This window comes from Balaenoptera ricei, chromosome 19, assembly GCF_028023285.1.
Source record: "Balaenoptera ricei isolate mBalRic1 chromosome 19, mBalRic1.hap2, whole genome shotgun sequence".
NCBI lineage: Eukaryota > Metazoa > Chordata > Mammalia > Artiodactyla > Balaenopteridae > Balaenoptera > Balaenoptera ricei.
The window spans coordinates 28,267,468-28,526,484 of record NC_082657.1 but is presented as its reverse complement, the minus strand read 5'-3'; the positions used below and the strand labels follow the sequence as shown (position 1 = coordinate 28,526,484).

Sequence of the window (259,017 nt, the reverse complement as noted above, 5' to 3'; positions counted from 1 at the left end):
GAGTGTCCCCCCCCCGTCAGTTTCCAAGTAACCTCAGGAGGCTCCACCCACACCCTCACGCAGGGTGGTTCCTCCCTGGAACCCTCCGTCCCCTTGAGGTTGTGTCTTAACAAATGCCCTGATGTGAATTTCCTTGCTCCGTTCCCTAGCTGGGCCTCTAGAGACCAGGCCTGCTTCTTCAGCGTCAGACCTTCCGTACCCTTCCGGGTCCTCACCGGTAAGACAGCGGTGATGGGATCCTCCTTCCTAGCCCAGGGCTGTCGTGAGGAAGAGATGGGCCAGGAGCTGCCTGGCACAGAGCCCGCCCAGTGACCGGCTCTGCCCAGCAGCGCTGTGGGCACTTAGGGAACTGTTCACACCCTTACAGATCATCCCAGAGGTAGAGATCTTGTCTCCAAAAGCTCAGCTATCTCGTCTTGTGGATTCTGAACGTTCTCCTCTGTCCCTGCTGACTCACCCAGAGTGTGGTCCAGAGCCTCGGCAGGGCCGCAGAGAGGACCCAAAACGGCTGTGACCTGGAGAGGACGTCACTCCTCTTCACAGGCTCGGCTCCCTGGAGAGCCCGCTGGTGTCGCAGCAGAGAGGGAACCAGAGGGACACCAGCGGAGCCGCTGCTTGGCCACAGGATGCGCGGGAAAGCTGACCCCTGGCTGACACGGCACCCGCCAGCCCGGGCCCGGCCTCACCTGCTCCTCACGCCGCTCCTTTGAGGTCTCCATCTTGCAGGCCAAGAGACAAGGCCTGGGGATGCTGAGACTTGCACTTCTCAAAGCCCGTGCGTCCAGGATGCAGGATTTGAATTCCCGCAGGCCGTTCCACCTCCCCAAGAGGCAGGCTCTGCCAGGGCGACTTAGCAGCCAGAATGGCGCCCGAGATGGACCCCCTCCCCCACCCAGGGAACAGAATGGAACAGAATGGAGGGCTCGTGACCCGGGTCAAGGTTGTCAGCCTGCTGGGCAGAGGGAGGCTGTGGAAGGAAGCTGCCTCCCACCTCCCACCTTCCTGAGTAGTGGGGCCCGTGTCCAGCCCTGTTCCTGTGGGAGGACGCCAGGAACACGTTATTTTTTTTAAGTTGACCAGCACTGCAGAAGCGCCGTCCAGAGTATGCCTGTGCGCACGTCATACCCGCCTTCCTCTTCATTTAGGGGGACGCACAGCAGTAAAGTGACCTTTGATGGTTTTTGAAAACCGAAAGCAGCCTTTTTTACAGCTCAGGTTCCAGTCTTGTGACATCTGTAGTTCCAGGGCTGGTGACAGTCATCGGGGAAACTGAGGCTGGGCACGCAGGGATTTGCCCAGAAACTGGGCATCAATGCCCACAGCCAGTGCTGGAGCTGCAGCCCAGGAGCCCCGGAGCTGCTGGAATCAGCCCCCTGCCACCTCCTCCCACACGACTCCCAGCCGCAGACTAGGGCCTTTGGGGCTTTCCCTCCCACCGCTCGCCCCACAAGTCCCCAGGGAGCCCTACTCGCCCCACAGCCTGAAACCCAGTCTGGGGTCAGGCCTGGGCAGGCCCTGCCCTCCCCGCTCCTGGCTTCCAGAGAGAGGAGGAGGGGGCCTCCCCTGAAAAGAATGCGCTTGTCTGCCCGCCTGTCTGGCTCCGGGATCAGTCTAGGGTTTCAGCCACCAAAAAAGGCTGCAGGAAGGAGAGGGCCTCCCGCAGCTGGCCTCGAGGAGCTGCAGAAGCTGCTTTGCTCACATGACCTCCCCAGACTAGAGGGTCTCTCAACGGCAGCGGGTCCCTCTCCCCTTGCCAGCCCCTCCCGAGGGCACAACACGTGCCCCCTCCCCACCAAGGTGGGCAGGGCACTGGCGCTTCTTCCCATTTTAAGGCTAAGGAACCTGAGGCCCAGTGGTGAGTGGCGGGGGTAGAGCTGGAGCCCCAGCACCCGCATCCTCTGCGTGCTCTCTTGCCAGCCCCTCTCTGATGCCTCCCTCTCCCCTGTCCCCAAGCCGCCGCTGTGTGCCTGGGACAGTGCTGGGGGAGGGGAGAAACAGCCATAAGGGGACTTTCCAAAGCGCCCCATGCTCCTCCCGCCCTGGCGATGAGGGCATGGGCCCTCCTCTGGCACTTCCTGCTGTGTGACCTAGAGGAAGTTACGCAACCTCTCAGGCGAGGCTGGTCCCCTCATCTGTGAATGAAGTGAGGATGTTGCCCTCACAGCTGGCGGCTTTCGATCCTGACGCACATCAGAGTCATCTGGAGGAAGGGCTGTAAACATGCTCGTGCCCAGGCCACACCCCAGACTGGGGAGATCAGCGTCTGGAACCCCCGGGGATCCCGGTATGCCCTCAACACACCGACACCCTATGAAGAGTTGTTGCCACCGGGATAAAATCCTAAGACAAGGGCCTGGCACCTGCGAGTCCCTCCCTTTCCTGACACCCCCCTTCAGTCCCACACGTGGCTCCAGGAAGGGCTCTTCCTCAAGGCTTCATCTGACCTTCAGTGTTTTCCAAATCCCAAGCCCCACAGATGCGGAGGAGTGCAGAGCTGGGCAGCCAGGGGGCCCCTCCCTCCTGGGACAAGTGGCTGGGACTGGCTTGGTCTCCCCACCCCCAGCCCAGCTGTGCGTCCTCACTGCTGGGCAGAAGCTGGCTCTAGTTACCTGGGACATTTCTGAACAAGGACAGAGGGAAGGGAGCGGCGCCTGCCGTCCACCAAGCACATGGGCCTCTTTCCACCAAACCAGGGTCTTCCCACAGCCCGTCGCTTGCCCTGCAGACCCCAGTCACTGCCCTGTATGGCACTGGTGGGGCCTGGGAGCCCAGCAGGATCGGCGCACGCCGTTGAGGACTGGAGGAGTCCGCCACGCGGAGACCTCCTATTTCAGAGGGCAGAGGCCGGCTGGCTTGGGCTCTGGTGACCATCAGCTGTTAGGTGAGGCAAGCCTTGCCTCCCAATCTCATACACTGCCTCCCTGGGAGATGCGGTGTCTCCTCTCAGAGTGTTTCCAGCCGTCTGACACCTCCAGCTTTCTCGCCCCGGACCAGGAACGTGGGCATTGAGGACCATCCTGAGCATCGTGCGCAGGTGGAGGTCGTGCTGAGTGGGGACACTGGAGGGTGACTGGCTGAGAAGGTACTGGCACCGCTGGTGGGAGGAGGCCTTCGTCTGCCACAGAGCTGGCGGCAGCAGAGGGGCTGCCTACCTCAGACGTCCCAACGCCCCCCCCCCCCCGCCCCCTGCCACCAGCTTGGAGCCATCTGCTGCTGCCATCTGAGGCTTATCGGAATGATTGTCCCAGCCTAACCCACCCTTGGGGCTCTGCATCCCCCGTCACGGTCGTGGTGAGCCCCAGGAAATTCTGCGGCCTGGGGCTGGCCCTGAGAACCCTCGCAACAGGAAGTGACTTGACGACACGAGCCTCGACCCCCTCCCTTCTCCACAGCCCCCTCCAGACTGAACCCAGACCTCATCTGATTGGTCTTTCCAGGCGTCCGTCACAGTCCCAGCCACAGCTGCCCTCCATCTTCCTCCTTGGATGAGTCTCTACAGCTGCCCAGTGGGACAGGCAAGAATGATTCCCCCACCCTACAGATGTGAAGACTTGAACCCAGGTGTCCACACTCCGTCCTTCCACTGAATGACTCAGGAAGCCACAGCTGGGTGTCCGTGCATCCATTCATTGATGTCAACCTCTAGTCCCTTCTGAGTACTGCATTTCTGCTGGGATGGGCAACGGTGGGGGACTGACAGCCTATTTGGGCGAGGAGACCAGACACAGAAGTGCGAATGGGGTAAATGGGATCAGCCACGAGGAGAGGGTGGGGCTGTGAATGGAAGAGCGTTCCCGGCAGAGGAACAGCAGATGGAGAGGAAGGCCACAGCGGAGGCTGGAGAGGTCAGGGAAGAGGGTTTGCTGCGTCCCAAGAGATGTGTTCTGCCTTCTTTCCCTGAACTGGGGGCCCGCGGGGGGCCAGCCGGGGTGCACGCCCTGCTCTTTGGAAAAGCCCTTCCCAAGCCTGTTCCTGCGCCTTGCAGACAACCCTCGCTCCCGCCCTCCCTGGCTCTTGGAACGGGAACGTGGCCTAAGTTTCTGGCTGACCCAGCTCCATTCCTGCAGTGGGTGGAGGGAGTGGCGGGGGAGGGCACTGCCTGAGGAATCTCTGCTGGGCTCCCCAGGGGGTCTCCTGGGAGGCCCACCTGTCAGCAGCATGTGGTGGTCTGTCACCAAACGGTCACGACTAGATCTTCCCCAAGACTGAGCTGGGGTCTCCTCTGCAGCAACACCTCTGGCCCTCCATCTGTCCCCTCCCTGAAGAGCCAGGACCAAGGAGTGATTCCGTCCTGCCGCCTGTGACCGCAGAGTTCCAGGGCTTTCCCTGGTATCAGGGAGACCCACTGGCTCCTCTTTGGGAAAGGGGTAAGTTGACTTTTCTAGGGGCAGAGATTCGTTCCTAATCATGACAACGTATGAACTCCTTAACTCGTCTGTGCCTCAGTTTCCCCTATCATACACTCGGTCACCCCCGTTTGGCAAGATAATGCCTGCTGTCTGCCCCTTATTAATGAAGCAGGCTTAGTTCCTTTGTCCTTTTTTCCACTTTTTTGAAGTGTGGTTGACATATAGAAGAGCACACACATCATAAATAGGCGGCTCACTGAGTGTTCCCAAACCCATCATATCATGTCACCAGCATCCAGACAAAGAAACGCAACACATGAGCTTCCGGGAGCCCCCTGTGCCCTCCCCACCCCACCAAGGTGACCACGACCTTGACTTCCCGTGGGCTTTAAGAAGACTTCACCCTCCTCCTTCTGTACAGAGCAGACCAGGACCCTTCAAAAAAGGAGTGGGGGAGAGAAAGAGAGAGCAGAAAGGCCGGCTTCCAGGACTCCTGTGCAACCTGAGCCCTGGAGCTGGGTGGGACCCTGTGTGCCCCGGGGCTTTACCAGCCAGCCCTGCCCAGGGGAACCCAGGAGACACCTCCGGAGAGCAAATCTACAGAGGAGCACTTGTCCATCACTTTCCAAGAAAAAGAGCACTTTTTTCTTATCTTTAAAAATTGTATGAGGTCTTCAGAATCACATGCCCAATTGGTGGACCAGAGAAAAGTAGCGAAGTTTCATTTTTTTAAAGCTGGAACATTCGAGGAAGAGCCGTCCAGCTGGCGTGCATTCCAGGGCCTTTTTTCAGTGCCCTGCCTTCCCTAGCCCCTCTCTGGAGGCAGCGCCCCCCTTGCCTGCCTGTCCTCCTGCACTTGGTAATTGCAACCAGCTGTCCAGAGCAGAAACTCACGCTTCCAGGCCCATGCAGGCTGCTATCTGGGTGGCTGTGAGGGCAGAAGTCCCCACCTCTGCCGCCCCCAAGCCCATCTCCTCTCAGGTCAAGGACTGCCCCCCGCCAGTTCTGGTTCCAACTCTGCTGTGAACTCCCTCAGGCCCGTTCCTTCCCCTGTCGGGGTGTCAGTGTCCCAGTATGTAAAACCAGTGAGTGCCCACACTGCTACTGGACTGGCCCCCTGTGAGACAGACCCATGGACGTAAGAGCACTGAGAGATTTGGGAGGGATAGTTCTCCAGGCATCAGCTCCAAGGCCACTCTTCCAGGAAGTCACCCAGCAAGGCCCCCTGCCCCTCAGCACATCAGCCTCTGGCCGCTTGTACCGTCTCTTCATTCAGCAGCTTCTACTTGCGGCACAGGGAGCACACAGCTGTGAACAAGGTGGCGTAGCCTCTGCCCTCGGGGAGCCGTGGCCTGGGTTCCTTACCCAGCTGGCATCTCCCATTCCTTCTGGGGTGAGTGTATGTGGGTAGTACACAGGGGCTGGAGACTGCACTTCTCATATGTTTCTGTCAAGAAACTTGGTTGCAAGAGCAGACGACACCCTCTCAACCTGGCTGAAGCCAGGAGCAAATTTATCGGGAGCCACCAGTCCCAGTTCTGGCTCTTCCAGGTGTCACAGGAGTTCCTTGAACAAACTTCACCCCTCCCCAGGCCTGGATCCCCATCTCAGGATGAGGGGTCGGGAGCTGACCTCTGAAAACTTGTACAGCTCCAATCTTTGCTGATTCTTGGAATCTCTTTTTCTCATCCAGAGAAAAGGAGGTCAAGACCAGGAAGAACAAACTGAGGCTTCCTTAGAGAACAAGCAGAAATTTCTTATAAAGTTAGATGAGTATCTACCCTATGGCCTAGCAATTCCATTCCTAGGTATTTACTGAAGAAAATGAAAACATATGTCCACACAAAGACTTGTACAAGAACATCTATAGCAGCCTTATTCCTAATCGCCGAAACAGGAAGCAACCCAAGTGTCCAAGAGGTGAAAGGATAAACTAATTGTGGAACATCCATATGGTGGAATATTACTCAGCAGATACTCAGACAATACTATTCCGGCTGTACAGATGATGCATGCAACGGTATGGGTGAATCCCACAGTCGTTACATTGAGTGAGAAAAGCCAGACCAAAAGTACACGCTGCATGAATCGTGTATGGGAATTTCTAGCGCAGGCAAAACTACCCTATGGGAACAGCAATCCGAAAGTGGTGGTGAGGGGAGGCCCAGAGGGAGCTATGTGGGGCGATGGAAGTTGTCTTCTATCTTGTTTTGAGGGGTGGGTATATGGGCGTATACAATTGTCAGAACGCTGACTGAACAGTTAGGGTCTGTGCATTTTAATGTATGTAAATGATGCCTTAATTTTTAAAAATAAATGAATTAAAACTAAAAAAGAAAAGAAAGAAAAGAGCCCAAACCCTCAGGCCAGGCAGGGAGGCTACAGGCTGGGAGTCCAGCAAGACCTGCTCTCACTCCGAGGAGCTTGAAGATCTTGTTAGAAGTTAGAGGTTTGCAGGCATGGGACACCAGGGTCCTAGCTGGCCATTTTCACAGGCACAACGTCATCAAGCGAGGAGACCGACCAAGAGGGTGGGGGAACGGAAGGAGCGGGGACAGGAGAAGCAGCTTAAAGTTTCATCGGCTACAGCCCAGGAGAAGGACTCATCTGTCCTTGGATTGGACGTTCACCGAGCATCTCCCCTGTGCCAGACACTGTGGTGGGCGCTGGAGATACAGCAGTGGCCAAAACACGTGGCCGCTGCCCTCATGGAGCTCTCTGGGCAAGAGAGACGTTGAACAACGTGAATCACACCGACAAGCACCTCACCCCTGGACCGACGACCAAGAGGAAGCCCAGGGAGCTCCCAGATCACCAGCCCGGAGTCCTCCCCTCGCTCGGGTGCAGAAAAGCCGCTCGGGAACGCTGAGTTCAGAGCTGAGCGCTGAACTACTGCAAGATATTAACCAGATGAAGAGTGTGAGAGAGAGCATCCTGCTGCCAAAGCCAGAACCTAACGCAGGAATCACAAACCTCAGGGCCAAAGGGACCAGGCAGGCGGCAGTGCCGGTAAAGGAGCAGAGCGTGGGCACAAGAGTCAGGTCAGCATGGGGGCACTGAGCACAGGGCCCATCTAGAAAGACAAGCGCAGGAGATTGTTGCTTTGCAGAACTGCAGGCCCGATGTGGTCCCTTTTTCCTTTTTTTTTTTTTCAAGGAAACCTAGAAATCTGGAGTTTTTCAATGCAAACTCAAATCACTTTCAAACCTTCAAATTTTAAAATCACTTCTATAGCTTCAGAGCAGTTCCAATCAAAATTCCAGCAGGATTTTTTGGTAAAAATTTGCAAACTGATTCTAAAACCTATGTTGAAAAGCTAAAGAACCTAGAATATCCAAAAACAATCTTGGAAAAAGAACAACAAAGTTGGAGGAATCGTACTACCGGATTTCCAGATTTAGTAGAAAGCTACAGAATCAGGACATTATGTTTCTGGCAAAGGATAGACACATAGATCAATGGAACAGAAGAGTGTCCAAAAATAGAATCACACAAATATAGTCAATTGATTTTTCACAAAAGTGCAAAGACAAGTCGATGAAGAAATGATGTTCTTTTCATTAACTGGTACGTCCGTGTGACAGACGGACTTTTAGGTGGCCCCGCATGACTCTTGCCTCCTGGTGTTCACACCTTTGTGTAAACCCATCCTCTTGAGTGTGGGTGGGACTTGTGACTTGCTTCTAACCAATGGAATATGGCAAAGTGACAAGGGATGTCATTCCCCTGATTACATTATGTTGTATGAGACACCATCCTGTGGCGACTTGCTTCACAGGCTCTCCCTGCTGGCTGGATGGTGCAAGTAGCTGTGTTTAGAAAGCCCACATGACAAGGAACTGGGTGGCCTCTAGGAGCTGAAAGTCACCAGAAAGAAGCCAAGGCCCTCAGTCCTACAGCTGCAAAGAAATGAATTCCACCAACAATTTGGATGAGCGTGGAAGCAGATTCTTTCCAGTCAAACCTCCAGATGAGAATATAGCCCAGCCAGCACCCTGATTGCAGCCCAGTGAGACCCTAAGATGACCCATCTAAGCTGTGCTCAGACTCCTGACCCACAGAAACTGTGACATAATAAATGTGTTTCATTTTAAGCCGCTAAGTTTGTGATAATTTATGATGCAACGTAGAAAATCCATTAGCCAAAAAATAAAACCTCTACCTATATCTCACATCATATACAAAAGTTAACCCCAAATGGATCACAGGTCTCAGTGTGAAACCATAAAACTCAGAGAAAAAAACAAAAACACTGAACACAGGTGTATTTGGTCAGACAGTGGCCAAGGTAGGAGCCATGGGGCAGGGCGGAGGCAGTGATGGAGGGAAGCACAGTTGTGACCCATTAGGACTCGAGGTCCAGAGCTGCCCAAGGTGGCATGGGAACAGCAGCGGCTTCGACCCTGGGATCTCCCTGGCGGCATCTCTGGTCTCCTCTTGCTCCCAACTGCCCAGTCCTTCGGTATTCTCTAATCTGGTCCAAATCTGATTGGTTTGGCTAACGCCACCCCAACAGGTCAGAGTTCTTCGCCCCAGGCCCCTTCGTCGTTGGCTGACCAACCTATGGATACACAGTCCTGGCTCAGTGCCCTCCCTAGTTCAGTTTCCACCCCTGAGCACGGCCAGCCACTGCCACCTCCCAGTGGGGCCACGGGAGGGACACTGGATCATACAGATGCCGTGACTGACACATCAGAAAGGCACATCTCCGTGCCTCGATGCCTCTGCTGCCCACCAAGGCGCTAAGTCCCTTTTGTGCCCACGTTCTGAGGTTCCCTGGAGAGGGACACACCGCAGGCCAGGGATCCCGTGGCCCTCCGGCACCTCCCACGCCCTCGCTGCTGCTGGGCTGCAAGCTCAGGCAAGCTGCAGCTACCCGGAAGCCCGGTCTGAGAAGGCTGGGAAGCCGTTCCACCAAGACAGGTGTTAGAAGTTGCCAGGGCGGGCGTGGTGCAGAAAGCTACCTGGGAAGTGCCGGCCCATCCATTTCTAAGAAGACGCTCCGGGGAAATGGGCAGCGCGGCCCTGAGTCACCACTAACAGCCAGCACCAAGGGGCCTCCGGGAGGAGTAAATTCACCAGCACTTCTGTGTGCCAGAGACTAGGAGATGGGGAGACTCTCAAGTACCTGAACAGAGTGGCTTGTGAGCCGAGCAAGCGTCAGCATTTGCGGAGGGAGGAGCAAAGGGGTCCTACAAAAGCAGAGTTAGGTGGAGGGCGCTGGGCCCCAGATGAAAGAGGGGCTGAGTTCTACGCTGCCTTGGCTAATCCCCAATCAGTTCCTGACGCAGTGCCCCCAACAACCCCCTGCCGTGTCGTTTCATTCGTGCCCAGAGCCCCCAGGGCTCTCAGAGCACTCCGCCGTCCTCCCTCCCAGGCTGGTCCGTAGAATTCAGTCATGTCGGCATAAGCACCGTCTTGGCAGGACACAGTACAAGGATGAGCTGGCCTCCCAACAAGCAGTGGCTGGCGGCAGGGTGGGGTGGGGACCATGACTCCTAGAGTGTTCCAAGGACATGAAAGCTGTTTCAAGAATCACAAAATATAAATCATAGTTTGTTTCTTCCTGTGGGCTCGTAAAGCCGCCAACATCTTCATCAAGCTAGAAAAGTAGAAGAAAGAAAACAGGGACTATGCAGGAGAAGGGGTCACCCAGCGGGCTCTCCCGGACCCCACACAAGGTGCCAAGCAAGCATCCAACCAGTTCACGATGTGGGGAGAAGACCTTAGAGGTAAGAGACAGGGCGAAAACCTCCAAGGATGGGTGGAGGCGAAGGCCTGTGACTCCCGTGCCTCCTGCGATGTCTCTGTTGCTTGTCATGAGATGCAGGTCGCCATGGTGATGGGTAGAGGAAAGGTCCAACAGAGGAGATTGGGAAAAGGTCTCAAGGGAAGATGCTGGGGGCGTTTGCTTGTTCTGTTGTGTACCCCATGAGCCTTTGTCAACTTATATTCATTTGAGGTGGTCTGGGGACTTTACATAGCCTCCCCCAGCGCTGACCAGGGGCCACCGGGTAACTGAGCCTTCCTGTGTCAGGTGACAAGGGTGATCCAAAATATACAGGGCTCCATCCTGGGAGGCTTCCTGGAGGAGACACATGTGGGAATGGGTCTGACAGGCTCTAACAGCCCGGGACTTTGGGAGCATGCAGCGGGACAGAGAACTCCGGGTGGTGGGGGCCACCAAGGCCCCTGCAGGAATTAGCAAGTTGTGTCCAATGGCCTGGAAAGAGACCAAAGGATCCTCAGCCAGGAGGAAGAGCTGCCAAGTGGACCAGGGTCTGAAGTTCATCAGCTCCAGTGGCCATCAGGATCTGCCGTCTGCTGCCACCCACAAGGTCCCCAGCCCTCCCGGTGCACCTCCTCACTCCCTGTCACCTGCCGGTGCCCAAGAGATTCCTGGAAGCACTGGAATTCTGCCCTGAGGTTGCTGGAGGTGGCTGGCCCCTGCCTCTCACCAGCTTCGTTTGAGCCTCATGTTTTGAACCCAGAACTGGGCACGGTGCTCGCTGCCGGGAGAAAACAGACACAGCAAGACAGGGTTCTGGCCCTCATGGAGCTCACGTCCCAGTGGGGAAATGAAACAGTACTCACATAAACTTGCAAATAGACATAATGACGGTGGGGATAGATGCAAAGAAGAAACATATAGGGTGCTGTGCCCATAAGGCAAGAGGGAGGGCAGGAGCAGGGGGTTGGTCAAGGGATCTGTTGCTACATAACAAGTTACCCCCAAATGCAGTGGCTTCAACAACAATCATCTCTTCCTATCTCTCACGGTTTCTGTGGATCAGAACTGTAGAAAGAAAGGACCCAGTGCGGGTGGCCCGTCTCTATGACGCCTGGGGACTCAGCTGGACGACTTGAAGTCTGGGTGCTGGAACCATCTGAAAGCTCACTCACTCCCACGTGAGCCTGTCTTGGTGGTTAGGACACTCATGCGGCCTCTCTCTGAGGCCCGGGCTTCCTCACAACACGGTACCTATGTTCTAAGAGCAAGCAGCCCAAGAGAGAAAGAGCCGGAAGGAAGCCACGTTGCTTTGTAAGGGCTTCAGAAGTCATACGGTGTCACTTCTACATTTTCTATTGGTCGAGGGAGTTATAAGGATGCAGCCAGGCCCAAGTGTAGGAAACAGAGACTCTCCCTCTCGGAAGAGGAGCATCAATGCCGTCTTGTAAGAGCCTGAGAGATGGGATATATATATACACACACATACATAATGTATATAGGTGCGGCCATCTTTGGAAAATGGTGACTACAGTCCCAGGAGCAAGCCTTGCAGGATGCTCTGGGGTTAGCCAGGTTCCAGGGGCATCCCAGCCAGAGGGCAGATCACAGGGGCTACTCTGCGGTGGGAAGGAGTCCGGTGTGTGTGAGCACCGAAGAGAAGCCCTGTGCTCCTAGAATGAGGGTATGCAGGAGCAGAAAGTGAGGCTGGAAAGGTGGCGGGGGAGGCCATGGGTGGGTTTAGGTTTTGAGCCCGAGGGCACTGTGAAGCTGGAAGTGACCTGATCAAACAGATGTTCTTTTTTTTATATATTTATTTATTTGGTTGAGCCAGGTCTTAGTTGCGGCAGGCAGTCGCCTCTTAATTGTGGCATGCGAACTCTTAGTTGCTGCACGCATGTGGGATCTAGTTCCCTGGCCAGGGATCGAACCCAGGCCCCCTGCATTGGGAGCATGGAGTTTTAACCACTGCACCACCAGGGAAGTCCCAAACAGATGTTCTAGATGCTTCATCTTCTGCTGAGTGGAGATGGGTTGGATGGGGTAAGAGTGGATGAATGGAGACAGAAGCATCAGTGTCCCCTGGGTCTGAGAACCACCTGCCTGGGGGCAGAGGAGCGAAGACTTATCCCATTCAGGGGCATGAAAAAGGCCCCCAGAGAAGGCGGGTGGGACTGGCAGGGTGGTGCCAGGCAAAGAGGGAGAGGTGTCCCGGAGGGAGACTCGAGGCAATGTGAGCTAAGAGCTGCTCCGAGAAACCCCTCGACCTGCTGACGAACCTTGTAAAATCTCTATGACAGATACAAATCCGCCCGAGGCACCCCAGGTAAAAGGAATGCTGTATTTCTAGGCACTTCTCAATGACATTTCTTGGTCTTTCTAAATAAGATGAAATCCTTTTGGAGCCCCCATTTGCCAGGGTTGCAGAGACCCGATACCCACCACGTCTTGGGGCTCCCTCCCCTGCCTGGAGTTGTGCGAATGCTCCAGAACGTTGCCATCTGGATCCACGGGGGCAAGGTCTGACTGCTCAGCTGGGGTGTCCCGTGCTGGGGCCCCTGGTTTAGGATGGTGAGGCCCAGTTGAAGACAGACGTCTCTAAACCCAGGTCTGCCGCGAGGTGTGGTTGAGACCGCCAAAGGCAGGACGGCCCAACACCACGGCCACCCGAGGGCCAGCTGCTTCCCGGAGCCGTGTCTCCACCGTGGGGAAAATGCCATCTTCTGGGAGTTCAGCTTCCAGTGTGGGGCCCCTCCCTCTTCCTCCTTCAAAGCCCACAGCCCATCCCCTCCCCACCTCGGCCGTCCAGCGCAGCCCTGCCAACGAGCCCCCTGGTCATCCACAAAGCGTCTCTGAGGAGTTCTGCTTGGAAACCTGACGGGCCACTCATTTCCTCCCCTGGGCCTCAGGTGAGTCGCACGCCTGACCTCCACCTTCTGAGGATGCTTGGACATCCTGCGGTGTTGACAGCAGTGGAGGGTAGACCCCAGCTTACGTGTTTAAGTACCTCATCCTGCATTTAGAGCCCTAGGCTCCTCTCTCCTCCTGACCTTTCGTTCGTCCTCATCACCTCCTCCTTAGTGGACTGCTTGCCCCTCTATGTGACTCCCACTCCGCCCTCAACCAAAAGTCACCCCCCACCCAGTGCTGCTGCCTGGGGCCCCTGGGGTCTTTCCACTGGGGGACCTTGTAAGTGCTCCTTGTTTTCAGGGCAATGCCAGCACACTCAGACTCTCTCCTGGGACCAGATAACAGCCCCCCACTTATCAGGTGCCTACCATGTGTCTTACGATCGACAGAGTGATGACCACATATGTCTTATGAATCCCCGTTTCACCAAGGAGGAAACCCGGGCTCAGGGGATTAAGTGTTTCACCCAGGAACACACAGTCGGGGTTTAACTCAGGCCTGTCTGACCCCAAAGGCCATGCACTCTCTCTACTGCACACCCTTTCCTAACTTCGCGCCCACCCCTGAGCCTCAGCTGAGTCATAGCCCTCTGCACCCCAGCTGGGCTACTGTGGTGGCCAGGTGCCTCCTCTGGAGAAAGCAGCACCCCCTGTAGGTCAGGACAGGCCTCCAGGAAGAGCTGTCAGCCAGACAATCCACAACCACCAGGTCCGGCTGGCTTTCCGGTGGCTTTTCCAGCGTGTGCTCTGCTTCCCTCTGATGCTGCGCCCTTGGGAGAGCTGGCAGTGGGGAAATGGGACCCACTTTATTCCCTGCACATCATGAAGCTCTGTTCCTGACTTCCATTCCTCACATCTGGAAACTGGTCTCCTGTCCAGGCCCCTGTTACTTCTTTTTCTATTTTTTTAAATTTAATTTTTTATTTTGTATTGGAATATAGTTGATTTACAATGTTGTCTTAGTTTCAGGTGTACAGCAAAACGATTCAGTTACACATATACATATATCCATTCTTTTTCAGATTCTTTTCCTATATAGGTTATTACAGAATACTGAGTAGAGTTCCCTGTGCTATACAGTAGGTCCTTGTTGGTTATCTATTTTATACACAGTCGTGTGTACATGTTAATCCCAAACTCCTGATTTATCCCTCCCCCCACCTTTCCCCTTTGGTAACCGTGTTTGTTTTCCAAGTCTGTGATCCTGTCTCTGTTCTATAAATAAGTCCATTTGTATCATTACACCTGAGGAACTTTAAATACTGATGCTCGGGTCCCACCCCCAGAGATTCTGACCCAATTGTTCGGGAGTGTGGGCGTCGGCAGCTTGAAAGCTCTTCACGCGACTAGAGCGTACAGCTACGACTGAGAGCCGCCACACCGCACTGGAGCTGATCCACGCTTATCTCTGTCCCCGGGCGGGCACTTCGGTCTCATTCAGTGTTGGTTGGATGAATGAGGGGACCCCAGATAGTCCCGGGAGCCGGGGTGGCTGCTGCTAGTGCCCTGAGATGGGAGGAATACTGCCTGTTCTCTCCTTCTCCTGCTCCCTCTCCCTCTCCCCGCTCCCTCCTTCTTCTTTTCCTCCTTCTTTTAATTAATAAGCTTTCTTAGAGCAACTTAGGTTCACAGCAAAATTGAGCAGGAAGTACAGAGATTTCCCGCATACTCCCTTTTCCTACACACATACAATCTCCCTACTACCCACACCCCCACCAGAGAGGCACTTCTGTTACAGTCAGTGAACCTACGCATCACCCAAAGTCCACAGTTTACATTGGGGTTCTTTCTTGGTGTTGGACATTCTGTGGGTTTGGATAAATGTATAATGACATGTATCACACAGAATAGTTTCACTGCCCTAAAAATCCTCTGTGCTCTGTCTGTTCATCCCTCCCTCTCCTCAACCACAGATCCTTTTACTGTCTCCATTTTTCCAGAATGTCAATATAGTTGGAATCATTTTCAGATAGGCTTCTTTGACATAGTAGTAGGCCTTTTAGTACCCTCCATGTCTTTGCACTGCTTGGTAGCTCATTTCTTTAAGAGCTGAATAATATTCCACTGTCTGGATGCACCACAGTTTATGTATCCGCTCACCTACTGAAGGACATCTTAGTTGATTACAAGTTTTGACAACTAAGAATAAAGCTGCTATAGACATCCACGTGCAGGTTTTTGTGTGGACATAAGTTTTCAGTTCATTTGGTGAAATACCGAGGAGTGTGATGCCTGTATCTTATGGTAAGAGCATGTTTCATTTTGTAGGAAGACAAACTGTCTTTCAAAGTGACTGTACCATTTTGCATTCCCACCAGCAATGAATGCGAATTCTTGTTTCTCCAAGCATTTGGTGTTGTCAGTGTTTTGGATTTTGACCATTCTAATAGGTGTGTAGTGTTATCTCATTGTTTGTCTCATTGTTTGAATTTGCTGTTCCCTAATGACTATGATGTCCAGTACCTTTTCATATGCTTATTTGCCATCTGTATATCTTTTTTTTTTCTTTTTATAAATTTATTTATTTATTTTTGGCTGTGTCGGGTCTTCGTTTCTGTGCGAGGGCTTTCTCCAGTTGAGGTGAGCGGGGGCCACTCTTCATCGCGGTGCGCGGGCCTCTCACTGTCGCGGCCTCTCTTGTTGCGGAGCACAGGCTCCAGACGCGCAGGCTCAGTAGTTGTGGCTCACGGGCTTAGTTGCTCCGCGGCATGTGGAATCTTCCCAGACCAGGGCTCGAACCCGTGTCCCCTGCATTGGCAGGCAGATTCTCAACCACTGCGCCACCAGGGAAGCCCTGTATATCTTTTTTGATGAGGTGTCTGTTAAGAACTTTTGCCCATTTTTTGATTGGATTGTTCACTTTTATTGTTGAATTTAAGAGTTCTTTCTATATTTTGGATAACCATCCTTTATCAATCAGGTATGTCTTTTGCAAATATTTTCTCCCAGTCTGTTGCTAGTCTTCTCATTCTCTTGGCAGTGTCTTTTGCATAGCAGAATTTTTAATTTCAATGAAGTCTAGATCATGAATTATTTCTTTCATGGATTGTGCCTTTGGTGTTGTATCTAAAAACTCATCACCATACCCAAGGTCATCTAGGTTTTCTCATAGGTTATCTTCTAGGAGTTGATCCATTTTGAGTTAATTTTTGTGCAAGATATAAAGTCTGTGTCTAGATTCCTAATTTTTTCTTTTTTTTTTTTGGCATGGAGATGTCCAGTTGTTTTAGCACCATTTGTTGAAAAGACTATATTTGCTCCATGGTATGACCTTTGCTCCTTTATCAAAGATCAGTTGACTATATTTATATGGGTCCATTTCTGGGATCTTGATTCTGTTTCACTGAACTATTTGTCTTTTCTTTCACCATACCACACTGTCTTGATTACTGTAGCTTAATAGTAAGTAGGGTAGTGTCAATCATCCCACTTTCTACTTCTCCTTCAATGTGGTGTTGCTGTTCTCAGTTTTTGTCTCTCCAAAGTTGTCATCTTGACGATATTGAGCCTTTCTTTCCATGACTATGGAGTATCTCTCCATGTACTTAGTTCTTCCTTGATTCCATTATTCAGAGTTTTGTAGTGTTCCTCATATAGATCTTGTACATATAATATTTTGCCAGATTTATACCTAAGTATTTTACTTTGGAGGGTGTTAATATAAATGGCAATTTGTTTTTAAAGTTCACTTGTTCATTGCTGGTGTATAGGAAAACAATTAACTTTTGTGCATCAACCTTGTATCCTGCAGCTTGTTATAATCACTTATTAATTTCAGGAATTTTTTTTTTGTCAATTCTTCCAGATTTTTCTATATAGTTATTGACGTCATCTGTGAGCAAAGAGTTTTATATTTTCCTTCCCAATCTGTATACCTTTTATATCTTTTTTTCTTGTCTTATTGCATTAGCTAGACCTTCCAGTGAAAGAAAATGAATGGTGTGAGGGACATCTTTGCCTTATTCTTGATCTTAGCAAAAAAGCTTTGAGTTTTTCATTATTAAGCATTATGTTACCTGTAGGTTTTTGTAGATTATTTTTATCAGGTAGAAGAAATTCTCCTTTACTCCTAGTTTGCTGAGGGTTTTTATCATGAATGAATGCTGGATGTTTTCAAATGCTTTTCTGTATCAATTGATATGATCATTTGATTTTTCTTCTTTTAGCCCATTGATGTAATGGATTACATTAATTGATATTCTAATGTTGAACCATTCTTGCACATGTGGAACAAATCTCACTTGGTCATGGTGTATACTTCTTATTATACATTGTTGGATTTGGTTTGCTATATTTTGTTGAATATTTTTGCATCTATGTTATGAGAGACACTGTTTAGTGGGGTTTTGTGTGTGTGTGTATGTAATGGTTTTTCTGACTTTGACATCAGGGTAGTGCTGGCCTCATAGAATGACTTGTAAAGTATTCCCTCTGCTTCTATATTCTGGAAGAAATTGTAGAGAATTGATATAATTTCTTCATTAAGTACTTGATAGAATTTACCAGTGACACATCTGGGCCTGGTGTTTTCTGTTTTGATAGGTTGTTAATTATTGATTCAATTTCTTTTAATAGATATTGGCCTATTCGATTGTCTATTTCTTCTTGTGTGAGTTTTGGCAGATTGTCCCTTTAAAAGAATTGGTCCATTCCAACTAGGTTACCAAATTTGTGGTCATAGAGTTGTTCATAATAATATTCCTTTGTTATTGTTTTAATATCCAGGGGATCTGTAATGATGTTCCCACTTTCATTTCTGGTATTAGTAATTGTGACTCCTATTTTTCTTAGAAGAAATCAATGGCTAAAGGCTTACTGATTTTATTGATCTTTTCAAAGAAACAGCTTTTGGTTTCATTGACTTTTCTCTATTGATTTCTTTCCTGTCTTCAATTTCATTGATTTCTGCTCTAATTTTTATTATTTATTTTCTTCTGCTTATTTTGGATTGAATTTGCTCTTCTTTCTCTAATTTCCTAAGGAGGAAACTTATCTTATTGATTTTAAATCTTTCGTCTTTTCTAATACCTGGATTCAATGCTATAAATTTTCCTTTAAGTACCACCTTTGCTGCATCCCCAAAATTTTGATAAGTTGTGTTTTCATTTTCATTTTCTTTTAGTCCAAAATATTTTGAAATTTCTCTTGAGATTCCTTTTTTCACCCATGTGTTATTTAGAAATGTGTTGTTTAATCTCCAAATACTTTGGGAGTTTCCAACTATCTTTCTGTTATTGATTTCTAGTTTAATTCTATTATGGTCTGAGAGCAGACATTGTATGATTTATATTCTTTTAAATTTGTTAAGTTGTGTTTTATGGCCCAGAATGTGGTCTATCTTGGTGAATGTCCCATGTGACCTTGAAAAGAGTGTAAAATCTGCTGTTGTTGGATGAAGTAGTCTATACATGTCAATTATATCCAGTTGACTGATGGTGCTGTTGAGTTCAACTGTGTCCTTACTGATTTTCTTCCTACTGGATCTGCACATTTCCATTAGAGGGTCGTAATGTCTCCAACTATAAGAGTGGATAATCCATTGCTCCTTGTAATTCTATCAGTTTTTGCCTCACATATTTCAATGCTCTGTTGTTGGGTGCATATACAAAGAGTTTGTTGTGTCTTCTTGGAGAACTGACCTCTTTATCATTATGTGATGCCCCTGTTTATCCATGATAACTTTCCCTGCTCTGAAGTCTGCTCTGTCTGAAATTAATAGAGTTACTCTTTCTTTCTTTTGATTAGTGTTAGAAGGGTATAACTTTCTCCATTCCTTTACTTATAATTTGCATGTATTTTTATATTTAATGCGGGTTTCTTGTAGACAACATATAGTTGGGTCTTGCTGGTTTTTTTTTTTTACTCCACTCTGATAATCTCTGTCTCTTAATTGATGTATTTAAACCATTGATATTTAAGGTGATTATTGATATAATTGGATTAACATCTATAGTATTTGTTACTGATTTCTATTTGTTCCCCTTGTTTTTTTGTTCCTATTTTTGTCTTCTACACTTTTTCTATCTTTTTGTGGTTTTAAGTGAGCATTTTATATAATTCCTTTTTCTCTCCTTTCTTAGAATATCAATTACACTTTTATTTTTAATGGTAGCCCTAGAGTTTACAATATATATTTACAATTAATCCAAGTCCACTTTCAAATAACACTATACCACTTCACTGTAGTGCAAGTACCTTATAATATTCTAAATTTCTCTCTCCCCTTCCTCATATCATTGCTGTTATATATATACATATATTCAAATGCATTGTTGCTATTATTATTTTGAGCAAATTGTTATCTCTTAGATTAATTGGAATAATAAAAATAAAAGTTTTTATTTCACATTTACTTATTCATTCTCTAATGCTCTTGCTTTATGTGAGTCAGAGCTTCTGACCTATGTCATTTTCCTTCTTTCTGAACTTCTTTTAACATTTCTTTCAAGACAGTTCTACTGATAACAAGTTCCCTCAATTTTTATTTGTCTGAGAAAGTCTTAATCTCTTTTTCACTTTTGAAGGATAACTTTGCAGGGCACAGAATTCTAGGTTGGTGATTTTTTTTCTCTCAACACTTTAAATATTTAACTCCACTCTCTTCTTGCTTGCATGGAGAGAAGTTAGATGTAATTCTTAGCATTGCTCCTCTATAAGTAAGATTTTTTCCTCTGGTATCTTTCAAGATTTTTTTCTTTATCTTTGATATTCTGAAAATTAAATATGATATGCCTAGGTGTAGTTTTTTTGTATTGTTTTGGCATTTATCCTGCTTGCTGTTTCTGAGCTTCCTGGATCTGTGGTTCAGTGTCTAACATTAATTTTGGAAAGTTCTCAGTCACTGTTGTTTCAAATGTTGCTTCTGTTCCTTTCTCTCTTTCTTCTCCTGCTATTCCCATTACACTTTTTAAGTTGTTCCACAATTCTTGGATATTTTGTTCTGTGGGGGGTTTTTTGAGTCTTTTTTCTCTTTGCTTTTTAATTTGGAAGTTTCCATTGTCATACTTTCAAGCTCAGAGATTGTTTCCTCAGCTAATGAGCCCATCAAAGGCATTCCTCATTTCTGTTATGGGTTTTTTTTCTTTTTTTTTTTAATCTCTACCATTTCTTTTTGGTTTTTTCTTAGAAACTACATGTTTCTGCTTACTTTATCAACCTGTTCTTGCATGTTGTCTACTTTTTACATATTAATCATAGTTTAAAAAAAATTCCTGGTCTGGTAATTCTAACATTCGTGCCATATCTGACTCTGGTTCTAATGCTTGTTCAGTTTCTTCAAACTGTGGTTCTTTCCTGTTAGTGTGCCTTGTAATTTCTTTGTTGAAAGGCAGACATGATATATTAGGTAAAAGGAACTGTGGTAAATAGGCCTTTAGTAATGTAGTGGTGAGGTGTAGGAGGAGGGGAAGCATTCTACAGTCCTGTGATTCAGTCTCAGTCTTTCAGTGACCCTGTGCCCCTGAACTGCGAATTTCATCAGTGCTTCTCATTTGTCCCCCACTCCCCACCTTAGGTGGGGCAGGATGGCTGGAAGGGACTGGAGTTGTGTGTTTCCCTTCCCCCACATGGAAGGCTAGAGTGGGCTGGAGTTAGGTATTTCCCTTCCCCCAGGTTGGTTAAGCTCTGATAAAATCCCAATAGTTTAAGATCTGGCAAAATAGATTCTCCTGGCCTGTTGAGAAGAACAGAGGGCTGTGGCATATTTCAAAATGATCCCTTTTCCCTTTTCCCTTCCCCTGCCAGAAGCACAAGGGGATTTTTTTCTTCACTATTCACTTTGAGAATCTGGTAGAGCTCCTTGAGGTAAAACTCACAAAAGCATGGGAGACCGCTGTGACAGGGTCCCCCTGGAGTTTTTAACTCTCAGAGTTGTTCACATTGAGCCTCCAGCAATTCACAGTTCTGGTTTTCCTACTCTGGCACTGGTTCTCAAAGAGGTTTCTGCTCCAGTAAGTTGTGATTCTCTGTATCCAACCTATCTGTGTCTCCAATTTTGCAACCTCACTTCTCTGTTGGATTTAAGAAGAGTTGTTGATTTTTCAGTTTTTAAACTTGTTAGGACATAGTGGCAAATTTCAAGCTCCCTACATGCCAGACTGGAAACTGGAAGTCCCTTCCTCTGCCGTCTAATGCCTGCCCGCCAGCAGCTCCTCCCCACTCATGGACAGGCCCATGCAGGTGACTCTCTGGGGCCCCAAGTGCAGAAGAGAAGAGCATATGCTGGGGAGGTTACATTTGACCAGTGGAACTGAACCAGCAGGTGGTACAGAGAACCAGCACCACCCCCAACTCCACTCCACTCTCCATCCTTGGGCCCCACTACCTTCCTCTGGGAGGCACCTAAGTTCTAAGACCTGTATATGCTCAGTCTAAAGCACTCTCCCCACCCACCCACCCCAGGCTCCCTCCTAACTTTCCTAATTAGCTCTGACTCAGCCTCCAGAATAACTCAGGCAACCTGACCCCAATCTAGTTTGGGATTTTCTGATATGCCGTCATGGAACAGAGCCTGACTTGTAGAAGGCCTTCAGTAAATCTTTGTGACAGAAATGAGTGCATAGCATTGTGTTTCTTTCCGTTAGTGTGTGTGGTTCCTGCTGTAATCAAACATTCATTGAGATGATTATATATACTGTACATCTTTCCCTTTAGGCCATGAGGATTTAGTTTTTCATAACTGAATTCCCTACTTTTAGCACAATGTGGCACATAGTAGGTAATCAACAAATATTTCATGAATGGATGGATGTATGGATGATGAGAGGTGAGGTGAGTCCCTCATTGAACAGAGAGATTTAAATGTGTTTGGGAGCCCATGTCGCATACGTGGCAGCAAAGGTGGGAAAGCACTGTTCTGGGATGAACTCACTGGTGTTCTGGGGAGACTGTCAGCCAGACAAGCTTGCACCTGGAGGCCAAATACCTTGTGGATTTTGCAAAAGCATTTTTCGGTGGATGTGTTGGGGTGGCGGGGAAAGGAAGTGTTTCGCCCCAGTCAGCAGCTCATGTCAAAGGCAGGCAGGGAGACAGCAGGCAGGCCTGGCTGGGAGGAGAGTTTGTTGGGACCAGACACCCAGAAACCAGTCAGCGTTCCCAGCAGATACTGACTCATGGGCAGCCTCTAGGCTGTGGACAGAAATGGGCCCTCCAAACCCAGGGTCTGTGGCTCTGCATTGGCGGGGATGTTGGGATCCTAGATAGTGGGCTGTAGGAAACTAACAGGATGATGAAAGCTCATGAGGGCCTTAGGGAAGGCAAAGATAAGGGGACTGGTGAGGGAGGCTGATGTCAGAAGCAGGTCTTCCCTGGGTGGCAAGAGCCCTCTGTGGGAGGAATGGAGGGCAGGCTCTCATGTAGCTAATCTTAGACTTCCACCAGCCCACGGATAGAGCCTCATGCTGTGAACAGCAAGGTTCTGGCTCTTCCCATTTGTGAGACCTCCGATTTGTTGTGGCAATGCAGAAGGTCAGAGACCCACAGGCTTACTACACAGGCGGGAAAACAGGCCCAGAGTGGGTAAGATAATATCCAGGGTGCCACAGGAAGGTAACAGGTGATCTGAACCTGGGGCTGATGTCCCAGGGCTCCAGGGCCACCCACTTACTATCTTTGGAAGGTTGCTGTAACCTCTCTGAGCCTTAGTGTACTCATCTATAAAATGGGGATAATAATACCTACCTTAGAGGATTGTTGTATTAAGTGAGATCGTTCCTCTATTCAGTAAATATTTATTGAGGGCTATGGCAGACACTGCTCGTTATCTTCCCTTCTTGGAAACAGAACCACCACTGTTAGCTGGGAACACAGCCACCTGGAATAGATTACATTTCCCCCATTTCCCTTGCATGTGTGGTGATGAGTCTTGGGAAGATAAATGGAAGTGGTATATGAAATTTTGAGAAGCCTGACAACAAGGAAGCATGATTTGTATTCCCTCCTCCTTGCTGGCTAGAATTTGGCAGTGATGGCCAGAGCAGCCATCATGGACCATGGCGCTGAAGTCAATGTAGAAGATGCGTGAGCTCCTGATCGTCATGGGGGTCCCCATTTCATAATTGTGGGGTAAGAAATGGGACTCCTTACCACTAGCCTTTGTTCACATGAGACAAAGATGAATGTGTATTTCCTTAAGTCACCATTATTCCTGGTTTTCTGTCACTCACTGCTACACCCAATCCTAGTTGACACAAGAGCCATTTATGTGCCAGGCCCTGGACTCTACACTGGGGATAAAACAGAGAACAGAACCACATGCAGCCCCTTCCCTCCCGAAGCTTCCAGTCTGGTGGAGGCGAGAGCCAATCAGAAAAGCACATGCAGAAGTGAAAAGTACAAATGTGTTGTCACGAGGGTGGACAATACAGGGCCTTGACCTCCTCAACACGGAAGCAGCAATCTGAAGGTTGAGAGGATTTTCCAGGAGGTGGAGAAGTGAAGACGGTTGCAGGGTTTAGGAAACACCTTGTGGCAGGAGGGACAGTGGCACGAAGTGACAATAGAAGAGGGCCAGGGAGGCCATGGGCAGAGCTGGGACTGCATGGTGTGAGGCGAGGCAGGGACCAGACCACGCCAGCCGCGGCAAGTGCTCCTCAAAACAATATTGACGACAACACCTGTAAAGCGCCTAGCAGGGGGCCTGCTCACCAGCAGCCGGGCTGTCTGCAGTATATTTTCAGAGGATTGGATAGTAATAGGAGAACCAGGACTCAGGAGGGCCCCCAGGCCAGCAGAGTGAGGGGGAAGACATCGGAGCAGGAAAAAGACCGACATGGAGGTGGGGCAGGAGAGGAGCAGGGAGAGGACCAGTAAGGCCCTTGATCACTTTAAGGGCTTGGTGTGCAGCTCACGTGTGACCCTTTCCCTTCATGCCTTGGACAAGCTCTCACTCCTGAACCCTGGGTAAGAACGGCTTTTTATCTTTTTGAATAGAAACTGACAAAGGGCTTCTCCGGGGTCGACGAAGGGCTTCTCTGGGGTCCCCAAAGTGCAGAACAGAGACAGCAGACACAGAAGACAGAGCCAAGGCCAAAACCAACCATGAGAAAGTGAGGCCTCTGGCAATCTGCCCAAAACTCAGGAAGAACTTTGGACTCCCCAGAGCAGGGTGGGTTTGAGCCTGGCTTGTCTGGACCTTGGAGGCCAGACGCCCCTTCCGCTCCAACAGTCGGTGACACAGCTCTGAGCTGCCTGTCTAGGGCAGCGGGGGGTGGGAGGGAGTCACTGGCTAGGAGAGGGCTTTAGGGAAACTTGAAAAGCCCCCGGGGGCCAGGGCAATGGAATATTTTGTTCCTTCAGCACTCCTGAGTCATCCGCCTCTGCTGGCCAGGTCCCAGGCCCCTGTGCACGGGGGCTGCAGCTTTCCCGGGGAAGGCGAAGGAGATGCCCAAGATGCTGCTGCAGTTGCGATTGGACGCCTGAGCTCAAGGCCTCATCAGGCCCCTGAGCTAACCTGCACTGGGGCGTGAGAAGAGCCCAGGCCTCGGGGGATAGCTAAGGCACTCTGCACCTCTGAGGACTCATTTGGCAGGAAGGGACCCAGGCCTCCCTGTACCTCACCCGAGACAGCTGATGGCTGAGCTGGCTGGTGTTTGCTTGCCCCATTTGCTTTAGATTTCCTTCTTCCCTTCTTTCTTCCCTCCTTCTTCCCTTCTTTCTTCCCTCCTTCCTTCCTTCCTTCCTTCCTTCCTCCCTCCTTCCCTCCCTTCCTCTCTCTCTCTCTTTTTTTCTCTCCTTCTCTGCCTCCCTCCCTCCCTCCCTTTCTTTCTTTAAATTTTAAAATTTTATTATAACAAATACCAAAAAATACCCAAAAGAATAAGGAAGAAAATAAAAATATCTCAACTCCCACCGTCCCTGAGATAACTACCATTCTGGTGACAATCTTCTTATTCTTTTAAAAACCAGCATTTTTGGACTTCCCTGGTGGCACAGTGGTTAAGAATCTGCCTGCCAATGTAGGGGACACAGGTTCGAGCCCTGGTCCAGGAAGATCCCACATGCCGCAGAGCAACTAAGCCCGTGCGCCACAGCTACTGAAACCCGCATGCTCTAGGGCCTATGTGCCGCGACTACTGAGCCCGCGTGCCACAACTACTGAAGCCCGCGTGCCTAGAGCTCATGCTCCGCAACAAGAGAAGCCACTGCAATGAGAAGCCCGCGCACTGCAACGAAGAGTAGCCTCTGCTCACCACAACTAGCAAAAGCCCTCACACAGCAACAAAGACCCAACGCAGCCAAAAATAAATTTTAAAAAATAATAATAGGGCTTCCCTGGTGGCGCAGTGGTTGAGAATCTGCCTGCCAATGCAGGGGACACAGGTTCGAGCCCTGGTCTGGGAAGATCCCACATGCCGCGGAGCAACTGGGCCTGTGAGCCACAACTACTGAGCCTGTGCGTCTGGAGCCTGTGCCCCGCAACAAGAGAGGCCGCGACAGTGAGAGGCCCGCGCACCGCGATGAAGAGTGGCCCCCGCTTGCCGCAACTAGAGAAAGCCCTTGCACAGAAACGAAGACCCAACACAGCCAAAAATAAATAAAAATTTTTTTAAAAAATTTTAAAAAAATAAAGGAATTCCTTAAAAAAAAAAAATAATAATAATAAAAACAAATTTTTTAAAACTGGCATTTTTAAAAGTAAATGATTTAAAAATGGATTTAGATATTCAGAAAGTTTACAAGGGTAGTTCAGAGAGTCCCCGTACAGCCCCTGTCTTAGTTCGGGCTGCTATAACAAAAATACCGTAGACTGGTGGCTTGAACAATAAACATTCATTTCTCACAGTTCTAGAGGCTGTAAAGTCCAAGACCAAGGTACTGGCAGATCCAGTGTCTCGGCGAGGGCCCCCTTCCTGGTTGCAGACAATTAGTTGTCTTCCCCTTGTATCCACACCTGGAGGAGAGCAGGGACCATAAACAAGCTGTGTCTTCTTATAAGGCACTAATCGTATTCAAGAAGGCTTAAGCCTCATGACCTAATGCCCCCCAAAGGCCCCACCTTCTAATATCATCCCATTTGAGGAGGACACAAATATTCCGTCCACACACCCCCACAAGCAATTTCTCCTGTTACTGTTAGCATCTTAAATATGTACGGCACATTTGTTACAACTAATGAACGGACACATATACCTAAAGCCTATACTGTACTCAGATTTCCTTAGTCTCTCCTAATGTCCTTTTGCATTCCAGGATCCCATCCAGGATTTACTTGCCATGTTTCCTTAGGCTCCTCTTGGCTATGACAGTTTCTCAGACTTCCCTTGTTTTTAACGACCTTGAGAGTTCTGAGAACTGGTCACATATATTATACAATGTCCATCAATTGGGATTTGCCTCTAGTTTTTCTCATGATTAAACTGAGGTTATGGGATGGGCATTGGGCTCCTCTAGAAGAGGCAGCAGCTAGTAGGTGGGGAAAAAGCAAGAACTGGGCCTTCCCTTAAGGGAAGGAGCTTGTCTGGTTCCTACAGACCCTCCTGGTACTGGCTGATTTCCCAGACCAGCAGAGAAGAGGAAAAAGGATGCAGCCAGACTGGGGGTCCCCCAGGGCAATGTCTACCCACAGGCTTCCTTCCTAAATGACTCAAGTTCATGGCCTTAAGTTGATTATTAATAACAATGACTGGCATGTGTGCAGCCCTTCAGAGCTTACAAAGGATTCTTATTAATAACAAAATGAATCACTAGAAAAGCTGCCCCAGTGCCGGGCATTGAGGTAAAAGCACAATTGTTAGTAACCCTGGAGGAGGCTGATATCATGCCCATTTCATAGATGAGAAACAGGCTTACTGAGGCTAAGTGACTTGTCCAGTCATTAGGCTGAGAAGTGAGAAAATGGAGATTCAAACCCAGAGCGGACCTGACTCAGTTCCAGCCTTCCTCTATCACACTGCTGACCACCCACATTAATCTACAACCACTGTTCTCATTTATACAAATGAAGAAACTGAGGCTCACAGAGGAGAGGTGCCCGGCCCACAGTGGCCCAGCCCAGCATTACTGATGGACCTGGACAGAGCCCAGGTGTCCTGATCTACCCAGGGTCAGGGGTGTGGCCTGAGGGGCACTTCGCACGCAGCCCAGCCAGGTGGCATTCATAGGGAAGGCATGTGTGGGCGGGGCCTTGCTGGGGCCCTGCTGGGTTGGTGGTCCTGTCCCTCTGCTCCCTGCAAGGCTGCCCAGGTGTGGCCGGTGTTCCCAGCCACTCCTGAGCAGGAAAGGGACCAGAAAGGACCTCCATGATCACTCCTCCCCGGACCCCGGACAGCCTGGGAGCTTCAGTCCACAGCTGCTTCCTCAGCACAGCCAAGCCTGGCACAGAGCAACGCTCACACAATACTGAGGCCTGAACAAGTCCAGTGCCCACGGGCTGGAATGCCATCCTCACTGGCCCTGGTGTGCCACCGATGATCTTGCCTTCTTCCCAGAGATGGAACACTCACTTCCCACTCTCAGGGCACCTGCCTCTGTTTTTGGACGGTCCTATCTCTTAATTTACAGGTTTCCCTTTAACTGAACCAAAACATCCTTTCTTGGCTTTAGTTCAACCCTCTGTGGCCGCACACAACAAGAAAGCCTTTTTCTCTTTTTTTAACGCTCAGCTGGGTGCCCCAGCTTCACCTCCAGCCCCGCCTTCCCCAGGGCCCCACCTTCCCCCGTCCTCCCTCCCTAACGCACTCCCACCTCCCTCCTTTCCCTCCTGTTCCCCGTTCCAGGTTGAATTTCATCCCCCCACAATTGATATGACGACTTCCTAACCGCCAGTACCTCAGAGTGTGATCTTATCTGGGAATAGGGTCATCACCAGATACAGTTACTTAAGATGAAATCATTAGGGTGGGTTCTAATCCGATATGACTGGTGCCGTTATAAAAAGGGGAAATTTGGACATAGAGGCGAACACACATAGAGGGAAGGTGATGTGAAGATTCGCAAGGAGAGGACGCCAATCTGTGAGCCAAGGAGAGAGGCCTGGAGCAGGTGTTTCCTCGCAGCCCTTAGAAGGAACCAACCCTGCTGACACCGTGATCTCAGACTTCCAGTCTCCAGAACTGGAATACATTTCTGTTGTTTAGGTACCCAGTCTGTGGTCCTTCGTTTCGGCAGCCCCAGAAAAGAAGCACACCCCCTGTCATTCATCCATTCAAAAGTACTGAGCCCCTGACAGGTGCTAGGGATAAAGCAGTGAAGATTAACAGAAGGGACAGAGGATAGGTAACAGGAAGGGGTTGCCTTCAAGGGGCTTACACTTCATGGGGCTTACACTTCATGGGGCTTACACAGGCAGATAATAAATACCTTAAGATGAAATCATTCCACACTGATAAGAGCTCTGAAGGAAATAAAACGTGGGCTGTTTTGGCTCTTCGTCAACTATCTCCCCATCAGCCTTTTCGTCTCTTCTGAGCAAAGAGCTCAGGCCTCTCTTGACCTACGAAGGCCTTTGCCCAACGCGGCCGTGCTCCCCCAGCCTGCCCAGCCATTCTCCAGCCCACCTCTGGAGAAACCCTTGAGAGCGTACTCCCCACTCCTGGCACCTCCAGCTCTCCTGCACTCCTGAACCTCCAAGACTGCAGCGTTCCTCCCACAGCCCGCAGACTGCTCTTCAGCCGTCCCCACGTCCTCGCCACCTCCCACCTTCCCGCAGCCTCTGCTGCCTTCCTGGTCTCACATCCTCTCTCTCGGCTGCCAGGAGCCTGCCCTCTCTCTCCCTGCTCTTCTCCTTTGCTGCCGCCTCTCCCTGCTCCCACTTCTTTTCTTTAACTTTTCCATTTGGAAGAATTTCAAGCCTACAGAAAAGTTGCAAGAACAGTACAGTGAATACCCTTATATCTTTCATCTATTGGTTTTCACCAATTGTTAACATTTTGCCACTTTGCTTTATCTCTACATGTGTATACTTACTATTATTATTTGCTGAACCATTGGAGAGAAAGTTAGAGCCATCGTGACTCATCACCCTGAAGTACTTCAGCTGTATCTCCTAAGAGCAGGACAATCTCTTACGTAATTACAATTTAAATATTAATTAAGGGGATGTTATATCGACACTTTATTATCAAATGTACAGTCCGAATTTAAATTTCATCAATTGCCTTAATTCATGTCCTTTGAAGCATTTTTTTTTTCCTGATCCAACAGCCAACCTAGAATCTCACATTGCACTGAGTTGTCATGTCCTTCTCCCCTTCAGAGAGCCACCAACTCCGAGGGCTGCCCGCTCTCAGCGAGAACTCTCCGACTTCAGTCAACACCTCTGTGTGGATGCCTCTGGGTTTGCACCTGCTCCACGATTTCCCGCCCTGCTTTGCCCCCCTTTTCTACCTCGTGGTTGTTCACTGCTCCCTGCACTGCCGGCTCCCTGGGGCAGGGATCCAAGTTCATCGCGTTTTCCCTGGTGCCAGGCCCAGAGCTTGAGGAGCACGTCAGGGAAGAATGGGAGAAACACCCACCCAGAGTCAGCCAGACCTGGATTTAAACTGTTGCCCCACCAGCCTCTGCTGCCGTGCCCTTCGTCAGGTTATTTAACAGTTGCTCTGAGCAGATAATACAGCCTACCCCGCAGGGCTACTATGAGTACTTACTTAGGTACTGGCTCATAGTAGCTTGGAAGGAAGGCAGGAAGAAAAAACAGGGAGGGAGGATGGGAGGGGGTGGGGAAGAGGAAGGATGTCCAGTAGAGCTCAAAACCTGGAAAGGCAATGGAGTGCCAACCTAGACTCCCGGACTCACCCCACCACCCACCCCCAGGGCTCTAAGCAGCCTGACCCTCCCAAGCTTGCTGCACAGAGAGCCTCACATGAAGGAAAGCACATTTAATGACACAAGAAATCAAGCTGGTCTGGAGCTGGCGCCCAAGATGAAGAAGTGAGATTCAAGCACCTTTGAATTCTTGACCGGACACTTGACGAACATGATAACCTGGCCATAAATCAGCACAGCTAGGGAACACTGCCTACCTGCAGGCGGAAGAAACCACCGACCTGGGATCCCATGGGCCCAGGACCCTCCAGAACCTCCAAACCCGGGCTGCAGGCTCAGGGGCCAAGGCTTCCGGCGGTAGGAAGGACCAGCTGTCCCAGGAACGCGTTTGTTAATATCAGATTCCTGGGCAACAGCTGGACTGAATTTAGCTGCGGAACATTGACAACGAGGCCTGGCCGCCAGCCAGCACCCCGCAGGAGACCTGAGCCTGCCATTCCCTTTTCCACGGAGATAGAGTTGCTGAGGACTCGCCCTGGCCCACCCAGCCCCCTTGTGCCTTCCAAGCAGCCCAGGGAAGGAGAGAGAGCTACCAGCACTCGCTGGGAGCCCAACCTTTGTCTCCTGCAGACTGGTCTCCTTGCCTGCCTCCCAGGTTTTCCCAGACACTGAAGTGATTGCCACAGCTCTCTGCATGGATTTTGGGGTTTCTGGGGGTAACACCTCCACCCAGTGCAAAGGGACACACATATACTCATGCTCCCCCAACACACACACACACACACACCCAGACAGGTGCACGTATGCACACCATGTCGCTCTCTGGCATTGGACTTCCATCATGCCTTGCCCTTGGAAGTCCTAGGTTCTCAGAACAGGCAGAACATCTAGCCCAACCCTCGTTGTCCAGACAGGGGAAGGGACTTGGCAAAGGTCAACCAGCGAAGCAGGTCCCCGTGCCAGTGTACTCCACTGTAAATAAATAATATTTATTAACGATAATAGTAACATTATGTTTACTGGGTGCCTAAATCAACCAAATCTCCTGATGGGTATTTGAAATATAGTCGTTCTTTTAAATTAATCCTCAAAATAACTGGAGGCTTGGTGAGGTTAAATATTTCTCCCAAAGCCGCATACTTTTAAAAAGTGACAAAGCTGGGAATCAAATTCAGGGCTGCCTGACATCAAATGATAGGATTCCCTCCACTGCAGGTCTGATGTCTGGAATTCCACCAGTTAGTCTTTCCAGGCCCTGTGAATAAATGTAAATGGCCCTGGAAAGGTCCTGCCTTAAGCCATCCCCTGCCAGGAGGGGGCGCAGGAGGGAAGGACACCAGAAGGGTGTGTGGCACCTCCCACAAGGAGGTGAAAGGGTGTAAGAGACACTTTCTAGCCTTCCCAGCTTGTCAGCCTCAGAGATGTAGGGTGGAGGTGGAGCCTCCTCAAAATGCCTTCCTGGGAAGAGATCTCTTCTGTGGGAGGAGAGTTTTCCAGCTGTGCTGCTCTGGGGCGGTGGGAAGGGAAGTGGGGCTCTAGGCACTGTGAGTGGAGTACATAGATGACATCCTCCTGAGGCAGTTTGGTCATTTAGATCAAGAGATTTTCCAATGTGCTTACTTTATGACCCAGTCTTACAGTCCCGACCTCCTTGCTAAGCTTAGAGCACTGGGTACACTGAACGCTCAATAAATAAGTCAAAAAGGTATGTAGAGATTGCTCCCAAAAATGTATCTGTCTAGGGGTTATGAGTGACTTTCCTGTTCCCAGTATTTGTCCTCATCTTTTCTTCTTGTGGTTTTTTGTTCTTTAAGTAAACATATATAAAGCCATTGTTCTAGTCTCTCTGACATTCATCCGCCCTTTTTTTGATAACTACAACCCTGGTTTCCCTTCCACTCAATCAGTCCATGTATTCCAGGCAGGGTGGGCATGTGACCTAGGCATGGCCAATCAGAATCCTCTCACTTGGCCACAGTGATTGGTACAGGGATGAGCACATGACTCAAACCAGGCCAATGGGATTCAGTTCTGAGACTTTTGTTGGAACTATTGGGAAAGAGACACTCCTTTTCACGGTTGTTATGAAGCTAGCAGGAGGTGAGCCTGGTGCTGTCGGCAGCCGTCCTGCTGCTCATTCTGGTGGGGGGGGGTGCCCTCCTCCTCATTATGAGGGATGGTGTATGAAGTGGGAGCCGAATTCTTCCTGACTCTCAACCGTAGCATTGGAAGATCTACCATCATTGTTCCTTTGGCTCATATAGGCCTTCTAGACTCAAAATGGCAATGCCCTTGGGAAACATTATATGGGTTAGTAACTAAAATAGACCAGAATCCTCCCATTTGGGCCTGCTTGCTGTGGGGCATGATGAAAATAACACCAAGGCAGGCAGTGAGGTCAGCAAGATCAGGGGCCGATGGACAGCATCCAATTTCTTCTGTCCATCCCCTGTAACTCCTTGAGCATACGAAAAAATTCCCTTGGGTGGAAGGGGGTGGGAAGGTCACATGAGGCTCAGAATGCTTAAAGAAAGTAGAGAGAAAATGTGAGATTGTGGTATAAAAAGTGGGTTGAATGAGAAAAAAATCTTTCTGGGCCTGAAGAATTAAAAAGACACAGACTGACTTCAAGAGAGTCTTCATCCATGTTAGGAGCCAGAGGTTTTGCTCCTTACTGTAAGTGGGAAGTAGTTGTGCTTCTGGGTTCGGCAACCACCAGAAGTAAACAGGAGAAGCTAAGTGCACTTCTGAATCCATTTGCTTTAGGTTCTTCTTACGGATGTGGCAAAAGTCACAGGGAGACAGAAACGGGGGTGGGGTTGGGGGAAACACACCAGTTCCCATCCCCCTCCATGGTCACTCTCAGCCATCAAACAGTCAACTAGGGGACTTCCCTGGTGACGCAGTGGTTAAGAATCCGCCCGCCAATGCAGGAGACACGGGTTTGATCCCTGGTCCGGGAGGATCCCACATGCCGCGGAGCGGCTAAGCCCCTGCGCCACGACTACTGAGCCTGCGCTCTAGAGCCTGCATGCCACAACTACTGAAGCCCCCGCACCTAGAGCCCATGCTCTGCAACAAGAGAAGCCACCGCAATGAGAAGACCGTGCACTGCAACAAAGAGTAACCCCCGCTCCCCGCAACTAGAGAAAGCCCAGTGAAGACCCAACACAGCCAAAAATAAATAAATAAACAAACAAATTAATCTAAAAAAATTTAAAATAAAAAACAAAAAAAACAGTCAACCAGCTGCTGAAACCACAGGGCATCTAGTGAAAGTGTGTCTGTTCTTTTTTTTTTTTCTTCTGAATTGGAGTTGCAGCTTGTAAGAAGTTGGGACTGTGGATTCATTAAAAATCAATCTGTTAAAAACCTTGGATTATAGGCCTTTCATAGTCCTTTGCAGAGGGAAAGTGCCTTCTTCAGGAAAATAGATTGCCCAGGGGGAGCCTACATTTCTGCTTTGATATCTGCAAAGTTCTGTCCTTAATGACCACGTACATCAGTCCCACTGGTTTGGAACTGAGATCTGAATTTATGAGACAGGTTTTTGCTGTTCAACATGCACTTTTTTTATTCTTGTGAAAAGCTCTTAAAGGGATGTAGAGTTTATTTTTGAGTTAGGATACTCCTCACTTTTTCTCCATTATGAAAAACATTGTGCTAGTCATGGGCCTGAATAATTATAAATGTGTGACTTTAGTTAAGAATGTGCTTTTTATTTTTCTTAGAAGCTTTCTTACTTCGAAGCTAGTTCTCAGTGTCTGACACCACGTTGGCAGAGATCAGCAGGAAAGGAAGGCGATTTAAATTGGCAACCTGCCTGGAAATGAGAGAGAGAAAAAGTTCTCCCTTACTAGAGTTGCTAGCTTAGCCAAGGCTACAAAGAAAGAAATATTCTTATGCCGCTTTTTTTCCTTTTCTCTTACCAAAGTAACACGAACATATTAAAAAAAAATCAAGTGATACAGAAGGGCTAATAATGAAAAGCAATTGTTTCTTTGTTTTGCTCCTAAGAAGGAATCACTTTCAAGTCTGTCTTTCAGTGGATCCTTCCATATCTCCAATACTTCACTTACACAGCTGTCTCTGTTCTTGTTTTTGTTTTGTTTTTTATTGACGAATAATTCACATGGAACAAAATTCATCGTTTTAAAGAGTACAATGCAGTGATTTTTTTTTGTATATTTGCAACGTTGTATGGCCATCACCACTATCTGATTCTAGAACATTTTTATCCCCCCACCCCCCCCCCAAAAAAAACCCCATATTCATTAGCAGTCATTCCCCTTTGCTCCTCCCCCCAACTCCTGACAATTACTTATCTATCTTATGTTTCTCTGGATTTGACTCATCTGGACATTTCATATAAAGAGAATCACACAATATGTGACCTTTTGTTATCTGGCTTCCTTCACTTAGCAAAATGTTTTCAAGGTTCATCCGTATTGTAATATGTATAAGTACTTCATTCTTTTTTATGGCTGAATAATATTCCATTGTATGGACATACCATTCTTTGTTTATCAGTTAATCAGTCGATGATGAACATTTGGTTTGTTACCTCTTTGGGGCTATTATGAATAATGCTGCTAGGAACATTCAAGTACAAGTGTTTGTATGGACATATGTTGTCAGTTCTTTTGGGTATATATAACTATTTTTGATTTATCCCTTTAGACTTCCTGTTATGAGAGATGAGTATTTAGCTTGTTTATACTACTCTCTCTCCTCCCCTGCCCCATCCCACCAGTATAGTATTATACATTTTTACTTTCTCTCTTCATTACATTTGTAACTCTAGCAGTTGTGATTGCTCTTCGCTCAAATAATAGAAACCTGACTACAGTGGCTTAAACACATAGAGAGATATTTTTCTCACTTAATAAATCCAGTTTATTGCTAGTTCAGCTGCCAAAAACTGCCAGCAAGGGCCCAGGTTCTCTTTTGCTTTCCTCTCTGATGCCCTTAATAGACTAGTTGTCTCCTTTTGAATACAAGATGGCTGCTGCAACTCCAGACCTCACATCTGCATACAAACAAGGAACAAGAGAATGGGCAAGAAACAGAAGCTATGTTGGTTGCCCTTTATCTAGAAAGCATAAGATTTCTTAGACCTCCTCTCACCAGCAAACTCCTACTTAAATCTCATTGGCCAGAACTATGCCACAAGGTCACATCTAGCTGCCAGGGAGCTGGAGAAACCTGTAAGAAATAGGATTGACATCACTGGCTTAGATCAGTGGTTCTCAAACCTGGTTGCATATTAGAATCTTCTAGGGATATTTTAAGATGTAGTGATGTGTATGTGATCTTACCCTAGTCCAGTGGTTCTCAGCCAGCTATGATTTTGTCCCCCACAGGACTTTTGGCAATGTCTGGAGATAGTTCTTATTGTCACGAATAGGGGTGGGGTGTTCCTGGCATTTTGTGGGTAAAGGCTAGGATACTGCCAAATATCCTACAATGCATAGGACAGCCCCGCACAGGAAAGACTTATCCAGTCCAAAATGTCAGTAGTGTCAAGACTGAGAAACTGTGCCCATTCTGTTACTAAGAGGCAGAGAGGAGTGGATATTGGTTAGGTATTATGTCTGCCCCAGTAACTTTTAGTCATATACTGACATCTTTACTTCTAATTCCATTAATTATGCAGTGTCTTTTGGCTCCTTCTTTTTGGTTTGTTTGTTTGTTTTAATATTTATTTATTTATTTATTTATTTATTTATTTTGGCTGCGCTGGGTCTTAGCTGCGGCACGCGGGATCTTTTTTAGTTGCGGCATGAGGACTTCTTAGTTGTGGCATGCATGAGGGATCTACCTGATCAGGAATCAAACCTGGGCCCCCTGCCCTGGGAACGAGGAGCTTTACCCGCTGCACCACCAGGGAAGTCCTTTTTGGCTCCTTCTTTGTGAGATGAAGTTAACCCCCTCACTTTGAATTCTTCTCCCTTCTGCCTTTCAACTTCTACAATTTGAACTTTTACGTTGACAAAATTAACAGCATTTATTTTCTTTCTTATAATCAAAGTTATATCTATATGTTGTCTAACTATAGATTCTAAACATTGAAATTTAATAAACAGGATATATATTTTGACAATATGAAAGTTTAATGCAGAGCCAAGAAATGTTTTATAATAACTTTTTTCCTCTATCAGATTTTTGTTTTCCTGGAATATGTAGTTTCACTTTTTCCCCTGGCACTATTTAACGTAGGCCATTTTAAAGGGTTATTCATATAACCCCATTTCTATCTGGTATAAAAAATGAGCAAGGAAGAGATAAGCACTAAAACTGACCAAATTCCTTGAGAACCGAAAGCTTTCACAATCTCCCTCAACTTCCAATTCGATAAAAAAATGACTGAGAAATCTATTTAATGTGAAATTGGGAATACAGAATTGAATGCTAATATTATAATCCTATGTACCTTACGTTTAATAAGTATTTGGTGAATGTTGTTAAATATTTGCTTCTGTTTGGAATAGTGTTACTGGATGCTTCTAATTTAAATAGAGGAAAAATCTCTCAATGATACATTTGTCAGGTACAATAACACATGATTTTTTTTTTTTTTTTTTTTTTTTACACATGATTTTTTATATTGTGCAAGGGTGACCTAAGGATATAGCAGTGGATTAGCTAGCAATGTAACAACTGTAAACATTTTTATCTGCAATGGATATTTGTCATTATTGACTGCTGTACGGCTGAAGAACTTTTAAGTGAAATTATGTTCAGACTTCCTGTGACCAGGAAGCAAGCTCCTTACTGTTGTGAACGTCTTCAACAGGAACATGCTGTGACCTCCAGGCTGCTGAACATCTACTCTGATTGCAATTCCACATGGGATTTCCTTCTAGATTTCAGTGACAATTTAAATAACTTTATGATATGCTTCCAAGAGCTCTACACAGCAGTGTAGATGAATACTTGGATTCCCAGAAGCTGTGTAATTCAACCTACCTTATAGGTAGTACAATATCATATTTCCACAGATTATTTTTGTATGTAGTACAGTTGTATTTTTTGTTACTATTGGTTGGCTAATTTTTATTAAGATAAAATTTACATACAGTGAAACACACAAATGTTAAGTACCATTCAAGGGGTTTTGACAAATGCATACACCCTAGTAATCAACATCTTAATCGGTTAATTTTCCCTTTGGGGAATTTAGGGTAAATATTACTTTGAGATAATGCCCAAAGAGCTCTGAAAAAGACTTTTTTTTTCCTTTTGCTTTCTAGGAAAGTTTTTTTAATTGTGGTAAAATATACAGAATATAAATTTTACTATTAGTGACATTTAGTACATTCATAATGTTGTGCAATCATCACCACTATATATTTCTAGATCATTTGCATCACCAAAAAGAAAAACTGATACACATTAAGCAGTTACTTCGTATTTCCCCCTCCCCCAGGCCCTTGGCAACCACTAATCCACTTTCTGTCTCTATAGATTTGCCTATTCTGTATGTTTCACATAAATGGAATCACACAGTATATAGTCTTTTGTATCTGGCCTCTTTTTAAACAATTAACATAAGGGGAATTCCCTGGCAGTCCAGTGGTTAGAACTCCACGTTGTAACTGCCAAGGGCCCGGGGTGCCCTGGTCAAGGAACTAACATCCCACAAGCCTCGTAGCGTGGGCAAATACTACTACTACTACTACTACTAATAATAATAATAAAATGAAATTTGCATTTTGGTTTCTAAGGTCATCCATTTGTAACATGCATCAGCACTTCATTTCTTTTTATGCCCGAATAATATTCCATTGTGTATATATACACCACAATTTGTTTACCCATCCATCTGTTGATGAACATCTGGGCTGTTAACACACTTTGGCTATTATGAATAGGGCTGCTATGAACATTTGTGTACAAGGTTTGTTTGAACACTTGTTTTCAATTCTGAAAAAAATATTTAACTTGTCCCCCAAATAGCCCAGATCTGGTAAATATGAGTCACGTTGGGACGATGCTATTTTGTTCTCTCACTGCCTGTTACTTCCACTAAAATGAAAGAAAATAAAACAGAGGACTTCCCTGGTGGCACAGTGGTTAAGAATCCACCTGCCAATGCAGGGGACACGGGTTCGAGCCCTGGTCCGGGAAGATCCCACATGCCGCGGAGCAACTAAGCCTGTGCACCACAACTACTGAGCCTGCGCTCTAAAGCCTGCGAGCCACAACTACTGAAGCCCACGAACCTAGAGCCCGTGCTCCGCAACAAGAGAAGCCACCATGATGACAAGTCTGCACACCGCGAAGAAGAGTAACCCTTGCTGGTTGCAACTAGAGAAAGCCCGCGCACAGCAACGAAGCCCCAACGCAGCCAAACATAAAATTAAATAAATAAATTGATTTAAAAAACACAAATGTTAAAATAAAAAGAAAACAAAAAGAGCAAGTCAGTGGTGAAACCACCAAGGAAGAAAAGTTAAAGAGTTGGTCATGCTGTTTGGTATGATTTTTGACAACACCCTTGGCCAGTGCACAGGAATATGAAAGTGACAGAAATGGAGAACAGAAAGGAGGCGTTGGTGTGTTTTTAGTTATCAAAGTCACAAGCTTTTCTAACATTTTGTGTGAAAGGTTTTGACTCCCACGCCTGTGTCCAAAAGGGGATTGTTGTTTGAACCACATGACTTCTTAGTAAAGACGGTAGAAGCGATCATTACTCGGCAGGCGGTCCTGACGGTGGCCAAGCGTGCACTGCGGTGTGCAGACATCAGGAAGGAGGCGTGGAATGGGAGTGAAAATTTGACCAACCCAGTAATAGTGTTACCCAAAGTGTGTGTCCTCTGCAAGCTGAGAATCCCACAAAGTTTCCACTGCCCTCTAGCCTTCCAACCCAAAGTGATTCCCCCACCCTTGGCATCCAAGCAATTCTAGAGCTCTGAGAACGGGGAAATCCTGAGCACAACGCCCCTGTTCGGCCAGTACAAACAGTGGTGGGAGCTGGGCACTGGCTGAAGACCAGCAGCAGATCAGCCCAGCGTGCCCCAGGGTGAGAGGCCCCAGGAACGTGGTGCAGACTCGGCCAGGCATTTTCTTCCATTCCTCTACGCCCAGCTCACCAGAAACCGTCTGTTTTCCCCTGTCCGCGACTGCCTCGGGATAAACCAATTCCTCTACAATCTGCTACTGACTGTGATCTCGGTCGAGTTAGTTAATACATCTCAGCTTACGTTTCCTCTGTAAAATGGTGTTCCTCAAAGGGCCAACCATTTAGGATTCAGAGAATTGAGTTAATCTATATAAAGCACTTAGTAGAGTTTCAGGAAGATCAGCAGTGAAAAAAAATAATAGCAATTATTATTCTGCTGACAGAACGAGGAGAGCACAGCAGCACTACAGATGTGATATAAACTGCCGGGGCACCTGAGCCTCCCCTAAGGGCCTGCACATGGGGACAGGGTAGTGAGAAGGAAAAGTGTATCCGGATCCCCAAATACCATGGACCAAGAGAAGCCATCTCTGCACCTTGGCTGCTAGCTGTACACCCACACTCTGTCCTGAAAACCACTGTGGTTCAGCCTGGGTAAAATTGTTCCAGCTGATTAAGGGCCTTGTAATTGTACTAATTCTGCAGGTATGTTTAAATATATGAAACTTTCTCTTATACACTCATTCATTCATTCAATAACCATTTACTGATCACCTCCTGTGTGCCAGCAATTGTTCTAGAACCTGGAGATACAGCAACAAATAAGACAGAAGAGGATTTATGCTCTCGTGGAGCTCTTGTTCCGAAGGGCTTTGCCACATAATGCCTGAGTCCTTGACTTCTTGTCACTGAACTTTTCTATGCTTCAGTTTCCTAATCTATAAAATGGAGATAATAATTGCTACTTCATAAAGTTGTCCTGAGGCTTTTTTCTTTTTGGTTTGATTGTTTTTTTTGAGGTATACTTGACATATAACATTATGGACATTTAGATGGTTCCCATATCTTGGTTATTGTAAATAATGCTGCAGTGAACACGGGGGTACAGATATGTTTTGAGTTGGTGTTTTGTTTTCTTTGTGTAAATACCCAGAAGTGGAATTCCTGGATCACATGGTAGTTCTATTTTTGAGTTTTTGAGGACCCTCCATACTGTTCTCCATAGTGGCTACACCAATTTACAATCTCACCAACAGTGCACAAGTGTTCCCTTTTCTCCACGTCCTCACCAACACTTGTCATTCTTTGTCTTTTTGATAATAGCCATTCTAACAGGTGGTATCTTATTGTGGTTTTGATTTGCATTTCCCTGATGATTTGTGATGCTGAACATCTTTTCATGTAGCTGTTGGCCATTTGTATGCCATCTTTAGAAATAAGTTTATTTAGATCCGCTGCCCATTTTTTAATCAGGTCATTTGTTTTTCTTAATGAGTTAATATCATAAAACACTTAGAACAGCGCAAAGCACAGAGTCAGCACTGGGTAAGTGCTAGCTATTACTATTTGGGGGAAGACTGAATGAAAAGCAGGTTTGGGAGAAGATCAACAGTTTCTTTTGGGTGCATGTTAACTCTGAGACGTCTGTTAAACATCCAAGGGAAGATTGTTGATCAGGAGCTCAGATATAATACAAGTCTAGATGTCAAGGGACAGGTCTGAGTTAGAAATGTAAATCTGGAGGTAACTGGCATAGAGTTGGTAATTAAAGTCATGAAATTGATCAAGATCACCAAAGGAGTGGAGTTGGAGTAGAGACACATCCTGAGGACTGAGCCCCAGGGCACCCAAAGTTTAGGAGTTGAGGATCTGAGGAGGAATAAGCAAAGACGACTGATAAGGGGCAGCCAGAGAGGTAGGAGGAAAATTTGGAGAGTGCAGAGTCCTGGAGGCTAAGTGAAGCGAGCTTTGCCAGGAAAAGGGAAGGTCCACCATGTATGCTCCTGGTGGGTCAGGTGAGATGAGAACTGAGAGGTAGTCATTGAATGTGGCCACAGGAAGGTCACTGGTAACCTTGCAGTAGTTCTGGAATAGTGGAGGCAGATATCATTTTGGAGTATGTTTCAGAGAGGATGCGAGGACATGAATTGAAGACCATGAGTGTAGCCTCACTTCTGAAGATATTTCTGTAAAGGGGAACAAAGAAATGAGAGGCAGAAGGGAATATAAAGTCAAGAAATTTCTCTTGTTTGTTTGCCTTTATTTTTGTAATATGGGCTTTGTTTCAGCATATTTGCAGTGATATGCAAATATATTTGAAGTATTCCTTTATGAGATTTTTTTTGGCCACATCGCACAGCTTGTGGGATCTTAGTTCCCCAACCGGGAATCAAACCTGGGCACCATCAGTGAAAGAACCGAGTCCTAACCACTGGACTGCCAGGGAATTCTCTATGAGATTTTAATAAGATAGTTTTATCAATGAAAGGCACAGAACCCTAGGAGAAATTGTCACTGTTCTAGTCATACTGTTCCATGCATTTCTAATACATTGAATAAAGTAGGGAAGTTAACTCAAGGGCTCGATAATATGGGCTTTTTGTGTTTAATAGCTGATGCTACAGAATCATTGGAGAGCCTTGTAACTGCTACGTTACATATGTGCAGTTCAGTGTGACATATACCATGGTATCTAAAGAGAAGAAGAAAGCTGGTAACCCAAAAGGAAGAGTTAAAAATTGAAAAGTTCTTATATAAATGATGGGAAAGGGCTTTAGTGAAGCTCCTGTACCATCAATGAAATAAAACTGCGTGGTGTCTACAGGGTCACCCAATGAGAGCAGGTAAAATAACATGGTGTGCACCCCCAGGACCCAGAATTCTAGGCCTCTGGAGAAAAAAATGTTGTGGTCATCAAGCCATCAGCCACTGCAGCTGTCTCCCACAGTGTGCCCTGAGGGGAATTCAGGATGGAGAAAAACAGGATGCTGGCCCAAAATAGTACGATGCATATCAAAGGAATATTGAGCCTGGACCCTTGCATCTTCATATATAGAAAAGCACTAAAATCATTAACTTGAGATGCCTATTTTTTGTGATTAACAGTAATCTTTTGATGTTCAGCTACATGGTTTTTTGTTTATTTTTGCTGTTGTTTTGTTTTTTCAGAAAAACTATGTATCCTAGCTCCTCCCTTATCTGGTTGGAACAGTTTCTCAGAGCTCTCTGAGAGGCTGATTCCCAGACTATAGTCCTCAGTAAGATCCCGAATAAAACATAACTCTCAAATTTTAGGTTGCCCATTTTTTTTTAAGTCCACAGGTTTCTGCTACCATCTTTTACCAAAAGGAACCAGAGCCTTCCTGATGGGGTGGGGGTGGGGAGTGGAGGGGACTTGGGGTAAGACAGTAGCAAGACTTGCGACATCTTGTGGTGAGGAAGCAAGGATGCTTTCAAAGACTTGAGGGTTCTTTGGAGCTAGGAAAGGAGGCCAGCCTGTGGGGAGGACCCAAACTTGGAAGGGTAACCACGGAATGAGTTCAGAAGGAAAATTCATAATCTCAGCCTTTTTGAAGAGGCTGAGTCTGTAAAAACTCTCAAGCCCTGAAAAGGAAATGTTAACATGGTATGTTTTATAAGGTAGTTATAATGCCCATGTGAATTGTCAGCATTATTAGAGAAAATATTATATATTGATTGAACCAAAGTATGACCAAAAGAAAAATTGTCTATTGAGATTCTGTTCAACAAGGAAAGTGCCAGAGTAACTTATTTTCCCCTATATCTTAATCAGTTTGGACTGCTATAACGAAAACACCATAGACTGGGTGACTTATAAACAATAGAATTTATTTCTCATAGTTCTGGAGGCTGGGAAGTCTGAGATCCAGGTGCCAGAAGAGTCAATGTCTGGTGAGGCCCGCTTCCTACTTCATAAATGGCTGTTTTCTCTCTGTGTCCTCACATGGTGGAAGGGGCAAGAGAGCTCTCTGAGGTCCCCATTTTAAGGACACTGCTGACTGAAAAAAAATGCACAACCTAAAAGTTAAGAGTTATGTTTTATTCTGCGGACTTTCTGAGGACTTCAAGCCCTACACACAGCATCTCAGATAACTCTGAGCGACTGCTCCAAACAGGCAACAGGGGGTAGCCAAGATATTTAGGAGTTTTGCAGCAAAGACTAGGTAGTAGAAACATCAAAAGATTGCTGTTAAAAAAAACAAACAAACAAAAAAACAGATATCTCAAGTTAAGGAACTTAGTGCTTTTCTATGTATGGGAAGATGCAAGAATCTGGGCTCCTTGAAATCATTCCTTTGATATGCACATCAGCTATCTGGGGCCAGTATCTTGTATTTTCTCATCCTCAGTTTCCTCAGGGCGCACCCTTGGGGGTGGCTGTAATGGCGGGCATTCTGTTTCTTTCCTGAGCTCACCGTTGGCAAGGCTCTAATGCGATGGCTTGATGGCTGCAAAGTCCTTTGTTTACTGATATGGCAGGCAATATTTTTCATTCACAACACTAATTCTATTCATGAGGGCTCTGCTGTAATGAGCTAATCACCACCCAAAGGCCTCACTTCCATACACCATCACAGTGGGATTAGGTTTCAACATATGACTTTGGAGGAGACACACACATTCAGTTCATAATGCCTTGCAAGACTTTTGATCTGTTCAAGTTGTTTGGTTAGGCAGATACTCAGAATTTCTGAAGCTTCTGTCTGCTCCAAGTGGTTTTTGATTGGGAGGTAGTGTTGATCAACCTGTTAAACAAAAGGTGTGTATGATAGTCTGCAAGAACTGTTTTAAACTCAACGTACACACAAGCTTGCCACCTGCCAGTATAGAAACTCAGGGTAACATATCCACCCGCCTTTGTCATGAAGAAAGTAGGTCTTGTTCTTAGTCTAAAGAAATATTGGGGAAATATTTCAACTAGAGGCCAAGGACAGAGATGCCTTGTTCCCCCGGTTCACTTGTGTCTTTTATTTGAAACTTTCATTTTAATCACCTACTCCCTGTGTCCGCTTCTGGTCTCAACCCACATTTCAGAAGCCAAGCTCTACTTGTACATACTTCCTGCTGTCTGATTCCCACAAAAATTGACTTTGCCACCCACTTTATGCTTGCTGCAATTAGAGAGAAATTACTCTCACACTTGGGCTGACCAATAAGTCACAGGAGGCATTTCTGGAGAATCTAGGAGACTGACACAGATAGAGAAGCATAAGGCAGCTGGGGTCAAGGACCGAAGCCGCCCAAAGCATCTCTCACTCTCAGAACCCCAGCTTCTGCTGCCCTTTTTGACTGGCTGGGGGAATCCAGCTGTGATGTCATAAAAAATAAGTATTGGCCTTTGTCCCTGGTTCCTGCCAACAGCTCCTAACACCCTTGGAATGTCCAGAGTGATCAATGTCTTTTATATGCTAATGATATGACTAGTGGCTGGGGGTATGGGGGCTGGTCACCAGAAAGACCAGGCATGATTAGAGCCTTGGAACTTTCAGCCCCACCTCCAGGCCTCCTGGAAGGGGAGAGGGGCTGGAGATTGAGTTAATCACCAATGGTCAATGACTTAATCAATCATGCCTACATGATGGAACCTCCATACAAACCCTAAATAGCAGGGTTTGGAGAGCTTCCAGGTTGACGAACATGTCGGGGTGCTAGGAGGATGGTACACACCCCCATACCTTGCCCTATGCATCTCTTCCAACTGGCTGTTTCTGAGTTGAATCCTTTCTGATAAACTTCTAATCATAAGTAAAGCGTTTTCCTGAGTTCTGTGAGTTGGTCTAGCGAATTACCAAACTTGAAGAGGGGGTTGTGGGAACCCTCTAAATTTATAACCAGTTGGTCAAAAGTACCAGTGACAACCTGGGACTTGTAACTGGCATCTGAAGTGGGAGCAGTCTTGTGGGACTGAGCCCTTAACTTGTGGGATCTGATGCTGGTTCCAGGTAGATGGTGTCAGAATTGAACTGAATTGTAAGACCCACAGCTGGAAGAATGGTGTGGACAAGACACCACACATTTGGTGTCAGAAGTGTTGTGAGTAAAAATAGCTCAGAGGCCTGAAGCAAGAAGAGGAGAGGGAGGAGGAGTAAGGGGAGACCTGGGCAGGACACACGGTGTGGACCAGCGTAGTGTTCAAGTTCAACAAGCAATCTTTTTGTTTAAAAATCCCATACTTAAGAGACAAAGATTGACAATTACTATTTTTACTTTCTGTAAACTCAGAGAGGGAAAGCCAAGCCATGCCTTCAGGAGGGGATAGCAATTAAGCAAACATGAAGGCTGGATCCAATCATAGAGCAACCAGGCCCAGGACTGGCCCAGGAGTACAAAATAATGGTGACCTTGCCGATTTGAGGGGAGGAGGAAATGAGGTCACGTGTACAAAACTCCTAGCACGATGCCTGGAACACACAGATTTGTCTATAGTCATCACAGGCAGAGGGAAGAAACCTAGTTTCATTTTTCCTTTCTGTTGGAAATGAATGAAACTATTCAGTTTTCCTTTCATTTTGCTGTCTGAAAACTGGTTCATTTGAATGAAACCCTGGGCCTAGAACCCAGCAAACAGGGAAGGAGTTGCTTCAGGATAATGAGATGCTGATGGGGAAATAGAAAATGATAAAATTTCAACCCACTACTTGGAAATGCAAACACATTTCATGTATTCATTGTCACTGATGTCTTTACTGGAGCTGGAATGTCTAACACATCCAAACAACACATGATTAGTCTCCATAATAGGAACGAAACAAGCTCCATTGAAGTAATCAGCTGATCACGTTGCAGAGGGTGTTCAGTGCTTTTCCACAACACATGTGGCACTGGGCTGGTCCCCTGGTGCCTCGCGCTAATGCGCACGTGGGACGTCATCCGTCCCGGCACCTGCTGAGTTCAGATGCTTCAGCATCTTCAGTCACCATAGCCTGACACCTCCAGCTGCTGGGCTCAGCTCCAGGCCCTTGGGGGATCAGACCTAATTCCCGACCAGGAGAGATCATGGTGAGACTGAAGTGCGTTGGCTGCTTGTTTATTTGATTAAAAAGAAGGAAAAACTCCACTGTTACAGAACAAAGGGTGCAAAGCAAGCCCCCAGACTTGGACCTATTCCTGGTTCCGTTATTTCACTTACATATTTTATAAAGCTTGGCCAATATGGAAAATCGCACTATTGCTTAGCAACCCAAATTATAGAGAAAATTAGATCTGAAAGACCCATGACAATAAGCAGGATTCTAAAGGGAGATACAGTAAAGAGAAGGATCCAGAATGACTAAGCTCAAGGCTGACTCCCTTCTGAGCCTACACTTGGCCCCTAATAATAATCATAGTTAACATGAATTAAGCATTCTGTGGGTGAGGCACTATACAAAGTATTACACATTCATTATCTCGTTTATTCCTCACAACAACCTCTGGGGTGGGTATAATGATTACCTCCACTTTCTCACAAGAAAACAGAGGCATAGAGAAATAGGTATTGGTCAAGTCACTCAGCCAGAAACAGTGGGTCCAGAATTGGAACATCAGACCCCCAGTTTTTTGGCATCATGCGTACTAACCCAAGAGTGCAGTTCCCTGTGCCTCAAACATCCAAAAATGCAATTTATAGGAAAAGATGTAATTCGGAGGGCTAAATAATCCAGATGGTAAACTCGATTTTTTCCTTCACTGAGGCATAGTCATAGATCATTGGAACAAAAATGTTTTTTTCTGCTATTTTTACAAAATGGAGAAAGTATCATTGATTTTTTAATGATTATAAAAATAAAATACATGCTTATTATAAAATATGCAAATGATACAGGACTGTAGAAAATGGAACCTCCCCAAATACATGTATATATATAATCCCATTTGTCACAGATGTCAGAGATAATCACTGTTAATCATCTTCTCTCTCTCTCCCCCCCCATATATATATATTTTGTTTTGTTTTGTTTTTTTTAAAGAAATGCAGCAGACTTAAGAAGCAGCCACAACAAATTAGCTTTCACTGAGAAGAAATAGAAACACTGGTTTAATCAAAACAAAAGTAAAAATCTGTTTGAGGGACAAATCTTCCAAACAGAAGAATTTCAAATTAGGCAAGTAAACACTTTTCCCTAATTCTCCATGAATGTGGACCTTAATGCTCCATGAGTGTGGGCTGTTCTTAGAGACCCACTTCCAATGAATATAGTACAGAAAGGGAAAAACACTAACCTTACAGTGGAGAAATCAGACAGACACTACTTTAACTAAATGATCACAGTTAACACCACCAGTAATAATCACGCTGACATCATGTACGTCTTAATTCAGGCTGTTGTAAAAAAACAAAAACAAAAACACAGACTGTGTGGCTTAAACAGACATTTATTTCTCACAGTTCTGGAGGCTGGAAGTCCAAGATCAAGGTGATGGCAGATGCAGTTCCTGGTGAGAGCTCTCTTCCTAGCTTGCAGACGACCACCTTCTCACTGTTCTCACATGGTAGAGAGAGGGTGAGGAAGCAAGCTCTCTGTTGTCTAGTCTTACACAGGCACTAATCTCATCATGAGGGCACCTCCCTCATCTAAACCTAATTCCCTCCCAAAGGCCTCACCTCCAAATACCATCACATTGGGGGTTAGGGCTTCAACATATGAATTTGCTGGACGGGGTGGGGGGGTGATACAAGCATTTAGTTCATAACACGTACCCACTGATATGATGTAATGAGAATGGTACTTTGTGGTCTATTCATGAGAAAACACCAGACAAACCCAAACTAAGAGATCCTTTACAAGATGCCTGACTAGTACTCTTCAAAACTATCAAGGTTGTGAAAAACAAATAATAAAGACGATAAAATGGTTATAGACTGTGTTACAGACATGACAACTAAATACAATGCAGTACCCTGGATTGGGTATTAGAACAGAGAAAGGACATCATGAAAAACCTGATGAAATCTGAATAAAGTCTGTAGATCACTTAATAGCATTATTTCAATGTTAACTTACTGGTTTTGACAAATGTAAAAAGGTTAGGCAAGATGTAATCAACGGGAAACTGGATGAAGGATATATGGGAACTCTATACTATTTTGCAAACTTCTGTAATTAAAAAATTATTTCAAAATAAAAAGTTTACTTAAACATTGTTGTTGTTGTTTGAAGATAGTTAGGACTTAAAGAGCCTGAAAGTGCTCACTTTGGCAGCACATATACTAAAATTGGAACGATACAGAGAAGATTAGCATGGCCTCTGTGCAAGGATGACACACAAATTCGTGAAGCATTCCATATTTTTGTACATATATACAATGGATTATTACTCAGCCATAAAAAGAAACGAAATTGAGTTATTTGTAGTGAGGTGGATGGACCTAGAGTCTCTCATACAGACTGAAGTAAGTCAGCAAGAGAAAAACAAACACCGTATGCTAACACATATATATGGAATCTAAAAAAAAAAAAAAACGGTTATGAAGAACCTAGAGGCAGAGCAAGAATAAAGACGCAGATGTAGAGAATGGACCTGAGGACATGGGGAGGGGGAAGGGTAAGCTGGGATGAAGTGAGAGAGTGGCATGGACTAATATATACTACCAAATGTAAAATAGATAGCTAGTGGGAAGCAGCCGCATAGCACAGGGAGATCAGCTCGGTGCTTTGTGACCACCTAGAGGCGTGGGATAGGGAGGGTGGGAGGGAGACGCAAGAGGGAGGAGATATGGGGATATATGTATATGTATAGCTGATTCACTGTGTTATAAAGCAGAAACTAGCACACCATTGTAAAGCAATTATACTCCAATAAAGATGTTTAAAAAAAAAAAAGAGCCTGAGAAAAGAGGGTGCATTGAAGTGAGCCCAGCCTTACACCCAGCTCCACTTTGAGGCATTAACCATAGGGCTAACAAGTGCCATAGGGCTAAGAGGCTCAGAAGCTTCCCCTGGCTCTTTGCTGATTCATACGCAGTATTGGGCTCCAATTAGCATCCCAGAAGAGCCACACCCTAGGAATAAAGGTGAAATGGAAATAGCCTGATTCTTCAAAAGACTAAAACTCTCTTTCAAACCAACTCAGACTCAGACGGGATTAAGGTAATCTGCATTTATTCAAACTAACTGCTAGAGGCAAAAGTAAATCCTCTCTGAAGGAAACTAACACCATGAGAACCTCAAATTATCTATACAATATTTTTATACACAATGCCTAGCATTCAGTAAAAAATTTAAGTGATATGGTAAAAAGGGATATGGTAAAAAAGGCCAAACATACATAAAATTGGAATTTCAGAATGAGACAAAAAGATAGAGAGGGAAAGCAGCACTATTTGAAGAGAAAATGGCTGAGTGATAAAAGATACCATGCCATAGATCCAGGAAGCTCTATGAATGCCATGAAGAATAAATATAAAGAAAAACACATTTAATTACACCATATTAAACCTGTTGAAAATCAAAGACAAAGGAAACTCTTAAAAGCAGCCAGAGGATAAAAGACATGTTACTTTCAAAAGAACAACAAGACTGGCAATTTTTCAACATAAATTATGGTAGCCTAGAGGACAATCCAATTGAATCTTTATGGAACACAAACAAAATAACTGCCACCCTAGAATTCTATTCTCAGTGAAAATATCTTTCCAAAATGAAGGTAAAATGAAAATATTTTCAGTCGAACAAAAACTTAGAGCATGCATTTCTAGCATATGGGAATAAAAGAAACACTAAAGGAGTTTTTTTAAACAGAAGGAAAATTATTAAAGATGGAGGTGCAGTAATGCAAGAAGGAATGATGAACAGTAGAAAGGTAAGTGTATCATTAACTCTAAATGAAAACAGATCAAATAAAATAATAATTATGTCTCTTGGTGTTTAAAGTATATGTGGAATTAAAATATAAGATAGAAAGAAGCCCTTTCAAAACAGTAGAGTGAGAATCTCCAAAAAATCCACTCCTCCAAAACAGCAATAAAGAAACTGAGAAAAAATGTAAAAAAACCCACTTTTTGGGGCTTCCCTGGTGGCGCAGTGGTTGAGAATCTGCCTGCCAATGCAGGGGACATGGGTTCGAGCCCTGGTCTGGGAAGATCCCACATGCCACAGAGCAACTGGGCCCGTGAGCCACAATTACTGAGCCTGCGCGTCTGGAACCTGTGCTCCGCAATGGGAGAGGCCGCGATAGTGAGAGGCCCGCACATCGCGATGAAGAGTGGCCCCCGCTTGCCACAACTAGAGAAAGCCCTCGCACAGAAACAAAGACCCAACACAGCCATAAATTAATTAATTAATTAATTTAGAAAAAAAAAAAAACCCCACTTTTTCAGAACTTTGGAAACCACCAGCTTTCAACAATAAAGGAGTTCTTATCTAAGGAAAAAGTTTGAATATTAGAAAGAGGAATGAATTGTGTACCATTTTAACGTGCCCTGTTCTCATACTGTCTCCCCAGCTCCATGATTGGCTTGAAAATCAGAAGACTCACAGCCATGATAGCTGTTAAAACCAGTAGCCTCGTAACCACTGGAGAGGTTAGAACAGGTTTGAAGCTCCCAAAAAAAGCCCACCCGAGATTTGTCACTATTTGACTTGACAGTTTTCTGGAAAAGCCCCATTGCAAAGCTTGTCTTTATTTGACCTGACTCATAGCTCACTCAGTACGAAAAACCCTATCCTCAGGGCATTTGTCAAAAGCAATCAACAGCAACTGTTTAACTTCATAGCTTCCTGAGGAGATGATACCAGAAAGGGGAAACAAAATGCTTGTCCAAAAATGTAAAAGGAAAATCTGGAGAATGAGATGTCCATCAGGGGTTTTGAAAAACTCCAGCATATTTCTGCGGATCTAGAAGGCCGTGTGCATGTGCAGGGTTAAGAAGATTAGGGCCTGAGAAGATCCTAATCTCTCACCTTGGGCTGATCTTGAGGCTTTGGCTGAGTGTTGAAGGTGTGCCCCAACACAAACACACAGAGCCCCTTTGCAAAGATAGGGAGATTTGGGGTGGGGGGGGGGTCCAAGAATTTAAGAAAATCTCTCTAATCACTAGCTGAGCACTAGGCTAGTGGAACAGAGATTTCAATGCCCACACATGACAAAGAATACAGAATTAGTTCAGAAAAGTCACTAAGGAAGCAATCAGCAGAAACAACAAACCCTGGAAAAGAAGAGAAATCTGATGTTTACATTACATTATTTAAAATGTTTAGTTTTCAACAAAAATTTATGAGGCATGCAAAGAAACAGGAAAAGTATGGCCCGTAGACAGGGGAAAAAGCAGTCAGAAGTTACTGTCCCTGAGGAAGTCCAGATGCTGAACTTACCATATAAAGTCTTTAAACAAGCTATTATAAGTATGTTCAAAGAACTAAAGGAAACCATACCTAAAGAATTAAAGGAAAGTATGAGAATAATGTCTTGCCAAATAGAAAATATCACTAAAATGAAAAAAAATATTTTTAAATAGAGATCTGGACCTGAAAAGTATAACCGAAATGAAAAACTCACTAGAGGGGTTCAACAGCAGATGTGAGTTGGTAAAAGAAAGAATAAACATACTTATAGATAGTTCAATAAGATTATCCAGCCTGAGGAACAGAAAGAAAACAAGAATGAAGAAAAATTAATGGAGTGTCAGTGACCTGTGGACACAATCAAGCATATCAACATACACATAATGAGACCCACAGAAAGGGGGGAGGGAGAGAAAAAGGGACAGAAAGAATATTTGAAGAAATTATGACCAAAAGACTTCCCAAATTTGATTTTAAAAATCTGTGTGTCAAAGAAACTCACTAACTCTAAGTAAAATAAACTCAAAAGAATCCACATCTAGACACATCACAGCCAAATTTTCAAAAGACAGAGAGAATCTTGAAAATAGCAAGAAAAAATTAAAACTCATCACATACAAGAGATCCACAAAAAGATTAACAGCTGACTTATCAGAATCCATGGAGGCCGGAAGGCAGTGCAATGACATATCCAATATGCTGGGGGTGGAGGGAGACTATCAATCAAGAATTCTATATCCAGGGACTTCTCTGGTGGCTCAGTCATTAAGAATCTGCCTGCAGGGACTTCTCTGGTGGCGCAGTGGTTAGGAATCCGCCTGCCAATGTAGGGGACACAGGTTCGAGCCCTGGTCTGGGAAGATCCCACATGCCGTGGAGCAACTGTGCCCCTGTGCCACAACTACTGAGCCTGCGCTCTAGAGACCCTGAGCCAAAACTGCTGAGCCTGCGTACCACAACTACTGAAGCCCACGCACCTAGAACCCATGTTCCGCAACAAGAGAAGCCACCGCAATGAGAAGCCCACGCACCGCAACGAAAAGTAGTCCCTGCTGGCTGCAGCTAGAAAAAGCTCACGCACAGAAACGAAGACCCAACACAGCCAAAAATAAATTAATTAATTAAAAAAAAAGAATCTGCCTGCCAGTGCCAGGGACACAGGTTCGAGCCCTGGTCTGTGAAGATCCCACATGTTGCAGAGCAACTAAGCCCATGCACCACAACTACTGAGCCTGCACTCTAGAGCCTGCAAGCCACAACTACTGAGCCCACATGCCACAACTACTGAAGCCCACATGCCTGGAGCCAACACACTGCAACGAAGAGTAGCCCCTGCTTGCCGCAACTAGAGAAAGCCTGCGTGCAGCAACAAAGACCCAATGCAGCCAAAAATCAATCAATTAATTAATTAATTAAAAAAAAAGAATTCTATATCCAGCAAAACTATACATCAAAAATTCTGACATTCTCAGAGAATTCATCACCAGTAGACCTGCCCTATAAGAAATACTAAAGGAAGTCTTTTCAAGCTGAAATGGAAGAACACCTGACAATAACTTGAATATACACAAAAAATAAAGAGTACTAGTGAAAGTAACTACATAGGTAAACATAAAAGGCAGTATAAATGTATTTTTGTTTGTAACTTTTTTGTACTCCTTTCTGACTTTTTAAAATCATTACAAATTTAATTAATATATTTCTTAAAATTTTATTGAAGTATAGTTGATTTACTACTCCTTTCTTATTTGAGACAACCACATAAGGCAATAATTATAAAACTATGTAAATGGTCTTCTAATGTATAAAAATGTAATTTGTATGACAATAATAGCACTAAGGGGGGGGAGGGTATGTAGCTATATTAGAGCAGTTTTTGTATAAGATTGAAATGAAGTTGGTATTAATCCAAACTAGATTGCTTTAAATTAAGATGTTAATTCTAATACTCAGGGAAACCACTAAGAAATAACTTTAAAAAGCAGAGTAAAAAAATAAGAAGGGAATTAAGACAGTGCACTATAAAATATTTATTTAATGCAAAAGGCATCAGTAATTGCAAATTAGTAGGAAAAAAGATACAAGATATGTAGAAAACAAATAGAAAAATGTCAGGCATTAATCCTACCTTATCAGTAATTACATTAAATATAAATAGATTAAACATGCCAAACAAAAGGCAGAGATTGGCATAATGGATTTTTTTTAAATGATCCAGCTCAATGCTGTGTATAAGAGACAAATTTTAGATTCAAAGATTTATTAGGTTGAAAATAAAAGGATAGGAAAAGATATACCATGTAAATATTAGCCAAATACTGCTAGAGTGGCTATACTAATATCAGACAAAATAAATATTAAGACAAAAATTTTTACTAGACACAAAGAAAATACACTTGGCCATAAAGCAAGTCTCAACAATTTAATTTCAGAAAATTAAAATCACATAGGATGTGTGTCTCTGACTGCAGTGGAGATAGCTAGATGTGAATTACAGAATGAAAACTAGAAAAGTCCTCAAGGGTTTGCAAATTAAGCAATATAATTGTCAATAGTATATTAACAGATCAGAAAGGAAATTACAATCAAAATTAGGAAGTATTTTGAAAGGAATTATAAAAACCATATATCAATACTTCTGGGGTATTGCTTAGTCCATAGTCAGAGAAAACTCTATAGCTCCAAATACATGTATGTATAAGAAAAAATAAACACCATAAATCAATTATCTAAGTATCCAGATCAAGTAGTTAGAAAATAGTAAATTAAATGCAGAGAAAGTAGAGGAGAGGAAATGATAAAGATAGCAACAGAGATTAATGAAGTTGAAAACAAATATACAAAAAAGTGTATAAAAAAGTTCATATTTATGAGCCCCTAGCAAAACTGATCTAGAATAAAAGTAGAAAAGACACAAAATATTGATACCAGGAACAAATAAGAGCATCATTACAGATCCCACATATTAGAAAGATAGTACATAAAAGAATATTATAAACGATGTGACAGTGAACTTGAAAATTTTAATGAAATAGCAAATTCCTAGAAAAATACAACTTTACAAAATTGACACAAGGTAAAAAAAGAAAATATAAAAAGTATCAATCATGTTTACTAAAGAAATAAATTCTGTAGTTAAAAACCTTCCTACAATACAAATTCCAAACCCAGATAGCGTCCTTGGTGAATATACCAAGCATTTAAAGAAGAAATAACACCAATCACACATAATAAACTCTTTCAGAAAATAGATGAAGAAATATTTCCCATTTTGCATTAGGTTATGAGATCACATAACCTTAATCCCCAAACCTAATAAGGACATTATAGCAAAGAAAAATTACCCACCAATCTTTCTCAGAAACAGAGATGAGCCAAAAAATCCTAAAAAAAGGAAATAGCTAGACTAGAGGAGAGCAGCCAAGATGGCAGAGTAGAAAGACCCTGAGCTCACCTCTTCCCACAAGCACATCAAAATCACAACTATCTGCAGAACAACCATCAATGAAAAAGACAAATCTACCAGAGAAGCTCTTCTACAACTAAAGACATAAAGAAGGAACCACAACGAGATGGGTGGGAGTGCTGGACTTGCAATATAATCAAACCCCATACCCCAGTTTGCGACTCACAAACTGGAGAATAAATATATTGCAGAGGTTCTCCTACAGGAGTGAAAGTTCTGAGCCCCACATCAGGCTCCCCAGCCCAGGGGTCCTGCACTGGGAAGATGAGCCCCCACAGCACTTGGCTTTGAAGACCAGAAGGGCTTAATTTCAGGAGCCCCACAGGACTGGAGGAAATAGAGACTTCACTCTTAAAGCGTGCACACAAAATCTCACATGCATCAGGACCCAGGGCAAAAGAAGTAATTTGATAGGAGCCTAGGCCAGACCTGCCTGCTGGTCTTGGAGAGTCTCCTAGAGAGTCAGGGGGCAGCTGCAGCTCACCCTGGGGACATAGATACTGGTGTCAGCCATATTTGGGAACATTCTACCGTGTGAACACTGCTGCTGGCAGCTGCCATCCTGGCTCATTAGTGGAAAGACCAGGTCCCACCCAACAGCCTGTGGGCACCAGTGCGAGGATGTCTCAGGCCAAGCAACGAACTGGGTGGAGACACAGCCCCACTCATTAGCAGGCAGACTGCCTAAACACCTCCTGAGCCAACATCTGCCTCTAGAAATGCCCCTGACATGGCCCTGCCCACCAGAGGGCCAAGAACCAGCTCCACTCACCAGTGGGCAGGCACCAGCCCTTCTCTCCAGGAAGCCTGCACTAGCCTCTAGACAAGCCTCATCCACCAGGGGGGCTGATACCAGAAGCAAGAGAACTATGATCCCATAGTCTGCAGACCAAGCCCAACCACAGTAAGCCAGACCCTACCCTGGGGCCAGCTGGGCCCTGGCTCTGCCCACTAGCAGGCAAACACAAGCTTTGAGTCACCCCAAATCCCCTGGGAACCACCCCTTTCCCACTCACCAATGATGTGAAATGAGCTCTGGGATCCCTGGGCTTTGCAGCCAGACTCCAGGAACCATCTCTGCTTGCCAGTAGTCTGGCACTAACCTCAAGACCTGGTTTCACTTGCCAGCAGGCAGGCAACAGCTCTGGAGTCTTCAGGACCCTGACTCTGCCCACCCGTGAGCCAGCACTAGCCCCAGAGTCCCCCAGGGTTCTGCAGCTAGCTGCCTCATGACCAGGCCCTGCTAAACAGCAGCCAGCAGCATCTGTACAAGGCAGAGTCTGGCAACCAACCAGACTAGGGGCCAACTGAGCCTACCAGACTGCCCACGTAATCAGCCTGTCACAACAGAAAGACCCATGCAGCCCTTTTAGGGGAAACCTCCAGAACATATAGCTTGGGTGACAAGAGGGGAGTGTCCTGCTGAGACAGATAGGATGTTTCCTACAAAAGGTTGCTTCTCCAAGGTCAAGAAACATAACTAACCTACCACACACATAAAAATACAAATAGCAGCTTAGACAAAATGAGGGGTCAGAGGAACATTTTCCAGATGAAGGAAAAAGACAAAACCCTAGAAGAAGAACTAAGTGAAGTGGAGATAGTCAATCTACCCAAGAAAGAGTTCAGAGTAATGGTCATAAAGATGATCAAAGAACTCAGGAGAAGAATGAATGCACAGAGTGAGAAGTTAGAACTTTTTAAAGAGTTAGAAAACATAAAGAACAACCAAACAGAGATTAAGAATACAATAAGTGAAATGAAAAAAATACACTGGAAGGAATCAATAGTAGACTAAATGATACAGAGGAACAGATCAGTATTGGAAGATAGAATATTGGAAATCACTGCCGCTGAACTGAAAAAAAAAAAAGAATGAAAAGAAATGAGACCTCTGCGATAACATCAAGTGCACAATATTTGCAATATAGGGGTCCCAGAAGGAGAAGAGAGAGAGAGAAAGGGCCTGAGAAAATATTTGAAGACATAATAGCTGAAAACTTCCCTAACATGGAAAAGAAAACAGTCACCCAAGTCCAGGAAGTGCAGAGAGTCCATACAGAATTAACCCAAAAAGGAATATACCAAGACACATTGTAATTAAAATGAAAAAAATAAAAGATAAAGAAAGACTATGAAAAAGCAGCAGGGGAAAAGCAACAAATAACATACAAGGGAACTCCCATATGGCTATCAGCTGATTTTTCAGCATGAATTCTGCAGGCCAGAAGGGAGTGGCATAATATATTCAAAGTGATGAAAAGAAAAAACCTACAACCAAGAATACTCTACCCAGCAAGTCTCTCATCCAGGTTTGATGGAGAAATCAAAAGCTTTACAGACAAGCAAAAGCTAAAAGAGTTCAGCACCATGAAACCAGCTTTACAACAGATGTTACCTAGGAATTTCTCTAGGTGAAAAAGAAAAAAACCACAGCTAGAAACAAGAAAATTATGAAATAAAAAAGCTCATCAGTAAAGGCACTAAAGATAGGAAATCATCCACACACAAAGCTAGTAGGGAGGTTAAAAGACAAAAGTAGTAAATTCATCTATATCCACAACAAGCAGTTAAGGGATACACAAAACAATTAGATGTAAAATATGATATCAAAAACAGTGATCATGAGAGGAGTAGAATACAAATGCAGAGTTTAAAAAAATGCATTTGAAATTAGGAGATGAGCAATTTAAAACAATTGCATATATATATATAATATATATATATATATATTATATATATATACACATACATACACACATACTGCTATACAAAAAACTCATGGTAAACACAAACCAAAAATCTATAATAGATACACACATAAAAAAGAGAAAGGAATCCAAACATAAGGTTAAAGATAGTCATAAAATTACAAGAGAAGAGAACAAAAGAAGAAGAAAAGGGAAAAAAAGACCTACAAAGACAAATCCAAAACAATTAATAAAATGGCAGTAAGAACATACATAATACCTAAATGTAAACAGACTAAATGCTCCAACCAAAAGACATAGAGTGGCTGAAGGGATACAAAAACAAGATCTGTATATATGCTGTCTACAAGAGACTCACTTCAGATCTAGAGACACATACAGACTGAACATGAGGGGATGGAAAAAAGGTATTCCATGAAAATGGAAATCAAAAGAAAGCCAGAGAAGCAATACTTATATCAGACAAAATAGACTTCAAAATAAAGACCGTTACAAGAGACAAAGAAGGACACTACATAATGATCAAGATATCAATCCAAGAAGTTATAATATTTGTAAATATATGTGCACCCAACATAGGTGCACCTAAATATACAAGGCAATTATTAACAGGCATAAAAGGAAAAATGGACAGTAATACAATAATAGTAGGGGACTTTAACACCACACTTATGTCAATGGACAGATCATCCAGACAGAAAATCAATAAGGAAAAACAGGCCTTAAAAAACACATTAGTCCAAATGGACTTAATTGATATGTAGAGAGCATTCTATCCAAAAGCAGCAGAATATGCATTATTTTCAACACAGATGTAGAGAATGGACATATGGACACCAAGGGGGGAAAACTGCGGTGGGGTGGGGATGGTGGTGTGCTGAATTGGGCGATTGGGATTGACATGTATACACTGATGTGTATAAAACTGATGCCTAATAAGAACCTGCAGTATAAAAAAACAAACAAAACAACTAATACTAAACTTTCATTGGGTTATTTGTATGGAAATATGTTAATATAAATGTTTCAGACATTACATGAAATGTCTAAAAATCTTATATTTGTATTTGTATGGAAATATGTATGGAAATATGTTAATATAAATGTTTCAGACATTACATGAAATTTCTAAAAATCATATTTGTATTTGTATGGAAATATGTATGGAAATATGTTAATATAAATGTTTCAGACATTACATGAAATTTCTAAAAATCTTATATGTTCTGGTATAATGTTATAAGTAATAATCCTAGTTATTACTTTAAAATGTATATCTCAGAAATAACTAATTTTCTTGTCAACTGCATTATTATGAACTGTCATCAAATCTTTAACCGTGGTCATTTTTAAGTCTTTTGTCATTTACAGACAGTTCTGGGTGTACTCTGATGATTTTGCAAATATGTTCCTATAAAAGGGTTTCATCTTCAAGAAATACATGGAAAAGACTCTGACAAGTACAGGTTTCTGGTAACGGACTGTACTGCTGAACTGAATGAATAAGCATTTTCAGAACTCTAATGAAAAACTGATGAACTCATAAAAGTGCTAACAAAAGATCAAGATGAAAAAAAAAAATTAATTACATGGGACTGAGTGAACTGATGAGGATGAGTATAATTTTTGTGACTTTCTGTCTGAATTTAAAAAAAAAAAAAAAAATTCCACAAGGACTCAGAGGCAAAGAATATACAAATCAATTTTCACTGCAAAGTAAAGGAGCTGTTACAGTGGAGGATTACTGGACTGAATGTCAATATTATGACATAGTATGAGTGTGTTTCATGTTTGGTAATTGCAATCATTGTTGCTTTTGTTGTGGTCATCCATGTACAATGCTTGGTGTCAGTCGATTTATCTCTTGTAAAAATAAAATACAGTGTGTGTGTGTGAAAAAAAAAAAAACAAAACACATTAGTCCAAATGGACTTAATTGATATGTAGAGAGCATTCTATCCAAAAGCAGCAGAATATGCATTATTTTCAACTGTACATGGAACATTCTCCAGGAGAGATGACATGTTAGACCCCAAAAGAAGCCTCAGTAAATTTAAGAAGATTGAAATCATAATGAGCATCTTTTCCCACTACAACGCGATGATACTAGAAATCTACTACAAGAAAAAAATTGCAAAAAACACAAACTCGTGGAGGCTAAACAATATGTTACTAAACAACTAATGCATCACTGAAGAAATCAAAGAGGAAATCAAAAAACACCTAGAGACAGATGAAAACAAAAACACGACAATCCAAAACCTATGGGACACAGCAAAAGCAGTTCTAAGAGGGAAGTTTACAGTGATACAGGCTTACCTCAGGAGACAAGAAAAATCTCAAATAAACAACTTAACCCTACACCTAGAGGAACTAGAGAAAAAAGAACAAACAAAACCCAAAATTAGTAGAAGGAAAAGATCATAAAGATCAGAGAAGAAATAAATGAAATAGATACTTAAAAAATCAATAGAAAAGATCAATGAAACTAAAAGCTCGTTCTTTGAAAAGATAAACAAAAATGATAAACCTTTAGCCAGATTTATCAAGAAAAAAGGAGAGAGGCCCCAAATCAATAAAATCAGAAATGAAAAAGGAGACATTATAACTGAACCACAGAAATACAAAGGATCATAAAAGACTACTACAAGCAACTACATGCCCATGAAATGGACAACCTAGAAGAAATGGACAAATTCTTAGAAAGATACAATCTCCCAAGACTGAATCAGGAAGGAAGAGAAAATATGAACAGACCAATTACCAGTAATAAAATTGAATTAGTAATTTTAAAACTCCCAACAAACAAAAGTCCAGGACCAGATGGCTTCACAGGTGAATTCTACCAAACATTTAGAAAAGAGTTAGCACCTATTCTTTTGAAACTATTCCAAAAAACTACAGAGGAAGAAACACTTCTGAACTCATTCTATGAGGCCAGCATCATGGTGATAACAAAACCAGACAAAGATATCACGAAAAAAGAAAGTTACAGGCCAATATCACTGATGAATATAGATACAAAAATCATCAACAAAATACTAGCAATCCGTATCCAACAATACAATTAAAGGATCATATACCATGATCAAGTGGGATTTATCCCAGGGCTGCAAGGATTTTTCAGTATCTGCAAATTAATCAATGTGATACACCACATTAACAAATTGAAGAAGAAAAACTGTATGATCATCTCAATAGATGCAGAAAAAAGGATTTGATAAGATTCAACATACATTTATGGTAAAAACTCTCCAGAAAGCGAGCACAGAGGGAACATACTTCAACATATAATAAAGGCCATATATGACAAACCCACAGCTAACATCATACTCAATGGTGAAAAGCTGAAAGCATTTCCTCTAAGATCAGGAAAAAGACAAGGATGTCCACTCTTGCCACTTTTATTCAACATAGTTTTGGAAGTCCTAACCACAGCAATCGGAGAAGAAAAAGAAATAAAAGGAATCCAAATTGGAAGGAAGAAGTAAAATTGTCACTATTTGCAGATGACATGATAATATACATAGAAAATCCTAAAGAAGCCACCAGAAAATTACCAGAACTCATGAATGAGTTCAGTAAAGTTTCAGGATAAAAAATTAATACACAGAAATCTGTTGCATTTCTATATGCTAACAACAAACTATCAGAGAGAGAAATTAAGGCAACAATCCTATTTACCATTGCATCAAAAAGAATAAACTACCTAGGAATAAACCTACCCAAGGAGGCAAAAGACCTGTACTCTGAAAACTATAAGGTGCTGATGAAAGAAATTGAAGATGACACAAACAGATGGAAAGATATACTGTGTTCTTGGACTGGAAGAATCAATATTATTAAAATGACCATACTATCCAAGGCAATCTACACATTCCATGCAATCCCTGTCAAAATACCAATGGCACTTTTCACAGAACAAGAACAAATAATTTTAAAATTTGTATGAAAACATGAAAGACCCCAAATAGCCAAAACAATCTTGAGATAGAAGAACAGAGCTGGAGGAAACAAGCTCCCTTTCTTCAGACTATACTGCAAACCTACAGTAATCAAAACAGTATGGTACTGACACAAAAACAGACACATAGATCAAGGGAACAGGAAAGAAATGCCAAAAATAAACCCACGAAATTATGGTCAGTTAATCTGTGACAAAGCAGGCAAGAATATACAATGAAGAAAAGACAGTCTCTTCAATAAGTGGTGCTAGGAAAACTGGACAGCTACATGTAAAAGAATGAAATCAGAACATTCTCTAACCCCACACACAAAAATAAACTCAAAATGGTTTAAAGACTTAAATGTAAGACTGGATACTATAAAAGTCCTAGAGGAAAACATAGAACACTCTTCGACATAAATTGCAGTAAAATTTTTTTGGATCTGCCTCCTAAAGTAAAGGAAATCAAAGCAAAAATAAACAAATGGGACCTAACTAAACTCAAAAGGTTTTGCACAGCAAAGGAAATCATCAACAAAACAAAAAGACAACCTATGGAATGGGAAAAGATATTCACAAAAGATATGATTGATAGGGGTTAATATCTAACATATATAAACAGCTCATACAACTCAACATCAAAAAAACAAACAACCCAATTTAAAAATGGGCAGAAGAACTGAATAGACGTTTTTCCAAAGAGGAAATGCAGGTGGTCAATAGGCACATGAAAAGATGCTCAACATTACTAATCATCAGGGAAATGAAAATCAAAACCACAGTGAGAAATCACCTGACACCTGTCAGATTGGCTAAAATCAAAAGAACACAAATAACAAATGTTGGACAGGATGTGGAGAAAAGGGAACTCTCATACACTGTTGGTGGGAATGTAAATTAGTGCAGCCACTGTGGAAAACTTTATGGGGGTTTCTCAAAAAACTAAAAATAGAACTACCATATGACCCAGCAAATCCACTCCTGGGAATATATCTGAAAGAAACAAAAACACTAATATGCATCCCAATATTCATAGCAGCATTATTTACAATTGCCAAGATATGGAAGCAACCTAAGTGTCCATCAACAGCTGAATGGATAAAGAAGATGTGGTATATATAAATACAATGGAATACTACTCAGCCATAAGAAAGAACGAAATTTTGCCATTTGTGGAAACATGGATAGGCTTGGAGGGCATTATGCTAAGTGAAATAAGTCCGACAGAGAAAGACAAATACTGAATGATATCGTTGATATGTGGAATTTTAAATATACAACAAACTAGTAAATATAACAAAAAAGAAGCAGACCCACAGATACAGAGTACAAACTAGTGATTACCAGTGCAGGGGTAGGGGCACCACAGGGGTGGGGGAGTGGAAGGTACAAACAATTGGGTGTGAGATAGGCTACAAGGTTATATTGTACAACATGGAGAATACAGCCAATATTTTGTAATAACTAAATGGAAAGTTACCCTTAAAATTTTATTAATTTTTTTTAATTTTTAAAAAAAGAAAATGGGAAATTAAATTTGGCAACATATAAAAGTGTAACATATCAAGCCAAAGTTGGATTCATTCCAGGAATGAGAGGTTGATCTAACAGTTAAAAATTAATCAGTGTAACTCAGTATATTAGAAAAATATAAGAGAAAATTGCATAAAGCATCAATAGATACAGAGAATGCATTTGGTAAAATTCAACCCCATTCACAATAAACACATAGCAAACTAGGAATAAAAGGAAACTTTAACAAAATCTTTCCTCAAAGAACTATTTTAGACATACAGAAAAGTTGCAAAAATAGTGCAAAAGTTGCAAATAATAGTTCTCATATAATATTAACCCACTTCCCCTAATCTTACCATCTTACATAATCATAGTATAATTATTGAAATTAGAAAATTAACACTGATACAATATGATCTAATTTATAGAACTTATTTAAATTGTGCTCATTTTCCCATTAATGTCCTTTTCTGATCCAGGATCCAACCCAAGATCCCACCTTGCATATACTTGTTATGTCTACTTACTGTCCTCCAATCTGAGACAGTTCCTCAGTGTTTCTTTGTCTTTCATGAGCTTAACACTTTCGAAGAATATTACAAAGTGATGTTGTGCCAGAAGGGAACTTTCTTAATTTAATAAAGAACATGTTTAAAAAATCTAAGCACACTGTAGGGTGAAGAGGGAGAGGAGAAGTAAAATGCACAAGGATCAGTAAGGAAGAAAAAAATGGTCACAAAGCACAGATGACATTATTATATACATAGAAGATCTAAAGAAATCTACAGATAAACTATTACAATCAATGAGTGAATTTAACAAGGTCATTAGACACAAGGTCAAAAATGTTTTTAATCCGTTGCATTTCTATCTAATTAGAAATTGAAGAAAAATTCAAATACCACATACAGTAGCATCAAGGACATAAATATATAGGAATAAATATAACAAAACTGTGTAGAATCTCTACACAGAAAATTACAATACTGTATTGAGGAATATTAAAGAAGAGTTACAAAAATGAAAGGAATGAAAGGATATAGTATGTTCATGGATTGAAATACTATTTCTAAGATGTCAGTTCTTCCTAACTCGATCTATAGATTGAATGCAATCGCAATTAAAATCCCAGCAGGGGACTTCCCTTGTGGTGCAGTGGTTAAGAATCTACCTGCCAATGCAGGGAACACGGGTTTGAGCCTTGGTCTGGGAAGATCCCACATGCCGCGGAGCAACTAAGCCAGTGAGCCACAGCTACTGAGCCCACGTGCCACAACTACTGAAGCCCACGCACCTAGAGCCTGTGCTCTGCAACAAGAGAAGCCACCGCAATGAGAAGCCCATGCACGGCAACGAATAGCAGCCCCTGCTCGTCACAACTAGAGAAAGCCTGTGCGCAGCAACAAAGACCCAACACAGCCATGAATAAATAAATAAATAAATAAATAAATAAATAAATAAATAAGTTTATTTATTAAAAAAAAAAAATCCCAGTAGGTTTTTTGTTTGTTTTGGTTTTTTTGGGGGCGGGGGCGGGTGGGATGAAGGAGTTTTGAAATTGACATGCCAATTCTAGAATTTATAGAAAATACAAAGGGCAGGAAATAGCTAAGACAATCTTGAAGAATAAGAACACAGCTGGAGGATTTAGACTACAGTAATAAGATAGTCTGGTATTGATACAAAGGTGTGAAAGAAAAGAGTCTAGAAACAGCCCACGTGTATATAGACAGTTATGACAAAAGGTGGCACTGTAGTGGGGAAAAGATGAGTCTTCCAATAAATGGTGCTGGGTCAACTGAATACCCATACAGAAAAAAAATGAATCTTGGTTCTTATGTTATACCATACATAAAAATCAAATCCAGATAGATTGTAGATCTGAATCTGAAAGGTAAAAGAATAAAGCTTTTAGAAATTAGCATAAGAACATATATTCATATCCTTGTATCGGGCAAAATTTCTTAAACAAAACACAAAGAAGCACTAACCATAGAAAAAAAACAGACAAATTGGACTATATTAAATTCAAGAACTTCCATTTATCAAACAACACCATCAAGAGAGTAAAGAGGCAAGTTAAGGAATGGGAACAGATTTTTGCGATACATATAACCAACAAAAGTCTAATGTCCAAAATGCACAAAGAACTGCAAATTTGTAAGAAAGAGATTGGCAACTCAACAGAAAAAAAAGGCTAGACTGTAAAAGGGGATATCCAAATGGCCAGGAAACTTGTAGGTAAAAAAAAAAAAGTGCTCATCCTGATTAGTCATCAGGGAAGCACAAGTTAAAACCATAGTAATTCACTACTACACACCCACCAGAACCCCCAAAATGACACAGGTTGGCAAATATCTGATGAAACTGAGCTCTCAAACACCGTTTGTGAGAGTGTCAATTGGTACCACCACTTTGGAAAATTCTTTGGCACTATCCATCAAAGCTGAATATAAGTACACCCCATAACCAGCTAAGTATATTCCTAATGAAATGGGCACACAATGCACCAAAATTCATGTGTAAGAATATTTGTAGCAGCATTATTTTTAAAAGACAAATAATGGGAACAATCCAAATATTCATCAGTAGGAGAATGAATACTATGTGAGTATATTCCCACAGTGGAATCAGATACAGAAATGCATATGAACGAACTCCTAGTACATCCAGAGGGATCTCACAATGTTGACTGAAAGAAGCTAAACATAAAAGAGTACATAGTTTATGATTCTGTTGATGTAAAGTTTAAGCAGAGATCAGATTCATTTCTGATATTAGACGTCAAAGTGTGATCCTATGAGGGGGGTTGAGGGGAGTTTCAGGGCCTCTCCTGGTAATTTCTTTATGAGAAAGGCAGTTACACGAGTGTGCTCACTGTGCAAATTCTTCAAGTTGTACATTTTCTATGTTTATGTTCAATAAACTTGTTTATTTTTTAACGAACGTAGCTTATACTTACCAATCTTCAATAAGTCTATAAATACAGTTACAGATGCACAAAAAAAACCCAAACCTGGCTGTTACCCTTTACTTACACAGGCTGGGACTCTTACCTCACCCCAAAGTCCTTATCATTTTCCCAGCTCTTTCTTGGAGTCTCCAAAGGGTAACCTCACATGTATTTACAAAATCATCTGTCAAACATTTCAACTTCTGCAAATATCAGAAAACCAGTTGTAGAAAACCAGTTGTATAAAAACCAGTTGTCAAAATCAAAATCCAACTTAGGTCTCAGCCGGGAGACTCTGTTATCAAAAATAAGACCACATACTGCAATTTGCTTTTTGAATTTATCATGGACTTTCCCCCTTATCAGCATCTATAAATCCACCTTATCTCCTTCAACAGTTATATAGTAATCTGCTCTATAGCTTTTCAGTATTTTTCATAACAAATCTCCTTTTAAAGGACATTTAAGTTGTTTTCAACTGTTTGCTTTTTTAAAAAATGTACCAGTGAATATTCTAGCACATATCTTTTCCATTTGATTTTTTTTTTCATTAGAATAAATGATGTGAAGTTAAAATATTAAGCCAAAAGGTGCACGTGTGGATGAGGACTTGGGCGTTTCCAATTTATCTCCAGAAAGGCTTTAAGCATTTATTCCACCACAGTCTAGAAGAGCATCTTCTACCCTGTACCCTTGCCAACACCGCTTATTGTCCGTCTTTTTAATCCTTGCCAAATCTGATGTATGAAAATAACATCTTGTCATTTTCATTATCATTTCTTTGATTATGAGCAAGGTTGAACCCACATTTAACTGTCATTTGTCGTTCCTCTTTTGTAGAATCTCCCATTTTTAGTGAGGTCTACTTCTGACTAATTTTTGAGTTGCTCATATATGGTAAAGAGATTAACCATGTTTCTATCACATATGAAGTAACAAATATTTCTCATTTTGACATTTGACTTTACATTTTCTTTTGTGCTCTGTCATGTCACACAGAAATTTTCCTTTGTTTTCTGTCTTTGATATCAATGCCAAGAAACACTTTCTCTATCCCAAAGATTATAAAAATATTTTCATCTGTTTTCTAGGCCAAGGTTACATATAAACAGTAAAGCCAGAATTTGAACATGAGTTTGTCTTACTTCATACCTTGTGTGTGTAACTCTTCACTATATTGTTAGTTAGCAATAATTGCAAGTATCTCTGGATATTAAAACTACAGGTTGTCTTTAGTTTATTTTTACTTACCTGTATTTTCACACATGTACAATAAGGCATGATAGTATAGTGGTTAAAAGAGGGAACTCTGTGGCCACAGCTCTGCTACTTCTTAGTCATGTGATTCTGGGAAAGTTACTTACCTTCTCTGTGCCTTGATTTACTTATCCATAAAATGGGGGACATGGTAGTACCTACCTTGTAAAATTATTGTGCAAATTCAGTGAATTAAAACAAGTGTTAGAACAGTGCCTGCTATATCATAAGCTCAATATAAGCTTTTGTTTTAATGAACATAGACTACTTTTATAACAAAAAAACCTTAAGCTTATTTTTTAAATGAGAATATGTTGTTAAGGGCAAGTAACTGAAAAGCCCATTAGCCCAGCCCCCTGGGGAGCTGTCCTGGGATTCCAGGGCAAACCCTCACTGTCCAGACCTCACACTCAGCTCCATCAAATTAAGCCCCCAAGGGGACACAGCAGCTACACCTCCTGCCCCTAGCCCTGGCCTCCCCTCTTGTTTCCAAGCGGCAGAGCTTTCTAATCCCAAGTAGCTTTTTAGGTAAAGAACAAATATTTGGAGGATGAAAAGGAAAAGGAAACGTGTCTGATTCATTCTTCAGACATTTCCCAAGTGCCCATTATGTGTGACCTACCTGGTCAGGTAACTGCTGCCATTTATGAGGACCTACTGTGTGCTGGTACTTAATGAACATTATCTCATGAAAAACTCACCCCCTCCCATGAAGCAGACATGACTGTATCCCCATTTTACAGAGAGCTAAGTGACGTGCCGCAAATCTCCAAAGCTGGCAAATGGCAGGGCCTGCCTCGTCCAGAGGTGGCCGGGCCCTGCTGCGCTCTGCTGATTTGGCTGCACTGTCTCTCCTGAGCTCCCATCCCTGCTTAAACGTTATTTGGGAAGAAACTGGGGCCTCAAAGAAGGCCCAGCTGGGCAGGCATTTGGGGTGGCCAGCCAGCCTCCCGCCAGCCTTGGGCAGAGCACCCACCTATGGCCACAGGGAAGGAAAGGGTTTCCGGGCTGCCGCTCGCCTGGGGGCCTGGCTGGGACCCTGACTGGGGACTCATCATGTCCTGCTCTTCAGAGCTGAGCCCTGAATGCCTGGAACAGATTCCCGCTCTAGCCAAGCAGGGTGCACGCACACTGCAGCTTTCTCCCTGCCTCTTTCCACACACCTCTAGGTACTAGCCTCAGCCCACAGGGTGCCAACCGGGAGCCAAGGCATGTTGCCTAATTACCTCCCTCGAGACTCTGAAGGGTCTTCACAGCTCCCGCAGGGCCGCATCCTCTCCCGTCCTCTTCCTGGAAGCCCACCCAGATCCCACTCCCACAGCTCCCCCGGGGAGGGGCTGTCCCCTCCTGCATCCCAGCATCACTCATGCCTCAAGATCTGACTTGTCTTTCGCCCTGATCCCCAAGCCCTTCTCCTTCTGAAGCAGGAAGTAGGCCTTCTCCACCTTTGAATCCCCCAGCCTTCAGCCAAGAGCTGGGCCCGTAGAAAGTGCTTAATAAATGTTGGTGATTAATGAATGAGTACATAAATCTAAAGTAGACACACCTATAGTTCTCTTCCAGGAACTGGCTGATGAATGGCTCGATGCTTTGGGTTCTGGTGGAGAAATTAGAAAATCTGCATTTGAGACCAAGCTCTGCCCTGACTTGCCTTTAGTCCCTGGCTCTGGACGGATCACCAAGAACCTTTCTGAACCTGAGATTCCTCAGCTATAAAAAATGGTCATGACAGAGCAGCTCCACACTCTGCACAGGGGGAGGAAAAGAAGGAGGTGACGGCCCTGGAAAGGGCTCTGCTTGAAGAGCAGCTCTGACTGTGGTTTCTCATCCACTGGGAGGGATAGTGATAGATCCTGGGGGGAGAGAGCTACCTACCCCCGCCCCCCCAGCAGGTCTCCTTTTCCTCCACTGACCCCAGAGGAAAGCTGTTTTCAGACTTCAGGGTGCTGGACACTCACAAAAGGGGCTTTGAAATTTCAAGGACTTGCCCTATCCTAGAAGCTTGTCTTCCTTCCCAAGAACCCTCAGCTTCCCTTCTGGAAGGTCTGAGGCAGGGGAAGGACGTAAGACCATCCAGCTCAGGTGACAGATGCCTGCCTGGGGACCTTTAAGTCCAGGCAGTGACCTCTCAGCCAGGTCCAAAGCTCTGAGGTCATTTCCCCTGACACCAGAGACTTGGCACCTGCTGGAATCCTTGGTGGATTAGCATGCCAGGAGTGCCCCTGATCTGACGCCTCCCGCCCTGGCGCCTGGCAAAGAGACCTGGGAGGAGCACACCGCCCTCCGCTGCCCAGAGCTCAGGCCCTGCTGCAGGGCAGGGTCCACAAAGCCCAGGGGAGAGGGGAGGTCACTGAGCTGCCAGCCTGTGTCCTGCAAGGCTGACCTTGGGCTCAGGGGCACCCGTAGGCAAGTGCAAGGGCAGACCCCTTCTGGAGACCTCAGAAGATCTGAAACAGGATCCAGCCTCATTCTCGCAATCCCTCCACTGTTGACGTCACCAACAGTTGCTAAGAGACAGCAGGCATCACAGGAGCTGGCAGGAAGTGTTCCCCAGAGCCCTGCCAACACCAGGCCCCTGGCAGAGCCTGGGGCTCTGTCCACATCCTCGGCCTCTGCAGAGGCCAGAGGTCGCCACCAGGAGCCAGTAGCTTTGCTGAGAAATCACTCGCTTGGAGCATGCAAGCTGCACCTAGCAATCCTCAGAGAGGAGGCGAGGGTGTTGGGGAAGACACGGGGTCTGGACGCCAAGCAGTGTGTGATCGTGGTAGCTCCCTAGCTGGCAAGTCACGTAACCTCCTTTTTTTTTTCCTTTTTTTAAAGGTTTGTTTTTTGTTTTTTGTGGTTTTTGTGGTTTCTTTAAATTTATTTTATTTATTTTTGGCTGCGTTGGGTCTTCGTTGCTGCAGGCGAGCTTTCTCTAGTTGCGGCCAGTGGGGATTACTCTTCGTTGTGGTGTGTGGGCTTCTCATTGCGGTGGCTTCTCTTGTTGCGGAGCGCGGGCTTCGGTAGTTGTGGCACGTGGGCTCAGTAGTTGTGGCTCGCGGGCTCTAGAGCGCAGGCTCAGTAGCTGTGGCGCATGGGCTTAGTTGCTCCGGGGCATGTGGGATCTTCCTGGACCAAGGCTTGAACCCGTGTTCCCTGCATTGGCAAGCAGATTCTTAACCATTGCACCACCAGGGAAGCCCATGTAACCTCTTTGAACTTGAGTTTCTTTCTCAATAAAATGAGAATAGTTAGACAACATCAACAGACCTCCCAGAGGGATTGTTAGAATTGAAAGAGATAATGGCTGGAGAGGGCTCAGTAAGTTGTAAGGTGGAGTTCAATGCCAGTCATTATCATTACAAATAAAGAATTCGGTTTAGGGCACCTGGTGAAAGAAGACACGCCCATCCTCCACTTGGCCAAACTTGAGGTTTACCAAATCATGTCTACGGTGGGTTCTTATCCCATTTTTTAATAAATATATAAATGTATATGCTATCAAATGATATACAAAAATTATAAGACAGAATGTTTTAAATGATACATTTTATTAAAAATAATTTTTATAGATATATAAATAAAATCTATGACTAAATGTATTGCCTCATCTATAGTCTGGGAAGTTAGTCACAAACTGTTAATAACTACCTCATCAAGAGGGGATTGTGGGTGGTTTTTAATCTTACTCTCTTTCCTTACCCATATTTTCTGTCTTTTCTGTAATGTTTGATTGCTTGCATGCTTTTTTAAGAAACAGACAGAGTGGGTTCCGGGCTACAGCGCTACAGAGGGGGCGCCTTCAACACTAGAAGATCCGTCTTGTCCAGACTTTTCCCACGGAATGACTCAGGCTCTGCACAGGTGGCTTCCCAGGGGCTGCTGATTCAGAGTAAAATCCTTTTTTCAAAGAAATCTCACACAGAAGCCCAAGGTACATGCAGGAGGGGGAGGCAGTCTGTGCAGTGGAAGGGGCTCAGCCTCAGGAATCAGAGAGGCCTGGGGCTGTAGGGCCCCAGACAAGCCCGCCCACCCCCAGCTCTTTATCTGTAAAATGGGATCCTAATACTTGCCCACAGGGCAGCTGTTGAGAATTCAGTGTTATCTCTTTGTAACAAAATGTGTTAGCAATTAGTAAAGTTTTTAAACAAAAAAATATAGTCAGAATTGCTCTGGTTAAAGGGCACACCCCTTCCCTGATCCTCTGTGTAGCCCCAGTAGCCCCGAAGGGACCTCCAGGGAAGCCTGATTTCCAAAGAGCGGGGTCGGAACCCTCTGTAGAAGGAGGGGCACCCAGCTAGGGTCAGGAGGCAGCATGCCCAGGCCAGGCTGGGCCGCTAGCCAGTTCCTAGGGCATTTTCTCTCTCTGTGCCCTGGTTCCTTTGCAAACCAAACAAGAGTAGTTCTCAATGGGAGGTGTGAAAACTTTTGTTGGGCCTGGGGGCAGGTTTTGCTTTGTCACAATGACTGTTGAATGGTCTCTCCTCTGGCCAGAATTTCAACTGCCCCTTCAAGCAGCCTGGTAGATGAAACAGCTATTAATAATCCCCTGTTTAAAAATCCATTTTACCTGTGTTTTATATGTTTACATATAAAGTGCAAGAATTTTTGCAGTTTTACCCTATGTTATGTTTTCTGGGATCGTAACTCCTATGTAAATCAAGGTAAGATGTATTGTTTTGTGCATTAATTTACCAAAACATTTCAGAAAATCAAACCAGTGATGGCAGCACAGCTCACCAGTGTTTGACCCACCAAAACATCACACCACAAAACATCACATACACTTATGCTGATTCCACACACCAGTACAAGCATCCATTTCATTAATTCTACTGGTGTAGTTTGACCAGGACAGTTGCCTGTTTGAAAGCCTATTTTTTTTTTTTTCTAAGCCTCAGTTTTTATTTATTTTATACAATTTTTAAAGGTTACACTCTATTTACAGTTATTACAAAATATTGGCTGTATTCCCCATGTTGTACAATACATCCCTGTAGCCTACCTTACACCCAATAGTTTGTACCTCCCACTCCCCGGCCCCTATAGTGCCCCTCCCCTCGCCACTGGTAACCACTAGTTTGTTCTCTATATCTGGGAGTCTGCTTTTTTTTGTTGTTATATTCACTAGTTTGTTGTATTTTTAAAATTCCACATGTAAGTGATATCATTCAGTGTTTATCTTTCTCTGTCTGACTTATTTCACTTAGCATAATGCCCTCCAAGTCCATCCACTTTGCTGCAAATGGCAAAATTTCATTCTCTTTTATGGCTGAGTAGTATTCCATTGTACATATATACCACATCTACTTTATCCATTCAGTTGTTGAAGGGCACTTAGGTTGCTTCCATATCCTACTATGAACATTGTGGTGCATATTAGTGTTTTTGTTTCTTTCAGATATATACCCAGGAGTGGAATTGCTGGGTCATATGGTAGTTCTATTTTTAGCTTTTTGAGAAACCTCCATACTGTTTTCCACAATGGCTGCACCAATTTACACTCCCACCAACAGTGTATGAGGGTTCCCTTTTCTCCACATCCTGTCCAACATTTGTTATTTGTGTTCTTTTTGATGATAGCCATTGTGACAGGTGTGAGGTGATTTATCATTGTGGGTTTTTTTTTTTTTTTTGGCTGTGTTGGGTCTTTGTTGCTGCGTGCAGGCTTTCTCTAGTTGCGGTGACCGGGGGCTACTCTTCGTTGCGGTGTGCAGGCTTCTCATTGTGGTGGCTCCTCTTGTCGCGGAGCACGGGCTCTAGGTGTGTGGGCTTCAGTAGTTGCAGCATGCGGGCTCAGTAGTTGTGGCACACGGGTTCTAGAGCACAGGCTCAGTAGTTGTGGCGCATGGGCTTAGTTGCTCCGTGGCCTGTGGGATCTTCCCGGACCAGGAATCGAACTCGTGTCCCCTGCACTGGCAGGCAGATACTTAACCACTGCACCACCAGGGAAGTCCCTCTCATTGTGGTTTTGATTTGCATTTCCCTGATGCTTAGCGATGTTGAGCATCTTTTCATGAACCCATTGGCCATCTGCATTTTCTCTTTGGAAAAATGTCTATTCAGGTCTCTTGCCCATTCTTTAATCGGGTTGTTTGTTTTTTTTTGATGTTGAGTTGTATGAGCTGTTTATATATGTTGGATATTAACCCCTTATCGACCATATCATTTGGAAATACCTTCTCATATTCCATAGGTTGTCTTTTCATTTTGTTGGTTTCCCTTGCTGTGTAAAAGCTTTTGAGTTTAATTAGGTTCCATTTGTTTATTTTTGCTTTTATTTCCTTTACTTTTAGGAGATGGATCCAAAAGAATATTGCTGCAATTTATGTCAAAGGGTGTTCTATGTTTTCCTCTAGGAGTTTTATGCTATCCTTACATTTAGGTCTTTAATCCGTTTTGAGTTTATTTTTGTATATGGTGTTAAAGAATGTTCTAATTTCATTCTTTTACATGTAGCTGTCCAGTTTTCCCAGCACTGCTTATTGGAGGGACTGTCTTTTCTCTCTTATATATTCTTGCCTCCTTTGTTGTAGATTAATTGACCATAATTGCCTGGGTTTATTTCCGGGCTCTCTATCCTGTTCCACTGATCTATGTTTTTGTGCCAGTACCATAATGTTTTGATTATTGTAGCTTTGTGGTACAGTCTGAGATCAGAGAACATGATTCCTCCAGCTCTGTTCTTCTGCTACACACAGGTATAAGCATCTGTTTCATAAGCATCTGTTTCATTAATTCTACTAGCGTAGTTTGGCCAGGGCATTCACCTGTTTGAAGGCCTATTACTTTATTTTATTATAAAGTACTATTCTTTTATATATGTAATACATATAGGTCAGTTATGTTATGTATACATTTCAGAACAATAAAAAGGGTTTTGTAAAATATTTTTACCAAGTATTTGTTATAAGAAAGGGACTTTGACAGCTGTATCAAATTGTGGGAAGAGACTAGGAAAAGGAGCATAGGTGTTGGGACTGTGGGTTGGGAACCTCGGCTAACAGTGAACCATAGATTTCAGGTAATGACTGCTACCCTGCCTTCCCTGGCTGTTGAGCACAGTTCAGGAGCCCTCCTCCAGGACACCTGTTTTTGGGGCTGGGAAAGCCGTATCAGATCCAGTGGCCCTGCTCTGGAGCCATTCTCAGCCTGAGGCTCCCAATCCAAGGGGGATTTACCAGTTGAGAAAACCCCTGGTTAAACTGAACTCAGCACAAAAGACTGGGCATCTCCTGATGATATTCTCAGTTTCCAGTCAGTTGGACTCATCAACCCCAACTGAGGCAAGGGGGTGGGGTGTCTCAGGCAGCACCTGAAGGGCATCCCTAGGGTTCTGGTTGCCAGGGAAACCACAGCAGCTGGAACTGTGAGCTCACAGGCTGCCAGGCACCCCACTAGGGCTCACACTCTAGAAGAGAAGATCTCAAAAGTTGGTCCTCACCCTGGGGCCTAAGGACAAGTAAGAAGTATAAAACCAACATGTATATATAAATGTAGAAGTTGTCAAGACTTGTTTCTTTGAAGCACTGTCCTTAAATCTGAGGTCATGACCTTCCTATTGCTTTTTGTACTAATATTACCTTGCTTTTATGAAATAACGGTGATGGTAGAGGAACTGGGGTATTTTCATAAACACGCTTTACATGGCAAAATAGTGAGCAACCCTCTTTGTTGGCCCCTCCATTTATTCTCTCTCCTTCCCCCTCCCCTCTCTCTCTCTCACCACCCCGCTCTTTTCTTTTCCTCTCTATCTTTCTATCTCCTCCTAAAAGTCTTGGAATGGAAGGAAACTGCATGAAAACCAACAAGTTCACTACAATGGTTCAGGAGCCATCCCAGTAGCCATCTGGACCTGGCACAGTGAGGTCACCAAAAAAGGGCGTGGTTAACTTTACCTGGGGAAACTTCACAAAGGAGATGGTGTTTGAGCTAGGTCTGAAATTTCAGGGGCTGCTTGCCGGGGGATAGATAGATGGATGGTGGGAAGCGGGGGAGGAGGGATGGGGGCAGAGATGTGAGGCAGATCATGCCAGCGAGTCTCTTGTTAGAGATGTTGCCATCAGAGTGTCTCATCCAAGAGGGGCCACATCAGGCCATGAAGCCGGAGCAGTCAGTGGATGCCAGGTAACTGCAGGTCTTGGGGGACAAGCTAAGACCCGTGGACTCCAGCCTCTGAATTGATATCCTCAGCATCAAACAGTTACTGTCTAGGATTTGAAACTCCAAACTGAATACAGGCAGGAGGGTGTGTCGGGAGGCTAGGTGGTGCAGACAGCATTCTGGAGGAACTGGAGTCTCCCTTCGGAAGTTCTTTATGCAGGATGTCAGCAGGCCTTCCCCAGACCACAGGGGGATTCTGAGCCACTGGGGTCCCCAAAGTGACAAGAGACCTGTTGTGTAGACCACTCCCCAGGGACCTTCATGAAGATACAAAAGCAGCAAATTTTGCTGAGAATGATGATGCCTGCACTCTGTGAGAATAATATGCCCCCTACACAGGATGTAATAGGCTCTGCTCAGTCTCCAGCCTGGGGGGTGGGAGGTGGGAGGTGGGGTCCGGGGGGGGGGTGTTTAGGGGATTCCCTATTGGAATAAAATTGGACTTATTTATTTTTTATCCTTGTACTATTTTGAATTTTTTCCAGTTTTATTAAGAATAATTGACACACATCGCTATGTAAGTTTAAAGCGTACAGCATGATGGTTTGATTTACATATTGTATATTGTGAAATGATTATTGTAATAGGTTCAGCTAATGTCCATCTTCTCATAGAGATACAATAACAACTTTTTTTTTTTTTTTATAACTGTTTAATTTTGTTCTAAGCCTCTGTTTTGCTAGGTGGCAGAAATGTCATCTCAAGCAACTTGGGGGGCTTGCCTCTTTGCTCAGGATCACCTCTAATTTCTGGGGGACTTACCAAGGGCTTGTTATCGAGGGTCCATGTCCCATCTGTCCTCAGGGTTGATGTGGGGGACACTCTCTCCTCAGTGTTCTGGGTCTGGAGCCTCTCACTGCTGGGGGGCCTGGCATCATTTCATAGCTCCCCACTCTTGGAAGTTGCCTGTGGCCACAGCCCTTTCTTTGAGTCTTGCTGCCTCTCCCGAACTCTTCCCAGGAAGGGGCATTGGGTGCTCTGGTCATTGGCTGGGAGTTTTGCCTCCAACCTGAGGCTGAGATAGGGGTCAAGGTCCCTCTTGAATCCAGAATCCATCAGTATCTACTGCAGGCCTTCCTCTCTGCCTCTCTCCCCTCCCCCAACCTGTGGCATCCTATCTGCCCTGGGGGAGGGGTGCTGGTCTTACTCATCATGTACCCGCCTCCATCTTTAAATATTAGATTTATTCTTTCTATTTGTCTAAAGGCATAGGCTTCTGAAACTCAAAAGCCAGGGAAAGAACATTTTTCTCCTCCACTTTCATCACATCCTCTCCCCAAGGCATCCAGCAAGTCTGGGCTTAGCTGCCCGAATGGGGCAAAAGGACCATGGGTGGGTCTGGATTCTTCTCTGTTGGAGCCCTGGGATCCTCTTTGTACTGTTCTGTGCCAGGTATTTGTTTCTTCATTTGGTTCCCTCCCTAATCATTAAAACAAAACAAAGCAAAGCCTCTCCGGCTCTTTGCTGCAGCCCTTGCCTAGAGCGGTCTCTGGCAGGTTATCAGTGCTCTCTGAAGGTGGCCTCTGCTGTACCCAAGCTGCTCTGCCCTGGGTGACGGACAATGAGTGATGGGTGATGGGCCAGGGCATGGGTGCAGCCGATCTGATGGGGCAATTAGTAATCAGGAAACTTGCTGGTCCATCACTGGTCCCTCTGGCTCTCTCATTCCAGTGCTCAGAGATTTCGTTTCCTTGGCCACAAGGAAGACGATGAGATGATTGATGATAGAAAATTACAAACGGGGAAAAGTTATCTTGCTTGTGGTTATTGCTAAAAATGAAGCAATGTTTCAGGACCATTTTTTACATTAAAAAATATTTCCTTGGGACTTCCCTGGTGGTTCCAGTGGTTAAGACTCCACGCTTCCACTGCAAAGGGCTGAAGTTTGATCCTTCGTCAGGGAGCTAAGATCCCACATGCCGCACGATGCATCAAAAAAAAAAAAATTTTCTCCAACCACCAACAAACATCTTATCCTTTATCTGTCACCAGCAAAGTGACAGCTTTTTCTCTCTTTTCTACTTCTCTTTTAATCCAATTTCCAGAAACAGAAGCTGCCTTTCTTGGAGATTTAAGTGTTTGTCCTTGAGAGATTGGGCTCTGTTTTTTGCCACCTACCACCCTATAACTGGTAAGAGGTGATTTGCATATACTGAGCCTCAGTTTCCTTATCTGTAAAGTGGGGGTGCTAATAGCACCTACCTCAAAGAATCGTGAGGATTAGATGAGTGAATACATGTAAAATGCTTTAGATCCATGTCTGTCACACAGTCAGCCCTCAGTAAGTTGTTGGCTTGAATCATGATGTGACCTAATTACTTCCCTGTGGTCCTTGGGAATTTATGGGGAAACTGGCATCAGGAATTCAAGGTTTTAAACTAAAGGAAGACTATGTACTGGGAGGAAGTGAGAAAGGGAAATGCTAGAGATTTCAGGCCACATGATATCATTTCAACTACAAACAGCAGCAGAGCCAGCAATTCCTCCATCATCCTGCAAAGCAAGGAGCTCCTTCCTTTAAGTCACTTGAAGGACAAATAGAGCCCCACCCCCTCTCCCAACATAGGCATAAGGAAGTAACTCGAGAACCACATCCACCAACAGAGAGAGAACTAGGAGCGCCCTGGTGGGCGCCGGCCCCGCAGCTGGGCTCCATCCATGGGTGCCAGTGCCCTCCAGCCTCCCTTGGCAGCCCAGGGACTGGGAGCCCCACCACGAGCTTCCAGTGAAGCCCCACTTCGGCACGCTCCTGGATAATCTTCGGTGTGAACTTCCAGGATGGGGTACTTAGACAAGAGAGAAGCAGAGAAACATCTTTGTCCATGGATTTCAGAAGCATCCCTTAGGATTCCAGAGCTGGACACATCCTCTGGAGCCCACTGGCCTTCTTTGGACAGCCCACCTCTTAGCTACTCATGACTAATCACCATCACCATCACCATCATCATCACTGATGTTCCTTTTGAGCATTGATTACAACCTGGCACTTTTCTAAATACTAGTGCCTCCTCATACCAGCACACCAAAGCCCCTCAGACTCCCCCAGAACTCTGCCCAAAAGGCCCTCTCCTCTAGGAAGCCTCTGTTGCTCTGTGAAGCTAGCAGGGGAGGTCAGGTCACAAATATCTGTTGAGTACCTACTATGTATCTGAAAAAGACACACTGAGTTGCTGCCATTAAACGACTAATTGCGAGTGTGACAAAGGTGAGCAAAGGGGAAGTACAGGTTGCCCCTGGGAGTAACCACCGTGGAGAGGCGACCTCCTCCAGGGTGCGCAGGGCCAGAGCCCAGGCCAGTCACTGAGTGCCTCACAGGTCAGTCGCCCATCTTCTTGGCTGCTGTTTCACACCACCATGTGTGCACCTCATTCCCTCTGGTGGATGGACGGTTGAGTGACTTCATAATGGCAGAGTTGGGGAGGGATTCTGGGGTGTGTCCAGGCTGTGAGCTCATCGAGGACAGGAAATATCTCACCCCTGCATCTTTGTGCCCAGAGTGGACATTGAGGAACAAATGTGGCTCAGCAAAGGAAACTATCAACAAAATGAAAAGGCAACCTACTGAGTGGGAGAAAGCATTATACCCAAAATATATTAAAAACTCATACAACTCAATAGTAAAAATAGATACAATTCAATTTAAAAATGGACAGAAGATCTGAATAAACATTTTTTCAAAGAAGACATGCAGATGGCCAACAGGCACATAAAAAGATGCTCAGCATCACTAAAATCAGAGAAATGCAAATCAAAACCACCACGAGATATTACCTCACACCTGTTGGAATGGCTATTTTCAAAAAGACCAGAGGTAAGTGCTGATGAGGGTGTAGAGGAAAGAAAACCCTAGTGCACTGTTGGTGGGATTGTAAATTGGTGCAATCACTATAGGAAACAGTATGGACATTCCTCAAAAACTTAAAAATAGAACTACCATGTGATCCAGCAATTCCACTTCTGGGTATTTATCTAAAGAAAAAGAAAACATTAACTCAAAAAGATATCTGCAATCCCATGTTCAAGGCAGCATTATTCACAATAGCCAAGATATGGAAACAACCTGAGTGACCATCAACGGAAAAGTGGATGAAGAAAATGTGATATATATATATATATATATATATATATATATATATATATATATATATATATATATATATATGCTGGAATATTATTCAGCCATAAAAAAGAAGGAAATCTTGCTGTATGGGACAACATGAATGGACCTTGAGGGCATTATGGTAAGTGAAATAAGTCAGAAAAAGAATAATATCATATGCTATCACTTATATGTGGAATTTAAAAAAGAAACAACAGGACATCCCTGGTGGCGCAGTGGTTAAGAATCCGCCTGCCAATGCAGGGGACACGGGTTCGAGCCCTGGTCGGGGAAGATCCCACATGCCACGGAGCAACTAAGCCTGTGCGCCACAACTACTGAGCCTGCACTCTAGAGCCCGCGAGCCACAACTACTGAGCCCACGTGCCACAACTACTGAAGCCCATGTGCCTAGAGCCCATGCTCCACAACAAGAGAAGCCACCGCAATGAGAAGCCTGCGCACCGCAACAAAGACCCAACGCAGCCAAAAATAAATGAATAAACATAAATAAATAAATAAATTTATTAAAAAAAATAAAAAAAGAAACAACAAAGAAGCTCAGAGATACAGAGAACTGATTGGTGGTTGCCAGAGGCGTGGCATCAGGGCAGGGAGTGGTAGATGAAATGGGTAAAGGGGGTTAAAAGGTAAAAAATCCAGTTATAAAATAAGTTCTGGGGAATATAATGTACAGCATGGTGACTATAGTTAATAATACTGTATTATATATTTGAAATTTACTAAGAGAGTAGATCTTAAAAGTTCTCATCACAGGAAAAAAATCTACTATGTATGGTGACAGATGTTAACTAGACTTAATTGTGGTGATCATTTTGCAATATATACAGATATTGAACCATTATACTGTACACCTGAAGCTAATATGTTATATCAATTACACCTCAATTTTTTAAAAGACCGTGAAATGTTTTTTTAAAAAGGAATAAATATGAAGTGAATTAACACAGGAAGGAACAATAGAATAGATGAAGCCTTCATCATTGCCTTTTTTGTTTTTTCTTGGCGGTGCTGTGTGGCATGTGGGATCTTAGTTCCCCGACCAGGGATGAACCTGTGTCCCCTGCAGTGGAAGCGCTGCGCCCTAACCACTGGACCGCCAGGGAATTCCCCATCGTTGCCTCTTTTTTTTTTTTTTAATTTTTTTTTTATAGCTACTTTATTTATTTATTTATTATTTATTTTTGGCTGCGTTGGGTCTTCGGTTCGTGCGAGGGCTTTCTCTAGTTGCGGCAAGCGGGGGCCACTCTTCATCGCGGTGCGCGGGCCTCTCACTGTCGCGGCCTCTCTTGTTGCGGAGCACAGGCTCCAGACGCGCAGGCTCAGTAGTTGTGCAGGCTCAGTAGTTGTGGCTCACGGGCCCAGCTGCTCCGCGGCGTGTGGGATCTTCCCAGACCAGGGCTCGAACCCGTGTCCCCTGCATTAGCAGGCAGACTCTCAACCACTGCGCCACCAGGGAAGCCCCCCCATCATTGCCTCTTATAAGATAAAATTGTAGGGACTTCCCTGGTGGTGCAGTGGTTAAGAATTCGCCTGCCAATGCAGGGGACACGGGTTTGATCCTTGGTCCGGGAAGATCTCACATGCCGTGGAGCAACTAAGCCCTCGAGCCACAACTACTGAGCCCGCGCGCCTAGAGCCCGTGCTCCGCAACAAGAGAAGCCACCACAATGAGAAGGTCGCGCAGCAACTAGAGAAAGCTCGCGCGCAGCATGGAAGACTCAATGCAGCCAAAAATTAAAAAAAAAAAAAAAAAAGATAAGTAAATTTATAAAAAAATTTAAAAATAAAATAAAATTGTAGGGGACTTGAGCTATTTCCCATTCTTCCCTGCCCAATGCCCGCCTTAGTGCTTGGCCCATAGTAAACAACACTATTTGTTGAATGAATAAATGGATGCATACCTGAAAAAGCATAACCCTGGTATCTATCAGAGTGTACAGTGTAGTGTATAGTATGCACTCTATAAATGTTTGACAAATAAACTAATAAATGAAATTATTAACATTATGTATATACCTTAGAAAACTACCAAAATTCTTTTCCCCATTATCTTCTATTAATATTTACTGGTAACAGATTTTCTACAACCTCACAATTGTTTACTCCCTTTTCTGGAATTTCTTAGCAAATTTAAAAACAAAAAAACAAACAAAAAAAACAGACCCACTGGGTGGAAAATGGGCTGAGTCTACCTAAAAATATCTCCACGTGAGCAGCCAAATAGACTGCGGAGTCTGCCCGTGGCCTCCTGCTGGCATTGGGGCTGCCGCAGAGTGAGAGGGTGGGGACCACGTAGCGGAGAAGTCTCCTGGGGCCAGCCTGGCTGCTCGCGAAAGCACAGCTACCTCAGCCATATTCTCTCTGGAGGCTCACTTTTTCTATTTTCAACATCATTATCCGATTTCCGTATGATTTTACAAGATGCAGGGTAAATATTAGTACAAGTCCTTCTTTGGGAAGAGAAGCCATTTAATCCAATGAAGTATGGTTCACGATGATGGATGATTTTGGACAAGCCGACCTTGTGCAAAGTCAACATTTACGGGACTCTCAGAGCAGCCTCCCCTGCTTGAAGAAAGCTGTTTCACGTCTGCTCAGCTTGATTCTCCATCAAAGGAAGTCAGAGCAGAAAGGGGAGACAGAGAAGGGCCATCTTTATGAAACTTGGAGGCTGAAAGATCAAGGCTGAGAGCAGAGAATCCTGGCTGAGTAACTTGGGGGCTTTCCCATGGTCCACTGGATTCTCCAGGGTGGTCCCTCGAGTTCACTTCCATTGTCAAGCACTAACCCCTCTTCTTACTCTCCACCTCACCTCAAAGGCTGAGCAGGGGAAGATCTTTCCTTGCCACCCTCCTCAGAAACCTCTTTTTTCCTCCTCCTTCCTCTCCTGCTAGGGATATTTGCTTAAAACAAAACGAAAAAACAACCAGAAGAACAATTGAAAGATCCAAAAAGGTGTGACTATGCAGAGGCAGGCGGGTCTTGCTTTCTACTCTCCCTTTTCCTGGGGGAAGGAGAGAGAGGGGTCCAACGCTTCTGCCCACCACTCTCCCCCAGCTGTTGGCACCCATCACAAGCATCAAGCCTGAGGCCGTGGGTCAGGGAGCACAGTGGGGCAGCTCAGGGAGTGAGCTCTGGGCGTCTCCTACCCGCCTCCTCTACTCTGCCCCAACCCAACAGACCCTTCCCAGTTGGTCTACCCCCCAGCGAGTGGCACAGTAAAGACTGAGATTACTCCCTCTGAAATACTACCGTCCTCATCCACTTCAGCTCTTCTCCTACAATCATCACAATTTCTCCCGTGCCCACGTGCGAACCTGTACTATTTTTTATAGCACAGGCCTTATTAAGGTATAATTTCCATTAAAATTCCCCTATTTTAAGTATAGCTTGATAAGTTGTGATAAACGCAAACAGTATGCAACCACCACTAGAATCAAGATCTACAGAATGTTTTCATCGCCGCAAAAGTTCCCACACGTTCCTTTGCAGTCGCTCTCCTCCCCTCACTCCTGACTCCTGGTATGCTATTGTTTTGCCTTTTCAAAGTTTCATACAAGGGGGATCATATAGATCCATTGTTTTGTGATGGCTCCTTAACATAATGCTTTTGAGGTTCATCCAAGTTGTGACATGTATTAATTGTTCAATCTTTTTTATTGCTGAGTATGGATTCTCCTTAATTTGCTTGTCCCTTCACCTGTTGAAGCACACTGGGCAGTTTCTAGTTTTGGGGTCCTATGTATGAAGCTGCTGTGAATACTTGGGTACAACCTGTACTATTTTTTATTTAATATTTTTCTTTAAATTAAATCTTTAAAATTACCATAAATGCAAAACCTTTATAGTGTACCATAAGTCAACCAGGCAAAGACATGAAAAAGGATAATAAAAACAGTTATTCAATTCTAGCTAGATCCTGTTGCCTGCTCTCTTAGAATTCTTTAGATTTGTGTGCAACTGCTTGAGTGAGGGAGAGCTCTTGGTGAAGAAGAAGGGAAACAGGAGGCTACACAAGGGTGTGGGTTCCGCTGAAGTCTGGCCTTAGCCTCGTCCCAGGAGCTCTGGACCACAAAAGGCAGCACGGCCTTGAACCACCTTGATGCATGAACACTGGGCCCTGCCTCTTGCACCCATCAGTCGTTGCCTGAAGATGGCCCCCCAGTGATGGTGTCATCTCTCACCTATTTCCAGGTGACGCAACTTCCAAGAGAAGGGTGTAAGCTGTTGGCAGCCAACACTCACGGCAGCTGGGAGGTGAGTGACAGTGGGTCAAGGGGATCTGAGCGGGGCCAACATAATCATTACACCAGCCAGAGGCTTAGACCTGAGGTCGCTGCCTCTGGAACTTAAGAAGAGAGATGAGCACGTGTCAGAGAGATGTTAAAGGTCTGCTAGCACCAAGCAGAGACTGTCTCCTTAAAGCTAGCTGACAATGGGAAAGAGAATTAAAAATAGACCAGCTTACTCACAGATACGCTGTTCCTTGATGCCCTGCCTGGTCTGTTTGCCACCTTCCTCAGCTCCGGTATCTCACCCACATTTTGGGACACAGTAGTCAAGCTTTGAATGGGGTCTAGCCCCAGGCTGCCTGCTTAGTTCCCCTGCTCTCTTGGTGCTTTGCTATTTCCTAGCTGTTTCATCCAGCAATTGGCTTGTTGGAGACTCTGCCCGTTATTTGCTCCCGGGTCTGTTCCCTGCCTTTCTGCTGTTCTCTATATAGGAAGCTACATTTCCCAGGCTCCCTTGCCAAGTCACTTCCAGATAGCTTTGACCAATGGGAGAAACTGGTGGGAGACTGGAGTACACTGGCGTTTCTCCCCTCTTGTTCTGCCTTAGGTGGCACCTAAAGCAGTGGCCGTGTCTCCTCTATGGCTCCAGCACTCATAGGACAGCCAACTCCTGCAGGACAGCCCTTATCTCCACGTGGCCAGCGCCCACAGGAGCCTTGCCTGGTTTAGCATCTGCCAGCCAGCTCTGGCTCTGGCTGGGCTCGCACTCCTCAGCCTCAGGGTAAGAGGCTTTCTGTTCTTGCTAAGCTGTGTTCTTCACTCTACCCTGTTTAGCTTCTTGTTCCTTCCATTTTCTGTATAACCAATTCCTTGTATTGAATTCCCTCTGTTGGCACCAGAGAGAGACTGTCTCCTTAAAGCTCTCTGATGATGGGAAAGAGAATGAAAAAGAGACCAGCTTTCTCACTCAACGGATACAGATCTACAGAAGTTTCTGGTCCCTGGCTGATACAGAGAAGCAGCGAGACAGCAGTGAGCTAACCAAGTGTTTACAAAGTTGCCGGTAAGAAGCTCTGCAGAAATCAATCAGATGCGAAGGTCATTTGACTGTGAGAAAGTCACCCAAGGCTAAGGGCCAAACTTCATCCACTTGAAAACCCAGATAGGATATAGAGGAGGAAGGAGGAGGAGAAGGAGTAATTAACAGTTTACATGCCTCCAGAAGTCCACTGTGTTAACAGTCCCGGCCTTGACCTTGTTCCTCGCCCTGCGTCTTCCTTTCAGAGCAGTGCTAGCCCTTCCTGGCTTGCTTGGTAAGGGGCACTGACTCGTTTCCGCTGGCTCTTCAAAAAAAGTGTTTCTCATCTGTCCAGTGGGCCCTCTCATTAACAACCAGGATGTAAAGAAACAGAGAGAGAGATTACACAGAGGGACTTAATTTCGAACCACTTAAGTAAGTGGTTTTATGAGACCCGATTCCCTCTGTTATTTCTGAACAGTGCCGCTGAGAATTTGAAGGCTTGCACACAGCTCCCACTTTTAGTTACAGGTGGGAATCAGCCTCCAGGTGGGAGAGTCAAGGAGGGAGGCAATCCTTCCTGGGAGAGTAAGACCGAGGCTGGACTCCAATGCTTTGCCTGGGGTTCTGCTGTCAATTTCTCCTTGGAAATGGCCATGATTAGAGAGAGGGCCAGAAAGGAGCTCCGGGGAGGCTAGCCAAAGAGCAGAGTAACCTGGTGCTGAAGCAACACGAGCTCAGGGGACACTCCTTCCCTATGGTCGTCTTAAGACTTCACCAGGCTTCCTTGGAAGGGGTTCCCTCCAAGCCAGGCGCCCACGAGGGCCCCCAGGAAGCAGGACCTGCTCCAATCCCCCACAGAACCTTCTCATGTGTGACACATTACACCTTTAGAAAGAAAAAATAACACTGTAGTTTTGTAACTGTCTATGGCTGGTCCCCTGGGTCTGGGCAAGGGCGACAACTGTGGATTCAGAATCCTGCCAGCGGCCCTCACTTCCTGGGGCCTGGTTGTCTGAAGGGCGTGGCTGATCCGGTGAGTGATGGCAGGGGCTCTCCCGGAGGGGGCAGCTGTATTATCGCTCCAAGAAGGACTTACCAAACGGCGAAATGGGGAGAACAGGTCCAGGAGCAAGTTTTGGCAACATAGAAACAAGTGACTAAAGCTGGGTTTTCTTCCTCTTTTTGTTTTTGGAAGCATTCACTGAATACTTAGTGTGTCAGGCACCAGCCTAGGCCTGTCTCAGGCCCGTCTCATGCCTGAGCTCATCTGATCTTCGCAGCCGCCCCAGGGGTCAGCTGCTCCACACTGATGAGGAGAAGGAAGTCAGTAAGTAAGTAAGGGAGATAAAGGAGCATGCCAAGGTCACACAGCTGCCAGTGGCTCGTTTTGCAAGAGCAATATTTAGACTCTGCAACCCAGGAGGCAAACTAAACACCTGGTGAGGCAAGGGTCAGCTGCCCGAGAGGCAGAGAGGAGGGCCCCAGGTGGGGGGGTTGGTGTGTGGAATCGCGCTCATGTGAAAGTTCGTCCAAAATAGCCCACTGAGAAGCAGGGAAAGGAGGAATCGACTGGGTGTGGGTCTATGAAACAGATGATCTGTGCGTTTGGAAGCAAGAGCAGTGTCCCCGTTTCATCTGGACCTTTGCCCTGAAGGCTTTGCCTGGAGTTTGTCTTCACTTCAACTCTGTCCCGGGAAGCCTTATTTCTTGTTTACTGCAGATGTGATGGAGAACCCGCTGTGCCCTGGGGCCTACTGAGTGCTGTGGAGGACACAGATATCAACGAGATAGGATCCCTGCCCTGGAGAAGCCCACAGGGTAAAGAGAGGGGGACATATATCCAGATAGAAATGACCAAGAGATGCCTGACTAGAGGAGTGAGCAAATGGTGCAAGATCCAGAAAGGAGAGGAATCAGGGAGGACTTCTCAGAGGAAGCGGTCTTTGCCATAGACCCAGAAGATGGACTGGGCTTGCAATTGTTGGATTGAGAGGGAAGGCTAGCTCAGGCTGAGGAAGTAGCCTGAACACAAAGGTGCAGAGGAGAAAAGGGGGTGGGGGTGGGGGAATGGCCAGGATGGGTGAGGAACCATATGTGACTGGAGGGTGAGCTTTCGGAGCTGGTGTAGGGACAATAAGCCTGGAAGGGTCACTCAGGTTGGGTGATGAAAGGCTCCACTACTTACTGCTACACACTCAGCGCTTCTACACAGACAGCACTAACCCTCAGAACACGGCTCCAGGGTGGGGATCAGCCCCCCTGTTTTTCACATGGGAAAACCAGGGATTGTAGCAATTCTTCCTCCTCACTTCGTCTTCCTCCACCATCAGCAAGAGGCCTTCCTTGGAGACCCCTGTGTTCCCTTGAGGACGACGACCTATTCCACCCACAGTTCCTGGCGGCTTCACATCAAGTTGCCATTTCCCCAGGCGAAAGGCTGCTCCCAGAAGCTTGGTGTAGTGGGCAGGGCACTGAACTGGGAGACGGGACACCTGGGTTCTAGTCTGGACCCCATCACCAACCGGGGGACCTTGTGCAAGTCACTTCCTCTCTCTGGGTCTTGCTTTCCTCATCTCCAAGAGGAAGATGAGGAACTAAACTAAAGGTCTACCAACCCCCAGAGTCTGTGAGTGGTGAAATGGAGCCCAGGGACAAGTTCAGGTCCCCGACGTCCAATGAGGGGGAAAAACAAGTGAAATGAAAGGGGCAGCAGTGTGAGGGCACCTGGCGACAGTCTGCCCTGGAAACAGCCGACCTCAAAATCAGCTTGATGGGGGAAGCAGGGCCTCACAAAGGAACTGAAGTTTGAGCGGCCCTGTGAAGGAAGGATGGGTGTGAACTGCTAGGTGGACAGGACAGGAAGGGCTTTCCAGGCAGGAGGAGCTGCGTGGAGCTGAGGTGACAGCGTATGGCCTCGGGAAAGTGCAAAGGTGAAAACAGAGTGGCTGGAAGTGGCAGCCAGGCCCATCCCCATGGGGCCAGGGGAGATGTTCTGTCCCAAGGGACGTGGCCATGGAAACCACTAGTTTGACGGCCGGCCGATTGTAGCGTGGGTAGATGCCTGCACCCCGTGTAGATCCCCGAACAGGCATGGTTTCCCCCTGTGGTCCTCACCTCTCCAGGAGTGACAAGGCAGAGGTAACTCACCACAGACTTCTTCCTACTTGGGAAAACAGGGTGAGAATCCCTGTGGGTGGGCATCACAGGGGGTCTTGGTTGGTGCAGCGTTAAAAAAACAGGACACGTGCTCTCTGGAGCTGCAGCCTGAGTGCTCACAGCGTTAAAACCATTATCTGAGTTGAAGAAAATGAAAGATTAGGCAGTGTGGATTCAGGACTAAGAGGCCTCTCCCAGGGCCCTCTCCTCCAGGCCAGGCATGTAGTAAGCATTCGATAAATAATTTAACGTTTTCATATATGCCCCATTCCCCCGCTATAAGATCGACAGCTTTATGAGGGTAAAGACAGTATCTTTGCCATCTTTACAGGCCCCTCAACCTTTGGCCCCCTGCTTTGAAGTTACCCAGAATGGATTCCACCTCCAGCTTAGCTACTACTTCCTGCTGTGTGACTTTGACAAGTCACTCACCCCCTCTGGAGACAGGATAATCATGCCCAGGCCAGATAGGATTATTGAGAAAGGCTTATTATTGGAAGGATTATTGAGGCTGCACCTCCCTGGGCCCTCCACCGATGGCAGTTATTGTGACTCCTGTTGTTAGCTTGAATGGATGAAGAAGTAAGATGCTTGCCCTCTCTGGCCCTCTAGTGTCTTCACCTGTAAGCAAAGGTGCTCAAGCACTTCTCCTTGCATCTACTTGGAACATCTCGGTGACCACTGCTTCCTGTAAGAGGAGTCTCCTTGCTACTGGCTTCCCAAGAAACTCCCTTGTCCTGGGAGCTGCAGAAGTGATAGAAACATGGCGGTCCTCAATCCTGAGACTCTAAGACTTAGAGCAGAAGTTCATGGATCCTTTCACGGATCAGCCTCATGGGTGACCCAGGAACCTCCTAAACTGGAGGCAAAAGGTTGTGAGAGTACATTTTCCGGGAAGAAGGTCCGTATTAATTGCCATTTTATTTCATAGAATCGGATTACTATCCTCAAGGGTCCTTCAGGGTTTGGACTGAGTCTCCAATGCCCAGCACAGTGTAGATGTTTTGGGAGTGAAATTAATGGACATTTGTGAATTGATATGGTCCCCCAGGCGTGTGTTTTGTTCAGGATATGAAACGGATCTGAATTTAAGGTGACTATGTTCAGGTCCATGGTAAACCCCAATAATTTGGAGATTACAACATCCTGCTGTTTGTTAAGTTTGATGCAAGTTCCCGTACTCCTCCATATTCCCCACATCCAGAGCTCCTATGAATACTGATGGGTATAAACTGCTTTTCAAAACATAAAGTATATTGATATTAATTTTGCTTGGGGCATCTTTGAGACTCTCTCAACACCCTTAAAAGTTGTTGATATACTGAAAAACCAGGATTTGGAAATACCACCCCCAATCCAGGAAATAAAGAAGATTAAGAAAAAAGGTCTTTTGTAATTCCCTGGCAGTCCGGTGGTTAGGACTCCACGCTTCCACTGCAGGGGCTTGAGTTCGATCCCTTGTCGAGGAGCTAAGATCCCGCGTGCCTCACGGCGCAGCCAAAAAGAAAAAAAAAAGGAAAAAAGCCTTTTATACCCTGTGTCCTAGGAACTCTTCAAAGCCAAAAGGTCCTTTAGACCTACAGTGGGTCTTGGTGATGTTGTTTGGTAGCAAGGGCAAAGAGTTATCCAGCCTGAAACATCAAAAATGCCTTCTCAGCCCCACTTCAGCCCCCATAGGTTGTATCATGCAATTTAGCACTTATTTATTGGATTGTTTTAAAGCTTTATATTATTAAAGTAGCAGATGACAACAATCTTCCATCACACTTCTCTCCACCTCAGAAGCAATCTCTTTAACCACTAGTGATTGCAACTCTTCAGGTGGTTAATTCCACCTCACAGGACATCTATTGACTCACACTGTGAAACATGAAGCTCTAACTCACTCACTCTACGTCCCCCGACTAGTCCTCTCAATGTTCAGTAGTTCTAGTATTACTTCTCTTCTGTCCATTGGTTGCCTTTGTAAATTTAAATATTCAGAACTTTCTTTTCCATCAACCTGACATACTCCCTAACTTCTCTCTCACTTTGTAAGATAAAGATATCAGAACTCTTTACCATTTTTTTTCATCCTCCATCCCCCACCTTTCACACTTCATCTTTTGTCAGCTACACTTAAAAGAAAAAAGAAAACCTTTTCTTTTAGTACGACATAAAGAAATGTGCACGCATCGTAAGAGTACAGTTTGATGATTTTTCAGAAACACACCTGTCTAACCAGCACCCAGATCAAGAAACAGAACATTATTGTTCTGCTCAGAAATACCCGTTGTGATGTTGGAAGAGTCTCAAAGGTGTCCAAAACAAAACCAGTTTTAATACATGTTTTAAAAACCAGTTTATATCCATCAGCATTTGTAGGGACTACGAGACATGGGAAATACAAAGGGGTTATGGGAAGTAGCATACAATTCCATAAAAAATAGGGTCTGTAATAAAAAAATTATTGGGTTTTCCATGGAACTGGACACAGTCACCTTAAATCCTTTTTTGTTTGCTTCCAGTTTGGACCATAATTTTCTTGTACAATCTTCTTTTTTCCTGGAGTTTCTAACTGACTTAGTTTTTGTATCCCTTGCATTATGTGTCTATCATATTCTTACATTAAAAAAAGAAGTCTCAACTGAAGTCCTCCATTTTTCCAGATGCCTCTGTCCTGAACTCCTCCATCTTTCTGCTGCGATTTAGATGATTTCCTTCTTGGCAATACTGTGTCTTCCTTTCATTGCTCTCCTGAGTTAGAGCTACTGTTTTCCAAGACCCCATTTTCCCCTTCTTACTGGTTTACACATCCTCACATAGCTTCCTATGACAGGGACTGTGGGAGTTAAATTTTCTGAGAACTTGCCTGTTTGGAAAAGTTTTTTATTTTGCTCTTACCTGCTAGATATTTGGTTGGGTATAGAATTCCAGGTTTAAAATAATATTTTCTCATAACTGTGAAAGTATTTCTCTATTATGTCCAGAGTCACTACTAAGAGGTCTGAAACCAGACTGATCTCTGTTCCTTTTTTAACTGATTGTTTTGTCTCTTTGGAAACTTTTGGAACTTTCTATTTCCTTGCTATTCTGACATTTCACTAGGATGTCTTTTTCATTCACTGTGGGCCTTTTCAATCTAAAAATCTGGATCCTGTCAACTTGAAGGAATTCTCTTCTTCCTTCTTTATTATTTCTTCTTAATTTTTTGTCTTTTTTGTTTTCTCCTTTCTCTTGAATTCTTTTCTCGCATAGTTTGACATTCTAACAAACTTTACTTTCCACCCTTTAATAATTTATTTTGTTGACTTTGCTTTCCATACTTTAATAATTTATTTTATTTCGGCAGTAATCTTTTAATCCTTAAAATTGTCTTCTTATTCTCCAGCTGTTCCTTCTTCATAGCATTCTCTTCTTGTTTTACTGATGTAATATTGTCTTGAATCTCTCTGACAATATTCATTAGGTGGTTTTAAAAATAGAATTTCTGGGGCTTCCCTGGTGGCACAGTGGTTGAGAATCTGCCTGCCAATGCAGGGGACACGGGTTCGAGCCCTGGTCTGGGAAGATCCCACATGCCGCGGAGCAACTAGGCCCGTGAGCCACAATTACTGAGCCTGCGCGTCTGGAGCCTGTTCTCCGCAACAAGAGAGGCCGCGATAGTGAGAGGCCCGCGCACCGCGATGAGGAGTGGCCCCCACTTGCCGCAACTGGAGACAGCCCTTGCACAGAAACGAAGACCCAACACAGCCATAAATAAATAAATAAATAAATAAATAAATAAATAAATAAAAATTCTTCTAAAAAAAAAAATAGAATTTCTTTCTAATCCTTGAATTGTCTTTTTTTTTTTTCTGTTTGGGTTTTTTTTTTTTTTAAATAGAGAGAAAGTCTTTTTATTTATTTATTTATTTATTTATGGCTGTGTTGGGTCTTCGTTTCTGTGCGAGGGCTTTCTCTAGTTGCGGCAAGCGGGGGGGCCACTCTTCATCGTGGTGCGCGGGCCTCTCACTATCGTGGCCTCTCTTGTTGCATAGCACAGGATCCAGATGCGCAGGCTCAGTAATTGTGGCTCACGGGCCTAGTTGCTCCGCAGCATGTGGGATCTTCCCAGACCAGGGCTCGAACCCGTGTCCCCTGCATTGGCAAGCAGATTCTCAACCACTGCGCCACCAGGGAAGCCCTCTGTTTGGGCTTTTAATTTTTGGTTATTCCCTTACAAGTTGCTGCTTGCCTCAGAAACCTAGTAATCCATGATCTTCCGTTCATACTTAAGAAAGACAGGACGGGGCGGGGCAGGTGGTGTGGTGTTGCTTTCTGCTACTGTTGGAAAGGACTGACTGTTTCCCTACATATTCTCCAGAGAGGACCTCTTTGTGAAATGGTCCCTAGGGCTGCCATAACAAAATACCACAAATGGGTAGCTTACACAACAGAAATTTGTTTTCTCACAGTTCTGGAGGCTGGAAGTCTGAGATCAAGATGTCAGGATTGGTTTCTCCAGAGGCCTCTCTCCTAGGCTTGCAGACAGCTGTCTTCTTGCTGTGTCCTCACATGGTCTTTCCTCTGTGTGTGTGTGTACTCCTGGTGTCTTGTCCTCTTCTTATAAGGACAGCAGTCCTATTGGGGTCCCCTATAAACTCATTTAACCCTAATTACCTCCTTACAGGCCCAATCTCCAAATACTGGCTGCAGACTGCTGGATTTTGCTTCAGGGTGAACAGGAAGAAAACCAGCTCTAAGGCAGTTGGACCCCAAATGTTGAATGAGCAGGTCTTTCCTCTGAGACACTGTCAGTTAGGAATGTTTTCAGTCATGCTTTTAAAAACACTCAATTAGCAGAGGTTTGTTTTATTTTTCCACATGAGAAATCTGGAAGTAGATAGTCTACTGAGATCTAACAGCTTAGCAAGGTCTTTGAGAAGCCAGACTCTTTCCTCTCTTAGCATTTTGACTTTTCATCATGATGATTGCAAGATGAGTCCACAGCTTCAGGCATTGCCTGCACATTCAGGGCAGGTAGAGTGGGGAAGGGCTGGCACCGGCCAGATCTGTCCAGTTTATCAGGGAAGCAGAGCTTTGCAGAAGCTCCCTTTGCATTGTATCTCTTTGGCCAGATCTGGGTCACAGGGCACAGCTACAAGTGAAGGGGGCCTGGGAAATAGGTTGTCAGACAATAGAAACAGAAGCAATGCTGCATTGGGGCTTACGATGGGCTCAAATGTAATTGGGGTTCTATGAGGAAGCTAGAAGGTGAGAATAGTTTTAAGGTAGGTAACTGTGTCTAGCACAGACACCAACATCTATACCCGAGGAGCATGCCCTCCTCCTCAGAAGCTCATACACCTTCCCTCATAGCCGCTCAAGTAGACTTGAGCAGCTGTCCTCTCTGCTCCCACGGCCCCAAGGACACCTCAGTGTTGGCATTAATGACCTGGTTTGGAAACTTGGTCTCTGTCTTCCCTTCAGACTGTGAGCTCCACGCGGGAGGAATTGTGTCATGGTCATTTGGGGATCCCCGGAGGCTGGCAAAGGGCCTGACCCAGATGAGGTCCTTTGCTGCCCATTGATGGAGGAAGGAAGGGAGAGAAGGAAAGAAGGGAGGAGGAATGGGGAAAAGGGAAGGGAAGGCAAGGCAGCACTTGGTCTCCTTTGGATTATTCTTCTGGCTCCTGATAGCAACATCTGTAGATTTTGGATTCTGGAGTTTCTACGATAGTATGGTCTAAACTGAACTGCATAGAATACTCGTATATGCAAAGAAAACGTGGCTTCCTTAGCTTTCCAGTGTCTGACGCGGCCGTACCCTGCAGAGAGGTGCAAGTGAAAGAGGAGAGCTGTGTCTAGTCTAGTCTGGTCAATAGAAGTCCAGATGAATCATCTCACAGCTCCTTTGAGGCACACCCTCTTCTCCCCAGGATGGTGCCTTGGTAGAGAGCGTCACTGAGTCCTGGAGATGACAGAAAGATCACCCTCACCTAGGCAGTGCCTCAGGGGTGCTCACTGGTCTCTGGAGCTGAGTACCTCCTCTGCCCTGCCCTCTGGGACTGGTGACTCCTGAAGTGTGACTGTCCCTCTGGTCCCCACTGCTAATGTCCATGGTTCTGACCATGGCGGCCTCTTCACCAGACACAGGCCTCTGATGGGCCACAGGCTCTCCCAGGCTCTCTGCCCCTCCTCCCTGTGACTTGGGTTCCTGGATGCCACGCCTTGGAGAGCCAAGGCGTCCTGCCATAGGCTAGCTGTTGTAGCTGCCTTCGGTGCCACATCCTTGCCATCTCTCCCATGCCATGGTAAAATGGGGCCAAACAAGAGGATAGAGTTCCCCTCAGGGCTGGCGCCTCCTGGACTCTGGCTAGGAGAGCCGATCATGGGCCCCCGAGTTCTGAGGATGCCCCACCCCCAGCTGGATGAGGCTGATGCCCCCACCTCCTCACTTGAAGGATAGCCCCAAAGGGCAAGGTTAGGACCCCACCTTCTCACCCTGCCTCAAGGTCCCTTCTTTTCAGAATCCCTGGAGGACGAAAGAGCAGGCTTTTCACATCCTCCCCTGTCTGACTGGGGCTCCCACCAGGTCACACTCTCCTTCCCAACTCCAGTTTCATAGCTTAAATCCAATTGCACAAGGCATCTTTGCAGGGAGAGAAACCAGCCCACCAGTATGGGAACATAAATATTACTGCAAAATATAATACTGGTACAACATATACCCAAATAAACTTGCAAAGAAGAAGTATCTATTGGAAAGATGCAGGATCTCACATGGACCCAAAGGCAGGGAGTGAAGCAGAAATGGCAGGATATGGCTGCCTCATAATCCTCTAGAGTAACACAGCATTTCTCAGTCTCAACTACAGATTCTCAAGAGAGAAGCTGATTACCCAGCTTGGGTCCTGACCAGGGGGATGGGATCACAAGGTACAGACATGGCTTCTAGGGGGCCACCTATGTAGGAGAGGACACTGCGGGGGCAGTTTTTAATAGAAGAAGCAATGGTTTATGGGCTAAACAGACACCTGTCCAATTGTCCACTCTGATGGAGACCCAAATAACTGATGAAAATGAACTTACAGAGGTTCTCAGAGCAATGTAAATATATCTCATTAAATAACAGAATTGTCTAGGAAAAAATAAATACTGTTTCTAGCCAATATTCAGTGTAAATATGTGGTTTTCCAAATGTTTTCTTTGTAGAAAGATAATCAGTTGACTTGCCACTTCTGCTATGTTAATTCTTCTGTGGGACATTTATATGCCCTGCTTCTCTTACATAAGGGTCATGAGGTAGCAATGAATTCTTAGGACACCAAAATCACAAGCAACAAAAGAAAAAATAAATTGGGCTTCATTAAAATTAAAAACCTGTTGTGCATCGAAGGACATTACCAAGAAAGTAAAAAGACTACTACAGAATAGGAAAAACATTTGCAAATCATGTATCTGATAAGGGTTTAATATCCAGAATATGTAATGAACTCTTAAAACTCACCCGCAAAGAGACAAACAACACAATTAAAAAATGAGCAAAGGACTTGAATAGACATTTATCCGAAGACGATATACACATGGCCAATAAGCACATGAAAAGATGCTCAATATCTTTAGTCATTAAGTAACTGCAAATCAAAACCACAGTAAGATAGCACTTCACATCTACTAGGATGGCTATAATTATTTTTAAAAACGTGAAAATAAGTGTTGGTGAGGATATGGAGAAATTGGAACTCTTGTGCATTGCTGGTGGGAATGTAAAATGGTGCAGCTGCTATGGAAAACAATTTGGTGTTTCCCCAAAAAGTTAAACATAGAGTTACTACATGACTGAGCAATTCTACTCCTAGGTATGTATTCAAAAAAAAAAAAATTGAAAAGGACTCAAACAGGTACTTATATGCCAATGTTCATGATAGCATTATTCACAATAACCAAAGTGTAGAAACAGCCCATGTCCACCAACAGATGAATGGATACACAAAATATGGTACATCCATACCATAGAATATTAATTAGCCATAAAAGGAATGTATCCAAAATTCTGATTCATGCTACAACCTGGATGAACCTTGAAAACATTATGCTAAGTGAAATAAGCCAGACACAAAAGGACAAATACTGTTTGATTCCACTCATAGGAAATATTTAGAATAGTCAAATCCTAGAGACAGAAAGTAGACCAGAGGTTACCAAGGGCTGAGGGGAGGAAGAATGGGGGCTTCTCTTAAGGGGCATAGAGTTTCTGTTTGCAGTGATGGAAAAGGTTTTGGAAATAGATAGTAGTAATGGTTGCACAACATTGTGAATGTAATTAATGCCACTGAATTTACTTTAAAATGGTTTAAATGACATATTTTATGTTATATTTTGTTAACTACAAAAAAAGGGGTCATGAGGATGTTGGATTAGAATTCCCAGCTCTGTTGGTGCAGAGGGGCACTGAACCCCCAAACGTGGGAGCCAGGTCTTTTGAAATTACTGCACCACTAGCTCTGTTTGCTTCCTTTGTGAAAAAAAAAAACACAACAACAACAACAAGTGTGTGAAGAGAAGCCAGAAAAGACATTCTTATCTGTACCTTCTCTAACCTTGTTTGGAAAGGGACATATCACTGTAATCATCATGAAATGTAACTAAAAGGTACGGAAGGGGGACTGAGTGTCAACGTTCTTCTTTAAGACATATTCATACTATTGAGTGTTTACCTCTGGTTAAAAATGCTTGCTGCACCCGTGTAACATGAGTTAAGCAGTCTTTTGCTGTGTGTATATCCATATCGAAGGATGTGGTTATTAGGGTTGATTGAGTTCCTTGCATGGAAGGAAATTCATCGTATGACAACTGGGGTCAGTAGACAATGAGATCTTTTTCTGTTGAATGTCTAAACTAATATCATTACTATTATCTTATAAAATGACTAAGTTTGACCCAGCAATTCCAATCTTACTTATGTACCCAAGAGAAGTGAAAATGTACATCTGTACAAAAACTTGTACATATTCACAGCAGGTTTATTCATAATAACCTAAAAGTGGAAACAACCAAATATCCATTAACTAATGAATGGATAAATAAAAAGTAGCATAGCCATACAATGGAATATTATTTGCCAGTAAAAAGGAATGAAGTACTGACACATACTACAAGGTTTTATGAACCTTGAAATTATTATACTAAGTGAAAGAAGCCAGACACAAAAGACCGTATATTATAAGATTCCATTTGTGTGAAATGTCCAGAATAAGCAAATCTATACAGACAGAAAATAGGTTAATGGTTGCCTAGAGCTGGTGGATGGGGGAGGGAACGGTGATGGCTAAAGGGTACTAAGTTTCTTTTTAGGATGATGAAAAAGTTTTAAAAATAGATTACGATGATCATTGCACAATTCTGTGAATATGCTAAAAACCATTGACTTGTACAATCTAAATGGGTGATGTGAATTATATCTCAATAAAACTGCTATCCAAAAAAAAAGTAAACGGAAGAGATCTTGACTGACTGGCCGTGAGGACTAAAGGAAAGTATGAGGTCCAAGGGTACATATCTCTGAATCTACTACAATGTATAATTCCCTATGGGTTACAGTGTTCTAGTTTTTAAAAAGTGGTTATTAGATTATCAGCCCTAAGATGAAAACATGTTCAATGAATTAAATAAAACATAAAAACCTAAATTACAAAAACCTGTGTGTATTTTAAAACCAATGATGAGTGGTTTAAATTGCATTTGACAGATAATTTATTTAGAGTGATGCAGAGAGAAAATTACCCTTCTTGAGTTACAATAGTGTAGTCATCTTTTTAAATAGCTTTATTGAGATATAATTCACATACTACACATTTCACCCTTTTAAAGTGTAAATTCAATAGATTTTAGCATATTCACAGTTGTGCAACCATCACCACAGCCAATTTCAGAACATTTTATTCACCCCCAAAAAGAAACTCTGTACCCTTTAGCAATCACCCTTCAACCCCCCTGCCCATTATCCCCTCAGCCTTAGGCAATCACGAATCTTTCTGTCTGCACAGTTTTGCCTGTTCTGGACATTTCACATAAATGGAATCTTATAATATGCAGTCTTTTGTGATTGGCTTCTTTCCTTAGCATGATGTTTTCAAGGTTCGTCATGTTGTGTATCAGTACTTCATTCCTTTTTCTTGATAAATAACATTCCATTGTATGGGTATAGCACATCTTACTTATCCATGTATCAGTTGGTGGACATTTGGGTTGTTTCCACTATCGTGAATAATGCTTCTGTGAATGTTAGTGTATAAGTTTTTGCGTGGACCTATGTTTTAGATTTTCCTGTTATATACTTGAAGTGGCATTGCTGGGTCGTATGGTACTTCCCTTTTGAGGAACTGTCAGACAGTTTCCCAAAGTGGCTGCACCATTTTGCATCCCCACCAGCAGTGTGTGAGGGTTCCAGTTTCTCCATATTCTGCCGACACTTGTATTATCTGTCTTTTTTAATAATAGCCATCCCACTGAGCGTGTGATGGTACCTCACTGTGGTTTTGACATACACTTCACTGATGGCTGATGATATTGAGCATCTTTATATGTATCCAGTTTATCTTTCTCCTCTCTAACTCCCCTGCCCCTGCTTGTTTTGGCCCTAGCCATCTCTTCCCTGACTGGTTTGCATGCCTCCAAACTGGTCTTTCTGTCTTCTATTCCACTCCCTAAAATGCAATCTCAGACCATGTCACTTTCTGCCTAAAACCTTGAGTGATTCCCAGTTGCCCACAGGACAGAGCCGTAACTGCTGGGTGTGGTATTTAAGACCCTTCGCGGTCTATCTCTGACCTGCCTCTGGGTCCCATCCCTCTGTTCCCTCCTGCGTAGCAGCTGTGCTGTTCCCTCTGTTTGTAATCCCTCCCCTGAAATGTCCAGCGAGTCAGCACTTACTGTCCTTCAAATAGGATATTCGGAGTGAAATGGGATGGGACCCTCATGCTGCACAGCCCCAGGGGATGCCATTCGCGTTGTAATCTACATCGGGGGTCAGCAAAGTACAGCCCACAGGCCAAATCCAGCCCACCACTTGTTTTTGAATAGTGCACAAATGAAGATTTTTTACATTTTTAACGGTTGAAAATAATTAAAAATTAGAATACTTCATGGCACAATTCAGGGCCTACAAATAAAGTTTAACTGGAATTTAGGCAAGCTGATTTGTGTACATAATGTGTCTTGCTGCATTTGTGCTACAACAACAGAGCTGAGAAATTGCAACGGAGACAGTATGGCCCACAAGACATAAAATACTTACTATCATCTGGCCCTCAACAGAAAACATTCTCCAAACCCTGGTCTATGTGAATGGAATCTCAGAGTTGTGCCGTGTACAACCTACGTGGATGGGCCCCAGCAGCTCGGCCTTCAGGCTCCCCTGGAACTCTCTTCAAACCTCTGCTCTCATTTTATCACACGCTTTGTGTTCTTCCCCCACAGAGACTAGCCGAGACTAGCTCTATGCGTCTCATTCATCTGTGTATCCTCAGAGTGTAGCCCAGGGTCTGGCACAGAAAAAGACCTCCGTAAATGTCTGTGTCACTGCGTTGAATTAAATATTTCCTGGATACTGAAGATGAACTAATCAAGCACTACATATTTCAGGAGTAATGTAACTCATAAAAATGATGGGACCACTGCTGGTAAATTTCTAGGTCCATTGTTTAAAAACATTCCACATTCCGGCATAACTTGTGCAATTTGTTATCTCTCTTCTTCCAGAGAAGTACTAATTGGCATATTCCACTGAATCAAATTAAAATCATTGTGGTTGGTGTGGAATGTTGGCGCTGTCACAGCACCCCTCCAGCGGCTGGAGACAGCCCAGGCTGCGCAGAGTCGAGAACCCTTCCCCTAAAGCATGGTTCCAACTGGGGTAAGTTAATGCAGAGAGGTTCATCTGGCAAAATCAGAGGTCTTGGTGAAGAGGAAGGCCTGGCTAGGTTTGCAGAAGGGGATAGAATAAGAACACTGAAGATGTTACAGTCAAGAACTATTTGTGGAAGGCAGCGGAAAGGCACCAGTCAACCCTGAACCCACACTTTTGTGCTGGGCACTCAGAAGGATGCATCTGGCCTCCTTCATCTTATTTAGTCCCTGAAAAAACCTTTCTCAGTTGAGGGCACAGACCCAGAGAGGTGACATTGCTCGTCCATACCTGCCCTGTAGAGCTTGAGTTCAAGTCCAGATCTCAGGGTTCCCAGCCTGTCCTTCTTTGTCTATGGCCGGCACTGGATGATCTTACCAAGACCTGGCCCTTTGAACAAGTCACTTGCTTTTGTTTTGTTGCTCGTGGCTTCTCTTTAGCTCCTGAAATTAATTTATTCCCCTGCAAGAGAAAAGACCTAACCTCTTAACCTGAATTCAAAGACTTCCAAGAACTGTCCCATGTCTTCCTTAATCTCCTCTCCTTCCCCCCATGCCCAGTCATCAGGCCAGCCAAACAAAACTTAAATAATAGCTAAGATTTACTCTGCGCTCACCATGTACTGTTTTAAGCCATTTCACCAACACCGTCTCATTTATTGAATGAGAATGAAACAAAAACTTTTAGTTTTTCTTTTTTTGTATTTCTTTTTTCCTTTTTTTAAAAAAATATACCATCTCATTTATATCCTATGAAGTAGTGCAATTATCAGTCCTGTTCTATAGATGAGGAAACTAAGTACAGAGAGGTTAAATAACTTGCCTAGGGTCACACAGCCAGTAAGTGGTAGAGTTGGAATTTGAATGCAGGCAGTCTAATTTGAGAAAGCATAAGGGCTTACACAATGTGTTCTTCATCTCTTGCAAATGCCATTTCTTTTAGTTTTATCCAATGGGCCATCCTCTATCTGTCTTCTAATCGTTGCACTTACAGTTCTCCTTTCCTAATGCACTCTCCACCCCTGAGTAACTCTACTCATTCTTCAGATTGCAGCTAAAATGTCACCTCCTCTGGGAAGCCTTCCCTGATTCCTTGGTCTGTTTGCTACTCAGCTATCACTCCCTTAGCACCCTCTGTTTCCTCTCCATGGCACTAATCACCCTTTACTGACATAGCTGTTTGCAAGCCTGCTGCCCCCTAGACTGTAGGCTCTGTGAAGCCAGGAAGTATGCTTCTCAGACTTGTGTGAATGGAGTTCCCTCTCTGACACTCAGTCTGACACAGACTAGGCTCTGAACACATATTTGTGGAATGAATGAATTTGGCAGTGAACTTCTTGGCAAAACCTCTACTATGGATCATCCTGAAGGTAAAAAATCAAATCAGGTTTTCATGCTACTTGTTGTAAGATCTATAGGGGAGTGGGAGGAGAAGGAGGGAAGAGGGAGAGATAGAGACAGAGAGGGCAGGAGTCAGTGTACTGGTGGCGGTGTTCATAAATCACCAAGAATTCATTGTATTAAATTTGTACATTTTTAGCACAGATCCAAACCACTGGCCCCCACGTTCAACAACGCAACAGTTCCAAGAGCCATTCCGTCCAGGCTCTTAGTCAACACCACTCTGGGCAGAGCCAGTAAGCAGCCAGGGGCCCGCTGACAGTCACGCACTGCGCAATAGATGGAGCGAGGGCCTTTGACCCACCTGCAGGTGAGGAAGGAGGAGGGAAGGGCAGTGGAGCCATATGGTTCCACCAGTGTGAAAAGGAGGGGCCGGGTCCCTCCACGCAGCTTGGTTCCTGGAGAGAAACAGGACATCTGGTAACAGGAGTTGCCCTGAGAGACTGCAGGACAGGACTGGGAGGGAGAATTCCTTTTTCTTGTAGACTCTTTGAAATGTTGGAATTTTATTTTATTTATTACTATGGACATGTCTATTTAAAAAATAATTGAAATGTTGATCTTTAAAAGTGAAAGTAATTAGGATATTTGCAGACTTCCTGACTCACTCACTCCCTGAACACATTTCGGGGGTTGGCTAATCAGACAGCACAGGCTGGTGGCCTTCCTCTCCTGACGCTGCAGTTCCTACACCTTCCTGGAATTTCAGGCCCTCTCAGCTTTCCCACAAGTGACTTAGGGAGGGTGTTTCCCAGTGCTCAGCCAGCTGCTGGCAAGCTCCGGCACTGTTAGGGAAGGATGTACCACTTTCAGATCCCAATCTGGCCAGCTAGAACCCCCCTGGTAAGAATAAATATGGGTATAGGGAGTACTAGAAGGGACAATCGCTCTCTAAGAATTTTTCCTTTTTCTTTTAAACTTTCTGTATTATTTGAATTTCTATAATTTGTATACACTACTTTGCAAACAGAAAAATGTGAAGGTATAAACGGTGCCTGATAAACTCCCAGATGCAACCAGCCTGCGGAGGGCCAATTCTGTGTCCTGGGGGAGCGGGGGAGGCCCCCACCTCTTGAGATAAGTAGGAGGCCACCTGTATCCAGAGGGCTCCCCTGTGACTCAGAAGCGCAGCCAGGTGAAAACAGGTGCTTTAGGCAAGAGGGTGTTAAGCTGGGGAGTACAGTGTCTGGTCCACCATGAGTACTTGTGTTCTAGAACTGTTCTTTAGGCTTGCCCCAGGTGTAGCTTCTTGTAAACCTCCTATAAATGTTCCAAATTTTTGTTTTCTTCTCACTCCATTCTGTGCATACCACCTCCTACCTTCCCAGTCTTTACCATCTCAATAAATATATAACCCCACCTGATGCTCAACCGAAACAATTATCTTTGTTCTTCCTTTTCTCTCTCTCCCAATAGCTAGTCCTGTGGATTTCCTCTCCAGAATATATCTCCAGTTCACTTCTCTCTACGCTCGCGCTATGACCAAACCCTGCACCACCCTTCACCTGAGTCACTGCTACAGCCTCTCACTGGTCCCCTGATGTCAGCCTTGCCCCTCTGTCCGCAGTCCCTCTTGGACTTGGCAGCCAGAATGCTCTTGCTGAGACACAAATCAGGTCTAGTTTTTCACTTAAATGCTCTGATGGCTCTCCAGCACACAGTAGATAAAATAGAAACTCTGTACTATGACCTGCGGGATTGTCCCCAGCATTCACCTTGAACTCACCTGCTAGAGTTCCCCCACATGTATCCCGCTCATGGATGTTTATGAGGAATTTCATGGTTTTTCAAGCAATTTCGTGTCTTTGCCCATGCTTGTTCTCCTGGCATCTGGACTTCTTCACCAGAATCAGCTCCTTTTCTCTCCCCTGCCTTCTCCCAAAAAAGGTATCCACTTGGCTCTATCTACATTTAGTAGAAAAATCAAAATTTCAGCTCGTCATCAAACACTCCCCGACTCGTTGACCAATTGATCAGGTCCATCTCAACCTGCTGAGTCATCTGGCTGATTTTCTTATATCCAATCAACAAATTACAGAACTCACCAATTTGGGGAATGTCATTTGACAACTCTTAAAGGGATCCAGGAAACAGTACCACTGGAGTGGGGTGCCAGGAGGAAGCGTTGAGGCACGAATCAGGAAGGCAGCTCCGGCCTGACCCCCACCATCTGACGTCAGGGCCAAGCAGCCACTATTGCAAGAGCCGTGCTGGGCGGCACGAGAGGTATTTCCCCTGAGTCAGCCACCCACTTGGCCTAGGGCTCTCATGCTTAGAAGTGTGCAGGGCTGGAAAATGGTAATGCTAGTTAACTAACCCTCAGAGCATCACACTTACCACCCACCTCCTCTGACCAGCTAATATCCTTAGCCATAAGTGTATCTTTGAGCTGTTTATTCCCTAACCCAACTCTTGCATAAACTGTTTTCAACAAATACATGCATGGTTCCGTTCAAATGAACCCACGTTTGAAGACTGGTGGACAAGACTGGGGTCGTAGATGGTTTTTGTGTGCTGTTTGGGGTGGGTGGTTTTCTAGCTGGGACAAATTGCTCTGGTCACTAAGTAACAAGTCGTTCTTAGTGGCAGAATTGCGTGAGGTGAGGGTTGTGCAATTGTGTCCTCGCCCTGACTCCCCACCTCTTTAGCAGAGGTGTTTCCATCAGCGGGGCTGCCACGCATCTTGCCGAGGCAGTCGTGTAGAGACACACCTCTGTAATTAACATTTAGGAGGTGCAGAGGGATGTCACGAAATTCTCACGTGAGTGCCAAGAAGGGGCAGGACCAGACGGAGGAGACTTCTGGCCCACCCTGCGAGCTCAGGGCAGAGCCCACTTCCTGGACATTGCCCATCCTTGATCCCTGTAGGACCCCGGGGAACCACCTTATCAGCCTCCACGACACAGGGACACTGAGATGGGATAGGGCCGAGGGAGGAGAATGCACTCAGCTACTTGGCAGCCCCTTGGTAAGCATTACTCAGGCGTGTGCACTGTGACCCCTGGCCTACTCTGGATTTGTTGCTGCATGTTAGGTAATTAGTATGTGGAGCGGCCTGGCTGACTCATGGATGTGACCGATAAGCCCTCTCTCTCTGCACTAAGGGGCAGATTTGAGTTCCCTATGGGAAGGATGGTGTGTGAGCTCCATTTAGAGTATTTTAGCCTACCTGGAATGTCTCTCCTGACAAGAGTCTCACATGTTCCACCTAACACACAGGTTTGTTTGTTTGTTTTGGTTTAAAAAAAAGAAAAAAGAAACAAGTCCTTATTTTTACTTTCTAGGATGACAAGAATTGTTGCTCAATCCTTCAAGTTAGAGAACGTTACATATTAAATAAGGGTTTGTGAACATTGCAGCTAAAAACCATAGACGTTTCTCCAGTGCTAACATTTTAAAATTCCATGACCTGGGCTTCCCTGGTGGCGCAGTGGTTAAGAATCCGCCTGCCAATTCAGGGGACATGGGTTCGAGCCCTGGTCCCGGAAGATCCCACATGCCACGGAGCAACTAAGCCCGTGCACCACAACTACTGAGCCTGTGCTCTAGAGTCCGTGAGCTGCAACTACTGAAGCTCACGTGCCTCGAGCCCGTGCTCCACAGCAAGAGAAGCCACCGCAATGAGAAGCCCGAGTGCCGCAACGAAGAGTAGCCCCCGCTCGCCTCAGCCAGAGAAAGCCCGCATGCAGCAACAAAGACCCAACGCAGCCAAAAATAAATAAATAAAATAAAATAAAATAATTTTAAAAATAAAATAAAATAAAATTCCACGACTGTGAGATTTGTGCCACTCAAAAATGTTCAGCAAAGTAGAATGAAGCCTACACACCAAAAGAATGACTTAAGAATTCATTAAAATTAAAAGATTGACTCTGTAATCGTTGAATTGGTGCTCTGAAATAGGAACCAGGTAAAGACTTGTGTTAATCCCTCCATCCATAAATACATGCATCTCACAACCCCTCTCTGTGACTAGGAAAGAGTGTGATGGGGACTTCCCTGGCGGTCCAGTGGTTAAGACTCCGTGCTTCCAATGCAGGGGCTCAGGTTCAATCCCTGCTCGGGGAACTAAGATCCCGCACACCGCGTGGCACGGCAAAAAAAAAAAAAAAAAAAAAAAAGTGTAACGGAGCAGGACCCTAGGGGCCTTCCTAGGACAGACCCCCCACCCCCATGTCCTCCACCTGCCTTTTGTCTATAGAGACACTTTAGCCAAAGAATAAAATTAATCAGAGAAATGAGAAAATCAGAACCAAAGGAAATTAGTCAAACAGGACAAAATAATAATTAAACAAAGTTAAGGACCTTTATTCCTCCTCAAGGGCTATAGGTAATATTCTTAGCCATGTGCTTTGAGCTGTTTTGCAGATACTGAAACCCCCATCAGATGGAAGAATTTAACCACATGATGACCAGACTGTAGCCATGCCATAAGCTGCTCCACCTTACACAATTAAACAATCTTACGTATCTAAACAATCAAGATGATGGGATCAGACCACCGCATGACCAATTTCAAGACGACTGTCAGAGCTGACTGTGCTGCTCTGCACATAGCCCCCTCCCTCTGCCTGTGCCCCCCTGAAACCCCCCTTTAAAAGCTCTTGCCCCTGATCATCAGTGAGGAGTTGGCCTTTAGACACAAATCTGCCTTCTCCCTCGGTTGCCGATCTCCTGAATAAAGCAAGCTTTCCTTTCCTACCAACACTTGTCTCTCAAATATTGGCTTTCAAGCAGCCAGCAACCGAACCTGAGTTTGGTAACAAGACAAGCAGGTTTTCCAAGGTGGAGTCACTTCCTACACACTCTGGCCTCCAGTCGGTCCCATTCCTTTTCGTCTATATTTGCCTTTTCCTTCACCGTGATTTTCAGCCCTCCAACATTTCCCTGTTCTTCCAGGTGTCACCCTTGTATTGCCTTCCTTCTCCATTCAGAAACTTGGTCCCACACACAAACACACAGTAATAATCAATATAGTCCAAGTTTCTTAAGTATTCAAACCCAATCTGACTCCACCTGTGCATCCAGAGGTAGCTCCCCTCCTCCCAGCACAGACTCATTTGCCCAGCACCCATGCCTCTGTGCCCCTCCGACGTGCATGGTCCCTCCACGCCCAGCCTCGGGTCCAAGTTAAATGCTGCCTCCTACTTTAAGGTGTGCTCCCTGCATGAAATTCCTAACTCTCGTAGGGCAGAACTCACCTCTGGGGTTATTCAAATTATTCAAACGATTTGTGTCCCGGTCACTTCCCTCATGAGATGGTAAACTCCTTAAGGGTAGGGAATGAGAGCTCGTACATTTTTCTGGTCCCCACTGAGCTGAGTACAGATAGGAAAACAATATATTTTTTTAAATGAGTGAGTGAATTTTCAAAGAACTTCTCTGGTTTTTTTTTGGTTTTTTTTTCAGTCCGGTTATTGACACCCTCCCCCACTGATCCCTGAACACACACAAAACAAAGAATATAATCTCTTTATAAAACAGGGGAAGGAGAGGGACCAACGTCCAAAGTGTTTACCAGACTCTCAAATTTTCTTTCTCTTTATTTGATGGTGGAACTTATTTTTGACCTTATAATGAATTGTATTTTATTTTTTAGTATATAAAATCTTTTTTATTGTAAAGTCATTCAGCTAACAGTAAAAAGTTATAACAATATGCAAGTATGTGATGTGGGAACAGAAGTCTTCCCAGCCCAGGTTGCTCCGTCAGGATTATGGGAGAAGAGCCCCACGGTGCTGCCCAGGGACCAGATCGGGCAGTGATACTGGCCAACACAGACGCACGAAAAGATAGCGCAACGTGCTTGATAAGCCTCACTCTTTTTCTTTTTTTCTGAGGATGATGCAAAATTGGCAACATCTTTGTGCTGCAAAGCTTATAATGTACCGCAATGCTAATGGGATTTCCTTATAGTGTTAGTGTTATGACAGCATCTAAATAACTTCCCTGGCAATTTTATACCCCAGAAATAACAGAGACTTCCAGTCACTGTGACTCTGTGCTGTGTCTGGATGGTGGGAGCATGAGTGAATTGAAGCTGCATCACCTGAAGCAAACTTGGTTGTTGGTGTCGAGAACTGTGAAAGAATCAGGTCTTTACATCTCTTGCAAGCTATTTATCCTGCCACAGTTCTACGGATGTTGGCAGAAGACATGAGACTCCTGGGACAGGGGCAAAAGATTTGATCACTCACAGCAATAGCAGCAGCTGAGTACGAGCATTTTCTTGTATCTGTTTCCCAAGCCCTGATTCCCACAGGGTGATGTGAAGAGGGCGAGGTGTCACGTGCACTCACAGTGGGTTGCATTCCAGGAGAGGAACCCTGCATGTATTTGGGAATCCAAATCCTTTATAATGGCCAGTAAACTCATTTGCTCCAGAGCAATCCATTATCTCTGTCTCGTCAGCAAACTTGCTCTGTGCTCCGGAGGGAGGTGCCATCTCTCGCTTCAAAAGCTGTTCACTTCGCAAACATCCCTAAAACATCCTGTTTTATTTAAGAGACCCGTGGACAATTGTCTCCCAAAAGTAGGGTTCTACTTTAGCTGATGCTTTGAGTTAATCAACAAGGATCAAAACAAATAAATGGTAGTAAATTCAAATAAATATTTATTGTGTGCTCCTTGGTTGGGGAGAGCAGAGTGGTCAGCAAATAGATGAATAAACAAACTTAAGGGGCTCTTTGAAGAAGTGACAAACAAACTGAGGCCAGATTTATAGTCATGTGAAGATCAAGGGTAAGAGAGGTAAGCAAGGGCCAGATCATGTAGGGCGGGAGACTGGATTGTATTCTGGTGTGGTGAGAAGCGATCGGAAGGTTTAAAGCAGGGTCCTGGGTTACACGACAAACGTGGGAATACAGCTGCTCAAAGGAGCACCTCCTTGTTCTCATGTCCCAGGCTTCAGATCATCTTTGTGAGTAATGGGAACATTCAGCCAAAGTCAGTTAAGAAACCAAGTTTCCAGTGAGGCCTCACGGAGCGGGAGAAAGCCTGTGAGCAGACGGCGTCCTCTTCCTGACAGTCTGGGCATTCAGAAAGCAACTGTGGAACCGTGGATCTGACACCAAATCCTCAGCTCCTGGAGTGTGGCCTGCTGAACAGCTGACCCTGTCTGGGTAACGGAGCGCGCACATTGCTAGGAGGGCTGACCCATCCCAGGACAGCACTGCAGCCTCACAGACGAAACGGTCTGGGCTCCTACCCAAACCCAGCTGTGCAGCCTCTGACGGCTACTTCACCTCTCTAGGCCTGTTCTGTCCTCTGTAAAGCGGGGGCGACAATGGTGCCTATCTCATAGGGTCGTAATGAGGGTCACGGGAGCCTGCGAAGAGCTCAGCACGGTGCGGGGCCCAGCGTCGGTTCCACCCGAGCTCACAGTCAGGTAAAGAGAGGAAGCAGCCCAGGGAACACGGGAGCTGGGGACCAAGGACTGTGACACGTGAATACAAGGCAGGACTCCGAGGGCCTCAGGGAGGCAGGATGGCTTCATGGGTCCCTCCAGCAGGTTCACCAGGCTCAGTCACCTGTAATGGAAGGTGGTAAAGAAATAGGAGGCGACGGGGAGGTAGAGGGGTGTGAAGAAAAGGACTTTGGACTCAGACCTCTGTGTGAAGGCCAGCTGCACGACTGCTTACTTGTAGTGACCTCAGCTGGGCTGGTTCCATTTCCTGAAACGGTTTCCTCATTTATAAAGTGGGGAGCCCCTCCTGGGGTTGTGAGGGTCAGGTGAGTTCATGTAAGTGGCTGCCACAGGGTGGGCGTCCAGTAACTATTACGTCTCCTAGAGCTTTTCTTTGGGTAAAGATCTGCCTCTACTTACAGAACTAGAGCTGGAAAAGTGTTTCCGGGCTGACTCCCCCACTTCACAAATGGGGAATCTCAGAGAGAAGGCACTGACTGGTGAGCCCTCAGTGGGCGGGGCGTTGGGGTCTTTTCCAGACCCCTGCTCATTGCTTTGCCCCTTCTCCGTGGGCCCCTTGTGCCCCAGCTTCGCTGAGATAGAGGACATCTGAGATCCCGGCTTTGGAATGAGCTGGAGAAACCTAACCCTAACTGGGAGTTTTGTCAGCTCCCCAGCAGGGCCTGCGTCAATTAGTTTAATGGACTCCTTTGTGCGGCCCTTGCCAGGGAGCAGGAAGGACGGTATTTATTTGCTTTTTCCTTCACCACCTGGGTTTCACAAACGCGCATCCTTATATTGACTTTGAGGCTCTCGGTGTCAGGAAATCTACGCTTGCCCTTGCCCTGTCCCCGTTGCCATAACAACAAGGTCCTGAAGGGTGCCAAGTGCATAATGTCCTGCCTTGTTCCTTAATACCCAGAAAGCAAAAAATGCAACCACTCAGATCTTACACTCTTTCCAAGAAATAAAAAAAAACACACCGTAGTTAGCACAGTTTATAGAATCACACAAAAATTATTTGGAAGCTGCTGAATGACTTACTTAACAAGACACCCACCTGCCCTGAGGTTTTGCTTCATGTCTCAGCTCTGGATGCCCTCTATCATGACCTTCAGGTCTTGTGATTCTGATCAAGCTGGCGAAGGATGTCTAGAAATCTGATCACCCCTGTCCACTCAAGCACCAAGTGCCCAGGTTCAGTTGTAAAAACTCAGTTCTTCACTGCATGAATATCTCACTTTCCTGGGCCAATATTTAATGACCTCCTGGGGACCGCACACCTCAAATCCATTTTCACATAAATACCCTGTGGTTTTCCACTAACACATATTCTACCAGGTGGGGTTGGGCAGGAGAAGTTTGCATTATTAATTAGAGAAGGAAAGATTTAAACTGAGTAAAGAAAGCCAGTATTTTTTCTCTTTGTGTTTAGGAAATCATTTTGGTTGGCATGTTCAGCCAGCAAGAGAGAGGGGGATCAAGGAATTACCTACAAATTGGAGCCTTTTAAATTCTATTGATAGAATCTCTTAAGGAGATCCCTAACAACAATGATCACTAGTTTTCTAATTCTAGTCTCTTTTCATCCTAAAACTTCCCTTCAAGGAGTCTAGAAAGTGTATACTCAAAGGGAACAAAAAAATGGACACATATGCTAAGGGAGTTGCCCAAGACAAATCTAAGATGAAGGAGGTCTTCTTTAAAGATAGATGTGAAGGTGCTAAAGAGTTAGTTGTCTCAGCTCAGCGCTGGTCACAGAGACCACCTCCTCTCAGCAACAGTGCAGATTAAACAGAGACATCTTGCACATCACCTATCAGTCTGAAATTACCGTGAGGACTCTGCAGTTGAGTCCTGTATCCTTCTATTCTCCATCTTACCTACCTTCCTTCTTTCCTTCGTTCACGGAAAACTTTTCAATCACCTTTGCTCTCTGCTGTTGGGAAAACAAACACAGAGAAGTCACAGTCCTTGTGCAATTTAGTTACGGGGACAAGACATATAGACATTTAACAGAGAACAAAAAGGACGGGAAGCTGGCCAAATTGTGTCCCTGGTGCCTCTCTGTTCCTTTACAACAAAGCTGGGAAGATTTTCTGAAAGGGCGCTCTTTGGATTCGCTCTTGAAAGAAAGGAGGAGGTGTAGTGGCAGAGAGGTGACCTTCCTGGTAGGGAAGGCAGTGAGGTGTCAGAGAAGGGACAATCAACTGAGAGTTAGGAGAACTTGGGGTGCATCCAAGCTATCTTGAAGTGGGACCTGTATTTGGTGGGGGAGGTGGCCCAGGGCCTTCAAAGACATTTTCCAGTGCTAATTGTCTATGATCAGTCTATGATTCTGTGGTGTCAGGAATGCAGAGAAGTCAGGCTTCTGTTCCTAACGTGTGTTACATCTGTCTGTAGCCCAGTGGGATTGTGTCCGTCCCAGGACCTTTGCACGTGCCTTTCCCTCTGCCTGGAACTCCTCTGGATCAGCTCTGGTCAATAGAACTTTCTGGGATGATGGCAATGTTCTATTACCCTACGTAATCCAATACAGTAGCCACTAGCCAAATATGAGTATTGCATACTCGAAATGTGGCTAGTGTGACTGAGGAATACATTTTTTATTTTACTTAATTTTAATTAATTCCAACTTAAATAGCCACGGTGGCTGCCATATTGGACTGCATGGCCCTAGATTTTCTCATGGTTGGCTCCTTTGTGATGTTCAGATCTCACTTCTCAATCACCCTCTCAGAGAAGCTATCCCTTAGGTTTGCCACCTGTGGAAGGCAGAAGAATGCCCCCCACACCAAAGATGTCCGTGTCTTAATCCCCAGAATCTGTGACTATATTATGTCATATGGCAAAAGGGAATTAAGATTGCAGAAAGAATTAAGCTGCTAATCAGCTGACCTTGAAATGGGAAGGTTATCCTGCATTTTCTGGGTGGGCTCAATTTAATCATACGAGCCTTTAAAAGTAGAAGTAAGTACAGAAACAGTATGGGCTGGAGAATGAGATGGCTGATAAAGGAGGAAGGATTTGAAGTGTTCAAACACTTGCTCAACAGCCTGAATGAGCAAGGAAATGGGTTCTCCCTTAGAGCCTCCAGAAAGGAGCATAGCTTTCTGACACCTTGATTTCAGTCCTGTGAGGTCCCACCAGACTTCCAACCTACAGAACTAGAAGATAATAAATTTGCATCATTTTAAACCACTAAGTCTGTGGTAATTTGAACAGCAATAGGAAACATCTATAACAGACTAGCTTTGGCCCTCCTCTGCCCAGGCCCCTCAGGAGTGAAGAGTCTAAGGTTCCAGAGAGAGGGGCCCACCTGGAGCCCCCTTCTGGACCACACTTCAGCTCCCAGGACCTTGGAATCCCAGTTCAAGGGCCCTGGGACTGCTCCCAAGGCCGTGTGCCCCTCGCGCTTTCAGAGGGTGGACAGAACCACAAGAGAGCATTGCTTATGCATACGTTTGGGGGGGGGGGGTGAGGCCAGAGCTGGGACACTGTGCTACAGTGCCACATGCACCCAGGTGATGTGAGGGACAGAGTGGGGTGAGGGAGTGTGGGAAAAGAAGAAGGTCAGGAGGAGAGCTAAAGGTCAAGCTGGCCTCTGGGCTGCCAGTTTCCAGTGGGAAACTCTAGGAAGCCTGCAGATTTTAAATTCAAACCTGTTTTGTTTTTGTTTTTTTTTGTTTTTTTGGCTGAGCTGTGCAGCTTGTAGTATTTTAGTTCCCTGACCAGGGATCAAACCCAGGCCCTGGTAGTGAGAGCCCTGAGTTCTAACCACCGGACCACCAGACCCCAAACCTGGAATTCTTTATGAGGGTGTATCTGTCCTCATAAGAGAATAGAACATATTTTCATTAATAAATAGCCCGTTATCTGGATCATACTTTGTCAGTACTTAGACATGTGTCTGGAGCCTCCATTTGTTCAGTCTGGCCCCCATCCATGACGGTCGGGGCAGGGCTATTGCTTTCTCTCTACCAATAGTCGCATCCCCCATCCAGTCAGTCTCCCCATCACCTTGTTTTATTTTCTCCACAACACCTAATTCTGTCTGAAATTATTATGTGCTTGCTCATATCATCACTGCCTTTCCCCATTAAAATGTAAACTCCAGAGAGCAGGTCTGCCTTGCTCAATGCTGTTTTGCCAGCACCTAGATGGAGTAGGTGCTTAATTGATATGTGTTGGATGAGTGGATGGGCAAATGCATTGAGGAGGAAGGGCCTTGCAGCTGGGCAGAGAGGTTTCACTTTGCATGCGGAATTTGGAAATGCGGGTCTTTGTATAAGCTCTGCCACCATCCCTTCCCCACGCCAGAGAATTGGAATAGGAGTCCTTGAAGTCGCTTCAGGTTTTAAATTTCTAAGGTATTCTAGGGAAGGGGGAAATTCTAGTGGTTTCTGGTCAGGAGACTCCTATTGCTGACTTTATTAGTTACCTACTGATGTTATTTCAAATCACCCCACATTTAGCAGCCTAAAACAACAAACATAGATTATAAAACAGTTTCTGTGGGTCAGGAATTTGGGAGTGGCTTAGTTGGGTGGTTCTAATTCAGCGTCTCATGAGGTTGCAGTCAAGCTGATGGCTGGCTGGGGCTGCCGTCATCTGAAGGCTTGATTGGGGCCTGGGGAGGATCATTCCAAGACAGCCCACTCACAAGACTGTTGGCTGGAGGCCTCAGTTCCTCGCTGGCTGTTGGTGACCAGCCTTGGTTGCTCACCGTGTGGACTTCTCCAGAGGGTAACTTGAGTGTTCTCATGACAAAGTGGCTGGGTCTCCTAGAGCAAGTAATGCAAAAGAAAGAGAACAAGAAAGAAGATAGGGCTTCCCTGGTGGCGCAGTGGTTGAGAATCTGCCTGCCAATGCAGGGGACATGGGTTCGAGCCCTGGTCTGGGAAGATCCCACATGCCGCGGAGCAACTGAGCCCGTGAGCCACAACTACTGAGCCTGCGCGTCTGGAGCCTGTGCTCCGCAACAAGAGAGGCCGCGATAGTGAGAGGCCCGTGCACCGCAATGAAGAGTGGCCCCCGCTCGCTGCAACTGGAGAAAGCCCTCGCACAGAAACGAAGACCCAACACAGCAAAAATAAATAAATAAAAAATAAAAAAAAAAGAAAGAAGATAAAGTGCCTTTTTTGGACCACTCTTGAAAGTGACACACCATCATTTTTGTCCTATTTTATTTGTAAGAAATGAGTCACAAATTCCAACCCACAATGAGGGTTTGGGGGATTAAGCTCTACTCTTTTTTTTGGCTGCACCGTGCAGCTTGCGGGATTAGTTCCCTGACCAAGGATTGAACCTGGGCCCTCAGCAGTGAAAGCGTGGAGTTCTAACCACTGGACCACCAGGGAATTCCTTAAGCTCTATTTTTAAAAGAAGGTATATTTGTGGATATATATATATATTTTTTTTTTAATTAATTAATTTATTTATTTAGTTTTGGCTGTGTTGGGTCTTCTTTTCTGTGCGAGGGCTTTCTCTAGTTGCAGCGAGTGGGGGCCACTCTTCATCGCAGTGCGCGGGCCTCTCACTGTTGCGGCCTCTCTTGTTGCGGAGCACAGGCTCCAGACGCGCAGGCTCAGTAGTTGTGGCTCACGGGCCCAATTGCTCCGCGGCACGTGGGATCTTCCCAGACCAGGGCTCGAACCCGTATCCCCTGCATTGGCAGGCAGATTCTCAACCATTGCGCCCCCAGGGAAGCCCCTGTGGATATATTTTTAAACCATCACAATGACCAAGCTAGGTCTTGCTTCCTTGCAAAGGCTAATCTCCCTCCTTGCTTTTTATTTTTTATTTTTTTAACCATCACTTCTTGCTTCTTTTGGGTCTTTGAATCTTTCACCACTTTCTCCCTACCTTGCCTCTCCTATTTTCTCTGGTCATGGAAGTACACAGACCACCCCCCTCCACCGACACACACACAGCATTCTTACAAGTCCCTTTTTCTCCTAGTCGTCATCCCTCTGGTTCTGTGCTCTGGCCCCTCACTAGCGCCCCCTCCTCCCATCTGCTCTCCTTATCTCACTCTTCTGCTGGCGCCTCCTCCTCCTTCCTCTCTCTGAACATGGACATTCTCTAATACCCTTTTGTTTCTCTGTATACTCTTGTCCTTGAAACTCTCATTAACTTCTATGATTTTAACCAACCCTTCTTGATAGATGATATCCCAAAGCACACTCTTTTCTCAAACTCCATCCCCAAATTTCCTCCTGTCTGCTCTACTTCTCCAGCTGAATACCCCAGAAGCCACTCAGCCTGCCAAGTCTACATTTAGACCCCCTCCTCCAATCTGCTCATCAGACCATAATCACCAAGATTCATAACCTCAGGGACTCTGACACTTCCCTCTCCCCCATTTCACCACTACGCCCTTTGGATTTTACCACCAAGACAGTGTCACTAATCTAGTATGAGAGCCTATGAATTGGTCTCTCTGTCTCCAGGGTACCCGGTCCACTCCTTCCTGCTCAGCATGCCTGAATTGATCCTTATACAGCATGGTTCCGAGTATGTTACTCCCCTGGCTCAAAAACTTTCAAGGGCTCCTCCTGGTTACAGACTTTCAGCTGAGCATCCCAGGTCTCACAGTCTGTGAGATTATGGTGCTTTAATGTTTTTTTTTTTTTTTTTTTTTTTTACATTATTTATTTATTTATTTATTTTATTTTTTTAGCTGTGTTGGGTCTTCGTTTCGTGCGAGGGCTTTCTCTAGTTGCGGCAAGCGGGGGCCACTCTTCATCGTGGTGCAGGGACCACTCTTCATCGCGGTGCGCGGGCCTCCCACCATCGCGGCCTCTCTTGTTGCGGAGCACAGGCTCCAGAGGCGCAGGCTCAGCAGGTGTGGCTCACGGGCCCAGCTGCTCCGCGGCATGTGGGATCTTCCCAGACCAGGGCTCGAACCCGTGTCCCCTGCATTAGCAGGCAGATTCTCAACCACTGGGCCACCAGGGAAGCCCATGGTGCTTTAATGTTTAACCTCCAATAGGCTTGAACTCCGAAGACCTGATATGAAATCTTGGATGTGTCACTTACTACTAATGTGACCCTGGGCAAGAAGCCTCACCTCCATGAGCCTGTGTTTTCCTATTTCCAAAAAGGGAATAGCATTACTTCCAATCAGGCGTCTTGAGGATTAAACGAGATAATGTACATAAAGTTCTTATTCTTGTTCACATTAAACCAGGAGCTACACTGTAGCTGCCATCATTACCATCCCATTTAAAGACACCTAGCAAAAAAACACCTGCTGCAAGGTAGGTGCTCAACAAATCAGTGCTTTCCCAAGTGTTACTTGAGTGTGTACCTCTGGCGTTACTTTTATTTTTAAATTATTTGTTCCAGTTGCTTTTCATTATGACAAGTGACAGGATTTCCAAATGTATATGTTAATACATTTATTATACATCAGAGGTTGGCAATCTTTTTCTGTAAAGGGCCAGAGAGTGAATATTTTAGGCTAGGAGGGCCATGTACGATCTATGTCGTAACAGTTCAATTCTGCTGTTATAGCGCAAAAGCAGCCATGGACCACATGTAAATGAATGGCGGTAGGTGTGTCAAACAAAGCCTTTTAATGGACGCTAAAATTTGGATTTCATATAATTTTTACATGTCATTAAATATTCTTCTTCTTTTCATGTTTTCCAACCATTTAAAAAAGTAAAACTATTCTTAGCCAGTGGGTCATACAAGAACAGATGGTGGGCTAGATTTGGTCTGCGGGGCCAATTGCTGACCCCTGGTACAGAGTGTTCATTACATTTAAACAATAAACAGAAACTGACTTAAGAATAATATGGGGCTTCCCTGGTGGCGCAGTGGTTGAGAGTCTGCCTGCCAATGCAGGGGACACGGGTTCGAGCCCTGGTCTGGGAGGATCCCACATGCCGCGGAGCAGCTGGGCCCGTGAGCCACAACTACTGAGCCTGCGCATCTGGAGCCTCTGCTCCGCAACAAGAGAGGCCGCGATAGTGACAGGCCTGCGCACCGCGATGAAGAGTGTCCCCCACTCGCCGCAACTGGAGAAAGCCCTCACACAGAAACGAAGACCCAACACAGCCAAAAATAAAACATAATGAATAAATAATAAATAAAAATTAAAAAAAAAAAAAGAATAATATGAAGTAAAGAAGAGTACAGATGATATGTGGATCTGGAAAATATTCTGACAATGGTGCAAGAATCATCTAAGTTGGGGCAACACATCAATAAAACTGCACTGGCCACAGAGCTCTACAGTCTGGTTCAACCTAGCTGTCCAGCTGCACCTCTTCCAGGGCCCAGCCAAGCCAGGCTTTTGTTTCCCACATACCCTGCATGTTCCCGAGTCCTTTGGTCTGGAACACCCTCTCTGAGTTATTTTTACTCCCAGTTCTTCTGACACCAAAGCTGTGGAATTCTTCCACACCAGCAACCAGTTCAATTCTCCAGACAACCCTGTCCTGACACTGTCTACGTGGAGCCGGTGTCAGCCCTGCAGGTTGAAGGGCGCAGTCCCAAAAGAATGCCCTCACTTCAGATGACAGTCCCAAGCACTGGGTCCCCTAAGTGCCCACACGTCTATCAACTTGGCTACAAAGTTGGAGGTTCCCACAACCCTTTACTTTCAGGTTTGACAATTTGCTGAAATGGCTCACAGAACTTAGAAAAGTGTTTTACTTACCATTACCTGTTTATTATAAAGGATATTATGAAGGATACAAAAGAACAGCTAGATGGAGACGTACACAGGATGAGAAACGGAAGGGTCTGGAACACAGGAGCCTCTGTCAGGAACAAAGACCAAATACATATTTCTTGTTTTAACATGATATCACCCCTTCTCATTAGGCCCAATAAAATCATGTCCTGTAAGGGCCACATTAAATACCATCTCTGTTAAAAGCCCTCCAGTGATTTCTCCCTCCCCCACAAATGATATTTTCCCTTCCCTGCCCCTTCCCTTCATGCCCTCTTCTCTCAGTAACAGCCTGCTGGCACCGTCATTATTGTACTTGTATTACAGTTATTTGGCTATTTATCTGACTCAAAACCAAGGTTCTTAAGGGTCTGGGACCTTATCTAGCCAGAACTTGGCAGTACCTGGCACAAAGCAGGCACTCAGAAAGTATTTCTTGAACTTTGTTTCCTTGAATTGAAAATGGGATTTGACATTATTCTGGCCACTGTGTAAACTGACATAATGGAGTGGAAGAGATTAGCTGGTCAAATTGTCGTCAATGGAGCGGGTCTGCCGGGAGGCTGGGGAGGGGAGAGGTCACACCCTCCGATCTGCAAGGCTGTGCTCCTGGTCTATATCAGTGAAACCTTCAGGAAGCAGGTCTGACTAGAGAGAAAAGTAGGCTTCCTAGAGCTTCCCACGCACCCGAGAGGCTAAGCAAAGAGCACAGAGCAGTTCAACTGCTGATTGTCCCGGGCCCCTGGAGAGCCCAGGTCTGAGAAGGGCGTCCCGATACGCATCGTGCCCCAGTTCTGCGGAGTGAATCAGGCTCTGATGCAACTGGCAATGGGCCTTCATCACGAGCCCAGTCTCTCAGGTTCGGTACAGACGAGCTTTGTCATTTCTCTGAGGGAATCACTGCCGTTCCTCTTCCAGGCTCAAAGCAGCCCCCCTGCCCCATCTAGCCCTCATGAGATGGCAAGTTAAACTGCTCCGATGACCAGGTTTCATTAGGTAAGGAAGACCGATTAAGCAACGGTGACCCAAATAACCTTAGTGGTTCAGATGCTTTTTCGAAGCCAGCGGAAGTCTTGCCAAATTAAAGGATGTCAGGATGAGATACTATGAATATCAGTTTCCTTCTCTCTGGCAGTGGAGAGGATTAATTAAATGCTTGTGAAGTGCTTTGAAAATTTAAGCTGTTAAGAATTATCGTTCTGTGTAATAGGGAAAAAATAGAATTCTTGGCTCATTAAAGCTGTAATGTTGTAAGCCTGAGTGCTTTTTCCAGGATATCTTTGAAGGCTACATTTTTATTAAAAGAAAGGAAGAACGAGAAAGGAAAGAAATGTGTCTATAATATGCATACACACGTGCTGGAAAGTCAGCTGGGTTAATCAGTGTTTCTGTTGATTAAGAAATGAACTGTGAGAAGCTGTTTCTTACTGTGTACCAAAGAGACAGTTACTAGGAATCAAGCGTTCAAATGTGCAGGGACAGTTTCACTAAAATGTTAGCAGACACGCACTTGCTTTCTCTCAATAGGCTCAAGGGATTCAAAGGCTGTGAGACTGAATGCAGGTAAACATGGAGTTCGATGTGCTCTGATAGCCTTTTCCATCTTAACATAACCACATGAGGTGGACATCCTTCTGCCTTCACTCTATTGGCAGATTTGCCCAGGGATGCTTTTGCTTTGTTCCAGATGTCTTGTGATATTCAAAAGTGTGCCATCCTCAGTGGACCCTCGCGTCTCTTTCTTTTTTTTTTTATAAGACCCCAAATAACCAAAGCAATCTTTTCTTTTTTTAATGTTTATTTATTTATTTTATTTATTTATTTCGGCTGTGCCAGGTCTTAGTTGCAACATGCGTGACCTTTTAGTTGCAGCATGCAGACTCTTAGTAGCAGCATGCATGCAGGATCTAGTTCCCTGACCAGGGATCGAACCCAGGCCCCCTGCATTGGGAGCGTGGAATCTTACCCACAAGACCACCAGGAAAGTCCCCTCAGTTCTCTTTCAATCCACATTGACTGAGGACTTAGACTTCCCTCTGTGTCTGCACCCGTTTCCTATTGCTGCTGCAACAAATTACCACAAACGTAATGACTTAAAATGACATAAGTGTATGGATGTCAGTTCTGGATGTCAGCAGTCTAAAATCAGCCTCACTGGGCTAAAGTCAAGGTGTTGGCAGGGCTAGTTCCTTCTGGAGGATCCAGAGGAGAATCCATTTCCTTGCCTTTCCAGCCTCTGGAGGCCGCCTGCATTTCCTGGCTTGTGACTCTTTCCTGGCATCACCCTGACCTCTGCTTCCCTCCTCACATCTCCTTCTGTCAACTCTCCTGCTTCCCTCTTTCCCTTACAAGACCCTGTGATTACACTGGATGCACCAGGCTAGCCCAGGATAATCTCCTCATCTCAAGATCCTTAACTCAATCATACCTGCAAAGTCCCCCTCCCAACATATTCACAGGTTCTTGGGGGGAGGTTGTGGATATTTTGGGGGGCCATTATTCTATCGATCAGACTCCATCTGCCAGCCCCCTTCTGTTGTTTTTTGTTTTTTGTTTTCTGTCTACTCAAGCCAGGCCCTGTTCTAAATGTTTTACATGGATTAACTCATTTAATTTTCACAATCATCCTAGAAGAGAGGGTCTGTTACTATAGATAAGGAAACTGTGGCAAAAAGGTTAGATTACTTGCCTGGGGTCACTAATTTAGTACTCAAGCCTAGAACTCACAGACTTTGTGTCCTTAAAGACTTTTTATTACCTTTATTGTTTTTAATTATAAAAGTAATGTCATATATATGATTAAAATAATTCAAAGGAAAATTCCTTTCCTTCTCCTCTACCCCATCTTCAGCTGGATCACTCCTCCTAATAGCCCTTTGCAACTTTAGTGCTTCCTGCAGTCACCCTTATACCTTAATATTATACAGACACCTGAATTTTTAAATTAATATAGACAGTTTTAGGTAGTTGTCCAGATAATATAACATGTACTTTTTACTAATTCTTCTAAAATTATTAGAATGAAAATCCTGAATTTAAAAATTCTCATCAAGGACTTGAGAGCTCTGGAGAAGAATTCATGTATAAACTCTTATAGATCAGTGTACCTTAGTTGAAATACGCAGGCACAGAACAAAGAGCGAAGGCCTTGGAGCCAGGTAGGCCTGGCTGTTAGCTTTCACCCCACCTCTTATTATTAGGTACCCTTGGAAAAGTTACTTTTCCTCTCTGCGTTTCAGTTTCCTCATCCATACGATGCTCCCTTCATATGTGTTGTTAATTTTAAAGTAAGTAACCTGTAAATTTTTTTTAAAATTAATTTATCTACTTTTGGCTGCGTTGGGTCTTCGTTGCTGCGCGCGGGCTTTCTCTAGTTGTGGCGAGCGGGGGCTTCTCTTGTTGCAGAGCACGGGCTCCAGGCGCACGGGCTTCAGTAGTTGTGGCTCGCGGGCTCTAGAGTGCAGCCTCAGTAGTTGTGGCGCACGGGCTTAGTTGTTCCGTGGCATGTGGGATCTTCCCGGACCAGGGCTCGAACCCGTGTCCCCTGCATTGGCAGGCGGACTCTTAACCACTGCGCCACCAGGGAAGCCCCAGTTACCTGTAAATTTAAGCACATGTTAGGAGTTCAATAAATGTTAGTTCTTCCAAGAAAGAAGGAACAAATGTCTTCTAACAAAGAATGAAAACATATAAAACAAAAAACAGAAACAGATTCCATAGACAGCCATAGGTTTTAAGGACATGGTCCTTGTCTAATACTCCCTCATTTGCTCAACAAAAATTTTGAGGGCTCTCTATGGCATTGTGCTAGGCCTGGATGGGGACACAATGGTGAATGTGCCGTGCCCCTCACTGCAAAGGGCTTAGTGTACTTCTTAGCACAGAACAGGAGCTCAACATGGAATTTTTTAAAAGGCTAGCTTCTGATGACTATAAAGAAAAGATCTGGATCTGTGGAAATGAGTATGTGTGTGTTTGGGGGTCAGGGGGAGGCAGGGATTGTATCAAAAGCACTGGACAGGTGGATACTAATTGCATTTCACTGATTTAAGATTGACATTTGGAATGTAATTATTCTTAATACCACCAATCCCCACAGACCACCAGGTACATAAAAACCTAAATGATTTTCCAGCTTCTTGCAAAATTTAGTGCCTATTACATAACCTGTTTCGTGAAGAAATAGATTCAATTCAAGGAAAAAAACAGTTCTGGGTGAATGCATTTCCTGATCATTGAGGAACTTTTGGCAGTTAGTGCCTATCACGTTTTGGGGTGTTCATGCTGTATCTCCAATTTCTTCTCCACCTTGTTTGGCAAAATTTGTTTTGGATGCTATTTAATACAATCACCAACACCAGACAGTGACTGACTGTCAACAGGTGTGTCTGATAAAGAAAACATTGTTTCTGCTCTGCTTCAGGCATGTCTGACGTGTTGGGGACCTGCTTTCCTTTGCAAAGCTGATAGGAATCTAGTATTTGGGAGGGAGGAGTGCTTCCCTGTTTCAGGCCAAGAAAGGCTCTCAGTTTGGCTAGCAGCAGAGCTAAGCTTGGAAGGGAATGCTAATATGTCTTCAGAGCTCTCCTCCTCAGCTGAATGATAAATGGGTATTAATGGTCTAACGTGAGAGAAGATAGCAGTAGTTTCCTGGGCAAGAGATATCTATGATTGCCCGGAAACAAACACAGCTCATTGACGATCCGGGAGAGATGGATTTGGCCTTGTAAACTGGTCTGTTATAAAACAATTGTATTGACATTAGACACTTGGAAATCATCTGTACTGTCTTAACTGGTTTTGCCAGCTTTGACGGTGTTATCTGGGATTGCATATAATCCATGCAAAGGACAACTTGCTTTGACTGTATAGAGGACAGCCAGTGTGCCTTGAATGGTACTAGCACATTCATCAAATGAGTCAGTGAACTAATAGAAGCTTGATGGAAGAGAAGTTTGAGAAATGGGCCTTCCAAAAACTCAGGGATTTCAGAGACCCAGACAGAAAGCTATCAATTAGAGCAGGAGCAGGAGAAGGACTTAACAAAGGCAGGATTTATGCTTTGGAAAAAGGGCACCGGTGACTGGGAGAAGGGAGGGTGATGTTAAGTGGGGCTAAGGCTTTGAGTTTTGGGGAGCATTTGGAAAGTTACTGTAGCATTGTATTGTTGTATTGGAGGGATGAAATGGAGTTTAGAATTTTGTATACCTGAGGAATTCCCTGGCGGGCTGGTGGTTAGGACTTCGTACTTCCACTGCTGGGTCCCCGGGTTCGATCCCTGGTCAGGGAACTGAGACCCCATAAGCCGTGCAGTGCGGCCCAAAAAAAATAAAAACCAGAACTTTGTATATCTGAGATTTATATTTATATATATATATATATATATATATACACACACACATATCTATATCTATATATATACATATATATAAAATTTGAATTCATGTTTCTTAAATTAAGAACACTGGTGTGTCCAAAGATCTACATAGGTGTGTCTGAGTGCTCTTAATTTATAGAACAGTTACAAGAGAATGTGGAAGAGAGGAAGAATGTATGTATATGTGTGTATTTTTAGCAAATTTCCATGTGAAAGAAATAATATCCAATTTTGAACATGATTCAATTAGTAAAAATCATGGACTAATGCAGTACGTCAAAACACTTTCTACTTATTCCACTCGCTCCTACTTCATCTTTTGGTACAATCTCTCCAGACATCATGGAAAGAATAGTTGTTTTTGAGAAGATGTCAATGAGTTGGTCTCTAACCTATATTAAATGTCGAGTTACTATGAATTCGAATAAGATCCTAAAATATAGATACTATTATGAGCTCCTGCTTTATTCATAAGTAGGAAAAAGGAAAGTCACGCCGCTTACTATCACTGGAGCCTTTATTATGGGTCACCTACAGGATTAGCACTTTACATTCCATTGGAGTAGATGAAATTGCCATTTGATGTGATTTCAGGCGACCAGGAAGGATCCCTACCCTGAAATATTTTCCCCATATGGCCTGAAAATATTTGGCACTCACCCTGAAATCCCATCAAGTAGAGCACAATTTGGGTTGGCTTTAGAATTTACAAAATGCTTCTTTATAGATTAACTGTCATGGAAGAAGGGTTGCTTCCTTATTCAGAAAAGGATGTCTAGTTACTTCACAGTAGGGCTATTTTCCTTCAAATGTTTAAAATTTATAACAGTGTGTTTGTGTCCCACCCACACCTATCAGCCATTCATACCTTCAGTAGGAATGAAATAAATCAGATTAAGCCCCTCCCAAATCTAGGTAAGATTAGTGGGGATGAAATTATTCTAATGAGCTAGTTTTGCATAAAAGGGAAGCGGGAGAAGGAAAGAGATGTAGTTTCGACTTTTCTACAGGAGAGCAGGCACAAACCAAGCCAAGAAAAGCAAGTGTGAGAATTCCAGAAACAGAAGTTGCTTCTGAGTGGTGACGTGAAATCTCCAACACTTCGTAACTGACGTGTGGCATCTCCAAGGAACACTTTGTCCTGGGCGCCCCTGCAGCTCCAAAGAATCCACCAATTTATAAGGTACTCTAACATCAAAGGAGATAGTGTCATTTTCAGATGGACAAAATGCTGTTGATAAATTGGTATTAATGGTCTAACAGGGAGAAGGAACGGGGATATGAGGGGTCAAAATTTGATTTTGGCAAAGCATAGTATTTGTAATTTTGATTGCCACAAAATAATATGCACTGTAATTTATGGGCAATTCAAAGGATTTTCAAGGGTAATTTTTATTACACTTATTTTTTTCTTTATGGGCAGAGTTTAGAACCTAACTCTGCTTAGCTGTGTCACCACTATATGTTATGTACTTTTGTATATACCATATGTTTGATTCGTGTCTACCTTTTTTTTGTTTTTTGTTTTAATTATTATTTATTTATTTTTGGCTGTGTTGGGTCTTCGTTTCTGTGTGAGGGCTTTCTCCAGTTGCGGCAAGCGGGGGCCACTCTTCATCGCGGTGCGCGGGCCTCACGCTATCGTGGCCTCTCTTGTTGCGGAGCACAATCTCCAGATGCGCAGGCTCAGTAGTTGTGGCTCACGGGCCTAGTTGCTCCGCGGCATGTGGGATCTTCCCAGACCAGGGCTCGAACCCATGTCCCCTGCATCGGCAGGCAGATTCTCAACCACTGCTCCACCAAGGAAGCCTGTGTCTACCTTTTTTAAAAAAGGTAGACTGTTCCTTGGACTCTGATGAGACACAGCTCAAATCTCCAACGGAGAGGGAAGTATAGTTTGAAAACTGAGGGAATCTGGGACTTTCTTTGGTCTGGCTCCTAGGAAAATACCAGGTTTTCCTTGAGACCAATGTACTTGGCCCTCTCTTTATAAAGAGGCAGTTTTCTCAAAGGTAGAGAGATCGTGTCCCACTGGCTTACATTATCCCATCAAACTTCCCTCATTTTTAAAAAAAAATTATTTTATTGAAGTATAGTTGATTTATAATGTTAATTTCTGCTGTACAGCAAAGCGATTCAGTTATACATAAAGATATTTTTTTCATGTTCTTTTCCACTGTGGTTTATCACAGGATATTGAATATAGTTCCCTGTGCTATACAATAGGACCCTGTTGTTTAATCCATTCTATATATAATAGTTTGCATCTGCTAGTCCCAAACTCTCAATCCATCCTTCCGCCACCACACCTCCCCCTTGGCAACCACAAGTCTGTTCTCTATGTTTGCGAGTCTGTTTCTGTTTCATAGATAAGTTCATTTGTGTCATATTTTAGAGTCCACATAAAAGTGATATCATATGGTGTTTGTCTTTCTCTTTCTGACTTACTTCACTTAGTATGATAATCCCTATGTCCATCCATGTTGCTGCAAATGGCATTATTTCACTCTTTTATGGCTGAGTAGTATTCCATTCATGTCTACCTTTTTGATTTAGTTTATTAAGTTCTACCTTATATCTTAAAAATATGTACCATATACCATCTTGTAATGTCCAGTTTTGCCTTAATTGAATTGAAATTGACAAACCTCAAAATAACTGCTGAAAAATAACCTTTCTTGGTTTTCCTCATTAATTCCTTTACTAGGCCCTGTTCTCTGTGACTCCAGAGAATCTGCTAGGAAGACACACCTCTGCCCCACCCCAAGCAGGGGTGGGGTGGGGTGGGGTGGGGTGGGTGGGGCAGGGACTGTGGGGAGTGACCTACCACCTCCTTCCTAAGTCCTGGGTTAAGTCCTGGTTTTTTACTTTCCCAATCTCAAGAAACACTGTGCTAATGGTCCCAGAGGAAGAGAGCAGCCACAATAGGCAAAGTACTAGGTTGAGAACAGAAGTATCAACACAGACACAGTCTACAAGTTTTTGGGGGGAAGCTGGAAATTAGCAGCTTGCGTTAGTACCTAAGAGAACTTTGTGTGCCTCTGGCTTTCAAGCAGAAACTTTTGAGTGTGTTTTCAGTGGAGTGCTTGCATAAAAATTTCCCTTTTTACAAAATATTTATTTATTTATTTTTGGCTGTGCTGGGTTTTCGTTGCTGCGCACGGGGCCTATTCTAGCTGCGGTGAGCAAGGGCTACTCTTCGTAGCGGTGCTCAGGCTTCTCATTGCGGTGGCTTCTCATGTTGCAGAGCACGGGCTCTAGGCGCTCAGGCTTCAGCAGTTGTGGCTCGTGAGCTCTAAAGCGCAGGCTCAGCAGTTGTGGCGCGCGGGTTTAGTTGCTCCACAGCATGTGGGATCTTCCCGGACCAGGGCTCGAACCTGTGTCCCCTGGGCGGATTCTTAACCACTGCGCCACCAGGGAAGCCCTCCCATCTTTTTTTTTTTTTTTTAATTTATTTGTTTATTTATTTACTTTTGGCTGCGTTGGTTCTTGGTTGCTGCGCGTGGGCTTTCTCTAGTTGCGGCAAGCAGGGGCTACTCTTCGTTGTGGTGTGCGGGCTTCTCATCGCAGTGTCTTGTCTTGTTGTGGAGCACAGGCTCTAGACACGTAGGCTTCAGTAGTTGTGGCTCGAGGGCTCTAGAGCGCAGGCTCAGCAGTTGTGGCGCGCGGGTTTAGTTGCTCCACAGCATGTGGGATCTTCCCGGACCAGGGCTCGAACCCGTGTCCCCTGCATTGGCAGGCGGACTCTCAACCACTGCACCACAAGGGAAGCCCCCTCCCATCTTTTTTAGATGGGAAATCTTTTTGATTTTCTATTGGTAGGGAACTTGAACATAATGGGAGACTATTCCCTGGCGGTTTCTAAAATCTCATATAAAAAGTACCTTTTTGTTTTCACACAGAATACTACCTTTATGGAGGCTCTTACATGGAAATCCAGAGTTTGTAAAGGTCTGACACTGGCGTTTGCTCTGATATATACCTTGTACCCGTCAAGAACCGTGAATGACATTTTCTTTTTATTTTTTATGTAAAGACCCAGAATCTCATTTAGTTTCCAGAGGAGGACACGGTGAAGGGCGTGCCACTACCCACTCTTCAGCTAAAATAAGCTTTTGTAACTCGTTCCGGTTTTGCTGAAGAGCAGCTCAAAGCTAAGGAAGCGTCTTGGACCTCTTCCCCTTTAGGCGTGGGGTCCCACGTCGGCGGCCAAGGCAGCCGGCTTCTTCTTCCTTTGGGAAAGAGTGGAGTTGGGAAGGGCGGGAGGAGGCATTACGTGAAACCAGCAAACAAAACAGGAGGGGTGGTAGATAGCGGGGCCGGGTCGCGGGACGACCCCTTGGGCCGCGAAACAAAGCCCCGCGGGGGTCGCGCAGCCGGGGTCCCTGACGCGGCAGGCGAGCGCCCGCTCCTCCCCGGGAGAGGACGGTTGCGGGCAAGAGCGCGATATGCCAGCGTTTGTGGCTCGCGAGGTGTTCAGTCACAGCAACAGTAGCCGAGGAGCCCGGGCTCTAACTGCCATCCTCGGATGCTTGCAAAACTCTCAGCCTTCCGCGCGAGAGCCTCAGCGCCTGCGCGCCCGCGGGAAGCCCCGCCCTCTCTGGGCCGCCGGCGCGCGGGGCCGCGCCTCCTCATGGCGGCCGCCGCAGTGTGTGGTATTTAGCGGGAGCGCGCGGCGGGCTCGAGGACGCGCGAAACGGCAGCGGCGGCCAGGGGGGAACCGGGGCGGCCGTTGCGGGGCGCGCTCTCGAGCGGCGGCGGCGGCCCAGGGTGTCCCGTCGGTGTCGGCACGGGGAAGAGGCGGTGGCGCTGCCCGCGGTGGCGGGGGTTGGCGGCGGCGACGGAGCGCGTTTGAGCCAGGACCGGGGTCCGAGGCGCGCTCTCCGCCCACAGGTAAGTGGGGCCCGGCCTGGAGGGAGGAGCTGGCCGCGAGGGGCTCTGCGGGAGGAGAACTCCCAAGCCCGGTAATGGCGGCGGGCGGGAAGGGCGGCCGGACCGGGTCACGCCGCCCGGGCGGGGGCGCGGGCAGCCCCCGGCGCCGGGCGCCTTTGTCTCGGCCGGAGCCCGGCTGCCCGGCCGCCGGGCCGAGCGCCGCCCCCCGCCCCTCCCCTCCCCTGCCCGGCCCTTCCCCGCGCCGCGAGCCGGCTCGCCCCCGCCCCCGGCGCCCCGGGCCCCGCAGGCCCGCGTCGGGGGTCTGCCCCGAGCGGCCGGGCGAGGGCGGGGTAGGGCCTCCTCGCCGCCCGGCCCGGCCCCCGCGCTCCCGGGAGGCGGGCCCGCCCGGGTGAGGCGCCCGGCGCGCCCTGCGCCCGGGTGCCGGTCTTTGTTGTGAAGGGTCCCGGGGTGTGCGGCCAACATGGCGGAGGTCAGCTGAGTGCGGGCAGTGGCCAGCCCTTCCCTCCGGCCCCTCCCCGCACCGGCCCGGGGGCAGGACCGGGCGACTCGGCCGTCCTTGGCCTCCCCTGCCTGCCCCCGACCCCGGGAGCGGCCGTCCCCGACTATGCTGCGTTCTTCCTCCCGCTCCGGCCCGAGCCTTCATTGTGCGGTGGGAAGAATGCAGCCTCCTCCCTTGTTTATGTCGTTAGAGAGGAGATCGCGTGAACGGCTTGCCAGGGAAGCTCCAGCTTTTTATTGTAAACGTTGCTTTTCCTAGGCTTCATTTGTCGAGTAGTTTGGGGGCCTTTCTCGACTCTCCCAGATTTATAATTTAGGAATGTGGATAATCTGGGCCACAGCGTTGCGTAGGTTTTTCTTTTCCTGGGCCTGGAAAGATTCAGAATTTGTTTGCTCTGACATCTAGAGAAGTCCAATTTGTGTGTTTGGAAAATCAGATGGTGTAGCTGATTTGTCAAAGTCGTAGAAGCCATGAGCACGGATATAGGACAGTGATCGGACTGACGGTTTCTAGCAGTTGAACATTTACCATTTCTTGATAAGGGGCTGTCAAGGGTAAATTTTTAACTCTTTGCACCAGTTGAACGTTGGGAGCACGACTCTGAAGTCAGACTGCCTGCTTTGGTTCCAGCCCTGCCCCACCGGTTTGTGACCTTGGGCAAGATGCTTAACCTCTGTGCCTCATTTTCCTTATCTGCAAAATAGGGGGTAATGACAGTACCTACCTGGTAGGACTGTTGGGAGAATTGATGAGATGATAGTAGGCGAAGGGCTTAGGGCTTAGAGCAGTGGCAGGCCCATGGTTAAGTGCTCAGTAAATGTTTACTGCTAAGGCTGTTGTTTAATCACTAAATTTGTGAGATTATCTTGGCATGTTGGATATGTTGGAACTGCATAGGCCAGAATATGTGAAATTACATTATAAATCATTAGTGCTTGGGTTTTTCTTTTAGTGCATTTTGTTAGTTCTTAAACATGAGAACAAGAGGTTTGGGTGGTAAATGTCCAGGCATTTGGAGATGATGGCATTGGGAAATTTTTATAGTAAGACATTTGGGTAGGTCTTGTGTGGTCTGGAATTTAAAAAATGAAATTCATGGGTCAGTTTGCTTTTGAGGACTTAACTAACTTGGAAGAGTGAAACAGTGAGTCTCTTTGAGTGTTAGGTGTCTGTGGTGTCACCATCTATTTTGGACATTACTGAAGAGCAGAGTGTAGTATGGTGATAAATGTAATGGTCTGGTAATTTTATCAGGCAGATATTGGCTCAAATTGGGGAGGAGAGGATTTTGGTTAGCTGTTAGGAGAACTTCGTGACAAGTAGATTTTGACCTAAAGAGGAGTATATGAATTATGTAATTTTTTGTTCTGGAAATTAAAGATACAGATTTTTGTGATCTGGAATAATTAGTTGCAACCCTAAGGTTGGCTTTGCCAAAATATTTTCTTTAGATATATTATAGAATTGCTTTACATGACCCCTCTTGACACCTTTCCAGCATAATTTAGTAACATTTAATAATATTTTAAGCTGAAGTATAATTGATAGATATGGAACTTTTCAGGATAAGTATTACACAAACTACAAATTCAGAAATTTAATTCAATTTAGTGTAATGTGTTCTCCCTCTAAGCTTTGGGAAATTCTTACAAAATGGTTGTAGAGCAATATTCTTTAATATCTGTAATTAAAAAGAATATTAGGCTACAATTAATTGGAGTTACAAAGGAAATATCTAGCTATGGCAACAATGACATAATATGAAGAATAGGATTTTATTTTCAGCTTATACAGTGTTTTGAAAACAGGTCTTACATAAGGACGGTAACAAAGTAAGTTTAGTAACTTTGCAAAGCAGCCACTTAAAACTGTATTTTAAAGCAGTTGATTTACTTGATTTCTAGAGATTGAAGGTTTTTCTTGGCTGAAGAGATCTGTTACACACTTTCAGTTATAATTATGGAATGTCCATACACACCTTATAAAAATGTTTAAATTTTGGTTATTTTTGGTCTAGACCTCATTACAAACAAAATCAATATGTGAAAACCTCAGACTTCCTACCCTTCCTCCCCGCCCCCCCCAAAAAAAACAGCAACTGGGTATAAATTTTTCCTCTCTAAAAAGCATCCTTAATGGTTTCTTTTATTTCTTTTATTTTTTTAATTTATTTTTTAAAGGTCAAGTCTTTATTTATGGCTGCTTTGAGTCTTCATTGCTGTGCGCAGGCTTTCTCTAGTTGCGGCGAGCGGGGGCTTCTCTTGTTGCGGAGCACGGGCTCTAGGCGTGCGGGCTTCAGTAGTTGTGGCATGCGGGCTCAGTAGTTGTGGCTAGCGGGCTCTAGAGCGCAGGCTCAGTAGTTGTGACCCACGGGCTTAGTTGATCCGCAGCATATGGGATCTTCCTGGACCAGGGCTTGAACCTTTGTCCACTGCATTAGCATGCAGATTCTTAACCATTGTGCCAGCAGGGAAGTCCAGTGGTTTCTTTTAAATAGAGATTTTTCTAATGCATTTTGAATCATTTGGTTTTCCATGGCTATAGTTACTAGAGTTTCTGCTGCAAAAGGGCAGGGATTGTGGTTTTTTATTCCTATATCCTCAGTGCCTAACACTCAGTACAGACTTGTTTCCTGACCTACTACTTCTGTATTCTTATGACACTCAGATTTCTTTGCTGTGAAACTTAGATCCATGTATTCTCTTGCTCGCAGATCTTTTTTTTTTTTTATGACTATTTTTTAGAGGAGTTTTAGGTTCACAGCAAAATTGAACAGAAGGTTCAGAGATTTCCCATATACTCTGCCCCACTCCTGCATAACCTCCTCCATTATCAACATCTTCCATCAGAGTGATACATTTGTTACAATTGATGTATCTACACTGACACATTCTCACCCGTAGGTTATGGTTTACATTATGGTGCACTCTTGGTGTTGTGTATTGTGAATTTTGACAAATGTATAATGATATGTCCCTACCATTATAGTATCACACAGAATAGTTTTCACTGCCCTAAAAATCCTCTGTGGTCTACCTGTTCATCCCTCCCTCTTTCCTAACTTCTGGCAAGCACTAATCTTTTTACTGTCTCCATAGTTTTGTCCTTTCCAGAGTGTTATGTAATTGGAATCATACAGTATGTACCCTTTTCACACTGGCTGCTTTCAGCTAGTCATATGCATTTAAGTTTCCTCCATGTCCTTTCATAGCTTGATAGCTCAGTTCTTTTTAGCGCTTAGTATTATTCCATTGTCGGGGTGTACCAATTTGTTTATCTACTCACCTACCAGAGGACATCTTAGTTGCTGCCACGTTTTGGCAGTTATGAATAAAGCTGCTGTAAACATCTGTGTGCAGGTTTTTGTGTGGACATAAGTTTTCAGCTCCTTTGGGTAAATACCGAGGAGTATGATTGCTGGATCTTATGGAAAGAATATATTTAATTTTGTAATAAACTGCCAAACTGCCTTTCAAGTGGCTGTACCATTTTGCATTCCCACCAGCAATGAATGAGAGTTCCCGTTGCTCCACATGCCCACCAGCGTTTGGTGTTGTCAGTGTTCTGGATTTTGCCATTCTAGAAGGTGTGTGGTGGTACCTTATTTTTGTTTTAATTTGTATTTCCCTGATGACAAATGATGTGGAGCACCTTTTCATATGCTCTTTTGCCATCTGTATATCTGATGAGGCGAGGTGTCTGTTAAGGTCTTTTGCTCATTTTTTAATTGGCATGTTCGCTTTCTTGTTGAGTTTTAAGAGTTCTGTGCTGTATTTTGGATAATAGTCCTTTATCAGATATGTCTTTTGCAAACATTTTCTCCCAGTCTGTGGTTTGTCTTCTCATTCTTTTGGCTCTGCCTTTCCCTGCACGTCATTTTCCACTTTCACGTACCAAGGTACTTCAAATTTATGTGTCTAAAACTAAAACCTTTGTTTCCAACCATCCAAGGCTCTCATCCTCTGTATCCAGTGAGTCATAGAGCCCTGATTTTTCTGCTGTCTGGTTATCTCAAATCTGGTGTTGCTTCTGTCTCTCACTTATTTGCACATGTACATTCAGTCCTTCTCTTTTACTTTCTAAGTGTCTATCTGCTTTTGGTCTCTGCCTCCTCCCTTCAGTTTTTCCCACTGCCATTTAAGGGAGCTTTCTAACATAGGTGACTTAAGGCCTTCAGTTTAAAGTCCCAAGTTCCTTGACATAGATAGTAAGTACACAGACCCTTCTGGAGCTGGCTTTTGTTACTTTCCTGTCATTTTCAACTGTGTACTTGCAAGTGCCTGTGTGTACCATATTTTGTCTTCCAACTAAGCTCTGTAATCTCAGCCTAGACATCACTTAGCTGAGGCACTCTTCCTGGATCCCCCACCTTGAATTGGATGTCATCTTTCCGTGTTCCCATAGCACTTTCTGCTTCGCCCTACTACAACCATATCCCCCTGAACTATAATTTTTCTCTACTACTTTGCTTCCCCAGATATAGACTGCAGTCTCTATGAGGACTTTGCCTTTATCACCCTTGTTGGTCTAGAGTTTAGCACTGTTGCTGGTGTGTAGTTGGTGCTCAGTAAATATTTATTGAATAACTGATACCTTCGCAGTGTTCAATTATGCTCTTCTAGCCTTATCCTCCAGCATTTCTTCTTGGCCATATCTGGTTAAACTGGATTCTTTTTGTTTCTTGAACATTCACCATACTTCAACACCTCTGTGCCTTTGCTCATGATTGTACTTGATCTCTCAAATGTCTGTGCTACTTTGGGCACATGACTTAACCTTTCCAAGTCTTAGTTTCCACTAGCATGTGAACAGCTGTTAAGCATATTGCTGCTCCTTGCTCTGTGTCCTAAAGCTAGAGTAGCAGTGTACCTGAGTGGTTAAGAGCCAGATCTGGATGTGTCTCTTGCCTCTATCACTTACTAGTGTGTTTATGACTTTAAGCTCAATAAGAGCAGGGACACTGCCTAAAAGCAGGGACACTTGCATTTAAAAGCACATTACTTAACACAGAGAAAGTGCTTAAATAATTTAAAAAATTAGTTATTTAATTTCTCTATTATCACTTATATTCTAGTAAGGGAAAAAAGAATTACAAATTGTGATATGTACTATAAAGGAGTAAAGAGTAATGGTGGGAGGGAGACTTGCTGTGAGAAGTGGTGATATTCAAGCTACCTTAAAAGGATAAGGAGCTAGTCCTTTGAAGGAGAGAAAGGAGAACATCTCAGGTTGAAGGAGCAGCAGAGGTAAAGGCCCTGAGGCAGGAATGAACATGGACTGTTCCAGGAACTGAGAGAAGAGAGTGTTTCTGGAGCAAATGGATGAGGGGGAGAGATAGGCAAGGATCAGATCCTGCAGAGTCATAGTAAGGAATGTGAATTTAAGTGTACTGAGAAGCCATCAAAAGGTTTTAATTAAAGTAGTAACATAATCTGCTTTTAACTTCTAAGATTGCTTTAGCTGTTTGGAGAATGTTTGGTTAGAAGGCCATTTCTTTGATCAGGAAGTACTGTAGTTGAGTATAACCTGGATCAAGGTGGTGGCCGTGAAGATGAAGAGAAGTGGATGGATTTGAGATGTATTTGGGGACAGAATTAACAGGGCTTGTTGATGGATTAGATATGAGAGGTGAGGGAAGGAAGAAATTAGGTTGTTTCTGGCTTGAGCAACTGTGTGGATCATGGTGCTATTTACCAAGAATGGAAAAACTAGAGGGGGCGGGGGGTGGTGGTACAGATAGCAATAAAACTCAAACAATGGAAGGATAGCAAATAAACTCAAAGTTCTGATATGTTGGATTTAAGATACCTATGAGACATCCAGAATGATCCAGTGAGGTAGAAGGAATATCACAGAAGCCGGATGGGAGATAGTAGAGCGTGTTCGGGTGTTAGGGAATGGTCCAGTAGAAAAAGAGGGAGAGATTGATGTGAGAAAGGGATAATAGGAGTGTGAAGTCTGAGAAGGTGACAGGACACTGCCCAAGGGCCTAGGTCACTTCTTCCATTCTAAGGGGAGGAAAGGAAGTGGTAAGTCAGCATTTGATGGCTTCTGTTGTATTTTCTGAACGAGGTATGGGTGAAGCCATCGGTTGAGTATTTATAGTTAGTGATTACTGTACTATGGTGGGTTAAAGACATAGTAGAGAGAGATATATTGAGAAACTGAGCAGAGGGGAGGAGAGAAGAGGTTCTGGATGTGTTACCAGCTATGACACCTGACACTTATTGTTCTCAGGAGATTCTAGAATACCTAGAGCAATAGTATTACTTTTTTTCCCCCCAATGTAAACTTTTTTGATGAAGTGTAGGTTAGCTACATATAGAAAAAAGTGCTCAAATATTAAGGATACAGCTTGATGCATTTTCACACTATCATGACCAGCTCCCATGTATCCTGTTACTTTTATTTTGATTTTTGGGGTGTGTGTGTGTGTGTGTAAATCTTCAGGAACTCTAGGCTGAATGATACATCAATAGACAATACAGTCCATTTGGGGGTCAATTTATTCTCTCGGTTTGAGCCACAGTGACTAAAATGATATTGGCAAAGATCTTTTATTAGGTTTGAGGTTGCCCAGTCATGGTGAACTTACTTGTGGCTTTTGTTTTTGTTTATTTTGAATAGTAGGGGGTTGGGAGCACATGGAACTAGAAAGAGAAGTGGAGGAAAAATCTTTGGAGAACTAATCTATATTTATAAAGCAGGTATTGCCAGTGAGAAATAGTCTCTTAGAAAATTAGAAAAATTTAATGCCAGTCTTGAATTTTATAGGAAGTATTATGCTGTACTTGTTATTATTGTCATGTTGACAGGCTTAGGTAGTAATGGTTGATACAGTGAAATTAAGTGTACTGTACACTAAATTTTTTACTTCAATTTTTGGTTTAAATGAAGTAATCTAATTGTTAAAAACTTGCTTTTTTCCCCCTTTGTGTTTTACCTTTTAGCTCCTTTGAACTCAGCTAAAGTTGAGTTGTGGTTTTTTTGTTTGTTTTTGTTTTGTCAGAGTCCCTGATTTAGCTTTGTTAGGGACCGCTTCGGATATCTTGTTAATACAGATAGTTTTGAGATAATTTCTGTAGACTGTGTTCTTTTGATTTTGCTTGGAGAGGTGAGCAGATAAATTTTGTCTTAGAATTAACTTTTAAAATGCTAAATTTAGGTATTTTTTATAAGTATAAACTAAAATATATGTATCCATATTTGAAATATGTGGGTTTTAAAAAATGTGAATAAGCTGTTTTTTAAATAATTTTTTCCCTATAAGTATTCATCTATTTGAGGCATTTTAAGAAAAAAACTAAGAAAAAAAAATGCAGTAGGCAAAATCAACTCTTGATCTCTCAGTGTTTAAATTTGTGTATGAAGTCACTAGCAATTCGTTAGCAGCAAAGTGTGGAGACACAAAATATGCACTAAAATTTAATTATTAATCACCAAAGTAATATAAATATGTTTTATGGAACATTTGAGAAATGCATACAGAAATGCAGCCCCCACTTTCCTCATGATCGTTCATAATGTGATAATTGAAAAGTAACCATTGTAGACATTTTGGTGTAGTTTCTAGTCTATGTGTGTTCCACATTTTTTTGAGACAGCCATAGACATTTTAAAGTCCGTTTCTTTGATCTGACTTAAATCCTTGTAGATATTTTCCCATTAATGATTACCACTTGTACGTAACTATACATGTTTGAACTGCATAATTCCACACGATGAAGTTTGTGCTTAGAGTCTATACCCTTCTGTTCTTGATATTTTGTGTACTCGTACTTAAGTGGTCCCATCTCTTCTCTGTGATTTCTGGTTCTAAACTTGACCTCCTTTTTCCCTTCTCTAAACCCTTACCTTAAGTCTTTAAACCACATTCTGCAATTCAGATGCCCTTCTAGTTTCTTTTCTGTCCCATTATGTGGTATGTACACACATGAGTACATATATAAAAATAGACAGCTATGTCAATGTCCATATTTACTTAATTCTTTTTTTCTCTTTTAACATAAATGGGATTGTAATATATCCTGTGGGTTTGTTTTTTTTCTCCACCTGTTTAAACAGTTTGCTTCTTATATGTTAGTAGGTATGAGTATCTTTTTTAAAAGAAAAAAAAGGCAGCATTGTGTTCTGTTGTATGGACCATAATTTAATCACTTTCTTAAGCTAGGGCTGTTTTCAGTTTATTTGCTCTTACAAACAGGATTGCTGTAGGCATCCATATGTATACACCTTTGCCAATGTGTAAATCGTTGGATAGACTCTTGGAAGAGAAACTACTGGGTCAAAGAGTATACAAACTTTATATTTTGAAACAAACTGCCAAATCTTATTAGAAGCCTTCACAGTGGACATTTCCAACAGTGTAGGAAAGTCTGTTTCTGCACATCTTATGTAATACTTGGAATCAAATCTTTGAAAACAAATTTATAATTTTTAAGTAACGCATGCAGTTTGTGGCAGTTCTCATATCAAGTTTTTGAATTTCTTTTTCTTTTAGTCTGAAGAGTTTTACATGCACAATAATTAAAAATCAAATATTTCACTAGGCTTATTTTTTAAAGAAAAACTCCCTGCCCCTACTCCTCTCCAGGATCTAGGGGATGTAAATAATGTTTTGAAACCTTGCATCGTTATTCTGCCCTCAACACTTTTAGGATGATTTGGTTGGGCACAGAATTTCTAGAATGTTAATTAATCATTTTCTTTGTGGATTTTAAAAAGTATTGCTCTGTTGCATCTAGCTTTGGATATTAGTGCTCAAAAGTCCAAAGCTCTTTTTGCCTTCTAATTTATTTATTCATCTATCAAATATTTCTTGAACCTGTACTGTGTGTCAGGCACTGTTTTAAATGTTTGGGACACATCATTGAACCAGACAGGTTCCCATTTTCCAGGTGGTGAGGCGGGGGGCTACAACAACAAACATAATAAGTAAATTGTATAGCCTGATAGAAGGTCATACATTTTATTGACGACAACAACAGAGTAGAAATGGAGGAGGGGAAGGGAAGAGGAAGAGAGGTAGAATGGGCAAGGATTAGGAGGAGGGGTCAGTGGGCACAGTGCTGGGCACTGTTTTAAATAGAGGGAACAGTGTGGGCCTCATTGAGAAGGTAATATACAAGCAAAGATTAGAAGAAGGTGAAAGAGTTAGTCATGTGGATATCCAGGAGAAAAGTATTTTAAGGCAGAGGCCCAAAGGAGCAACCTAGCCTTATGGAACAAGGAGGCTAGTACAGTGAGTGAGGGAGAAAGAGGTAGGAGATAAAGTCAAAAAGTAATGGGACACATCGTCATATTGTGTAGGGCCTTATAAGCTGTTGTAGGATTTATCTATTACCTGCACATGGGAGATTTTAATGGATTTTTTTGATTGCTGTGCTTGGAATCGGCGGGTGGGGTGGGAAACAAGGATGGAAGCAGGGAGACTGGTTAGAAGGATATTGCAGTAATCCAGTTGAGAGATAATGAGGCTTAGACTATATAATAGTAGTAGAGGTAGTGAGGAGTGGTTGGATTCTGGATATATTTTTCAAGGAGGTACAGTAAGATTTCCTGGTGGTTTTAGATACAAGATGTGTAGAGAAGAATCAAGGATGACATGAAGGCTTGAAGGCTTTTGGACCGAGAATCTGGAAGGATGGAGTTTCCATCAAGTGAGGGGAAGGCTATTGGTTGAGTAGTCTGGGAGAAGATAAGGAGTTCAGTTTTGGTCACCCCCCCTGTAGGAATGTCTAGGAGGGTGTACACATCTGGGGTTTAAGACACATCTGGAGGGTTTTTGTTTTTTAATCTGGACTGGATATAAAAATGTTGAAGTCCATGGCAGTATCAGTGGAATTTTAAAAATACAAGAGTGAATGAGATCACCAAAGTGAAGAAAAGTGGGCCATGGACAACTCCCAAATTCAAGACTTTGGGGAGAAGAGCAGGAAACAATACCAGGCAGGAGCCAGTGATCTGATCATCTCTGTCAGATGTTGGTGACAGCTCAAAACTTACAAATTAAATACAAACAAAACTACAAAACCAGTAAAATTCAAATTACACTAATTTATGAAAGTATTGAATACTGCCTGCTAAATTGAAGTCTTGAAACAACATGAGTTATGGAATTTTCTATTATGCTGTAAGTTCTTTTTGAGTTGAGCACACCAAAATTATCCCATATGTTGTGGTCACCACATGATGCATTTTCTTACCAATGTGTAAGTGCTTCAGTGAAAACCATGATGTCATTTGGGCTTCACTTCACACAAATGCATCATTTATATATTAGGTCCCCCTCTGTATTTCTCTTTAGCCTCCCATAATTAGAGTACTGTAGTACCAACTTGGAGCTAGTGTGACCATAAATGTAAATAGGAACATTCAGTTACATGGCTAACAGGTGGATTCAGATGATTCAGAACGTGCTAATGCTGTTTTTTAGATTATTAAACACGGGAAAATAAAACAAAAATTTTTGTAGAGAAATGTGGCACCCACCCTGAGAACAGAATCTTAGTTTGAGGAAAATTAGAGTCTAAGTTAATTTGTGTGTTATATCCTTATTTGAAATAACTAAAATGATTTGGTTAGAATTTCAGATGTGATGCTTATGAAGACACAGATTATAACTCTTTCAAAGGAATATAATTTCATTTGAATAAGGCTCCATGAATTTTTTAATATGGCATTTCCCCCTATAAATTCCATTATTTTTCTGCAGTAGTAGTAAAGATCTATCAATATCAGTGTATTGATATTAACATTCTCTGGTGTGACTTTTTACCTCATTTCTTTAATTTCTTCGTCTCAAGCAATGTGTTCTTTTCTGTTTAGCTTAGTATCACCAACTCTTCATAGGTTACTACCAATTTAGATATGCTTTAAATTTTTGTTCTCTGTATGTATGTGTGTATTTACTTACCATTATTTGTCAGGAAGAATGGGAAGATGAATGTTACAGTGCAGAACTGGGTACAAGATATTTTATGAGGAAGATTTAAAAAGCATAGCTTAACATCAAGATGGAGCAAAAGAGCAAAGATCTACTGGCATGTGTGACAATTTTACATCCTGAGAGAATATAAAACATAATCAGGGTAGTGAACAGTTGTTTTCAAACTTGGACATGTAACTAAGTGAATAGTATTTGGCTGCTTTTATCTAGAAACTGTGAGCCTTGGTTATATTGCAGTAGTGACTGTGTTGTAATCATGACCGACATGGTTTCAAGTGAATTTCAAGTGAATTCCCAAAAATTCTATTTAGTGATATGTGGTAGGACATAAAAAAGTTGAGAGCCTATTTTTGACCCTCTTCCTGCTTCTTTTACTCTTTTTTTTTTTTTTTTTTGGCCGCGCCATGTGGCATGTGGGATCTTAGTTCCCCAACCAGGGATTGAACCCGCACCCCGTGCAGTGGAAGCGTGGAGTCTTAACCACTGGACTGCCAGGGAAGTCCCCTGCTTCTTTTATTTCTCTGCTCTTACCTCTCTTCTTGATTCTTTGCTTTGATTTAATGTCTAATGGTTTAGTGACTGTTAGATTATACCACTTTGAAACAAAAAATTTCAAAAAGCAACTACTTGCTATGACTACAGTTTTAATTTAAAGAATTTAGGGAACTTTTTTTTTTTGGTCAATTTTTATAAACATTGAAGATTAGTTGGATGCTAAGTTGAATATTCTGTGCCAGAGTGAGAAGATTATACATACTTTTTTTTAGAGTTATTTGAAAGAAAATAAGATTCAGGAAGGAAGCAGTCTGGCTCTGTTCTTATTACTTCTTAATTTTTCTGATCTTCAATTTCCTCATCTGCAAAATGGAGATACACCCTTCTTTATGAGTCTTAAATAAAGACTGTATATGAAGCTGCTGACATGAGGCCTTACAGGTTGGTAGATGCTCAGTTTGAAGCTTCTTTCATAGCAATCTGTTATCTTTATCATGTTTCAGACACAGTCCCAAGTTGAGGTTACGAAAATGAACACAGTACATTGAAACAACAGTTTTCAGTAAAATCCCATATAATCTGGATCTTTTTAATTTAGTGATTCCTTGCAGGGTTCCTAGTATGGCTCTGTAAACGTCACTGAGTGTGTTGTTAATAATATACCAAATGTTCCCACATACTTGATCTTAGTTAAAGTCCAAAAATCTTGTTGTTAGTTTTATTGTTTCACAAATGAGCAACTTGAGACCCAGGACATTGTAGTTTTGCCCAATATCAAAATAATTAATATAGGTATATGCATAGGTATATTCTTAAGGTAGGTTACCAGTGGTGCATTACTAAAAAATGAAACTACTACCTAGGAATGAATGGGTTTATGGAACTGTGATGTCACAAACATGTTTTGAAAACTTAGAGAATTGGTATGAAAATATATTCAATTTTTTAGACTGTGTTTATGGTGATAAAATGATTTACTTCACCACATAGTGTTGTTATTACTTTTTAAAACAGACTTTATTTTTTAGAGCAGTTTTAGATTCACAGCAGAAGTGAACAGAAGATACAGAGATTTCTTGTATTCACCCTGCCCCATTATTATCACCCAAAGTCCATGGTTTACATTAATGGTTCTCTCTTAGTGCTATATATTATATGAGTTCTGACAAATGTATAATGATATGTACTCACAACTGTAGCGTACAGGATAGTTTCACTGCCCTAAAAATCCTTTGTGATCCACCTATTCATCCCCTCCCTGCCCAGTCTCTGGCAAATACTGATCTTTTTACTGCCTCCATAGCTTTGCCTTTTCCAGAATGTCATATAGTTGGAATCATACAGTATGTAGCCTTTTCAGACTGGCTTCTTTCACTTAGCAGTATGTATTTAAGTTTTCTTCATATGTTTTTGTGGCTTGATAGCTCATTTTTTAAAATTTCTGTATTATATTCCATTGTATGAATGTATCACAGTTTACCTGTTCACTATAGGAAGACATCTTAGTTGCTGCCATGTCTTGGGAATTATGAATAAAGCTGCTGTAATCATCTATGTGCAGGTTTTTGTGTGGACATAAGTTTTCACCTCCTTTGGGTAAATACCGGGGAGCATGATTTCTGGATCTTATGGTAAGAATACGTTTAGTTTTGAATAAACTGTCAAACTGCCTTCCAAGTGGCTGTACCATTTTGCATTCCCACCAGCAATGAATGAGAGTTCCCATTGCTCCACATGTCCACCAGCGTTTGGTGTTGTCAGTGTTCTGGATTTTGCCGTTCTAAAAGGTGTGTGGTGATACCTTATTTTTATTTTAATTTGCATTCCACTGATGACAAATGATGTGGAGCACCTTTTCATATGCTCCTTTGTCATTTGTATATCTGATGAGGTGAGGTGTCTGTTAAGGTCTTTTGCCTGTTTTTTAATTGGCATGTTCGTTTTCTTGTTGAGTTTTAAGAGTTCTGTGCTATATTTTGGATAATATAGTCCTTTATCAGATATGCCTTTTGCAAACATTTTCTCCCCATCTGTGGTTTGTCTTCGCATTCTCCTGACTGTTGCAGAGCAGACATTTTTACTTTTAATCAAGTCCAGCTTATCAATTGATTCTTTCCTGGTTCATGCCTTTGGTGTTTCTGAGAAGTCATTGCCAAACCCAAGGTCATCTAGATCTTCTCCTGTGTTGTTATCTTCTAGGAGTTTTATAGTTTTGTGTTTTACGTTTAGATCTGTGATCCATTTGAGTTAATTTTTGTGAAACGTGTAAGATTTGTGTCTAGATTCCTTTTTTTTTGCATGTGGATACTCAGCTGTTCCAGCACCATTTGTTGAAGACTCTCTTTTCTTCATTGTGTTGCCTTTTGCTCCTTTGTCAAAGATAAGCATAGTGTGTTGTAAAATAGTGTTATTTAAAGTGAATTTTAAATCTTAGTTGTGAATTCACTCTCTTTAATATCAAGTAACAGATATATTCTACCTTAGGGGTCATCAGGGATGAGTGAGTTCTGGTTGTATACATGCTATTTCTTTTATTTGGAATCTTTCATACTGTTGTACTTGATTTATTCATTCCTTCCAGAAATATCTGAGTACCTGGTCTGGGCTGGGTACTGTCCTAGGTGCTGGAGATAGAAGCGTGAGCAAAATAAACAAGGTTTATTCTGATGAAGCTTATATTGTAGTACAGAGCTCTTGAACCAAAAGTTAGTGGTTCAGGGATCCTGGGAGTTCTCAAGACCCTTTGAGGGTCAAAACTTTTTTTCACAATAATGAGACATGAGAGTAAAGTGAGGTTCCCAGAGGCTACATGACATGTGGTATCTTCACAGATTAATTGCAGAAGCAGATATTAAATATCCAACAGTATTTTTTATTGCATCAGATATTAAAAAGATTTGCAGAAAATGTAAAACATAAACATTCTTCTCCCTATTATGGGAGATAGTTATTTTTTCATAAACATTTAACATGTAATAGATTTTTACTTGTTATGTAAAAAATGTGATGGTAATTTTAACATAAATATTTTTAAAGTTCTTGGCTTGAATTTCTAATATTGTAAATATTAATACATATAAACCACATTGAAAAAATGCTCTTTTGGGGTCCTCAATAATTTTTTAAAACTTTAAAGCAGTAAAGACAAATTTTTTCTTAAATGGCCGGATAGGTTTAAAAGGGCTTTAGGAGTCATAGGGTCAACTTTTCAACTCCACCCTTGAAAGCAGTCACGGATAATATGTAAATGAATGGGCTTAACTATGTTCCAGTAAAACTACTTACAAAAACAGGCAAGTGGTCTGTAGCTGTAGTTTGCCAGTTATTGGTGTAAAGGGTTCCTGGTACCAAAAAAGTTTGAGAATTGCTGTTATCAGTGAAAAGCTGGTATTGTGGAGAGAGAGACGGGCAAAAGATAGACAATAAGTAAGTTATTTAGCAAGAGAATTTCATATGGCAAGAGATAATATGAAGACAGTAAGAAGGGTGATCTGGCCTAGAAATAAAGTGATCAGGAAAGGCCCCTCTAAGGAGCTGACTTAAGGTAACTCTTATTTGTTCAGGTTTTCAGGTTTTATCTCCCATCTTTTTTTTTTAAAATCTCTCCTGGCTACATTGGGATCTCTCTTGTGTTGGGAGGGAAAGCAAGACAGTTGAATCTTATTAAACTTAAATTCAGAAAAGGTTAATTTTTCAAGTTGAATTAGAAAATATCCAAAGCGTATCTGCTTTGAAAGGATCTAGGAAATTATAACATATTGCCCAGATTAGAACATTGACCTACTTTATACGACATCTAGCAAGTTAACTTCTCTGTATCATTTTTCTCTTCTGAAAATGAGAGAGTTGGTTAAGACCTTTTCCAAGTCTAAAATTTTTCATAATGTCTGTTTGCCTAGGATGCCATTTGTCACCCCTTCTAAGTCCTCTTCGATCAGATAGCTCCAACTTCCTTTTTTTTTTTTCCTTAAACTAGTTCTGTGATCTGAAATATTTATTTTATTTTGAAATCTATTTTCCTGTCTATAATGCAGGGGGTAAATGCTTAACCTGGAAGCTCATTGAGGACAATACCTGGTACATAAGTATGCTTATTAATAAATATTTGGGGCAGCTGTTTTAGTGAGAATGGAGGAAAGTCCCTCCTCTGCCTCAGTATTTAACTTGCTGACCCTGGAACCATTTAGGTTATAGCAGTAAGAATGAAACCAACCAACAGTGAAGCTCCAATGAGGGACATGAAAACTTTAATAGAGAGGTTAAGGAAGTACAAGAGCAATGCACTATGAATTTATGTGGCCATTCCAACTTCAGGGAAAGGAAGGGGACGTAGCCGTTCCTGCCATCAAACTCTCTGTTCCCTTGTTGGAGATTGAGGGTATCTACATAATTAAATGCTTTAGCATATCAAGAGATAGGTAACTTTAGCAAAACCAAATTTATGAATTAGAACTTAATGAGTTCTCTTGGAATGCAGTGCAAAACAAAGATTGGAATTATGAGAAAAAATATATATAAGTGACTTGAAGATAGATCCAGGAGAGGTCAGTATCAGAATTACGGGAAGAGAAGAACTGAGTAATGGTAAGAGTCAAAGAACAATTAGAAGAAAGGTCCACAAAGGTAAAAGACTTGAGTCTTGGGCTTGAAAAGACTCACCTGGTGTTTGGCAAGTGCTGATGGCATATATCTAGATGTTTTGATGAAAATCTCTTCCAAAGATAAGAGTCTTGGAAGCCACCTGTCAGAGTAGAAAAGGTTACCTGCAAATGAATGAGAATAAAAATGACATTAGATTTTTCATCTACAGTTACATGTCAGAAGACAGCAGAATTTATGTAGTTCTAGGGGTAAAGGGTGTGAACTAGAATTCTAAGCTTGTGCAAGAGCTTCAGATTGTTAAGACTGAGACTTAATTGCTTACATGCCCTTTCTGAAAACTTTTTTGAGGTACTATGGCCATACCAAAAAATGAATCATAATTAAGGATTCAAGGGGAAGAAAAAGATGGGTATTTGTCTTATGATATAGTTGTGAGAAATGAAATCAGAATGGTTGCAGTTAGGTTTAAATGATTGTTTTGACAAAAGTTTTGAAGTTTAGTACAGTCTTTATCCTGGCAGGTGGGAAAGGGAAAGTTTCACTATTAGCACGTTAAATGACCTGCCTTGTTTTGGGAGATGTTAATACTTTCATTCTTGATGTTAATGTAGATTCAATGTGAAATAAAAATAATAAGGATAATAGCTAGTAAAATAAAATTAGGATGTAGAATCATGCTTTCCAATAGGACTTTCTGCAATGACAGGATATGGTGATACTGTTTTGCATTCCCACCAGCAGAGTATGAGAGTTCCGTCTCTTAGGTGTGTCACAGGCATCTCACTTCTACTTTGCATTTCATCCATTATTACAGTTTGGTATCTAGCATAGTGCCTGATGGGCTCTGGTTAAGGATATGTTGTTTTTTTACCAGGTGTAGAAGCCTCAAAATACAGTGTTAGGCATTAAAAAGCAAATGTACTTTGCTTTACACTTTTAAGTTATGGTTTGCATTTTCCTCTCCGTTTACTGTCATCACCTTTGTTCAGACTTCTGGTTTTCCAGGTCTTCTATCAGGTCTTTTGTCCTGGGCTTTCCCCACTTCAGATCATCACTCTTACTGGACACATAACTCTGATTCTGTGGCTACAACATCTTCTGAATTATCTTCAGGAAAATAGAGCTTTTAGGAAAATACTTTGTATAATTTTTTTAAATTCCCATTACTTTGGTGCAGTTCTGGAAACTAAAAATAGATTGCTTTACTTTTTTTCTTGGCATTATGGTTTTATAACAAAGTTTGATTTTTAACTTTTGGCATTTTAAGCTGTTGAATTTTTAAGGAGACTTGCCTTAGTTTTAATTTCGTCTGAGGTGGACAGACTATTAGGATGTGGCCATCTTTGAGGGGGGCCATTATTAGCAGGCCGCAGTAGCATTAGTAAACTGCAAGAAAATAAAAAGCACAACATTGTTGTATATTCATTTTAATCAGAGAAATTCTTCATCAGTCATTTATAATTTATAATAGGAAACAAAGGTTCCCCCATGAAATTGAGAATAAAAGTTTAAGACTTTACTTCTATCATAAGTTTGTGAATGTGGCAAAGCAATGGTTAAATGCTCTGAAATTACTAAGGCAACATTAAAGGCTGATTCTAAAATGTTTTCATCTAAATTAAAATCTGTTTAAACTTTATACCAAACGGGGCCTGAGATGTAGGCTTTATGTAGGTAGGTAATAGTGCACTCTTGGTAAATTTTGGATTTTTGCTAACTTTGGATTCTATGGGCTTGTCTTAGTGTAATGTAGTTTTTGTGAAATTTTCCCTCGTAAAACCAGTTTAAATAAATGTTTTACCTAGTGGAGAAATTCTACTATATTGTGCTAAAAATTAGTTAAATGGCAGTTGATCTTTGGTATACATTTTTGATAACCTTACAAGCTAAAGGCATCTTTCAGAGTATATATCTGGAACCCACAAGTTCTAGGTCTCTAACTAATTGATGACCTCAGGCAAAACAAGTTAACTTTTGGAATTGTGTGAGTACTTACATATTTTGGAATATGTACCACCTATGATATATATAACTTACCCATCTCCCTTAATCCAGACAAAAGCCATGCAAGGCTGGAAATATTGTCCCAGTTTTACAGCTGAGCGGGTGAAGACTGGGTTTGAATCCAAGTGTAGATGGCTCCAGAACACTTCCATTTTTACTGTCCTGACTCACTTATTGTGAGGTTTGTCCATAGATTAATGGTTTTCAGATAGTAAGGATCTGTACAGGTCCTTTGGAAGTTTGGGAGAAAATTTTTCTTTGGCTTGAGAAATCTGTCATCCCTTTTATTTGTTTTACACATTTAGACTCTCTTAATTCTGTTTGGAAAGAGTTTTTCCTGCCTAAAACATTTGAAGTCTCCTGCTCTAGAAACCTGAGACTTATCTGTTGAATAGAATGAATATGTATTAGAAAATAAAAACCTAGGTAATAGTAATTTATATTTGTTAGTGAAGAGACTGTATTTTCAATTATATTTCTATTCCTAAAGATTTCCTAATATCAAAATGAGGTTGAGGTGACTGAACACACTATTGATAGGGTGGGTAAGTGATTAGAGTTAAGATTTTATGCTGAAAATGGGCAATCTACAATTTGCAGCATAGGGTTCACTCCCCACTACCAGCTCTTGCTGCCTTTAAAGGCTGCCCTAAGCATGATGTAATGACAGGTTAAACCTCTGAATGCCTGAGCTGACGCAATGCAAATCTGAGGCCCTGGACTTTATTGGGGCAAGGGTAATGCTTGTTTAAAAACAAAACAAGCTACTCTGTTTAATGAGGCCGTTTAAGATGGCTTTCCTAGAGTGGGAAGAGAATAAAATCTCAATTTGGAGGTTGAAGCAGGAGTTTAATATGGTTATGTGTGTTTACTACTCTCACTGCGAAGTCTTCTAGAAGGGAGAAAGGGGGAGTTTAAAACAAGGTGCGGTAAAAATGGGGAAGTGAGTTACAATTGAGGAAATAAGGTAGTTGACGCCCGATAAATAGTTATTGAACGAAGTAGGGAGAATGTTTTTACTGTATAAAAACCTAGCGTTCTCACGGTTAACCGGGAGAGTGTAGTGCAGAGAAGAGTGCTTGTCTGGCCACGGATTCCCGTATATTCTGTGCAGATCTTCGGTTGAAACCAGCCGAAACCAGCCGAAATTGCCGATATCTGACTGTTTGGGCCTACAGAAGCGGAGTGTTTCGACCTACCTGTAAGCTGGTGGAAATGCTGTGGCGTGCGCAGTGTCTCCAGGTTCGCGGGGATCTCGGGTTTAGCCCGGCTGGGTGGCTGGTGGGAGTCGCGCGCTGCGTGCTGTAGAGCCGCCCTAGGCTGAGTGGGGTGGAGCCTTAATCCCCGCCCCCGTGCGCCGCCCCGCCCTTCGCCCACAGAGGCAGCCGCCGCCCTGAGCACCGCGTTCCTGCGGCCGTCTGACGCTCTGCGTTGGAGCGGGCTCTCCCAGCTGCGGGCCGGACCCTGCAGTGGTAGCTCGAGCTGGCACCGAGAGCGCAGTTCCTCGTCCGGTCGCCTCCACGCACCCTACAGTCCTGTCCTTCACCGAGCTGGCTGGAGCCTAGCCGATGAATTTGGGGAAGAGAGACTTCCGAGACAGACAGACGAAGGTTTAGGGCCCAGCAGAGGACAGCTCGGCAATGGCTCCCATTTTTGGAGACGCAGGCGAATTTGAGCTCATGGGGAGGTGTGGTCGGCTCCTCTTGGGACAGGATGGGTGCTTCAGTTCTCCGCCTCTGTAGCCAGTGCTTCTGAGGAGTGAACGCAGTGTATGGAGCAGGGCACGTGCCTTCCCTTCTTGAAATCTTGACCCGGGACATGTTTAGGAACAAGAGGTGTCCAGGACGGCCCTCTGTTGCAAGTCGTCTTTGCTTCTGGGGGAAAGGCTATGAGCTGCCTGGCTTCTCATGACGGGGAAGCCTCCCTTACCTTTTCTGTACTCCTGGAGGGGCGTCTTGCTCACTTGTTTACCAGCATCTGGGACAAAGAAGAGAAAAGGTACTGCCATTAAGAGACTGGGTTGCTTAAACTGTGAAATGGGAAAGTTGTGTGAGCCAGTGGAATCGAAGTGGATCAGGGAATGGCCGCACCATAATTGAGCTGGCAGTGATGTTTCTTTTGATCAGCTGTAGTACTTTTCTCAATTTAAATCAAACTTCAGGTTATGTCATGACTCCTGCAGAGTTGTCCAGACACTTGAGTCCTTGGCTCCTACTGCAGGGCTGTGTGTGGGTTAGGGCTCTTTCTCTGTTTGAAGATGGAGCTGGGTTCCACCTTCCGAGCTTTGGGAGGCTTTAGCAGCTGCTATCCTGTAATACTTCCATTCACAAGAAATAGAAGCCACATTTTGCTTGTTTTCACACTTTGAATAGGAATTTAAATTGTGCTTTCTACAATGTTGGAAAAATAATGTACATTGTAACATGAGCCTGAACTATTGATGATAAATGTATAACTATTTTGCTTGGTCAAGAAATTAAAACAGTAATACTTTTCTTGCTTAATAGTTACGTTATATTGAATACAAACTGAGTTTGCTGCCTCTCGATGTGTGACTAGCTGTTTTGGTTTAGTGATTTGAAAGGCATTGGTGGCTTAGATTATTTTGTGCCCAGGGAACCACTTGCCAGTTATTATGTTGCTCTCTGAAATGAGCAGCATAAAATGGACCATGAAATAAACATACAGCACACGTACAGGATAGTCTGGCAAAGCTAATAAGCCCATTGTTTTACTAGTGACCTAAAACAAAGTGCGTGGATCATCATGTGCACAGAGAATCTCCTCAGGGGAAACTGGGTTACGGCAGAGTTCCTTTACAGTGCTTTTGTTGGGCTGGAATCCCGGGGTTATAGAGGGCTTCAGTGATGAGAGTTGATTCCTGTTGTCCTAAATCCATGTGATGAGCCACATTATGATAGAATTCTGTGGTACTTTTGTTTCCCCTTGTACTGTAGAATATACCTTTAGTGACAGGGGAATTGATCTATTTGTTTTGGGGTTTTTTTGTTTTTCTTTCACTCTCAGCCCCCATTTAAGGTGTCTATCCTTGAGCAATCTATGAGTAATAGAAGCCAGATTGCATTTATGTGGTCACATTGATAACAGCATTTTTTCAAAGTTAAATTCTTTCCAACAATAACAAGTACAATTGAGAAAACATTAAATTTGAGGAGTTAAATTTTAATTTTGTAGAAATATGGCTTATGGTTATTGGGAGTATACTCTTAGGACATCAGTAGACTGATTTTTTTGTCACCCCCAAGAAAGCGGCCCACTGTATCCTAGCAAAGATAGATTCCTGGGAAAAGGTGGCTTGTTTTATCTTTCATTTAGCTTAACAAGTTAGTTAATATTGTTGATCATTTCTTCCAGATGGCATTTATTTCTTAAATAATGTTTATCACTGTACTGATGAATGCCTCAGCAACACTGGTGAACTCTAGGGTACAACGAGCTCTTTACCTGTTGGCTCTATCCCTCACCCCCAATGTTGTGTGAGTCTCTCTGATGCTTTTTATCTTTATTCTTTATTTATCTTTTCCTGGCTCTCTTTCTGCTTTGCAAATTATACCTGATTTATATTGTAGAATGGAAGTAGAATAGAATGGTTTACTTTCTTTGAATACCAGACTCAAATCTTTTATTTGAGGATGGCCCTCCATTTCTCCTCCATACTTCCTCACTTTTGAAGGAGGCACAGATCAGTAGGAAACAAGGTTAATACCTAGCTGGTGTTAACATTCCATGGAGACGGATGATGGAATGGCAGTAGACCCTTCCCCTTGTAACCCCTTCCCTTCCCCCAATACACCTCTAGAGCAGATAACTGTTCACCATTAGGAGGAGTTAATCATAGTGCCCTGGTGATCCTTTGGATCACGTATAACTCACTGGAGCTATCAACAGCTGACTTAAGAATGAGAAGGAAATAGAATGAGTAGGGCAGTTGAACACAGAGAGGGAGGAGATCCAGTCAAAACTGATTGCATTGAACTTAAACTACTTGTACAGTGTTCCTTAGTTGTTTATGGTCCAGTTTCTATTTTAGCATTTATTACATACAGTCCATCCAAGGATGATTTTTTTTTAACATTTTTTAGAGAAAAGGAATTCTAAATGTGCTCTGGAACATTTTGAAAAGAGATTTTATCCAGTGTACAATGCACATATTTCGTGTAATTTATGTTTTTTTAAACCCTGTTTTCCTTTATTCTTTTGCTTACAGTAAATTTTGCATGAAACTTAAGTATTTCTGGCATGTAAACATTATTTATATAAAACAAGTTATAGTTGTAATTATTTTTCTCCTGCCTCCTTTTATTTTTATTTATGTTTTTTATTACAGAAATGAGCCGTCAGACTGCAACAGCATTACCTACTGGAACCTCAAAGTGTACACCATCCCAGAGGGTACCTGCCCTGACTGGCACAACTGCGTCCAACAATGACTTGGCGAGTCTTTTTGAGTGTCCGGTCTGCTTTGACTATGTGTTACCACCCATTCTTCAGTGTCAGAGTGGCCATCTTGTTTGTAGCAACTGTCGCCCAAAGCTCACATGTTGTCCAACTTGCCGGGGCCCGTTGGGATCCATTCGCAACTTGGCTATGGAGAAGGTGGCCAATTCAGTACTTTTCCCTTGTAAATATGCCTCTTCTGGATGTGAAATAACTCTGCCACACACAGAAAAAGCAGACCACGAAGAGCTCTGTGAGTTTAGGCCTTATTCCTGTCCGTGCCCTGGTGCTTCCTGTAAATGGCAAGGCTCTTTGGATGCTGTAATGCCGCATCTGATGCATCAGCATAAGTCTATTACAACCCTACAGGGAGAGGATATAGTTTTCCTTGCTACAGACATTAATCTTCCTGGTGCTGTTGACTGGGTGATGATGCAGTCCTGTTTTGGCTTTCACTTCATGTTAGTCTTGGAGAAACAGGAAAAATACGATGGTCACCAGCAATTCTTTGCAATTGTACAGCTGATAGGAACACGGAAGCAAGCTGAAAATTTTGCTTATCGACTTGAGCTAAATGGACATAGGCGGCGATTGACTTGGGAAGCCACTCCTCGATCTATTCATGAGGGAATTGCAACAGCCATTATGAATAGTGACTGCCTAGTCTTTGACACCAGCATTGCACAGCTTTTTGCAGAAAATGGCAATTTAGGCATCAATGTAACTATTTCCATGTGTTGAAATGGCAATCAAACATTTTCTGGCCAGTGTTTAAAACCGTTGCATTCAATTTCACAGAGAATAAGGCACCTGTCTGCCTACCAACCAGAAGCTTTTGGTAGGTGGAAGCTAGACACATGAAGGTAAATAAAAGGAAAGGCTGTTAAATACAGGAAACAGTTGCATGTAGTAACACTAATATATTTAAAAATAAGTCAACAGTAAACCACTGAAAAAAATATATATATATATACACCCAAGATGGGCATCTTTTGTATTAAGAAAGGAAGCATTGTAAAATAATTCTGACTTTGTGTTTGTTGTAGATTGAGTGTACTGTTAAAAAATATTGGGTTCTTGTTTTTTGTTTTGTTTTTTTTGTGTGCGTGTGCGTGCGTGAGTGTGTGTGTGTTTGGGTTTTTTTCCCTTTAACTGACAAGCCATGTTGAGTGGTCTTGGACCACTGCTTTTCCCCTATGTGAGTCAATACATAGTGCTGCTGTGTGTGTATATTTTTTTGTGTGTATTTGCTAATTTTTATTAATTCTAGTTTTTCATCAAATAAATTTGACTTTCTTTTCTGTAATTCAGGTTTTTCCTCACTTTTTTTTTTGTACCTTTTTAAAGTTAGTGTCTTTTTGATATGCATAATTGTTTATGGTAAAATTTATACATATGTGTTCAATACATATTTTCTTTTTCCCCCATTAATCAGTTCATTAGAAATATTTTAAATTCAACTATTTTGTGAAGATACGAGTTTCAGAAAGGAAAGGTAACATCGGAAGAATTATCAGAAGCTATTTAAAGCAGCTATAAAGTGATCTCTCTCTCTCTCTCTCTCTTTTCTCCAGTTGAGTCATACCTTCAAACTTATTCTTTGTAAGGTTAGGGAGTACTGATTTTTTTTTTTTTTTTTAATACTGGGAAAAAAAAATCAGGCTCTCCCCCTCCCCCCAAATATCTTGGACAAATCACATATGTTTAAAATTTGTTCTTGTATTTATTGGTTTTGCAAAAGAAGGCATCGTCTCACACAGTATTTGTAATTAAAAGCAAGTCATTTGTTTAAAAAAAAGAGGCAGTTTGCAAAAAAAATGTTTTTGGTCTTTTATAATTCTCATTAAAAGAATATCTGGCAAATTAAAAACTCTTATGTGTCTGCTTTAGCTCCAAGTTTGATTAAAATCCGAAGTTATTTTCCTGTTAAATTCTGTATTTTATAGCCAAAAGCAATATACTATGTACTTTGAATTTTGGTAGATAGAGATCTGTTCTAAAGTACAGTAAAAGAATGGGTATATGGTCTCTGTTTGGCCTACACAGAATCTTGTTTTTTCCTTCCTCTTGCTTAGATTTTGATTCTCACAACTCTGTTAGGAGGCCAATTAGTTAAAATGCTGATCACTTTTCCCCCCTTTTTAACAACAAAAAAATGAGTTAGTATTTTATAGCCTCGTGGTTAAGAGCCTGGCTTCTGCAGCCAGACTTCAGGGACTACATGCCTATGCTAGCTGTAACTCACTAATCAGCTGTGTGATCTTGGGTTCCAGTTTACTAGTGAAAACTGAAATGAGGTTAATTATGGTAGCTACATCCAAGGGTTAAATGGGATGGATACAAGTTACCTAGGACAGTGCTCTGTACATAATAAGCTAACCCAGCATGTTAGCTGCTTTTAGTATACCTGTAACTAGCACCATATAGTTAACTGATGTGAGTTAGCCTGAAGCACCTAGCAAGATTCTGAAATTGCCTTCTGATTGGCCAGAGATCATTTTATTTTGTGTGGTTTTTATGGGTACCCTAAACATAGGAAGTCAGTTAAAAATAATTTGGACTTCCCCTTACCCCCCCCCCCCCCCCCCACCAGTTCTGGATAACAAAATTTACTTCTGTTAACCATTTTCAGGAAAGAAGAAGGTTGTGTAGCTTCTTTCCTACGTAAGCCTTATTTTTTGAATTGGTTATAACTTGTGCTTGTGTAGCCATTTGTGTGGCGAAAGGAAACAGGTCAACCACCAATGTATATCTAGGTCTATTCCTCCTATTAGTATGTGTGTTTAGAAAAGCAGTTTTTCCTCCTCATTTAGTATACTGAATATTTTTGTGGAGGTATATCATTTGTATTTAAAATATTTTAAAATGTTTCTTTGATTATAAAACATTTCTTTGATATATGTGTTCAATATATAGACTTTGGCACACGCAGTAGAGTCTGTAGTCTTATCCATTCAGAGACGACTACAAACATTTTCGTTTTTCTAGTTCTTTATGTGTATTTACATGTGTTTACACACATTTATTTTGAAATCATATAATTCGGGATTGTGTAACTATGTAACTCCCTCGCGCCCCTACACATAATGTGATCATCTAAGCATTTAATAATCTTGGAAAAACACCATTTGGGGTAACTTTTGTGACGATTGACTGTAGTTTTAGCCAGGTCCACAGTGTTGGATATTTGCTTTGCCCAGTTTTTCCAGGTAAGTTTTTTTGGCTGATTATAAATAGCCTGTGAACATTTCTCTGTTTTCTGGTTATATTCTTTGGGTTCTTTTTTATTTTCTTTAAAGGTCTTGATACTTTTTTCATTGCTTTCTGGAGAGGTTTCAGTGGAAACTTACGGTAGCAGTGCGAAGGATTTTGCCTTTCATTGTAACGTCATGTTTTGCCAGTTTATGCCTAAGAGAGTAAATTTTGTGTGTTTGATAGGTAATAAGGTTGATATTTTAATATTTGTTAACTATACTTCTTCTTATTTGTCTTCATATTTTTGGCCTATAGGGATAATGTGATCTAGAGCTGTATTTATTTCTTGGTCCATTTGAGATTTGATTTATGAGATCTAACTCTTGTTCTTAAATCATCTATATTTATAATCAATATTCTACTTTTCCCTATTGATGCCCCCACCCCTTCTGGTGTCTTGGTGTTTTCTTTCAGGGGATTATATAGGGTAGGGGTAGGTGATACTCTTTGTTCTTTTACATTCTTAAAGTTGAATTCATCCTGTTGAACTGAATCATGGACCAGTTTAATATGCTAACGATTGTTGGCGAATGTTTTCTTTTGCTTTGAGTGATTTTTATTATAATATGTATAACTTTTTAATTTAAAAGGCTCACAATTTTACAAACTTTAAACTTAAGTGAAGCAAATGGCTATAGATGTTTTTGGGTCACCAAAAAATCTTAGTCATGTTCCCTGCCCCCCGCCAAGCTCAAGAGCTCTATATCCAGGAACATCTGCAATGATTCTACTAATGGAATTTTATTTCACTCAGGTTCCTGAGTGGAAAAATTGGTAAGTAACCCAAATTAAAAAACAAAACACTGGATCAAACTTAAACATACCTGGGGTCCAGGCCAGTCTGTGACTGGTGCATTAGACTAGAGTAAGATTAGAACACATAGGGTGAATTGAGTGTATGACCTACCAACTAGTACTGTAGTCATTTATGTAAGTTAAATAAGAAAGGTACACACAGAACGTTTTGAAAATCTATAGATTGAATGCACTGCTAGAACCTTAGTCATTCCCCTCCCCACCTACCTGTTGCACATGTTCCGAACATAAAGGATGATTTGCTGGCTTACTGCGTACGATCTTAAGCTAGTTGAGTCATTTACCAAAAGAAACTCACATTTTCCTAAAAACAGCATCATCCCCCAAATTCAAGCATCTCCTAAAATGTAAAGTGTGGGCTGTAGGTTCTAACTGACTGGGTTTGAATTCTGACCCTTTACCTACTAACTTTGACTTAACTTTGCTCTAAGTTCCTTCTCTGTAAAGGCTGTAGTTGTGTCTACCTCGTAAGGGAATGAGGATGGCTAAGTGTGCTGTAAAGTGCTTATCCTTATGCCTGGCACTATAGCTTCATTGCCGAACCATTTTCCTTAACTTTATACAGCCTTAAGAATTTTCTTTGAAAATAATTTATTTTTCTTAGGCCTTTCTAAATTCTGAAAAGTAGAAACAATGGTTTGAAGGAATACTTGGTTTTATAATAAAGTCACATTTTGACAAGCTTGCACTGTCATGTCAAGATTAGGATTTAGCCTAAAGGGTTTTAGTTCCTATTGCCTGGAAATGTACTGACAATATGTTAGAGCTCAACTTAATTAAAAAATTTTTAATACGAAAGATTTTTTATGAGGTCCAAGAATGTTAAATACATTCTTTAGCTCATTGATAGTACCTACCATACCTAATATGTTCCAAATAAGTAAATTTTCATAGCAAATAAATCCTAGATTAAAAAAGAAACTTTTGATACAGCTGTTTAAAAACATTTCAATAGCCATTCAGTGCATTTGCCTATTGTGTCCCTTCAGATCCTTTTAATATTTATTTCTTTCCTGTTTTGGTGCTTTAAAAATTTTTCTAGTAACTGTAATTTTCATTGCAGTATCCACTAAATGTTATTAAAACAAAAAAGGAGCATAGCATTGGATCATAAATCATCAAATTGGATAATGACTGTACTTTTGTAGTCTTGACTTTTTAAGCTGCTGGATAAAATTTTCATGAAGATGGGCACTCAAATACAACACATTTTTGCCAAAATAATGTGAGCTTGAACATGTTACACTTCATTAAAAAAAGTTCTTGATGTTTACATCTAATAAATAGTCCCAGACAAAATAAACTTTGGATTTCGAAGGAGAATTGGCAAAATTAACATTCTTTGTGGCTTAGTGTCAAGTCCCTTTAATTATAGTAAGGTTTTTCTCATTTCAGTGGTCAATAAAAGGAAAATGCAAAGTCAGCCCACTCTACCCTCAGCATTTGGTTACCTCACAACATGGTAGACTTTGGTAGGGTTTAAATGTGGACCAGTCACCGAGTGCCGGGAGCTCCTCTTGGTAGACATGACTAGTCACTATGTTCAGATGATGGGAATCAGAAACCTGCATTTCAAGCAGCCTCTGCAACTCAGATGGCACTGGAAATGGAAATGAATTTGCAACCCCACTCTTCTTATGAAGAGGATCTGTGCTATTACCAGAATGCAAATCTTGACTGATGTCCCGGGAAGAAAAGGAGAGAAGGAAATCTTGTGTGTTTCACTCAGCACATAACTTTTACCTCCCCTTATTTAGAAAAATTCAGGTCTGTTTAGTACACTTTAAATCCACTCATTTAGTCAGGAGACCTTAACTATGGTCCAAGATTTGTAGGCTGATGTTAAATAGGATCACTCATTCTGATGGCATCTTCCACTGTATACAGGTGATTGAAAGCAGTAAATCTCTGACATGGTTTACAGTAAGGTTCAAACAGAAGGGGCAAAGCCAAGTGAAAACCACTGAAGGGGCAGAGCTAAGTAAAAAATGTGTGCCTCAAGCAGTGTAAAATTTCTTGATTACCAAGGCACTTAAAGCTTTACATAGTTTTAATACTTGAAGAGTTTTAAAAGCCCACATAAAAAGTGTGGAGAGCACTGGTTAAATACACAGATTCCCAAGCCCTCACCTCTATGCCTGCTGAATTGGAATGTAAGTTAGTTAGCAGTTGTCAAAAAACCTAGCTGACTGATACATGAGGGGTCTTTGGGAAACACTTTTACAAACAGTGCTAGGAAAAGATACTCAACCATTAGTCATCAGGGAAATGCAAATCAAAACCATGAGCTGCTGCTTTACACTCTCAGGATGGCCATTATCAATAATGAAAATAAGTGCTGGCAAGAATGTGGAGAAATTGGAACCTTTGTGTATTGCTGGTGAGAATGTCAAATGGTGTAGCTGTGGTGGGAAACATGGGTGGTTCCTCAAGTATATTTCCAAAAGAATGAAAAACAAACAGACTCAAAGGGATAGATAGTTGTATGCTCATGTTCACAGCACAATAGCCTAGAGGTAGAAACAACAGATAAATGAATAAAATGTGGCATGTGCAGCAGTGGAATATTATTCAGTCTTAAAGAAATGAAATTGATACATGCTGCAACATGGATAAACGATGACACGCTAAGTGAAATACGCCAGACACAAAAGGGCAGATATTCCACTTACATAAGGTACTTAGAATAGGAAAATTCATAGAGACAAAGTAAAATAGTGGCTACCAGGGTCTGGGGGACGGAGGAAGGGGGAGTTGTTACTTTTTATTGGATACAGAGTTTCAGTTTAAGATGATGAAAAGGTTTTGGATATAGCTAGTGGTGACAGTTGTACATTAGTGTAATTAACAAGCCTGAATTACACACTTCTAAGTTAACATGGTAAATCATTTTGCCACAATTAAAAAAAAAGGTAAATAAAAGAGCTCAGACTTAAAAAACCAAAAACAATGCTAGAGAAATGAAGGTCATACTGCTAATTTCATATACGTACAGGTTTTCTCCGTCAGCTCCTTTAGTAAGGAAAGGCATGCTCAAAGCCAGAGGGCACAGAAGATGCCCTACTGCTGCTCACAGACCAGTACAAAACTGCATACTCAGGACTCCTGAGGAAGAATACAGATAACTAACTCCCACTTTTTAAAAGTGTGCTATTATGTTGCCACTGCTGGGTGGGACAAGGCAGAGCAAGGTGGGTATGGATTAACTCCCTCTGGTTGCTGGAAACAAATTAACATCATAGTTTCTTCTACCTTGTAAGATGATTGTGCAGAAATAATAAAATCATAGTAGTGATAAGATAGTCAATGAAATGTTTTCCAAGTTCCCGGTGCTTGCTTTCTCCCACTGGCCATGGCCCTAGGTCTGCACTTGTCCTCCCAGAACACATTCAGATTTTTACCACCAGGTCTGAGCACAGTATTTGGGTAATTTGTATATCCCATCCTTATCCAAGAAATTCCAAAGTATCTTTACATATCTGTTGTTATATTTTGTAATATAAGATTCTGAAGTCCATTACTGGCTGGAATAATGATTAGAAATTGTTCCGTGTTACTATATGTTGCTTTCTAACTGTATCTTCACAATAACACTCATGAGTACAATTATTTGCATTTTAAAGGTAAGGAAAACTAAGATACAGAAAGTTCAAATGCTAGTAAGTAGAAGAGCCTAACTTCATAGTTATCCATATCCTGGACTGAGTCACAGGAGAAGAGAGGCATGGAAAGGCTACCAGAACTGGGGATTGGCACAGGCAAACAAGCAACACAAGGGGAGGTGGCAGGAATCAGGATACCAAGTGTAGGGACCATCCCAGGATGGATGGCTGCCTCCCTCTGGGGACTGGACTTTTTTCTAAGATGACAGGCATTCAGGGCCAGTATGTTTCTGTCATGTGGGCCAACACATGCCACTATGCTGCTTCCCTCAGCAAAGGAAGGGTAGGATGTATAGACCTCATCACAGAGTTTGCTTCACTTGAATATTTTCCAAAAAGACTAATAGTTGGCTATTATTTTCACCTTTGCCCAGTTCCCCTTCTGATTGCTTTCAGGGGCCAATAAAGTCTACAGGTGAATCTGCTAAGGTAATGGTCTATACCAATGGTTCTTGACCTTGACTACACATCAGAATCATCTGGGTGGCTTAGTAAAGCAGATTGGGTCTCACCCCCAGAGTCTGATTCAGAAGGTCTGCTGGTGGGTTTTGAGAATTGACATTTCTAACAAGTTCTCAGGTAATACAGATGCTTCTGTTTGGAACCACAAGAGAACCACTGTTCCATAACTTTCCAGGGACAGTAATGAGCCCATTCAAGACAAGAATTCAATTCCAATTTAATCAATTTATTAAATTGACATTTCTATAATAACCACTTGCCACCACTTGAGTCAGGTTTGTTACTGCTGTGAGTAGGTTCGCAAATTAGGGACATTTTGCTTACCCCTGCTGGTGTGAATAAAACCATCCTGTCAGTACCTTTCGGCACTTTATAACTTAAAATTCTAAGAAGTTGAGATCTGGGCTTACAATTTGCTATTTAAGAGGCCAGGTGTGGTGCTGACAGTAAAGCCACCATCAAAAGCTGCGTTAAGAACTTCATCCAGGCAGGTTGCTGTGACAAAACTTAAATCCTGCCGGACATTGCCTGGGATTTCTTCAAGGTCTTTCTCATTCCTCTGAGGAATAATGACACGCTTCAATCCCGCTCTGTGTGCTGCCAGCACTTTGTCTTTAATTCCACCCACCTGTAAGGAGAGAAGAACGTTATTAAGGTTTATGATCATCCTCAGGCTGTCAAAGAAACCCTGACCCACCACCTTTCACTGCTTTTTTAAAACATCCAAATCATCTTTCATTTTGCTACAGCATGAGCTAGGAAAGCCACTAAAAAGGTTAATAGTAAATTCTTTACATTTCAATTAGTATTATATTAAATCCTTTTAATGGAAAATTCTAAATTTTTGACAGGTATGAGCACCTCTTCTGTCCGTGATTCTCTTTTATATTGTCAAGGTTAACATTTATATTCCTTTCTGTACTCACAACAATCTTGTTTATAGGTTAATTCTGAAAAAGCATTACATTATTTTGACCATAAATACCATTCCTACAGAGCTTAGTTGCATGCCAGGATTATTTTCTTCTGTACAGGTTTAAAGCAATGACCTCTGTGCTGTGTGATGAAGAAAACATCTAGGCTCTTGTGGTGGTTTTAAAATATGTGTCAAATGGTCCCTTCAGAAGGTGGAGTCTAATTCCCCTCCCTCGAATGTGTGCCAGGCTTAGTGATTTACTTATGAGTGTGGTGGAAGTGATGCCGTGTGACTTTCAAGGTTAAGTCACAAAAAATAAGAGCTTCTGCCTGGATCTCTCTTGGATCTCTTGCCCTGCAGGTAGCTCAGGTAGCCCAGGTGTCTGAGGTCACCCCAGCAGTCCGGCCAACCAGGACCAATCTGCAGTCACGTGAGTGAACCACAACAGAAGCAGATGCCCCGCCCCAGTCAGCCTTCAGATGACTGCAACCGGGCTGGTATACGACTACATGATGAGAGACCCTGGGCCAGAAGGCCCAGCTAAGCCTCTCTTGAGTTCCTGCCCCACAGAAACTAAGAATAATAACTGCTGTTTTGGGGTGGTGTGTATGAGTAATAGATAACAGACACAAGTCTCAGTCACGCCACGCGGAACACGCGACCCCTGGAGACAGCCCTCAGAAGCCTGCTCCCGCCTGTGGCACCAGACAGGCTGGGCTCTAGGCCTTTCTGCACAGCGGCCATCCTAGCACACTGTCACTCTCTTGCCAGGCTTTTGCTTTATGCTGCTGAACTACACTTTCAACGTTAACTTCTTCAGAAAGAGTGTGAGATAAACGGATTCCCTGCACGTATGGAAATGTCTATCTTGCATTCACATTTGATTGACGGTAAGGCTGTGTATACAAGACTTGATTTAAACCCATTTTCCTTCAGAGTCTTGAAGGTGCTGTGTATCTAGGGTCACGGATGAGAAAGCTTTTTCCTCGGTGATCTGAAAAGTCATGAGGATGCAATCCTTTTTCCTAGTTGGTATAGGCCCTTTCAATCTGAACATAGCCTTAAATTCTAGGAAATGCTCCATTATTTCCATGACAATTTGTTCTCTTCCATTTTCTCTGTTTAGTTAGATGTTGGATTTGTCAGATTGTTTTTTCTATTATTTTTTTCTGAATAGTTCATCGACCAATTCCTAAAACCATTGTTTTAAATTCACGAGCTCTGTCTTATCCTCTGTTCTTGAATTACGTTTTCTCCAGACTTAGCAGGTCTTTCTCTTAAATGCTGCTGCTTTTCTCCATGTCTCCCATAATAGTTTAAAACTGAAGGCTTACTCAGAGCTGCTGTGGCTTCTCCTCTGCTGGAGGTGGGGAAGCCTTTACCTGGGTGCAATTTGCTCTGAGTGCAGGGGACCTAGTGGTAGAACCATTTGTTCTATGGAGATTGCTACGAATCCCCTGGTTTTCATTTCTCACCCCCTTCCTTTTCTCCTGGTCTGAACCTTCTGGCTCTGAACCAGTGCTTTTCAACAGATTCCTGCTGGGAAGACTGTCTCTACCTCCAATTCTGTTACATCAGCTGGGGACACTTCTATCTTCTAGAAGTTGGCTGAACCATCAGCTGATGGCTCCCCACTCATTCTTTTTTTAACATCTTTATTGGAGTATAATTGCTTTACAATGGTGTGTCCCCCTCATTTTTTTTTTTTAATATTTTTCATTTATTTATTTTTGGCTGCGTTGGGTCTTCATTGCTGCGTGCGGGCTTTCTCTAGTTGCGGCTAGCGGGGGCTGCTCTTCATTGCGGTGCGTGGGCTTCTCACTGCGGTGGCTTCTCTTGTTGCAGAGCATGGGCTCTAGGTGCGCAGGCTTCAGTAGTTGTGGCTCACAGGCTCAGTAGTTGTGGCTCGTGGGCTCTAGAGCGCAGGCTCAGTAGTTGTGGAGCACGGGCTTAGTTGCTCCGCAGCATGTGGGATCTTCCCGGACTAGGACTCAAACCCGTGTGCCCTGCGTTGGCAGGCGGATTCTTAACCACTGCGCCACGGGGGAAGTCCTCCCCCCTCATTTTTGACTGTTATAATTTATTCCCTTTATTTCTTGCTTAGCTTACCATTTTGAACTAGGAAACTATAGAGTTTATGGTCAGTAAAGCATTTGCTCATTTCCTTTTAGTAGTACAGCTAGTATTAACCACTACTGTCACTAGAAATGCAGTAGTTCTGGGGTAAGGTGAAGAAAAGAGATCGACATTCCTATTGAGTATAGATATACAGTTACAGCATAGTAAATAAGGTTTAGAATATGACTTTCTGGTTGAATTAAATTTAAAAAATCAGGGAACTGAGAGCATTTTTTGTGATCCTAATTGGTGATTCTATGACCTACTTTCACCATTACCTCATAAAATAAAGGCGCTCTCAGAATAAAGAACATTCCTTTTTTTCTCATTTTGCTATTGAACTCACCAAAACTTTATTGTAGTCTGGTACTACTAACTAATGACTTAAACCTCTAAATGATCTCTCAAGTTCTATGCATTTTTCAGTGTTTTTATAAGTAGTTATGATATAGGTTGGAGCCCTAAAGCCTCATATGTACAGAACTTTTTCAAAATTTAGCAATTAGGCATGGTTAGTCTTTACTACAATTTCCATTTTATACTACTTCTTTTCTATATTATTTTTTTATCAATCTATCAATTACAGTAATCTAAGTTATCTATAGGCGGATAGGAGGTCTCACAGGAATTCCAAAAGGTGAGAATTGGGCTTAAAGTTTAAAAATAGCTACCATCCTATTTTACACACATGCCATATATTTAACAATTCGTTAACTAGAACAAAGCCTCAAATCTTCACCTGAACAGCTGATATTTCTGGTGACCAGACTGATATTTTTTTCTGTAAGCAAGTCTTCTTTTTTAGTAGAAGGGAAAACATGGGGAAAATGGTCAGTTTTTCCTTTATTTGATCAAAATTTAAAAATCTGAATTACAGATATAAAAATTTAATATGTGTTTAAAACTAAGCTATTGATAGGAAGAAGGCAAACCACTATTAGTTTAGATTTTAAAATAATTTAATATGTGTTTAAAACTAAGCTATTGATAGGAAGAAGGCAAACCACTATTAATTTAGATTTTAAAATGCTATTAATAAAAATTTTAAATTAAAAAATTTAAAAACCATATAAATAGGTTTCTTCATACATACTGGAAGAACAAGACCTCGCAGTGTGATTTCACCAGTCATGGCTACATCTGAACACACCAGCCGCCCACTAAAAAGTGAGGCGAGACAGGTTGCTATGGTAACTCCAGCAGATGGTCCATCTTTTGTGACAGCTCCAGCTGGGAAGTGCAGATGGATGTCTGTGTTCTCAAGAAGATCAAAACTTCCAGAAGCTTTAAAAAAGGAAAAAAGGATTTTGATGTAGAAAAATTAAACCTGTTTTCTTTTTCTCCGAAAAAAGAAAATCAAAGAGATAAAAATGAATGTTTCCGGTAAATAAATCCTTCAAAATATTAATGGGCAGTATAAGTAAAGTGGGGGTCTGGAAGAACAGCTTCATTCTATTCCAAGTAGCAGGAAAAACAAAACAAACCCTTGGAGTCAGTTTCCAGCTCAGGTTCCAGTCAAACAGTCCTCAACTGGGAACTAGAATTTCCACGGGAATTCAAGAGCAAAGGTCTGTGCTTTAAGGGGTAACTGGATCTGTCTCTGAACTGTGGGATGCCTCCTGGGTCACGATCCCAAGGCTCTCCTGTGCCCGCGGCTGCACCCCCGCCCCCCCCACTCCCCGGGGTGGGTCGCTCACCATTGGTCAGATGGTATTTCTTGGCGTTGCTGCGGAGCCAGCTGATAGCCAGGTGGGCAGACTCCTTCATGACGTCCCCCAGCTGGCCGGTCAGAGTTAACTGGCCTTCGCCATCCATCCGACTCGCCTCCACGAACATGATTTCCCCACCTAAGGGAGTCCAAGCCAAACCTATCGCCACTCCTGGCTGACTCAGACGCTCAGACACCTTGAGAGAAAGAAGGAAAATGATCGGTAAGGCCAACAAGAGCCGAATTCTTTTCAGGCTGACCTAATCACAAGCGTTGGCTCTTCCTCAGAGGGCTTAAGCTTAAGCTACACCTCAAAGTACTTATTACTGCACATGACTTGGAGTCACATAGGGCTTTTTTGCCAAGAGAAACTTTGGCATTTATCAGAAACAATTTTACCTTAAAGTATGTGTGAATGACTCTGATTCTTAAGCACCACATCTAGTTACACATGCCCTAATTTTCAAGGAACAAACGCAATCGTTTTATCTATCTCAATGCTTTTATTAGGCTGCATATTTAAAAACACTACAGCACCAAACTTCATATTAGGCAATCATAAATTTGCTTCTGGAAGTAGAAATGCTCTTTTCAACATACTTTTGAGAAGGGTTAGCTCCAGAGGCCAAGGTATATATTAAAACCCCTGGATCTTACTTCCCCGCCACTCATCTTTACTTTATTGCTGCAGAGACACTATAAAATGCTACTTTACTATGTCCTGGATCCTATCTGTGTGCTCGGAGGCCCACTGTGCTGCCTCACTTCCATATTAAACTGATCGTGTCACTCACTGGTGATTTCAAGCCAAATAGGCTAACACATCCAAGTTATGAAAACATATCAAAAGTAACAGTTGAAAAACAGTCATGTTAACTTTTATCGCACACTCTGAGCCTCCAAATTTCTTATCCTATAGAAGTTATCCATGTTAGAAGAACTGGGCACAATATGTCAACCCAGCACTAATGCAATCATGAGATTTTTCCACCGAGAGGTAACTTTCTCACTAAGGAGCAGTGGAGTCTATAGCCTGAGTTTCTGGTTAAAGGGCTGGGTGGCTGATGCTTACTTCTTTTCCAAGGGGCTTAGATGCTGAAAATCCTGATTTTAAATGGATGCGTGACACCCATTGAAGCTATTGGGCACTTATTTTTAGTAGTAAACATGAAAGCCTATTTTTTAAGTTGGTTTTATATTTAAAATTTTAATTTTATATTTAATGATACGTTAGAGACTGGGAAGGCCCGGGTGCACTGCTGGCTGTGCACCATGGATTTCACCTTCCCTCAGCTTTGCATTTGCCCTGTTTTCTATCTATTTGAGGAGAAAGACGCAAAAGATCAGTACTATTTAAGGAAAACATAGAAACAACTATTTATAGAAGTGTTCACAAGGCTTGTTCTTGCTAATGTAAAATCAATTCTCTATACCTGAACGGCATCTACTTTGGGTGGGAACTTGTCAGGGGTTCCTGTTTTTACTGCATGGCTCTTTTCTAGGGCTGACTGAACCAGTCCTAAAGAATTATCCTCAATATACTGAATCCTGTGCTAATTTAACAGAAAAAGCCATATAATATAGCACAACTTCATTAGCTATAATGAGAACAATCCCTTTTTTTAACAGCTAAATCCTCAAAACTCATTTTGTCAGAGTAATACCAAACATGTCCCCAAAGAATCAGAAGTAGGATTCATGTTGATTACCACATTGCTTCAAGAAACCACGCCAGTTTCCAACACTCTCCATCTGCTGGAGAGTCGTGGTGCTCTGGGTAAAAGTAACTGGTCCGTTGTTCATTGAAAGGACAGGGGGTAGATAAGTACACATGACCAAACCAAAACCATCCAGGCTCGTAATCACTTTATTCTAACTTGACGGTAAGTGCTGAAATATTAACCTGAAGATGGGACCAGTGACAAATCTGTGTAACTCAACAACAACATACACGGGTGGGAGAACTGAGGGCAGGAGTTACTATCAAACCTAGAGTCTCGTGATCAGGCTAATAGCAGTTATCTAAGAAGTAAAGAATCTGTAATTCTTAGACTTGGAGTCATATTCTTCAAAGCCATGTGTTCTGAAATTGTAACAATTCTCTTAACAACCAAGCATCCAGTTTCTATGTATTTTTCCCTCAGAAATAATGAGTGCAAGTAAGTATGAATTTAAAAGATGATATATGCTCTTTCTTGCTGCTGAATGCAGTTTCCCAAGCCTCTTAAACCCTTTATACAGAACAATTTGTATTTTACAGACTTCCCTAACAAGTGATTCAACACAATAATTTCAAAACTATGTTTATCTACTGGTACTTTTCTACCAGTTTCTAATTCCATTACTGGTTTGTGGAATCATCAATTATATTAGCCAAGACAGGCCTAGGCTTGATGCTTGAATGTTTTTCCCTCTAAATGTCAAAGCGGAACAGCAGTATCTCAAGTTCACTTCTGTCATTCAATTTCCCTTGAAACTGGTGCTTCAAGTTTCCTTTATCTGTTAACTAAATCTTGTTCAAAGAAATGGTCATTTTCTTCTGTAATAATTCTACCAATCATGTAAATATGCAGACTGAGGAAGTGTTTAAAATAGTTAATGAAAAACCTAATTAATAATAGGATATGTCTTATAAAGTATGATTGCATTCTGAACACTTCAATGATAGCAGTGTTTAAGGAGCATTTGAGCATCTAATCATTGCCAATTTCACACTGTTCTTTCCTCTCGATTAACTTAAAATAGTGATATTTAGTGATATTTGACTGAAATAGTAAATACGTACAACTCTTTGTGACCCTTCCAAACCTAGACCAACACTTACAGTTTTAATACCTTGTTATTTACTGCTGCAGCCATCAGAGGGACTAAGAGTTTTACCTTCATCCAATGGGTGCTTTACTGGCAATGGGAGCCTGGCCCCATCATGGATCATAGGGATATCAAGTGAAAACCTCTGAGCGGTGATAGACTACCTACCTAACCACATCAGATAAGGGGCCGCTTACCCCCCAGCACGGGGAGTGCAACAAGACCATCTAGCCAGTGCCTGTATCTACAGAGAGCCCTGCAGAGGCAAGGGTCCGTGTCTGGGGAGTTGGGACAGGTGTCACAGGAGAGACTGAGCGGTCTTAAAGTCTGCTGGGCAGAAAAGGGCCAGGAAGCCTTTTCACAGCAGAGAGGCCAGCAGGTGCCAAAGACTCGAGACAGGAATAATATTGTGGGCCTTCTCGCCAGGGACAGGCACAGTGCCTCGCAAAACCTGAGCTGTCAGATGGCTGCGGTATGTGTGCAGGTTCGTGCCTCAGTAACGCTTACACCACACGTTGGTTTGTTTTCTCTATAGCTCGCATAGCATTTTTTATGCTCCCGCCAGGGTTGTCACCACGGCAGCTCTCCATCTGCCAACTTCTTTAAAGTCTCTAGGAATATTTGATTTTTCCAGTTGTGAACTTGCTTGCTTTGGAGGGGTGCCGGGGTCGGCCACCGTCACCTCTGGAAGCTGCGCGACACAGCCCCGGTCTGGTGCGGCACCGGCGCTGCTGAGAGCCAGCTGCTTGCCGGCCCTTCAGTAAGGCCTTTCCTTGGTACCACCGGCTGGTGGTGGGCCAGGCTGAGCGCAGCATCGGTGCTGTCCTAACAGGGGCATGGGGCACAGCAGGTCTGAACGGAGAGGGAGGAAGAAGGGATTTACTACCATGACTCTTCGGGCATTTCGTTAGTGTTTATACACTTTGCTCATTTCTAGCACCTGCTTTTGTCTGTCTGCAAGGCAAGCACCCTGATGGAATCTCCTGGAATTCACCTGTGGATGCATTCTATTCAGGACGTTTTTTGAAATCTGCATGTCTTGTCTCTTCTTCCCTTTATTACTATTTTTTCTAAGGGCAGTGACCTTTGCATAAGGACTTTTTGTCCACCACTGAGGCTTTCATACAAACTATGAATGGAGTCAGGAATACTCAGAGGACACATTCTCAGGATTAGCAGACTGGACAAAACATAGACGCTCGTGGCTTGGATGACTGGTTTTCTGAGGCTGAAAAATCAAATTTATCCTGGAAAGACTAGAGTTTATGTGTTCTTCTGATTGTGTCACCACATTTGCAGTCTATGAGATTGATTGTTACCCCCAGAGATATATAGGAACTCTATATGTCGGGTTTTTCTTTGGGGGGAGGTGTCAACTGCAGGATTGTATTATATTTATATAATGTATCTAATTATGTATATATATCTAATATGCAGATAATATATATGTGTGTGTGTATATATGTATCTCATAATGCGGAGGCTTCTCCTGGCTTCACTAGGATGAAAATGAAAATTATCAGATTCTCATCTCCCCCCAAAGAGGTTCATGTAATCAACAAAAGTAACTGCAACCACGTTTACCATTATTAATGGCAATCTCATAACTGACCAGATCAAATAAGACTCAACAGCTGCGTCCTTCCTAAACCCTCCACGCAGGGACCCGGGCCTGCCTCTGAGGTGTTCTGAGAAGCAGTCAGGGAGAATGAAGTCTCGGCTGCCCCAGACGCCGGCACCTGCCCCACCCTCTCCCACTCTCTCTCTCATAATGCAGGGAGATCTGTTATTCTTTAAAAGTGGGTGTTTAACTGATCTTGCTTCTTTAGGAAACTTTATTGTATTTGAAAAGGTGACTTATGATACTGTTCCTAAATTTGAAATCTAGACAAAGTTTTAGGAACTCATTTTTCAACCTGCTGAGAGAATTCTGAACGGATGTAACATGGGTAAAAGTGTGCCTTATCTTTCCTCCTCACTGTTAGTTTGCTAGGTCAGTAACATTTTTGGTACTAATGTATTTTTGCAGACTCATCTTCAATGAAAATAAAGCACAGTAAGGGGTGGTATAGGTTATTAAAGCAAATATAAAATTAGGGTTATAATAAAAATAATAGGGACTTTTACTTTTGTGACTGGGCATAGGTCTATTTGTTTTTAGGGTGTATGGTGGTTGCAGGAACCAGTATTTGTTTTTTTAGCATGTACCGGGCACTATGGTGGGTGCCTTATATACATTAACTCAGCAGATTCTAAACACTATCTAAAACCTACATATAATTCCCCCCATGCATCGGATGACGCCAGCACAGTCAAGGAGGCGGGGTTCATCACGGTGAGTGACAGGCCTCTTCCTCCTCCTACTAACCCCTGCTTACGGCAGCTGGCTTCCCATCTTCATTCTCTGCTCACTGCCTTCTATATGCAAACCCACGCTTCTCCTTCCTGACCACCCTGAGTCCCACCATCACCCTGGGTTTCTTCAGTGAGTACCTGAGACTCGCGCAACCCGGCCTCTCTGTCTCTAAACACCCCTTAACTCCAAAAGCACGCTCCTTACCCTCACCCAGCCACCCTTCTCCTGGCCCTTATTGCCAACAGAAGCCATACGACCTCCGAAACCTGAATTTAACCACCCCCTTCCCCGACCACCACTTTTTCATCCTTCTAGCTCACTTGTACTCAAGACCATCAACTCTACCTCCTTCACATTATACACCAGCTCTGTCCCAGCTTTACTGCTCTCCTTGTGCACGAATACTCCTTTGTTCCAGCGTTATCATCTTTTCCTTGTGATTACTCAATACTCTCAGCCCCCTTTCTCCATCATACCCCGCCACAGGGGAGCCTCATCACAGACCACCGCCTCCTTCACACTGGGGACCCCACCGCCTCGCACTGCCCGAAAGACTCTGCTCCTGTGGTACCACCTCTCTCTCCAGCAACCTCAGTCTGACTCTCTCTACTGGACTATTCTGACCAGCAGACAGGCTGCCATTTGTTACCACTCTCCCTTTGACCTCCATCCTCCCTTCTAGCCACCTCACTTCTCTGCAGTCGTTCGCAGCCAAACTTCTGAAAGAGCTGCCTACAAACGACTTCTACTTCCCCACCTTCCATTCCCTCTGCAACACACTCCCATCACGCCCTGTGAACCCACTCTGTCAAGGTCACCTACAACCTCCACGCTGTCAAATCCAGTACACAGCCAGCAAACACATGTGCATGTTCCCCCTTCCTGAGAGTCTCTGCCTTTGTTTTCATGGCGGCACAACGTCCTTGTTTTGCTCTTACCTGACCGTCTGTTCCTTCTTAGTTCTCTCTGTCTGTCTTGAGGGCTCCTCTTCCCCTACGTGACCCTAACTGTCCAGGGCCTGCTCCTAGGCTCCCTGCTCTTTCCTCCGTATCCTTTTCCTTTGGTGATCTCAACGTTCCCAGGACTTTAAAAATCCTCTATTTTCTAACAACTCTATAATTTATATCTCCCATTCCAAAACAGAGTACTATAGGTGGTAAGAATAGAAATGAAAATCTGAGGTAGAGCAGGTATGCCTTTTTGTTAAACTGCTGTACTTCAAGCAGTTCTCTTTTAGCAGGAAAGGGCAGGAACTAGCTTGGCTGCAGGGTATTGTAGGAGAGTGGAAAGAAAACTGGACTTGAGTTGGCTGATCTGCGTTTAAAGATTGGCCTCACTAATTGCACCTTATGTGAATTTGCATGATTCATTTAATTTCCTTAAGCTCTTTCCCTGTGTGTAAAATGGACGACCCCTAGCACACTGATGGACCTTGTGGACAGTAAAGAAAAGTTCCATAAATCTTAATTTCATGGATGCAAAAGCTGGGGCAGAAAGTGGTTATATAATTTGGGGCTGATGGTCATCAGACCACTAAAGGTAGACAAAGAAACCCCTGGCGCCAGGGTAAATTCTCTCAACTGTGGAAAATATGAACAAAATGTTCCAAACTCCCAGATACCAGACCTTCTATTCTAAGATGCTATTTATAGAAGGGAAAATGGCTACTGGATTCATGCTGGTGAAAGTGTTCATATGTAATAGCTCAGATGCTACAAGGAAAATAAAATAGTTTTTGCAGTGATATCAAACAGAGCTATTAAGCAGTGTTTATAAAATTTCTCTTTTCTGTCCTTTGGCTCCTTCTCTGCCAAAGCTCCAAGAATGTCAGCAATGCTTCCAAACCTAACAGGAGCAGTCATGGCTGGGAGAGAAGGGTCTACGCAACAGAAACACGCATCCATCTTTTGTTTTTATCAACTGTTCTGGTGTAAATTCCCAAAGAATGGCTGGCATGTACTGTTCTGGAAAGCCAAGAGAAAAAAGCCCACCGGACATGCAGGAGCAGAACCTGTTTCCACTGTCACTCACACAATCACTGGGTTCACTCGGAGCAGGAAAGCAGCTTTGGCCCACATTCTCAACCAAAACAAGTTTTGCTCCACTTCTTTCAACACTTCAAAATTTAAATCCATCCACAGTATCTTAAGAATTCAAATAACCAAAATAATGTTTCTGATTCTACCGTTCAGGACCAGGTTTACTGCCAACAGTAAACGTGTGCTATTCTTGTAGCTGAGAGCTTTGCAGAACTAAATGACTAGCTCAGAGTTTAAGTAAATAAACAAGATGGGTTTGGGGGCTACTTCTCCTCTTCTCCATTTTAAGACTTGAGGAAAATCATGTTTACTGGTAGTGATTTCAAATGCTGGATGGAGAGATTATCTTCTGCATAATTCACCAGATATATCTTCTGCAAACCTTTTTTCCTTTACACAGACAAGGTGATGGTAAAGCTTCTGAAGAAAGATGCTAATAAGTTCAGTAGTAAAATACATACTCTTTCTAGTAAATGCCCCAGGAAAGCTCATATAAGCATCCTATAAAGTATATCACAATACCTCAGCAGTCGCAGCTTCCAACAGCTATTTCTATCCCGCTCCCTCGACTCAGTCCTGCTCCCAAGGCCCTTATGGCTCCGCGTTCCGCTATGAGGGATAGTTAGGGGAGACAGATGGAAATAGGGAAGGACTTGCATGTCGGTTTAACCCGAAAGGAACTAGTGATAACAATGAAAGAACAGATCCTGAAAGATGCCATCTGGTCTGCACTAGAGCAGCCTGAAGCTAAAGCCAGGCTCATGTCTTCAGGTATTCTGTACTGGGCTGTTTCCCTCCATCCTCCCTCCAAGTCTTTGATAGCACAAAGGAGTACTTAATTAAAGCACATACAACAGGAATACAGAATTTCTAAGGAGGAAAGTCAGAGAAAGTCAGAGACACTGTTCTTAAAATAGAACTGGATGCAAAGAATAAGATCAGACTGGGTTTCCAAAAGAGGATGTGGCCAGGGTCTCTGGCGCTCTGCAAAAGCCGTATTATCACATTAAGCACCAAAATTTAATACCATAGAGAACACAAGTTTCCAACCTTAAGACAAAATTCAGCCTCCCCAGATACCCAAATCTACTTCTCCCCCAATCTATTAGGCAACCAGCAGAGTAAACTGGTGGGTATCAACAAAGGAATGAGAATGATCACCTCCATTTCATACATCGGGGGCCCGAGGATGTCTTTCAGAGCATGGAAGTCGATCAAAATTGGCATTTCAGGTGGTAGGGCCAAGTCGGTAGTGTCACTGGTAGATTCGGGTTTTGTATCTTCTAAGATGTGTTCTCTGTAACCTAAGAGAAAATTTTATTTAAGAATTCTCAGAGATTTGCAGGTATGAAAATTCATTAGCAGTAAATAGCAAACAGAAGCTCAGTGGACTTCCAACCGTTCAGTCACCTTTATACATTTATTAAGGCACAAAAATTCACCTTGTGTACCTGTGGTACGCAACAGAAGAATCAGTCTTTCAAGACCCCCGAGGGGTGCCACAATGCATTGCCCTGTTCATTTACTTTCACTTGTTTGTCCTCCATCTTCCCCCATTAAAGTGTAAGCCCCAGGAGGGCAGCAACCTTGCCTGTCTTCTTTTCAACCATTATATTAAGCCAAGAGCAATGCCTGGCACTGTTCAATTGATGGCCTTTAGAGGCCAGATACTCAAGTGTCAGATGCAATAGATTACCTTGTACAATTCTCTGTGAAATCAACACAACTCAAACTGTTCAATTCCCTCCTCAGAGGAGTTGCATCAGGTGTCCCATTTCCTGACAGGCAACGTGAACTTGGAAATGACAGAACCCCTAGAAGCAATGCCTCTTGTGTAAACATATAGCTCAACTCCAAGGTTATTATTTTCCAATAAAAACGAATATAATTGTCATCGCCAGGGTAAGATAATATGAAGCCTGGCTTGAAATCCCTATAATAATGGACTATTTCCTTTACCTGCCTAAGAGCCCTGGTTGCTGACATCTTGTCGAAGGACTGACTCATTCTGGTTGAGATTAGACAACCAGGGAACAGGAGCCAATTGCCCTATGACCACCTTTTCTACTGGTCTTTGTAATTCCAACCTGAGTAAAGAAAAATGTTACTTAAGTCTGTAGCCAGAAACCTAAAATGAGTAGAGGTTTAAAAATGTAGGAAATATCTGGCTCTATTCATTTTCATTCCCTGCTTTTCTTTTCTTTTTGTTTTACCATAATTCTTCTAGTTCTTGTACTACCTCACAAAGTGCTTTAAAATATTTTTCTTTTATTACTTTCTTTACATATACCCTTCCTTCTGGAAATGATTACTGTATATATTAATATACAACACATAATAATTATAAAGTCACCTCAACATTGTATATCCATATATATTTATTCTAGCTTTGCTATGAGTCTTCTATTCTGATATCATGAAGTTAAAGGAATTGCTTTTCACTAACTCCTTTCTTTTCCAAAGTGATTACTGAATATGTTTAATCATATTAGACCTTAATTTTAGATTCCAATGATAATTGGACACATCCTGGGGTGTCCCCAAATGATCCCCGTGTCTCACGGCCTTGCGGTGACCTTCAGGGGAAGGGCTCTCTTGGTCTACTCTCTTGCTGGCCTTAGGGGGCTCCTCTTCAAGACTGAATTACAAGTGAAAACAGACAACAGTTCAGACTTTTTGCCACTTGCTGGCTATTTGACTTTATGCAAAACATTAAACCTCTCACTACCTATCTCTGCAGGACTCTTGTGAGAATTAAAGAGAAAACCCTTTGTAGACTGCAAAGTGTAATACACACACTGTATCCTAAGTGTGGTTCTTGAGTTATACATAATCTCATAGTCATACCTCTGTAATGTCACTTGATCTTTCAAAGTTTGGCTCAACCAGATTCTAGGAAGTCTTCCCTGATCTTTCCAACTTCTTACAGCACTTACTTATCTGTTTCACTAAATTGAGCAATTCCTGGGTTACTCAGTCGCGTGTAGGAGATCTTCTGTCTGCTGCTCTGTTTGCAGCAACGTCAGTGACCAAGGGTGGGGAGGCACTTAAACCATCAGTTTAGCTACACGTAGATCTCAGAGCGGATCAGAAAGTAGGTGTCATTGCTTAATTAATGTTAATGCACAGAAAAAAAAAGCACTACTGTCTAAGGTTACCGTACACTAAAAATGAAGGGCTCTGAAACTCTAGCCGATGCATAGAAGAGGCTGTGACTTTCTTTAGCCTGTTGTGTTTTGTGATGGGCTTTTCTGAGATCTAATTACTGTTGCCAGCCTGGAATTCACTATCACAGGAGGAAGTAAAGCTGGATGGGTGAAAGCCAATCCACAATTATGTAACCACTGCTTTGGGATATCCCATCCCTTTCCAAGTGGAGGAGTGAATTCAGTGCTTTGAGTACTGAGGGGGCTGGGGGTGTGGAGAGCTACTTCTAATGCATCTAGACCTTACAATGCAAAAGATGGCCATTTACTCCAGGCTCTAGGCACAGCAGCTGGGTGATGAAAAATGCAATAAACTTAGAACTAACCTGTGCTTCAAAATGTTCCATCATGGAGCACAAGCCTAGAGAACTAAAGCTCATGTCAAGAAAACGGTGCCAGCTAATCAGGAAAGACGGGCTGGCACTGGATTTTAAGAACCATCCACTGCACCTTGGGTAACACAAAGTGAGAGTAAGAGAATGCTGGGTTTTCAGAGAATACACGCTCTGATTCCTCATTAAACATCATCTCGCCAACATGCCATTCAAGGAATGAGGCCCAGGTTAGAGCTGAACCCTGAGTCCTCGCACAAGCTTTAAGTACTCAGCTCTAGTGCCACGGTCTCCCTAGTCAGAAGGGATCGGCACCAAGAGAAGATAGTGGCAGAGTCCCTGGGCCTCATTACGGGCCTTGCCCCAGATCATAACATTCACGCCAGGTGGACTTTTTAAGGCAAGGCAAACAACAACAATAAAACAAAGTTCAACCTCCCTATAAGACATGGACCCTGTCCCACAAATCCTTCCTGTTGGAACTGCACAGTTAACTTTCTTCTTCTATGCCCTTATCTTGGGCTAAAACAGTGGTTCTTAACAAATGGGGAATAGTCACATGAAAAAATGATTATTTCACCAAGAAGCAAAGAAGTTTAAATTATAAAAACAAGATACATTTTCTGGTTACAAAATTAAAGTAACCAGTAAAGAAGTTTAAGAAATGACAAAGATCAATGGAAAAGAGAGTGGAGAGATCTTCTCAAATACTATTGCTTATGAAAATATAAATGGATTCAATCTTTCTGGAAAGCCATTTGTCAATATATTGAAAGTCTCCTAAATATTCATTATCTCACACTGAGTGATTCTATTGGGTTGGCCAAAAAGTTCCTTCGGCTTTTAAGTAAAAATAAAAGACACGTTTTTCATTTTCACCAAGAACTTTATTAAACGACGTATTCACCATTATGTTCCACTACCTTCCGCCATTTTTCAGGCAACATCATAATTCCATCTTCCCAAAACATTTTATCTTTTTGAGCAAAGAACTGTTCCAGGTGCCTTTTACAGTCTTCCAGGGAATTGAAGTTTTTTCCATTAAGAGGATATTGTAAAGACTAAAATAAATGGAAATCCGAAGGTCAATGTCTGGTGAATATGGCCGATGAATCAGAACTTCCCAGCCAAGCTGTAACAGTTTTTGCCTGGTCGTGAAAGAAACATGTGGTCTTGTGTTATCCTGATGGAAGATTATGCATTTTCTGTTGACTAATTCCAGACACTTTTCTTCAAGTGCTGCTTTCAGTTGGTCTAACTGGGAGCAGTACTTGTTGGAATTAATCTTTTGGTTTTCTGGAAGGAGCTCATAATAGAGGACTCCCTTCCAATCCCACCATATACACAGCATCACCTTCTTTGAAGACCAGTCTTGGTGTGGTTGGTGGTGGCTCATTTCACTTGCCCCACGGTCTCTTCCATTCCACATTATTGTACAGTATCCACTTTTCATTACCCATCACAATTTGTTTTAAAAGTGGAACTTTTCATTACGTTTAAGTAGAGAATTGCATGAGGAGATACGGTCGAGAAGGTTTTTTTCACTTAACTTATGTGGAACCCAAACATCAAAGCGATTCACATAACCAAGCTGGTGCAAATGATTTTCAACGCTTGATTTGGATATTTTGAGTATGTCGGCTACCTCTCGCGTGGTATAACATTGATTGTTCTCAAATTAATGTCTTGATTTCATCGCTATCAACTTCAACTGGTCTACCTGACCATGGAGCATCGTACAGCGAGAAATCTCCAGCACGAAACTTCACAAACCACTTTTGACAAGTTTGATCAGTCACAGCACCTTCTCCATACACTGCACAAATCTTTTTTTTGCATTTCAGTTGCGTTTTTACCTCTCTTGAAATAATAAAGCATAATGTGCCAAAAATGTTGCTTTTCTTCTTCCATTTGCACTATTAAAATGGCTACACAAAAATTCACCAGTTTTGATAAGCTTTTTTAAAAAATGCACGCTGCTATGACAGCTGTCACTATACAATCTAACAAAATTGTTTTGAATGAAGTTAAAGACAACTCAGCGCTACTAAAAGCATCTTACAGAAAACACCAAATGAACTTTTTGGCCAATCCAGTATTTTGAAGGAACTTATCCTTAAGGGCATAACCAAAAGTTTAGACAAATGTTTAGACCACAAATATACTCACTGCAGCACTATCTGTAACAGCAAAAATTAGATCCATTATAAATACGCAACATTAGGAACATGGTTATGTAAACTGTGGCACAGCCACACATCTAATAAAATACTATACAGTCACTAAAACTGTTTCCTAAGTGTTTTTCAAGTGATGCGAGAAAATCCTTTTGAAACAACATCAAACGGAGGAAAGGGGGGGAGTATAAAATTTCATGTGCCATGATTTTTACTAATATAACATGATATAAATGTATATGAGAATGAATGAAATGATATAGTCCAAAATTTTAACATAAGCTATTCCCTAAGTTATGAGGTTAAGATTACATGATGAGATAGTCAATAAATAATAGTCTCCAATCCTGGCTCTGGCTTCCTGACTGGCCTTGACAAAAGTTACTTTACCTCTTTGTATCTGGTTTTCCAATCCGTAAAATCATAATAATTATAGTAACCCTCAGAGTTGCTGGGAGAATTTGATAATGCTGAAAGCCTTACTATGCATAAATGAGGAAATGAATTATGTAGTTAGAGCAGTATTTAATACAGACTTCTAAGACTCACCTGTCTTACTCCATAGTCCCTTTCACTAGAAGAAAACAAAATGCTCTCTGCACCCCAATCCCACCCAGGGCTCCATAGACAGGGCTTTGACTACAAACCGACGACTGCTGGGAATCACATAAATTAAATACATTTAAGAAAAAGAAAAAGATACCAAGGCTCAAGACTCTGCCCCATGTTTCTCAACGGTATTATCAGCCTGTTCTGAGTCTAATTCAGGACACAGCCAGGGTGGTCAGGGCATAGCCAAGGAGCTTCACGGCATGAAGGTAGCAGATAAGCAAACAGCACCAGAGGCAGAACCTGCAAGGCACTTGCTCTGCCAGCAGGACAAATGTGGACCTTGGCAAAGCAGGGGTGAAACTCAGGGGTACTCCCCAAGGGCCAAACCAGGCTCCACAGCTGATGTCGCCACAGCTATGACAAAAGGATATTCTATAGCTACAAACTCCTCAGGGGAAGGGTCTGGCTTTCCCAAAGCAGCTGTCACGAGGACATGATCACGTGATCTTTTCCAGCCACTTTTCCTCTGTCAGAGGAACATGATTTACATGAAAGCAGGCCCAAGAGCCAAAGAATCACTGTGGGAAGTGGGGAGAAAGAAAGATCCTAAGAAGGGAGGACAGGAGGAAGGACAGAGGGGTGTAATACTTCAGGAAACTCCAGTAGCTTTCTTGTTTAAAAAAAAGTTTCTTACCTTTTGAACAAATCTTGCAGCAAATGGTGTCTTTGGGCAGGTGATCCAACCAAGGGAAAGTAGCAGAGGCCAGGAACAGGGTACTGACACCAAACAACTATTCCGCAGAATGTGGCAGAAACAAAAATCTCCCCAACCACAAACAGCCCCAGGTTATCTATAATCATCTTTACTCAGGACAGAACTTTTTAGGTATCACTTACTATTCTCTATATTCTGCTTAACTTGAAGCATATGCTACACTCTCTAGAACGCTCTCATGAGTTCAAAAGCTACATTTCGTGGTACCGCCATAAAAGGAACCCCTTCTTCTAGATTATTAAAGATGTGTGCATCTTCCCGAATAACCATTTCTTTTTTAACTCCTTCGGGGTAGGTTTGGAGGAGAAGATAGGGTGTACAATACTGTTAACTGCAGCCAGCAATCGAATAACAGGGCCCAGAAACAGGGGGTTAATTCTCCAAAGGAACAAATATCAATACTACCTGTTCCTGTCATACTAATACAATGTCCCTGAGAACATCTCAGATCTCATTCTGAGGCTTAGCAGAATTCAGGAAGCATCAGAAATTCAAGAATAGGATGGAACCATGATACATAAAAATATAAGAGCTAGTCAGAAAGTAAGAAATCTGGTCCAATCTTTCATTTTATACTCAAGGAAACTTGAGACCCAGGAAGGTGAAGCAAATCGCCTGACGTCCACAGCAAATCACAGACAGTCTCAGGGTTCTGGACACCCAGCTAAGGGAACGTTTTGTCCCACCTGAAGTCCAGTCTAGAAAAGCTGCCTGTAGCTCAGGAGTTCCTTGACAAGGCAGCCGGGTGGTAAATTTAGAGATTAGATTATTTTTTTCCTGACTGAAAATAATCAACACATCTGGCATTATATACACGGATTCCCTTCTATGACTGTTGTCAGAAAAAACTGAGAAAGACTTGGAAATGAGCAAAACATAGATTACTGGGTATGTTGTCCAGTGTGCCCTCCCAGGCTGTCTGTGCCTCAGTGCCTTTCAGCTATTTTCCTGTAAGTTGTAGGAAACTAATAGTAATACGAGTGATTCTTGTCCATAGAAATGAAAATGAATTTTGTCCTCTCCCTTTCCCAAGAAGCTGGTTTTGCAAATTAATTTCAGCATTCCTGATTGCCTATATAGATGTCTGCTTTCTGAATTCTCCATGGAACCAGATCTTACTGGTTCTCTAATTAATTAATGAGTTCATTAAAATCTTTAACACATGTTCATTTTATACCTGTATAGTAGTGATGATTTTGCCATTAAAAATTATCCTTTAATACTGAACAAAAACAACTGTTTCTAAAAAGTGACAAATTCTCCCAGTAGCCAACTCTTAACCACTAAGAGTAGCTGAAATGTTTCGATTAAAAAGCTTTAGGGCCTCAGACAGATATACCAAATTGCTTTAGATACAAAAGCATGAAACGTCCCGTTTTCAATATTCCTGATTTTGGGTAGATCCTCAGAAATATGCAGGTGAGGTACAACTGATGCTCCTTATTTCCAAGAGGCCTTGGAGTCAGATAGCCTGGGTTTGTGGTCCATTTCTTACAAGCTTGTATGATTTGGGGAAATTTCCTTAACCTCTTTTTTTTTTTTTTTGGTAACTTTTTATTATGGTAAAATAGATATAATATTGATCATTTTAGCCATTTGAATTGAACAATTCGGTGGCATTAAATACATTCACAATGTTGTTGTAACCTTCACCGCTATCTATACCCGAAACTTTTTTTAATCATCTCAGTATAAACTCTGAACCCATTAAATAATAACTTCTCATTCTCTCACCCCCACAGCCCCTGATGACCTCTATTTTACTTTTATGTCTCAATGAATTTGCCTATTCTAGCTACCTCATATTAAGTGGAATTATATAATATTTGTCCTTCAGTGTCTGGCTTATTTCACTTAAGCATAATGTTTTCTAAGTCCAGCCATGTTGTGATATATACATCAAAATTTTATTCCTTTTTATGGCTGAATAATATTCCACTGTATGCAGACACCACAGTTTGTTTATCCATTCATCTTCTGATGGACACTTTGGTTGTTTCCATCTTTTGGCTACTGTGAATAATGCTGCCATGAACACTGCTATTGTTTGAGGTCCTGCTTTGAACTCTTTTGGATACATACCTAGAAGTAGAATTGCTTGGTTACATGGTAGTTCTACATTTAAGTTTTTGAAGAACTGATGGACTATTTTCCACAGCAGCTGCACCATTTTACACACCCACCAGCAATGCACGAGGGTTTCAATTTCTCCACATCTTCACCAATGCGAGGCTTTTTATTTTCCACTTTATTTTATTACAGCCATCATACTAGGTGTGAAGTAGTATCTCATTGCAGTTTTCATTTGCATTTATCTAATGACTAACAATGGTAAACATCCTTCCATGTGCTTATGGGCCATTTGTCCATCTTCTTTGGAACAAGTGTCCATTCAAGTCCTTTAGTTTTGAACTGGGTTGTTTTTTGTTGGTTGAGTTATAGGAGTTCTTTATACATTCTGGATATCAACCTCTTATCAGACATTTGATTTGCAAGTATCTCCTCCTATTCTATAGGTTGTTTTTTCTTACTTTCTTGACTGTGTCTTTTGATGCACTAAAGTTTTTAATTTTGATGAAGTACAATCTATCTATTTTTTCTTTTGTTACCTGTGCTTTTGGTGTCATATTCATGAAGCCATTGCCAAATCTAATGTCATGAAGATTTTCCCCAAATCTTTTATGCCAGGAGTTTCATAATTTTAGCTCTTACGTTTAGGTCATTGATCAATTTTTAGTTAACTTTGGTATATATAATAAGGTAAAGGTCCAAATTCATCCTTTTGCATGTGAATATCCAGTTTTCCCAGCAATCATTTGTTGAAAAGACTTTCCTTTCCCCACTGGTCTAGGCATCCTTATTAAAAATCAACTGACCATATATGTGACCCTTTATTTCTGTGCCCTCTATTCTATCCCATTGGTCTATACGTCTGTCCTCATGCCAGTATCATACCAGCTAATTACTGTAGCTTTGTAGAAAGTTCAAACTCGGGACATGTGAGTCCTCCATTTTGTTCTTCTTTTTTAAGATTGTTTTGGCTATTTGGAGCCCACTGCAATTCCACATGAATTTGAGGATCCGCTTTTCCATTTCCCTGAAAAAGGATATTGAAGTTTTGGAAGAGACTGCATTGAATCTGTAGATCTTAACAATGTTAAGTCTTCCTATTCATGAACACAGGATATCCTTCCATTTACTTAGATCTTTAAAAATTTGTTTCCAGCAGTGTTTTGTAGTTTTCAACACACAAGTCTTTCACCTCCTTGGTGAGATTTATTCTTAAGTATTTAAGTCTTTTAGATGTTCATTGTAAATGGAACTGCCTTCTTAATTTCATTTTCAGACTGTTCATTTCCCTAATCTCTTTAAGCTCCATTTCCTCATCTGAAAAGAGAGAAATGGTACCTACACTTCAAATAGTTGTTATAGGGATAATGGATATAGGATATATAGGAATAATGAAAGCATAGTATAGCTACTGAGGTTAGACTTGGAGCTGTTCGGCCTAGATTAAAATCTTGACTGACATTTACAAGCTGTGAACCTTGGGGAAGTTATTGAATCTTCTGTGCCTTAGTTTTCTCATCTGTAAAATGGGCCTAAAAACAATACTTAACTTACAGGGTCATTAAAGGATTAAATGCATAAATACATGTAAAATGCTTAGGACAGAGTCTAGCAAATAGTAGGAACTTTATAAATGACAATCAGCCTTCCTGCCTGGATTATCACGTAGCCTTCTAATTTGGTTTCTCTACCTAGTTTCCTACTATCCCTTTTATTCACTACTCGTAAATGAATCTTTCTTAATCACTACTCTAATTACATCATTTCTAGACTTAAAATCTTTACTAGTTTCTCATTACAAATTAAGCAAATTCTTAACTTCTAAGAGGTGCATCCGAGATCTACCACCATATAGTGTCAAATTACCTTTCTAATCATAGTTCCCACTGGAATCCCTTTTAAACTGAAGGAGTAACCACTACCCAGGACTCGACTAACATTTATGGAGCAAAATCTTGGGTAAGAAACTGCACCCTAGATTCCCTATTTGTAAAATGTCAGACTAGATGAACTCTAATCTTACCATACCAATTCATCACAGTGCCTTATACAATACAGGTATTGAATTATGGTCTGCTGAATTAAGTTGAATTTGGTTACTGCATTTTTTTTTTTTCATTTTATTGGAGTATAGTTGATTTACAATGTTGTATTAGTTTTAGGTATACAGAATAGTGACTGGCTATTGCATTCTTAAATCTTAATAACATCTATGCACAAATGACAAATCACCAAAACACTTAATCATTACTTTGATTTGCCAAGAAATTATCAGGTCTTTCATACTGGCTTTGTCAAGTAAATATAAAGATGTTTAATAAATGAAAATTAAATATGTGACAAAATTATTGCCGAATGATTAAAATTTTTTCTTGAAAGTTGAATCCAATCACACCGGGCTCCTGCATCTTGAAGAAGCAGCAAAATGAAACTTACAGATTGGTTGAACTATATTCATTTGCAGGGCGTAGGACGTGTATTACTAGGTATATTAACAGGTAGTTGGCAGAGAGGTCGTGTATGAACCAATGAATGGGAATACTGTTTACATCTCAATTCCTTAGCATACATGGGTATGTAAACATGGATCCAGACCCCATTTAGGCATGAAGAGAGATTTGTATGGCTGCAGTTATAAAACTACTTTAAAAAAAAAAAAACCAAGTCTACTTTACAAATTTAGATGAGATGCTGAGATTATAAATGGCTTTGTTATTCCTTACAAGATAATAGATGTGCCTCAAAGCTAAATTGACCATAGATAAAAAGCATTTGAGAGCCTTCTCTTAGGAAGGCAGAAAGGGGAAAACAAAATATCTAAAAACAAATCAGAAAAACCTGAATATTTTCAACTATATAATTTGTCTGTCCGTTTCAGGTTAATCTTTTCCAAAAAACCATCTTCCCAGCCAGAGGAAGTGTGCTACGCGCAACTGAGATTCAAGTTACTGACCCTGGCTGCCAAAGCATTTGTGCCTGCATATTTTCAATCTGTTTTTCTTTCTTTTTTTTTTTTTAAAGGAACTAGTAATGGGGAAATCTGTGGATCAAATGCCCAGAAAAGACCTTCATGCTAGCAATAAAATATTTTAAGTCCTTTCTGCCAATATTTTCTTCATTATTTTGGGGACGATAATACAACCTTAACATTACCAAATACATTTTCTTTCCAGTTTACGTACTAAACATTTCTACATAATAACTGTTGAGATATAGATGGACATTAGGATTGTGAACCATTTCTCAATTTTAGTAACAGTTATCTATTCATAAAAATAAAGAACATCAAAAAAGGTATCTGGAAAACATTTTTTTTCCATCTATTTACCTATTCAAATCAATTCTGAGATGTAAATAAATGACCATTTTATCTCGATTTACTAAAAGCAATTCTTAAAAGCTACAATATTTATAATAAATAAAATGAAGCTTTCAATGATCAAGTCAATGCCTCTACAGCACTTTAAAAACCAGCATTTATCCCACATCTAAAAATTATTTGTTTATATATCTACCTCCCACAGTGGACTACATACTTGCTAGAAGTTCTCTTTCATCTCCTTCCCAGAATCCAATCTAGAACCCGGCATATCATAAGTATTCAGTGACTGTTAGCTGACTCACTTACTGAATAAATCAGTATTATACAAAGGTCCAAGACATAGGACCCTAACTTTAAACCAGACGAGAGCTTGTACCGTCTCCCAGGGTTTTTTTTTTTTGCATTAATAAATCTCATTTCCTGTGTTAGAGATTCAGAAAATAGTCTTGGAGAATTACTTGGATTAGCAGTTAAGATGCAGACACCATCTGTAGTATTTTTTTTTTGTAGTATTTTTTTAAAGTATTGTTTTATTATCTTGTAACTTAAGGCTGGTTTTGATAATATATGTCAGTGACACCCAAAGGCCACTGTATCTTCCTATATGATTCATTAAATGGAACAATGACTTTTTAATTTTTAGACAATATTTGATTTTCCTGTTTCCAAATAGAGTTTAAATAACAAACGTTTGTCTCCTATCATACGTAAGTAGGATTTTTCCTTTATTACAGCTTCCTTCCAGTCTACATAGGCAAACAAATCTCTTAAACCAGGCCAGTATTGAAGAGGGAACAATCAGTAAATCAGCATAAATGTCAGGACAGAATATCTTCATGATACTGGCAGTATATACCAATACAACACTTTCATCTCAAATTTGAACACCACTTGATTTTAGATGTTTGGACACAACATGCTGCCTAATATCCCTACAAATGCAAAGGATTTAGCATAGAGAGTCTTAAGCTAAATTTAATTAGATCTTGGTTTGCAAAATCCAATTAGCTGTAACAGAACCCTACAAACCCCCAAAGCTTTAGAATCAGCAAGCCAGGGAGGTGCCCTGGTAGTAAAACTCTCTCTGAAGTCCATATTCCTTAACAGTTAACCTTAGTTGTTCCTTTGACTATTAGAAAATTTTATTTGCCCCGAGTCATTAATACAATCAAAGGAAAGATTAAGCATGAACAGATGAAGCAAGACTTTAAATACTAAAAATGCAAAAATGAATCAAAACTTCTTAGCCCTATCTGTGCAACCTGGGTCTTTAATAAGAAATCAGCTTAAGTTTGATGGATGGATACTCAACAGCACAAACTTAAATGCTAGCTTAGAAAAATCCTTCTGATAATAAAGCATTTTAGATTGTGATGACTACTGAACTGCTACAGCCTTTTAAATCAGTAAATTCTGTAAGGATGTGCAGAAATTCTCAAAGTCGTTGCTTAAAGATTAGGAAAATGTAGGCCAATTTAAATTTGGCCCCCACAATAACACTAAAACTGTGGCTCGTCACACTGTATTCAAAGACCTCAACATCAGACGTAGGCGTTTCTTCAGAAACTAAAAATCTGACTTCTGAGTATTATTATAACAATCTAAAATAAACAGCCCAAGCATCTGGTCTGTGGTTTTTGGGTTCAGAGGCAAACACACAAATTACTCTCTCTTTTTTGTTCTAACTCTAGCCAGAAGGGAAGATATGGGATTTAGGTTAAAATGTTTGAGGATTTTTATATGTAACTGGAACCAAGTAGTAAGAAACGACTCAATTATCCTCACTTTATTAAAAACAGCTAACAAAGTTTTTATGTCCCCAAACAAAACAAAACAAAACAAACAAGAACAATATCAACAAAATCCACATTAAAAGCTGACAAGTAAAAGTTGCTTCCATTGTTACTAATGAATCATTCATTTGCTTGTGGGTCTTATTAAGCTTTTCTCCCCTGAAGGCCCACCCAACAGAGTTATACAGCTATTCTTAACTGTTCCTGCAGCACAGAAATTTCCACCCTCTATTAACCACCGAAACCACAGGTCTTCTTTAAAACTCTAAACAAACTATTTCAATCTTCAGGAATGGGGGTTGTATTAATAGAAACGAAATGTATAATAACCTTCTTTAAAATAAGTAAAAAAAAAAAATCTGTGAGAGCCAGCCTTCAAGATGGTCCCCAATGATCCCTACTCCCATGGAGTGCCACCTCTCACTGTACCAGGGTTGGTCTGTATGACGAACGGAATGTGGCAGAAGTGAGGATTATAAAAGCCTGCAGCTTCTGTCTTGGGCTCTCTGTTTCTCCCTTTTGCACAGCACACTCTCTGGGGAAGCCAACAGCCGTGTCCTGAGCCTAGGAAGAGGCCTAAGTGGCGAGAACCTCAACATCTGGCCAACATGCAGCAAGGAACCCAGGTTGCTATGCGATACTGTGATTTTAAGAAGTGTTTCTCATCTGTATCTGCCCATCATCCAGGCTCACAGTTCCCAAAGCCTTTAGACTATCCTGAGTGTTGACGGCGATAAAGCTGTCTTTTGTTATGTGAATGAGGTGACTTTTAGGAGCACCTAGGATGGGTGCTGGTTGCCAGGAGATTAGAGGGTTGAAACTTTCTGTCCCACCCACTGATACCTGGGGAGGGGAGAAGGGTCTGAGGTTGAATCAGTCGCCACTGGCCAATGATCTAGTCAATCATGACTAAGTAACAAAGCCTCCATAAAAGCCCCAAAGGACAGCTTTTTGGTCCATTTTTGGAGAGCTTCCCTGTGCCAGGGTGCCAGGCCCCAGGCTCCACGAGGACGTGGGCTCCTTTGTTCCGGACCTCACCCTATGTAGCTGATTCGTATCCTTTAATATCCTTTTATAATAAATTGGTAATCTAGTGGGTAAAGGGGGGATCTCCTGAGTTCGGTGACACGTTCTAGCAAATTAAGCCCAAGGAGGGGGTTGTGGGGAACTCCAATTTGAGCCAGTCAGTCCGAAGTACAGGGAATGACCCTGGTATATGACGTGCCTCTAGTGGAGGGCAGTCTTGTGAGACTGAGCCCTTTGCCTGTGGAATCGGATGCTGTCTTTAGGTAGGTGAGTGTCAGAATTGAGTTGAATTCTTAGACACCCAGCTGGCATCCCAGAATTGCTTGTTGGCGTGGGAGAGCCTCCACATACACGGTGGAATTGGGTGGGTCTCGGAACCCTTTTCAGCTAACAGCGCCATCAGTGAGCCTGGAGGCAGATCCGCCCTGAGCTGAACCTCCAGTTGGCTGACAGCTTGACCAGAACCTCACAACTACCCAGATAAACTGCTCCTGGATCCCTGACCCACAGACACAGTGAGGTGATAAACGCTTGCTAACTGATTTACTAAGTTTTGGGGTAATTTGTTACACAGCACTGAATAATGTAAAATCCAAAAGATAAAGGGACAGATCCTGCAACAGTTAGAAGACGGCTCCAAGAAGTCAAAGACAAAAGAATTTAGCAAAAAGTTACACAAAGCTCAGAGGTTACTTCCTGAAACCATTATATATAGTATTTTCCATTAATATAAGAAATTCATGACATTAGACAAGAGAATGGATATGCTTCAGATCTGGCGATGACTAGTAGGAAAAAAAAAAAAAACTGAAAGGATCAAAAACACTTGTTTCTCCTGCAGGAACAGCTTCCTGTTTTGGTTACAAAGGAGTCATGCTTAAAATAACCATCGTAAAGCATGCTGAGGGTCTGAGAAGTCAATGGCAGGAAGCCACAACAAAGAGCCCTGAATGCAGCCAGACAGAAGGTGATTCCTCCGTAGAAAAGGACCCAAGAAAGGCTAAGGAAAAAGCTACCCTAGCAAATGAGTGGGATGTAAAGTGAGGAAGGCCCGTCAGAATGCGGCTCTCCTCTCAGCATCTGCCCCCCGCCCCGCTCCGGCAATAAGCAGACGGGCAGGACACCCCTCCTCCAGCCGGCATACTCTTGCTGACAGCCAAGAGTGTGGTGACCCAGGAAAATTAAAGCTAATGAAGGAGGAGAATAGTGCTGTAAACTTTGACTATTTTATTTTGATGCATTTTTAACTGTGAAGTCTGGAAAGGATACACCAAAAATTAAGGATATTATATCTGCCTGTTTCCACTATATTAGGTTGATTTCACTGTCCTACATAAGGCAAACATATCAGAGAAACAATACATGTCGAAATGCAACTCAGTCAAACTGGGACCCAGATTGAACTAGAGAAACTCCTAGAGTTAGATCTGTGGTCTAGCCAGCCCAATGTTTTGTGGCCAGTGGGGGCCCAGGGCATCTATCATGAGAGGATAGGCATGTTTTCACTGACATCAAATCCTAATGCTTGTGACTCATACCACCCAACCACTTAGCCCTTTTTCCAATCTACAGCTTCTGTTTTCTTATGGACTGGGAAGTAGACAGCTAAGTTTATAAAGATGTGTCTGTTAACAGAGTCAAATAGGCAAGGCTCAGTGTTTACTGGGGAATTCTGTGAAGGGACTTACGAATCAAACCAGAGTCAAACCAGACAGCTGCTGCAAATCCTACTCCACTAAGATTTTATAATAGTCAATCAAGTCACCCAAAGGTACAAAACAAAGGCTACAGAGACTGGTAATTCTTCATAGGCATTTTTTCTACCTCCTTTGTCTATCGTCACTATTTCTATTCAACATCGTCCTGGAGGTCCCTGCTAGTTCATTAGGAAAGAACCGAAATAAAAGGTATAATAATCAGAAAGGAAAAAGTAAAAACTAACATTATTTGCATTTGTGATAACTGATGGTATATGTAGAAAATCCAAGAGTCTACAGTAAGAATTAATAAGTCAATTTGGCAAGTTTGCTGGATACAAGTCAATGTAGTATTCCCATATACTAGCAACCAAAAAAACTAGAAAATTAAAAATTAAAAATACTACTTATAATGATACACACACATAACACACACATACAAGGATCAATTAACTAGGAATATAGTCAATATCTAAAGAAAAAGATGCAAAAGCTCACCACTGAAAACTATTAAAACACTTAAAAACATTTATTAAGACAAATAAATGAAGCTAGTCATGAACTGGAAGACCTGATAATATCAAATTGTCAATTCTCCCCAAACTAATTTACAGATTCAACGCAATCACAATCAAAATATCAGAAGGTGTTATTTATTTATCTACTTATTTATTGGTAGAGACTGACAAGCTGATTCTAAAATTAACACAGATATTTGATGGACCTACAATAGCCAAGGCAATCCTGAAGAAAAACAAACCTGGAGGATTTACACTACCGGGTATCAAGACCAAATGAGATACAGTCATTCTTGAAACCATGTTTGATGCTGCCACTGGAAATTTCATCCAAAGTACCCACCACCCACTTACCGTAAGTCAGCTAGTTTAATTCATTTTTCCTTTGAGTGTTTATCTAAGATCTCCATAACATAACCACATACATATTGCTTTAAGTGACATTTAAAAAGCTTATTCATAATAACATCTAACACACTTCATGAATAACTGTTAAATCTGTTCATTTTGTCTCTTTTTTTCCTAAGCAATTTTTCAGGTGACTTCGATGAGAACAGTTAAGAAACTAACATCCTGAGGTACATTAAGTTTAATGTAGCTTCTCCAATGAATACCATATTTTTCAAAAATAATTGAGAGTGCTCCATATTCTGAGAAACTTTATAAAGATTGGTTATAAAGTGAATCTTTCTTTGCTGAGGATAATTTTTGAGGAAAAAATCTTACTAGATATTAACTGGACATATATGGTACATGAGTGATTGAACAAATGGACATATGCCTAACTCTTTAGAGAGAAACATCCAAATCTGCAAAACTGAATACATGGAACATGTGTGTCCTTGGCTAAAGGCAGGCAAAAGCAGAATAAAACTTTAGCCGCAAACTTTTATATTTCAACCCAACTAATATCCCAGAAAGGAAAAGGGCAATTCAGAACACACTAAAAACATACAGAAAAACATACGCAGTGCTGCTTTTATGAAATAATTCCCATACTTTATAGGGAAGTGACCGAAACCATAAATATTCCTCCTCTAGCACAAATCAATTGGAAATCTCACCCGCCTTTTAAACTCTGTTATTTGTTCTGACAGTTAAGACCCCACAAACACAAAGACAACTGTTCACAGACCAGTATTTCTGGGCCTACTCCAGAAAGTTTGTTCGATATGCTGAGGTTTCTGTCTGTCTTTAAAGCTTGTGGCCTGAAATTACTTTTCTTCCTGGCAGCAACTCTAGGTCCAGCAATACTTTTAACATTAAAAATAACTCCCTCACTGCATTACTTGAAATTTCTAAAACAACTTCTATTTTAGACTCTAATTTTATGTAATTCATTTCTCAATGAGAAACTTTCAGTTACTAAGCTAGCTGCATTTGAACTTTGTGGCATGAGAACCCAATAGAGACTTTTTTTTTGTAGAAACTTTTCTTTTGGCTTGGTTGAGGTCATAAACATCAATTCAGGATACCTTATAATTATTTTACTAAAATCTGGAGGACAGTCACCTACAGTAACTCCAGGGTATCTTACAATGTAAGACCCAGCTTGGAGGCCATGTATCTCTAATAAGAACTACAATGAAAATCATCCTCTCAAGAGACAAGTACTTGTCCTAATTATTTATTCATATGGGTGTCCTAGGTAATATCTTAACCACCCAAGTCTGCTTAACTATGTTATCTTTTACGATTTGTTCTGTGAATCAGGGATTAAAAAAAAATAACCAAATAAATGTTACCATGAAACACTGGATGTTCTCACACGGTTCACAAGCTGAACAAGTTCTTGAGTATTTCTGGGTTACCTTTAAATAGCTAATGTGGTCACAGACGTTATTAGAAATATGCTAATGGATGTATATAAGCACTGTATAACTATGGAACGCTTCTCTTAACATCAAATCCCTCTGAATGTGTTATTATAAATTCCAAAATAAACTGTCTAAATCCTAAACACAATTTTCGAAATGTGTTAACTAGATAAACTCATTTCACTCTCTGCCTTTCTATTATATCACAGACAAGAACAAAAGGACACAGGCTCGGGTGCCAGAGGCCACAGCACGAAGGGAATGTTCTAAGAATAAAAAGGGGAAACTCATGAGGATCTAGCCCTTATATTTAGAAAGGGAAAAAAGAGAAAAATACATTAGTTCTGCACTGTCATTGTCAGCTACACCGAGTGACACAATTCTTAATAGGCTATCACTCACCTAGGGTACTTTTTAAAAATTCAGATTTCTGAAAATGGTGGTCTGAACATGTGTTTATCTTTAAACTTCCTCTCCAAATCCTATTAAAATGACAAGAAACAAACAAACAAAACGGATAAACCCACAAGAACAAAAAGAATAAGAAAGAAGAAAAGAGACGCTGACAACATTTTGGATACGCGCAAGTAGATGGCCAAGAAGTAATAAACACTTAGCAGGCTAGAAAATGTGGAAACTTTAATGTTTGTGAGGGCGGGGGTGGGTTGGTTATCCACAAAGGCTCAGGAATTTGAGGTACTCCTGAAAAGATGGGTGAGAAGTGGGACTAAAGACAAAAAGTTTTTGAAGTCTGTGTAAGAAAATAATTATGGGTTTAAGATCCCTCTCCTACTCCACATAACAAGGGCCCTACCCCTCCCCAATTCAACAGAAGGTGGGAGGTTCACTCTCTGGAGAAATGAACCAGTGAGGTTCTAGGCACGGTGCGAGCAGGGGTGAAACACATATGAGGAAGAGGAGGATCTGGGAAAGTCTACTCTTTGGATGATACTGCGGTTAAATGTACTGCGCTTAGCAATAGAAGGAAAAGCAGGGAAGATGTTTAACTGCATCTGTTCTACTGAGCTTATCACAAATTATGGTTCTTCAGCTATATTCATCAAACTCCTTTCTAGAAAGAGCTATGCAAATGGTAGCACATCTAATAAATCTCTTTACTATGCAAGAGTAAAGAGATTCTCTACGACTCAAGTCATGTGTGTGAAAGCAAATTTTGGCAGCTATGCAGCAGCGTGGCCTGGGGCAAGAAGTTACGACATTTTAACTGGGCACCGAAGGAAATGTCCACGTGTCATTAACTCGAGGAATAGACTCCTTCCCTTTTTTTCCTTGTCACCACCTCCACAATTATTTTTCAAAGAAAAAATAATTTAAATTACATCTTAAATGTGTACCTCTCAAAGAAAATGTGTGAGAAAAACAAATATTACACATGAAGCTATTCCAGAGAACACAGATCTGCCCTTGCAGTACTTGGACAGCTTGGATTTTTTTTTTCTCATTTTTCTTTTTTTTTTTTTTTTAACTGTTGTAGCAACTTTCTATGCTATAAATATTGAATGACTTAACAATCTGGATCAGAAGGAAAAATGAGAACGCCAGAACCCAAACATAAAGTGTACCATCATTACAAAGCTGGAGAAATAGATCCCTAAAGCATTAATACTAAGTATTATTCCTGCTAAAACTCTGTATTATTTGTAGGAAAGAATCCTCTTGATAAAATATATCAACCATTAAGTTTTACTTACTCACTGGATGCATTTACCAGTGAAGAAATATGTGCCATTGCTCCAAGGACCACCCCCACACTATCCCTCCACATCCAACTTTTTTTTGCCATTTACTCCTAGCCACCAAGCCTGTGGGCACCAGATCAAAGTCACAGACCTTGTCCCTCAGCCACATCAGGACGGTCCAACCTGGCCTCTCTGTGCTGTCCCTCTGCCACCTTCACAGCAACAGCGCGGCAAATGGCCCCCAGCTTCCTGTCCAGAGAGCGAACCCCTGCCTCTCTGGTGTACCTGTCATCAAAGAAAAATATTTTATTTTTGGCTAAACACCACCTGTAAAAATAGAAGTCATGTGATTAACAACTATCCTAAAGGAAGTGTACATTTAAAAGTTGATTACAGTTTCTTGAGTACTAACTGCCTCACCTTTAAATATTCCTCAGTAAAGTATTCTTGTTTCTTAAATATTCAGAGTATTTCCAGCAACAGCTTTTCCTTTTATATAGAATATCTTGGACTATTATGCTATACTTAAAAATGAATTATTGGTTCTTCAATTTATAGCACCAAAGTAAATTTAGCAGCACATAAAGCATGATTTACTCCTTGATGATATGTGTAAGAGCTTTCTTAAAATCTGTCGATTTAAGAAAATTCTGATAAATTTATTATACATGAAACATTGCTGAAAGAATCAGAAAAATAATTTTTTTTCTAAACGAAAGCAAAAATAATTTGAGACAGAAATCTAGTCTTTACCTGGAACTGTGCTAATTACCCCTATTTAGTGTCTTTTCATTGTAGAGACTTCTAAAGAAAGAAATATGCTAATGATGCAAGCAGTGTGATAAAATGGAAAAGGTTCTAAATGTGGTTAAGCAGAGCTGTCTTAAAAAACATATATGGGGGCTTCCCTGGTGGCGCAGTGGTTGAGAATCTGCCTGCCAATGCAGGGGACATGGGTTCAAGCCCTGGTCTGGGAAGATCCCACATGCCGCGGAGCAACTAAGCCCGTGAGCCACAAATTACTGAGCCTGCGCGTCTGGAGCCTGTGCTCCGCAACAAAAGAGGCCACAATAGTGAGAGGCCCGCGCACCGCGATGAAGAGTGGCCCCCACTTGCCGCAACTAGAGAAAGCCCTCGCACAGAAATGAAGACCCAACACAGCCAAAAATAAATAAATTAATTAAAAAAAAAAAACTGCTAAAAAAAAAAAAGCAAAATCTTTAAAAAAAAAAAAAAAACCATATATGTTAGACTCAAATTCCATAAGCCACTTCATAATCCTTTATACAGTACAATCATTTTTGGCCACCCAGCTCTGGATGAGTTTGAATGGACAGCATCAGCTAGAGAATGCAGTTTTATCTGAAAAACTGGATTTGATTAGGCAGTCAGACATATATTCAAGACTCTGGGGAAGCAGATTTTTTAAGTTCTGAGAAAAGACAAATAAAATTCTTGGCTAAACACTCTAAAGTAAAAAACTAATTTCAATCAAAGGAATAGGAAGATAAAGGAATAAAGTCCATATTATACAAATGCATGTAATTTCAGTAAGAAAGAAAATAGGGAGGCACTTTAAAAATAAACAAACCAACATGTAAAAACAAAAACAAAAACCTAATGTAGCTTCCTAGACAACTATTTGATGAGCTCAGATGAAAGGGTCTGGACAAAAGATGAAAGAGAAGGGCCTGAAGATGCTTACAGAGGGATGGTGTGAACATGCAGAAATGGTACCAGGAAGTTCAGAATGAACTGGAGCTTGCCAAAAATAATAAGGACATCAACAACAAAAAAATACTTTTTTAGGTGTTTAGAACAATCATGGGCTAGGAACTAATGCAGACAGTATAATATTAACAGCGACTGGAGGAACGTAGACACATCAACTGCTGGTTTGGTTTAGTAATTTTAAACCAAAAAAAGGAAGAATCACCAGTGTCAAATAAGAATTGGTTAATGTTTCCTAACCATGAGTAGATGATCATGAAGACGCTAATTTTCAGAGGACATAAAACTAACGTACTGGATGATAATCAAGATGAAAAAAAAATCAATTTGCTGCAATGGTAGCTGAAACTAACATGTATATTAAAATATACATAATTGTAAACGTCTACATCTGGGCTTTAAAAAATTCAACCCTATAAAGATGGAATGAGATAGACCAAGTGCAGCAGAAATTCAAAGAACTAAAGGTGTTGGGTAACTATATGTGCAATAGGCAAGAGGATAACCTAAAAAAGCTAAGAATCTTGAGACACAGTCATAAAATAATATAGTCAGAGTAAGAAAATCAGTGGTCTTCTTACACCGTGAACTGTTTAGGCTATGTCTGAAACACTGAGTTCTGCTCTGGGTGTTTATTTTAAAAGAGACATTGGCATCACAGGAGTCATTCAGAAGAAGACTAATCAGGAAGGTGAAAAGTCTTGAAAATGGGTCAAGAGGAATGGTAAAGAGAATAGGAATATTTAGCCTGAAGAAGAGAACAGTTATGGGATGTGGACCTGACAGCATTTTTTTTTTAATGCCAGAAGGGCTGTACAGGGGAGGAATTAGATTCTAGGTGTACATATAGGGCACAATGAGAAAACTATAGGGAGGTGAATATAAAGACTCTTTTATAACAATTATATTTACTCACCAAGGAGTGGTTTGCAGTAAGCAGTGTAATTCAAGCAGTCTAGTGACCCTGGGAGGTAAGGAGGACTAGATGACTTCTAAGACTTCCTCCCCTCCTCCCGAACATTATGGGTCTATGACTACAACACAGGAAAAGATGAAAAACACATGAAAGATGAAAATCTATGTCCTAAGTTGGGTAACTCACTAAATACCCAAATCTTGCCTGGAGTAGCAAATACCTGTGCTGTTTTTATAAATATTAAAACTGCTCAGAGAAATTTCCTAACGTTCACAGCTTTTAACAGCTGATGTTTTGAGCTAACAAGTATATAAAAAAGAAATAATTCTCCAGGCAACAATTGGGAAATACAAATAGTGATTATTCTTCAAGTCATTAGTATTTAGTTCCAGATAAGCTATGAATGGATATTTTTCTCTACCACTCATATTTTACAGATGGGGAAGCTATCAAAAAGGTTAAGTGACTTGTTGAAAGTTACCCAAAGACATGAGAGGTATTATCTGGAATAATGATATTTTTGGAAGACTCTGGAGCAGAAATCACCTACTTTATTTCCCCTGGCATTATCCACACAATAAATCACAAGTTAAGAAAAGGAACTCCTAGGTCAGATTGAGTCTTACTTGTTTCATAAGTAAATTTAAACAGACTTCCAAATAGACTTCCTTAAGAAGGCTGGCGTAGATCAAAAAGCAGCCTGACTGGCCAAACTCTAAGTCAAAGTTCAAAACAGAGGGAGACTTCACTTCTTTTGAACAAACAGCGGTTACTGGGAACGGGCTGCATGAGGAGCCCTGGCAGCCTGACACAATTTGCCAGATGATGCAACAGACCTGCAATACTGAGCCAGGAAAACTGTGAGAGGCTATTGTAGATAGAAATTCTCAACAGGATATATTTTCCATTCAAACATGCAATCTATAAATTAGACTCAGCAATACTCGACTCAGATAATTTATGTGCTGCTTGCCAAGGGCTTAACCACTTGGTAGCTAACTCGGGAATATACCTTCTCCGTTGTTCTGGTGTTAATTCCAAAGATGAAAACACTAAGGATTTTTTAAAATCTCTCAAAGAGAAGAAAAGAAAATCTGAATAACTTAAAACTGATGTCTGAAAGTACCACCTCACTTCTCAGGAGAATTCAACTTTCAAGATCCTGGGACATAAAAGGTGTCTCAATATTCTCCATGTTTTTGGTTGTTAAATTTATCGAATTAATCCCTTATATTGCAACTGTGGAAAAGTTGAAATTCTGGCTCAACTGAAGTCCTTAGTTAGCTATGAAGATCCTCTAAATGCTTTCCCTGTGAATTTCTGCCTAATACAGAGCCCTGTGTAAATCAATAGTTATGGAAATGCTTGCTGGGAATCTGCTGGAGAGAGAGAAATGGATGCTGTGAGCTGCCAGTGAAATAGGAATCTCCTTTTCGGATCTGAACATTATTGAAGCCTCAGGACGGCTGACTAACCTGGTGATGATGTCGAGGGTAGTCACCTGAGGGATCTGAATCTGCTGAGGAGTCAGCCCATGCTGTTCCAGTTGCTTCGGGATCAAGTGCCTGTGGGCAATCTCTAGCTTCTCCTCTTGTGTATACCCTGGAAAAGAAGCGATTTTGCTTTGTGAGTATTCACAGTGCTTCCACAGTGCCATGCTTCACTAATAAATCCAACACAGATGCAATGGATCTTGGATTTAGAATGAATTTAAGTATGACTTCAACTAAGGTTATAATCAGAATAAAGAAATTTAATCTCCAATCAATAATTGTTAAAATCTCCAACTTTTTCACAAACAAAACAAGCACTTAACTAAATAAGCACAGTGTTTGGAAGTCTTCTGATTAAATGATATCTCTCTCAAAGAAGAGAAAAAAAATCTCAGTTTCATTAACTTAGAGATAATTACCTCCTTAACTCAAATGCGAGTTTTTATTATTTAATAGGAAAATAATGCATCCCTTTTCTTTAGCATAATTTGACACGTAATTGAAAACACTGACAGCAGCAACAACAGAGACCTCAAGACTTCAAGGGAAGAGCTGCAAAGGAGCTATTTCCAGAGCTCCGACTATAAACTTTAGCAACAAACAAAACAGAAAATAAGACTTCCCTATAAAAGTTTTATTCCTTACATGCTGGAATTATACATATAATTTATATATTTAAAAGACTTCATAGTCTTATCTACTTAAAGCCTCAATGAGTATAAATTTACTTTGTCTTTAAAACAAATGTCCCCCACAATAATTGCCCCTTTCCATTTAACAAGCAAAAATTAAAAAGATGAATTGACAAGGCATCTTTTGAGCAGAAAAAGGAAATTAAAAACACCAGAAAAGCTAGAAGATAGGATAACCAAAACTGCAGAAGAAGGTGGCATCATACGTCCACCTCTGCAGCAGCTGCCCTGATTATTTCACTTCACGTTAGTATATCTTATGGATTTTGATTTGGAGTTTCCAGGCAACTGGATCTCATTACTTACTTATTTTAGTGTTATAAATAGGCACAAAGCAAGTTTAAAGTTCTCCACCGTATTTTAAAATTAAATATAGGGACCTGCAGGGTTCACAGATAACTAAGAAATCCAATTATCATTTACTGGAGGGTGAAAATATATTTCAGTTTAATATGAAATATATATTTAGGTTATACTCTATTTTTTATTTTAAAAGATACCCACTGACATTTGATCTCTTCTAGGGAAAAATAATTCTGAGCAACTTAAATAAGGTAAAAACACTGGGATTTATTTAGTGTTAGTAACTAAAGGACTTTTTTTTACACACTCCAGTGAAGGGGAAGACATGGTAAAAAAAAAAAAAAAAAAAAAAGTATATAACTACTTGACAGATTCAACTAAAAAGAAGAAGAATTTAAAAGCACCCTGTACTTTTATATAAAAATGAGGCCAGCTGTAATAAAAAGAAAGTTTTAGGACCTATTTCTTAACAAGAATAAATGATTACACTTTCCAAGAGATGGTAAAAACTTCAAAATCTGATAGACAGGAAGCTACATTGGGTATGTAAAGACCTATTTTTGTGTTTTATACACTTACTTTAAAAAAAATAAATTATTTTTATCTATAATTTTAGAAATTGCTTCAAAGAAGAATATCTTGTTTTCCATAAAAATGATCATTCTTTTATGCTAAGTTAAATCTGAAAGTGTTATGTTGTATACAACGTACATACACTCTTGTCTGTCATGGTTAAAACAAACAAAATTTTGCAAAATTTTGTAGACTTTGAATCTACAATATATAAAAGCTGGTTTATATGCCAGATTCAGAACTTCTGAAGATCATACACTGGCAAATCAACTTTTTACTCAAAACTCCACAGCTCGACCAGTTTTGAAGAGTTATGCTCAGAAAAGCAAGAAATAGCTTTTTATTGATCAAGATCATTATTTAACAATCATTATTTAACAAAATAATGATTCTGTTTACAAATCAACTACCTGGCACCTGAATGATCTCCATTCTGTCCAACAAAGCAGGTGGAATAGTAGCAGTGGTGTTGGCAGTAGCTATAAAAAGAACTTGGGAAAGGTCAAAGGCCACATTTAGATAATGATCTGTGAAGTTATGGTTTTGTTCAGGATCCAACACCTGTGGGAGAACAATAAACATTTAAACAGATTCAGTAGTTCCAAAAGAAAGCTGTATAAATTAAAACATGATATTTCTGCTCAATACAGTTAGTTCGGGAAATATGGGGATAACACTAAAACTAAAATTTTTTGAACATATGTAAGCACAAAGAAACAAAAATTAGCCATTCAAGCTGTTCTCAAATCTATTAATGACTCACTGCATGGCCATAAATAAGTTATCAATCCTGCAAAACCGGTTTCCCTCTTGGTAACACACCCTCTCTTAACTGCTATGGGAATATTAAGTAAATGTGTACAGCATTTTGAAATTCTTAGGTAACAGGTAAAATAATAATTAGTATATTCCTCCTCAAACATCATCAGAAAGTCTTTAACAGGTTTTTTTTTCTTTTGGTTGCATCACGGCATGTGGGATCTTAGTTCCCTGACCAGGGATCGAATCCAAGCCCCCTGAAGTGAAAGTGCGGAGTCCTAACCACTGGACCGCCAGGAAATTCCCCTAACATTTTTTAAAAAAGTAAAACCTTTCTGTTTATAATGAGCAAAATATTACTATCTCTTAAAAATATTTTAGTTGGATAAATGAGATAATTTACCAATTAGGTTCTTAAAACGTTGAACAATTGTATGTTAAGGAGAATATATCTTCTTAGATTACTGCTCAAATGCTCCAAGTCGTAGGCACTCGCAGTGAAGAGGCCTACACTGGACTTAAAAGAAGGCAATGAGTGGCTTCCACATGTTCTGATCTTCCAACATATTACCACTTTCACTTAGACTAGGTTAGTATAGATATAAATAGGGTTGACATGCACAGGCAAAAAGGAAGCAAAATGACTAAAATACTTACCACTCACAATTTTACTATATAACTATCTTTTCCTTGCTTCTGATTCCCTTTCTAAAGTTTTACTTGTTTTTAAATATATCCACAAGTTAATTCGAAGCCCTTTACTCTTGAAAACTCTTGAATTTTGTTAAACATTCATTGTTATTGGCAACTCAGTGTGTATCTAGATTACAATTCCTAGAAAGTTCTACTATTCATATTTTCACAAGACTTAATAATGTTTAATGTTATAAAAATGTTACTTTCAAGTCATCAAAGACAATTTTAATTATGTTCAGCATAAATTGGTTAAGTGTGATATTACTGTCTACCAACTACCTGAAAACTATTCATCTATGTATGGCAATCTTAGTTAAACCCACTGTTTAGTTAAATAAAAATCTATCATTTAATGGCTATAATTAAATTTAATACATACATGTTAGATATGTTACTGTTCAAGTGAAGTAATTTCTTTTTTCCCTTAAAATTTTAAGACACTGAGGTTTTGGGACTTCCCTGGTGGTGCAGTGCTTAAGAATCCGCCTGCCAATGCAGGGGACACAGGTTCAAGCCCTGGTCTGGGAAGATCCCACAAGCCGTGGAGCAACTAAGCCCGTGTGCCACAACTACTGAGCCTGCGCTCTAGAGCCCGTGAGCCACAACTACTGAGCCCGCATGCCACAAATACTGAAGCCCGTGCGCCTAGAGACTGTGCCCTGCAACAAAAGAAGCCACCTCAATAAGAAGCCCAAGCACCGCAACGAAGAGTAGCCCCCGCTCGCCACAGCTAGAGAAAGCCTGTGCACAGCAACGAAGACCCAATGCAGCCAAAAGTAAATAAATAAAAAATAAATAAATTAAAAAAAAAAGACACTGAGGTTTTAAAAAGTAGGAAAATTAATAAAGCAAGGTTCCTGAGTTATGAATGAGGTCTTTTAAAGTGTATTACAGGATACCTAGGTTATGAGGACAGAAAATCAGTGATGCCCAATTTGCCTACCTCCATCTTTTATTTAGGAAAATACAAAAAGATATGTAGAGTTTAAACAACATCAGAAATACTAATCCTTAGTCTGCCAGATAAAAAGCATTTCTAGGAACCATACTCAAATGAAACCTTACGGTAAACTGGTGAGTTCATGGAGGGACAAGAATTACAGTCAGAACTTTCTAGCCATCAAACCTCTGCTTTTCCCCCAAACTTCAGAGTCAGGGCTTCCATGGCCCAACTCACCCACATAAAAGAGCAGATTCCAAGAATGACCAGAGCTGTTTTTCCTCTTCTCCTGATTAAAAGGTATTTCTACATAAACCCGAAACTATAATTCCTACCTACGGAGTATGACTAGGAATGGAAACAGCTGTGATATGACATTTTATTCTTAGGGACGTGACGTCAGAGGTAGGATAAACTCTGGGAAGAGGTGTACACTGAGAATTTTTCTTCAGTAAGTTTCTAGCAAGAGAAGAACTACAGATGTTTGTAGGCAATCCAGGAATATACTCCACTTATTACACATGATGTGGCAACTGTCATCTTTAAGTATGATACTATGGTGATACTTTTTAAAAGTCTGTATCTTTTAGGGATAGATGCTAAAATATTTATGAAAAGATATGATGTCTGGAATTTGATTCAAAATAAATAGGAGCGGGATGAGGGAGAATGGGTAGGAATAGATGAAATAAGATTGGTCATGAGATGGTAATTATTAAAGGTGGGTTACAAGTTTTACGGTTCATTATCCTATTTTCCCCACTTTGGTTACGGTTGATATTTTCCACAACAAAAAGTAAAAATAAATAAATAAAGTAAAATAAAGTAACTAAAATCAACTCTGGAAGCCACATACAAATACGATAGAAATTAAATCAGTGATGATGACAAGGTTGAGAAAAATGTCCAGAGCACAGAAGAAAAAGGCAGTAAAGCTACGTAGGGGAAATATATGGAAAAAATAAAGATACCTAATTCATAGATAATTGATATAACTAAAGAAGGGGTCTCAGCAAATGTAAAATCGGATATAATTAAAGAAATTACCAAGAAAATATTCTAGAAGACTCAACACTACAGATTGAAAAGCCTCAGACTCCTCTTGCGCAATAATAAATGACAGAATGTTAGGATAACAGCTACAGAATTTTCAAGCAAACTTATGACTACTTTAAAATGTTTTAAAAATATTTTATTACACAGAATACATGCCACAACACATAAGATACAAAGGATAACAAAGTGAACACCTGTGAACCGACTACCCAATTGTGACTACATCTGTATTTTGTGTTTAGATCAGTGGTCACCAAAGTGGAGTGTTTAGAATAACCCACCAAAGCGCAAGTAGAAAATATGAGTACATATACTCACCTTTATGTATCTATAAATACTAGAAAGAAATTAGTTTTTAAAATATTTAATATACAAAATGAAGTAATGCCCTCACTTGGAATACACGTTACACACATGAGATATTCTAAGAGAAGAGTAGAAATCCCATAACATACTGGGCTGATGTGGGGCCCTCACTCATCTGCTTTAACTGTAATTATAGCACAACTGAAGTCCATGTGTGCCTGATTAACTGTTTTTACAGAATATAAATGGATAAATGGAGTGTTTAAAAAAATTCCTGCAAAATATCATTAAAGATAATAGAGGCAAAGATGTGAACAACAAGAAAATGATAAGAGTTGACACTTTTACTTCTGGAATAAGCTTTGATAGCCACATTATAAAATAAAAACAATTATCTAATTAGAATACATTGTTTTCACTAAAAATAATTACTTTAAAAACTTTATTCTGTGTGTGTTGTACATATAAATATCTAACATTACTACAATGGTACATTTATGTTATGTTTATATTACATATTTATCCTTTGTTACGGATTGAACTGTGTCCCCTCAATGTGACTATATTTGGAAATAGGGCCTTTAAGGAGGTAATTAAGGTTAAAAGAGGCCATAAAGGTGGGGCTCTTATCCAATATGACTGGTGTCCTTATAAGAAGAAAGAGAGAGACCAGGGATGCAGAAGCACAGAGAAAAGGTCATGCGAGGACACACTGAAAAGGCAGCCATCTGCAAGCCATGGAGGAGACCTCAGGAGAAATCAAACCTGCCAACAACTTGATCTTGGACTTCTAGCTTTCAAAACTGTGAGAAAATACATTTGTTTGTTTTTTTTAAGCCACCCAGTCTGTGGTATTTTTGTTATGACAGCCTTAGCATTCTAATACACCCTTATTACATATGTATTTATATTATAGAGAGATATATTTTCAAAAATTTTTACTGATGGACTATGTGAACAAAACATATGGGGATTACTGGTGCAGACAACAAAGAGACCTTAGCAAATATAAAGGGCCTCAAAACATAACTTATAAACAAATCCTTAAAAAAAAGTAACCTGAAGATATATTCCATCTGAACAGCAAATAAATCAAAATAAAAGGATCAGAAGCAATGAAATCATTTAAGCCCAGAATTCAAACTAAATGTATGAGGACACACCTTTAGAACAAGGGACTAAGGAAGTCTGAAAATCTGCTCCTCCATAAAAGCAATGAGAACTGGCAAATGTTGTCAAAATCAACTTTTTCAGTATTCTAGAAATTAACTTGCAACAACCTGTTTATTCAAGAAAAACAACTGAATCTCAGTAAATATAACAAGCTTTATGGTCTGTTAACTTGCTTTACACCCTACCCTTCTCCCAAGTTCATGGTAGCCTTGAAAACTAATAGCCTCACAACCACAACAGCTGTGAAAACCAGTAGCCTAGCAACCCCTATAAGGGGCAGAATAAGATCAGAGATCCCCAGAAGCCACATCTCCAGAGAATGTCACCCACCTGTCTGAAAGTTCCTTGGAAAGGCTCAATTCTCAGGATTTATCTTTATTTGACCTGACTCAGAGAACACAAACAACAAAGAAATTATGAGACACATGAAGAAATACAAAAGTATGGCCTAAAATCAGAAAAAGAAAAAAAAATAGTGAATAGAAATTGTCCCTGAGGAAGCCCAGATGTCAAACTTCTTAGACAAAGATTTAAAATCAGCTATTAGATATATGTTCAAAAAAACTAATGCTCCAACATGGATGAACCTTGAAGATATTATGAAAAGTGAAATAAACCAGTTACAAAAAGACAAATACTGTATGATTCTACTTATATAAGATGAATAGATTAGTCAAACTTATAAAAACAGAAAGGAAAATGATAGTTACCAGGCACTGAGGAAGGAAAAAATGGAGAGTTGCTGTTTCATGAGTACAGAGTTTTGCAAGACAGAAAAGTTCTAGAGATTGGTTACATAAAAATGTGAATATACCTAACACTACTGAACTGTACACTTAGAAATGGTTAAGAGGGCAAATTTTATGCTAAGTGTATTTTACTACAATTAAAAAACAAAACTAAAGGAAACCACATCTGAAGAACTACAGGAAACTATGAAAACGATGTTCTAACAGATAGAAAAGATCAATAAAGAGACAGGAATCATAAAAAAAGAAGCAAATAGAAATTTTAGGATTGAAAAATATAGTAACTTAAATGAAAAATTCACTAGATGGGCTAACTAGCAATTTTAGCTGGCAGAAGAAAGAATCAATGAACTTGAAGATAGGTCAATTGAGATTAACCAATCTGAGGAACAGAAAGAAAAAAGCAAAGAAATGAACAGTGCCACAGGGACCTACTGGACATTAGAAAGATTACCAACATACTCATATTGGAAGTTCAAGAAGAGGATAAAGAGAAAGGAGCATAAAGAATATCCAAAAAACATTAATTGACACATCTAATAAGCTCAACAAACCCTAAGTAAACTCAGAGATTCATACCTACACTCATCATAGTCAAACTATCAAAAGTCAAAGACAAAGAATCTTAAAAGCAATAAGAGAAAATACTGTTTTCATTAAGTGCAAGGGACCCTCCATAAGATTAACAACTGACTTTGCATTAGAAACCATGAGGATGGAAAGCAGTAAGAAGACATATTGAAAGAAAAAATGACTCAACCAAGAACTGTATATCCAACAAAGCTATCTTTCAAAGATGAAGAAGAAATTAAGACATTCCCAGATTTAAAAAAAAGAAAAAACACTGAAAGAATTTGTAGCTAGCAGACCACACTATAAGAAATATTAAAAGCTGAAGTGAAAGGTCGCTAAACTGTATCCAAACACACACAAAAAAGAACAACAATAAAAGTAATTACATCAGTAAATATAAAAAACAGTATATGAAGGGGGAAGGGACAAATTAGGAGCTTGGGATTAACATACATACACTACTATATATAAAATAGATAGCCAACAAGGACTTACTGTATAGCACAGGGAACTATATTCAATATTCTGCAATAACCTATATGGGAAAAGAATCTGAAAAAGAATGAATACATGTATATGTATAACTGAATCGCTATGCTGCACACCTGAAACACAACATTGTAAATCAACTATACCCCAATAAAATTTTTTTAAAAAGACAGTATAATGCATTTTTGTTTGTGACTTTTATGTTCTCTTATCTGATTCAAAAAACTTCATTAAATGATAATTACAGCTGACCCTCATTATTCATGGATTTTATACTTGAAAATTCACCTACTTGCTAGAATTTATTTGTAACTCCAAAATTACTACTTGCAGTGCTTCTGCAGTCGTTTGCAGACATGGTATATAGCACATCACCCAAGGTGCATATTCCCAGCTGAGGTCAAACAAGATGATGCTCTGCCTTCTTATTTTAATTCTCATATTCTAAGCAAGGATCCTCCCTGCAGTCTATTTAGTGCCAGGTTTTTTGCATTTTTGTGTTTTTTGTTAGTGATTCTGCCCTTTAAAAAGCCCCAAAGGCAGTGCTGAAGTGCTGTCTAGTGTTCCCGTGAGCAAGAAGGCCATGATGTGCCTTACGGAGAAAATACGTGTGTTAGATAGCTTCATTCGGGCATGAGTTATAGGGTTAATGGTCATGAGTTTAATGTTAATGAATCAACAATATATTTTAAATATATAAATAAGGCAACTTTAAACAGAAACACAAATAAAACAAGGTTATGTACTGATTGATGACGAACTGGCTTGCAGGAAGCTAACCCTGTATTTCTTCAAGGAGCAATAATTCAGTATTTGCTACTTCAGTGCTTGCTGCAACTTTATAGAACATAACTACTGCAAATAATGAGAAGCAACTACATATTACTGTGCTGATAAGCTTACAGTGTATAGAGATGTATTTTCTATGACAAAAATGGTACAAAAGAGGGCTGAGGGAAGGAGGGCTTGTTGAAACTAAGTTTTTACGTACTATTTGCAATGGTTAATTTCATGTATCAACTTGGAGGGTGTTTTGGATGAAATTAATATTTACATCAGTGAACCTTGGGTAAGTTTGCCTCCATAATGTGGGTGGGCTTCATCCAAACAGTTGAAGGTCTGAAAAGAACAAAAAGACTGGCCTCCTTGAGCAAGAGGAAATTCTCCAGCAAACTGCCTTCAAACTTCATCTACACCATCAGCTCTCTTTGGGTCTCAAGCCTGCTGGCCCACACTATAGATTCTGGACTTCCCAGCCTCCATAACTACATGAGTTAATTCCTTACAATAAATCTCTTTACATGAGTATATCTAGATATCTATCATATCTATAGATACACATGTATATAGATAATCTATATATTATAAATAAATATATCTATATATTCAATAATAGGTAAAACTGGGAAAAGATCAGCAAGGACATAGAAGACTTGAACAGTACTATCAACCAATTAGACATAACAAACACCTAGAGAGCAAGCCATCCAACAACAGCAGCAGTATACATATTCTTCACAAGTGCACATATAAACATTCTCCAGGGTAGACCATAAGCAAGCCATTAAACAAATATCTATATTTCAAAACCCTGAAATCATACAAAGTATAATCTTTGACCACCATGCAATAAAATTAGAAATGAATAATTTTTAAAAATTTGGAAATTCATAAAAATATGAAATTAACCCCTAAATCACAAGGGAAAACAAAAAGAAATCACAAGGGAAATTGGAAAACATTTCGAGATGAATAAAAACAAAAATGTAAGTTACTAAAGCTTATGAGATGCAGCTAAAGTAGTGCATATAAAGATATTGATAGCTGTAAATGCATATACTAAAGAAAATTCCAAATCAATAAACTAACCTTCCACCTTTAGAAAGTAGAAAAAGAGCAAACTGAATACAAAGCAAGCAGAAGGAAGGATTAGAGAATAATCCTTAAATAAATGAAACTGTGACAAGAAAAACAATTGAGAAAAATCAATAAACCAAAAGTTGGTTCTTTGAATAGTTCAATAAAATTGACAAACATTTAGCCATACTGAGTAAGGAAAACAAGGACATTCAACTTACTAAATCAGGAATGACACAGGCCACATTACTATCAACCTTACAGAAATAAAAAAGAAATAAGAGCATACTATAAACAAACTTGTATGCTAACAAATTTGATAATCTAAATGAAATGGGAAAATTTCTAGAAAGATATAAACTATTGAAAGTAATCTGTTAAAAAGTAACAGAAAATCTGAATAGATCTTGCCATTCCTATCCATCATTGTACTGGAGGTTCTAGCCAGGGCAATTGGGGGTGGGGGGGAAGGCATCCAGACTGGAAAAAAGTAAAAGTATCTCTATTTGCATATGACATGATCTTGTACATGGAAAAAATCTCAGGAATCCACTCTAAACAAGTTCTGAAAGGTTGCAGAATATAAGACTGATACACAAAAATCAATTTGTATTTCTTTACATAAGCAATGAACAATTTGAAAAAGAAATGAAGAAAATAATTCAATTTATTTTCTTCAATAGTATCAAAAAGAATAAAATACTTAAGAATACATTTAACAAAAGAATTGCAAGACATATACTCAAAAACCACAAAAACAAAGTTGAAAGAAATTAAAGACCTAAATAACAGAAGGACCCCCTGTTCATGGATTCAAAGAATTAATATTATTAATATGGCAATACTCCCCAAAGTGATCTACAGATTCAACAGAATCCCTATCAAAATTCTATTTAGGCTTTTTGTAGAAAGTGACAAGCTGATCCTAAAACTCATATGGAAGTAAAAAGGACCCAGAAGGGCTAGGCAATCTTGCAAAAGAAGAACAAATCAGGAGGATTCACAGTTCCCAATTTCAATAATTTTTACAAAATTACAGTAATCAAGAGTGTGTGGTACTGGCATAAGGATAGAAATATGGATCAATGGTACAGTTGGAAGTCCAGAAATAAACCCTTACACTTATAGTCAACTGATTTTCCACAAGGGCAACATTACATGGAAAAAGAAGTCAACAAATGGTACTTGGGACAACTGGATATCCACAAGCAAGAGAATGAGACGGATCCTGACATCTCACACCACATACAGACATTAACTCAGAATGGATTATAGATCTAAATATAAGAACTAAAACTGTAAAACTCTTATAAGAAAATGTAGGAGTAAATCCTCATGACCTTGGATTAGGCAATGGCTTCTTAGATATGACATTAAAACCAAAATAACAAAAGAAAAATACATATAAATTAGACTTTATCAAAATTAAAACTGTTTTGTGCCTCAAAGAACACCATCAAAAAAGTGAAAAGAAAGCCCACAAAACTGGTGAAAATATTTGCAAATCATGTATCTCACAAGGGATTTATATCCAGAATATATAAGGAACTCAACAAGAAAAAGACAAATACCCAATTAAAAATGTGCAAATCATTAAAATATATATTTCTACAAAGAAGATATACAAATAGCCAATAAACACATGAAACGATGCTCAATATTAGCAATTAGGGAAATGAAAATCAAACCACAATGAGCAATCACTTCACACATACTAAATCAAATGGATGGCTAAAATAAAAAAGACAGACAATAACAAGTGTTGATGAGGATGCAGAGAAACTGGAACCGTCATACACTGTTAGTGAGATAGTAAAATAGTGTAGCCACTTTGAAAAATAGTTTGGAAGTTTCTCAAAATGTTAAATACAGAATTTTCATATGATCCAGCAATTCTACTCCTAGTCATACACTGAGAACTGAAAACCTACGTTTACACAGAAACTTGTTCATGAATGATCACAGCAACATTATTCAGCATAACCAAAAGGTGGGAACCACCCAAACATCCATCAACCGCTCAATGATAAACAAAATATGGTATATAGTCATATAAGAGAATACTATTTAGCCATGAAAAGGAATGAAGTTCTGATGCATACAACATGGAGGAATCCTGAAAACACTAGGCTAAATGAAACAAGCTAGTCTCAAGAGGCCACATATTGTATGATTCTATTTATATGAAATATCCAAAACAGGCAAATCCACTGAGACAGAAAGATGAGTGGTTTCCAGGGGCTTCTGGTGGTGGGGGGGTATGGAGAGTGGCTGCTAATGGTACATGGACAGAGACAATGTTCCAAAATTAGATAATGTTCATGGCTGTACAACTTGTCAGTATACTGAAAACCAAAGAAATGCACATTTAAAGGGGTGAATCTCATGGTTTGTGAATTATATCTCAATAAATTTGTTATTTAAAAAATAAAGGTGGGAAATATGTTTACAAAAAAGAATACAAAAACAAGACACTCTACACACTTCTTAAAATGGCCAAAATCCAAAACACTGACAACACCAAATGGTGGTGAGGATGTGGAGCAACAAGAACTCTCATTCATTGCTGGTGGGAATGCAAAATGGTACAGACAACTTGGAAGACAGTTTGACAGTTTCTTACAAAACTAACATGCTCTTACCTTATGACCCCAGCAATTGCACTTCCTGGTATTTACTCAAGTGAGCTGAAAACTTACGTCCACACAAAAACCTGCACACAAATGTTTACAGTAGCTTTATTCATAATTGTCAAAACCTAGAAATAGGGGCTTCCCTGGTGGCGCAGTGGTTGAGAATCTGCCTGCCAATGCAGGGGACACGGGTTCGAGCCCTGGTCTGGGAAGATCCCACATGCCGCTGAGCAACTGGGCCCGTGAGCCACAACTACTGAGCCTGCACGTCTGGAGCCTGTGCTCCACAACAAGAGAGGCCGCGATAGTGAGAGGCCCGCGCACCGCGATGAAGAGTGGCCCCCGCTTGCCGCAACTAGAGAAAGCCCTTGCATAGAAACGAAGACCCAACACAGCCAAAAATAAATATAAATAAATAAATTAATTAAAAAAAAAATCAAAAAAAACATTTAAAAAAAAACAAACCTAGAAATAACTAAGATGTCCTTCAATAAAGGGATAAACAAACTGTTGTACATCCATACAGTAGAATGTTATTCAGTGATAAAAAGAAATGAACTATCAAGCCAGAAAAAGACATGGAGAATCTTAAATGCATACTACTAAGTGAAAGAAGCCAACCTAAAAAGACTATATACTGTGTAATTCCAACTATATGACATTCCTGGAACAGACAAAAATATGGAGACATCAGTGATTACCAGGGACTTGGGAGAGAGGGAGGGAGGAATGAGTAAGTGGGGCACACGGGATTTTTAGGGCTATGAAACTATAGTCTTTGATACTGCAATGGTGGTACATATCATTTACACAGTCATCAAAACCCATACAATGTACAACACAAAGTGAACCCTGATGTAAAGTATGGACTTAAGTTAAAATAATGTATTAATACCGACTCATCAATTTTAAGGGGAAACTGGGGGAGGGAGGGTGAGAGGTTATATGGGACTCTTTGTACTTTCCACTCAAATTGTACCGTGGACCTAAAACTGCTTTTTTAAAAAAAGCTATTAATTTTAAAAAAAGAAAGAATATAAAAGTTGAAAATAGTTTCTGATAAAGATTCATAATGTAAAAAAATTAAATCCTCTAAAGTAACTAGGTAGTGAGATGAGGAAGGGATAGATTACTGTGTATTAATTATTTCATGTTATACAAGGGAGGGAAAATATATTTAATTTATGATGTTGATACTTAGAGAAACAGAGATGTGTGATTTTTTAACTGAAAGGTATCACAAGTAGTATTAAAAAAACAGAATACATGCCTTCTGATCTAACAAACTGCCCATACAGTTAATGACATAATTCAAAGGAAAAAACTAGGACCCTTTTTTAAAAAGGGGACAGAAAACAACCAAATCACAGATGTCAAAAGTCCCAACATACCAGTTAGTACAATATTTGAAAAAGCCTATTGAATATCCAGACTTCCAGGTAGAGTCAAAAGTAATCTAAAAATTGATTATATGAAATACTAATAAAACATAATGAAACAAGAAGGTTAAAAATTCAAAAAAAGCTGTACCTGGTATACACTAACAAAAAGGAAGGATGAACTGCAAAAGTATTACCAGCCTAAGGAGAAACCAAGGTAAGAATGGAACAAAGAAAACGGCTGTACTAGATAGCAGGAAATGGCCACAATGATGACATAACAAATAAATACTATTAAAATGTATATTAAAAAATTAGAAATTATAAAGTGAAACTGACAGAAAAAAAAACTGTCGTGGCAAGTTTAATGCACTTCTGTATATCACAACGTGCAGAAAAAATAAAGCTATAAACCTAGAGAATAGCAATCTCATAACACACATATATACTCTTGTTAAAATATTGCTGTATTCATATATACATGTATACACAGACACACACACACACAAACTATCTTTCCTAGAATCTATGGAATATGTATAAAAATGGTTCCTCACTAAACTCCAAAATTAAGAAATCATTTAAATTACATACTTAGACAATACATAAGTGGTAGACAGTACATTTATTTAAGTTATATACTTAAACAAAACATAATAAACATCAAAATTATAACAAAATTATTATAATACAAAAACAGTGAAAGTGGAAGTCAAAATTTTAACTACAGGCAGCTTAGAATAGTAGGTTTACAATACAGACAGCCCAACACCCTCTACCAGATGATACCACAGGACCCTTCTTTGAAAATACCAACTGGTCTAAGAGATAAGATTTATAGATCCTGAAACATGGGGAACCCCACCCCCAATTTATCACTATCTGATGAAGCCCACCAGGTATCAAGCCTCACATGTGCACACAAAATGTTCAATAATCTTAATGTCACACCTTATATATATATAAAGAGACATCAAAGAATCACCAAAGATTGGAGGAAAGCCCTAACATAAAACACAGGGGCCAAACAAACAAAAAAGGTAGAGAGACAAGGTGATTAAAATTAATGAGTTTACTAGCAAAGTTGTAGGATACAAGGTTAATATACAAAATACAAATTGTACTCTTTCTTTATATTAGCAATTATCAAAAATTGAAATAAAAAACAGCATCAAGAAATAGGAAATAATTTGAGATAAATTTGACAAAGTGCAAGATCTGTATGCTGAAAGTGAAAAAACATTGCTGAGAAAGTTAGGAAGACCTAAAAAAAACCAGAGATATACCTGTTCACAGATGAGAAGAAACAATATTTTTAAGATGACAATTCTCCCCAAATGATCTACAGGTTCAAATGAAATGCCAATTAAAATCCCAGCAGAATCCCAGCAGACTGTTTTGCAGCAACTGACAAGCAGATTCTAAAATTTATATGGAAATGCAAAGAACCTAGAATAGCTGAAAAATTTTTAGACAAGAAAAGCAAAGCTGGACAACTAACACTAAATGATTTCAAGACCTATTATAAAGCAAAGTGATCAACTCAGTGTGGTATTGGCATAAACATAAATTAATGGAACAGTATAGGGAACTCAAAAATATAAAACACACATTTGACAAAGATGTCTAAGGTAATTCAATGGAGAAAAGATACTTTTTTTGACAAACAGTATTGGAACAATTAAATATCTATATGCAAAAAGAAAAGGAACCTTGACCCATACTATGCATCATATACAAAAATTCACTCAGCATGAATCATAGACTCAAATGTTAGAGCTAAAAATATGAAACTTCTAGAAGAAAACATAAGAGAAAATCTGTGTGACCTTGGTTTAGTAAAGATTTCTTAATTACAACTCAAAAGAAACCATTAACAAAATTTTTTAAATTGGACTTTATAAAAAACAAAAACTTTTGCTCTTCAACAAACACTGTCAATAAAATATTTGAAGAAAATATCTGAAAAATATGTACCTGACAAAGGAAATCTATGTAGAACACATAAGGAATTCTTACAACTCAAGAATGAAAAGACAACTCAATTAAAAGGGAAAAGTAAAATTGGAATTTCATCAAAAGACACAAAGGATGGCCAATAATCACATGCAGAGATGCTCAACAAGTCATTAATCATTAGGGAGATGCAAACTAAAACCACAATGAGATGATACAACACACCCACCAGAATGACTAAAATTACAAAAACTTACCACATATCAATTATTGGCAATGATGTGGAGCAACTGGGACTCTTACACACTACTAGTAGAAATGGAAAATAGCACAACTATTTTGGAAAACAATCTGGCAGTTCCTTAAAAAATTAAATCTATACCTACCACTTGCCCAAGCCATTCCACTCCTAGATATTTATCAAAAAGAAATAAAAATATATGTCCATACAAAGACTTGTATTAATACATGAGTATTCATAGCAGCTTTATTTGTAATAGCCAAAAGTTGAAAAATCCAAATATCCATCAAAATATGAATGGATACACCATCTCTTGTTGCTTCCAAAGGTTTCTGTCTTTCAGCATTTTTACTACATTATGTATCTATAGATTTCTTTGTGTTTATCCTACATGAAATTCATTGAGCTTCTTGGTTGTGTAGATTTACGTTTTTCATCAAATTTGGGAAGTTTTCATCCATTACTTCTTTGAAAATTTTTTCTGCTCCCATCTCCCTCTCCTGTCCTCTTTTTCACATATTCGTGTGCTTCACAGTATCCCACATTTCCTTGATGCTCTGTTCATTTTATTCATTTTTTAAAATCTGTTCTTCAGATTGCATAATCTCTATCAATCTATCTTCAAATTCACTGGTTCTTTCTTCTACGAGTTCAAGTCGACTGCTGATTCTATGAATTTTTCATTTCAGAAGTGGAACCACTATGTTCATTATCTTGATTATTCATATGGCTTCATAATTTATACATATGTCACAGTTTATCAAATTGTGCATTTTAAATATACTCACTTTACTATATGTCAATTATACCACACCCTAAAGCTGAAAAAAAAATTAATCAATAAAATATCTTTAAATAACAATTTGTTAAAAGGGTGAGCTGCTTCGGTTTAATGAGTGGCAATCAGTTGACATCTCAGTCTGAATGCCCATCTCCATTTGTGAATTAAACTGCCCAAGGCTAAGCACACAATTTGTAGAACATTCAAATGTTTTCATTTATTTCTGGCAAAACAGAATCATTAATATAAAGGAGATTCTTATATAATTTTTAAATACTGTCTATTCCTGGTGTAAAAAATAGGAATACATAACTTGTTAAATACTGGTAAAATACTTCCCTAAATGGACAGGATATTTTGAAAAGTGTTTGCTCCTGGAAACCTGGGATGTAGACACTAAACCCAATGCATTATTTCTCAATTCATTCGTCAAATTTCTATTTCTCAACTTATTTTTTCTCAATTTACCATTTACTGTTTACTTCTCTCAAGTTTCCTTTTTTTTCTTTTCTTATTTTACTAGTGAATCCAGTGGTGGTGGTGGGGGTCCTTGTAGAGAAAGAAAGATGACAAGAGCCAGGATTTGGGCCACACGTTTGTCTGCTGATTCCCTGATATAGCAGCCCTGAGATTGGCAGCAGAGGAAAGGAAACCCTTGGAGATTATCCAGTCACAAATTCATACCAATAATTATCCCAAGGCATTCAAGATTAGTTTTCATGTAAATTTAATCATGCAATCCAATCACCACCAAACTCTAATACCAGGAATGTTAAATAGGATAGAAATGAGAAATAATAATTTTGGTTGAGAATATAGCTAAGGGCTGGAGGGCAGTGGATAGTCTGGTGGCAGCTGGTGCATGTATATGCGGGGGGTAGGGTGGATGGGTAATACAGGAAAGACAGAAAATGGAAGTGGGTATAAAAAGAAAAGAAAAAGGCTAACAAAGACATTAAGATATTTTTGTGTAATCTGCAACTATGCCTTGGGGACTGGTAAAAATGGTTGCTAGCATTGAAAAGTAATGATTAACAAGCCTTAAGCTTCCCTAATTTAGCTTAGTTCATCTTTCAGTTGCAGTCTTTCCCCTAATTAGAGACGGCAGAGAGAAAAAGAAAGCAGAAAAATGGGTATGGGTCTTCACCTACTCTTCTCTCATAACATCAGTATTTAAGGCATTTTTTACCCTGCTAGAGTTTCAGAATTTAAATTGTAAACATAGCATGTGATGAGATGAAAAATTAAGATAATATCCTGGACTTCAAGTTTTTCATTTATGAAAGTTTAGAGCTGGATTTTCCTAAGTCTCGTTGACATTCTTTGACGATAGTTGTACATCTTAGAAGATAATATGTCTGTTGTATCTAAGTAGTAAATACACTACTTGATTTAATTACTAATTGGATCTAATTGTTTTTTTTTAAATTTTTATTGGAGTATAATTGTTTTACAATGATGTGTTAGTTTCTGCTTTATAACAAAGTGAATCAGCTATACATATAATATATCCCCATATCTCCTCCCTCTTGGGTCTCCCCACCACCCTCACTATCCCACCCCTTTAGGTGGTAACAAAGCACCAAGCTGATCTCCCTGTGCTATGCAGCTGCTTCCCACTAGCTATCTATTTTACATTTGGTAGTGTATATACGTCCATGCCACTCTTTCACTTCGTCCCAGCTTACCCTTCCCCCTCCCCATGTCCTAAAGTCTATTCTCTACATCTGCATCTTTATTCCTGTCCTGCCCCTAGGTTCTTCAGAACTTTTTTTTTTTCTTTTAGATTCCATATATATGTGTTAGCATACGGTATTTGTTTTTCTCTTTCTGACTTACTTCACTCTGTGTGACAGACTCTAGGTCCATCCACCTCACTACAAATAACTCAATTTCGTTTCTTTTTACGGCTGAGTAACATTCCAATATAAGAGCCACATATTCTATATCCATTCATCTGTTGATGGACACTTAGGTTGCTTCCATGTCCTGGCTATTGTAAATAGCTGCAATGAACATTGTGGTACATGACTCTTTTTGAATTATGGTTTTCTCAGGGTATATGCCCAGTAGTGGGACTGCTGGGTCATATGGTAGTTCTATTTTTAGTTTTTTAAGAAACCTCCATACTGTTCTCCATAGTGGCTGTATCAATTTACATTCCCACCAACAGTACAAGAGGGTTCCCTTTTCTCCACACCCTTTCCGGCATTTATTGTTTGTAGAGTTTTGATGATGGCCATTCTGACTGGTGTGAGGTGATACCTCATTGTAGTTTTGATTTGCATTTCTCTAATGATTAGTGATGTTGAGCATCCTTTCATGTGTTTGTTGGCAATCTGTGTATCTTCTTTGGGGAAATGTCTATTTAGGTCTTCTGCCCATTTTTGGACTGGGTTGTACGTTTTTTTGATATTGAGCTGCATGAGCTGCTTGTAAATTTTGGAGATTAATCCTTTGTTAGGTGCTTCATTTGCAAATATTTTCTCCCATTCTGAGGGTTGTCTTTTCATCTTGTTTATGTTTTCCTTTGCTGTGCAAAAGCTTTTAAGTTTCATTAGGTCCCATTTGTTTATTTTTGTTTTTAATTCCATTTCTCTAGGAGGTGAATCAAAAACAGAGTGTTCTGCCTATGGTTTCCACTAAGAGTTTTATAGTGTCTGACCTTACATTTAGGTCTTTAATCCATTTTGAGATTATTTTTGTGTATGGTGTTACGGAGTGTTCTGATTTCATTCTTTTACACGCAGCTGTCCAGTTTTCCAACACCACTTATTGAAGAGGCTGTCTTTTCTCCATTGTATATTCTTGCCTCTTTTATCAAACATAAGGTGACCGTATGTGCATGGGTTTATCTCTGGGTTTTCTATCCTGTTCCATTGATCTATATTTCTGTTTCTGTGCCAGTACCATACTGTCTTGATTACTGTAGCTTTGTAGTATAGTCTGAAGTCTGGGAGCTTGATTCCTCCAGCTCCGTTTTTCTTTCTCAAGATTGCTTTGGCTATTTGGGGTCTTTTGTGTTTCCATACAAATTGTGAAATTTTTAGTTCTAGTTCTGTTTTTTGTTCTAGTTTGCTTGGTCTAGTGGGTTTTTACCTTGCTCCTTCATCTGCTGTGTGTTTCTCTTTCTTCTCATTTTGCTTAACTTACTGTGTTTGGGATCTCCTTTTCGCAGTCTGCAGGTTCGTGGTTCCTGTTGTTTTTGGTGTCTGCCCCCAGTGGCTAAGGTTGGTTCAGTGGGTTGTGTAGGCTTCCTGGTGGAGGGAACTGGTGTCTGTGTTCTTGTGGATGAGGCTGTATCTTGTCTTTCTGGTGGGCAGGACCGCGTCCGCTGGTGTGTTTTGGGGTGTCTGTGGCCTTATGATTTTAGGCAGCCTCTCTGCTAATGGGTGGGGCTGTGTTCCTGTCTTGCTAGTTGTTTGGCATAGGGTGTCCAGCACTGGAGCTTGCTGGTCGTTGAGTGGAGCTGGGTCTTAGCGTTGAGATGGAGATCTCTGGGAGAGCTTTCACCATTTGATATTACATAGAGCTGGGAGGTCTCTGGTGGACCAATGTCCTGAACTCAGCTCTCCCACCTCAGAAGCACAGGCCTGACACCCGGCCAGAGCATGAAGACCCTGTCAGCCACATGGCTCAGAAGAAAAGGGAGAAAAAAAGAAAGAAAGAAAGAAAAAAATACAATAAAATAAAGTTTTTAAAATAAAAAATAAAAAATAAATTATTAATAATTTAAAAGTAATTAAAAAAAGAAAGAAAGAAGAGAGCAACCAAACCCAACCCAAAAACAAATCCACCAATGATAACAAGCGCTAAAAACTATACTAAAAAAAAAAAAAGACAGAACCCTAGGACAAATGGTAAAAGCAAAGCTATACAGACAAAATCACACAAAGCAGCATACACATACACACTCACAAAAAGAGAAAAGGGAAATATATATATATATCTATATATATTAAAAAAAAAGAAGAGAGCAACCAAATCAATAAACAAATCTACCAATGATACTAAACTCTAAATACTAAGATAAATATGAGACCAAAAACAAATTAGATGCAGAAAGCAAACCACAAGTCTACAGCTGCTCCAAAGTCCACCGCCTCAATTTTGGGATGATTTGTGGTCTATTCAGGTATTCCACAAATGCTGGGTACATCAAGTTGATTGTGGAGATTTAATCTGCTGCTCCTGAGGCTGCTGGGAGAGATTTCCCTTTCTCTTGTTTGCACAGCTCTTGGGGTTCAGTTTTGGATTTGGCCCCGCCTCTGTGTGTAGGTCGCCTGAGGGTGTCTGTTCTTCGCTCAGAGAGGACAGGGTTACAGTAGCAGCTGATTCGGGGGTTCTGGTCCACTCAGGCCGGGGGGAGGGAGGGGTAGGGAATGCGGGGCGAGCCTGCAGTGGCAGAGGCCAGTGCGATGTTGCAACAGCCTGAGGCGTGCCGTGTGTTCGCCTGGGGAAGTTGTCCCTGGATCACGGGACCCTGGCGTGGTGGGCTGCACAGGCTCCCGGGAGGGGAGGTGTGGATAGTGACCTGTGTTTGCACACAGGCTTCTTGGTGGCTGCAGCAGCAGCCTTAGCATCTCATGCCTGTCTCTGGTGTCTGCACTGATAGCCGTGGCTCACGCCCATCTCTGGAGCTCATTTAGGCGGTGCTCTGAATCCCCTCTCCTCACGCACCCTGAAACAATGTTCTCTTGCCTCTTAGGCAGTTCCAGATTTTTTCCCGGACTCCCTCCCGGCTAGCTGTGGCGCACTAGCCCCCTTCAGCCTGTGTTCACGCAGCCAACCCCAGTCCTCTCCCTGGGATCTGACCTCCGAGGCCTGAGCCTCAGCTCCCAGCCCCCAGCCCCCACAGTGGGTGAGCAGACAAGCCTCTCGAGCTGGTGAGTGCCAGTCGGCACTGATCTTCTGTGTGGAAATCTCTTCGCTTTGCTCTCTGCAGCACTGTTGCTGCGCTCTCCTCCGTGGCTCCGAAGCTTCCCCGCCTCCACCCCCCATCTCCACCAGTGAAGGGGCTTCCTAGTGTGTGGAAACTTTTCCTCCTTCACAGCTCCCTCCCAGAGGTGCAGGTCCTGTCCCTATTCTTTTGCCTCTGTTTTTTCTTTTTTCTTTTGCCCTACCCAGGTACGTGGGGAGTTTCTTGCCTTTTGGGAAGTCTGAGGTCTTCTGCCAGCGTTCATTAAGTGTTCTGTAGGAGTTGCTCCACATGTAGATGTATTTCCGATGTATTTGTGGGGAGGAAGATGAACTCCACACCTTACTCCTCCGCCATCTTGAAGGTCTCAACTGGATCTAATTCTAATTAAGAACTTCAGTTGTTTTTTTTCGTTTAATAAATTTTATTTATTTATTTATTTATTTATTTATGGCTGCATTGGGTCTTCATTGCTGCATGTGTGCTTTCTGTAGTTGCCGTGAGCGGGGGCTACTCTTTGTTGCAGTGCACGGGCTTCTCATCGCGGTGGCTTCTCTTGTTGCGGAGCACAGGCTCTAGGCATGTAGGTTTCAGTAGTTGTGGTGCATGGGCTCAGTAGTTGTGGCTCGTGATCTCTAGAGCGCAGGCTCAGTAGCTGTGGCACACAGGCTTAGCTGCTCCAAGCCATGTGGGATCTTCCCAGACCAGGGCTTGAACTCGTGTCCCCTGCATTGGCAGGTGGATTCCCAACCACTGCGTCACCAGGGAAGTCTCCAACAACTTCAGTTTTAAAGAAAGAAGTTTGGACTTCCCTGGTGGTGCAGTTCTAATATTAGAACTGTAATATTATTGCCTATATAGAAAATTTGGTATAGTATCCATGTATTTTATTTGCCCACTCACACAAAAGTGTATTTCAGAAATGCACTTATATTTAACGAACAGTCTGAATCTTGCATTAATTATAAATATGATAATAATCTAGCTGATAAGACTTCCATAATTTTGAGTCTAATAATTACATAAAAGGACTTTCCTTGATCTAATATTTTAACACTATTCAACAACAGACTTGCCTGAATTCTACTACCAACATTTGTTTATCAAGTAGTTAGATCTAGTTTTATATTCTTCCAATAAATTTTCAAGAGGCATCTAAATTTTAAGTAAATATTTCTATGCTGAAAACAGTATGCTGAAAATACATTCTATGCTGGAAATACATTCTATTTTATATAAGCAACAATTCCATGGAAGCTCAAGGAAATCAGCAGATTCTTCATGAGTAATATGAAGGCAAGAAGAATCTACAGGCAGAACAAGTTTATTTTTTAATTTATTCAGAGTAACCACTCTATATCTACTATTATGTTCTTCATATCCAGTACATATTCTCTTAATACAAATTAGCTGTAAAATAAAAATAATCTTGTATGAGTAAATTTTATAAATAATGTCTAAACGTCAATTTTGAAAAAGTAGGTTTTCTATATGGAAAGATAAAAAACACATGCTCTTGAATATTCCAGACTCTCAGTAATATTCTACTTTAAATACAAGGTGTTGAGTAATTGAATTTATTCTTTTTTTTCATTCAGGGGGATCTACTGGTATTGGAAAATTTGAAGTGGCTTTCAAAACAGACACAAAAGAAATGTCAGTGGATATTAAATTAAAATATTATCTGTAGAGTGCTTTACAGTTTACAGAGTGCTTTTACATATATTCTTATTTGCTTCAATAACCTGTGAGGTATGAGAGGTTTTTACCCAGGATTTGGGCAGGTGGGGAGAAGGAGGATGTCAGGGACCAAGACACTCGGTTCTTGCAAATCTACATCTTGCTTCACAGATACCACAGTCTATAAGAACTGATGCTATTCGTCACTAAACATCAGAGATAAGCATGTGGCCCAGGGTGGCATTTACTTTGAGGTATCATTTGAGGCTTTTGTACTTTTAGTTTGGAAATTGCCAAAAGAGTGAATACCAAGTTCTACGGCAGGTAAGAAAATATCAATGTATCAGCTGCTTGTTATCAAAGATCAATTCAATTCAACAAATATTACTGAATCACCACAAAGCACTAGGTGAACATTTGAAATATACAGTCAAACAAACATACAGGGGGCTTAATCATCTTCTCCTACTACTTGTGAAGCTGTCTTTGGTGGACTTGTTTCAGGACTCCTACAGATAGTCTGTTGGGAAATCTAACTATCAGGGAATTACTCTTAAGTTCTTTTCAACAGGGTAACAGTAAGTGTCTAACGGGAGAATCTGTCAGATTATCTGAAAAGTGCCCCAATTAAACTGCAAGTCTAAAGTTAACAACTAAGAAACCACTAAAATCTTAAATAATGTTCACTATTTTATCATTCAGAGTACTGATTAGTAAACCAGTTACTGAGCCAGAAGAGAACTGTCTTCAAATAAAAACAAGCAAAACCAAACCAAATCAAACTCTTATCTCCAAGCCCTGGGGCTTTTAAAGTAGGGTAACTGTACTGTTTATTGTCCAAAGAGGACCCACTTCTAAGACTAAAAGAGAGTACAATTAATAATTAGGCATAAACTGGGACTGTCCCATGCAAAAGAGAATGTATGGTCTCCCTGCTCATAAGACACAGGCCCCAGTCCATCCTGTTCTAAGAAGATTACAAAAACAGAAAAACAGGAAGCTAGAGGGAACTCAAAGCAAGGAAATAAACAAGAAAAAAACCTTTTTACAAAGCAAGTTTTCCCTCGGTTTTACAAATCAGTTTGAATATTAATAATATTTTACTTAAACCAGGGTGAAGAGTGGAGGCAGAGGTGGCAAAATAAGGAGGACTGGTTAAAGTAAATTTATGAAGCAGTCAGGCACACCAGATCCCTTCCCCTATACCAGCAAAGTACTGGGATTTTCTTAAGAACATAAAGCAGTGGTTCCCTGTGCAGGTGACAGTGGGCACAGCTGAGTAGAGTACATACTATACTGAAAACAACAGTTCAGGTGAATGCATACACCCAGGATGCTGAATGCTTGGTTCCTAGAATGTTGGCAGCCAGGCCTTCACTCTCAAGCCAAGAGACTTAAAGAGTCTTCTCTGAGAAATCTGACCAGCCTCAACAGAAAGACCTAAAGTTATTGACACAGAAGGTTCCTCAATGAAATATATTAGTCAGATGACCCTACTGTGAAAATTGTAATCAATAAGCCCCCTCTCATATGCTCATAGCTTCCAATCAGCTTTTTCATGCCTCACTATTAAATATGAACACACAAAAACTGCCAGACATCTAATGAAAGACTCTAATATAAAAGAGACCAGAAAAAATATATAACGAATAGATAAATGCAGCTTTGGAGCAAAGGAAGGAAAAAAAAATTTTTTTTAATCTATTAGTATTTTTCTCACAGAGACAAAAGGACATTTTACAACTATGTAACAAGAGCAAGGCAGTATAAAAAGAACATGCAGAGAAGTTAAAAAAAAGGGGTTCTTTGAAATGACAAACTCATAGAAGGATTAAAAGATAGAGCTGAGGAACTCTTCACAGAAAGTAGAACAAAAAATTAAAAAGATGAGTAATAGGAGAGATAAGAAAATTAAAGATCTAACATCAAATTAATAGGAGTTCCCCAAAAATGGAGAAGAAATCATCAACAAAAGGATTCAATAAAATTTTACAGAAATAAACGGAGAGGATTTTCCAATACAAAGAACCTTCAGAGCATCAGCAAAAATGGAAAGAGACCCATGCCACGGCAGATCATTGTAAATTTTCAGAACACTGGGATAAACAGGAGATCTGAAAAGTTTTCAGAGAGTAAAACAAGTCACAAAAGACAGGCCCACAACAGCTTAGTCTCATCAATAGCAACACTGAAAACTGGAAAAGAACGGAGAAATGTCTTTAAAATTTTGCAGGAAAATTATTTCCACCTGGAATTCTATACCCAGTCAAACTACCAATCAAGTTTGAGAGAAACATAAAGACATTTTCAGATATGCAAAGCTGAAGAACGTTTACATGCAAGCTTTCTCAGGAAGCTACTGGGAGACTAACACCAGGACAATGAGAGAATAAACCAAGAAAGAGGAAGACATGGAATATGGAAAACAGGAAACGCAATGTGGGGGGAGGTGAAGGGAGATCCTCGGACCACAGCTCTGTGCCTAGTGTGGGAACAACCAGTTCAGGTTAGAGGCTTAGAGAAGACAAAACCAATAAAACACAAAGTGTCTGGAAGTCTCCCAATGAAAATTAGACAGTTGGTGAAAGTGAACAAAAGAAACAAGATGATTATTAACTCTAAAAACATTTTTAAAAACACAGAAAAACAAAAAGGACAGAAAAAGAAAAGTGATCATAGTTCACCACATGGCTCAGCTGTGAAAAGCCCTCATATAACTATAATAGTGTAAATACTCAACAATGACTTAACAAAATCAGGATAAAATTTATATTGGGAGATTGGGGATATAAAAATAATACAGTAGGGGCAGAAGGAAGCAAGCAAGCAAAATCATCTCCTATAGATAGGAATCTATAATGCCCAAAACTCTAAAATCAAGAAAGCAATACAGCCATGATCTCTAGAAAATGGACTAATCAACTAAAAGTCAGAGGATCAAAGTGCAGAAGAGGAAATAAGGAACCCCAGGGAAGAGACTTACTTGCTGTTTTTTGTAACAATCTTATAGAACAACTGGTCTCTAAACAATAAGTATGCATAAAATTTTTATTAAACTATTTGATAAAAACAAAGAAAGAAACGAGGGGAATTATTAGAAAAAGAAAAAAGAAAATCTCTATGACATTTTAATTTAAATATCAAATGGCTTCAGATTTTAGTTTGTATCAAAGTGTTTTTCCCATGGCTAAACCCACATCAACGTATATGTTCCCTAAATATGATTATCTACTCTCACCCATACTCTTCCAGTGTGATTACAGACAGGGAATTTTCTAAATCTTACCTCAAGCAGAGCTGCTGCAGGATCACCCTGTAGACTTTTTCCTAGTTTGTCCACCTCATCTAACAGGAACACTGGATTGTTCACCCCGACAGTCTTCAAGCCATTGATTATCCGGCCAGGCATGCTGCCAACATAGGTGCGCCTGCAGAAGGTGAGCAGTAGATTAGCAACAGGGAGATGGCAGAGCAGTTATCACTTAGAAATCAAAACTCTGGACTGGGAAACAGTCATTTAGTTATCACAGGACTATAGCAAAGAGATACTGTCAATTTTAAAAGCCCTGTGATACATCAAAGAGTTACTAGATTCAATTCTTATCTTATTTTCTATTGAATTCTGGCTGTAAATTACCCATGATATTAGAAGCACTGTATCTAATTTTTGCCACTTAGTGAAACTGAAAAAAATTACACTTAAATCACATAGTTATGATTCTTACTCTTTGAGATTCTAAAACATCCAAAGAGCCCTATGAATTTAATTCCCACATTTTTCACAGTTTTTCTGGGCACCTCCCTGGCACTTACCAAACCCCAACATAACTACCTGCTTACAGACCGAAATGGCTGACCCAGAGCTGGCTAAAACATCACCGCCATCTTCATAAAGGAAATCAGAACTGGTTCAAAGGACCACTCAAAATGTAGGCCTCTCCCCAAAAAAAGAAAGAAAAATTCCAACTTTTTCATTTTCAGAGGGAATAATTTGTTATTCACTGTAGTAAGAGGATCTGGGGCCAACAGTATTTATATCAAAATTCCATTAATTCTGGCCTTTTGAATAAAACTGTGTTCACCCTATATACACTGATTGGCATAACCAAGCTCAGCCAGACATTATGTCATGCATTCAAATGTTAGAGGCTGCTTTAACATATCTGAACAAGAATCATCTACATAGCTGACAAATGTACGTGACATGAAATAAAAATATGCTTGTCAAACTGAAAAAAGTGCCTTTTTTACAAAGCCAGCAAAACTTTATTTTAAGCAGCAGTTTACTAATTTTAGTTACAACCTTGCTGCCTAAGCCATGAGCAAATCAAATGCTGTCTGTGAAGAGGCATAAAAGGGTGAATGCCTGCAAGAAACAAACCAAGGGCAAGTGGAACAGTGGCCGTATCATGATCTGCACAAAGCCAGCTCACGGAGCAGTTCTGCCACATGACTGGTATAAAGTAGGACAGAGTAAATAGTGACCTTTGAAAAGACAAGAAAGCCTTAAAAATATCGTGGGAATGCCTTTCATCTGGGGGAGTGACCAAGGCCCTGGAACCAGATACAGTAAACACTGTCCGGTTATAATAAGGAGTTAGCACATTTAAAGATTTCAGAACAGGATATAGGAACGACAAGACTCACGATTAATAAATTCTCTGAAATTCTCTCTCTAGAGAACTTACAGATTTGTCAGCCTTCTGTGAATAAGTAGGGAAGGGAAATTAAAAACAAAACAAAAAAATCTCAAAGCCTCTAAGGGTCATTTCTTGCGCATTAATTTCTTTTTCCTTACTGCTTTTGATAGGCAGATTTCAAAAAGAGGTACTGACAATTCTAGACCTAAAGTCATGGAGAGAAAATAATATTCTAGGCAGCTGCCCCTTCTAAAGAAGAAGCGGAAATCTAGGTACTAGTCACAGTATACAAACAACTCCTCCTAAACTTTCTACTGCTTCCCAGAACCTAGAGAATAAGGTCCAAATTCCTTTGTCTGGAATTCAAGGCTCTTCACAATCCAGTCCCCACCAGCTTTCCTAACTTGCTGCCCTTATGCTCTTGCTTCATCCACAATCAAGGTCCTATTAATAGCCCTTAAGCTTTTTTACCTGTGTTAATATGGTGCCTTCCTGCCCTTAATACTCTCCCCACCTAGGTAAATCCCAGAAATTCTACCAAACTTTTCCTGACCACCCCTCACAAAGTGATTTTTCCAATAATGTAATGCCTGCAACATTTACTGGCCCTACAATTTGCCTGATTCATACTTACAACCTAGGTTTTATCCATGGGTATCAAGCATATGGCCTCCTCTAAAGAGCCAGTGAGCATTCTGATGACAGAAAGTGGGTCTAAATACAGATTAGATGCTGCATACAGAGTTGTAAGATTGTTCCCCAAACAACAGTTTGTTTCTCCTATTTGTTTAAGGACAACAGATCAACAATGATAGCACCCAAAGTATCTTTCTATCACCACTGTTAAGGTCATATAAGTCTCTGAGTACTGCTTTGCATAAATAACATGACCCAAGCCTCAGTTTCCTCATCTGCTAAAATGGGGATAATAACAGTGCCAACCTGATGGATTATATGAGATCACGAGAGAACATAATACGTAAAGCACAAAGCACAGTGCCTGGCACATGGTAAGCTTTCAAAAGATGTTAATTGTAATTGTTATTAGTAATAGCCACTTAAAGTCAACTTCGAATTTCCTAGAAAAAATACAAAAGCAGAAATCAGTACACCTAAATTTGGGTCCCATTTCAATCTCTGTCTCATGGAAGCAACTCTTTTTTTTTTTTTTAATTTTTTTCTTTTTTTAAAATTATATATATATATTTTTTGGCTGCGTTGGATCTTCGTTGCTGCGCGCGCGGCGTTGCGGCGCGTGGGCTTCTCATTGCAATGGGTTCTCTTGTTGCCGAGCATGGGCTCTAGGCGCACGGGCTTCAGTAGTTGTGGCACGTGGGCTCTAGAGCACAGGCTCAGTAGTTGTGGCTCGCGGGCTCTAGAGTGCAGGCTCAGTAGTTGTGGCGCACGGGCTTAGTTGCTCCGCAGCATGTGGGATCTTCCCGGACCAGGGCTCGAACCCATGTCCCATGCATTGACAGACAGATTCTTAACCACTGCGCCACCAGGTAAGTTCCAGAAGCAACTCTTATAAATGTCTTTTCATAGTGAAACCAAGCCCCCCAAACCAAGTTCTCTTACCGAGTTCATGATTAATCTCTCTATCCAAAACTTTACTCCTTTTCTTATCCCCTCTGACCTCAATCCTGCCAACACTGGTCAACCAGAGTCAGATGACTGAAATTGCTGTTGCCAATAACATTGTTAATGTACTAAAATCACTGTTATAGATCTTATCATTAACATACAAACTCAGGTTATTTCTCCAGGGCAAGATGAGCCACGGACTACCTGGCCAGAGAACTGTAAACCAGAGACATCCTGACTCCTGAAACTATGATTAAGAAATGCCACAAGATGATAATTAACCCCAGCCTTTTTGTTCTTTGCCTTTTAAAAAACCCCTCAAAGATCAACTGGAATTGGATCTGGGGTTTGTCTCCCAAGCGTTTGCTTGGTGCCCTGCAATAAACCCTTCCTTTGCTACAAACCCACTGTCAGGGTTTGGCTTTCTGTGCTGTGAGCACACAAGCCCTTTGCTCAGTTACAACAGCACCAAGTGTGCTCAATGCCCCTAGAGTTCCTTAATCACAGGTGACATCCTCAAATGTGTACCACTAGTCTAGACGTCAAACCAAGACAACTATTATCAGAGCCTGTAAGCTACTGAAAAAATCTATAATGTGCTTGTCTTTTGCCACAAGGTATGCATAACAGGCAATTCACTAACTGAAGTTACAGAATAAACTTTGAATAAACCTTTGGAATATGAATCAGATGGTGAAAAATGTAGCAACACACAAATGAAAATGTTCTCTTTCAACATCACTAAACAAACACAAACATTTTAAAAACCAAATTAGCATACCAAAATATCCTGAGAAACTACATTAAGTAGGAAATAAATGAAACTAGTATTCTTTTACAAACTATAACTTTTTTGAGGGCAAAATACTATCTTTTCTATGTTCTTCCTTGTGATACAACATCTAGAAAGCAATATAGCACAATATAGGAAAGTTTGCAAAGAATGTATCATTTTAATTACTTATTATTCAGCTTGAATACATAATTACCTAGGAGTTTTTCTTGAAGTATACAAGTGAACTAAAAAATGTATGGATTCATAGGTATAATTATTACAGGCAGTTCACAGGTTTATCAGGACAATTCAACTAGTGTATAAGATACACAAAAACAAAAGTGTCTACACAGTTCAAAAGTTTAATATACAAGGTCAGCGTTTTTAATTTTCCAAAAAGTAGTCTGTGTTATACTTCAAAAAACAACTACACAAAATTACAATATCATCTATTTACAGCTCCATGGTAATCAACTATTTTACTACTCTGCATCATCCCTAGATATATTCAAATCTAACGTAATCCAAGAAGCTGGTCATTCTGTCACTGCCAAGGATATCAGGATAAATGTCAGGAATAAGGGATGTTTTACTCACCTCTTTTCCAGTATGTAGACAGGGAGAAAAGCAGGCATTTACCATCAATATTTTCATGCCTATCCAATTAAGGAGTTCTTATGGGCTATAACACAAACTATTCAAGTGATATTTACAAACAATTTGTAATATAAAAAGTTTGTTATAATGTTAAGTGGAAAGGGTAGGATAATTCTGTTGCTTTAAAAAAAATGGCAAAAGCTGCCCAATGAAAAGTTGGGCAGGAAATAAAATGTTAAAGGTGATTACCTTTGTATGGTAGAAAAACATGAGGATTTTTTTCCTTTTATTTTTCTAATTTTCTACCAAGGGTGTATATATATATATATCTCTCAAGTTGGAAAAAGTAATAAACCTAAAAGAGATCCTAATGATTTCTTTTTAAAAAAGAAAAACAGTCTTTAAGGAACTAAAAATAGTCTTTAATATAGCATATCTAAATAAATCAAATTGTTCTTACAGCAGTCATTCCTAAATCATTTGCATGGATGTGCTCATCTAAAGAACTGCATGACTTCCAACATGGTTTAATCCTACTTGAACTCACGCAGCACTTAGAGAGCACTTACCACGTTTGGCACTGTGCTTGGCAGCACAGACTGATACAGAAGAGTATAAGATATGTGAAAACGCCTACCCTACAGAGCTCCTACTTTTAATATATCTATGTTTCACCTCTGTAAGAATATATTAGAAATGCCAGACGCCTGTATTATTTGATCACTGAAGAGCACAATAGACAGTAAGTAGTCAGTTCAGAGGAGAGTACGATCGTCACTGACTGCACTTATCTTAATGGAGGAAGCCTTGGGCTGGGGCCTCAAGATAACCTGAAAGTTTTTCGGAGGCGAAGAAGAGCTGCATACAAATATAGGTTATAAAGGAGGCTAGTGAGCAAACCGTAACATGTCTGGCATACCATGCTAAGAATATTTTAAAGGCTTGCTGCTTCAGGTATTTTTCCCTTGTAGACACTAATAATGAAACAGCAAATTTATTTAAAACATCATTATTTCAGGTTACACATGAAAATTTATCAATGTGGAAAGAAAAGTTCATTTTTCTTCTCATCTTGTTTAAGAATTGAGCCAAGGATTCCTTACAATGATAGAACTTTATCATCTGAACAAATAGCTGGTCAGTGACCTCCAGCTACTCTCAACAATAACTTGAGAAACATCGCAACAGTAGTATATTTCACTGAGGAACAGCTAATGAAAAAAGATCGTTATAGAAACATGATTTCATAAAACTTCATCCTAAAAGAAGTCACTTTATACTTAATATCTATGAACTGATTTAAATTATTTAAATATAATATTTAAATATAAAAATGTAAGTCGTAAAAACTGATAGATGGGAACAGAGATTCTATGGCTTATAAAAGTAGAGAGAAAAATCCCAATGGAGATAATGAGAAATGTTAAATTGAAAAAAATGCATTAGCTAATATGGAGCATAAACATGACTATTCTTCCTCTAATCCACTCAAAATAATATGAACCAAAACAATGGGCCAATATTTAGTCAGATCACTGTATTTTCCCAGTTTAAGATTTAAATGTAAACCAAGTCTTTTTTTTTTCTTCCCCATCTTTTTCACCTCATTATCATTTTAACTCTAAAAGGCACATCTTAGGTTGTTTTTAAAATAAATTCCTAACTTATTAGCACCTTCCTCCACATAAACAGGTACTTCTACCAAAAGGCTGGAGCTCCATGCGTGGGAAAATGGGGAAAGTGAGTGACAGAATCAAGAGAATGAGCAAGGAAGACAGATAACAGAATGCAGCTCTGTTTTTCCTTGGCTATTTTAAGGCCGCAGAACAGTGGTGCCTACTCATAGGCTGCGGAAAAACAAAACTCTACATGAACTCTACTTGTGAGCATGTGACCGGTACTTAAATGCCAAGACCTGGGTGTTCCCAAATGCCCACACACTCCACCCCGTGGCTGTGCTATAATCCTCTACTGTTCTCTCCCCTCCTATCACCTCCTCCAACCCGCAACTCTGACACAAGCGCATACTCTGCTCTCAACCCCCTCCCCTTAACCACCACACCCCACACTCCACCTGCTTCCAAACAGGTTTTCAAACAGAAATTTTCACCAGGCTTTGATAATTTAATGCGTAGCTGGGTAATAACTCCCCAGTAGCACAAGGGCAGATGGCTATAGTGTTTAGTGAAACATCTGGTACAGGGATGGCTAGTGAGTACATGCTTACCAGCAAGGTGTATCAAAAATCAGGCTTAGTAGAATGAGTCATAGACAAACCCACAAACCTTTTATTTGGCAACAATCATAACCTCAATTCGCACCACACATTTCTAAAAAGCTTATATTTACACATATTTTAGGCAAATACACAAGCTCCTTTCACAAAAGACTCATAAAGAAAATAAATTCTCATTTTCTTTAGGTTCAATCCTCTTAACAATAGTCACACACACGAAAGGATACTACTCACTTGAAAAAAAGAGAACAAATTTTAGGTCTATCAGTTTCAGTAAAAATTTAAAACAGAGATCTGTTTAAACCCAACAATGCTCATAAGAAGTGGTGGGGATTATGACATTATATACTGCCTACCAGCAGGCATCATAAAAATATATTTTCTACAATTCTGCCACATAAATTAAATAATAATGCCCAAAACAGGATATTTTAGGTACAATTTAAGAATCAGACTGAATTTTATAAAAAGTCATATTGAAGCTTATAAATCTAAACTTGTCCTCCTGAGAATTGAGAAATAAAATAATAATGAAAGCTAATTTTTATTGAACGCTCAGTGTGTGCTGGGCACTAAGCACTCTCCAAGCCTTACTGAATAATCAATACCAATGTAGGAAGAAATAAGGACAAATACCTACATGTCATGTGCCCATGACATTAATTTCACATGACAGTAACTCCACAAACTCACTCTCTAAATTCCATCAAATATCACACAATACTGTGCCACAGATAATAAAAGGAAGAAATAAACTAAGACAACTCTGAGTGCAGGAATCAAGTCTCTTGCATGGAGAACACCTCCCTAAAGCTCTGTAGCATAAATCAGAAGATTTAGGCCCTAGATCTAGCTTCTCCAGGATTGGTCCATGATGCCAATTTCTTTACAAAAGCAAACTACAGCCTCTAGTGGCACATGTGAGAATAAGAAAGTCTAGGCAACAAAAACATGATTTGAATTGCCAGAAAGACTGACCCAAATCAATTCCCTGACCTAATTTGCAGTCCTCATTGCTTATTTACTAAAATCTTGGGATGCTTTTTCTTCAATGCGTAAGAATTGTAAATAAGCAAATAAAAGAGAATAAAAAGAACCATTTTTCATGAAAAAGTTTCTGAAATCGTTTCCCATCCCTGCCTAAGGATCCCATGAATAAGGCAAATGGAAAATAAGATGTTATAAAAGCATCGTATTCTTTTCTTTTCCCCACAATCCAAGTTTAATCCATATTCACCAAACTGTAAATATGCATTTAAATTACCCTTGGCCACTGGCAGCTGTCCACTGCTTGCACTGGCATGCCTGCCAAAGCCCCCATTTATAATCTGCAATGCTTTTACAACTTTAAGATCGAGTTTATGATCTTGAGGTTAGAAGTTTTATATTCAGTTTAATTACTTTCTACTTAAAGCTACATGCCTTCCTTTAAAAAAATTGTTTTAACTGAGATATAATTGACATATTACATTATATTAGTCTCAGGTATACAACGTCATATTCTTGTAAGCAGCTCATAATTTCTACATTTTAAAATGTTCCTTAACACATAAGCTATAGGAATGTTTTCTCACAACTTGCAACTATGAAACAGAGGTTCATGCTTTCCCAAAGCATCTTCCGATATGAGCCACCGAGAACAAAACAATGAACGTAACATGCAAATCTCATTCTAATAATGTCAGATTAATCAGAGACACAGTTCTTACAGTTTAATGTATTTTTATAGAAAGGGTGTCAAAAATGCAAAGCCTTAATTATCTTTTCTCCTTATTATTCATACTCACACTGTAAACCAGCCTCCTTGAAAGAAAGTTTAAAATGCAAACATAATAAATTTGTCATCAAAGATTTCTTACCTCCTCCTACTTGCCTGCTATTGCACTTATTCCTTAAACTCTAAAAGTTATGAGTCATTATTTATGAAATGCTATTGGGCCAAAATAAATGTAAAAATATAATATTTAATTATAACTAATTTATAATTGCATTCAAATGAGATTCCAGGAAAGCTGAGGCACAGACCCCCACCCCCGTCCACCGTCACACAGACATCAAGGTTAGTTTGGGTATACCTTGACGGTAGAGTCTTTGGCTAGCAGGTAAGTACCATAAATGTCCTTTCCATTCAAGGTAACACAAAGAGCCCTTTAAGAAAAAGATATACCTTATGCCTTGGCTTTTGGTGGGGGGGGGGGCTCTAGACAAATGAAAAGGAAGGAAATCAGAGATTAAATCGAGAGAAGTACTCTACCTATGTCCTCGAATGTCAGACTGATCACACACGCCTCCAAGTGCGATCCTGTGGAACTCTCGGCCCAGAGTCTTGGCCACTGATCTTCCCACGCTTGTTTTACCAACGCCAGGAGGGCCGACAAAGCACAGAATGGGGCCCTTCAGGTTGTTTTTCAGCTGTCTGACAGCCAAGTATTCCAGCACTCTTTTCTTCAATTTTTCCATGGCATAATGGTCATTATCCAGAAGAATCCGAGCTGCTCGAATATCCAGACGGTCTGTCAAGCAACCCAACAGAAACAATCTGAGCATGTGGAATTTTTCAATGGGACAACTCCTTTCCAGGCTGGTTAAGAGTCAAAATAGTTTTTTGAAAAAAGATGTGACAAGAACAGGCTTGGTTTCTTCTAAATGAGTCTTCAGGGAGACCCGGACTTGGTTTTCCCGCTTAAAAAGATTTAGTACTTACAGAAATAGTAGACACTACATAATTAAAAACTCAAGGAGTTAATACTCATTTCATTTGGAATGATTTTCTAGATACACATTATTTCTATGGAGACATAATTTCTACATATTTTATTTGTGCTGGCATTTGTTCTTTTTTTTTTAAGTGTTTTTTTCTTACTACAATTAGTTATATATGCTCATTCCAGAAAACCCTATGACACTAATAAAAAAAGAAGGAAATAGTCACCCATAATTTCATTTCTCCCCTAGAGAACATCACTACCTTCACTTCAGTACGTATTATTCCAGATTCTGTGTGTGTGGGTGTGTGTGTGTGGGTGTGGGTGTGTGTGTGTGTATGCGTGCACACACGCTTACATACCTATTTTTCAAACTAAGATTATACGGGTCTTCAAGTTTTGTAAAATGTTTTTTCACTTAACATATTACAGACGTCTTTCAGTGTCAAATGTATTGTTCAGTAACAGTTTAGTGGGTACATATTATTCCATTATTTAATGATCCACACTCATTTAACTAATTCCCTATTGCTGAGCATTTAGGTTATCCATAAATCTTTACAGTTATAAAGCATGCTTCACTGTGCATCCTTGTAACTAAATCTCCACATATATCTGTAATTATTTCCTTCAGCTCATCTTCTAAAACAGAAGGGCTGGGTCAAAAAAAAAAAATTAAGACATAAAGAACTGCCTAAGTTCTATCCATTCAAGTCTCACCAGAAATGTTATGAATTAGGCCCTGTTTCTAGAGCCAAGCTTTCATTAGGTTTACTGATATGCTTCAGGCTCTGAAATAATCACAGATTAAACACTAGGTCATGGAAGCCAAAAGGAATTCATCAGCTGGGTGGCAGCTAGAGGATAATCCACAGCCACAGTACTGACAGTGAAGGAAGAAAATGGAAGAGAGAAAAACACACACAAGTCCACTCTTTCAATCAGTTATTTGGAAACTGTTATACACTTTTCCTACAAGAAAAAAAAAAAATGCCTTAAATGGTAGTTTGGTTCCCAAGCTAGTCTATAAAAACCCAGGTAAGCAGTAATGTATGTAATTTAATTATAGTACTATTCATTTTAGTCAGTCTTGGCTGAGTGATTTGGAAAGGGAAGAATAAAATTTCTTTCCCTTTCCTGGCTTCAGAAGCCAACCAATGAATATATGAATAAATGAAATATAGAAAGTTTCCTGTTTCATGATGCTAACCCTGACACTACAACCTACCATAGTAAATAAAAAAAAACCACTTCAGACCAATTCCATTTTGCATAGCTCTAAATATTAAAATGCTTGTAAATCAAATCTATTCAAAGAGTAATCTACTAAGTCCCAGTGGGATTTATTTTAGTTATGCAAAGATGGTTCAATATTCAGTTATCAACATATTTATTACATCATCATGTCCAAGGAGAAACACTTTCTATCAAAATGTCATTTTGTACCTAAAAAGGCACTTGTTGTATGCAACATCCATTCCTAATTAACATTTAGTAAACTAAGAATAGAATTCTATGTACTTTAGAAAAAAATGAAAACAGTGAAGGAATTTCTTCTAATATGCCACGTAAAGACAAGTTTAAAAGTTCTTTCAAACTTTTAAGGAAAGATAATTTCCATGTTACGTATTGTTGTATATCTTTTCTATACAGGATGCATCTTTTCTGAATATTCTTTTTAATGATTCAGAATGTATGTTTCCTATTATGAATAACACTTGTGGTTAAACATAAAAAATTTAAAACTTACATGAACATGTATTTCTCTATTTACAATTAGAAGATTGAAATGGTATCTACTGGCTCCCTCCATTCAAGATGGAAAATCAACAAACTTATTTCCTCCAACTCGTTCCTCTCTGTTTTCCTTTCTGCTTTTGATAATCTCTACTTAGGTAAGCTTCCCTTTTCAAGAATTATGAAAGACATTTTCACAGTTTTATGATCTTACTCATAACTATTTAGACCTAAGTCTATATAGTACTGGTTTAGAAGCTCAACATGACTACTTCTATACCACAATTTACCCATCTTCAGTTCTCCACTGAAATGATGAACAATGAGAAGTGTTTTCGTGATGGGTACATGAGTGCTATGTATCTCTAATGCTGACCACATCCAGCAGAAACTCTCTGAGTTGTAAAGAAAAAAAAAAAAGCTTTGCCTTGTTTTCATATTTTCTTGGTTATTTCAGTGAAGAATGGGAGCTAGCACTCTGCATTCAAATAAACATTTTGCCCTCAACTCTCCACAATTACATTGTATGAACCTGACAAAAATTCCTAGTTACTAATTAATTTCACTTTACAAATAGGACAAGTGGGGAGGGGAGGAAGCCAAGAGCGATTTACTGGGCTACTAATAGCAAATAATAAAACCGGCAATTTTAATATTCTCAGGCCATTATACTACATACACCCTGCATTTCTCTTAAGTCGTTAGTTAAAATAAATCCTGAAGCACAGAAAAACATTACCAAAAGAACACCAAAATTTCAAAACAAGACCCTTGGTGTTACCAAGTTACCTAGATATGCTGCTTCACATTGTGCACTAGCCCTACTGTCAAAGGAGAAAATAACAGGGTTTGGAAATTACCACCACTCCATCAGTGCCACAAACAAATACCCATCAAACACACACCAAAATGGAAGATGTTTCATTTCACGCAGATGAAATGAAATCAGAGCAGTTAAACATGTAAAGTTTAAATGTAACTTTCTTTCCCAGGTCTAAACTAACAGGGAGCAGGACCCTCTCCAAATCTCACAGAATAGGACCACTTCACTTAAAAGCAGGCACTGGAGAGTAAGGAGTTAACCGAAGACTATCTGAACCAAAATGTATTTCCTAACAGCCCAGCTAGATCCAGAGAGACATCAGAACTCAAACTGACCAAGTGACAACTAGGGGCTAATTCAATGGGAATGCATGCTCCCTTGCATTCATCTTACTACGGCATTCCTAGAAAATTTTGAATTAAGAATTAAACCAAGAAATTCAGCTTCAGTTTGGTAAAACACCATCAACTAGAAGGCAATATTCTGTCATGAATGTAAACATGAAATAAATTAAGAAATAAATGTACCAACATAGTCCGTAGCAGCTTTATATACAGTTGCCAAAAACCTAGGAACAACCCACAGGTCCAACAACAGGTAAATGGATAAACCAATTACTGATATATGCAGTAACATGGATGAGCTTTAAATAATTATGCTGAGTGAAAGAACCAAAAAAAAAGGGGGTGGCACATACTATATCATTCCATTTATATAAAATTTTAGCCACACACATTAATGTGTTAAGTGAGCCTATCAAAAAAAACTAATTAAAATAGGGTTGTTTTAACCTTAACACTGCCCCAGCATAGTTAATTTAACACAAATATGCTTCATTCTGGGCCCTCTTTGAGATAAAAATAATTTTTTTGAATGCTCAATACCAGAGAGCATGCATGGTCCTCTGTAGATTAACCGGAAAGTATTTTTTTAGAAAAGTATTTTTTAATGTTAAAAATTCAACATCCTGAAATCTAGTATGTATATCATACCTCATGTGGGGCATAAATGTGCGTTTTAGGGCTAATGCTTCAAAATTTCTAGCACTGTTTTAAATGTAAGAGTTTTATTAGCCAGGATAATATATCTGTTCAATTTTCAAAAGTCAACCATATAGCTATTCCTATGCCAAAAGTAGTTCAGGCAATCAACCCCCTGCTGAACTCAACAAACCTTGTATGTAAACTTGACAGAAGAGTGTCCAATAACAGACATAAATGCAAATAAAATGATTCTGAAGATTCTGAAAGACGACTGAGTATATTTCTTACCCCAAGAGAAAATACATAACAAAGACATAAGAAAACTGGTATAAAATGCTCCTGATAGGTAGAAAAGTTCTACTGAAGGATAGAGAGAGAAAAAGAATTGAAACTCTTTAAATAAGTTCTAGTGGAAGAAAAACAAACTTCCAAATGGTAAAACTGTTCCACTGTTATCCTGTCTTTATATGTAATTATTTCCTTTAGAAAACATAAAAGATTTACTGTCTCTAGTACTGAGTTGGCACTTATTGCCGACTACCTCAAAACTGTTTTGTTTTCCTATGTTCCTGACAAAGAGCACATAAATATAAAAGTTTATTGTCTAACTATTGGTATTGAGAAACACATATTTCACCAATTACAGAAAATCTTACTTCCTCCAAAATTAGGCGAAAGGTACTTGCATGAAGCACCTTCTTTTCCTTTTCATCCTAAAACCTAGATGGCACAAGTTTAGTCTCTAAATAGTTTACATCATGAACTACTATAACAGGAAGATAACCAATGGGGAGTATTTCAACAGAATTTGCTTGAGCTTCCTGAGTGACAATTAGGCTGCAAAAAAAGGTGTTATTTTGTTTGCTCACCAGTTGTACTTTTGTTCCAGGGAAGTTCCACCATAAGTTCTAAATAATTTCTAGTCAGAGCATATTCTGGCATCGACTGAGGCATTTTTTTGAGCCTGTGTGGAAAGAATACATAGCAAACCTGTTCAAGAACATAGAAAAATTCTGTAAAACAGAAAAACCAAGTATATCTCCCTTTCATGGTCAGATATATCATGCATTTTTGGCTAAACAAATTTGAAAAAGGTTTTAAAAATCTAGTTAATAAAATGATTATTTTGTTTTAAACAGATACTTGCAAACTGGTGGGGAACATTATATCTGATTCTATCCTTGAAATATGGCCTTATCAGTATCAGTATCTCACAGGGAGGGTCTAAGTCACACTTCCTCACTGATTTACTTAAGTGCCTAATACAATAATTACATATTGTTTTGTATCAGAGATGAAGTCAGCTCACCAGATAATAAAAAACTGCAACTTCCATAATATATGCAGTGCGTAATAAGGTGTTCTGCACACAACAGATGTTCTGCATTTATTAACTAATGTCAGAGTCAATATAAAATATGCCTCAACAACATTTATATTCTTAACTGTGAACCTCAGAAGTCAAATCTTCAGTTACTGAGCATTCAGTTAGGTTGATTACAACTCACTCATAAAAGAAAATACAATATAGTTACAACGTTACAAGTATGGAAAGGAAAAATTGGTTTTCTATTTAACCCTGAGATTATCCAGAAAATGTAATCAATCCATGTACCTTATCCTGTCATCAAGGTTCTCCTGTACTTTATCTTGTACAAAGAGAAAGTGACAGTCCCTACCCTCTAGAGTTTATAATCTAAAGAAGAAAACAGTAACTGAATAAACATTATTTCTAAGCAAAACATGGTCTTTTTTTTGGCTGCGTTGAGCCTTCATTGCTGCGCGTGGGCTTTCTCTAGCTGTGGCAAGCCGGGGCTACTCTTTGTTGTGGTGTGGTGTGAGGGCTTCTCACTGTGGTGGGTGGGCTTCTCACTGTGGTGGCTTCTCTTGTTGCGGAGCACAGGCTCTAGGCGCGTGGGCTTCAGTAGTTGTGGCTCGCAGGCTCTAGAGCACAGGTTCAGTAGTTGTGGTGCACGGGCTTAGTTGCTCCGCGGCATGTGGGATCTTCCCAGACCAGGGCTCAAACCTGTGTCCCCTGCACTGGCAGGCGAATTCTTAACCACTGCGCCACTAGGGAAGCCCAAAATATGGTCTTAAGACTGTGAAAAGGAACACTACCTAACACCATACACAAAAATATACTCCAAATGGATTAAAGACTTAAACGTAAGACCAGACACTATAAAACTCTTAGAGGAAAACATAAGAAAAACACTCTGACATAAACCACAGCAAGATCTTTTTTGACCCAGCTCCTAGAGTAACAGAAATAAAAACAGAAATAAACAAATGTAACATAAACTTAAAAGCTTTTGCACAGCAAAGGAAACCATAAACAAGACAAAAAGACAACCCTCAGAATGGGAGAAAATAATTCCAAATGAAACAAAGGATTAATCTCCAAAATCTACAAACAGCTCATGGAGCTTAATATCAAAATAACAAACAATCCAGTTAAAAAATGGGCGGAAGACCTAAATAGACATTTTACCAAAGAAGACACAGATGGCCAAGAGGCACATGAAAAGATGCTCAACATCACTAATTATTAGAGAAATGCAAATCAAAACTACAATGAGGTGTCACCTCACACCAGTCAGAATGGCCATCATCAAAAAATCTAGAAACAATAAATGCTGGAAAGGGTGTGGTGAAAAGGGAACCCTTCTGCACTGTTGGTGGGAATGTAAATTGATACAGCCACTATGGAAAACAGTATGGAGGTTCCTTAAAAAACTAAAAATAGAACTACCATATGACCCAGCAATCCCACTACTGGGCATGTACCCTGAGAAAACCATAACTCAAAAAGACACACGTACCACAATGTTCACTGCAGCACTATTTACAATAGCCAGGACATGGAACCAACCTAAATGTCCATCAACAGATGAATGGATAAAGAAGATGTGGCACATATATACAATGGAATATTACTCAGCCATAAAAAGACACAATAAAATTGAGTTATTTGTAGTGAGGTGGATGGACCTAGCGTCTATCATACAGAGTGAAGTAAGTCAGAAAGAGAAAAACAAATACCTTATGCTAATGCATATATATGAAATCTAAAAAAAAAAAAAAAAATGGTACTGATGAACCTAGTTGCAGGGCAGGAATAAAGAGGTAGACATAGAGAATGGACTTGAGGACACAGGGTGGGAGAGGGAACCTGGGGTGAAGTGAGAGTAGCATCGACATATATACACTACCGAACGTAAAATAGTTAGCTAGTGGGAAGCAGCAGCATAGCACAGGGAGATCAGCTCAGTGCTTTGCGATGACCTAGAGGGGTGGGATAGGGAGGATGGGAGGGAGGCTCAAGAGGGAGGGGATATGGGGACATATGCATGCATATGGCTGATTCACTTGTTGTACAACAGAAACTAACACAGTGTTGTGAAGCAATTATACTCTAATAAAGATCTATTAAAAAAAAAGAGACTATGAAAAGGCAGTTGCAATAGTGATCGTGTTTGATAGCATACAGTAGGTGGAAGAGTTGTATCATTTATACTAAGCATTTGAGGAAAAGACTAGTGAAAGTGGTATTGATTCAGGAGTATTAAGAACATTTTGAGAATCAGATTCCAGTGGAGCAATGAAGAGGAAAAAGCACTCCACAGATCACAGCTATAAACCGAGAATTAGGAAAGCCATAAAGATAAGAAATATAAGAGATAAGAGTTGACAATGGAAAGGTAAGATGAATAGAGTGGTCCATGACTATACTAAATATAAGAAAAGGAGAAAGATCAAAGAATATGAAACAAATGACTCAGCTTTGTAACGCAAAGTAGCAGATTCATTTCCATGAGCAACAATTTTTAACGTTAATAAGCAAAATGAAAATACTAGTGAATGAACAGCTTCTACAATTTACCTTTTTATCTCTTTGACACAGACTTTGTGGGCCTGGTCTGGCATACTGGATGTTCGTATTTTTTTCTCTAGCATGACAATGTCATCATTGTCTTCATCCTCATCCTCATCTTCTAAAGTACCTGGGATGTGTGTAATCCTCCTAATAGGGCGTATTGCTATAATCTAAAGCATAAAGTACAGAAGTAAAACCACATGTGAAAATAAACTGGAAACGAAGTATCGAGCTAGACATACACATTTTTATGGCTAGAGTCTAAATCTTTAGGAACTAAAGTTCAGAAAAAGTAGGATGCACATGCACATATGGAGGGAGCAGGATTTAAAAAGCAGACCAAGATAAGGTGGACATGATTCTTCCATATATGCTAACACTACCAGCATGAGACAAAAAAAAAAATTCAAGGAACTGGCTACTAGAAATAATTAAAACATCTAAGAATTGTCTTTTCTTGAGCTACTACTGCAGCCACTATTTTCTTGATAAACTTATGACTACTTACCATTTGGCAACTGAATAAATTCCATTTTTCCCCCTACACTGAAAAGTTTCTCTCTAACATCTTTAATCTTTCCACCATTGCTTCTATTCTGTTTGTCATCAACACATAGAAAAGTCTTCCTCCTTTCAAAATATTTTATCTTACCTTACCCTTCCAGTTAACTATACATTATTTACATCCCTTGTGATGGTCTGCTTTTCCAACAAGAGGCTTTAACCACCACTTCCCCCTTCTTACCAATTACTTAGTAATTTGTACTTTGTACTTTGGCTTTTGTCTTCATTGTGCTGAAATTGTTCTTTGAAATCCAACAACATTCTCCTTTGCCAGGTCAAATGGTCTTACTTAAGTTCTTTCTCCATGACTCTCTATCATATTTTAAAACTATCTGCTCTTTTGAAATTCTCAACTCATTATTATCATGAATCAACCCTAGCCATTACTGGAGCAAAATGGTATACTGGTATTTAATTTAAATGTCTCAGAATTTATTTTTTAACCTATGACATTACCTATTTAATACATTCAAATATATAAAGTTAAAAACATAAAACAGTAAAAAAAAAAAGTAATTTTATAAAAACAGAAATATTAAATACATACTTTTATCCTTATGTAAGTCATTAGCAGACAAAATTAATAAAATATTTTAAAGTATGAAAAACTAAAAATAAAATATTTAAGTGAGATTTTTTTTAAAGCACATCAATTATTTCATTGCTGAGACAAAATTACTTTTTTTTTTTTTTTTAAATTTTTTTAAATTTTATTTATTTATTTATTTATTTATGGCTGCGTTGGGTCTTCGTTTCTGTGCGAGGGCTTTCTCCAGTTGCGGCGAGCGGGGGCCACTCTTCATCGCGGTGCGCGGGCCTCTCACTGTCGCGGCCTCTCTTGTTGCAGAGCACAGGCTCCAGACGCGCAGGCTCAGTAATTGTGGCTCACGGGCCTAGTTGCTCCGTGGCATGTGGGATCTTCCCAGACCAGGGCTCGAACCCGTGTGCCCTGCATCGGCAGGCAGATTCTCAACCACTGCGCCACCAGGGAAGCCCCAAAATTACTTTTTAATGCAATTTTTCCCCAGCTGCTAAAAGAGAACTTTTGAACTCTTTGGGGAATAGGCAAGGAGACAGTTTTAGGCAAACTCCAAAAATTGTCCTCTGATTCCTACATTTTCAAGTAACTGTTGCTTGTTTGATAATTTTCTGGAGCAACTTTCTTTTTAAGCAATGGTAATATTAGTTGCTAGCAAGCTGTAAGTTTTCTGTCTCCCAATGCAGAGTATGCACTGGCTTGTCCTTTTGCACAAAATAAATAACTGAGTTGATCTGATCTCAAGCCAGAAATAATTCAGATTTCTGGTGTTTGCTTTCAATGGCATGGTATTCTAGAACACCAACCACCAGATAAGCTACTCCCATCTCTCTCATTCTCAGCCTACTTTCCTGCTCCTTCTTTAGTCCCACCAGGGAGGAATCCTTCACGTCTGCTCTTCTGTCTCCACAATGTCTTCTCTTCAATGGAGGAACGTTTCTGTGCTGATGACCATCAAATCTGTAACATTATTCTCAACCGTTCACTTAATTTCCAACAGCCTTCTGGTTCTCCAACAGCCTTCTGAGAACCATCATTTTCACCCTTGTCCACATCAAATATATTTTCCTGATCCTAACTCTGCCCACACATAACAACAGTAAAACCAAGAGCTCAAAGCAGTCTTCAGACAGATTGCATCATCCATATAAATGCACAAATCAATAAAGAAGTGAAGGATTATTTGATAATGGTGTTAAGTCAAATAAAAAGGGAAAAAATATAACTGCTATCTTTACCTTATTAACAGGGCAAAATAAAATACATATAGGTTAAAAAGTTAAATACTTTTTAAAAATCAACAAAAGGAAAACTAAAAGGAAAGTGGATATTATCAAATCCCTGGAGGATAGAGGACTCTAAGCTTAGAAGAAAGGAAAAGACTAACAGTTTCTATATGAAAATTGAAACGCTTATAAGTTAAAACAAAAAAGTCAGCCAAAAAACTTTAAAAAGTAAAAACAATTAAATTTTTAAGAAAGCCAAATTATGGCACAACACACTGACACAGTCCTTTTAGGAAACAATTTTGTGGTATGTTCTTAATAAATACTGTATACAGTGAAAAGAAGTCATACTCAAAGACACTCATCGTGGTTATTTGCTAATTTTTAAAATACTGAAAACATCACACAATGTTTGGCAGAAAGAAAAATGGCTTAGTAAACTATCCTTTTCAGTGATTACCAAAACAAAAACAAAAAATGAGAAAATGTCTACATGCTTAAAAGGAAAAAAAAAAAGATTCAGACATGGAGAAGTAGCAGAGGGAAACAAACTAAAATTCAAAATTGTATCAGTAACTTGAGTGTAAGAGACAATGAACTTGTTTCTTCTTGTTCCTTTCTTTATTTATTCCCCCATTTTTTTTCTTCAAAAAAAACACACCTGAATCTCACATCACACAAAAACAACTAGGAACCTGAAGAAATGGATTAAAAGAAGCACTTACCCGCTTATCATCATCTTGCTTGTGTTTTCTGGTTTTCTGAAGCAATTTCAGGCCTTCGATTTGTCTGACAAGCAGTGGTATGGTCATCTTGAACCGTTCCTCCAGACTCACAGCATCTAAAATCTGAGGAAATGTATAGCATCTCTCTCTCAGAAACACATGCTCCAAAAACAAGGCAGTCAAGACTCATGACTTAAATTGAGTAGAAAAGACAATTCTATTAATATTCACAGCTACACTATGGCTAACACAACCAAATTATCAGCAAGGTAATCTGACACAAATACCAGAATCCTAAAAAAGCCAAGAATAAAAATACCTTGAGTTTCCATTTAAAGATGAAGCCTTATGTATTGTTCCAAGAGCAAGAACAAAACACATTTTATGTCAACTCTTTCTGGGAATTATTCTCTTGAAGCCCAGCCTACATATTAGGTCTATACAAACTTTAGGTTCAAAATATTAAATTTTTACAAACACAAGAGACTAGGAGCACTTTTAACCAACCTCCATTAACAATTTGTCTGAGTGACTAATGCTCTCCGGTCCTTCAGTAAAACACCCTTGCAAAGCCTACAGCCAGGTCACTCTCTAGAGCTCCTGCCTTCTCTGCTCCTACCAGCTGAACCGAATTCTTGTGTTTAAACCCAGCCTGTCTGCATTAGTTGCACTTGCTAGTATAACTGTTAGACTGAAGTATTAAATAAACTGGGGATTTATTTAATAAATAAGGAGGGCTGTTTCAATGAAAAATAACTTTAATGTTCTAGGAAGATTCAATAAAGCAGACTGCTTAAAAATACTACAAAGATAAGTGTGCAAGAAAACTTTTATAGTTTGCAGGAAAGACATGCAAATCTAAGAGTCCGCACTTGGATTATTTTTCAAGTGTCTTTGAAACTCATTTCACCTTAAATAAACAGAAATTGAAAATCATAAAAAATCATAAATATCGCATCATAGGGGTGGTTAACGTAAGAAACGTGAGGAATTCTAACAAAGCAGGCCTATACACAAGGGAAAGGTCACGGCTCCACACTTTTAAAAAGTAGTGAGACAAAGCATATTTATATATTTAAGTTAAATTAAATATTTACCTTTTTTATTATTCTAGCTTTAACTTTTTCCACAAATTGACAAACTACCAGTACAGATAATGCAAATAAAAGAACGGCCGGCCTAAGTATACAAAAATGTAAAGCAATCACTTTAAAAGTCAACTTAAGCCTCGTAAAAGCATCTTAACTACTTCTGAGTCTCCAGTATCTTACCTGAAAGTCAAAACTTACTCACTATCTAGATCTGAATAGGAAGTGACAAAGCAACGTGGAATTCCAGTGTGGAACACTGTTACCTGGAGCTTCTCTTTGTTGCTTGTTCGGATAATTGATGTCAGAATGTCTGGTAAAGCTTCCCTCGGAAGACTGTCTAAAAGACGTCTCAACTTAGCAACTGCGGGGACAGACATATCCAACATTTCAACCAACTACAAGGGAAAAAAACATCTTTTTAATGAAATATGGCATTATTTGTGAATTTAAAAAATCAAATCGTCATAGAGGTTTAATGTTCTGGCCTCAGAGAAAGTCTTTGTTTCTGAAAAATCACTGTTTATTAGAGTCCAGGCATTTTTACAGGACTCAGAGGAAAAGAGAAGTACTTTTAAAATGTCAATCAGAATGAAAAGCAAAAATGGCTCAAAAAGTGGATAATACTAATGTTTATAAAAGGCTTTGTAAATTTGTGATTTTATTTTATTTTGGAAAAAAATTAAAATTTATAGAAAAATTGCAATAGTACAGGAAACTCCTTCCCCTAATATCCTTCCCCTAAATTCACCAATTGTTAACATTTTGCTACATCTGCTTTCTCTCTCCCCAACTCTACACACACACACACACACACACACTATTACTGGTGAATGTTTTAGAATAAATCACAGACATCATGACCCTTGTTCTTAAGAACCAAGGCATTCTCTTACACAATCAGTGTAATTATCAAATTCTGGAAATTTCACATGGTTGATGCTATTATATTAACCAATCAGTAGCTGAAATACTGTTTTGTAGTAGAACACTGGATTAACTAGAATCTGAGCACTGATTGAATGATTTTTTTAAAAACAACTTCCAGGGTATAGCCTGGAGTTAAGACAGATTAAGCTCAAGGCAACCTTTCAGTAACTGTGATAGTCACTGGGGCTATTGACAAAGTTGCCCTTTCCTTTTCAACTCATGGTAGGGCTGCTCCTTCTCACCTTTGAATACAGATGTACATGGCTATGGGTCCTGCCTGGAACCATGAAACATGAGGGGAAGTGACAGTTCCTTCTGGGCAGAAACATCAAAAGCCATTGAGAGCTCTGCCACATTTCCTTTTCCTTCCTCAGCAATAACAGAAGCACGTTTTGAAATGAATCTCCAACCCACCGGGGTCCCGAGGTGACTCTAATTGCTAGATCACCACACTCGCTGGTTTGAGGCATGAAGTGTAAGTGAGAAATACACCTTTGTCATGTTATGTGACTGAGATTTTGGAATACTTAACACAGCAAAACTAACTTAACACCATACTGACTAACACAGATGATGTACCAAATCCTCATACAGTCACTCTAATGAGATTTCATATGCCAGAAATAATCAAACCTCTCTAAAAGCACTGTAACTTTGGAACCTATCTGTTACCTGCCTAGAGTCAAAAGAATTAAAGCATAATTATGATGACGCTGTCCAGGTGGGAGAAGTAGATAATAAAATTTGAAAACTCTTTCTCCTAGGAAGTCATTCTAAGAAAATAAAACAGTTAAAACTCATTCTCCAAGTACTTACTGAGTACAAACTATCTGTCAGACACAATAAAGTGCTCAGTATAACATGGTTAAAGCAGGGATGAATTCAAGTTTGGTAGGGAAAAGAGACCTACAAGACAAATTTCAATACAGCGTGATAAACATTATATTAAAAGGGATGTTTAAGCGATTGTGGATACGCATGCAAAGGAGCACTAACAGCCTACAGGAGTTGGGAAAGCGTAAGTCAAATCTGAAAACTCAGAGAAGGAGAAGCACTCCTAGCAGAGAGAACAGAAGGTAAAATCACAGAGACATGAAATAACAAGATGTGAAGCTCTTTGACATATACAGTGTGGCTAGAACTCTGGGTATAAATGGAAGTAACTAGAGTTGCAAAGGGCCTTAATGTTATACCAAGAAGTGTAAACTTTATCCTAGAGCCATTAAAGTCTTCTACTCAGGGGAGAGGCATACTCAAAGCTTATTTAGAAAGGATTAGTGAACAGGTGGGTGAGAAAGAGAAGCAGCTAGAAGGAATCAGTTAGAAAGCTCCTGAAGAAGTCTACTGCTGAGGGCTGTAGAAGAAGATGTAGAGGGGATGGAAGAAAAGCATTAGCTGGAAACAATCCTAATGTCTAAGAAGAGAAATGAAAAAATTATGATATCCCAACTCAATGGAATTCATAAAAGTACTTAATACGAAAGTTAGATATGGATAAGAAAACAAAACGTTAAGACTGAATAGGAACCAAGACCAGAAGATAAGCAAAAATAAAATTGGATGCATGATGGCAGTAAATAATGGTGATGTTTCTCTCTAAAAATCCCTTTAATGTCATTACAGAATCTTTACATATTTAAATTTTTTTTGTTGATTGATAGTGGGGAGAAGTAAAGAACAAGAGAAAGAAGCTATAAAGCTATGTCCAACAGAGGAACGGAAACTCAGGGAGGATTACTCGGGAAAAGGGAGAGAAATTCTATTTTCCCCTCTATTTTCTTCGCTCCTAAATAGCATATTCACTTACTCTGGTTCTCAAACTGAAGTCTCTTTCAGCCCCCACAGCAGCTGTAGTGCCAAATTTTCTATTTTGCTATTGTTGTTCACCACACTAGCAATGTGTAGCTTCAAATGCCACATCAGGTGCAAATACCACAGGCTATGAACACCTGCCTATGCATGCCTCATGTGTGCTTCCCTCCCAGAATTCTAGAGGATCAAGGTTTCAGCCATACTTGAAACCACGGGCTTAATCTTCCATACCACTCACAGTGTGATCCTGACTTCTGAACCAACATAACATATAATTTGATGCCTAGATAGTCTAGTGACAAATAGCTTCTGTACAGTATTTTAATTTTTAAGATGATTTAGGTTTAATAACTACCTGGTTTGGAGACACTGGAAATTATAAGGAAAACTCTAGAAATACTCTTTGGAAAAAGTTTAGGAAGGGTTGGCTAGTATGTCCTAGAATGATTTAGGTACAATCCCAGACAAAAGCAGTTTGAAATCAATGTACTATAATATATTGCAAAATCATTTAAACATATACTGCCCGAAAACTTCACCACTCAACAAATTCATCACATCTTAGGGCAACAAAGAAACCAAAGAGGGTTTTAACGAAAAACTAAAAGCAACTCACTTGCACCGCATACTTGTAGAACTGTTCCGAGAGTTCTCCTAGCTCCTCCCTAGTCTTACAGGTGTTGGGAAACTCCTCTAGCCAGTCCAACTGTTCCACTTTGGCAACAGGATATGGCTTCTCTTTTATGACCTGTACGATCTGGAAGCGGCACAGGCCCGTAATCAGCAAAGTATAGTGGGGCTTGGGCCAGTTACTGCCCACAACCTGGACCACCAGTGCAGCTGTCCCAATCCTGAAAAACACACAGAACATCAGTATTACAAATGCTCAGTATGGTAGAAGAGAAACTCACCTCAAGAATAAAGACGCAGACGTAGAGAATGGACTTGAGGACACAGGGAGGGGGAAGGGTAAACTGGGATGAAGTGAGAGAGTGAAACCGACATATATACACTACCGAATGTAAAACAGATAGCTAGCGGGAAGCAGCGGCATAGCACAGGGAGATCAGCTCGGTGCTTTGTGACCACCTAGAGGGGTGGGATAGGGAGGGTGGGAGGGAGACGCAAGAGGGAGGGGATATGGGGACATATGTATACGTATAGCTGATTCACTCTGTTGTACAGCAGAAACTAACACAACATTGTAAAGCAATTATACTTCAATAAAGATGTTAAAAAAAAAAAGAAACCTCAAAAGGGTTGCCTTTTCTGAGAAATTCATTAAAAAACAAAGAACGTCTAAAGTGCAAATGAATCATTTCTCTATTTAATTTAGCATCCAGTACACGGTCTTTTAAGTCCCTACCATCTGATATGGGGCCATCTCATTCTAATTAGCCATTTAAAAATTAGGTAGAAATTCCTAAACATTTGGATTATTTAAGCATAAAAACATGAGTAAAAGCAGTTGAGATTTATATAGCTTAAGTTAATTTTGCCAGCTAGGAATGAGGCAATCTTACACCAGAATATATATGAGCATTTTAAACAGATTTAAACAGCGTGATGTAAACCAATCTAAAAAATCCCCTTCTGATACCAGTTTTGCTACTAACACCAAGATGGTTTTTTACATAATCCATCTATAAAACTGCCATCAAATCTGGGAATTAACATGTATGTCCTTGAATTTTGAATTTCTAAATCTGGGGCTAAATATCAGAGGCCACACTTTCATGGACTGAGGAGAGTTAGTCAAAGACCTACATCTCAGCAAGACGTAAACCTAGTTCTGTTTAAGTGGTAATCACCTCACCTAACACTAGCTGAAAAAGTTATACTTTAAGTCTTAGCTCCATATCATGCAATTCTGACCAAGTCATATATAAACTAATTCACAGAAAGAAAGTTTTATCCAAACTAAGCTGAAGTGATACAAAATAGAAAGATCAAGGTTCAGAGGACACTTCCAGATCCCAAACTACCATTATATTTTCTCCCCTCAGGCATAGGAAAGGTTGTAATTTCAGAAAAGAAACTAAAATCAAAGTGACCAGAGCTCTCAACACCCTGGGACAATGGTGACACTGGAATACTACACTTGCCCATCTCAAACATACTGATGGCACAGACAGTATGTGCATATTTTTAGTGAGCTTGCTCACTTCTATATGCAGTTAATTCTTGATTAGTTCCTTGTAAATGATTCATTCTGTAGATTATCTGTACCTTCAGCTTCCCACCACCACTCAGTTTATTCTGAGCTATGCATATAATTTCCTTAACACCCTTCCAGGCATATCACGTGGATAGGGGATAAAACTTGATTTAAACAATAACTTAAACCAAAAAATTAGGAAGATAATTTGGTGGAGAGAAAAAACATCATGTACTTTAAAAACCTGAAATGATTTGGCAATCATCTATTGAGTTATTTGTGTTGTGGCTGCTTTTCTTCAGTCACTAATCAAACAGTAGGTTCTATCTCCCATTCCCTTAAAACCAACTCCGATTGCCTGAAAGAGTTAGCCATATCTAAACTGATTAGAGACCAACGAAGACTATAATTCACTGCAGATGACAACCACCAATGCTTACACAATGCAGAAAGAGTTTACAGTTCTATATACAAGAAACATTAACAGACAAGAAACCGGACTCCTGGCCTAAGGGGTTTACACACTAGAAGCCAAGGAGAAACCAGAGAGAGATGAGACAAATCCAAACTTCCAGATTAGGAAATAAATTTAATTATTTGGGCTATGTCACTGATTAAAGGTGAGACTAAAAGTGAGTTTTCTTACAAAGCAAATAAAATAGTTTTCCTAACCGTGAAAGGAAGATGTTCCAAACTGAAAAGAGATTAAGTTGGATTTATACTATGCTTTTCCTCCTAATAAAAAAAAAAAATATATATATATATAAAGGTTTTAAATATGTTAATTATTTCTTGCTTTAAATCACTTATAGTTGACAACATACCTAAAAAATTAAAAGGGTACATAAAAAGAATGTACCCTTTTTAAAGAAAAAAACATGATGTGTGAAATAATTAGATGGTTAGAAACAAACTACCTAGTGAAAGACATTTGGGGTAAAAGCTCTGGAAAGAAGGACGACGTTTAATGTTATTTTAGACAAGTTGCATTGCATGTTGGGCTCTAGGTTTTACATATAAAAATAGGTAAACAAAATAGTCAATTAATCTAATACTTTCCTTCTAACTATGATCCATATGATACATAGGCTTTATATCAACTTAGTCATCTTTCAAAATATTCTAGTTCTTCTATTACTATGCACTTTATTAGGCATGACCAAAAGCAACAATTTGATTTTGCAACAGATCCGCATTTATTAGTACCCAAATGTGTAGTGTTTTTTCCATTTAGGTAGTAGCTCTGTAAATCTACACCTTAATTACTGTGGTATTTTACAGTTCAAAGAATTTCTGAAATTCCTGAGAACTACTCTCAGAGTTGTAAAATATTATTTTAACCCAAAGTCTGACAACAATGGGTAAGATCTGTATAATTTGGAAACTGACTTAGATAATATAAGTTTTTGAGAACCATCAAACTACAGTGGTGGGAAAATCTAAAAGCAGCACTACTGCAAAAAGCAGTTTTCCAAGATGAGGATAGCTGTGGTCTATTTCCCAACCACTTGCTTTTTTCTTTTCTTTCGTTCTTTTTTTCTTTACTTTAAAGCCCTCCATTTTTCCTGGAATCCTTAATCTTCCAAATATTTTTTCCAAATAACACTACTTCAGTTCTGCCCATATTAAAAGAAAGAATATGGGGTCTTCCCACTCCTTCCCCCAACCTCCATTTGTGAAATCTACACTTAAAACTACCCATGTGGGCAATGGGAATACCATTAACATACAGGGTTATTGATTTGCGGTTTACAAAAGGCTTTCATAGGTATTATTTCATTACACACCACCTTTCACCTCTGTGAGGAAGGTAGCACTTTATTAAAAATGAGTAATTCAGATTCAAAAAGGGTAAACAGGTGAGTTATCCATGATTAGAAGGATATTAAATAGCAATAGGGGAGTTGAATTAGGTTTTATGACAAATTTTACTCTTTTCCCACCACAATGGACAATATGAATTTGTACTTATAAGAAGTATAAAAATAAACACTATTAACATAGCTTCTAAATAGCTGAGATACTGCAAAGCAAAGCTATTATTTAACATCTAATATTTACATCTTAACAACACTTAAGGAAGAGAATTATTTCCACCAAAGCTCTGGAAGCAAAAGTTACACACTTCTGGGAAAGGACCACTGAAACATCTTTTTGGTTTTGACTTGGTGTCACCCAACTTATCTTCCTGAATATCTGATGATTTTGAGCAAAATTTATCATCACTGTTAATAAAGATTTAGAAACAAGGAAAGAGTCTATTAGGGTAGTCCCAAATTCTACCACAGATGAGGCTTCTGTGGCTACAGGATTTTTGATTTTCACTCCTTTCTTGAAAGTTCATTTCTGAATTTAAGAAACTCAACTTGCAGACAGACCTTCCTTAAAAAGAGTAAATGCAGACTTAGGAACATCTAAGTAGAGCTATTCATTACATACTTGCTAATATAAAAGATTAAATTTTAAAATCTTAGTGTTATCAGGTTTCTTGAATGCTGAAGAGTGCTAATAGATACAAACAACAGTAACACATGGATAGAGACTTGGCAAATTATGAAACTGTGTATCTGCTCTATATAAAGCATTCATTTTTTTTGCCAAATGCCAATGAAACTGATTTGGGGTCCCAGAGATGACGTACACAAACAATGAAGAGGGACTGAGCATTCAGCACTAGGAGGAAATGAAGGCAGGTGCCCTGAAGAATGGAAGGCTGGGAGAAGACTGCGGGGCCATCTTGAAATGCATGAAAGGACAGTGCACAAGGAATGCTAATTATCCATTTGCACTAAGAAAACAATGGGTCACTGAGGAGCCACTAAAAAAGACAGTCCAGTGAAGCAGGGTGGCCTGAGGTGGTGGCATGGGAACTAAATTCTAGACTGTGGGGATAATCCAAAGCTCTTCCTGTGTTAGGTGACATGCCTGCACACTGACGTGCAGATAGGGCCTGTGCTGTTCCAAACAGTAAAGGAAGTGGTTCAGGTAAGTCAACACCTGGCCCTGCCACTTTGTATGACAAGGAACCCAGGGGAACAAATTACTTCTGCTGCTCCCTGAAGACAGGCATTGTCACCTGGATGGTCTAAAGGAAACAAGGGACAGGAAGAGAGCCCTCACCGTCCCTCTGAGGTCCTACTACAACCTGGAAAAACAGGTAACTGGGGAAGGACAGATTTGTGTATCAAAACAGAATAACATTATAGACAACGCAGTACTTGTACTATTAAAGCTATTTTAGGGACTTCCCTGGAGGTCCAGTGGTTAAGACTCCACGCTTCCACTGCAAAGGGGTGCGGGCCAAAATAAAATAAAATGGTTACTTTAAAAAAAAAAAAAAGCTCTTTTAACTTTTTAAAGTAAGAGCATTTAAAGGTGATATTAGAGAAAAAAGACATTGGAACCTAATACTAAGGAATGCAATGCAAACTTTCTACAGACTTTTCACGTAGCAAATAATATTTCTAGGATAACGAGATGGTCTGGTGGGTCCTTATAATGCTGAAATTCTCTGAAGAATTTTCTATGTATGTTTTCTAACTTAAATGATTAAAATTTAACACTGCTATTCATTTAAAACAAAGGCAGCAATATGAACAGCAAGGACCAGATTACCCATCATCTGATATTAGTGATTACTTCCAAGCAGAAGAATTTAGTTGTTTTGGAGGAATTTACATAAAAGAAATTTAAAACCCTCCAAAATCTTGCCAGAATCATACCAACAAATAGTCACTCAAACCTGAAACATGACTAATCTACTTTCGAAATTCACAGTGTACCCATCGGTAATCAGCAGAACTAATACAAAACAGCTTATCATGAGCACTCTTGCCTCAACATGCAACTAAGTCCCTGGGCACAGAAAGCAAAAAATTAGGGGAGAAATAAACAAAGGCTAAAGGAATGGCGTCATATGTAGGGAAACCAAAATCCAACACAATTTATCACAGTTTACTGAAACTTGAAAAGTATCCAATTTCACTCAAGCAATAAGCAAAGTACATCAGATGGGAACCAAAATGTTTTCCATGCTTGAGAAAAGCCAGGCTTTTGCAATGTGGACCAACAATGGACTGCTAGGGTTTTTTTGGTTTGGTTTTGTTTTATGAGGGGAGGGGAGGTGAACCAAATCTCCTTTGAGAATTTTAACAAAGCTATGGAGTCTCCTTTAAAAGGAGAGTATATAATCACAAGATTTTGGACAAAAACAAGACATTCCTAACTCTCCCCAAAACCATTCAGAGTCAGGCTACACCTAATTTTAAAAAAGGATAACTGTAGATGAACGAGGGAGGGGCTCTAAGTTTAAAATACCTCAAGAAGAGTTAAGGATAGGAGGCAGGGGCTTGGGAGGCTTGAAGATAATGGCATTTGTTGAGAGCATACGACATACCAGCGCTGTCTGGTAGAAATATAACGTGAACCACATATGTAATTTTAGTAGCCACATTAGAAAATAAGACAAGTGAAATGCTAATATTTTACTTAATTCCAACATTTAATGTATATAAAAGTTATTAATCAACAACACATTTTTCATACTAAATTTTCAAAATCTAGTGTGTAGTGTACACTTACAGCACATTTAGGGTGACCAACCACCCTGGTTTGTCTGGAACTAAGGGTTTTCCTGGGATATAGGACTTTCAGGGCTGAAACCAGGACAGTCCCTGGCAAACCGGGACAACTGGTCACTCTAATAATACTATCTCAATTTGGACAAGCCACATTTCAAGTGCTCTGTAGCCAGTGGCTACAGTACTGGACAGTGCAACCATTTATCCAGCCTGGCGCAAAACAGACCACACACGTGTGATTTCACTTCATCTTCATAACACACGTAAAAGACCGATGCTGCTAGTTTCCAAATTACAGGTGAAGAAAGAAAGAAGCACAGGTTCAATCTGTCACCCAAAGTCACACAACTAGGGCCATGGTGTAGGGGAATCCAGTGGTAAGCTTGGGGCCTAAGAAACGTTACGATATGAGAAGAGATGAGAAGACAGGAAAGTTCTAGAAAGAGAGACAAGGGAAAATGTGAACAGGGAAGGTCCTTTAGGAAGGAAAACAGAAGCAGTGAGGGGAAGAGAGACGGCAGGGGGCGGGGGAGGCAGGGAGTGTGTTAGAAAGGCACCCCCAAATTAATAAGGAAACGGTGCAATTTAGGATGGGACGGGAAAAGAGAAAATGTGAGGCAGCCAAGTACCTCCGTTAAGAGGACAAAAGAGGTGGGAAGGAAGTTAAAGAAGGAAGAAGGGGGTGGGGGAAGGGAAGAGAGGAAGGAAAAGAAAGAGGGGGGCCTGGAAGGTTAAGAGCACCGGCCTAGGAGTCTGAAGACCCGGGGGGCGGGAAAGGAAATTCACATCAGATGGTGAGCAGCTAATCGCGCAGCTTTCACGACTCCGTGAGTCATCTCATTTAACGGTCACGAGGCATTCCTGTCACCCCCCGTCTGGCGCGTGAGTCGTCTGGAGAGGCGGAACACCGCCGCGGGGCCCCCCGAGGCCGGGCCCGGTCTCGGGAGGAGGCCGCGCCGCCGCCGGCGCCGCCGCCGCTGCCGCCGAGCCGCCCGGCCTACCTGTGCAGCGGCGGCAGGTCCTGCGCGTCGCTGGCCGGGTCGGGAGTGTTGGGGATGACGCCCAGGATGGTGCTCTGCAGCGACGTGCCCTTGAGCAGGCGGCTCCGCACCAGCTGCAGGTTGCGGGCCGAGTCCACGCTGGTGCGCATGGTGGAGCCGGGCAGCAGCACGCCCTCGTGCGTGAGCAGCAGCGGGAGGCGGCTGGGGATCTGGATGGGGCTCAGGGACGACATGGCGACGGCCCTCCGCGCCGGGAGAGTCCCCGGGAGCCCGACGGCCGGCTCCGCGCGGCCTACGCTGCGACAACCAACCCTCAGACCCCGGGACGCCACCGCTTCCGGCCCCGCGCTCCCGCCCGCCCCCCGGCTCTGCCGCCGCCCCGCGCCGTACACACGCGAAGAGATGCGCACTCCGCCCGCCGGGGCGACCCCTGCCTCCCGGCCCCGCTACTCCGCTTTCTCCGGAGGCTCCCTCAGAGCAGAGCTGTATGCCCAAGGATGATCCCATGTAAATTGTGTCCACTTGAAATGTTTGTACCTTTCTATTCGAATTGATTTTAGATGTACAAAAATACAGTAGGGAGTTTCCATGTACCTGTCACCCAGCTTCCCCTGTAATCATCTTACACAATCATCCTTCAACTATTAAAAACCAGGAAATTAACACTCCTGTTATCTAATCTATAGACTTCCACAAATTTTGCCAGTTTTCTCACAAATGTCCTTTTTTCTGGTCCCCGATCCCACTTTTCATTTTGCTGTGATGTCTCCTCAATCTTTCTTTTCTTTTTTTCTTCAAAGCTTTGCAACTTTTAAAACGTATTGATCCCTTAGTTTGTAGAATGTCCCTCAGTTTGGGTTTATCTGATGTTCTTTCAAGATCAACATTATACATTTTTGTCAGGAAGACCACAGAAGTGATGTGCCTTAGTGATACACGATGGTAAAATGTCTTACCAATGATGATTTTGACAGTGATTACTTGGTGAAGGTATAATAGTATCTGCTAGGTTTCTCCACTTTAAGGTACTATTTTTCTCATTATAAGTAGTAAGTATGTGTAGGGAGTTAAGTCTACATTAATTGAAATCTGTAAGAAAAAGCTGCCCCATCTCTCTCCCCAATAATCGAATAATTTACTTATTCAATTACTTTTTGTGTTAGTATGGACTCATGGGTATTCAGTTTTTTATGGGCTATCATGCAATAATATCACGTATATCATTGCTTGAATTTTTTCAGATTTGGCCCTTGGGAGCGCCTTCACATTGGAATTTGACTTGGGTTTGGCTGTAGTTTGCAGATGGAAATTTTTCCCCAAATATGAAATCCAGCAATGCTCTCAGAATCCAGGAGGGAACTGAAAGTCTAGTCAAGACAACATGCATTTGTTGAGGGCCTGCTGAGTGCAAGGCCCCGGTCTGATTGTGGAAGGTAGAGAGCGGAACAGAAGGCAAGGTCCTACCCTCAAGCACCTCTTGGCCAGAGGGACAGACCCATAGACAGCTGAGTCTGATACAGTGCAGCAGGTAAGGGAAAGGAGAAGGCAGGTGTCCTAGCTGCTGTGCTGGAGACAGAAATTCAGGAACTCGGAGTCTCCGGCCTAAAGCTCTTTCTCTGACATGATCCCACCTTTTATTCATTCTCTAAACAACCATTTTTTGAATGCCTACTATGTACTGGATATTACTTTAGGTGCTGGGGATATGCGATGGTCCAGCCACCGCAGAGGGTCTTCCAGGTCCCGACGGAGAGGGGCAAGGGACTGAATAGCACTGCTAGTATGGGATCAGAAGGACCAAGACAACTGATGGTTGCAAGGCACTTTATTCAGAATTTACTGAATCTTATATAGACAGAAGAGGAACTCATTATTAGACAATAAACCCATGGAATTGCTTATCGTCTCAGTTCAGTCATTACCACGGACGTCAACAAGTTTACAACAACTATCCTTGAACATTATCTTCCCTTAACCAGGGTCACACACAGCCCCCAGCCATAAGGAACAACCAGAACTCTCAGTTCCCTGAGGTCTCCTGGCTTGAGATAGCTTTGCTAATCTCTTTTACATCCCTCAGGCCTGGGAAAAAGAGTGCATTCCAAGGTAAGGGCTTTGCTTTTTGTGAGAGACATACTGTCTCCTCCAGGGGTTACCTCCGGCTAAGACTGCATGCTTCCCACAGGGATACATCAGTGAACACAACAGACAAGGTTCCTGCTTTCATGGAGCTAACATTCTAGGGGGAGAAACCGAAAATAAGCAAGGAAAATCCTTTTGGATGGCGATACGCCCTTTACATGGTCAGAGCAGGCCTCTCTGAAGAGCTGAGCCCTCTACTGCAGCCACGCAGAGGTCGTGGGGTGGGTGCCGAGGGGGTGCTATTTCAGGCAGAAGCAGCAATGACTGCGAAGACTTTGTGGCTGGAATGAATTTAGGATGTTTGAGGAGACTGCTCCTGTAATTTGCTGAGATGGGGCCTGCTGAGGGAAGCAGGAGAGAAGTGGGAGGGGAGGCTATAGAGGGCCCTATAAGGAGTGAAGAGTTGGGGTAAGGAGTCTGCTAAGGAGTTTGGGTCTTACTCTAAACCCAGTGCAAGCCATAGGCAGTTTCAAGCTGTGGAATAATTCTTCAGGCTTCTGTTTTCAAAAGGTCATATTGGCTGCTGTGTGGAGAATGGAATGCAAGGGTTTTTTTTTAAATTTTTATTTATTTATTTATTTATTTTTGGCTGTGTTGGGTCTTCGTTTCTGTGCGAGGGCTTTCTCTAGTTGCGGCGAGCGGGGGCCACTCTTCATCGCGGTGCGCGGGCCTCTCACTGTCGCGGCCTCTCTTGTTGCGGAGCACAGGCTCCAGGCGCGCAGGCTCAGTAGTTGTGGCGCACGGGCTTAGTTGCTCCGCGGCATGTGGGATCTTCCCGGACCAGGGCTCGAACCGTGTCCCCTGCATTGGCAGGCGGACTCTTAACCACTGCGCCACCAGGGAAGCCCCAGAATGCAAGGTTTTAAGGTCAGACGCGGGGAGGCCAGTTAGGAGGTGGTTGAGATTGTCCAGGCAAGAGGTGATGGGGCTCAGACTCGAAGCAGTGGATTCAAGCCATGTTTGAATGTAGCTTTAACAGAGCACGCTGATGGATTGGACGTGACGAGTGAAGGAGAAACAGTCATCAAGGATGTTCCCTAGACCAGGGCCCTAGCTGCTAGGGCCTAGAGAGCAGTTGGGCTGGTAGCAGGAGATCCTAGACCCAATCAGCAAGCTCTGGATCACCTCTCTGGATGGGGCTGAGTACCTCACCCCCTGATAGACTCTAGGGGTTAAAAAAATCAGATTAAAAAATGCATGGCCCGGGCTTCCCTGGTGGCGCAGTGGTTGAGAATCTGCCTGCCAATGCAGGGGACACGGGTTCGAGCCCTGGTCTGGGAAGATCCCACATGCCACGGAGCAACTGGGCCCGTGAGCCACAATTACTGAGCCTGCGCGTCTGGAGCCTGTGCTCTGCAACAAGAGAGGCCACGATGGTGAGAGGCCCGCGCACCGCGATGAAGAGTGGTCCCCACTTGCCACAACTAGAGAAAGCCCTCGCACAGAAACGAAGACCCAACACAGCCATAAATAAATAAATAAAAGAACGTGAATTTCTAAAAAAAAAAAAAAAAGCATGGCCCAGCTCCTCAAGAGCTTACCTTTTCACCAAGACCTCTCCAAGGTCAAGGGAGAAGGGCCCCATTTTTTGAAGAACTTCAAAAACCATCTTATAAACCTTGTGGTATATTTTTTGATCATGTTTAATATACACTTAACATACACTCTCCCCAACAACGACAAGCAATATGAGTGTCTAGTCACATAATAATAGCTGGATTTATTTTTAAATACAAATTCCTTCTGCACCGTAGAAGGTGTGGTATGGGACCGGGTCCACGTTTAAGTTGCTTGCTTGATGAACACCCTCTTTCTATCCCATCAGTCTGTCTCTGTGATGGGGTACCAGCCCACTTGGGAAAGCATCAAGAATCTAAGTGTGAGTTCTTAAGCGACCGTGTGGCTCTCCTGGTTCCTACTTTAACCAGCTCTACATCTACTTCCTTCATTGATCCACCAAATACTTATTCTGCATCTGCTATGTGCTAGGCACTAATCTAGATTCACGGATGCATCAGCGAAAAAGACAGACAAGGCCCCTGGTGTCAAAGGGCTTACATTCTAGTGAGGTAGGCAGAAAATAAGTAAGCCCCCAAAGAAATGACAATTTCAGAAAGTGATAAGTAAAGGAAATCTAATAGGAAAATCTGTAGAAGGTGCTAGAGACAGGAGGACAAGATGAGGGAGGGAGGTCTGGGAAGGTGACCCTGCAGAAGTGGTGTTTGAGCTGAAACCTACACGACGAGAAAGGCCAGGCTCTGCAGGGAGCTCGGAGGAAAGTGTTCTCGGCAGAGGTTAGGACTCAGACAAAGACCAAGACGGGAAGGAGCTTCCCAGTTTCTGGAACAGAGAAGACCAGGCTCTGGGCTGTAGGGATTCAGCAGTCAACAAGACGGCCACGGCCAGCGCGGGGCTCCAGGATCTCTGAGAACCAGCCCCTGGAAAGCTACCCAGCTACCCAGGGAAGGCAAGGGAGAGGTCTAATCATCTCAGCTTCCTCAGGCCCTGTGGCCCTCACCATGGGCACCTCCCCTACCCTCTGGTGCCCCTTCTGGCCTTGGACACTAGACCCTGCTGGGAAAGTGGTAAGAACAATGAGGAAATAAATCAGCTCCTCCAAAAAAGTTACCTCTCTCCAAGGGCCCCCCTCCTGTACACAGGCTGTTTCCCCATATGCAAATGGCCCGTGTCTAGTCATGACTTTGGCCCCCTGGGGATCTGGGAACACAGGGCTGGAAGCATCTGTTTCCTCTCTGGTTTATTCCCAGTCCTGTCCTGGCCCCCCGGCCTGACCACAGTGATGGGCTTGCCTCTAATTAGAATGAATAAACATCAGCTCTATCTTCTTGAGGGGAAGGTGGGAGGCCAGGGAACTTTTCTAGGATGCCAAAGAAAACTCTGGAGGGAATTCCCCTGGCCATTCAAGGAAGCAGAAGTGGGCCTCGTAGACATGGAAGGCAGCTCAAGCCAATACGTGGCTGAGCTCCAGTTAACGTTGAGATGAGCAATTGGTGTTCTGCAAGCATAGCCATTGCACACATTTGCATTCCCTTCATTTTCATTTGCTTTACTTTTCCCTGTTGCTAGTTTCCTGGATGACTTCTGTATTTCTATAAGGAGTCACGTCTTTAAAACCCTCATTGTATCTCTTTGCAGGTGTGTATAAATAAACCAGGTTGGTAAATCATACTATACCTGAAAGGTGAGAAAAAATCTAATTTCTGTATTTGTTCTCTA

At 41.5% G+C, this 259,017-nt stretch overlaps 2 protein-coding genes, 1 long non-coding RNA gene and 1 other non-coding gene across 8 annotated transcripts; 2 read left to right on the top strand and 2 right to left on the bottom strand.

The window, feature by feature from the left end:
• The first annotated feature begins 47,779 nt into the window (after positions 1–47,779).
• Positions 47,780–47,886, top strand: LOC132354415 (U6 spliceosomal RNA). The gene has a single exon (XR_009499282.1). It is a non-coding gene; the product is annotated as a U6 spliceosomal RNA (small nuclear RNA).
• A 78,880-nt stretch (positions 47,887–126,766) lies between these two features.
• Positions 126,767–151,891, top strand: SIAH1 (siah E3 ubiquitin protein ligase 1). Of its 4 annotated transcripts, XM_059905869.1 has the most exons (4): positions 126,940–127,031; positions 146,694–146,821; positions 146,959–147,577; positions 149,928–151,891. In XM_059905869.1, exons 3-4 carry the CDS (start codon positions 147,487–147,489, stop codon positions 150,776–150,778), a joined length of 942 nt encoding a protein of 313 aa, XP_059761852.1. In that variant the 5' UTR covers positions 126,940–127,031; positions 146,694–146,821; positions 146,959–147,486; the 3' UTR covers positions 150,779–151,891. The 4 variants fall into 4 exon arrangements, with proteins under 4 accessions (XP_059761855.1, XP_059761852.1, XP_059761854.1 ...); XM_059905871.1 differs by lacking the exon at positions 146,959–147,577; XM_059905872.1 differs by lacking the exons at positions 146,694–146,821; positions 146,959–147,577 and having other exon boundaries at positions 126,767–127,031.
• On the bottom strand, positions 140,009–146,916 carry LOC132354173 (uncharacterized). 2 transcript variants are annotated; one of them, XR_009499199.1, is made up of 3 exons: positions 146,779–146,916; positions 143,633–143,736; positions 140,009–141,342 (listed from the first exon to the last, which is right to left on the bottom strand). It is a non-coding gene; the product is annotated as an uncharacterized LOC132354173 (long non-coding RNA). The 2 variants fall into 2 exon arrangements; XR_009499198.1 differs by lacking the exon at positions 146,779–146,916 and adding an exon at positions 144,555–144,732.
• Positions 151,892–158,437: 6,546 nt separating the features above from the next.
• Positions 158,438–253,976, bottom strand: LONP2 (lon peptidase 2, peroxisomal). Its single transcript, XM_059905868.1, has 15 exons — positions 253,639–253,976; positions 246,516–246,750; positions 243,424–243,555; positions 242,070–242,192; positions 239,023–239,186; positions 236,009–236,103; positions 231,146–231,404; positions 222,346–222,487; positions 197,284–197,434; positions 195,288–195,414; positions 191,317–191,450; positions 171,342–171,484; positions 162,964–163,171; positions 162,360–162,550; positions 158,438–158,860 (listed from the first exon to the last, which is right to left on the bottom strand). The coding sequence occupies exons 1-15, from the start codon at positions 253,869–253,871 to the stop codon at positions 158,639–158,641; spliced, it is 2,559 nt and encodes an 852-aa protein (XP_059761851.1). The 5' UTR covers positions 253,872–253,976; the 3' UTR covers positions 158,438–158,638.
• Positions 253,977–259,017: the final 5,041 nt, after the last annotated feature.

Bases quoted from the DNA above. Each gene is read 5' to 3' on its own strand.
- SIAH1 (XM_059905869.1), top strand. From the start codon at position 147,487: ATGACGGGGAAGCCTCCCTTACCTTTTCTGTACTCCTGGAGGGGCGTC. The intron at 147,578-149,927 runs GTACTGCCATTA...TTTTTATTACAG, and splicing joins TGGGACAAAGAAGAGAAAAG to AAATGAGCCGTCAGACTGCA.
- LONP2 (XM_059905868.1), bottom strand. From the start codon at position 253,871: ATGTCGTCCCTGAGCCCCATCCAGATCCCCAGCCGCCTCCCGCTGCTG. The intron at 236,104-239,022 runs GTAAATTGTAGA...CTTTCCACACAG, and splicing joins TGTGTCAAAGAGATAAAAAG to GCTCAAAAAAATGCCTCAGT. The intron at 171,485-191,316 runs GTCTGTGACTTT...ATTTTCTCTTAG, and splicing joins TGATGTGGCTGAGGGACAAG to GTTACAGAGAACACATCTTA.